Source organism: Schistocerca serialis, chromosome 3 (assembly GCF_023864345.2).
Source record: "Schistocerca serialis cubense isolate TAMUIC-IGC-003099 chromosome 3, iqSchSeri2.2, whole genome shotgun sequence".
NCBI lineage: Eukaryota > Metazoa > Arthropoda > Insecta > Orthoptera > Acrididae > Schistocerca > Schistocerca serialis.
In genome coordinates, this window is record NC_064640.1 from 212,576,098 (window position 1) to 212,861,421 (window position 285,324).

Genomic DNA, 285,324 nt, shown 5'->3' on the forward strand with positions numbered 1-285,324 from the left:
TATTCATTTATTCTGAGATGTGTGAAATAAAATGCCTGTGTATGTGTGAGAAATCATATGAACTAAGACTTTTTTACCTTCCTCTTCAGATATCTGAGAGATTCTGAAACATGCCAAAGAGACACATCTGATGATATGCTGTAGGCTTCCAAAACATATATTCAGTTATGTGATTTTGAGAAACTAAACTGTGTTCCAAAATATTTTCATTTTAATTTACCATATTGTATTCTCAGCTGTGGGAACCCCATGAAATGTATTTTGATTGTAAGAACAGGCAATCATCACCTACATACAGCCATAGATAGTATTCATTGATAATGTGTGAAAAAATTTGGATGATAAATATTCTATTACGTAGTAATTGTACCATCAAAAGTGTTTCACAAGTATGTAAAGCTCAAGTTTTCAGTGAATATTAGACATATGGCTTCAATGTGTGTGTTTCAATGTAAGCAAAATGGCTTGAATAAATTGCACCAATATTTTTAATGCTTTTTCACTATATCTGAAATAACAGTAAGAGATCACTTTTATTAGCTGCTGTATTTATAAATCACAAAAACAAATTATATATATAATACAACTTGAAATACAATACGTAATTGTCACTAATGACTCTGACTGAGATCAGAATTTGTGCACGCTTCTAACACTGAGGACAATAAAACTAAAATCCTTTCATAGATAGGATTATCTTTCTAAAGAAGAAAGACAGTGTGTCATAACCACAGATAGGTTTGCCTACAAAGAAAAATAGATAGTTATTTCTGTGTTACATAAGAACCAGCCTTACATAACAGAGTATTAAACAGGAGATCATTCCACCTTCAAGCATAGTTTGCCTGCAACACTAATCTACAGTACACTGATTGAAAAATGTGTCACATAAATCATAGTGTCACTCATATAATTTTGTTTGTTGTACAGATGTATTCAATCCACTTCTATTACAAATTATGACAAATAAAAAAAATTCTCCATGAAGGACAGAATTTTTAAATCCACATGAACTACAACATTTGTTTTGTACTACTTTTGAAGCAGCTGTAATATATGTACCTTTATGGAAGAACTACAGAAAATCTTAGTCTTCATCTACCTGAAGAACAAATGTCAGAAAACAGTACAACTTGGTTTTAGGTTATCTCGAGATTCCTTTGGCATTGCCCATATCACATACATTCAAGAATAGTTCAAACAGACCAGGGTACCAAATGAAAACACAATTAATATTCACTTGGAGAAAAAGATTGAAAACTGGTTAGTAATATAGTAAATAGAGGTAATCAATTTGCAATTTTGGTTTCCTTGAGAATATTAGCTACATTAACATTTGGCTTTGTATCCAAAGGAGGGAAAAAAATGACTGATAACCTTTACCAGGAAATTATGAAGCACTATTGAGTGTCCAAAAAATGTGATATACCATAAAGATTGCTTTACCCAGTCCATCTGTATCCACAAAAACCCTTCATTATACATTTATTTCATATTTGTTTATTGAACAATAATGTAAATCTGTATTACTATCTTTCCTCAACACATACACTATTTTTAGCTTCCTTAGCTTCTGTTGGTGATGCAGTGAATACAGTTTCAATTGCTGAGAGTATCAGGGAATACCTAGTTAATGATTAGCAAAAATTTTATCAAATCACTAGATGTATCTCTTATGTTATTTGAGAGGCATGCTAATATTCGGAAATTATAGAATACTGTTACTCTCATAGTTCTTCCAGGTACATTTCCCATTGTTTGAGAAATATTAGAATACCAGTATTTCACTAGTTCTTCCAGGTACAGCACATCAGCAAGTAATGTTATAACATTATTATAAATTATCTCTTACTCACTAATTAGCCCTGAGTTGACACTGCACTTACATAATTAGCCTGCCATACCCATGTTCATTGTTATTCTTTATCTTTGTGAAAAGAATATACATTGCAAATCAAAAAACCAAACATGACTTTCAACAATGTCTATCTCACTGTCAATTTAAGACTACCTCCACTTTGGAAACATATGTCTTTAGTGCATGAACCCATCAATATGGTAACAGAAGCTGACACATTCACTTTTTACCCTCAACATGAGCAACAATCCAGTGAGCAGTGTCAGCCACTTTGTGGTATATACCAGGTTGGTGATCGACAGCACATCCAAACCCAGCACTTGTGATTCCAGCAAGAGTCCAGCGTCCATTGACCTTCACTATCAGCGGGCCTCCTGAATCACCCTGTGCACAAACCAGTAAAATTTTTATAATTTACAGCAATAGATGCAGATATATTTAGACTGTAGCATTCAAAATTGGAAGCTCTAGGCTAGTATATTTTGTATATCATAATTTCCAGATATTAAATTATATTATCATCTTTGAACCATTTTTAAAGCAATCACCACATAATAATGGCCTCCTATATCCAATTCTAACCCTTGTATTAATAGCACTTTGTGCAGGGTAATAACTTGTACTAAATCACACTCTTTAAACCTCCACTTAATTTCTGTACATTTTTTCAACATCACGTAGTTAGGATTCAGAAAAGAGAACTATGGGACTTAATGTCTGAGGTCATTAGTCCCCTAGAACTTAGACCTACTTAAACATAACTAACCTAAGAACATCACACACATCCATACCCCAGGCAGGATTCAAACCTGCGACCGTGGCAGTCGCGCAGTTCCAGACTGAAGTGCCTAGAACTGCTCGGCCACTCCGTCCAGCAAAGAGTACTTAAAAAAGAAGAGATTAAAAGACAGACAGACAGAGAGAGGAGGGGGAGGGGGGAAGGGCAGTTAGGGGGGATGATATACAAGTTCCATATTATTTTTTGGTGCAACAGAGATGTTATCCTCTATCATAAATATTCAGGAGCCAGTTCCATTCATTAAAAAAACAGGGACATCACAACTTAGCCTTCTTCATTGTTAATTTCTCAAGACGGGAACTTTAGAAAACCTAAGAAAGTAAAGTAAACGGGAAAGATAACATAAGTTAAAGTAAGGTAAGGTGTTAAGTGGTACAGAGACGCATAAAGAAAACTGAAATCATAGCCATAATGTCCTTTCTCAGAACTAAAAAAACCACACATATGTATTCTCAAACCCAGTGTGTGTGTGTGTGTGTGTGTGTGTGTGTGTGTGTGTGTGTGTGTACACTCTTTCTAATGTACCTTTAATGTTCAGTGGTCTTAATCACAACTATCTGAAAAAAAAGTTTAGTCATAATTTGTGATGATTCTTCAGTTATTTCTAGAAAGAGAAGAAAACCTTAGTGATGCTTTATTTAATTCACAATATACCCATGCGAGGAAGTATGAATTATCTGTCGCTACTATGTGCAGTATTTTAAAAGTCCACTATGATGATTCTGTTTTTAAAATGTTACTCTCTTCGCTATTCATTAGATTTCAGTGCTTAGAAATAGAGTAATCTTCAAATTTTCAGAATGAGTTTTCATTTTATTAGCTTTAGAGCAGTGTGAATTTTCCTTGTGCAGCAGTAAGTCAACAAATCCAGGCATCCCAGTAATATATTCTGTTGTAACACCAGTAGAGCAAGTATAATCACATTTTTAGGTTGTCAGTCACCTTCAAATGCCACAACCATTTTTAATCTGAGAAAATATTGTTTTTCTTCTTTTGTGCATTCTGTACCAGTGAATGTGTTACATTTTACATCTCTTAATCCGCAGAAAATTTCTGCACTGTAATGTACTTCTAATCCAGCTGACGGTAATTGAAAATAAAAAATTCATCACTATACACAGATAGTTTCAATGCATCAGTTCCTGAAGCATCCTAACAGTAAGGCTGGAAGTGTCTGGATAAACATACTAACAGCAAAATAACTTTTTCCAATGAAACTTGGCATTAGGTGCATGCTGAAATTGGAATAAGTATGAATAGTGGTACTGTACACTTTCAGATAAATGCACTACAGGTAAACAATAGCAATGCTGGGAGCATTGTATTTTATTGACATACTTGAAACATGACAATAAATCAGTACAATATCTTATGTAATTTATCTGCTGCAGGGTGAAGGGCATTTGGAGTGATGTATATTTTTCCTTCATCCATTACAGTCTAGCTTACATAATTTGGCTTTGGAGAAACTCAATTGATTTAAAAATTATATTTGAAACACAGTAAATTGTTATTAAATGCATCTCAACATTTGTCCCACAAGAATCATGTAGCCATCACAGTATATAATTTAATTTTGTGTCATTCCCCATCTCATATATTTATAATTGACTATCCTGTGCTAAAGAAACCCTTAATTACCTTTGGCTTACAATGCAGCACACAGCAGTTTAAGGGCTGGACATGCAGTTGGCATGCCATATGTCAGTCTAACTAAGGTCTACAGTAGTTATAAATGTCTTAGCTTCATCATTATTAGCAGACTACCTACTTCAACCTTTGGATAAATTCATGGTTACACTGTGAAAATACTGATATGAGAGTTCATAACAAGCCAGTATTGCTGTGAACTTTGGTCTATACTAGATTATGATACTAGGTCTGTTTGATAAAATCTGTGATTCCATTCTTCCTTCTGCTATGTTTTACCTGAAATCACATTACTGAAGTAATGCCTGTAAAGCCTGTGGGACCAGTGTACTGTATGGAAATATTTATTTAAATTTCTCACCTTTCCAAATTTTCATGTAATAGCTACATTGGGATACTATTTTTACTTTTTTATTTTAAGAGAAGGTAATTATCCTATAAATTAAATTTGTTCAATTTGACTAGAAATGACATATTTCACATTTTACAATAATTTGGTTACAAAATTTATTATGACAATTTATTAGCCATTAAATAAAGAACTGTTATAATTTTCTTAAAGCAGACTCAGTTTTTCATAGAAAACAGTCATATGCAAAAAATATAAATTGTTTATTATTTTGAGGACGTGGCATATTCAGTAAATCAAAGATTATCCACAAGGTTGACACAACTGTTCTTACATTGTTCACACTGACCTCACTCCTCATTTCTTTTATTGTTATCTCATCATTGTCCTGCTATGAAATTTTTATCCTAATTTCTCCATTTGTCTTCCTTTTGTTGGAGATAGACCATGGCCACTCCATTGGAAGCTTGCACCAAAGGGAACAAGCGGTGATCTGATTTTTGTGGTTGGAATTTGTATTGGTGACCACAACCCATCAAAGACTTTTGGCAAAATACAGGAACATTACCTTGCTGCAACAGAGCATCTATGAATGGACTGCAAAATTAAAAATAGTTGCATAAGTGTTACGCATGTGGAAGAAGCCGGATGACCATCCACAGCCACAAATGATGAGCTTAAACGTGACATGGCTCTGGTCGACAGAAGAATAACTACTGATGATGTGGCACATCATCTACAAGTTAGTCATAGTTTTGCCAATTAAATCTTCCACAACAGCCTTGGGTTTCATAAAAGCTGTACAAGATGGATCCCAAAACAAATCACAGTGTTGCATAAACACACATGTTTGGACATCTGCCAAAACCATTTGGATCACTATGGTAATGAATGTGACAGCTTCTTAGACAGAGTCATCACTGGTAACAAAACATGGATCCACCATTATGAGCTGGAGAGTAAATGGCAGAGTATGAAATGGAAACACCCAAAATTCTCCAGTAGGCAGAAGTTCAAAACCCAGCCATCTGCAGGAAAACCGATAGATTTCTTGGGATGCATAAAGCCCAGTACTGGAACATTATCAGGAGTGTGGAACAAACAACAAACAGAGCACATTACAGTGAGATGTTTACTGATAGGTTAAAGCCTGCAATTTCAAGCAAATGCTTAGGACTATTGTCAAAAGGTTTTGTGTTGTTGCATGGCAATGCCCATCAACATACCCCTTCCCACACTGTTGCAATGCTCCAGAAACTCAAGTTTCAAGTAATGGTTCATTATCTGTATAGTTCTGACCTTGCACCTTCCAACTATCACTTATTTGATCCACTGAAGGAGACATGAAGGTGTAGTCAATTCACCTCAGACCCAGAAGTGAAGGACATGGTGTATGCATGGCTTGATGGTCAGTCAAAAACTTTCTTTTCTGAGGCAAATCTGTACAACAATGGACCAAGTGCATTGAAAAGCAAGGGAACTACATTGAAAAATGATGTTACCATATGTGTGCTCTTTGTAGTGCATAAAAGGAACACCTACATTGCAGATAATTTTTGACGTACCCTCTCATTTAATTATTTTTTACCTTTATAAATTTATATGAACTCAAGGGATGTGTTTTCTTTGTAACTGTTCACTCAGGTATGCAGAAAACTATGTACGATAGTTAATTTGACCAGTTACTAGCTCTGGAACAATATAGAACTTCATGCTGAAATATACTGTTGGTCATACGCACCAAAAGTTAGATAGTCTTTGTTTTGAGCTTATATGGACCAGTCTTTGTCTAGATGCAGTTCTGTAAGTTAGTCTTTGTCCTGTGGACAGAAAATGCACCATGTACATCTTTTATGCTGGATGCTTTGATTTGTGTTGAAAATGCATTTGAAATGGTTTATAAACTTGTTAGCTGAGAACACAGATTTGTATGAAATCTGTGTATGCTTGCAACAAGACTCTTGTTAGTGAGGTGCAGAAAGCTGATGCATAAATTTCATTGCTTGCCATATCTGGATGGGAAATAAATCAAAATGTGACAAAAACGTGAGTAATGTTCAACAAATATGGATCTTTACTTCATCCCCTGGAGAAGACAAACTCTGAAGCCACAAATGCATCCCCAAATAAATATGAGTATTAAAATTTTTTTAGCAGTGCAACAACCATTTTAGAACTGTTTTTAACACTGCATTTACATAACTAAATGCAATTCATTATTATCAAACTATGTAACAAGGACTTTTAATTGGACATATGGAGCAGCAGTGCCAGAAATATTACAGGGATCCTGAAAAACCTGAACACGCAGGCTCTTGAAGATTGACATCAACTATTCTCCAAAAGACTTTACCACTGCCCCCTATGTACTTCTCTCACAGAACTGCAAGGAGAAGATTAAACTAATTACAGAATTACTGTATTGCACACAAACACACACACACACACACACACACACACACACACACACACACACCCTCTCCTGTCACCACATTTTTCCAATTGGTTTTTGAAAGATATTGTTTCTGGTATTCATGAGCTTAAGTTAGATAAGAAATCATGTATGTATCATGTAATATCATAGCTAGTTTCATATAAGCTTTTAATTGTGTCCCTTGTACATATGTAAATGTGTAAAATCAAATAAATCTGTTCTATTGTATTCTTGGCAGGATGGACTTAGTAGATAGCATTTTGCTATCATGTGCTCTTTTTAAAGTTATATATTTAACCAAATAAGGTTCTGACTCATGCAGATGTTAGTGCCTAACTAATGTGAGCATTATCTTTCCTGTGAAACTGTGATCTACTTACATTATCTATCCTTCAAAATTCTATGACTGGAGATTGCATTACCTATACCTCATACTCTGGATCATTGTTGTGGATCCAATTTCTGTCTATCCTAACCTTGTTTCATCTGTGAGGATCTCCTACCTATACCAGAACTACTAGGTTCCCACACATTCACTTCCTCACACTTAAGCCTATTTCTATATGGTCATGACTACCATCAAGAGATTTTAGACTCTGCAGCAACTTTTTCATTTCTAACTATGGTTATGTATCATATTAGTAAATAATGTTGCAGTTTGTTCAACTGTATTTCTGTATATTCTGGAGTTATGACTTCAGAACATATTTAGTTTAAGAAATGACTAATGTAAGCAATGCAAATCACTGTGACATTAGGGAAAGAGAAGGGAGGGAAGAGGGGTATATATCCATATGCATTGTATATTTTCTGTAATCACGTGCCCAACATCATGTCATCTCATTAATGAAGGGGCAAATCATGATAGAGATAATGCTACTGAGACATGGATGACACATCTTTGATAATCTCATGTCAATTTTCCACTGTAGAAACTTGCTCTCCAAATTTTCTATTTACGTATCAAGCAGAGTGGTTCATCAAACATTTCTGTACATCACCGTGGTAAAATATCTGTATTAGAATGAAGAACATTTGAAGTACTGTTTCTGATACTCAGAGTTAGATAATAGTGATCAGAATACGAACTATGCATCATGAATAAGTGCATATGTAATCATTACCGAATTACAAGTTGATCAGCTTAACCCTACTCTTGGCTTAAAAGTAATATTTACTCAAAAATTTTATTATCAGTGTGGCATCCTTCAGTCCATTTTCAGCCTTTCATGCCGTTTTTCATTTTTATTTGCAGACTATATCCGATTTCTCTTAGTTGGTATGTGCTTTTAGCCATTGTCTCCCAAACACTGATACTACAGAATGTGTTGACATTAAATTCAGTGTATCAGTATGTCTGCTGCATATTTCTCCAATTGGCTTGTTTCACCCAGTTAGCCCAGTATCTGATCCATATTCATCACTATCACTACAATCTGGAATTCTTAATTATTATGTCTTTCTATGCATGTACTGAGTCTGGAAAGTTTTACCGTCTGTATGACACATAAGATTGGAAGTACAGGATCAGATACTCATTCCACCTGTGGCAGAAGCTCGTGATGGCTGGGTGTTGTGTGATGTCCTTAGGTTAGTTAGGTTTAAGTAGTTCTAAGTTCTAGGGGACTGATGACCATAGATGTTAAGTCCCATAGTGCTCAGAGCCATTTTTGTGGCAGAAGATTTGCGTGTTTTTTTTTTTTTTTCAATTTTTATTTATTTATTTATTAAGCATTCAAAAGAATATTTTCTCTAGGACATGTAATATCGTTTTGGAAATTTATGGACCAACAGTTAGTGTGATTAATATTCCCAGAATGTTCCTGTTGCCATCCTCAGTTATGTATTTATTTTATTTCACTATTTATTTGCCAAGTTCTGTTGCACCATCCGAGCCATGTCTTTGTCATGGAACAAGTCAGTACATAGTTTACAGAATGCTGTTTAGAAATTTTATAAGCAAAGAATTCAATAACTAATTAAACACAAAAAAAACAATATAAGAATAAGCAGCATATTATGGAGAAAAGTCCTTAATTGCTGTGAGGAACTCCTATACTCAATAAAAAGGGTGTGCCACAAACAAACCTTCCAACTTGAATCTGAATACATGGGGTTTATCACTCAATTTTTACAGTTCTGTTGGGTGCCTGTTGAAAATGAAACTTGCTAAATAGTGCACACTTTTCTGTACAGTGCTTAAGGAATTGTTATATGACAATATAATGTGTTTTCCATTCACCATGCTCCCTGAATGAACATTGTAGATGCTTCTGAAAGAGTCACTATTGTCAACAACATAACTCATGATGGAATATATGTACAAGGATGGCAGAGTTAGAATTCTGAGATATGTGAACAATTGACTACATGAAGTTTGCAAATTGACACTGCAGATTGGTCTGACCGCCAATTTCTGGTCGATGAATAATCTTGATGAATGCATAAATTTGTTCCAAAATGTAGTACTATACAAATTAATAGAGTGAAAATAAGCAAAGTAGACATGCTTTCACCTTTTTGTATCAAGAGACAGTGGAAATCATTCCTGTTGTGAAGATAGTAGCAATTCAGTTTCTGCACAAGACCTTGAAAGTGATACTTCGAAGAAAGCCCTCTGTCTACCCTCGGCCTTACAAATTTAAAATGTTTCACTTCACTGCCTCTTTGACCACCTTTGAACAATAAATTTTCACTTTTACAAGAGTTTCATGTCATAAAATGCATGAATTGTGTTTTGTAACAGTCAACGGCTAATCTGTTCTCCGTAAGCCACATGTTGGTACCAGCAGCAAAATGCATAAATGTCTTATGAAATTTTTTGGTCAATTTTGCACTCAGATGTCATCAAATATTGTTGACCAGATACTTTGTATCCATGTTTGACAAATTTTGTATTGTTTTACTTAAGAAAATGTTATAGGCATTTTGAGTCTTTGAGAATGTTGTAAGGCCAAAATGTGTAAGGTAGTACAATACTAATATCAGTTTTTGAGTACATGCTGATGTTACTGATGACATCATTATCTACATCATTTACATTAGGTTCCATGCCTTTCACAGTAACAATTGTCTCATCTGCAAAGGGAACTATTTTTGTGTCATTTGTCATGTTTAGTGGTAAATCATTGATATATACCAAGAAAAGCAATGAGCCCATTACAGAGCCCTGTGGCACTCCTCAATTTACATGACATGAGTTAGATTCAAACCACTTCTCCATTTGTCGACACTGGAGGACAACCTTCTGCTTCCTCCTTTGCAGGTACTGGTGAGCTTTCCCCTGAATCCATAATGTTCCAGCTAATGCAAATGTATTATATAGTCCACACATATCAAATGCTTTTGTTAAACCAAAGAAAATACTTGCTATTCACAACCTATTGTTGAGTTAGATTATTCTGTTTTATGCAGTAAAGTTAATTCATAATCAGCACCCTTTAAGCTTCTTAAACAACACAAAATCCTCAGCACACATTTAATACACAAAAATTTCCTTTACTACATAACAGTCGTGGATTTTCTTCTTTCATTAGATTATCTCTACTGCTTGAACTTAAAATTATGTCTTATAAGGTAACTGTGTTACATTCGGTTGAAGTTTCACATTTGCATCAATTGAAGTTGTTTTGAAAATTCAAAGTGTATTATGTATCCATTGCAGAATAAATATATTGACCCAAAAACATAACTGTTAAATTTTTACATTTTATTTAGCACAATAAGCAATGCCATAATGCAGGCTAATATTTTCAAAAATCATAAAAAAACTATTGGTAATGTGTAAGCTATGTCTTTTTTTGAAAATAATATAGTTTATGGCAGCATTAGAGTTACATGTTACAGATGCACTTGTTAATTGTGAAAGCATCCAGCTTCACATTTTCAATGACAAAAGGAATAGGAACACAGTACATATAGCTTACCAAACAAGCATCCATGTGCCCATCACTGTGACCAGCACAAAACATTTCAGAGTACAGTTCCAAATTTATATTCTTATGTTCATGCCACTTTAAACATTCTTCATCACTGAGAATTGGTACTGTAGCTTTCTGTAAGATATTTGTTCCAGTCTTCCCTGGGAATTAATAAATGTGATCAGTCATATTTATACACAGAAACAAGTGAAAAATAAATTACAATAAAAATGTCATCCACAGACATGTTCACATTGTTTTGGTCCTTCTCTTTGAGCATACACTGGGATGTCTATGGATTCATTGCAGTGAGTTCAGACAGAAAGTCTTGCAAAGTACTTTTGAACAAGTTTTCAAAAAATTGTCTTGAGCAGCTAGTTCGACAGCCCACACACAATGTAAATATATTAGACCTTATAGCTACAAACAGGCCTGACCTTATTGATGATGTCAGTACAGAGACAGAGATTTGTGATCATGATGTCCTCATAGTGACTTTGGTTACTGAAGTTAGTAAATCAGTCAAGAAGGCTAGGAGAGTGTGTTTGCTACATAGAGCAGATAATCAGTTGTTAGCATCCCACTTAGTCAATGAATTCACAAAATTCAGTTCCAGTATGATGGACATAGAGGAATTATAGGCAAAGTTAAAGCAAATTGTACAGGGTGGTCAAAAAGTAAGTATAAATTTGAAAACTTAATAAACCACGGAATAATGTAGATAGAGAGGTAAAAATTGACACACATGCTTGGAATAACATGGGATTTCATTAGAACCAAAAACAATGAAGTTCACAAAATGTCTGACACATGGTGCTGGACAGCAAAATGTCAGTGACTGCGCATGACAATTGTGTATAAAAGGAGCTGTAATGAGAGAGAGAATCAGATGCGCCAGCAGTCACAGCATGTTGATGTTACCTGAAAAGGCGCTTTTAGTGAAGCTATATTATCAGAATGGGGAATGTGCTAGTTCAGCGTTACGAACCTGTCGCCATAGGAAGGGGATTCGAATGGGTAAAGGTCCATTGACAAATGCAGCTGTGGCGAGACTGATTTCGAAGTTTGAAGCCACGGGTTGTTTGGACGATAGATAGTGGCCGACCAAGCACAAGGCATAATGCTGCTGAGACAGTTCAGGAAGAAATTGAGACTGTAGCGGGTTCGTCTATACATGGGGAAGTCAGCGCTCATGGAGTCGCATGGGCATTCCATACACTACTGTTTTGTTGGCACTTAGGTGTACCTTCCGATGCTATCCGTACAAAATCCATCGGTATCATGGCGATTTAGTGAAGTGGAGGGCATTTGCGGTGTGGGCGTTTCAAAAGATGGCGGAAGATGACGATTGGTTGTGTAACGTGTTGTGGACCGACCAAAGCTCATTTCAACCTCCGAGGGTCTCTCAATGCCCACAACTGCAGAATTTGGGCTACCGAAAATCCTACAACTGTCGTGGAAACTCCATTGCACAACGAGAAAGTCACGGTATGGGTTCGATTTACCACATCTACTGTTATCTGGCCTTTCTTCTTCGAGGAAATGCTTGATTCTGGTTTTGTAACTGCTACCATGATGGGTGAGAGGTACGCTGATATGTTACAGAATAGCATCATCCCCAGCCTGGCTGATAAACACCTGCTGGAGTGTACGATGTTTATGCAGGATGGCGCTCCACCCCATATTGCTAGATGCGTGAAAGATCTCTTGCGCGCTTCGTTTGGTGATGGTCATGTGCTCAGCCACCACTTTCCCCAGACCTCAGTCCGTGCGATTATTGGCTTTGAGGTTACCTGAAGACGCAAGTGTATCGTGATCGACCGACATCTCTAAGGATGCTGAAGGACAACATCCGATGCCAATGCCTCACCATAACTCCGGACATGCTTTACAGGGCTGTTCACAACATTATTCCTCAACTACAGCTATTGTTGAGGAATGATGGTCGAAATATTGAGCATTTCCTGTAAAGAACATCATCTTTACTTTGTCTTACTTTGTTATGCTAATTATTGCTATTCTGATCAGATGAAGCGCCATCTGTTGGACATTTTTTGAACATTTGTATTTTTTTGGTTGTAATAAAACCCCATGTCATTCCAAGCATGTGTGTCAATTTGTACCTCTCTATCTACATTATTCTGTGATTTATTCAGTTTTCAAATCTATACTGACTTTTTGATCACCCGGTATATTATGCTCTGGAGAAGTAGTATGTACCGAGTAAATGGATTAAGGACGGAAAAGATGCACCATAGTTTAACAACAAAATTCAGAAAATACTGAAAAAGTAAAGACTGTTGCACCATTAATTCAATTCAATTCAATTCAATTTTTATTATCACATAACATGCCTTATACAATCAAAGATTGTGACATAGGTGACTTGTCAGTTTTTACACTATATATAACAATACTAAAAATACAATAAACTAATAATATACATGGTGTAAAATCTTCAAAGAGGTATTTTAATTACAATTATAATGCATTGTTACCATTCATGAAATCTTCTACACTATAGTAACATTTATCTTTCAGATATTTTTCCAGGTCTCTTTTGGTGCCTTTTACATTTGGGTCATCCATATCTTTCCATATTTTATTTACAAATTTCATGCCCATATAGTATGGGGTTTTTTCATATGATTTTAAACTGTGGGTAGGTAACATGTAGCTCGTTCTATGTCTTGTATCATATCGATGCAAGAAGAAGTTGCCCTCAAAAAGTTGTGGGTTTCTTTTCGTGAAAGTGAGAGTTTCATAGATGTATATGCTTGGAATGCTCATTAGATCCAGTTTTACAAATAAAGGTTTGCAGTGTTGCATTGGTATTGCTCCCACCATTGCCCGGATGATTCTTTTTTGTAGTCTAAGAGCTCTAAGTAAATTTGTTTTTTCAGACCCCCAGAAAATTATACTATACCTAATGACTGAAACAAAATATGCATTATATACAGTTTTTCTTACAGCTAAATCAGTAATACTATACAAGATATTCATAATATATACAAGGCTATTCAGTCGACCCAGTATGTTGTCCACATGGCGACTCCATAACAGGTTTTTATTGACTAACACGCCAAGGAATTTGACACAATCTGCAGTCTCTAATTTTTTGTCCATATACCTTATTTCACTTATAGACTGTGCAGATTGTTTTGTGGTAAAATGAACAATTTCTGTTTTTGTAAAGTTTAATGTCAAGTTATTGTTTTTGACCCATGCCTCCACTTCCCCAAGTGTTTGTTCAATATGACGAATTAGGTCTACCTCATTTTTACAACAGACTACAGCTGTTGAGTCATCTGCATAGACGATAGTATCAGACTGGACCTGACATGGCATATCATTAATATAATATAGAAAAAGCAGTGGCCCTAATATTGAGCCTTGTGGAACACCTAATTGAGTGTTTTTCCAGCCTGAGAGAAATTTCTTACCGTTGATGTTAATAAGTACTCTTTGTTTTCTGTTTGCCAAGTATGATGACATCCAGCTAAGAGATTTGCCTTGAAAACCATAGCGTGCCAATTTTTGGAGAAGCCAGTCATGATTTACTGTGTCGAAGGCTTTGGACAGGTCACAAAAGATGCCTGACACACACATTCTATCATCAAGACATCTGCTGACTTTTGTGACTAATTCATTTATTGCATGGATTGTGCTGCGGCCTTTTCTGAAACCATATTGATTGCCTAAGATAATGCTGTTAGATGAATTCTGATTTTCAATCTGATCACATGCAGCTCTTTCAAATATTTTTGAGAAAATTGGTAACAGTGAGATTGGCCTATAGTTGCCCAATTCATCTTGTTTGCCTTTTTTGTGTATGGGCCGAACTTCTGCATATTTTAATCGATCTGGGAAACATCCCTCATCAAATGATTGGTTGATTATGAAAGAGAGTGGATATGCAATACTGTGACGGACTATTTTTATTATTTCAGTGGGGACCTCATCGCACCCCGCAGATTTTGAATTTTTTAGGGACATTATGATTTTGATGACATCTGAGATGGAAACATGAGAAAACTTAAAACATGTGCAATTGCTATCTGTCATATTGGGCTTTGTATTTGGTGGTGAACAGTCACCAAATTTGTTACAGTTTATGAAAAAGTCATTGAATGATTCACAAATGGCACTGGGTTCTGTAACAGCTCTACCATTTATCACTATTTTAGAAGGGCATTTTCTCTCTGCCTCACTGCCAACTTCACTTCTTATAACAGACCAAACAGCTTTTGATTTGTTTTTTGCATTTGAAATGAAGTCATTATTTGCAGTACGTTTTGCTAGTTTAACTATTTTGTCAAATGTTTTTTTGTATGTGCTTACATACTTAAGAAATTGAGGGCTTCGATTTACTTTTGCCTCCATATGCAGTTTCCTCTTAGTAGCACTAGACACTCTAATTCCTTTTGTTATCCAGGATCTACTTTTTTGGGACCTGGTCCTCACTGTTACAAAAGGGAAGCATTCATTGAATATACCCAAGAATTCAGTTAAAAAGTTATTGTAATTGTCACTTGTGGAAGTGTGTTTGTTGACTGTCCACTTGGTTTGGCTTAGTTTTTTGCAAAATACTTCCACATTTTCTTGACTGAAATTCCTACATCTTTTTGTTGTGCAGACTGAATTTTGCTTCGGTAGTGATACAAATAGTGCTTTATGGTCTGATACTCCTAAATCTAGAAGAAACTTTTCTTTTACATGATAATTATAACTACTTACAATATTGTCAATACATGTTGCAGAGCTTGCTGTAATTCTTGTATACTGATCGAAATTGAGATTTAGCCCATTTGTGGCTACCAGGTTCTTTAAGTGTGAAGAAAATTTGTCATCAGTCCTTACATCTATGTTGAAGTCAGCACATATAACCACTTTCTTGTACAGTTTCTCACATTTTAATTTATGCAGCAATGTATCAAACTTATCTAAAAATACAGAGCTTATATGGTACCCAGGGGTGCGATATATGCTGATAATTAGTGTGTTATACTCTTTAAGTTCTATACAACAACTTTCAAATGTGCCTTCTTCATTCAGATGGCTAAAATTCTGTCTGATATCATAGTCTACCGTGGAATGAACTAATATGCAAGAGCCTCCATACCCATTGGTCCTACAAAAGCTGGTAGCCAGTTTATAACCTGTAAGTTTATTCAGGAGACTGATATTTTCAGATTTTAGCCAATGTTCATTAAGGCATATTACTTTCACAGATTGTTTCACACTTTCTAGCAAAATTTCTATATCATAAAGCTTCCTGATCATTCCTTCAGACAGACCTCTTATGTTCAAGTGCATAACGAAATTACTACTGCATATATTATTAGGTAGAGGGTCTTTAAAACTAATTTGACTATAAAGTAACGGACTGCTTGTTCTGGATTCGTTGTATTGGGCCAAATTCGGATAGAACTGGCCCCCTTCATCAGTTTCCCTGTGTGTGAGCATCTGGATGATGAGTAGGTACAGTTTTCTTGACGATAATTTCAGTCTTTGCTGTATGTTCTGAGGCTGGTTCTGGCACCGTCTCATCTTCTGGACGTGATGTTCCTGTTTGAGCTGGCGCTGTGGCTGCGATTTTGAAATTGTTTTCTCGTTTATCCATTTCCTTGGTCGAAACTGGTTGCACAGCAATTGGTTTTCTTGCAACGTCGTCGTCTTTTTGTATTAATTTCGCTAGCATTTTGCCAACGTATGACTTGCCAGCGTTATTATAATGTAGTCCATGTTTCGTAAACAAATCTCTTGCATCTGGAAGATCAAGAAATGTTACATTTTGTTGGGACTTGCATATTTTGTAGAATTGTCTGTTTACTTTTGCAAGCTCCAGATTTACGATGGAATTGTCTTGCAGGTCGTATCTGTGAGGCAAACTAGTAACTATGATGTTCGGAACTTTCAGGTCAAGTAATGTAGTTTTTAAACACTGGGTCGCATGTTTACTCTCATTTCTGTATACATCATTACTTCCACCCATGATTATGACGGCATCATTCTTAGATAGCTCATTAAGTGAGTTGCTGCTCTTAATTATCTCAGTCAAAGGTGCACTGGGTTTCGTCATACCTGTTGCCGTGAATAACGTACTGTACTCATTTATTTTTTCGGCAATTTTCTTGGCGTGTGTGTCACCAAGTACAACAACTCGTCGTTTGATGTTCACTGGTTTATTTTTCGTATTAGATGTTTTCTTGGCTGCGCACTCGATTGGAAGTTTCGTCACTGATTTTTGTTCGTCATTGTTCTTTGTCTTATCACAGTCTTCGTCTAGTGTTGTGAATTTATTTGCTAGCGGTATCGCCGGAACTGTACTCACTGTCTGTCTGTTTGTTTTTTTCGGCAAACGCCACGTTTTTTGCGCAGAACGACGGTTAACAACACTGTCTTGTGCTAGACGATGATCTCGCTCCATCTCTTTGTATTTCGTTTCCAGTTCTTGATATTTCTGCCGAAGTTCTTCATACTTCGTATTTATAGTCATTAAATCCTCTGTAAGCACACTTATTATTTTTTCTTTTGATTTTATCGTGTCCATTACCTCGTTTTTCGTGACACTCACAACGCACTGACGGCATGTCCAGTCATGTTCGTCTTTTATATATTTTAGATTCACTTTAACACATTTGTCGTGATACCACGACCTGCACTGGATGCATAGGATACCTCTCTTTACCTTTTTTACGCAGATTTTACACACGTCACTATCACTTTTTAAGGAAACTGAGACATCGTTACAGAACAAAGTTTCATTCGGTGCCATCTTTTCTGTTGTTCAGATGTCAATCAGTCAGAGAATTACAGAAAAAAAAGTTAGTAGAAACTGACAAGTCAATAAAAAGGATTGTGCATGAAGCTTACAACTAGCATTGCCATCCTGTAGCAAAAGATCTTGCTGAGAACCCAAGAAAATACTGATCCTAAGTAAAATTGCTGCACAGGTCAAAGGCTTTTATCCAGTCATTCATTGCCCAGTCTGGTGTAACAATGGAATACAGCAAATGGAAAGCTGAAGTTTTAAATTTCACATTTAGGGAATTGTTTACACAGGAGAATCATACAGACATACCATCATTTAACCATCGCACATAGTCTTTTATGTAGAACATAGTAATAAGCATCCCCGGCATAGTGAAACAACTAAAAGAGTTGAAAACAAATAAGTCACAAGGTCCAGATGTAATCCGAATTCAGATTTACTATATGACATTGGCTCCTTACTTTATCTTGCATTTATCTTGAATCTCTCCCCCAGTGCAAAGTCCCAAGTGACTAGAAGAAAGCAGGTGAGTCCTGTATGTAAGAATGGTAAAAAACAGACCCACAAAATTGCAAACCAACATCCTTAATATCAGTTTGCTGTAGAGTTCTTGAACATATTCTCAGTCTGAATATGACAAATTTCTTTGAGATGGAAGAGCTTCTGTCCACAAATCAGCACGGTTTTAGAAACTTAGCTTGCCCTTTTCTCACATGATATCCTGTGAACTACAGATGAAGAGCAATGGGCAGATTCCAGATTCCTAGAGTCCTGAAAAGCAATTTGACACACTGTCTGATTATAGAGTGTTAATGAAGGTATGAGGAAACAGAATAGGTTTCCAGATATGTGAGAGGCTTGATCTGCCCTTGATGGTGAGTGTTCATAAGAGACAAGGCTATCATCAGGAGAGAACCAGCAAAGTGTGGTACGACCGCTATTATTCTCTATATACATATATAATCAGATGGACAGGGTGGGCAGCAATCTGTGGCTGTTTGTTGATGATGATGTGGTGTAAAGGGAGGCATCATCATTAAGTGACTGTTGGAGGATACAAGATGATGTAGACAAAACTTCTAGTTGGTGTGATGAATGACAGCTTGTTGTAATTAAAGAAAAAATGTAAGTAACTGCAGATGAATAGCAAAAACAAATCCATAATTTTCAGATACAGTATCAGTAGTGTGCTGCTTGATTCAGTCACATTGATGAAATATCTAGTGATATGAAATGGAATGAGCATGTAATGATTGTAGTAGGGAATGCAAACAGTCGACTTCTGTTTATTGGGTGAATTTTAGGAAAGTGCAGTTCATCTGTAAGGGAGACCACATATAGGACACAGGTGCAACCCATTCTTGGGTACTGCTCAAGTGTTTAGCAACCCCACCAAGTCAGATTAAAGGAAGACATTGAAGCAATTCAGAGGCTGGCTACTAGACTTGTTACCAGTAAATTCAAACAACATGCAAGTATTATGAAGATGCTTCAGAAATTCAGATGGGAATCCCTGGAGGGAAGGTGATGTTACTTTTGAGGAACATTTTTGTAAAAATTTTGAGAACTGGCATTTGAAGCTGACTGCAGAATGAATCTACTGCCATCAATATGCATTTCATTTAAGGTCCATGAAGAGAAGTTGAGAGGAATTAGGACTTGTAGAAAGACATATAGACAGCCATTTTTCTCTTGCTGTATTTATGAGTGAAACATGAAAGAAAATGACTATCAGTGGTACAATGTACTCTCTACCACACACCATATGGTGGCTTCCAGAGTATGTGCTACTGTGTTGCCTGTCCCACTGCAATTGCATTTTTACATAATACTGTGATGCATACAGTGCATAATGATTATAATTTCAGATTTCTTCATATTAGTACATGAAGGTAAACTTAGCATGTTCTTTACCCAATGCTCTCCGAAATAAAAAATATTTGCTACTGAACACTTCTTGCTGTACTGAATGTCTGTGAATTCTATTGTCGCTCTACTTGCAAATTTTTAAAAATTTTGGCAGTAAAGAGATGTGGATTTTACTCTATTTTTGTTAACCCTTGGATAAGTATGCCATTTTTCATAACATGAGTGGGTGCATTGCACACTTTGTACACATGTAGGAATAGCTGTATTTATGTTACCAAGGTAAGTATGTATGAGCAAAACCACAGTTAGTTTAAGTAAACAATGATAAAATAAACTTATATCAGTTAAATCACTGTTTAATTAAACAATAATAAAACAAACTTTGGCTCTATTACTCTGTTGCTCCATAGAAGTCCTACCCCACAGTAAAGACCCAATCAAAGCATTAAACAGTGCAGTTGTACCAGATCCCTGGAAACCATTTGTTTCATTACTAATTATGTTGTAGATAACTGCCTCATTGTGGAATTGTGCTGCTAGCTCAGAATCTGGACCATTTTCTTGCACAGATCGTAATTTTTTTTCCACCTAGCTTGCTGTTTATTTTATATTACTGCTGCTCATTTGGACATATGACAATGCAACTTACTATTATGTTAGCTGAAGCTGTAGTGAAGGATTAAGTACAGGCTTATAATTATAAAACAATAATAGAATGGTACAACACAATGTTATTTGTGATTGACACACTTTATAAATAGGTGCGCCTGCCTGAAGATTAAATGGCTTGCCGACAGCATATTGAATTCTGCCTAGGAAAATACCAGAGTGTAAATATTCATTACATGTTTAACTTAGTTTACTACATAGCTCATCTGAACAACATTGAATCATTTTGCTACTGGTTTCTTCACAAGCACAAAAATATTTACTTTTTAGAGATTTTCATAAGACTGAAAAATTCAGGCTTAGTTTGGAACATTTTTCTCAGAAACTTTAGAAAATGTTTATAATTTGGGTTCTATCTTTGATCATGACATTATGCTCTAAAAAAAATCTTTGTACCCCTTGTTCATTCCACACTATGTTCCAGATAGTTATCATCTTGTTGCCTCATCACTAGAGGAGATCATTTGTAATATACAGTATGTTTTGATGATCTAAAGACTTTTGTTTGAATTTTCTGAACCAGTTCATAATTTTATTTAAGCCTGTGATCATCAGTAGCAAACAAAAGTATTCCTTGCTCTTCTATCCACACAGTAATCTGTTACAATTTGTAACCTGGGGTGCAGGAGCTGCAGGTTAATGTTTTATAACTACAGTTTTTGAAGTAGCCTATGATTACATCACAGAATACATCAAATTTAAAATTTATACCACTAGTATAGAGTGTATTTTTCCAATTTCCATTTCAGAACTACTTTAGTATTATGTTAAAATAAGGCCGCTTCAGAAATTTTATATTTAAATCTCTGGTTAGTCTTACTTCATTCAATTTATAAGTTGAAATGTTAAACAAAGCATTATGCCATTCTATGAACAGCTCAAAATTACAGCTACAGCCATGCATACAGTTCCCTACCATATCTAAGTGACAATTTCTCCTTTCTTTATAACCAACATAATTTGGATGCTAAGCTACCAATTGTAAAGTTTTCTTGATTTGGGACAAAGTGGAGTACAAGATGTAGAGGAATCAAGCTGTATCCAACACACATTCTACAATGGGAATATGAGTGGTGCAGTAAGAAAAGGGCATAAGAAGGGTGGGGACATGCTTCCTTCATGTACTGCTAGTAGAAAACTTGTGCCTCGAGCTTTGTACTGAGTACTTACAAAAGTGGAAGTGATAAATGCTTCTGTATGTACTATGACTCTTTTTCTCATAAGTGGTGTCCACTACAAACCTGTAATTGTTGTTATCACTCAGTTCAGTACAAGCAAACCACCAGGCAAACACGACATTAATGACATAGTGGCTTCTTCAAGCTATGCACATTTTTAATGTTTGATCTGGAAGGTTGACAAAGACAGCACTCATAACACTAACAGCACAAGAGTTTTCCACATTTACTTTTACTTTAACATTCATTGAGATTTTAACCACCTGACATGGCTGGAAGCTCAATAAATTTTGATTAATTCATATCACTGCAAGACCATGAATTCATACATTACTTTTACCTTCTTTCAATAATTCCAGGATAAAATTTTCAATTGTATTAACTTATTTTAATACTGAAAGTATGAAGTCTGTACATGCACAGTATAGGATATGGGCCTCACATGCCAATGATAAGAATGAAAGCATCCGATACTCCAGATCACAAATAGAACTAAACCTAAAAATTTTTATGTCTGTCACAGAGTATAATACTGTGTTCATCACTGAAGTGTACACCACTTTGGCAATTTAGATAAATGGCTCTGAACACTATGGGACATAACTTCTGAGGTCATCAGTCCCCTAGAACTTAGAACTACTTAAACCTAACTAACCTAAGGACATCACACACATCCATGCCCGTGGCAGGATTCGAACCTGTGACTGTAGCGTCGCGCGGTTCCAGACTGTAGCGCCTAGAACCACTCGGCCACCCTGGATGGCAGCAATTTAGATACACAAGTGTAATTATCACATAGGCTTAATTGGAGGTAAGGCAGCTCACAGCCTATATCATTCATTGGTAGGATCCTGGGATATTGCAGTTATTCTACAAAGGAGACTGCTTACAAATCACTTGTCTGTCCTGTCTTAGAATACTGCTCAACAGTGTGCAACCCATATAAAAGAGGTCTAACGGGGGATATTAAGCCTACACAAAGAAGGGAGCCATGAATGGTGACAGTTTTGTTGGCTCACAGGAGTATGTCACAGAAATGCCTAAAAACATGAATTGGCAAATAACAGAAGACATGCCATTATCCATCAAAAGCCTACATACAAAGTTTCAAGAACCAGTGTTAAGTGAATAACTTAGACTTATTCCCATATGTGCGGTGTCTGTTGTTTCAGTCATGTCCAAAAGAACAGACACCATTCCTGATACTGCGGCCCCACATATACTCTCTAGAGATATTCCTGTCCCCAATGTATTGCTCCTGTGGGAGCCATGAAGACAAATTAAGACTTATTGGAGCATGCTCAGAGGCCTGTAAGCAGACATATTTCCCATGCTCCATATGCAGCTGAAACGAGAAGATATCCTAACAAATTATACAATGGTAAGTACCCTCTGCTCTGAATTTTACAATTGTTCACAGAGTAGGTATGTGGATGTGGATGTAGATGTAGAAAGGATCAAGTGAAAGCATATTCCAGAGAAATTACTGTTCGAAGATTGATCAAATATAACCTGTAAACAAAAGAGCACTAAAACTTCTTACAAGGAGGTCAGTATGTAGCTCTTCTTCCACGTGCAGGATCATCCATTATTCAAGCTACCATGATTTTTAGGAAACATACTGCAAAGCCCAAAGATATTCTGAAATCCACCAAGACCACTCCACACCATAGTATATTCAACATATTCTGCATAAGAAATTAATTCCACTTTACATTTGACATTGCTACATCAGATGTATACAGAATATACACTTAGATCAGATAAACACACCAGTAACTGCAAAACACAAGGCCACAACAAGAGCATATGCTCAGTTTTGATGAAATAAGTATGCTAATAAGTTCCTGCAACAAAGTGTACACTTTGTATTGAAACTTCCCAACAGAATAAATATTTGACCCAAAAGGGAATTTGAACCCAGAACCTTGCCTTTTGTGGACAATGCTCCTACCAACTGAACTATCCAACCATTTCTTACAGCCTATTTCAATGAAGAGAATGTGAAAACAGTAATCCATATAATTTAAATTCTGTCTTATCATGATTACTAGAAGAAGATGATTGTCTAATACCTTCAGCTGATGTTTAAATTTCTGTGCCTACTTTTACTCCATTTTTTAGAAATACAAGTGAGAAAACTGTAAAAATTATATTTTAATTGTATTATTTTAAAGTATTCATTGTTAACAACATTTTTGCACACTATCTGATCAAAAGTATTCTAACACCTATTAATGGACATTAATATAAGGTATTTCCACCTTCCAACTTTATGATGGCTTGATTTTCCATGAGGTGTCTGAATGTCTGCGGAGAAGACAGCCCAGCCTTCCTCAAGAGCTGAAACTGGAGAATATAGTTGTGTCTAGCATTAGGTTCTGGAGTGTAGTTGATGTTCTGACTCACCTTCATTAGCTTCAGGTTGGGACTATGGGCAGTCCAGTCCATTTCAGAAATGTTATTTTCCACAAATAATTGCCTCATAGATCCTGTTTTATAACAGGGTAAAGTGTCATGATGAGACATAGAATCATTGTCTCAGAACTCTTCCTCTACTTTACTCAGTACTGTAAAATGTGTTTATATCCTTCTGCATTTAGCATTTTCTTAAGCCCAACAAGGGGACCATGCTATCATCACAAAAAACAGCCCCATAAAATAACACCACCTCCTCTGTACTTCATTGTTAATACCACATGTGGTGGTAGGTAATGTTCTCCAGGTATTCACCAAACTCAAACCCTTCCATTCGTCTGTAACATGGTACAGTCTGATTCATCACTCATTTACAGTGTCACTCTTTACACCACCTCAAGCATAATTTAGCACTGACCACAGAAATGTGTGCATATGAGGAGCTGCTTGGCTATTGTACTCCATTTTTTTAAAATCACAGGCATTGTGCTAGCTGGAGTGCTGCAGATGGTGTAAAACCAGTACCAGGTCGCCATGTGGCCCTCTAATGTGGGCATAAGTGATGGCAGTTAAGTGTTATGTACCTTATCTCATCAAAACTATAAAGACATCCATTATCCGATATTAATATGGGGTGTGTCAGCCCCTCACATTTATTACGGCTTGAACTCTGCTGGGAACACTTTCAATGAGGTGTCTGAATGTCTGTGGAGGAATGGGAGCCCATTCTTCCTCAAGAACTGAAACCAAAGACGGTGGTTATTGGTTATGTTGGGCACTGGGGTCTGTAGTGAAGTCAACATTGTAACTCATCCCAAAGATATTTCATTGGGTTCAGATTGGGATTCTGAACAGCCCAGTGCACTTATGGAATATTATTGTGCACAGACCATTGTTTCACAGATGCTGCCATATGTAGGGTGTACTGTCATGCTGATAGAAACAATCATTGTCTCCCAATCATTCCTCTGCTGTACACAGTACACATTGCTGTATTGTGATCACATTCTTCCACATTTAGAGTTTTTGTAAGTGCAGTAAGGGGACCACAATCTAACCACAAAAAACATCCTGCATACTGTAAGATCACTGCCTCCCTAATTAACTGTTGGCACTACTCATGAGGGCAGGGAAAATTCTCCAGGGATTCACAAACTCCAAACCCTTTGATCAGACCATCAGTTCAAATCAGCTAATTTCCAGTCATCCACTGTCCGGTGAAGTCTCTCTGTACACTACTTCATGCATCACTTATCACTTACTACAGAAATATGAAGCATACGAGGAGGTGCTTGACCACTGTAACCCATCTTTTTTATCTCCCTATGTACAGTAATTGTCCTAGCTGGACTGCTTGTTGCACTTTGAAACTCATGAGTGATGGCTTCCACTGATTTCATGTAATTTTTTGGGACTACCCTCCGCAATGCTCAACAGTCCTTGTCTCTAATTACATGAGGCTTGCCTAGCCTTGGTTTAGCTGTGGTGGTTGCTGCATGTTTCCACTTCACAGCCACATCAGCAACGTCTCACTTGGGCCGATTTAGAAAGGTTGAAATATCACCGATGAATTTGTTGCTCAGGTAACATCCATTGACTTCCCTGTCCAAAGTCACTGAGCTTTCCTAAGTAACCCATTCTGCTGTTACGTCTTCTCTACTGACAACACAATGCCCTCTACCTTCTTTTACAGTGGCAAGTCTAGTGGTCAATTCTGCATTACATAAGTGTGTCCAGACATTTTTGATGAGACAGTCTATCTGAGGATACAATCGACAATGTTAGTGTTCATCCAGTTTTAAATAGGTTGTTAGATTATGATGACCATTTAGCCATAACTGACAATATGACAGCTATAAAATGTGTGTTAACTGAGAAAACCATTAGAATAGTTACTGAAGTCTCAATAGAAACCTATAGAAGAAAACTGCAAAGCACTGAGGGATATGAGACAGCAAATGTAAATTTTAAATTTAAAGCATTTGTAATATATTCCTCTCTGTTTTAATTGACTGTTTCCCAACAAAAACTAAAAGATGGCGGCAGTAGTGTATCAAAGAAACTGTCAATAACAGAAAGCATTTTAAAGCATCGTGTAGCAGAAAGAAAGAACCATACTTAATGATCACAATAAGCAAAGACGTGCAACTGCTTTCATATTACAGTAGGTATTGTTGTATATGGAGAAAGATTTTTTTTTAAAATCATAAAAGCTTTAATGTCATGTCAGAGATAATAATTCTTAACACAAAATCAAAGCAATATGGACTGTAGTTAGGAGGAAAATGGGAAAACTCTATTAGGGACCATGGCAATCTTGTAATTAAATATAATGACCAAATGGTCCATGCTTTCAAACATGTAGCAAGTATCTTTAACAATTACTTTCTAAATGTAACTGAGAAACTCAGTGCAGTCAGCTTAAAAGGAAAAGAACTGCAACATGTGTGACAACCAGTGCCACAATCATTCAGTTAATTTGAGATTGCTCCAACTTTTTCCACTGGAGTCAGCAAAATAATTAAGTCTCTTAAAAGCAAATGTGGTACAACCAGCTGAAAAGAAAAAGAATTGCAGTATATGTGACAAGTAGTGCCTCTAGCGTTCAGTTAATTTGAGATCGCTCCAACTTTTTTCACTGAAATCAGCAACATAATTAAGTCAAGCAAAAATTGTCATGGAGTTGGTAACATTTCAAGCAAAATATTAATAGCTTTGATGTAGTTTCTGTACTCAACAATATATTTAATGCATCGCTTTAAAAGATATCTTTCTAGACAGACTAAAGTGTGCCATGTCTTATACCCCTTTGCAAGATAGATAGCAGGACATTATTAATAAATACCAACTTGTTGCACTGTCAGCTATCTTCTCAAAAGTTTCGAAAAAGGTAATGTGCTTAAGAATGACTGAGCACATCTGCAGATTCTGGGTCAGTCACAATTTGGATTCCAGAAGGGCCAGTTCACTGAACATGTAATCTACCATTTCACTGACAATGTTTTAAAATATCTTAATGACAAGATCTCTCCTACTGGAATTTTTTGTAATCTGTTAAAGGCATGTGCCTGTGCAAATCACAGTGTTCTTTTGCAGTTCATGATTTTTGAGGTATTATGAGTATGTGGTTCATTTCACATTTAACTCATAGGAAGATAAGGGGCATGTTAGATAGCTCATGCAGCCCATGCGATGAATATTCTTCTGAATGGAGACAAATTACTACTGGTTTTCCACAGAGATCAATTCTAGGATAGCTCATGTTCTTGTTATTGTTGCACCATGACCTAGTCTGGTGTAATGGACTGCCCAGTGTCAATTCAGCAGATCAATGTCACGGGGGGAGAAGTGCCTGTCAGCACAAAAGCAAGGTGCTGTGAAGTAAGAGACATATTCAGAATGCAAGAACACTTGGTCAGCATGCTGGTGGTGTAGAACATCTGAAAGCCGAAGTTGGGACACTCTACAACAGTGGTAGGGCTCCAGCCTGTTATGATTTCCAGACTGAAGTGCTGCCATGGTGGAAAACACTAGCCAGTCTGGTTTATATATAGACCACTCAATTTAGATCCTCACTCTCAGATGATCATTGTGTTCAGTAATAACCTGAAGTGTATGGTATGCCAAGTTGCCAAGTGATACAATCTATGCCAGGAGATGACTAAAAGATGAAGATCATTTGCAATACAAGGTGAAATAGCCAGCTGCAATTCACATACTTTAGCACCAGTAGCTGCAGGTTTCCACCTGGGTTAAAGTCTGCATCATGTGGTCAACGTTGTATCTTCACACCAATGGGTCACCCGTTGAGTGACTACCATCTACAGACAGCCACCTCCCGGGGGGGGGGGGGGGCACTGAGTTTGAGTGTGGGTCAGCTACACTGTCACCATTCTCTAGCCCATGCAGGCCTACATTGTTGCTAATCATTGCATGGGGTGAGCACATGCCATAATCTTCATTCTGGCTGGGCACCATTGTTTAAACACCATCGATTCCAGCACATTATACACAGAAGCAATCAAGCAATGAGTGGTAGCCTCTGTCATCCATCACTGCTGGCATGCCACCTAACATCAGAGCTCTGCAGCTGTGCATATGCCAGCAGCCACTGCCACCAGCAAGTGCTGGCCTGGTGAGCAACTGCTGACACCAGCATACCATGTGACCATGGCCTACCATGTCATAGAAAACAACAACCTTCTCTCCTGCTACAATTACATCTCCCTAATTGACATGAATAAAAGACTTTTGAACCTAGAGTTGTTTTATTGATGGTCTGCCATACAATTCCAATCTCCACTACCTCCACAACCCACATTCAGGTGGGAAACAGCATTCCATCTTGACCTGCCAGTAGGCAATTCACTCACCACCCGCCACCTCTACACTATATGCAAATGACTCTGCATTTTACTGATTGTGCAAGTGCAATAATAAAAGCCAACAGAGCAGCAACAACAGAATGAACAATAAGTGAAATATTCAAAAGTATTATTGATCTGTTCCTGGTACCACTTAACATAGAAAAACACAATTCATTCAGGTCTACACAGCACCAGTCATATCATCATCCATAGCAATAGAACAATTAGGAAAGGAAACATGTAAAACTGATCGTTGAACATTTCTGGGTGTGAAGACTGATTGGAACATGAGTTGGAAATTATGTATTACATATTTTGTCAAATGTTAGAGTTCAGCAATATTTTCCTGTATATTATTTTTAATTCTGGTGATAAAAGCATCACAAAAATAAGCCTACTTTGGATACTTTCATTCTTTGAGGTAGTATGAAACAATTTTCTGGGTAAATTCCAGATATAGACTTGTAATATTCCCAGCAAAGAAACATGGTGTAAAAATATTGTTTAATGTCTATCCTTGAACATCAGGAAGATAACTGTTTAAAAGATAGGCACACTAAAAACAGCATCAAAGTGCATTTACTCTTTCATGACATTTGTTTTGAAGAATCAGGCATTATTTGAAAATCATTGTAGCACCCATAAATATACACTAACAACAAGAACAGCCTTCACTAATCACAACTTAATGTTACTCTTGCACAGAAAGGAGCAAAGTATGCAGCCATATAAATATTTGACTACCTTCCTTGCAAATTAAATGTGTTAGCATATAATGAAAGTTTCAAAAACAAAATCCAATCATTATTGCTGATATTTGTATTATGATTAGGCCATGGTCCAAGGCATAATTCTCTAATTAAGTTTTTGTCTTACAATGCTGGAGACATCATCAGAGGCTTTAATGGCTCAGAAAGTAGTACATCTCTAGCACTGGAAGACGAAATATTAGGCAGGGAACTATGCCTTGGTCCTAGGCCTAATGCCCATAAAACAAATATCAGCAATAATACAAATACTGGCTGTGAAAGCCTGCCGCCTATGATTAAACTGAATATCATTTGCACTTGATAACTCATTCTATTCCATATATGAATTTCTGAGTAGATAGTGTGTATGGGGTTGGGTTACATTTTTCAAATTTGGTTGTAAGTTAAGATTAAAACAAAACATTCCAATTTTGTAAATGGCCAGCTTGTAGCCCCATTTTTGTAGAGAAAATGTATATTATTGGGTGCACCAATGACACATTCCATATCATACAAGTTGCCACAAATATGATCCACAGAACATGCAAAAAAAAAGAACTAAACTACTAAAACATCTGATGGACAGACCATTCAAGTACAATTAATCTGAATTTTCAGTCTTCATAACTACCACCTGTTCTTACACTGAAGAGCCAAAGAAACTGGTACATCTGCCTAATACCACCGTGGTAAACGAGTACTGTCGTGCTTCTGGTGCTAAAATCAATGCCGGTAAATGCACCTTTGTCAACATTCGAGGATTCGATGCAGTTATTATACCTTAGGCGAAGCGTGTCGAAGCCCACACCACTCTGGGGATGATTATCGACAAATGCTCGCTAAAAATGAATGCAAAAAATTGGAAGCAGGTCACCAATAAAATGCAAGGTGCCATCTATGAAAACAATTGGCGGTTTGTTAACATTCTCCAATGCATACGACTCCTCAGCAGTTATATATTCAGTAAAGCATACTATATGGCCCAACTATTTCCAGTCCCCAAGATGTAGGCCAAACACGTGATGAAACTCTCTAATAGATTTATCTGCCAAGGGCATCTGTTCAAAGTGAAATACACCACGCTGACGTCTTCCAGACAGGCCGGCGGACTCAACATGCCTGACATTAACCGAAAGTGTACTGCGTTATATATTAAATGAATCACCCATTTGTTGGACAAGGAACCTCTCAGCGTAACCAGTTGGCTCTTCCGAACCTTACAACCTACCGATATGCACCCACCCATTGATGTAGGTGAAATACATTACAAACTACGACATGTCAAGCAGTTTTTTCTTGAAGTAAGCTATATTGATGGACATTATTTCACGCAGGATTTACCGACGACGCACCTGTTATTAAAAAGATGGACATCTCCAATAGTCCAGAATCCCATTGAACTTAAATACCCGAGTGTTCATTGGAAGGCAGTTTGGGACAACATAAGTTTAACTGTCCACACTGCTGAAGTGGCATCCACATGGTATAAAGTGGTAAACGATGTTGTACCCACTAATGAAAGGTTGCATATAATCGGTTTAAGTGACAGTGATAAATGCGTCCGCTGTGGTCTGGTCGAAACCTTACGCCATTGCTTCACTTGTGGCGGTCATCTCATTAACTGGAAATGGGTGCAGCAGGGGCTGGGCCTGACTACCCGCAGCAGCCCAGCCAGCCACTGCACCGACATCCTGCTCTGGCCGGACACGGAACATTTTCCCGCTACCAAGAACAACACCGTGATGTGGCTATTAGGACAGTTTGTGACATACATCATCATCCACAATAGTGAAGATAATCTCATTAGTTTCGAGGCTTACATGAGAACGGCATGCTGGAAGATGAAACGTTACCCAAATTTCAGGAAGATGTTTGCTAACATGTTAGACATAATTTTTGAAAAACAAGGCGTAGGGTAATTCTCAATGCCGGTAAGGACACAAATCACATGCAAGACTATGTAGCGAACAAAATACACAACGAATAAGGGGTTACAACTGTTCCTAGGACTGCTCCAGACTTCTCAATGGTGTTATTAACTTCATTATGACATTTTCATTAATTTATGTTCCTGTGCCTCTCTTGTTATCCGTTTGTATGCTCCAAATGGCTTTGAGTTTGGACGGTTATGAATCAAATGACAGAACTGTCATTCTAGTTAAGACAGTCAATTATATATATGTTTGCATTTTGGTTCTATGTCTCTGTCTGGACTGAAGAGGCTATTGTCAGTTTACTATTTTTGTTCTATTTTGTAAGCTTACAAATGGCACTATATTGAAATGTGTTCTTCAGTCTATTGTAGGATACAATTCGTGTTGAAACAGTTCCAGCACTTCATTATTTTGTTTTTGCGCTTATGTACATATATGGTTGTTTTAATAAAGGAAAAAAAATACCATGTAGTGCCCCCATGAGCATGCAGAAGTGCCACAACACTACATGGCATGCACTTGATTAAAGTCTGAAGTAGTGCTAGAGGGAAGCGACACCATGAATCCTGCAGGGTTGTCCATAAATCCGTAAGAGAACGAGGGGATGGAGATCTCTTCTGAACAGCATGTTGCAAGCCATTCCAGATATGCTCAATAATGTTCATGTCTGGGGAGTCTGGTGGTCAGTGAAAGTGTATAAACTCAGAAGGGTGTTCCTGGAGCCACTCTGCAGCAATTATGGATGTGTGAGGTGTCGCATCATCCTGCTGGGATAGGATGCTTACTTATGTGTCACCTCCCAGAGTCATATCTAGACATATCAGGGGTCCCATATGACTCCAACTGCATATACACCACACCATCACATAGCCTCCACCAGCTTGAACAGTCCCCTGTTGACATGCAGGGTCCATAGATTCATGAGGTTGTCTCCATACCAATACCTGTCCATCCGCTCGATACAATTAGTAACAAGACTTGTCTGACCAGGCAACATGTTTTCAGTCTTCAACAGTCCAATGTCAGTGTTTACGGGCCCAGGAGTTGTGCAAAGCTTTGTGTTGTGCAGTCATCAAGGGTACGCTAGTGGACCTTCAGCTCCAAAAGGCCATATCGGTGATGTTTCGTTGAATGGTTCACATGCTGCAATTGTTGATGGCAAAGCATGGAAATCTGCAGCATTTTGAGGAAGGGTTGCTCTTCTGTCACCTTGAACTATTCTCTTCAGTCATTGTTGATCCCATTTTTTCAGGATCTTTTTTTGGCCACAATGATGTTGGAGGTTTGATGTTTTACCAGCTTCCTGATATTCATGGTACACTCGTAAAATGGTCGTACAGGAAAATCCCTACTTCATTACTACCTCAGAGATGCTGTCTCCCATCACCCATGCACCAGCTATAACACCACATTCAAACTCATCTAAATCTTGATAACCTGCCATTTTAGCAGCAGTAACCAATCTGACAACTGCACGAGATACTTGTTGTCATATATACACATTACCAACCACAGAGCCATATTCTGCCTGTTAGCATATCTCTGTATTTGAATATGTATGTACCAGTTTCTCTGGTGCTTCAGTGTATGTAATTATCAGTATTAATACTATTCATTGAGAAATAACATCAAGGTTATATTTTCATTCCTGTCTGTATGTTAAAGGATCTGCAAGATTCATGAAAGAACATGAGACTGACAAAAATGTGTGCTGTAGAAGATGCCTTTGCAACACAATGATATGTGACCCAATGATTCAAATAAAAGGTGTATCAAAAACTGACCATGTATGACCTACAAGGCCTCAGACCAGTACTTGTACTGTACTGACTGGATGGAAATGGGTGATTAAGACAATACACTTGTTCTAGTTCATGACTGACTTTGCTGTACTACTTTTGAACATTTCCTCCCTCCCTGAATGTTCCTAAAAACCTAGAAATGGCATTACCACTGTCATCAAACTCTCAGCTTATGTAATGCTGACTGATCAGAATTTAATCTGTCAGTTGTCAAGCCATGTGAAATGTCACCTAAATGTATTTGATGTGCCATTGAGCTTCCCTACACTTGCATGCTATGTGCCAAAAACAAATACAATAATCACTCTGTCAGAACCATTACATCCAGGTCCACATAGATTGTTACACCACACTAAACAATCTTGTAATGGTGTAAACAAAAATTTGATTAACAGATGGCACTGTAAGTGTCAGAATATGCATACCAATAGATGCACTGCACATGGCTGTTCCTCAGTTTGGATCTGAGAAACCCAACATGACCATCTCCATGAAGGATTGAGCACTGCTGGTAAAGCTCTTTTCAAGAACAATGTCTGTGCACCAGCACCCTGCAGAAGTTCTGGATGCTCATGGGTATGAAAAAAGGCATTGGTCTGATGTCTGCTAAGGGTCTGGAGAAACCTATTTCAAAATTTGAACAGACAGGTTCTTTTGAGGTGCAATATGGCAGAGGAAGAAAAGCAGTTGATTCAATGTCTGTCAACAATATAATCATAACATTGCAGGGGTCAAGCAGTGCTGTGCAAACATGCAATGCAAGGGGAATTGTCCAAATATTTGACATGCCTGTGAGCGTGGAAAATCATACAAAATATCCTGCATTGCTATCCATACAAAATCACCTATGTTCAGGAGTTGCTTCCTGTTGATCTACCAACAAGACAAACCTCCACTCTGGAATTTCTTGCTTGTATGGAAGTCCACAATGAATCACCATGGAACATTCTGTGAACAGGTGAAGCTCATTTACATCTCTAAGGATATGCCAATATGCAGAATTGCAGAACATGGGCAACAGAAAATCTACATGCACATCAACTGGTTGTGGCAGTTCCATCTACTTTTATTATTTCATTGATCGTTGATTGTTCTCGGTGTCATCATACTGTGTTGCTACACTGGCTGAAAAAATGGGTTGTGGATCCCGACATTGACTACTGAAAATTATGAAGCCAACAGATGCACAGTTACATTTTACAGTACTTTAATTTCACTGTTCACAACCCCCCCCCCCCCAATAATACACAGTTATATGGTGAGTGCACTATTGTTTAATCTTTGACAAGTCTCATTAATAGTTTTCAGGTGAAACTCCACATACTGCTACAATTGTTTCTTGTTGAACATCTACAAGCAATAAAACCTAACCAAAAAATTCACAGTTCTTGGGGAACAATCAGGTATGTATGGAGCAGACATTGTCACTGTTTTTACACAAAGCCTAATTGTTTAACACTTATTCCACAGTTAATTTGAAGCATTGTTGTTGTTATAACCAACACAGGTTTCTTCTCTGAAACTCAGCTGTGTACTGACTGCCTTGTGACCAAAATTCGTGCTTATATATCATCACAATAATCAGTACTGAAATTACACATTGTTCGAAGTTAAATTTACAGAAATTACAATTAAAACTTAACTCATTAAATTAACTGAATACATCGACAGATTGCGTCTTTTTAACAGTTTCTTCTACTACAAGGGTTAAGCCAAATTATTTGTTTAAATCATAAAATTAACAAATATAGGTACACAAATAATACTTTGGACAAAACCGTTATTTACTTTGGAATTAATTAAGGGCTGGCTTTGCTAATATGTTTTTGAATATAGCCAAATACGTACTTTATCATCTATTTCGTCTTCCAAACATTTATAATCAGTGCAGAATTTATATTTGTTTATATGTCAAAAATAGAATTTAAGTTATGAAACAATTGCTGATTTCACCCTCTAATGAAAGATACTAACTAGGAACAGTCGAAATAAGTTAGGAAAATCAATTACATACATAAAACTAAACACAAAATTAGATCTGGTGTTATATTCAATTAAAACTGAGGGCCAATCTTTCTCTTTTATGAAAATGCAGATTATATTCATGTATGCTAATGGCAAATAGTTAAAAGTAACAAAATGAATTTAAGGAGGCAGATGGCAAAACAAGAGGGGAATTAAAATCATCCCAGCTTGCTTCATCACATGGTACCACTTTATTCCATAAAGGTGTCTCTGCGGTGCAGTTTAATGGCATCGATTATCATAGGGCAATATTTTTTCAAGGAGATAAGTCCTGTGGGTCCTACTACTTATACTATCACTGGTAAATTCTGTGAGATTCTTTTAGACACCAACATCATTCCAGCCCTTCATTAGCATTGATGTGTGGGTAGGATCATTTTTATCCAAAGTGGTGCCCCTCCACACCTTGCACAACCAATGAAGAGGCATTTCAGATATGCTAGAATTATCAACCATCATTTCCCTACAGCCTGGCCATTCAGATCACCTGATCTTAATCCATGTGAATTTTGGCTATGAGGCATCTGAAATATGTGTTCAGTGCTCCAGTTATGAACATAGTTGAATTGAAGGCCACAAATTCTGAACATGACCCTCCAGACATCCCGATCTGGTGTGGAACAAGCTGTTTCTTGATTTCAACTTGTGGTAGAAAATGGTGGACAGAATACTGAACATGTCTTACACTAGTCTTGTGTCTACAGTCTGATGACAATTACAAACCAGTGTTGTTTTGCTTGTTATGCAGTTTTTGTTCCCAGGACAGTTAAAAACAAATGTCATTTTGCTTTTTATATGATTTTTGGCCCCAGGACAATTATAAACCAATGCTATTTTGCTTTTTATGCCATTTTTGTGCCCTGGGTGATTAAAAACAAATTTTTTCATCTGATGTGGTACAATCTTGCCATGGGGGATGGGCTTACCTAACCAACAATGCTGCAACTGTTGACTGTCAAACTTGGGCAGTCATGCACATTGAACAGTATGGATAGTGTAACGTGCAACTCAAACCAGAGCCAGCACACTGTGATTCAGTTGCCATTTGTAGCCAATTCCATTTATGTTAAGATGCTTACACCATCATCTGTTCATAAAATTTTTGTTAAATGTTTCTTTGTCATTTTCAGCAATGGTGTTCTTTCTACAGCATTTTGAAACTGGAACTTTAATTATGGACATCTTGCACGTCTCATCTATTTCCAATGAGCTTTCAAATAACTGGACACATGCAATCATCTGCAACATTAATTCAATAGCCACATAGTTCTGCTCATGGAGTTGTGTGATGTCTACAAAACACAAATACAGTATTTTCCTAAAGTGTCTGGCAAAGTGAAATTTTTCTTGACAATGGCTGATCATGCACTGAGAGGAATCAAGTGCTCTACACGATACACATTCTTTAACCAAAAATTCTGACTTTTAATTTATAGCATTGATTCATTTTCCTAAGAAGGTGGAGTTAAGCAAGCATTTCAGAAGCTTGTTAGAGTGGCACACAGATCGAGCTCCGTATCTGAGGCATCACACCTCAGAAATAAAAGTAAAACCTGATAAAGTGATGATGTAGAAAGTAGATTCAATCACAAAGTGAAGTTATACACTGTATGAAACTAGACAAAGATTTTAGAAATGATGTGCAACAAATCAAATTGCATGAACTTGTGTTGTGCACTGACCAAAGTCACTGAATGATTATCACTTTATTTTCATAAATGCAGATAGAATAAATGGACAATGTTGTATAATACCCATCTGCATCTGTATAGATTAACAGAGAGCTTCTTACAGAAATTTATAGTTTTCTATTGAGGAATAGTTTTTATCATCTTGAAAAAAAATTGGTGTTCTAAGTGTGCTGGGTGACTGAACTATAAGTTACCCAGAAACAATACCAGTAAAAAAATAAGTCAATGAGTACCATTCAAACAAGGGCTCATTCTTGGTGAATATCAACTAAATGTGGGAAGTGTAGTTGCAGTAACAAATTATTATTTGAAGATAACTACAGTCAGTAACATAACTTTCAGCTAAAAGGGAAAAATACTGTTGTAAATACTAGCTGTTCAGATTACTAAACATTCTTCTTACCATATGTTGTGTCAGTTTTTCCCCATCCAGCAACAACACCTGTGTGTCCCATAAATGCTTCATTATGCTTAGGAAGGCATATAGGTAAAATGTTTTCTCGGTAGAAGACTGGCCGTGATAATCTAAGTAGAGCCAAGTCAAACCTGAAACAACAATGGAATATGTACTTTACATGCATGAGCATATTTATGGTGAAGTGGGCTTTATTATATATCATTTGTATGAGCTTACAATTTCGCAGTGATTTTGCAAAATACATATTACATTAGTATGACTTCACAGTTATTGAAACTTACTTTTCCTGGGTGTTTTATATATCACATTTATGACATAAATGAAGTAACATCTCATTAACAATCACTTCCCATTTTTGTAAAAAATAGGTAAAATTTGTATGTTTAGACCACATAATTTATAATGTCTATGCCAGAAAACATTAGTTATTCTACATTAGGATAATCTTCCAAAGCAAAACTCACCTGTCAGGCTGTGTAATCCTGAATTGGAAATTTGGGTGAATTATTTTCTTTATGACTCTGAATGTTTCTTCTGGAAGGGGTTCCATGTACTGACCAGTGTTCTGTGTGTCATATTCACCCAGAAATACAATGATATCTTTCAGTCGTGCCCTGTTAAAGAAAGTTTGTGCTGGATTTTTTTGTTGCAAATGAGAACTTCTATGGTAAATTAATTTTAAAAAAATATAAGAATATTTTTTAAATGACCTGACTAGGTGTATCATTTATATTTCACATAAAAAGTTGAAGTGTTTCATTAAGACACTAAGGGTTAAACATGAGAAAATATAATAGCAATAAAGTATAATACAGTAGCAACATTGCAAGAAGCAGAGTCTGTTAACTTATACATGCTTCAAAATACTGCAACAAAGTACTGGTGTTCTTCCAAACCTGAAAATGTTAGTGTTCTTGGATTTCCCATCTTTATCCTGTGAGGTTTTAGTATCTTCATATGTTATGGTTTTATGGGATTTTTAATGTTATTTACATGTCTAGTTATCAGTGATGATCAATTCTGAGAGTAGTTGAGGAAGCTACGAATAGAAGTAATCTTTGAATAACAAAGATGAATTTTGGGTTGACAGTGTCAAATGCTGTTTGTTTGGGAATGGTAGATCTTGTCAAGATGAGTCAGCATAATGGGGATAGTTAGCAGAATTCATAATGGGCAGTTAACTACAGTATCAGTGTGAAACAGGGTTATGATGATTAGTGACATATTGTGTGTGTGGTTACTGGAACTGCGTAAATATGTTGTGCTCTGTTTTGCTGCTAATCTGCCATAGGGAGAAGTAATATGATATGACTTAGCTTGCACCATTATATCAAGATGGATAAAAAGGACGGAAGACCAGTGTTCAACATCCTGTCAACAATGGAGTCATCAGAGACAGAGCACAAGCTCAGATTATGGAACGATGGGAAAGGAAACCAGCCATGCCATTTCAAAGGAACCATCCCCGCCTTTGCCTGAAGTGTCTTAAGGAAATTATGTAGAACCTAAATCTGGATGACTCGATGGTGATTTGAACTGCTGTCCTCCCAAATGCAAGTCCAGTGTGATAACCACTTCCGCTCAGTGCCATGATGGAAACAGCAGGACAGTGTCACAATTCTAATAAAAAAAATTTACAAAATTAAAAAAATGCTTGAGATTAAAGTGAGATTTTAAATTTTTGTAGTCACCTGCCCTGCTCTTAGGCATTTCTGCTATGCTCCTCTCCTGACATAGATACTGACAGAAGGTTCATATTATTTATATTTTATTTTGTACTGAATTGTGATACACAGATGCAAGTATCTTAACATCTTTCGTATACGTTCACACAGTAACTTCATATGTCATAATGTAACTCGTACCTTACATAATCTTCATTACACATTAGTGCACGGTACAAGAAATAAACAGTGTTCCTCGTCAGCATCAAGTAGGAATTTCTTTAACTAAAAATGCAGCTTCATAATATTTAAATTCTTTCATAAAATATTCCACAAAAATTATATCTAATTACCTATGTATGGAAGCTCTCTGCTTCATATATTATCTTCTCTTGGCTTGTGTACTAAATATGATACAAATCTGGTCCAAATATTCTGAAGTTCATTTCATAAAGCAACAGATTATCATGCTTTCAGATTATACAAGTAACTTCAAAAGAGGAAAATTTGCAGTCAGCTGCCTGAGAGATTAATTGTTACATTCTCCAAGCAAAACTATCTGTAAAACAACCATTATCACTCTTTCTTTTTCAAAATAATTAGTGAAGAACAGTTTCAAGTGCCAACTTCCTGTGTGGTGTCAATGCAATCGAAACTAGCAAACCGTTGTCATAAAAACATATCAACAGTTTCTGCTAGGTCATTGATTTCATACTGTTTCCCACACAGGAAATCTACTATATTTTCAATGTCTTAGGCTTCAAGAAACAAATAAAAACAATATTTCTTACACATTGAATTTGTACTAATATTAATTTTTTCTCTTTCTTCACATAACTAACATTTTTTGTTAGGGTTAATATCCTACTAAATACAAATTATTCATTGTGTTCATTGTGCAACACTACCTCACTTAAAGAATTATGCATGACTTTGTTGCTAGCATCCTCCTAGTATTCATTTGAAAGGTTTGGGAAACAACAGAATATCTAAATCATGATGATGGCACTGCAATTTGAACTTATTACCTCTTGAATGTAAGTCCATTTTCCTAATCATTCTGACACATAATTTATTAACCTCATTATTTGTTTCACACACTATCAATTTAGTAGCTTGTTCTTTTTTTTTCTTCAGAATGCCAGGCAAGAGCAACCATGAACTGTGACAGTTGCAGAACTATGAAATGATTAAGAAAAAATAATTGTAAATACATAGTGTTTATTCAAACAATGTAGGATATTGAAAACAAAATGCAAGGCTGAAAATAAGAAACTGAGGGGGAGACAAGTTAAAGAATTCAACTGAGACACACAATGAAGGAAATACTTATAGTTATACAGAGAGTTACAAATAAGCCTGTGTTCCCTTTTCTAGAAGAAACTGAAATGTAAGATGACAAAATTAAAATAAACAATTAAAAATAGCCAGACATTTTGCAGTTTAAATGTTAGTTAACTTCAGGGTGTCATTTTGACTGCTGAGTAGTAGAGAAGTTCTGTACAGATGCTACAGAGGCACCACTAAATTTGAAAACAAGGTTTAGTGAGTACTTCATGTTAGTAGAAATATCTTTAAAGAAAAAATTATTTATTTGCAGATTATGACACTGTTGAAATTTGTAGTAAGAGAAGTGAACGATACTCTCCAGTTGGGCCTCACAACAGGAATGTTGCTGCATGTTACATCTAACGTGCAATTTGAAGAGATGTAAATAACAACTTGTCAAAGCAGAATTCAGATGTGCAGCAGTGTCAGCAACATAGAATGCAAGGCTTAGTGTACCTAATGCTTACTGAGATTACAGTTCAATTTCCCTTTGTAATAAAGATAGTGAGACATACGAGGGTCACTCCAAAAGAAATGCACACTATTTTTTAAAAAATCCATCTTTTATTCTAAATGTTTGAAAGTTTTACAGTGTGTAGATACATCCTTTAGGAACAATATTTTCTTTTCTCCAAAAAATTTCCATCCCTCTCAACTGCCTTACGCCATCTTGGAACCAGTGCCTGTTTACCAGCACAGTAAAATTCTGGACCAACCTGTTGGAGCCACTGTTTAGGAGCGTTCACAAGGGAGTCATCATCTTCAAACCTTGTTCCATGAAGAGAGTCTTTCAGTTTCACAAAGGGATGATAGTCACATGGATCCAAGTCAGGAATGTAAGGTAGGTGTTTCAGTGTTGTCTTTTGTGATCGCTTCCATGGTTTTTTTGACTGACATGTGGCCGTGCATTGTCGTGCAACAGCAAAACATCCTGCTTTTCCCAATGTGGTGGAACACAATTCAGTGAAGCTTGAAGTTTCCTCAGTGTTGTCACATATGCATCAGAATTTATGGTGGTTCCACTTGGCATGATGTCCACAAGCAAGAGCCCTTCGGAATCGAAAAACACCATAGCCATAACTTTTCCAGCACAAGGTGCGGTTTTGAATTTTTTTTTCTTGGGTGAATTTGCATTATGCCACTCCATTGATTGCCTCTTCGTCTCTGGTGAAAAATGATGGCACCATGTTTAATCACCTGTCACAATTCTTCCAAGAAATTCATCTCCACCATTCTCGTACTGTTCCAAAAGTTTGCTGCATACCGTTTTTCTTGTTTCTTTGTGAGCCACTATCAACATCCTGGGAACCCACCTGGCACAAACCTGTTTTTAACGCCAACGCTTTCAGTATTCTGCAAACACTTCCTTCCCCTATCCTAATGTAGCGTGACAATTCGTTTACTGTGATGTGTCTGTCAGCAGTCACCAATTCATTAACTCTCTGCACATTGTTTGGAGTGTGTGCAGTATGAGGCCTGCCACTGCCAGGACAATCCTCAATATTGCGTGCCCGCTTTCATCACGTAACCTTCTTGCCCACTGACTAACTGTCCTGTGATCGACAGCAGCATCTCCATACACCTTTTCCAACCTCTTGTGGATGTTTACAGCACAAGAATTCTATGACAGACATTGCTTCTGATGAATGTCAAATGTAGCAACCATCTTGAAGACATTCTGTGACAGCACCACTCACGGGAACAGGTTGAACTAAGTTTGAAAACAAGCAGGAAGGATGTATCTACACACTGTAAACTTTCACACATGCAGAATGAAAACTGTATTTTTACAAAAATAGTGTGCATTTCTTTTGGAGTGACCCTCATAAAACATACTTACCAAGGGAAATAACAGAACCCTGAACAGGAGTAATGTAGTGGTTCAAACTAACACCAAAATTGTATAACTTGATATGTGTATAAAATTTATGTTACCAATACTGACATGTAACTGTCACTACCTTAAGTTTCTCTATCATGTAAGCATAATATATTCTTATTTACACTGGTAAGCCATCTTTCTGCTTATTTGACAAATTGAGGACTTTCATATACTAAGTTGCGTAATTATCTGAGATCCTCATTTTCAAATAATGGCCTGTTACCTATACAGACATCTTACCTATGTATACAGTGGGCTGCTGTTGCAACATACCACTGACTGACAAGCACTCCTCCACATTGGTAACCCGCTATGCGAATGTGTGCTTGCCAAGGAAATTCCCCAAAGTAAGCCTCATTGCCACCAATTATTCGTTTCTGGAAAGTAAGCTGTGGTGTCCCACATTCTGAAAAGATATTCACCAATTAAAATGCAAAATATAACTGTAAAAGAAAATATTATTCAGTCTACATAAGGGTCAACTTCAACACAGTCAGTTCATTTATGTCTCATAGTAACACAACTGACAACAAAATTTATGTAGAAACTCAGAAGATGTAATGCTTTTTTTACCAATTATCATTTTTTTCTTACATCAATATTTAAGTTTCAATATTAACAAGTAAAAAGGTTGCTACTCACTATTAAGATGACATATTGAGTTCAACACAGGAACGGTGAGAAGGCACTTACATATTGGTTTTCAACCAAAGTCATCTTCAGAAAAGAAAATACACACACATTCATTCACACAAGCAAGCACACCTCACACAGACAGGGCTGCCATCTCCAGCAGCTCTGTCTGAGATGGTGGCCATATGTGTGTGAGAGAGAGAGATGTGTGCCGGGTTGTGTGAATGAATGTGTGTGTGTTTTCTTTTCTGAAGAAGACTCTGGCCTAAAGACAATATTCATGGGTCTTTTCACAGTGCCTGTCAGCAACTCAACATGTCATCTTCATGGTGAGTAGGAATCTATCTTATTCTTATATTGTTGATGCTCTAACCTGGAGTTTCCATTGTTTAAGTTTCAATATTTCATTTGCTGGTGTATTTTACATGGTTTCACGTATAATATTTTCATAAAATGCTTAACAAGTCACACAATACTGGTAAATTGACAGTTTGAAGCAGCTGTCAAAAATTCTTACTGCATGTTACATTAAATAGTAATATCAATGCCACTCCCATTAATGTGCTATATGTCTGGGATATTTCATAGGTTCCATTTACAGTCAAAGACCCACAGGCGCCAGAATCTTATTCTTCACATAGGAAATTGGCTAATTTCAAAAACATGTTGTTTCCAAGTTGAATTATTCAGCCTTCTACTGCATACCTTCATACTTCCATTTAAAAATGTGCTGCTTTTCTGGTGTTATTACTTGGGTATTGTTGGCACCAAGACTTTCAGCTGTATGTACTTTGGGCAGGAATTCAGTTGTCTACGAAAGTTTGAAGAGTTGCATCACTAGCTATAGAGGTTTACTTCTCCAGATGCCAGAAATTGGAATAATCGGCAGAAACTGTGAGTAAAGACGAATAGATTTCCTGGATATTTAAATGCCCAGGCCTTCCTTTTCCCATTGCTATTCGCAACTTTTTAAAATCATTGTATTAGAATATATATGAGGCAGACAGATGAAAATGAGACAGAAAAAAGCAAGTAAATTGTTTGTTATTTCAAAAGTAATCGCCATAACTGTAAATAAATTTCTCCCACTTTGAGGCGAGACTGTCAGTACCTCTGTGGAAAAATGACAGTGGCTGCCTGTGGAAACAGTACTGTACTCAGGCGTGAACTCTTCGTCCAAAGCAAATCGACGGCAACGAATGTCTTTTTTCGGTCATCCAAAAATATGGAAATCGCATGTGGAGAGATGGGGACTTTGTAATGGCTTCCCAGCTAAAATTCTGCAGCATAGTCGAAGCAAACTTGTCAACATGTGGGCCTGCCCACGCTGCAGAAGTTTCACTGGAATCTCCTTATACATCTTCCACATTTTTGGAGCCCTAAAAGAAGACATTTGTGGTCGTCGATTCGCTTTAGACGAAAAGGTCCACGCCTAGGTACAATCATGTTCCCATGAAGCCATTAACCGTCTTGTCTCGCTGTGGGATACATGTACTAACAGTTGTGGCGAATACTTCTGAAATAATAAACAGTTTACTTACTCTTCACCAACGCACTACCACTTGTAGATCTGCTTTAAATACTGTAGCAAAGGATGCAAATTCTGTGGTGATTCCCTCCATAAGTTTCTTGCTGCTCCAGTGATTAGGCCTAGCAGGACCTTCGTGTGAGGTCAGAGGCATGCTTTGATACTGATTTAGCACTCAGTAGGTCAGAATTAGAGCTTAGAGTCCTCCACTTTTTTCTTTACGGGTTTACCTTTACAGTTTACGTGGATGACTGAGATTAGGCAGTTATGTGGTCGAATTAAATATGATTTAACATTATTCCATGACCATGGCTTCCATTTTAAACTAGCGACCAATAAACATGGATAGGGAAAAAGGTGAAAAACATTACCGTGTCGGTACATCTTTATTAGAAAATTTGCTTATAAAACCGAAACAGCCCATAAGACTTTCCCCTAGAATCACATATTTTCTTGCTAATAGGTGCCTGAGCCTTATTTCTCAAGAATTCTGTTCCATTATTGGTTTAATGCAATGGGAATTACTCAACCGTTTGAAATTATGACGCTTTATCCATACTTCGTTTTGGAGATAAAGAAACTGATATCTTGCCATAGTGATTAGAAGTATTTCGTTACACGTAAACTGCGAGGGCGTCTCCTGCAGTCAAGTGAAGGAAGGTTGTTCTGCAAATCTACCAGCGACGCAGTGCTCGGTCACCTTGTTCACTGAAGGCCAGCAAGGCAGCTAGTTCTCATTTCACTGCCTAAAAGGCGAGACACACATGTTCACATATTTCAATAGTATGGAAACCTTACGAAAATTTAGCATGTATTTCAACCAGTTTTTAATCCGATTTCAGAAGTTGCTGTGTCCGCATTTTGACGATATCTGAAGACCATTTTCACTCATTTCAGTACGACAAACAGCCAAAGTTGCAAAATAGCTCTTTTTATTACTTGATCATGACTAGTTTCGGTTTTTATTCATAAACCACTCTCAGATCATCCAACCAAATCAGAATAAATATTACTCCACATATCAAAAAATTATGATGATCGTTATCCAAAGGAGTACAATGCAAGTGACCACGAAACCGGATACAAACAATCGCAATGACCAAGGTGCCACAGCGACATCGTTAAGCACTTGCAGAGGAATTACTCAATCGTTACCGCAGGGAGGGTGAATACTTCCTTGGAAGGATCGTCACTATGGACGAGCTGGGCTCTGTCGTACGAACAATGATTAAAGCGGCAGTCCAATGAATGGAAACACCCTGGTTCTCCTCGTCCACAGAACGTGTGCTGAGAGCCAGTTAACCAGCTGGTACCAAGATGATGGATGGCTATTCTGGATTACGATGGGTTAATCCTGTATCACATCGTAACACAGGGGTAGACAATCACTGCAGCCTACTACTTCAATTTCTTGCCACATTTCCTGCATCCCACACCGCCACTGGCATTACATCCCATCATCCTTCATGACTACACACGACGCCACATGGCGAGCCCCTGCGTATGTGGGGGTGGGAGATGTTGGAACATCCACGATATTCACCCGATACGAGTCAGTGTGATTATGATCTGATCACCGAAATGAAGTAAACCCTTTGTGGCACACTCTAAAACACAAAAGAAGCTATGTGTTCTTGGAGACTTTCGCGGCGGCACACTTCAATAAAGTCTTCACGGTTTACAAGTTGCATCGTTTCGAATTAAGCACTCGAATTTTCGATAGCTGTCTCCGCCATCGTCATCAGGAGTTAAAAATCACTGACTGCTGGGGGCTGGCACTGTGTTTTGTTTACACAGGGTGTCTCTCTTAGGATTCATCGGGAGCATTTTCTCTGGTGTTCCGGCAAGTAATTGCAATTTCGTTTTTTTTATGTGTAGCTGGAGTCAGCCCAAACAAATGCTACTGTTCAAATGTGTGTGAAATCTTACGGGACTTAACTGCTAAGGTCATCAGTCCCTAAGCTTACAAATTACTTAACCTAAATTATCCTAAGGACAAACACACACACCCATGCCCGAGGGAGGACTCGAACCTCCGCCGGGACCAGCCGCACAGTTCGTGACTGCAGCGCCTTAGACCGCCTTTTATTTTTTATTTATTTATTTATTTTGCATTTTGTTCGTTATTGATCGTTGTGTTTGGTCGTTGCGGACGTCGCAAGACATCCTGTTCAAGTTCGGTGGTTGATCCTTCTACTCAGTTTTTTATTACAGAGGCCAAACGGCTCTCTGACCGAACACGCTGAGCTACCGTGCCGGCTAACCGCACGGCTAAACCTGCGCGGCTAACAAATGCTACTCATCACGTCTTTCATGCGACGTCTAGTGCGGCCGGAAAGCGTCGGTTTGTTTTCCCTTTACAAACAAAACTATTTTTAAAGTGGAATTTCGCGTGTCCGTTCGATGGAGCGGTCACAAATTAGTCTACTGCGATATTCGTGTTATAAGTATGTATTAACAGGGACAATAAAACACGAAGGACAATCAGTATTCGGTCTGGAACTTCGCGACCGTTACGGTGGCAGGTTCGAATCCTGCCTCGGGCATGGATGTGTGTGATGTCCTTACGTTAGTTAGGTTTAAGTAGTTCTAAATTCTAGGGGACTGGTGACCTCAGCAGTTAAGTCTCATAGTGCTCAGAGCCATTTGAACCATTTTTGACAATCAGTACTGCAGCAGCGGCTCAGTAGTGGTACTGCATCGCAGTAGCAGTCCGCGAGGGCCAGGGCAGTGCCGTCGATGCTGGAGTAGGGGTTATTCTTCGTTTTTTTACTGTCTCTGTTAATACAGATCGACAAAGGAAATATCGCACCAGACTAATCCGGAACCGCTCTATCGAATGGGCACATAAAATTCCACTTTAAAGATCATTTTGTTTGTACTGTAAAACAAACCGACATTTTCCGTCGAAATTGGTAGTTGCATGAAAGGCGTGATGAGCAGTGTTCCAAGATGCTACTCCAGGCGGGTGTAAAATGAATGTGCGCAACAGAGAATAATAAACACTAAAAATGAATATTTGGCCCTGTCTGACTACCCCCTGAAGCAGATCTTAGGATCTCTTAATTCTACAAATTACAATCTAAACATACATGAATGATGAAGGCAACTAATCCTACTAAATGATAAATGTTGTTCTTGCTTATATATTTATTGTAGATTTAAAAAAAACCTTTATATTACAAAGTTTACATTTCCTAAGCAAAATTACTAATCAATTTGCCCAACTCTGCCCCTTATTATGTCTCCGCGGTCTAATCACAATAACGCGAAAAGACTGACATCATCTACGTACCAAACACTAGAAGACACTACTTACAAAGATGATCTACGATGGTGCGGAACCTCGGTGGAAATAAACTAACGTGATCACAGCTGTTTAGTTTTTATAGCCCTAATAAGCCGAAGCAATTTGTGATATCACCGTTTGTACTGCGTCTGGTGCGTCAAAGTGATGGTTCTCGTACTCGTCTGCGACGATGGAAGAACTCCAGCCACAAATAAACACTTTCAAACGCTAGGACGGAAGAATACGGTCCTCTGACTAACATACTCTAATACTGTCTTCTCCTCTCTGTGTTCTACAGACGAGAAACGCAAACTCCCATCCACAAGGACTGAGTTCAGATAACGTCTCAACGTAAGTACAGGCAGAATAAGTGCTCTCAATTCCTGAACGCTGAGAACTCAACAACGACCTCCACCCTCGTAATTCCGAAAACGAATCATATTCCCGAAACCGCGGACTATTCTCCCTCTCTACAGAGTCTTCCGAACGCCTACCAACCATATTTTAGTCCTTCGTCGTCCAGCGCGGAAAGTTTGAGAAGAAAAACCTATACTCGTACAATGGTACGCTTCTGAGTAAAAATCCTTGGAAATAACCCAGCCTGCATGGTTTCTGAGGTGCCGCTTCTTGGTTCCTCTCACCTACATCCAAGATTTTCAGCGTTCGGAAGTATTATCCGGTTATCCTTCCGGCCCCTACTACGAGTATAACAGCGGCCGGCCGTCACCCTATTGTGCTCCAGAGCTCAGGTGCCACGACGTCCGTCTAGCTACTTTCTGTGTTTAATCAGGACCAACACCTGTGCGGGCCTTCCACCCAGAGCTTGAGTTCTGCCTGCCGTTTCATCTCCACTGGCGTTCCAACCTCTACTAGTATAGGCAATCATTCATTACGCCGTTTTTATAATAAAGACACTCCGTCACCTTTCATGAAATAAGCGTTAACAATTATTTACAAGATATACGTGACAATGCCAGTCTCCTTTATATATTCATATATACGATGTACAGCCTGTCACATGATACCTAATTGTGTTTGTAGCTCATGGCAAAGTATGTGGATGAGTTCTTGTAAGGTGCGAAATTATAGCCACCTTACAGTGCTTATCTGGGATGACTCTAGCTACACATAGCAAAAACGATATTGCAAATATCTACCGACACACCAGAGAAAAAGTGCCTGGTGACTCATAGGGAGTTACCCTGTATAGATGCAATGGCAGTATCTGGAACCTTCCATAGGGCGCTCCCTGAGAGACATCAATAGAGATGGATGTGCTGACGCTGTACGACGCCTTCCATCTGTGTAGGGGAAGGTGACCGAGGTGAGGGGCGCTTATAGTGAGAAAGTGTAATGTGATGAACGTCTGTCAGTAAAGTCTCGTACAGATTATAAAAGTGTTGCCACTACACTTTTTATACATCCCATTTATTTTAGTAATAATAAATAAGAAGAAAGGACAGTAGCTGCTGCAGAGGCAACGCTCGCTTTTCATCTAGTAAGGAACCATCACTCCTACAGCTCCTACCACGTGTATTACATGTTGGATCGACAGCGCACTATATTGCTCCCGGTTTTTTAGAAAAGAAGTAGGGCAATTTTATGTGCGAACCAGCCCACGGCCCACGAGTCTATAGTGATCCATTCTTCCGGTCGACATCTACATCTACATCCACGCTCCGCAAGCGACCTGGCCGTGTGTGGAGGAGGGTACCTTGAGTACCTCTATCGGTTCTCCCTTCTATTCCAGTCTCGTATTGTTTGTGGAAAGAAAGATTGTCGGTATGCCTCTGTGTGGGCTCTAATCTCTCTGATTTTATACTTACGGTCTCTTCGCGAGTTATACGTAGGAGGGAGCAATATACTGCTTGACTCCTCGGTAAAGGTATGTACTCGAAACTTCAACAAAAGCCCGTACCGAGCTACTGACCGTCTCTCTTGCAAAAGTCTTCCACTGGAGTTTAACTATCATCTCTGTGACGCTTTCGCGATTACTAAGTGATCCTGTAACGAAGCGCGCTGCTCTCCGTTGGATGTTCTCTCTCTCTTCTATCAACCCTATCTGGCACGGATCCCACACCGGTGAGGGTATTCAAGCAGTGGACGAACAAGTGTACTGTAAACTACTTCCTTTGTTTTCGGACTGCATTTCCTTAGGATTCTTCCAATGAATCTCAGTCTGGCATCTGCTTTACCGACGATATGCTCATTGCAATTTAAAACAGTCCAAATGCCTGCTCCCAGATAATTTATGGAATTAACTGCTTCCAGTTGCTGACCTGCTATATTGTAGCTAAATGATAAAGGATCTTTCTTTCTGTGTATTCGCAGCACATTATACTTGCTGACATTGCGGTTCAGTTGCCATTCCCTGCACCATGCGTCAATTCGTTGCAGATCCTCCTGCATTTCAGTACAATTTTCCATTGTTACAACCTCTCGATGTACTACAGCATCATCCGCAAAAAACCTCAGTGAACTTCCGATGTTATCCACAAGGTCATTTATATATATTTTGAATAGCAACGGTCCTGCGACACTTCCCTGCGGCACACCTGAAATCACTCTTACTTCGGAAGACTTCTCTCCATTGAGAATGACATGCTGCGTTCTGTTATCTAGGAACTCTTCAATCCAGTCACACAATTAGTCTGATAGTCCATATGCTCTTACTTTGTTCATTAAACGACTGTGGGGAACTGTATCAAACGCCTTGCGGAAGCCAAGAAACACGGCACCTACCTAGGAACCCGCGTCTATGGCCCTCTGAGTCTCGTGGACGAATATCGCGAGCTGGGTTTCACACGATCGTCTATTTCGAAACCCGTGCTGATTCCTACAGAGTAGATTTCTAGTCTCCAGAAAAGTCATTATACTCGAACATAATACGTGTTCCAAAATTCTACAACGGATCGATGTTAGAGATATAGGTCTATAGTTCTGCACATCTGTTCGACGTCCCTTCTTGAAAACGGGGATGAACTGTGCCTTTTCCAATCTTTTGGAACGCTACGCTCTTCTAGAGACCTACGGCACACCGCTGCAAGAAGGAGGGCAAGTTCCTTCGCGTACTCTGCGTAAAATCGAACTGGTATCCCATCAGGTCCAGCGGCCTTTCCTCTTTTGAGCGATTATAATTGTTTCTCTATCCCTCTGTCGTCTGTTTCAGTATCTACCATTTTGTCATCTGTGCGAAAATCTAGAGAAGGAACTACAGTGCAGTCTTCCTCTGTGAAACGGCTTTGGAAAAAGACATTTACACTACTGGCCATTAAAATTGCTACACCACGAAGATGTCGTGCTACAGACGCGAAATCTAACCGACAGGGAGAAGATGCTGTGATATGCAAATTATTAGCTTTTCAGAGCATTCACACAAGGTTGGCGCCGGTGGCGACACCTACAACGTGCTGACATGAGGAAAGTTCCCAACCGATTTCTCACACACAAACAGCAGTTGACCGGCGTTGCCTGGTGAAACGTTGTTGTGATGCCTCGTGTAAGGATACGGAACGCCGTGCTGGATCCCAACGGCCTCGTATCACTAGCAGTCGAGATGACGGGCATCTTATCCGCGTCGCTGTAAAGGATCGTGTAGCCACGTCTCGATCCCTGAGTCAACAGATGGGGACGTTTCCAAGACAACAACCATCTGCACCAACAGTTCGACGACGTCTGCAGCAGCATGGACTATCAGCTCGAAGACCATGGCTGCGGTTACCCTTGACGCTGTATCACAGACAGGAGCGCCAACGACGAATCTGGGTGCACGAATGGCAAAACGTAATTTTTTCGGATGAATTCAGGTTCTGTTTACAGCATCATGATGGTCGCATCCGTGTTTGGCGACATCGCGGTGAGCGCACATTGGAAGCGTGTATTCGTCATCGCCATACTGGCGTATCACCCGGCGTGATGGTACGAGGTGCCATTGGTTACACGTCTCGGTCACCTCTTGTTCGCATTGACGGCACTTTGAACAGTGGACGTTACATTTCAGATGTGTTACGAGCCGTGGTTCTACCCGTCATTCAATCCCTGCTAAACCCTACATTTCAGCAGAATAATGCACGACCACATGTTGCAGGTCCTGTACGGGCCTTTCTGGATACAGAAAATGTTCGACTGCTGCCTTAGTCAGCACATTCTCCAGATCTCTCACCAATTGAAAACGTCTGGTCAATGGTAGCCGAGCAACTGGCTCGTCACAATACACCAGTCACTATTCTTGATGAACTGTGGTATCGTGTTGAAGTTGCATGGGCAGCTGTACCTGTACACGCCATCGAAGCTCTGTTTGACTCAATGCCCAGGCGTATCAAGGCCGTTATTACGGCCAGAGGTGGTTGTTCTGGGTAGTGATTAGTGATTTCTCAAGATCTATGCACCCAAATTGCGTGAAAATGTAATCACATGTCAGTTCTAGTATAATATATTTGTCCAATGAATACCCGTTTATCATCTGCATTTCTTCTTGGTGTAGCAGTTTTAATGGCCAGTAGTGTAGTATTGCGGCCTTTAGTTTGACATCTTGCAGTTCCTTTTGGTGAATGGTTTCGAAGGGAAATGAGCTTACCTATACTGGTAACGTCTAGTAGCTGGTTATTCCTGTGGTCTATATCCTCCCTGCGTGACGGGAGCCCGCTAGGCGAAGCCGGCAGGAAAGAGGCGGAAGGCGGCAGCGGCGGAGGCAGCTTGGGTGGGGGCGGGGGCGGCGGCGGCGGCGGGGGCGGCGGGTGCGAGTGGTGCGCGGGCACGCAGCACGTGAAGAGCAGGTCGGCCACCACGTCGAGCGGCCCTCCGGACGAGCTGCAGCCGGGCGTCAGCTGGCCGCCCACCAGCCAGCAGGTGAAGGTCAGCGTGCAGCGGTACGCCGCCGCGTTGTGGCGGCACGAGCTCGGGTATCCCAGCAGCGACGACAGCAACCGCCCGCCTGCCGATACAAAACATTTTAAAGTACTTTAGGATTGAAAGCCACGAACGAAGTAGCGGGGTGAGGTTCACGCTGGAGGCACGGCACACATCCAGCCAGTCTCACGAGACCCCTAAAATCAGCAGTCGCCCGACTTTGTCAGATCTTCACCCATACCATTACGACATTTGCCACTCGCGCTATGCATCAGACTTGAAACAACACAAGGGGCTACCCCCAGAGTAAATCTTTGCCTTCAGTAATCTTTAAGATACAGTAAGGTGACCGAAGTCTTATCGATATACACATATACAGATGGCGGCAGTATCGCGTGCGTTATGTATAAAAGGGCAGTGCACCGGCGGGCCTGTCATTTGCACTCCAGTAACTCATGTGGAAAGGTTTTCGACGTGATTATGACAGCACGACCGGAATTAACAGACTCTGAACGCAGAACAGCAGTTGGAGGTAGACACATGGGACGTTTCATTTCGGAAATTGTTAGGGAATTTAATATTCCGAGGTCCACAGTGTCAAGAGTGTGCCAAGAATACCAAATTTGAGCCATCATCTCTCACCACGGCCAACACAATGGCCGACGGCCTTCACTTAACGGTCGAGAGCAGCGGCGTTTGCGTAATTGTTAGTGCATTACATTACACTAATACTTGTTCCTTAGAGCGTGAATGTGGTTGGTTGGTTGTTTTTGGGAAGGAGACCAGACAGCGAGGTCATTGGTCTCATCGGATTAGGGAAGGACGGGGAAGGAAGTCGGCCGTGACCTTTGAAAGGAACCATCCCGGCATTTTCCTGGAGCGATTTAGGGAAATCACGGAAAACCTAAATCAGGATGGCCGGACGCGGGATTGAACCGTCGTCCTCCCGAATGCGAGTCCAGTGTCTAACCACTGCGCCACCTCGCTCGGTCGTGGATATGACATTTCGTAATAATGTAATGATGTGGAATGTGTAGGTTTAACATAAATTGTCTTTTCACGGTACAGTCTTTTTTTTAACTATTACAGTTACTACTTCACGCACTTTGCTGTTATTTTTGAATTGTTATGGGTTATTAATAACAAATTTCATAAGTGAATATATGTATTGCGAAGGCACTGTGAATATCCCGAGTTCCTTAAATAATTGCACCATGACATCTACTATTTCTTCCAGATTTAATAGAATCCTTCTTTTCGTCTTCCCATTCTTCTCCATCCCTTTTCAACAATTTGGTTTGGTGTCGTGTTCCAGTTCCAGTCATTCCACTCACTTCCTTTCCTAAACATTCTCCCTCATAAAACCAAAACCATCTGTCGCCTTCCAGCTTTCAGCAAACCCGCAACTACTGCTTACTTCGTCCTCCAAATCACCAAATCTCACTTCTCATCCAACCCTACAATCTCGTAGTCACGAACCTATACAGCAGCAGTCTCGTCAACAACGGAAAATCAGTGGAACACCTTAGTCTATGCAGCCATCAACGCATCTTTTACATAAAAAACACAAACAACTTATCTTCATTTTAATTTAAAAGTGCTGTGTCATAGAGCACCACTAAATTTTTAAATAATTTAAAACTGTTAGCCTTAAAAGTAATTATTGTTAATAACTTGAATAAAAAGTATTAATATTCCACGCCGGCCGCTGTGGCCGAGCGGTCCTAGGAGCTTCAGCCTGGAGCCGCGCTGCTGCTACGGTTGCAGGTTCGATTCCTGCCTCGGGCATGGATGTGTGTGATGTCCTTAGGTTAGTTAGGTTTAAGTAGTTCTAAGTCTAGGGGACTGATGACCTCAGATGTTAAGTCCTATAGTGCTCAGAGCCATTTGAATCATTTTTTAACGTTCCACAATAATATTTACTAGTTCGTTATGATCCGGCTTTCAGCCTCTTAGGCCATCGTCTGGTAACTTAAGTTCTCTGACGCTGGCCGAAGAAGCTGAAAGCCAGTTCATAACGAACTAATAAATATCATAGTGGAACAGTAATACTTTGTTTTCAAGTTATTAGTATGTCTATTTTCCTTCAAAAGCCGACAGAATGTTCCATAAACATTAGCAAAAGTTTTTGTTACCGATGATAGTCGCCATCCCACTTGAGCAGGATCATGGGAATTGAATGCTAAAACAAAACAAAAAAGACTGATGACTATTCTCCCATCATCTTCCCACTACCTGTGTTTCGTGACAAATTGCGATAATTTTAAAATATGAACTTTTTTGTTCAACTTATAGCCGTTTGTAGGGGATGGAGGCAGGTCCCATGTTCGAGAGAGGATAAGTGGGTAAATAATGAGCTGTAATTGGACGAGCTTAACGTAGTTGACGTATGTTTTAACTTCTCGCCATTTTAATTAGCTGCAATAGGTTTATTTTTTATAATATACTACCTCATTTTAATAGGAAGAAGCGTATACGTTGCGCCAGCTTCATACGTCTATTCACGTGAGTGACATTGTAACACATTTTGAGCAAATAACAGAATTTTTTGGAAAATTATCGTCTCTGGGAGTTACAGCTTAAATTCCGGAAAAGAAGTATTAGCCATAAAAAATTTCTGAGCTCTATACTGTCGCATAAGAAACGATACTAATAAATGTTCGCAAATCAGTAAAGGAGAAAACTTACGTAACACTACTATCAGAAAAGTACACAGAGCACTAAAACGTATTTTTGCGCATACCTTTATAATTAACTACTTAATGAAAGTAGCAGTGCAAGAGAGAAACAGTAGACAGAGACTATCTGTGACACAGCTTAAGGAAGATGCAGTCTTTGGGAGATACGCAAAAATGAACACATCATAAAAGCAAACAGATAAAAAATGGCTCTTAGCATTATGGGACTTAACTGCTGAGGTCATCAGTCCTCTAGAACTTAGAACTACTTAAACCTAACTAACCTAAGGACATCACACGCATCCATGCCCGAGGAAGGATTCGAACCTGCGTCCGTAGCGGTCGCGCGGCTCCAGACTGTAGGGCCTAGAACCGCTCGGCCACCCTGGGCGGCTGCAAACAGATAGTCAAATGCGTATTTCATATCGGTTTAAGCAAAGAAGTCGAAAATTTTACCAATGTGGCAACTCCAGTTCAAACAACATTAAATATTCCTGAATCTTACGAACAAGTACTGCGGTGGGAAAACCTTTAACAGCTCGACCTTACGGAATTTTACTCAGAGCTTTGAGATACTTTCTACTTTTTATACAATGCATGAACCTACTACGTGGGATATGAAATATACCTTTCCGGTGGGTCAGAATATGTTACTCGGCTATTTGACTTATTGTGAATGCGCAGCATTTTGGGAAGTTGCTCTCATTCAACTGAGATTATAAACAAAGGTTTGCTCGTTCCTCTATGGAGCAGCTCCTTCGGTAGGTTCTGCTAATTTGTTGGCCCACTAAGCCACAAAAGACGTTTTTGTTTTCTCATTAGTTATGAATGAAAGCCGGCCGGTGTGGCCGGGCGGTTCTAGGCGCTTCAGTCTGGAACCGCGCGACCGTTACGGTCGCAGGTTCGAATCCTGCCTCGGGCATGGATGTGTGTGATGTCGTTAGGTTAGTTAGATTTAAGTAGTTCTAAGTTCTAGGGGACTGATGACCTCATATGTTTAGTCCCATAGTGCTCAGAGCCATTTGAACCATACGATTGAAAGACAGGTATCTTGTTAAATATCACTTACGTTAGAAACTCACAAAAAATGGAGTGATTATTTTTAGTTGGTGCTATCTACTTTCGGAGCAAGTGCGGCTCCACTGACACTTTGCGCGGAAGGAATCGAGAAGTCAGGAACTCCGAGTAGCGACAGGGAAACCGTGACACACAAGTTGCCTCAGTCGTGAACGACGGCGAACGCCAAGCGAGAAAAACTTGGCTGCAGTAATGCAGTTGAGCAGGTATTCCGTGACATTCCTTTTTAGCGAAGGCTTCACTTTCTGTCACAACTTCTGAGAACTTCGCAGCTCTTCCTATGGCACACACCATACCTCGTAGTGGGCGTTGGGAATTTATTCGCAGCCAATACACAATGAGTGAAGTACTCGAATATCGTGTACAGTTTTTTGAACTCTTTTCAATACACCGTTGCAGACGGCATTTAATTTCGTCTGCTACTCTTGCATTATTACACGTCACCTTTGTCAAACAAACTGTGATGACGTCATGATAAGAAATAGTACAGGGATTTCAAAAGAACTATTTTAATACACTGCTAAAAATAATGTCCAGATTAGACTCGTACAGTATGTATGAACATCTACATCTACATCTACATCTACATAGATACTCTGAAAATCACATTTAAGTGCCTGGCAGAGGGTTCATCGAACCACCTTCACAATTCTCTATTATTCCAACCTAGTATAGCGCGCGGAAAGAATGAACACCTATATCTTTCTGTAAGAGCTCTGAATTCCCTTAATTTATCGTGATGATCGTTCCTCCCTATGTAGATCGGTGTCAACAAAATATTTTCGCATTCGGAAGAGAAAGTTGGTGATTGGAATTTCGAGAGAAGATTCCGTCGCAACGAAAAACGCCTTTCTTTTAATGATGTCCAGCCCAAATCCTGTATCATTTCTGTGACACTCTCTCCCATATTTCGCGATAATACAAAACGTGCTGCCTTTCTTTGAACTTTTTCGATGTACTCCGTCAGTCCTATCTGGTAAGGATCCCACACCGCGGAGCAGTATTCTAAAAGAGGACGGACAAGCGTAGTGTAGGCAGTCTCCTTAGTAAGTCTTATGTTTTGTAAGTACCCTGCCAAGAAAACGCAGTCTTTGGTTAGCCTACCACAGAACATTTTCTATGTGTTCCTTCCAATTTAAGTTGTTCGTAATTGTAATTTCTAGGTATTTAGTTGAATTTACGGCTTTTAGATTAGACTGATTTATCGTGTAACGGAAGTTTAACGAGTTCCTTTTAGCACTCATGTCAATGACCTCACACTTTTCGTTGTTTAGGGTCCACTACAACTTTTCGCACCATTCAGATATCTTTTCTAAATCGTTTTGCAGTTTGTTTTAATCTTCTGATGACTTTATTAGTCGATAAACGACAGCGTCATCTGTAAACAACCGAAGACGGCTGCTCAGGTTGTCTCCCAAAACGTTTATATAGATAAGGAGCAACAAAGGATCTATAACACTACCATGGGGAACGCCAGAAATCACATAAGTTTTACTCGATGACTTTCCGTCAGTTACTACGAACTGTGACCTCTCTGAGAGGAAATCACAAATCTAGTCATATAACTGAGGACGATACTCCATAAGCACGCTATTTCACTACGAGCCGCTTGTGTGGTACAGTGTCAAAAGCCTTCCGGAAATCCAGAAATACGGAATCGATCTGAAATCCCTTGTCAATAGCACTCAACACTTCATGTGAATAAAGAGCTAGTTGTGTTTCACAGGAACGATGTTTTCTAAGCCTATGTTGACTGTGTGTCAATAGACCGTTTTCTTCGAGGTAATTCATAATGTTCGAACACAATATATGTTCCAAAATCCTGCTGCATATCGACGTTAACAATATGGGCCTGTACTTTAGTGAATTACTCCTACTACCTTTCTTGAATATTGGTGTGACCTGTGCAATTTTCCGGTCTTTGGGTAAGGATCTTTCGTCAAGCGAACGGTTGTATATGGTTGTTAAGTATGGAGCTAATGCATCACCATTCTCCGAAAGGAACCTAATTGGTATACAATCTGGACCAGAAGTCTTTGATGCTCGTTATTAACTCAGGATTATTGCTTCACTACTCCGAGGATATTTACTTCTACGTTACTCGTGTTGGCAGCTGTTCTCGATTCGGATTCTGGAATGTTTACTTCGTCTTCTTTTGTGAAGGCATTTCGGAAGGCTGTGTTTAGTAACTCTGCTTTGGCAGCACTGTCTTTGACAGTATCTCCATTGATATCGCGCAGAGAAGGCATTGATTGTTTCTTACCGCTAACATACTTCACATAGGACCAGAATTTCTTTGGATTTTCTGCTAGGTTTCGAGACAATGTTTCGTTAAGGAAACTGTTATAAGCATCTCGCATTCAAGTCCGCGCTAAATTTTGAGCTTCTGTAAAAGATCGCCAATCTTGGGGATTTTGCGTCTGTTTAAATACTGCGTGTTTGTTTCGTTATTTCTGTAACAGTGTTCTAACCAGTTTTGTGTACCAAGGAGGATCAGCTCCGTCGTTTGTTAATTTATTTGGTATAAATATCTCAATTGCTGCCCATACTATTTCTTTGAATTCAAGCCACATCTGGTCTGCACTTATATTATTGGTTTGGAATGAGTGGAGATTGTCTCTCAGGAAGGCTTCAAGTGAATTTTTATCTGCTTTTTTGAATAGGTATATTTTTCGCTTATTTTTCGAGGATTTGGGGATTACAATATTCAGTCTCGCTAAGAGAACCCTGTGTTCACTAATCCCTGAATCGGTTTTGATGCTCGTTACTAACTCAGGTTTATTTGTTGATAAGAGGTCAAGTGTGTTTTCACAAGCGTTTAGTATTCGTGTGGGTTCATGAACTAACTGCTCGAAATAATTTCATTGTGACCATTGCCCATCACGAGGTTGTGTGCTGCCTGGTGGCGCTGAAGGTACGTGACACGGGAAGAGAAGTATATGAGCGGAGCAGAGACGAATAGGGATTCATTCTAGCGACGATAACTGGCCCAAATGCGGAAATCCACCGAATTAAGCGACTTTGAAAAAAACCAGACTGCTATGGCCCAGTGCCTGGCTGCGAGTATCCCCGAAACAGCGAAGCTGGTTAGTTAGTTTGTTAGTTACGTGTTCCATTGATCAATAGCACGGAAAAACCGTTATGATGTGGAACGTGTCAAATGCACAAGAAATGTGCACAGGAAACAAGTTTTTGTTGTTGGTATACCTAGATATTTCTATTATCTATCCAATTCCCTTAGATGGCACAAAATGCATATATTATATCTCCAGATTTATTTACTCATATTCAAGACTTCATCTATTGTATAGAAGGAGTTGTCAAGGAGGTATGATTTCAATTTGTTTTTGAAACTATTACTGCTGTCTGTCAGACATTTTAACTCATCTGGTAGTTTATCAAAAAGTTTTATAGCAGCATGGCTGGTTCAAATGGCTCTGAGCACTATGGGACTTAACATCTATGGTCATCAGTCCCCTAGAACTTTGAACTACTTAAACCTAACTAACCTAAGGACATCACACAACACCCAGTCATCACGAGGCAGAGAAAATATAGCAGCATATTTTACCCCTTTCTGTGCCAAAGATAGGTTAAGTAAAGGATAGTGTAGGTCTTTCTTTTTTCTGGTATTGTAATCATGAATGTCGCTGTTGATTTTAAACTGGTACATGTTGTTGAGAAAAAATTTCATTACTGAGTAAATGTACTGTGAAGCAGTTGTAAGAATTCCTAACCTTTTAAACAGATGCCTACAGGATGTGCGACTATGAACCCCACACATTATTCTACCTGTTTTCTTTTAAGCAATGAATACCTTTTGCCTAAGTGTTGAGCTGCTCCAGAATATTATTCCGTATGACATCAGAGAGTGGAAGTATGCAAAGTATTTTAGCTTACTAATTTCTACATCCTCAAAATTGGCAATTATCCTGATTGCAAAAGTTGCTAAACCTAGTCGCTTTAGGAGATCCAAAATATGAATTTTCCAATTAAGATTCTCATCTATATGTACACCAAAAAACTTAGTATGCTCTACCTTGGCTACTGACTTCTTTTGATGTGTTATGTTTATTGACGGAATTATACTTTCTGCAGCAGAAAATTGGATGTGCTGTGTTTTTTCAAAGTTCAGAGCAAGCCCTTTCGCAGAAAACCGATTAATAACTTTTCCAAAGACCTTATTTGTATCATTTTCTATCGGACTTTCTTTTACTGGATTAATAATTATGCTTGTATTATCAGCAAACAGTGTGAGTTCAGCATCTTGCTTCACATAAGAAGGAAGGTCATTCAAATATAGCAAGAACGGGAGAGGACCCATGATCGAACCTTGTGGAACACCTAATGTAATTTCACCCCAGTTAGATGAAGTGGCAAACTCCTTTGAATCACTTGAAGCACATAAAGACACTTTTTGCTTCCTATTCTGTAGATATGACTTAAACCACTCATATGCTGTTCCATTTATACCATAGAATTGTAATTTCTCTAACATAATGTCATGGTTCACACACTCAAATGCTTTGGATAAGTCACAGAATATTCCTACTGGTGACATTTTACTATTTAAAGACTCTATTATGTGGACAGTGAAATTGTATAGTGCTGTCTCAGCAGAAGAGCATTTCTGAAATCCGAACTGTGATTTATTAAGTACCCCATTACTGTTGAGATGGCTAACCACTCTTGAGTACATTACTTTCTCAAAGATTTTTGAAAATGCTGTAAGCAAGGATGCTTGCAGGTAATTGTTGACATCTGTGGTTTCCCTCTTTTTGTAGAGTCGGCTGCCCGCGTGCTGCCGTCGTGAGCACGTGTGGAAAGTGGTTGAAGAGTGTTGAAATTACGAGTAGGTGACAAGAAGTTGGACGTCCACACCTCGTCACAGAACATAGGAAGGATAGCCCGCGATCTGTGGCAAATCTGACATAAAGTACGGTGTTGGCACAGGCACAAGTGTTTTGGAGCACACCGTTCAGCGCAGTGTTGAACATGGTGTTCCGCAATAGAGGACCGCTACGTGTTCCCATGTAGACTCACCGAACAACATCGTCAATTAGGATTACAGTGTGCACGGTATCATCGAGACTGGACCGTGGATCGATGGTATCGTGCCGCCTGGTCGGATGAATTCCGTTTATTGTTAAATCAGGTCGATAGTCGTGTCTACATACGCCGTCATCCAGGCTCGCCACTGACGCAAGCCGGTGGGAGCAGTATTATGTTTTGGGGGACAGTCACCTGAGCTTCCATGGGACCTGCGCTACTATTCTAAGGCACTGTGACAGCTGTGGATTACGTGTACGTTATTAGGCACCACCTGTAACCCCTTATGACTGACGTCTTCCTCAACAGCGATGGCATCTTACAGCAGCATATCTGTCCGTGACAGAAGGTCAGAGTCGTGTTGCAATGGTTTGAGGAGAATGAATGTGAACTCAAGTTGATGTCTTGGCCATCAAATTCAGCTTATCTGAATCAGATGAAAGCCAACTGGGACGCTATCGAGGGCCAGCTCCGTGCCCACTAACCAACCGCCCGTAAATTACGGGAAGTGTGTGCCCTATGCGTAGGCATCCACATCTCCATCTACATGGTTACTCTGCAATTCACACTTAAGTGCCTGGCAGAGGGTTCAGCGAACCATTTCCATACTACTTCTCTACCATTTCACTCTCAAATGGTGCGTGGGAAAAAGAAACACCTTAATCTTTCCGTTCGAGCTCTGATTTCTCTTATTTTATTATGATTACCATTTCTCCCTACGTAGGTGGGAGACAACAAAATATTATGCATTCGGAAGAGAAAGTTGGTGACTGAAATTTCGTCAATAGATCTCCACGCAAAGAAAACCGTCTTCGTTTCAGTGACTGCCACCCCAACTCGCGTATCATATCAGTGACACTCTCACCCCTACTGCGCGGTAACACGAAACGAGCTGCCCTTCTTTGCACTTTTTCGATGTCCTCCGTCAATCCTACCTGGTAAGGATCCCATACCGCGCAACAATATTCCAGCAGAGGACGGACAAGTGTGATGTAGGCTGTCTCTTTAGTGGGTTTGTCTTCTAACTGTTCTGCCAACGAAGCGCAGTCTTCCCCACAATATTATCAAATGGTTCAAATGGCTCTGAGCACTATGGGACTTAACTTCTGAGGTCATCAGTCCCCTAGAACTTAGAACTACTTAAATCTAACTAACCTAAGGACAATACACACATCCATGCCCGAGGCAGGATTCGAACCTGCGACCGTAGCGGTCGCGCGGTTCCAGACTATAGCGCCTAGAACCGCTCGGCCACACTGGCCGGCCAAAATATTATCTACGTGGGCTTCCCAATTTAAGTTGCTTGTAACTGTAATTCCTAGGTATTTAGTCGAGTTGACAGCCCTTAGATTTGTGCGATTTATCGTATACCCAAAATTTATCGGGTTTCTTTTAGAATCCGTGGGGACGACCTCGCACTTTTCTTTGTTTAGTGCTAATTGCCACTTTTCGCACCATACAGAAATTCTCTCTAGATCATTTTGTAATTGGAATTGATCGTCTGATGATTTTATTAGACGGTAAATTACAACGTCATCAGCAAACAATCTAAGGGGGCTGCTCAGATTATCACCTAGATCATTTATATAAATCAGGAGCAGTAAAGGGCCTATGACACTACCTTGCGGAACGCCAGATATCACTCCCGTTCTACTCGATGATTTACCGTCTTTCACTACTAACTGTGACCTTTCTGAGAGGAAATCACGAATCCAGTTATACATCTGAGACGATACTCCATATGCACGCAATTTGATTACTAGTCGATTGTGAGGAACGGTATCAAAAGCCTTCTGGAAAACTAGGAATATGGAATCGATCTGAGATCCCCTGTTGACAGCACTCATTACTTCATGGGCATAAAGAGCTATCTGTGTTGCACAATAACGATATTTTCTGAATCTGTGTTGGTTATGTATCAATAAGTCATTTTCTTCAAGGTGATTCATAAAGTTCGAGTACAGTATATGCTCCAAAAATTGAGGTCAGTGATATGGGTCTGTAATTCAATGGGTTACTCCTATTTCCTTTCTTGAATATTGGTGTGGCCTGTGCTACTTTCCAGTCTTTAGGAACAGACCTTTCGTCAAGTGAGCGGTATACTTTGACCATACCTCATCAATTAAATCCGCATCTCTATCGAGATCTGGTGAGGAGGAAGGAATTAGGGGCCAATTTCAGTCAGTTTCTTTCTATTCCATTACTCGGTAATGTACAACTTCTTTCCAGTCTAATACTTGACTGGTCATACCGTCGCAAAAAGAGAGGAAAAGCACAAGAGCAGCACGTAAATCGCTTGTTTATTTGCCTTACTAAAACTTCGCTTTACAGCGTCAGACTATGTCACGCTCCCGTCTTCTTTATCCGTCAAAACAGCATTTGGCCTACTAGCCAGCAGTGCGCTGGGTACAAAGTAGCGGTGAACCGGATTCGGTCCGCACCCGCTGCTTGGAATCGGATGGAGGTCTAGCCGCGACGGCCAACTTGGGCGTGGCTTCTTGGCGACTTTCCAGTCACGTATGTGTGAATGCTTCTCTCCTTTCATATTTGCTCGGTGAATTCGCAGTTCGATGACAAAAGAAATTTACACTAGGACAACGTTGACGGAACGTGCCGTTGTTAACCTGAAGTAGTCTAGCCAAATCACGAAACTCAAGGATGGGTGGAATGATTCAAACGCAGCTCCTCTCAAAAATACAATGTTTCAATGTCCGTGTCTGTAAGGAGTACGATGCAGTGGTACTTCGGACGTGCATCCGCCGATACCAGGCTAGCGATTTTCGATGAAATGTCTCCCCTGTACGGGAATTACAGAAAGTATACCATTTCAGGTTAATGACACATGGACGACGACCTATGGAAGTCTGCGTCTGGCCACGAAGCCCGCACTAGTAGCCGAAATTGTTAAGGCTACCGCCCGGGACAAGCGGAAGATCCGGGTTTGTGTCCCGGTCCAGCACAAATTTCCAAAGTAGTCATTCCAGTATGTAGTTGGAGGTTGTCCATATTCGCAACTGCGAATACATTTTTCCTGTTGTTGTTGCAGTTTTCAGTGCAAAGACTGGTTTGATGCAGCCATCCATGCTACTCTATCCTGCGCAAGCCTCTTCATCTCCGAGTAACTGCTGCAACCTACAGCCTTCTGAATCTGCTTACTGTATTCATCTCTTGGTCGCCCTCTACGATTCTTACCCCTCGCACTTCCCTCAAGTACTAAACTGGTGATCCCTTGATGCCTCAGAATGTGTCCTACCAACCGATCCCGTCTTCTAGTCAGTTTGTACCACAAATTTATCTTTTCCCCAATGCTATTCAGTACCTCCTCGTTAGTTACGTGATCTACCCATCTAATCTTCAGCACCACAGTTCAAAATCTTCTATTCTCTTCTTGTCTAAACTGTTTATTGTCCATGTTTCACTTCCATACAAGTACTTTCAGAAAGGACTTCCTGACAAATCAATTATACTGGATGTTAACAAATTTCTCTTCTTCAGAAATGCTTTTCTTGCCATTGCCAGTCTACATTTTATATCCTCCCTACTTCGACCATGATCAGTTATTTTGCTTCTCAAATAGCAAATCTCATCTACTACCTTAAGTGTCTCATTTCCTTATCTGATTCCCTCAGCATCACCCGATTTAATTCGCCTACATTCCATTATCCTCGTTTTGCTTTTCTTGGTGTTTATCTTTTATCCTCCTTTCAAGACACTGTCCATTCCGTTCAACTACTCTTTCAAGCCCCTTGCTGTCTCTGACAGAATTATAATGTCATTGGCAAACTTCAAGGTTTTTATTTCTTCAGTCTGGAGCCGCGCGACCGCTACGGTCGCAGGTTCGAATCCTGCCTCGGGCATGGATTTGTGTCATGTCCTTAGGTTAGTTAGGTTTAAGTAGTTCTAAGTTCTAGGGGACTGATGACCTCAGATGTTAAGTGCCATAGTGCTTAGAGCCATTTGAACCATTTTTTAATTTCTTATCGCTGGACTTTAATACCTACTCCAAATTTTTCTTTTGTTTCCTTTATTGCTTGCTCAATATACAGATGGAATAACATCGGGGATATGCTACAACCCTGTCTCACTGCCTTCTCAACCACTGCTTACTTTTCGTACCCCTAGATTCGTATAACTGCCATCTGGTTTCTGTACAAATTGTAAATAGCCTTTCGTTCCCTGTATTTTACCCCTTCCACCCTTAGAATTTCTCTAAGTTTACAAATGCTATAAACGTAGCTTTGCCTTTTTTTAACCTATCTTCTCAGAGAAGTAGCGTCAGTACTGCCTCGCGGGTTCCTACACTTCTCCAGAATCCATTCTGATCGTCCACGAGGTCAGCTTCTACCAGTTTTTCCATTCTTCTTTTTCCTGTATCCTCTCAAAAAGACCAGGGAACTTACACACTAGCTAAATAGGGGAGCACATTTAGCCAGTATGTAAGATCCCTTGTCGTAACTGCAGTGTTCTGATGTCATAAAAATGATTATCATCGTCAAAACTGCAGGAACAAACGATATTTTCCCTGGATGATTTAGAATTACGTAGATAATGAAATCGGTACTCTATTCATAAATTGGTCTGGAAAAAGAGGATACGCTCTTTAATTTCATCTACATATAAATATATGCCTCGCAAGCAAATTCACAGTGAATGGCGGAGGGTACTTTGTGTGCCACTGTCACTTCACCCCTTTCCTGTCCCAGTCGCCAATAGTTCGAAGCAAACCTCCGTGTGAGCTCGAATCTCTCTAATTTTCCATTCATAGTCTTTTTCTCAAGATATACGTAGCAGGAGGAAATCTATTGGTTGACTCTCCTAGGAACATACGGTCTCGGAATTTTAACTGTAAACTACACCGACATGCAGAACGCCTCCGTTGTAGTGTGTACACTGGAGTTGGCTGAGCATATCTGAGACGATTCAGCACTTACTAAAGCTGTCGACACACGGGACGAGTTTGCTAATATTGACGTGGCGTTCTACGAGTTTTGTGACGTCACTTCCCGCTATTTCTCGCTGAGAAGATATTTTGTCACTTGAAACACAAAATAAGTTCTGCGATATTTCGGCAACGTGCACGTAAAGTAGAACCAATAGGAAGCAAGAACGCTCGCTTCGTCACAAGCAGAAAGTAAGACACCATACTGTTTTTTTCGGCCGGCCGGTGTGGGCGAGCGGTTCTAGGAGCTACAGTCTGGAACCGCGCGACCGCTACTTTCGCAGGTTCGAATCCTGCCTCGGGCATGAATGTGTGTGATGTCCTTAGGTTAGTTAGGTTTAAGTAGTTCTAAGTTATAGAGGACTAATGACCTCAGAAGTTAAGTCCCATAGTGCTCAGAGCCATTCGAACCATTTGTTTTTCTCGTGTCCAGTGGAAGCCCGTATCAGATGCGTTTTATGTTATACGTTACACCCAATGAATATATGCTGTTTAAAAGCACCAGCACGTTGAATCTCTCGACGACGAATCGTTATTGGTTCGATTTTTTGTAATAAAAGACAGGAAACGTCATATTAGTGGTTAAAGAATTTTCTTATTTAGTTATTTTCATGTTATAACTCGCGTGTGATGAAAGTAAGCCGTTTTAAGGCAACGGCCCATTTAAGACTCATTAAACTGTCAATAACATTTAGGCAATTAAAGTACAGGAAGCTTGGTCGATAAAAGTTGAGTTTCAGCAGAGAGTAGTTGTGTGGGGCACCGTGGTACAGGACTAAGAATGGATCATCTGTCCCGCTTGTCTAAGTTTTTTTTCCACCTTCACGTTTTCTAAAAGGTTGTGGGGGCTCCGTATGAAATTAATAGACATACTTTCTGTAACATTTTATGTTATATAAATATGAGTGGGCTCTCTGTCAGGACTGAGTTTGTTTGATTTGGTGAGATTCTGTAATCTGATGCCTTTCCTAGGTGTATACTTATCTTTCATTTTTGTCTTACTACATGTTCATGGATATTAAAGTTTTTATTTATGCATATCACAGACAAAACAACGTGACTAGCATATTGTCAGAAAAGGAAATGGTTCAAATGGCTCTGAGCACTATGGGACTCAACTGCTGAGGTCATAAGTCCCCTAGAACTTAGAACTACTTAAACCTAACTAACCTAAGGACAACACACACATCCATACCCGAGGCAGGATTCGAACCTGCGACCGTAGCGGTCGAGCGGTTCCAGACTGAAGCGCCAGAACCGCTCGGCCACCAGCGGCCGGCGAAAAGGAAATCTCCGATGTAATAGAGGCAACGCAGGAATTCTACGCGCGTCCATTTTGTGAACAAACTGTACGACTTCTGAGCCAAATAAAGCTGACAACCGCGACTGGAGAGCACTGTGAGCGCAGAATCATGTCTATCAGCTCGTGCCACGTGCCGACGGCGCGTGTGTCTCGCGTCCTAAGTTATCTCGACTGTGTGCATATGAACGTTAGCTACCTCGTTCCGTGTGCCGATGGCTTAAGTGAACCTGTAACTAAACACACCGCTCATCTTTGAATCTTCTCTATATCCTCTTTCAATCCCGGTGGTTGATAGCATCTCAGACGTTGATCCACTTTATTGCGGTCGTGGACAATACCCAGCGATCATGAAAAGAATTAAAAAATGACTGTGACTGGACAGCTTGGGTCGCTAGAGCATATTATCATGGAGTGTACGATACACAGATACGTAACTCACGAAGAAAGATGTATGTTGAGAGACAAAAGCATGCATGACACAGTCAGATATACACTCCTGGAAATGGAAAAAAGAACACATTGACACCGGTGTGTCAGACCCACCATACTTGCTCCGGACACTGCGAGAGGGCTGTACAAGCAATGATCACACGCACGGCACAGCGGACACACCAGGAACCGCGGTGTTGGCCGTCGAATGGCGTTAGCTGCGCAGCATTTGTGCACCGCCTCCGTCAGTGTCAGCCAGTTTGCCGTGGCATACGGAGCTCCATCGCAGTCTTTAACACTGGTAGCATGCCGCGACAGTGTGGACGTGAACCGTATGTGCAGTTGACGGACTTTGAGCGAGGGCGTATAGTGGGCATGCGGGAGGCCGGGTGGACGTACCGCCGAATTGCTCAACACGTGGGGCGTGAGGTCTCCACAGTACATCGATGTTGTCGCCAGTGGTCGGCGGAAGGTGCACGTGCCCGTCGACCTGGGACCGGACCGCAGCGACGCACGGATGCACGCCAAGACCGTAGGATCCTACGCAGTGCCGTAGGGGACCGCACCGCCACTTCCCAGCAAATTAGGGACACTGTTGCTCCTGGGGTATCGGCGAGGACCATTCGCAACCGTCTCCATGAAGCTGGGCTACGGTCCCGCACACCGTTAGGCCGTCTTCCGCTCAAGCCCCAACATCGTGCAGCCCGCCTCCAGTGGTGTCGCGACAGGCGTGAATGGAGGGACGAATGGAGACGTGTCGTCTTCAGCGATGAGAGTCGCTTCTGCCTTGGTGCCAATGATGGTCGTATGCGTGTTTGGCGCCGTGCAGGTGAGCGCCACAATCAGGACTGCATACGACCGAGGCACACAGGGCCAACACCCGGCATCATGGTGTGGGGAGCGATCTCCTACACTGGCCGTACACCACTGGTGATCGTCGAGGGGACACTGAATAGTGTACGGTACATCCAAACCTTCATCGAACCCATCGTTCTACCATTCCTAGACTGGCAAGGGAACTTGCTGTTCCAACAGGACAATGCACGTCCGCACGTATCCCGTGCCACCCAACGTGCTCTAGAAGGTGTACGTCAACTACCCTGGCCAGCAAGATCTCCGGATCTGTCCCCCATTGAGCATGTTTGGGACTGGATGAAGCCTCGTCTCACGCGGTCTGCACGTCTAGCACGAACGCTGGTCCAACTGAGGCGCCAGGTGGAAATGGCATGGCAAGCCGTTCCACAGGACTACATCCAGCATCTCTACGATCGTCTCCATGGGAGAATAGCAGCCTGCATTGCTGCGAAAGGTGGATATACACTGTACTAGTGCCGACATTGTGCATGCTCTGTTGCCTGTGTCTATGTGCCTGTGGTTCTGTCAGTGTGATCATGTGATGTATCTGACCCCAGGAATGTGTCAATAAAGTTTCCCCTTCCTGGGACAATGAATTCACGGTGTTCTTATTTCAATTTCCAGGAGTGTAGAATTCTGTGAGGTGTGTTGAACAAGGTAAGTCAGGAGACGTAAGCACATGAGTCAGACTTTTATCTGTCAGCGAGGTACGAACATTTAAGAGATGTAACCCAGAGATCGTCGCAGAAAAGTGGTGAGAGGAAATAAGACAGGGGCAGGTTGGAAAAGGTATAAGTACAGCTGAAGATCAAGTAAACGAGGCAGAACTACACGAGGCGACATAACACTTACACGAGACCATCGAATGAGTCCGTGGGTGTTTATAAGATGTCACACGAACAGAACATACGAAAGACTGTAGTGCTCTCCTGTAAAAGCTTTTATCGATAAGTCAACTGAACACTATAAAAAAGATCAAAAATACTTTTATTTACCAAGCAACCTGTATGGCTAACAAAATGATTCATATGGCTCTGAGCACTATGGGATTTAACTTCTGAGGTCATCAGTCCCCTAGAACTTAGAACTACTTAAACCTAACTAACCTAAGGACATCACACACATCCATGCCCGAGGCAGGATTCGAACCTGCGACCGTAGCGTTCGCGCGGTTCCAGACTGAAGCGCCTAGAACCGCTCGGCCACTCTGGCCGGCTGTGTGGCTAACAGAAATCTTTTGAGGTGTGTCAAGGATATAGATAAACAGAGGGCTCCTGTGGTGTGACACTCCGTGCGTGCCTCAAGAAACAAAGTGGTGTAACAGTCTTTTGTTCTGCAAGTTGTTAAGGCCGACTGGAAGAAAATTTTATGTAACATCACATTGAGAAACCAGCACGCAGGAGATATAGAGAACGGAGTGCCTGCACGGAGCTGCTTTTGGTTCACGCGTTTCTTGCACTAATATCATGATACGAGAGGATTTCAGGACATAAGTTACAAATTATTATGGCAGGATAAGTAACTTTTATTGAAAGTTGTGCTAAACCTCAAAGTGACGCAGATGCATGACAAAATGGCTCTGAGCACTATGGGACTTAACATCTGAGGTCATCAGTCCCCTACAACTTAGAACTACTTAAACCTAACTAACCTAAGGACATCACACACATCCATGGTCGAGGGAGGATTCGAACCTGCGACCGTAGCAGTCGCGCGGTTCCGGACTGAAGCGCCTAGAACCGCTGAGCCACCACGGCCGGCGCAGATTTATGACACTATTTTTCAACGTTAAGCCGGCCGCGGTAGCCGAGCGGTTCTAGGCGCTTCAGCCAGGAACCGCGCGACTGCTACGGTCGCAGGTTCGAATCCTGCTTCGGGCATGGATGTGTGTGATGTCCTTAGGTTAGTTAGGTTTAAGTTGTTTTAAGTTCTAGGGGACTGATGACCTCATATGTTAAGTCCCATAGTGCTCAGAGCCATTTGAACCATTTCAACGTTATCGTCAAGTTTCTGTAAACAACGGTCGGAACGTTCTACCAATCGTTCAAATCCTCGACGATAGAAATCAGCTCCTTGGTCACGGAGCCATTCCAGAGCCACTGTGTGAACGTCTTCATCGTTAGAAACTCTCTTTCCCTCCCAGACGTTCTTTCAGCTTGCCAAAAAGATGAAAATGGCATGGTGCAGGATATGGACTGTGTGACGAATCAGTATTACCCACTTTTGTGCGGCCTTGGTGAAATTGTTGGTGCCATTTCACTACCCTGGAAGCGACATATCGTTTGGTCGAAATACCGCCAGAATTCTGCAAGTTAGACGTTTTGGGCACGAGAATCGTACTGTGTGGCGTACTTCAAATTTAATGCACGTTTCCAGTTCCCGCGCTATTTCACTCACTCAGCGTAGTACACCTGTTATCAGTACAACAGTAACTGTGTCTGCAGGAAATCCAGAACACGTACTCTCTTCTGACAACACGCCACTCTTGTCGCGCAATGGTCTTAATGTGGGACAACATGTGTAATTTACTTTCTGAAGTCCCTACGTATGATACTCAGTTATGTAATAGTTGATAAAAATGTGTCTTGACGATCAGGATAGAAAAGTAATTTACCATTCGAGTGCTACATCTATAAATGGGATTGCCGGCCGAAGTGGGCGAGCGGTTATAGGCGCTTCAGTCTGGAACTGCGCGACCGCTACGGTCGCAGGTTCGAATCCTGCCTTGGGCATGGATGTGTGTGATGTCCTTAGGGTGGTTAGGTTTAAGCAGTTCTAAGTTCTAGGGGACTAATGACCTAAGATGTTAAGTCCTATAGTGCTCAGAGCCATTTAAACCATTTATAAATGGGATTAAAACAAAATAGACAGATTAGATAATGCTCTGATGTTTGTCCGATTACTAGAAATGAGATATGAGATATCGTTAGATAATGGAGATTAGGATTTTTCTGCCCGTCGGGGGAAGCAGTGACGCAGGATGCAGTAACCGGAGCAATTCAGTTGTACGTGAACATCTGAATCTGCTGATACCAAGATGCATTAGACATGAGAACTGTGATTGGAAAACAGACACAGTTTTATTTTAATATCACAAAACAAATTTGTAATGCATATCTGGAAGTAGATCACTAATACACTCCTGGAAATTGAAATAAGAACACTGTGAATTCATTGTCCCAGGAAGGGGAAACTTTATTAACACATTCCTGGGGTCAGATACATCACATGATCACACTGACAGAACCACAGGCACATAGACACAGGCAACAGAGCATGCACAATGTCGGCACTAGTACAGTGTATATCCACCTTTCGCAGCAATGCAGGCTGCTATTCTCCCATGGAGACGATCGTAGAGATGCTGGATGTAGTCCTGTGGAACGGCTTGCCATGCCATTTCCACCTGGCGCCTCAGTTGGACCAGCGTTCGTGCTGGACGTGCAGACCGCGTGAGACGACGCTTCATCCAGTCCCAAACATGCTCAATGGGGGACAGATCCGGAGATCTTGCTGGCCAGGGTAATTGACGTACACCTTCTAGAGCACGTTGGGTGGCACGGGATACATGCGGACGTGCATTGTCCTGTTGGAACAGCAAGTTCCCTTGCCGGTCTAGGAATGGTAGAACGATGGGTTCGATGAAGGTTTGGATGTACCGTGCACTATTCAGTGTCCCCTCGACGATCACCAGTGGTGTACGGCCAGTCTAGGAGATCGCTCCCCACACCATGATGCCGGGTGTTGACCCTGTGTGCCTCGGTCGTATGCAGTCCTGATTGTGGCGCTCACCTGCACGGCGCCAAACACGCATACGACCATCATTGGCACCAAGGCAGAAGCGACTCTCATCGCTGAAGACGACACGTCTCCATTCGTCCCTCCATTCACGCCTGTCGCGACACCACTGGAGGCGGGCTGCACGATGTTGGGGCTTGAGCGGAAGACGGCCTAACGGTGTGCGGGACCGTAGCCCAGCTTCATGGAGACGGTTGCGAATGGTCCTCGCCGATACCCCAGGAGCAACAGTGCCCTAATTTGCTGGGAAGTGGCGGTGCGGTCCCCTACGGCACTGCGTAGGAGCCTACGGTCTTGGCGTGCATCCGTGCGTCGCTGCGGTCCGGTCCCAGGTCAACGGGCACGTGCACCTTCCGCCGACCACTGGCGACAACATCGATGTACTGTGGAGACCTCACGCCCCACGTGTTGAGCAATTCGGCGGTACGTCCACCCGGCCTCCCGCATGCCCACTATATGCCCTCGCTCAAAGTCCGTCAACTGCACATACGGTTCACGTCCACGCTGTCGCGGCATGCTACCAGTGTTAAAGACTGCGATGGAGCTCCGTATGCCACGGCAAACTGGCTGACACTGACGGCGGCGGTGCACAAATGCTGCGCAGCTAGCGCCATTCGACGGCCAACACCGCGATTCCTGGTGTGTCCGCTGTGCCGTGCGTGTGATCATTGCTTGTACAGCCCTCTCGCAGTGTCCGGAGCAAGTATGGTGGGTCTGACACACCGGTGTCAATGTGTTCTTTTTTCCATTTTCAGGAGTGTATACTATGCTTGCGGTTTATGTAACAACAGAGACTGTACTATGAAATAATGACCTACGTTTCTTTTTTGTGTAGAAGCTTGCACGATTTTCCATAGTCACTAGACGTCAGACTTACATATGACAGCAAATAAATATCAATCCTACCTGGCACTGATCCTGGACTGATGAGTAATATTCAAGTACTGGAAAGAAACGTTTCAGTAGTAGCTACGTACTGTTCTGAACAATTGTTTTCAAATTACGACTAGCATGTAAGAGGGTTTAAAGCAGTTGCTTGCTTAGCCTCTTCACAGGAAGCAAGTTGGTTGGTTAGTTGTTTGGGGGGAAGAGGCCAAACAGCGAGGTTATCGGTCTCCTAGGATGAGGGAAGGATGGGGAAGGAAGTCGGTCGTGCCCTTTCAAAGGAACCATCCTGGCATTTGCCTGGTGTGATTTAGGGAAATCACGGTAAACCTAGCCGGCTGGTGTAGCCGAGCGGTTCTAGGCGCTTCAGTCTGGAACCGTGCGACCGCTACGGTCGTAGGTTCGAATCCTGCCTCGGGTATGGACGTGTGTGATGTCCTTAGGTTAGTTAGGTTTAAGTAGTTCTAAGTTCTAGGGGACTGATGACCTCAGATGATAAGTCCCATAGTGTTCGGAGCCATTTGAACCATTTGAACGGAAAACCTAAATCAGGATGGCCGGACGCGGGATTGAACCGTCGTCCTTCCGAATGCGAGTCCAGTGTGCTAACCACTGCGCCACCTCGCTCGGTGGGAAGCAAGTATTGTAAGTTCAACTCAGTAAATGACTAAAGGTTTGGTAAGTCAGACAACATGTATATGGACTTACCGTCACTTTTTACATTTGCTTTTAAAAATCATGTACTGGTTCTCTAACTATACGATCCAGTCGCATTAATGCGACAACCTCCTATGTTTGTGGCAGCATCAGCAGTGGAGGGTATATAAAGGGTATTGGTGGGGGGGGGGGGTGGGGGGGAGAGGTGGGCGACGTGGAAAACAGTCCAGTCATTGCAACTTCCTGGCAGATTGAAGCTGTGAGCCGGACTGATATTCGAACTCGGGACCTTTGCCTTTTGGAGGCAAGTGTTCTACCGAATGGCAAAGGTCCCGAGTTCGAGTCTCAGTCCAGCACACTGTTTTATACTGCCAAGAAATTTCATATCAGCGCGCTCTCCGCTGCAGAGTGAAAACTTCATTCTGGAGTCCAGTTATTGTCCTAATGCGGAAACAGAGTGATTTATCTGACGCCCAAAATGGCATGATCATTGGTTTTCGGGACAAGGGTGGAAGCGTTTCTGAAACTGCTATGTTCATAAACTGTTGTTGACCTGCTATTGTAGAAGTATACGGTGCATGGCAAAATGGCACTATCTATGCCGGCCGTAGTGACCGAGCGGTTCTAGGCGCCACAGTCAGGAACCGCGCGAACGCTATGGTCGCAGGTTCGAGTTCTGCCTCGGTCATGGATGTGTGTGATGTCCTTAGGCTAGTTAGGTTTAAGTAGCTCTAAGTTCTAGGGGACTGATGACGAAATAAGTCCCATAGTGCTCAGAGCCATTTGAACCATTTGCACCACTATCCATAACCGGTGTCGAGGCAGCTGTAATGCACCACGGGACATGGATCGCAGAGGTGAAAACAATGGCTGCGGAAATGATTACGGGCGAATGGATGTGCAGCTGTTGAGCAACTGAACGCGCAGATGAACTAATGACGTGCTGATAGTGTCTCCTCAACGACCGTTCAGCGAACGTTGCTGTGTATGGGCCTTTGCAGCAGGTGTGTCGTTCAGCACCCGAGCTGACTGCCGTTCATCGCCGACCAACGCTGGATTTTCCACGCCAGTACCTTAACTGAACGTCCACTGGGTGGCGACAGGTGGCCTTTTCTGATGAATCACACTTTATGCTCCATCGGACAGATTGCCGTTGGTGTGCACGGCGTAAAACGCCTGAAAGCAAACACACTGTATCTGTTATGGTCTGGGGAATGTTTCTGTGGAACTCCCTGAGGATCTCGTCATTGTGGAAGGCACAATGGATCAAAACAAGTACCCATCTATACTTGGATACGAAGTCCACTTCTTCATGCAGTCTGCTTTTTCAAATGGTTCAAATGGCTCTGAGCACTATGGGACTTAACATCTGAGGTCCTCAGTCCCCTAGAAACTAGAACTGCTTAAACCTAACTAACCTAAGGACAACACACACATCCATTCCCAAAGCAGGATTCGAACCTACGACCATAGTGGTCGCACGGTTCCAGACTGAAGCGCCTAGAACCGCTTGGCCACAACGGCCGGCTAGTCTGCTTTTTCCTTGGCACGATGGCGTCTACTAAAAGGTCAATGCAACGAGTCACACTGTTCGCAGTGTACGTGCGTGGTTCGAAGAGCACCAGGATGGGTTTAACGTACTCCCCTGGCCACCAAACTCCCCCGATTTAAAGTCAGTCAAGAATCTGTGGGACCACATCGATCGGACTGTTCCTTCCACCGATACTCAGCCGAGAAATGCAACGAAGCTGACCACGGCACTGAAGTCTGCATTGTTCCACATCCCCGTCGGTAACTTTCAGGAAGTCATTGACTCTCTTCCTGCATGTCTCGCGGACGTCCGCGCTGCGAAAGAAAAAAAAGAAACACGGTTCCACTGCAGACAAATATAAAGGTGACCTCATCACAAGGAACGGCAGAACCGGTAGCGATCTCTACTCTATACTACTACATAAAGACAAGTCGTTTAAGTTAGCACGATACTCTAAAGAACATTTGGACGAATATACGCATACGCCACATATTTCTGATATATGTAAGATATAAATACATACGTAATATATAAAGTGGAAAGGTTGTTACCAAAAATCTCGAAAAGTTCTTGACTAATTTACTTCAAAATTTTACACCATACACTCAAGCACATTTGGACGGACGTAGGCTATATATATGTACAAACAGGAAAGGACCATGCATGAGCAGCGCCTATTAGACAGAGGAGGTCCGACAGCCGATCAATTCCAGTCATTCCACCAGGAAGGAGGTACATGGCTCGTGTTGTCTGTAGTTCAACCATGTCTAGACGGTGAATACCGCGGTTCGATCGAGTCCGCATTGTTACTTTGTGCCAGGAAGGGTTGTCAACAAGGGCAGTGTCCAGGCGTCTCGGAGGCCGGAGTGGCCGTGCGGTTCTAGGCGCTACAGTCTGGAAGCGAGCAACCGCTACAATCGCAGGTTCGCATCCTGCCTCGGGCATGGATGTGTGTGATGTCCTTAGATTAGTTAGGTTTAATTAGTTCTAAGTTCTAGGTGACCGATGACCTCAGAAATTAAGTCGCATAGTGCTCAGACCCATTTGAACCATTTGAACCAGGCGTCTCAGAGTGAACCGAAGCGATGTTGTTTGGACGTGGAAAAGACGCAGAGAGACAGGAACTGTCGATGACATGCCTCGCTCAGGCCACCCAAGGGCTATTACTGCAGTGGATGACCGCTACCTACGGTTTATGGCTCGGAGGAACCCTGACAGCAACGCCACCATGTTGCATAATGCTTCTCATGCAGTCACAGGACGTCGTGACGACTCAAACTGTGTGCAAAAGGCTGCATGTTGCGCAACTTCTCTGCCGACGTCCATGGCGAGGTCCATCTTTGCAACCACGACACCATGTAGCGCGGTACAGATGGGCCCAACAACATGCCGAATGGACCGCTCAGCATTGGCATTACGTTGTCTTCACCGATGAATGTCGCATATGCCTTCAACAGACAACTGTCAGAGACCTGTTTGGAAGCAACCCGGTCAGGCTGAGCTCCTTAGATACACTGTTCATCAAGTGCAGCAAGTTGGAGGTTCCCTGTTGTTTTGGGGTGCATTATATGGGGCCGTCGTACGCAGCTGGTGGTCCTGGAAGGCGCCGTAACGGCTGTACGATACCTGACTGCCATCCTCCGACCGATAGTGCAACCATATCGGCAGCATTCGTCTTCATGGACGACAATTCGCGCCCCCATCGTGCATATCTTGTGAATGACTTCCTTCAGGATAACGACATCGCTCGACTGGAATGGCCAGCATGTTCTCCAGATATGAAACCTGTCGAACATCCCTGGGATACGACGTAATCCACTAACCACTCAGGGATCTACCCCGAATCTTCGTTGAGGAGTAGGACAATCTGGACCAACAGTGCCTTGCTGAACTTGTGGATAGTATGTCACGACGAATACAGGCACGCATCAATGCAAGAGGACGTGCTACTGGGTATTAGAGATACCGGTGTGTACAGCAATCTGGACCACCAACTCTAAAGGTCTCGCTGTATGGTGGTAAAACATGCAATGTGTGGTTTTAATGAGCAATAGAAAGGGCGGAAATGATGTTTATGTTGATGGCTTGGTTCAAATGGCTCTGAGCACTATGGGACTTAACTGCTGTGGTCATCAGTCCCCTAGAACTTAGAACTACTTAAACCTAACTAACCTACGGACATGACACACATCCATGCCCGAGGCAGGATTCGAACCTGCGACCGTAGCGGTCACGCGGCTCCAGACTGTAGCGCCTAGAACTGCACGGCCACTCCGCCCGGCTGTTTATGTTGATCTCTATTCCAATTTTCTGTTCAGGTTCCGGGACTCTCGGAACCGAGGTGATGCAAAACTTTTTTCATGTATGTATATAAAGTGGAAATGTTGTTACAAAAAGTCTCCAAAAATTCTTGACGGATTTACTTCAGATTTTTACCTAATGCAATGATAAACATTCAGGAGGACATCTGCTACATATTTTTATAAACGACAATGCATGGGTTTTCAGTTAAAACTGATTGCGGAAAAGAAAATACTGTGCTGTGAATATGTACGGTTTCGTTTTCTTTATTGCGGTCAGTTTCAGCTACAACAAATGGCTCTGAACACTATGGGACTTAACATCTATGGTCATCAGCCCCTAGAACTTAGAACTACTTAAACCTAACTAACCTAAGGACATCACACAACACCCAGTCATCACGAGGCAGAGAAAATGCCTGACCCCGCCGGGAATCGAACCCGGGAACCCAGGCGCGGGAAGGGAGAACGGTACCGCACGACCACGAGCTGCGGACGGTCTGATCATTATTTCATAAACAGTATTTCTAGTAAAGAGTGTAGCTTTTTATGTGAGCAACATCAATCATCCGTAGGAAAGGAAACTTACGTGAATATTACAACTGTGCGGTGTTCCGAAAACACGGTCACCTATGCAAGGTTATGGCTGGCAAGCCCTTCCCGAACTAGCATATTTTGTCTAAATAGCAAAAGTTCGTGTGATACAAGTCTGTTAATAAATAATCCGATATTGTGATGGCACAAGTCTGTGTAATCAGGTACAACCATGCAGATAACGATTCGAATAAAAATTACACTGCAGGAAAAAAATTAATACACATTTATAGAAGTTTCAAATTCACCCAATATTTACTGTTGCAACAGTGCATATGGAGTACACGAAAAGATTACATTTACAGATCAATAGCACAAACAGTTTTGAGGTACCACGTATCGGCCCATGCTGAATCACTCATATCAGTACGTGGTGTAGCTTCTACGGACGGTAATGCATATCCTGACTCTGACATCCAGTCGATGGTGAAAATTGTCCGGGGTGAGCCATGCCACGCCTGCTCGACCTGTTCACGTAATTCTATAAGAGTTGTTGGTTGACGAGTCACTTTTCGTCCCACCACATCTCACACGTGCTCGATTGGAGGCAAGGCCGGAGATCATACTGGCCAGGGAAGTTGCTGCACATACTGCAGAGCACGTTGAGTTTCACGGGTAGTGTGTGAGCGAGCATTATCCTGTTGGAACAGTACATCACCTTCCTGTTGCAATAACGACAAAAGATCGGATCTACCAACATTCTGCACGTACCGAGCGCTGGTTAGCTTCCCGTCCAGAAACACCAAAGGAGAACGAGAGTTGTAGCTTATCGCACCCCAGACCATAAAGCCTGGAATGAGGCCACTGTGTCCTTGACCAATGCACTCCATGAGACAGCACTCTCCAGGTCTATGCCCTACGCGCAGACGACAATCACTTGCGTTCAGGCACGATCTGCTTTTATCGCTGAAGACCACTGTGCGCCATTCCATCTTCCAAGTGATCCTCTGACGGCACCAGTTGGACCGTAAACGTCGAGGCTGCGCCGTGAGTGGGAAACGGGCTGGAGGTCTGTAGTCCCACTGGTAATAACCGGTTCGCAACAGTTCGTGTTGACACGTCTGGGCTCATAAGCCCTCTTATCTGTGCTGAGGTAGCTGTACGATCTGCCACTGCTGCCTTACAATACGACGATCCCGGCGGGCATCTGTGTTGCGTGGACGTCCAGAACCTCGTCTACGGGTTGAGAATGTCCACGTGACCACTGATAATAATATAGCTGCACAACTATGCAGCACGTCCAACTTGCGTGGCATTTCTCCGAAAGAACCATCCTGCCACTCGGAAGGCCCCGAATTGACCTCTTTCAAACTCGCTCAGTCGCCTGTAGTAAGCACGAGTACGTCGCCGTGGCACGGTTTCTCGCTTCACACGTCTGCACCACACTAAGCCTTTTGTCTGTGAGCATTCCCTATTAAAGAGTAGATAGAGATGGCGTTCTGGTAGCAGTGCCACTACGCTATCTGTTGGCGGACGACGATGAAACTACACTACTGGCCATTAAAATTGCTACACCAAGAAGAAATGCAGATGACAAACGGATATTCATTGGACAAATATATTATACTAGAACTGACATACGATTACATTTTACGCAATTTGGTTGCATAGATCCTGAGAAATTAGTACCCAGAACAACCACCTCTGGCCGTAATAACGGCCTTGATACGCTTGGGCATTGAGTCAAACAGAGCTTTGATGGCGTGTGCAGGTACAGCTGCCCATGCAGCTTCAGCACGATACCACAGTTCATCAAGAACAGTGACTGGCGTATTGTGACGAGCCACTTGCTCGACCACCATTGACCAGACGTTTTCAGTTGGTGAGAGATCTGGAGAATGTGCTGGCCAGGGCAGCAGTCGAACATTTTCTGTATCCAGAAAGGCCCGTACAGGACGTGCAACATGCGGTCGTGCATTATCCTGCTGAAATGCAGGGATTCGCAGGGATGGAATGAAGGGTAGAGCCACGGGTCGTAACACATCTGAAATGTAACGTCCACTGTTCAAAGTGCCGTCAATGCGAACAAGAGATGACCGACACGCGTAACCAATGGCACCACATACTATCACGCCGGGTGATACGCCAGTATGGCGATGACGAATACACGCTTCCAATGTGCGTTCACCGCGATGACGCCAAACACGGATGCGACCATCATGATGCTGTAAACAGAACCTGGATTGCCATTCGTGCACCCAGGTTCGTCGTTGAGTACACCATCGCAGGCGCTCCTGTCTGTGATGCAGCGTCAAGGGTAACAGCAGCCACGGTCTCCGAGCTGATAGTCCGTGCTGCTGCAAACGTCGTCGAACTGTTCGTGCAGATGGTTGTTGTCTTGCAGACGTCCCCATCTGCTGACTCATGGATCGAGACGTGGCTGCACGATCCATTACAGCCATGCGGATAAGATGTCTGTCATCTCGACTGCTAGTGATACGAGGCCGTTGAGATCCAGCACGGCGTTCCGTATTACCCTCCTGAACCCACCGATTCCATATTCTGCTAACAGTCATTGGGTCTCGACCAACGCGAGCAGCAATGTCGCGATACGATAAACCTGAATCACGATAGGCTACAATCCGACCTTTATCAAAGTCGGAAACGTGATGGTACGCATTTCTCCTCCTTACACGAGACGTTTCACTAGGCAACGCCGGTCAACTGCTGATGGTGTATGAGAAATCGGTTGGAAACTTTCCTCATATCAGCACGTTGTAGGTGTCGCCACCGGCGCCAATCTGGTGTGAATGCTCTGTAAAGCTAATCATTTGCATATCACAGCATCTTCTTCCTGTCGGTTAAATTTCGCGTCTGTAGCACGTCATCTTCGTGGTGTAGCAATTTTAACGGCCAGTAGCGTATTATCAGAACATCTACTATCCCCCATGTGGCATAAGTCGTCATCGGATCAAAATCGACGTCGTCTTTCCACGTGTACTACTTTTTTCCTCGCAGTGTATTTCATATTTCTCACTGAACAATTTCTTTTTATGATATTATGAGACACTCGTGATATCACCTTCAACGCCCAGCATATCAATTTGTTCGTTTTACGGAATTCCAGACGCAAATTGAACGAACCAGCTGCCAACTGCAATTGCGATGCACTAGCTGGTGTGTCATCCGAAAAAGACACAGCCAGGGTAAAAGCACCACAGGCGCAAAAGTGCGAGATGGTGTCACGGCCATAGAGACTCGCCACTTGCGCGAGTTTCACGAGCGCCACGGGCGGCGCTGAGGATGAAGATGTCGACTTCGCCTCGGTCAGTTGCCGGCCGAGTACAATCCGCCAATGACCGGACGACAACGGGCAGAAGCCTACTCGGAAGACGGAGGAGCAGCTCTCGCCCACTTGGTGACAGATCGTCGTCCAGGGCTGACTTAGACAGGAACGTCGTTTAGTGAACTGAACAGCCAGTTGTTGTACAGGGTGTTTCAGAAATGACCGGTATATTTGAAACGGCAATACAAACTAAACGAGCAGCGATAGAAATGCACCGTTTGTTGCAATATGCTTGGGACAACAGTACATTTTCAGGCAGACAAACTTTCGAAATTACAGTAGTTACAATTGTCAACAACAGATGGCTCTGCGGTCTGGGCAACTCAATAGTACGATATTTTCCACATATCCACCATGCGTAGCAATAATATGGCGTAGTCTCTGAATGAAATTACCCGAAACCTTTGACAACGTGTCTGGCGGAATGGCTTCACATGCAGATGAGATGTACTGCTTCAGCTGTTCAATTGTTTCTGGATTCTGGCGGTACACCTGGTCTTTCAAGTGTCCCCACAGAAAGAAGTCACAGGGGTTCATGTCTGGCGAATAGGGAGGCCAATCCACGCCGCCTCCTGTATGTTTCGGATAGCCCAAAGCAATCACACGATCATGGAAGTATTCATTCAGGAAATTAAAGACGTCGGCCGTGCGATGTGGCCGGGCACCATCTTGCATAAACCACGAGGTGTTCGCAGTGTCGTCTAAGGCAGTTTGTACCGCCACAAATTCACGAAGAATGTCCAGATAGCGTGATGCAGTAATCGTTTCGGATCTGAAAAATGGGCCAATGATTCCTTTGGAAGAAATGGCGGCCCAGACCAGTACTTTTTGAGGATGCAGGGACGATGGGACTGCAACATGGGGCTTTTCGGTTCCCCATATGCGCCAGTTATGTTTATTGACGAAGCGGTCCAGGTAAAAATAAGCTTCGTCAGTAAACCAAATGCTGCCCACATGCATATCGCCGTCATCAATCCTGTGCACTATATCGTTAGCGAATGTCTCTCGTGCAGCAATGGTAGCGGCGCTGAGGGGTTGCCGCATTTGAATTTTGTATGGATAGAGGTGTAAACTCTGGCGCATGAGACGATATGTGGACGTTGGCGTCATTTGGACCGCAGCTGCAACACGGCGAACGGAAACCCGAGGCCGCTGTTGGATCACCTGCTGCACTAGCTGCGCGTTGCCCTCTGTGGTTGCCGTACGCGGTCGCCCTACCTTTCCAGCACGTTCATCCATCACGTTCCCAGTCCGTTGAAATTTTTCAAACAGATCCTTTATTGTATCGCTTTTCGGGCCTTTGGTTACATTAAACCTCCGTTGAAAACTTCGTCTTGTTGCAACAACACTGTGTTCTAGGCGGTGGAATTCCAACACCATAAAAATCCTCTGTTCTAAGGAATAAACCATGTTGTCCACAGCACACTTCCATGTTGTGAACAGCACACGCTTACAGCAGAAAGACGACGTACAGAATGGCGCACCCACAGACTGCGTTGTCTTCTATATCTTTCACATCACTTGCAGCGCCATCTGTTGTTGAAAATTATAACTACCGTAATTTCGAAAGTTTGTCCGCCTGAAAATGTACTGTTGTCCCAAGCATATTGCAACAAACGGTGTATTTCTATCGCTGCTCGTTTAGTTTTTATTGCCGTTTCAAATATACCGGTCATTTTTGAAACACCCTGTAAATTGCATTTGCTATGTACTGTGAACTTTATCTACGATTATTTGCACTTAGCCATTGAGGGCCGTTTTTGTGTTATGTTACATGCAGTGTTGTAGACTTCGTAAGTCATCAAGTCACAAAGATAAGTAAACCTTTTAACTCATTTGTGTAACTTTGTTACTAATTTTTTGGAGTGTTGCAGAACCTTCGTTCTCCTATCCTGTTAGCTGACCCTGGGGCATAGCTGTGTAATGGTGGCATGGAGAAATTGTCTTAGCGGTGTACTGCACCAGAAGCCGTCTCACGAACTCTCAAACTCGGCCTTCACAGCAGCAGCGCCGAGGCCTTTACAAAACTGGCAACGAGGGTTTACAAAACTAGCCCCGCTTCTTCTGCCCCTGTCACAAGAATTAATCTTTAGCATGAATACGCAAGAATTTGGGGGGCTTTGTACTGCGCTATGATAACGAGCAAAGTGGTCTCCTGGCTTTGCAGGTATGGGGAGAGTCCTTGGAGAGCAGTTGACCTCGGCGGCTGCCTTGCAGCTAAGCGCCGTTAAGATTCTGCGCAGCAAATAAAAGTGATGGTGGAAGGTAGAGCTGAGGTCTGCCACTAGTAAAAAAAGGCATGGGGAGAAATAGTAGCTATCGCTTCGAAACAAGAGGAAGACACAATCTTTTGGAAAGTACATCACTTTGTTCGGCCGCGAGATCTCTAGATCTGCTTTCGGAAGACATTCGATTCGGTTCCTCAAAGTTGATTAGTGAACAAAATGCAGTATAATATTCATCGGAGCAGCTTTGTGACTGGATTCAGAACTTCCTAGGAGGTAGAAGTCATCAAGTCGCTCATAGCAGGACAAAGTTGAAAACTGGTACAAAGAGAGAGGATGCGGCACACTAAGTGTTGCAGATAAACCCCAAAGTGCAGTCATTTCCACAAGAAAGTGTCCGTCATAATTTTAAAAGTAACGTCCGCAGTGACATCCCTGCTACTGGTCTCGGATCTGTAATCAATACGCTTTTTCACAGTGTATAGACAAACAGTGTGAGAGCTGTATGTTTTGTTTTGTCGATTGCAGTTTAAAATGATTGAAAAAGTTCTGAAGCGTCACGAAGCAGTGATACTTTTAAATCATCCAAAGAGACCAAAGTTTCATGTGAAGCTGCTGCTAAAATTCTTAGAAAATCAAAGTATTCGTTGCGAAGTGATTCAAACGATATTCAGAGTCTGAAAACGTGTATGATTTACCGGAGAGAGGGCTAAGATGCCAAGCTATAATCGATAATGGCGGTGATTGGACTAACTATGAGGTAATTGTGGAGTTAGTGAAAATGGTTCAAATGGATCTGAGTACTATGCGACTTAACTTCTGAGGTCATCAGTCGCCTAGAACTTAGAACTAATTAAACCTAACTAACCTAAGACATCACACACATCCATGACCGAGGCAGGATTCGAACCTGCGACCGTAGCGATCGCTCGGCTCCAGACTGTAGCGCCTAGAACCGCACGGCCACTCCGGCCGGCATGGAGTTAGTAATAACATGTATTTTCACGTAAACATATAGTTATAATAGTGTATTTTATTTCATGCAGATAACGACGTACACTTTCTTGTGAAACTGACTGTAAGAAGCAGATTGCAGAAGCGACAAAATTCATACGAAGCATATTATTCGCTTTCGGTAACTGCTGTAATACGCTGCTTAAAACGTCAAGGAAAACACTGTTGTGTAGAACAAGTTGTTTCTGGAATGCAAGAAAAGATTGTAGAAAAATCAGATAGATATCAGTGTGGGTTCCGTTTAAGAGAAGCGATAAGAAAAGTGCAGTGGATCAAAATCAATGCCCTTTTTACCAACTCTTTCGTCAATACACAGTTACATACAATGCAGCTTGCTGGCTGCCATATGACGGCAGGTACTCTCACAACCTGAGCTGATATAATCCCGACCGAGACAAACACGGAGAGTCGTGCGGTAGCGTTCTCGCTTCCCGCGCCCGGGTTCCCGTGTTCGATTCCCGGCGTGGTCAGGGATTTTCTCTACCTCGTGATGAATGGGTGTTGTGTGAAGTCCTTAGGTTAGTTAGGTTTAAGTATTTCTAAGTTATATGGGACTGATGACCATAGATGTTAAGTCCCATAGTGCTCAGAGTCATTTGAACCATTTGAAGCCATTTGACAAACATGGAGAGACTGCATAATAGGGCTGAAGGTGGAGCTTATTACACAGAAGGCGGTTAACTGAGACGGAGTTTTGATATTTGCGTACCAATCTGGGCTTTTGTAGGAGGAGGATGCGAAGTTCCATACGAAAGCTTTGCGGAGAAAGGCCGGCCGGTGTGGCCAAGCGGTTCTAGGCGCGTCAGTCTGGAATCGCGCGACCACTACGGTCGCAGGTTCGAATCCTGCCTCGGGCATGGATGTGTGTGATGTCCTTAGGTTACTTAGGTATAAGTAGTTCTAAGTTCTAGGGGACTGATGACCTAAGATGTTAAGTCCCATAGTGCTCAGAGCCATTTGAACCTTTTTTTTTTTTTTTTTTTTTTTTTTTTTTTTTTTTTTTTTTTTTTTTTTTTTTTTTTTTTTGGCTGAGAAACACTCAGGTAACTGCGACTGATGGTGGCTCCAGCTTGTCGAGGAGCTGGCCTCTGTATCTAGCCGGAATCAAATTATGTTTTGGCCCATTAATGCTCCAAAACATCAAACTTCACATATTTATTCGTAAAACTGAGACGAGCTCATTGACAATTCATAATAATCTGCACAGTGAAAATTGGCAAATTTACGGCATTTAGACTAACGTCGCCTTTACACCAACCAAAAATACTTTAATTACTACTTATTTATTTTGTCGTATGGCATACATTAAGAGTTTTAGAATCACAAGAGTAGTTATACATATAAAATGATTACTAGACTACTACATATCAACAGTTCAACACAGCTCTCCAGGATAATACAACATAAATCACAATAGCTACAGGAGAATATCGTGTATAAACAGCTCATCACACCCCTCGTCACGGTAAGGAAATCTCCAAAAGCACCGTTGTAGGCACGTGCGGAACATGTTGATACAATATTAACAACTGTCAGTCGTTCAGCACCACTATCACAGGATGACGATGAAGATTTTCCCCACTTGTGGAGAGTGTCTGGACATCTTCCACACGCCGTTCAGATGCGCCTCGGAGTAACCAAAATTTCCCGAGGCTGGTCAAATCCGGGCGGCTTTTCCTGGACGCAGTGCAGCTTCGGACATTATGGACAGCTTTATTGCTAACAGCATTTCCTTTCATCGACAGCACTGAACTTATTTTCAGTTAGAATCCCGGCTGTGATAAGAGTCAGATGTCTTGACCTTAATCTGTTTCACTCCACAGGGAATACATCATTCAGTAATGGAACCCGGGGTTATCAACAATCTTATGGTTCACTTAATAGCGCACTGTTCCGTCTAGTATGGGAGGTGAAGTGTAACTCAGGATAAGTAACCACTATGTGGGAGTAGACCGTATTGAGTTACTAATTACGATTAGATCCGTTTAGCTACGCAGACGTACAGTATGTCAAAAGATAGCTACTGTCAGCTACTAGATAATGCTAGACAATCTCTGTGATTTATCAAGCGGGTCAGACGCTCCAACTCGAATAAAACGTAAGAAATTTGCCAGTTCAGTGAGAACGTTGTATTAATCGGGATAATAATATTCAAAGCCGGCCGGGGTGGCCGAGTGGTTCTAGGCGCTACAGTCTGGAACCGCGCTACCACTACGGTCGCAGGTTCGAATCCTGCCTCGGGCATGGCTGTGTGTGATGTCCTTAGGTTAGTTAGGTTTAACCCTTTGTGCGTCACATTTATAAAAAAAAAAATTGGGGAAAATTTTTTTGTGATGAATATTTACTGTGTATGTTGCACATATACCATATCCATTGCAAAAGTTCTTTTGAAGCTATTTGTTAATAAATAAAATAATGATTCCAAATGGCATCATTAGAACTTACATAATAATTACTCAAAAAATGCATACATAACTGTATTGTAAACTTACCGTATTTCTTTCCCTTGCCCTTGAGGAACTACGTAAAGTTGGTTCCATAACCAAGAATTTCAGTATAGACAGAATAAAACTAAACACAACAGTTATTGTTCACTCACAAATGCAGTAGCACAACTCACGACACTTCTCTGTTCTGCACTTCAAAGAGCGAGTCATGAAAGTAAACGCCACTGTGATCTGTTGGCCAAACTTGGAACTACGTGAAGCGATGCCAAAAGATATCATTGAAGCACTGGGAAGCTAAAAAAAGCCAGGAATACTTGATAATGGCATTTGGAATCGCAGACGCAGAAAGGGTGAAGTAGTTCTAAGTTCTAGGGGATTGATGACCTTAGAAGTTAAGTCCCATAGCGCTCAGAGCCTTTTGAACCAATAATATTCAAATCTTTGTATGATGTATTTCTGATATATTGATAGATTTAGCACTTTTGTTATTGAAAGAGAACTAGCCGATGTAGAAGTGACTGTCAAGTCTCAAAATAACTGGGGTGGAAAGGTAAAAACCTGTTGTAATAGGTTTAATGTAAATTTTTTTTTCAAAATTGTGCCCTTATCGATTGATGCAAGTCAGTAGTGCGAAGGAAGTGAGCATGTTTAAGGCGGCGCCTTCCGCACCTCATGGTAGAACTCCGTTTTTTTTTTTTTAGCGAACCGTTGTGTAGTAAAACTTCAAATTTTCGTGAGTGTTGGTGTTGAGCTTGAGCTTTCAGCATCTAGCGTGAATACTTATCGAAGAAATATTCGTGTGATATAGACTTTATGCAGGCAATAGGCTCTCATGCTGTGAGGGATATTGTGTTCTCAGAAGGAGATTTGCCGGCCGCGGTGGTCTCGCGGTTCTAGGCGCTCAGTCCGGAACCGCGCGACTGCTACGGTCGCAGGTTCGAATCCTGCCTCGGGCATGGATGTGTGTGATGTCCTTAGGTTAGTTAGGTTTAAGTAGTTCTAAGTTCTAGGGGACTGATGACCACAGATGTTAAGTCCCATAGTGCTCAGAGCCATTTTTTAGAAGGAGATTTGGACTAAGTCACATTCACAGCAGGGAAACAAAAACTGAACTTCAGTTTTTTTTCCGATACTTAGGCTTCTTAGATGCTAGCGTACTATACTGTGTTGACACTGGTGCTGGGGATCTCGTTCGACACGATACATTAAGCTCTGGTCCATAGCTACATCAGACACTGTAAAAAGTATTACGAAATCCGCTTGGTATTCTAGAATTGGTTTATGTAATTGGAACTGAGCTAACATTTGTAATCTTTAACTGAATAGCGATGACACAGGGTCGGGTAATGCGACCAAACTGGTGCTTGACGACGTGCAACCAGATCTAATTAAAAACATTTATTTGGCCAGCATTATTTGCAACTGTACAATCAAAGAATAAATTACATTATTCAGTCAAGCTAATCACGTTGTGCCGTCTGTATTTACAAGATGTAACTATTATTCATAGGACTGATCCCATAAATATTAATCGGAAGCTACTGCAAATGTGTGTTGGAAGGGCTACCGAGAGTCATGTACCAGAGGTACCACAGGTACCTCAAGTACTCTCCTCTCCTGTCAATGGCAGGTGTAGGCATCCTGCAGAGAGGAGACAGGGACTAGGAACAACTCAGAATGTTATACCAGTCCCCATAACCAACAAGTCTGAGGTGCTGTCTTTCACTGAAACCGAATCTACGCCAGGAAGACACACTTAATCTTCTGGGAAACGTATTGTGTCCTGTGTCAAGAGGAGGTCAGTGCTAGGGGTAGGGGTCTACTAATCGCTGGAAGTTCAAACGTGCAGAGACTGTTGGTATCTTATTTATAGATTCATCCGTTACTTCCTGGTAGAAAAATCCCATATTTAAGGTTAAATAACGAGTACACCGTTTATCTTCTACTGATTTTTGTTTATTTCTAACTAGTTTTCATCTCATTAGGCCATCTTCAGGAAACAACTGACTAGCGACTGGAAGGGATACTGGTTCTTAGGCAACCAAATATTATAGGCGAAGATACAATCATCTACATAGAGTTTTGCACAACGTTCCATACAAGTGATTGTATCTTCGCCTATAACGTTTGGTTGCCTAAGAACCAGTGTCCCCTCCAGATGCTAGGTAGTTGTTTCCTGAAGATGGCTTAATAATCCGAAAACTAATTCGAAATAAACAGAAATCAGTAGAACAAAAACAGTATACTTGTTGTTTAAACTTAAAAAGGTTGGTATCCCTTAGGGAAACGGCAGCAAGGGATGGGAAGGAACACCTTGAGCACTCAATGTGTGTGCCTGGATCATAATTCAATATGTTAAAGGGGCTAGTCTGGCGACTACTAAGGGAACAGGGTACAACCAACTGCAGGTGGTGGTGCACATTGAGACAAACGATGGCTCTCGCCTGGGCTCTCAGGTCGTTCTTGGATGATCTCAGAGACTGACAGAGAAGGTTGAAGATATCACCCTTACTCAACGGAGTTTCAACGAAGCTGAGAATCTACAGAATTTTCCCCAGGACAGATCGTGGCTCCCTGGTTCTGACCAAGTGCTAGGCTTGAACTAGGGACTGCGAAGGCTCCTGTAGGCTGCTACTTCCTAGACTTGGGCCATAGGTTTGGGAATGATAACTTCCTCCTAAATGGGTCATACGGGCACTACATATCAGAGGCTGCTACCTACGTAACTGGCTGTATGGGTTGCACACAAGGTGTTTTTTTTTTTTTTTTTTTTTTTTTTTTTTTTTAGATTGGACCACTCTCCATCCACTCCAGATAAAGATAGCTATAGGAGGCGCCGGAGTATCAGTGGAAGATTTAAAAACAAAACAAAAAGCAAAAAAATAGCACCCATAGATGAAAGTATTAAAATCCTAGCAGTTAACTGCTAATGCATTGGCAATAAAGTGTCAGAGTCTGAAGCCCTCATAAAAGGCAGTGATACTTGCATAATAATAGGTAGAGAAAACTGGTTAAAACGATAAATTTGCAAAAGTAAGACTTTTGAGGAATATTTGAGGGTATATCGAAAGGATAGTCTAATAGGAAATGGAGCTGGTGTATTTCTCACAATAGACAAGATACTGAGATCCACCGATACAGAAATCAAACCTATATGCGAGATTGTTTGGGCAATACTAAGTGTCAGGGGTGGGCATAAGGTTATAATACCTGGATATCTCTTTCAACAATCAGACTTACCTCCTGATGTAATTGAAAACTTTACAGAAAATCTTAGTTCGTTAGTACAATGTAATCATCAGAGGAGACTTTAATCACCCAAAAATCAATTGGGATAAAGATAGTGTTGTTAGTAGCAGGCATCACAAAACAGCCTGCGAAACATTACGTAATGCCTTCTCTGAAAACTGCCTAGAACATATTGTTCAAAATCCCACTCATGATGGAAATACCGTACATTGGATCTAATGGCAACAAATAGACCTGACCCCATTGAGAATATACACATTGCAGCTGGTATCAGTGATCACGAGACAGTCGTAGCAACAATGGAGACCGAAGTAGAAAGAGAATCTAAAACAAGTACAAAGTTTTACCAGATGTTGAAGATACTACTACAGTTGTAAGGTTCTTTTACTTAGAATACGGCCAATTTCGGTCTCTCATACGCCCACCTTCAGGTGTTGTTCTGAAAATAGCAAGAGACGGAGATAATAACAGTTTTTACACGCAGCAATAAACATAAAACACAAAAAAGTTCCATAAAACATTTAGAAACCACCGGTCGGTCTAGGTGCTGAAAACCTAAGTCAATGGCAAGGTGACACCAGACATTACAGTGGACGACTGCCTGGATAAAGGAATATGCAGTAAATACCAGGACACTTACAGTTCGTGCTCTGACCCCGAGCGCCGCGATGGACTAATACAGAACGCAGTGTGTTACCAGAGCATGGTGTAGCGTACAAGGGGGAAACAAGCTGCTCGCCAGCGTGGCAAAAGTACTGCCATGTGTTGACGGGAAGAAGAACGCTGTGCCACTAGCTCGGCCGTTCACAATTTTAGTAGTGATTTACACTTAAAATGAAAAAAGCCATCACATAGAAAGTTACATGAAAATCGTTAAAAGTGCACTATGAGTGGTACATGAACATATTGAATAGGTCATCGCAGAACTGTAGCGAAACTGAATGGGAGCCGGTGACATAAAAAAAATGGTTCAAATGGCTCTGAGCACTATGGGACTTAACATCTATGGTCATCAGTCCCCTAGAACCTAGAACTACTTAAACCTAACTAACCTAAGGACAGCACACAACACCCAGTCACCACGAGGCAGAGAAAATCCCTGACCCCGCCGGGAATCGAACCCGGGAACCCGGGCGTGGGAAGCGAGAACGCTACCGCACGACCACAGGTTGCGGACCGGTGACATAAAATTTGCGTGTAAACCGTTAAACGCAATAAACTTTTCCTTTTCCACGAGTGGCATGCAAGTTTTTAATTTAGTGGGGATATATATGGCGACGTGGAACAACGCGCCATAGTCATCAGTTAAATGAACATACAAATGTGCCACTCCTATTTAAAAGCATCTCGCTATTGAACAAAATGGAAAGTAGCAAAACCTTACAGTCCATACTGTCAAAATCTATTATGCCAATTAATAGCTAGCAGCAACTGCACTAAAGGGACACATTAAAAATGGGATCAATTTAAAACTTGCAAACTAAAAGTCGACAGTTAATCGAGGCTCACATAAGATAAGACCTGAGATGGATTTTACATCATGAAAGACAGGTAAATTTTAAATTAGAGGGGACACAGATAATGACGCAGTACAACAATGCTCCATAATCATAAGATGAAAAATGAAAGACGTGTAATTTTCTGTTACACTGAAATGCCAAAGAAACTGGTACACCTGTCTAATCGTGTAGAGCCAGCGCGAGAACGCAGAAGTGCCGCAACACGACGTGGCTTGGACTCGACTAATGACTGAAGTAGTGCTGGCGGGAACTGACACCATGAATCCTGCAGAGCTGTTCATAAATCCGTAAGAGTACGAGAGGGTGGAGATCTCTTCTGAACAGTACGGTGCAAAGCATCCCAGATATGCCCAATAATGTCTGGGGAGTTTGGTGACCAGCGGAAGTGTTTAAACTCAGAAGAGTGTTCCTGGAGCCACTCTGAAGCAATTCTGGACGTGTCGGGTGTCGCATTGTCCTGTTGGAATTTCCCAAGTCCATTGGAATTCACAATGGACATGAATGGATGCAGCTGATCAGACAAGGTGCTTATCTACATGTCACCTGCTTTGTGTCGTGCAGTCATCAAGGGCACACGAGTGGGCCTTTCACTCCGAAAGCCCATATCGATGATGTTTCGTTCAATGGTTCGCACGCTGACACTTGTTGATGGCCCAGCACTGAAATCTGCAGCTATTTGCGGAAGGGTTGTACATTTGTCATGTTGGAAGATTCTCTTCCATCGTCGTTGGTCCCGTTTTTGCAGGATCTTTTTCCGGCCGCAGCGATTTCGAAAATTTGATGTTTTACCGGATTCCTGACATTCACGGTACACTCGTGAAATGGCTGTTCGGGAAAATCCCCACTTCATAGCTACCTCGGAGATACTGTGTCCCATCGTTCGTGAGCCGACGATAACACCAAGTTCTAACTCACTTAAATATTGATAACCTGCCATTGCAGGAGCAGTAACCGATCTAACAACTGCGCCAGACACTAGTTGTCTTGTATAGGCGTTGCCGACCGCAGCGCCATATTCTGCCTGTTTACGAATCTCTGTATTTGAATACGCATGCCTATACCAGGACATTTTACAGTATCGTTCTATATGCCCATATCGACGAAAGTGCAAGCATGCAGGTTTATTGGCCAATACTTGGGCTCAAGCCACAATGTAAATTACTTGCTCGTAGTTTAATAGGAACAATAGTACGTCAAATGTATTTGGAAGCCAACGTCTGAAGCAAAATGATGTTTCTAGCTGATCGTGGCATACAAGGTGATAATTATTGAACTATGAAATAAAATAGTCATAACTTCTGGACGGTTTGCGTTAGGGAACGTTCAAATTGCACGGTCGGCCGCGGGTATTATGGGAATCAGTACGCGCATGCGCGCGCGCCTTTTGCACGTGAAAATGTTGTGGTACAGCGTGCCTGATCACGCAAAACTGGCGCATTTGGGAGACTGAGAATCCGCACTTCGCGATCGAGAAGTCTCTTCACCCTCAACGGGTGACTGTGTTGTGTGCAATGTCCAGTCACGGAATAATCGGTGCGAAATTCCTTGATGGCATGATGACTACCGAACAGCACGTGAAGGTTTTGGAAGATGATTTCATCCCCATTATCCAAAGTGAACTTGATTTCGCCAAAATGTGGTTCATGCAAGACGGAGCTCGACCCCATCGAAGCAGGAGAGTATTTTATGTTCTGGAAGAGCATCGCATTCTGGCTCTGGGCTACCCACTGGCATGGGCCTCGATTGGTCGCCATATTCTCCGGATCTGGACGTATGTGACTCCTTTCTGCGGGGCTATAATAAAGACAAGGTGTACATCAATAACCCCAAAACCATTGCTGATCTGAACACAGCCATTCAGGAGGTCATCGACAGCATCGATGTTCCGACACTTCAACGAGTCATGCAGAATTTCGCTACTCGTCTGCGCCACACCATCGCCAATGATGGCAGGCATACCGAACACGTCATAACTTAAATCCGAACATCTGTAGTGACGTTTAGTTGCTGAAAAAAGTGTGTGTACGCCGTAGTTTGTAACTAATTTACTTTTTTTCATATAGCTCAATAATTGTCAACAAAGTCCGCTTTGGTCTCCTCCCCTTCAGGGTATTTCACTTTTTTTTTTCAGGTAGTGTATATCTTCATCTACTTGCATATTCCGTAAGCCACAGCAAAGTGTATGACGGAAGGCACATCACACTAATAATAGCAACATTCTGTCATGTTTTCCGTTGCAATTCGAACGTAGGAACAGATGAGGTCAATACGCTGCGGTGCTCGACCTTGTCTGTATTACATCACCATCGTGGTCCCTACGCGCAGTGGAGGCACTAGAATGGTCGCACGGTCTTCCTCGAATACTGTATCTCTATATTTGCCCTGCACGGTTTCGCGAGAGCAACTTTGTCTACCTTCCGAAGATTCCCATCTAATTTCCATGAGTATCTCTATCATGCTTTCGTATTCACTACAACGATTCTAGTAGCGCAATTCCGTGTGCTTGATTTTTGCTGTCATGACTTCATGATAAGGACTTCAAACGTTAGAGCACAAATGTAGAATCGATCATACAATCGTCTTAAACACGGCTGCCATTAAAAATGCACTGAGAAATTTCCAGAATCCTCGGAAAAATTTCACTCCTCCGTTCGTCTTTATGTACTACAGGATTCACGTGGTCACACCATTTAATACGATTTAGTAGTACTACCCCTAGAGATTTAAACTATGTGACACACACCAAAAACTTACCACAAACTCTATAATCATGTAATATCGGGTTCTTTGTCTTTAGTTTGTGCGTGATCTTGCTTTTATCCATATTTAAAGAGAACTGGTATTCTGTAATCTCAGTGGAAGTCTGATCTAAGCCGTTCTGCATTTCCTTACGATTATCCTGGGACAATACTTTCCTATAGATAGTATCATCATCAGCAGCAAACAGTCTGAGAGCACCGTGAACCCCTTCTGATGTATCGTGTATGGTTTACCCTTGGGGCATAAGCAAGGCTACTTCCGACTTTGTTAAACATACGTTATCCATTATATCGTAAGAGGTTCTGTTTGTTCATATTTCTTTGTTATAATCACTGTGAGGAAACGTCGCTAAATGTTATACTGAGTTATCAGTTGATACTATGGTACAGTGTCAAATGACTCTGGAAAATGTAGGAGGATAAAATTCTGTTTCTTCTGATTCAGCTGCTAATTGAACTTTAGCCATCATATGTATATAAACTAAGTCTTCTCAGTCCGTCTCTTCAGCAGGCATTCTACCACTTCTAGGAAGCTCAAAACTCTAGCTTTCTTGACCAACTTTTTCCTTTTGGTGGGGATTCTCATTGTACCAGCATATTAGCAGAGCATAAAAGGAATTACTGGCCCATATCACTAACGTCGATTTGCAGTAGGATTTTGGAACATATACTGTATTCGAACATTATGAAGTACCTCGAAGAAAACAATTTATTGACACATAGTCAGCACGGATTCAGAAAATATCGTTCTTGCGAAACACAACTTGCTCTTTATACTCATGAAGTAATGAGTGCTACTGACAGGGGATGTCAAATTGATTCCATATTTTTAGATTTCCAGAATGATTTCGACACTGTTCCTCACAAGTGTTTTCTAACCAAACTGAGTGCCTATGAAATATCGCCGGAGCTGTGCGACTGGATTCGTGATTTCCTGTCAGAACGGTCACAGTGCGTAGTAATAGGCGGGATGTCATCGAGTAAAACAGAAGTAATATCCGGCGTTCCCCAAGGAAGTGTTATAGGCCCTCTAATGTTCCTGATCGATATTAACGACATAGGAGAAAATCTGAGTAGCCGTCTTAGATTGTTTGCAGATGATGCTGTCATTTATCGTCCTGTAACGTCGTCAGATGACTAAAACGAATTGCAAAATGATTTGGATAAGATATCTGTATGATGCGAAAAGTGGCAATTGACCCTGAATAAAGAAAAGTGTGAAGTTATTCACATCAGTACTTAAAGAAATCAGCTAAATTTCGATTACGCGATAAGTCACACAAATCTGAAGGCTGTAAATTCAAATACTTAGGGACTACACTTACAAAGAACCTAAATTGGAACGTTCACATAGATAATGTTGTGGGTAGAGCAAACCGAAGAGTGCGATTTATTGGCAGAACACTTAGAAGATACAACAGGTCTACTAAAGAGACTGCTTACACCACGCTTGTCCGCCCTATTCTGGAGTATTGCTGTGCGGTGTAGGATCCGCATCAGGTGGGACTGACGCAAGACATCGAAAAAGTACAAAGAAGGGCAGCTCGTTTTCGTTGCGGTGGGATCTTCTCATGAAATTTCAGTTACCCGTTTTACCTCCGACTGCAAAACCATTCTGTTGGCACCAACCTACAGAGGGAGAAACGATCATCACGATAAAATAAGAGAAATCAGGGCTTGCACAGTAAAATTTAAGTGCTCGTTTTTCCCGAGCGCCGTTCGAGAGTGGAATGGTAGAAGGACAGCTTGAAATTGGTTCATTGAACTCTCTGCCAGGCACTTAACTGTGAATAACAGAGTAATCACGTAGATGTAGAATGTCTGCCACGAACTAATAATAGCACTATTCGAGAATATTGTGTGGTAACAATGATGAGAAAATAATTGAAAGTACCTTTTCAATACTTTTGACAATAGATATCAAAACAAAGTAAAAAAAATGGTTCAAATGGCTCTGAGCACTATGGGACTTAACATCTCAGGTCATCAGTCCCCTAGAACTTAGAACTACTTAAACCTAACTAACCTAAGGACGTCACACACACCCATGCCCGAGGTAGGATTCGAACCAGCGACCGTAGCGGTCGCGCGGTTCCAGACTGAAGCGCCTAGAACCGCTCGGCCACCAGCGCCCGGCAAAACAAAGTAAAGGAAGAATTCTCAGTTTCTTGAAGACTGGAAAGCAAAGCTCATACAGAGCGGGATGAAAGCTGAGAAGGAGAAGGAGAAAGCGAGATAATAAATATAAATCTAGCTAATTCGTTATCAAAATGGTTCAGATGGCTCTGAGCACTATGGGACTTAACATCTGAGGCCATTAGTCCCCTAGAACTTAGAACTACTTAAACCTAAGGACATCACACACATCAATGCCCGAAGCAGGATTCGAACCTGCGACCGTAGTAGTCCCGCGGTTCCGGACTGAAGCGACTAGAACCGCTCGGCCACCAAGGCCGGCTCACTTCGTTATAAAAAAAACACTATATATATATATATATATATATATATACCAAGTTTTCTGTGTTAATGAACCGAATATTTATCGAGCATTCTCTTCGTGCCGCGTTCAGTTTTCTACGCCCGTTTCGGCAATCGATGAGTTGGTGGGTCTCAGAAAATACGATACATAAACAGATATAATATGATAATACACACAATAAAGTTCACTCGATTCACAATAGATGTCGCATACGCCTTCCCGCCCTAGACTGTGACGACAGGAAGGGCATCCGGCCACATTTTACGATGTGATAAACTTCAGGAAAGACAGAGATGCTCTTGATGCCTCATTAACAACACTCATTTAAGACCTAGGGATTACTCTGTCTTATCATTCGTATACGTCCGTAGCCTTGCGGCTTTGTAGCACAGCACTTAGTGCCCTTGTCATCTTGAGGAAAATGTCTAGTTTCTTATCTCTTCAATGTTGCACCATGCATAGGTGCGCGACCGAGGTTACGGTATTTAGGCGTGTATTTTTAGCGCCGGCCTCGGTGGCCGAGCTGTTCTAGGCGCTTCAGTCCGGAACCGCGCGACTACTACGGTTCGAATCCTGCCTCGAGCATGGATTTGTGTGATGTCCTTAGGTTAGTTAGGTTTAAGTAGTTCTAAGTTCTAGGGGACTGATGACCTCAGATGTTAAGTCCCATAGTGCTCAGAGCCATTTGAACCATTTGTATTTTTAGCAGCTTTCGCTGCTGCAAACCCTATTCCGTAACAGTAATTTTCCTGTTTGTCGAAATTGTCTCTTATATCAAAGATGTATCAAACACCACAAGCCTTCATCCAATTTATGTGATCTGCAGGAGATTTTTGAAGTGAGTGAACAATTCCAGCCAAGAGGTAGTAGATGATTGGACATGTATTTAGGAAACAGGAACCCGGGTATTGTTGACCTCATTTGAAGATCCGTTTTTTTAAGTCCAAATCAGTACCACTAAATTCCTACAACCCTTTTGCTCTTCGCAAATGACTCATAAAACAGTGCCATACAAAGCACAGCTTCCAATTTACAGGAGCAACTGGTGACAGATTTCCTTTGTATACACGCTTCACAAAAAAATATCGTGTCCAGTCGATATTGAATTTACGAGAAGCAGAATAATTGCTCTGTGCTGAGAAAAGGGGAGCAGAAACAGTCGCCCGTTACCTGATGATACCAGTCGAGTATTCGCCTCCAACTATTTAGGACAACCACGGACACATGAATCTAGTAAAGTCGTAGTCGGATTTGAATGTTATTCTTCATGATTACTACTGTAACGTTTTAAATAACACATATATTGACAATATCTTTTCAGACACAAAGACACATTTTTAGCCAATTCGAAAACATCACGTGAACGTATAACCAGGGAAAGCACACGCATTTTTAGCTGTTGGGAATCCTCCCTACGAGACTCTTCAGAAGTTCTGCAGGAATATCTTCCTATTCCGTACTCAACGCGATTACAGCCCCCGAAGGATCTGAAGTGGATCTAACCTCAGCAGAACAAGTTTTCCAAAAGCGTACCACTCGTGCCCTAGGGATTTAGGCCACTCTATTACCCAACACCATTACTTTCCGATGTCTCAGCAACGCAGGTGGTTTAACATTGGTAACTTTGTCGAGCACGACGTATAACTCAGGCAAAATTTCACCACGGGTAAGTCAACCACGTTCCTCAACTATCCCATCCATTATCGTCAGCTTGTGACTTGCCGTCCTGAGAAAATGTAAACTGGCGTCTTACGTTAGTGAAATGCTCCTAGGTCTTTCCATACCAGCTGGTGTCTAGAATCGTTCATTACGTTCAAATCGGATTCACATCTAAACAACGCACTGCCTCATAGCCATTTAAACTGCCAGTCTCGGGCTGCCAAGAATACGTTCCAGTAGTGTGCAAATGTGAAATGCTCCGAGGAAAATGTATTTACCCAAAGCTCTAGTAAAGTCAGAGCCAATTTCCGCAGGACTAGCAAATTTGAGTTTTTGCCATTGGGTTATGTAATGATATTCTACGTCTGTAGTACGCTTTCCACGATCTCTACGATTTCGAGCACATCTAATTATCTGGTAACATTAGCCTCCTCTATTCGTGAGGTCATACCACTCGCGTCTCTTATAAACATGGTGACGCTCTGAACCGTCACAAACATACCATCTGCCCTTCTACACTCACAATCACTCAGAATTGGTCTTCTACAAATTATTTAATGTTAGCAGCACAATATGACTACAACTGATTGCTTCCATCTTCGAACACTCTAGCAGAAGAGTTGCATATTTTGCACCGGTTCATAATTTGTATCATTGCTATATAGGGTGTAAATTTTAAGTTGACACACCAGAATAACTCGAAAAATAAGCTTCACACGGAAAAACGTGTAGAATCCAAAGCTGATTATTTTCGAGGGGGACATCTGCTGGTGCTAAAATTAGGCCGCCACCCGAGACCCTTCGGTTCAAAAATGGTTCAAATGACTCTGAGCACTATGGGACTTAACATCTATGGTCATCAGTCCCCTAGAACTTAGAACTACTTAAACCTAACTAACCTAAGGACACCACACACATCCATGTCCGAGGCAGGATTCGAACCTGCGACCATAGCAGTCGCGCGGTTCCGGACTGAGCGCCTAGAACCGCGAGACCACCGCGGACGGCGAGACCCTTCGGCTTGGGGCGGCAGGCAACTTTAAAATTTCAAATGGGACCCCCCATTCTTTATTGCAGAATCAGATTCTACATAAAAAACGACGTACATTTTGTCTTAAACATTTGTTACGATTCTTGGTAGTTGGCGCTGTAATTCAAGATAATCCATGTTCTCATTCTTACTTGGAAAATGGTTACGGATAAATAAAAAATACTTATTTACTTCTTGAATTTTTATTCGCTAAAACCAAAACTCTCTTGCTCTCCTCATAGGCTGGGGTTTGAGAGAGAGGAATTAGTTTTACATATGTTGACTTATCAGAATATAAGGAAAAAATTAATATTTGGGTCAACATTTGTAAAACTCTAATTCCTCTCTCTCAAACCCCACCATATGGAGAGAGAGGAAGAGTTTTAGTTTTAGCGAATCAAAATTTACGAAGTAAATAAGTATTTTTTATTTATCCGTAACCATTTTCCGCGCAAAAATGAGAACATGGATTTTCTTGAATTACAGCGCCAACTACCAAGAATCGTAACAAATGTTTAAGACAAAATGTACGAAGTTCTGTATGTAGAATCTGATTCTGCAATAAAAAATGGGAGCTCCCACTTGAAATTTTAAAGTTGCCTCCAGCCCCACCCCCAGGGGTCTGGGGTGGCAGGCTACCTTTAGCACCAGAAGTTGTCCCCCTCGAAAATAATCAACTTTGGATTCTACACATTTTTCCGTGTGAAGCTTATTTTTCGAGTTATTCTGGTTTGTCAAATTAAAATTGAAACCCTGTATAATTCGCTGTTCTTGCACCAACCGACATTTATTAAGGTCAGCGTCAACTACTTACTTGTTGGGGCCTTTCTGTCGGCTATGAGCTCTGTGTGTTAAGGAACAGATCTTCTGAAGACAGAGTTAATTTCGTTATAGTTTTCATTTATCTTTTGTGTACATAGATAAGAGAATTACTATTACAACGTAAGAGGAAAAATAATTTTTTTATTAGTGAATATACAGGGTGATTATAACCAAACTTGCGCTACTTGAGAGCGTCCCCCATCCCTTTTTTTACGAAAATGGGTGATGATAGGACAATGAAACGTTGTGGGAACATTTATAAGGATATGCGGAAGAGAAATAACGAGTAGAAGTACACTTTAATTTCCACGTGAGAAGGTAACATTTGTTAATTGTGTACCACGTTTATGTTCCAGGCTGTAAACGTTGCTGATTGTGACAAATATTTGCATCCACTGCAGCCTGGAACCGCACTAGACGTACCATTTCACAAGTTTTCGCAGCACTTTTCGAACAATGGACCACCGAATGTTCAGCTGTCATGACAAAGCTAGTGCACTACTTGAAGATCGCACAATGCGTCCAGCCTTCTCATCCAGGGCAACAAAAACGTCTACAATTTGTGGCGCAATTGGGCGTCGGCCTCTCCCAGGAGCAATTCCCGAATCGCCAGTTAATTCGAACTTCAGAACCATGTTCTTCTCCCCGGTGCAGAAAGAGGACCTCTCGAAATTCCTTTAATCTCGCTAAGAGCAGCAGCACTCACTATTGCTGTTGTTTTGATAAAACAGCTTGACGAGTAAAGTCCTAATCACCTTGTCCAGGCCCATGTCACTGTCTTCAACTGCGACACACACTGATCCTTGTGTTTCAAACTTATGTCGCTGTGCCAGTACCGGTGTCTAACGGTAAGTCAATGTACTAACAATACTAACAACGTAAATCCTTCAGCACGAAAAAAAAAAATGGCTCTGAGCACTATGGGACTTAACTTCTGAGGTCATCAGTCCCCTAGAACTTAGAACTACTTAAACCTAACTAACCTAAGGACATCACATTCATCCATGCCCGAGGCAGGATTCGAACCTGCGACCGTAGCGGTCGCGCGGGTCCAGACTGTAGCGCCGAGAACCGCTCGGCTACCCCGGCCGGCTCTTGCTGCACGGTCTGAACATCATTCCTATAGGCCTAGAGTTGGACACTTAAACGGTAAATAGCTTTCCGTCTATACTGACTCAAGTAGCGAAAGTTTAATTATAACCACCTTGTACGTGAAATAATCAGACAGCTATGAATCTCTATCGGTTGTGGTTTCTTTGCAGGAAATTGACAAAGGGAAAATAGCGACATTGCCTATATTGTACTGGTTCAAAAATGGTTGAAATGGCTCTGATCACTATGGGACTTAACATCTATGGTCATCAGTCCCCTAGAACTCAGAACTACTTAAATCTAACTAACCTAAGGACATCACACAACATATTGTACTGGTACAACATGAGAAACTTGCTGCTATAGTTAGCTTTACAAATGCATTTAGCATTCTTAGTACAACATAATGATTCTAGATAAATGAATTAAGTATTATGTGTATTTATCTCAGAATCTGATTTCGTGTTCGTAGATTCCAGAAGGCTTTTGACACCGTACATCACAAGCGCCTTGTAATCAAATAGCGTGCTTATGAAATATCGTCTCAGTATTGCTACTGGATTCCTGATTTCCTGTTAGAGAGGTCACAGTTCGTAGTAACTGACGGAAAGTCAGTGAGTAAAACAGAAGCGATTTCTGGCGTTCCCCAAGGTAATGTTATAGACCCTCTGCTGTTCCTTATCTGTATAAACGATTTAGGAGACAATTTGAGCAGCCGTCTTGGGTTGTTTGCAGATGATGATGCCGTTTATCGCCTAGTAAAGGCATCAAAAGATCAAAACCAATGACAAAACGATTTAGATAACATATGTGTATGGTGCGAAAATTGGGAACAGATCCTAAATAATAAAAAGTGTGAGGTCATCCCCATGAGTGCCAAGAGGAATCCGTTAATCTTCGGTTACACGATAAATCAATCAAATCTAAAGGCCGTAAATTAAACTAAATACCTAGGAATTACAATAGAAAATATTGTGGGGTAGGAGAACCAAAGATTTCGTTTTATTGGCAGAACACTTAGAAGATCCAACACATCTACTAAAGAGACTGCCTACACTACGCTTGTCCGTCCTCTTTTGGAGTACTGCTGCGCGGTCTGGGATCCTTACCAGATAGGATTAACGGAGTACATAGAGAAAGTTCAAAGGAGGACAGCAAGTTTTGTATTATTGAGAAATACGCGAGAAAGTACCACGGACATGATAAAGAGTTTGGGGTGGAAATCATTAAAACAAAGGCGTTTTTCGTTGCGGCAGAATCTTCTCACGAATTTTCAATCACTAACTTTTTCCTCCGAATCCTACAATACTTTGTAACGCCGACCTACCTAGCGAGAAATGATCATCATAATAAAATACGGGAAATGAAAGCTGCCACTGAAAGATACAGGTGTTAGAGAGTGGAAAAATAGAGAATTAGTATGAAGGTGGTTCGATGAACCCTCTGCCAGGAACTTAAGTGTGGTTTACGGAGTAGTCATGTAGCTGTAGACGTAGAATTTCCAGTCTTTAAATCAGACCAAGAATAGCATCCTGCAGTTGAGGATGCCATTGTTTAAACGATTTTGTAACTTACTGTTCAGGCTGTAACAAATAAATAATAACCACATACAGTCTGAAAAGCTTGTAAGGGTGTTGTAAGATACTTTCTGCTGAGAAATAACCGTTAAGAAAAAATTCGATTCGTTGCGCCATTTCCGAGTTAATTAGCGTCGAAGTTAGCCATCAGGCTGTTGGACGCACGTATTGTCGCCAAACGTGTTCTTCCATTGGTTTCCGAAAACCGAACAAGTGAGCGATACCAAAATCGGACATGGGATGGTAGTAAAGATCGAACCCCAGCCAAAGGCTGAGCAGTCTCAAATTGCACTAAATTTTAATCAAAAACTAGTTTATCACCCATCACAATGTTTATGACGACATGTCTCTTGAACTGTTTGCCGTGATGTGATAAAATTTGTTGGAAGCGTATTCAGTGATACGAGTGGATACTGTATGCAGTGTGTGCTACCAATAGAAGTAGTAGTAAAGAAGTAACAGATTAAAAGTCTTCCGTGATGAAGTTTTTCTGCGCACCATTTCAAGCAAAACCTAGTTTTTCACGCAAATGTTTACGACTTCATATCTCTCAAATTGCGTGTCGTACAATGATATGATTTTGTAGGTGCATTTTGCGACATATGTGGAGTCTGTGTGCAAATTGTGTTGCAAATAGAGTTAGTAGTAAAGAAGTAATAAATTAAAACGTCATGCCTGATGTTGCAGTTTTAATGAAGAAATAGCGGAAATATACCAAAAAATGGTTCAAATGGCTCTAAGCACTATGGGACTTAACATCTGAGGTCATCAGCCCCTTAAACTTGGAACTACTTAAACGTAAGGACATCACACACATCCATGCCCGAGGCAGGATGCGAACCTGCGACCGTAGCACGGCGCGGTTCTTTTTTTTTTTTTTTTCGTCGCTTTTGTTCGTTGCATCTGCTCAAGGCGGACGTCGTAAGACATCCATTTTTGTTCGTTGTTGATCGATTAACTCAGTTTTTTTTTTTTTATTACAGAGGGCTGCTAACCCTCTGACCGAACACGCTGAGCTACGGTGCCGGCGTCGGCCACAAACGGCCGGCGGAAATATAGCAAGCGGTAAACTTTTTCCTTTCATTTTTTGTGTGGGATGTCAGGAAGAATAAGTTTCGAAAATGTTTTAAATTATGTGTAAATTTTGTGGGAAGTCACTAACAGTGTTCGTTCTAAATACTGGATGAATAAAGGCAGGGCGTTTGTGCGCCACCTGTTACGTTGCCTCGAAACGAACACACGGCTTTTAACTGTAATATTTGTCTTGTAGTGTTAAAATTTTAACATACGATTATTCGTATTAATGAGCAGATTATGACAGCATTTTAATTTTTTAAATTCGGTTACTAAGTACACGAAATATTGAAAATCAAATTTTTGTTGCCCCTGGAAGTCATTAAAAAATGGTCAAATGGCTCTGAGCACTATGCGACTTAACATCTGAGGTCATCAGTCGCCTAGAACTTAGAACTACTTAAACCTAACTAACCTAAGGACATCACACACATCCATGCCCGAGGCAGGATTCGAACCTGCGACCGTAGCGGTCGATCGGCTCCAGACTGTAGCGCCTAGAACTGGATGGCCACTCCGGCCGGGCAAGGAAGTCATTAAAGACGTAGCCGTTAAATGGGTCTCGGTATCGTGCTCCGGGTTTCGAGATAGTCGTTTAGAGGTGCAGTCTACTGTTCAGGGAACACGACCTTCCGTCGACGTGGCGGGAAGCGACAGCGTATTCGAGAGTACGGGAGCTGTGCTACAGAGAGAGCGCGGGATGCTACGGAGTGCAATCGAAACTCAGAGAGAGTGGGGCATGTAGGAGACGAGGTTATCTCACGGTCGCTACGAAGTAGGTTGGGCCGAGGCGTCTGCTTCAGCCGCCACACTGCTCCGAACAAAGCAAATCGTCTGTAGCTGTTGAATGAGGGAAAGGAGGCACCTGGGCAGTAGGATAACCCACTTCCGCCTGGGGAATGCATCCGCGTCCAGGCGCCGCTTAATCGTCCTGAAATGTAAACACGCCTCTTCCGGCTCGTATGTCCTCGGTTCTTCATACACGCTCCCAGTATACGGTTTCCCAAATGTGGAACATCGTGTTCTAGTTCGGACCGTTTGTAAAGGAATAAAGGTAGTGACACCTTTTTACATGTTTCGAGTAATTTATCGTGGTGCTTGTAAATCTGATCTCACTAGGCAATTTTATATTTTAGGAACTCCTAAGTAGAAGTTCCGTGATAGATACTCTGTTTTCGATGGCTTAACGTCTACCACGTTAGAGACAGCATATGTTAAGCTGCGTTTATTTACAATTCCGTTTTGTTAAAACTAGCTTACCGCCCGCTGCTTCGCTCGCGTAGATGGTAATGGCTCCGAGCACTATGGGACTTAACTTCTGAGGTCATCAGTCCCCTAGAACTTAGAACTACGTAAACCTAACTAATCTAAGGACATCACACACATCCATGCCCGAGGCAGGATTCGCTTGCGTAGACCGTAAGGTCTGCGCAGGTTTTTTTAATCGAACTTTTACGTTGTTCACAAACTGCAACACCTTCTAAACTTTTCACACTAATTAAGGCCAAAGAAGCATGGTCTTTTCCGAATGTACTTCTGACCAAAAACCGATTCTGATAGGTGGGGTCGGAGGTTTTTGTGAACCCTACCCTTTGAGTTCTTGTGGTGATATTTCCCTAGAATCTATTGTCTCAAATGGTTCAAATGCCTCTGAGCACTATGGGACTCAACTTCTGAGGTCATCAGTCCCCTAGAACTTAGAATTACTTAAACCTAACTAACCTAAGGACAACACACACATCCATGCTCAAGGCAGGATTCGAACCTGCGACCGTAGCGGTCTCGCGGTTCCAGACTGTAGCGCCTAGAATCGCACGGCCACTCCGGCCGGCACTATTGTCTCCTAACACACATTTTTTTTATTTCTAACTGAGAAGTGCAATTTCAGAGTTCATAGATTCAGCTTCAAAAATGTTTTAGTATAACGAAATATTTTCTTCAAAATTCTTATCCCTTATTTCACTCGCATTCGGAAGGACGACGGTTCAATCCCGCGTCCGGCCATCCTGATTTAGGTTTTCCGTGATTTCCCTAAATCACTCCAGGCAAATGCCGGGATGGTTCCTCTGAAAGGGCACGGCCGACTTCCTTCCCCATCCTTCCCTAATCCGATGAGACCGATGACCACGCTGTCTGGTCTCCTTCCCCAAAACCAACCAACAAACCTTATTTCACTCCCTTAGGGGTTGAATTTCCAGGAATACTCAAACATATATTTCTTAATCTCTGACCGAGAAACCAAACACCAGATTTCAACTTCTAGCATCAAAACTGTATTAATAGTGAAATATTTTCAAAAATCTTTCATCTCCTATTTCGTCCCCTTAGGGCTGGAATTTTGAAAAATCCCTTATTGGATGATGCCTGCAGTATAATATCAACACCATCTCCAGATTTCAAGTTGCTATCGTTAGCGCTTTGGGCTGAGCGATGATGAGTCTGTCACGACATTTTCTTTTACATACAGCGATTATGTGTGGCATTCATCTGAGCAATGTGTAGATTGCAATATATGAAAGCAGCGCATGTTTCTGAGAACGGAAGACAAGAGAAAGAATTTTTGTCATCTCAGATGTATAACAAACGAAACAAAAGTGAATACCAACGAAATCGCCGGCCGGTGTGGCCGAGCAGTTCTAGGCGCTTCAGTCTGGAACCGCGCGACCGCTACGGTCGCAGGTTCCAATCCTGCCTCGGGCATGGCTGTGTGTGATGTTCTTAGGTTAGTTAGGTTTAAGTAGCTCTAAGTTCTACGGGACTGACGGCGTCAGATATTAAGTCCCATAGTGCTCAGAGCCATTTGAACCATTTTGAACCAACGAAATCAAGGAGCTATACAAACAACACTCAAGGAGGCCGGTGCATTTATTAACGATCACAGAAGTTGACTATTATAAACCATAACAGTATGACGAGGTGAGGGCATAAAAAGTGCTGCACTCTTCAAACTGGGCCGCGCGGGATTAGCCGAGCGGTCTGGGGCGCTGCAGTCATCGACTGTGCGGCTGGTTCCGGCGGAGGTTCGAGTCCTCCCTCGGGCATGGGTGTGTGGGTGTTTGTCCTTAGGATAATTTAGGTTAAGTAGTGTGTAAGCTTAGGGACTGATGACCTTAGCAGTTAAGTCCCATAAGATTTCACACACATTTGAACATTTCTTCAAACTGGAGCTCAGTGCTGAGTCCAGAATTATTTCATTAATAATACTGCAAAATATACAGAAGGTTAAAAACGTATTCCATATTTTGAGAGATGGTAGTATGGACCAAAACAAAACAAAAATGCCCAGTAAACGTAGGCATAAAAATGCATACCTTAAGAGCTAAGAGTACATGTTCATCATCGCTGCTATGGAAACATATCTCTTCTACTACAACCTCTTTGTTATTACGAGCGGCCTACAGGATGCAGTAAACAAATGAGAATACACTCCTCTGTTTATTGTCCACAGATGTTAGTGTTGTTACTGTAAACCATTTTCACTGATGTGCGTGAGTGCAGCGCAGACATTAGTTTCAACGGAATCAGTTAGTGTTTTGATATGTTTGTGACTTGCGTATGCTGAAAAATACCCAGAACATCGGGTAGCATCTGCACAATTATTCAGCCGTCTTTTCCAAAAGCTGGTAGCCTTACTATGGTTCAAAATGGTTCAAATGGCTCTGAGCACTATGGGACTTACCATCTGAGGTCATCAGTCCCCTAGAACTTAAAAACACTTAAGCCTAAGTAACCTAAGGACACCACACAAATCCATGCCCGAGGCAGGATTCGAACCTGCGACCGTAGCGGTCGCGCGGCTCCAGACTGTAGCGCCTAGAACAGGCCTTACTATGAATGGAATCAATATTGATCACCTCCTTTAGCGATGATTCACAAGTGCAAATCGTATTTAACAGCCAGAAGATTACATTAGAAGCTCTGCTATTTCATAGTAACTAAATAATGTATTCTCATTTGCATATTCATTTTTTACTGCATTCAGTGGGTCGGTCGTAGTAGGATAGAGGCTGCAGTAGAAGAGATGTGCTTCACAGTCACGAAGATGAGAAATTGCTCCTAGCTCTAAATGTATGATTTTTACAGCCTATGTTTACCAGACATTTTTCTCTCACCTATCGTAAAATGTACCGCCTCTCATAATATGGAACAGTTTTCAGTAATACCCTGTAGATGACTAGATGTTAAGCCCCATACTTTTAGATGAATTAGTTTTTCAGACAGTTTTAAAGAAAATTACGTAAAAAGGCTATAATGTGAGCAAGATACAGTGGCGTTGACCTGCTTCAGAACTGCTAGAAAAATATATGGTCACACTTGATCGATTTTCATGTCGTAAAAGTATGTATTTGCATCCGAACGACTCCAGTTTCATGGAAGTATCGACTGCACCTGATGAACCACAAAAACTTCAGTCTTTTTGTTTCCTGGATTTGTGCATCTTCTCTAATATCATCCGCATTGAACAGTTTATGAAACAGGAAGACCAATGAAATTCACTTTATTTTTTAAGTCAATGTAATTTTATGTGTGCGTTTTATTCATTTTATAATACAATTTCCCAGCATCCAAAGCTCTTTTCTTTCTTGTTTTAGAGTTTACAGGAACTGCATCCCCTTGGAAAGACCAGCTGACACGCTCCGAAGTAAATGCCAGCTTCTTAAGTGGTAACGTCATACGAAGTTTTTGTGGTACACCATTTCACCGTTAGCATGAATAAAGCTTCCGTTATAATAGAGGCATTAGTTCAGACATCTTTCGTATTTGACGAGCCTCAAAAAAGAAATTTACTACATTCTTCGTTAGCTTTTCAGAATATATTTCGCGTGTAATGTTACACTACTTGGTGAAGTCGATGTCAACATTGCCATGGCGCTTGTGTAACCTTTAGTAATCAGTAACATCATTTCCTCAATATACTTTAATCCGGAAACCAACTAATTAGTTCCGTAGCATCCTACCCAGAGCGCAAGTTGTTTCATGCATTTACATAGCAGATAGTGAAGATATTGTGTGTAACTTCAGAAAATATGACGCGCTGGATGCATAAAATGTTTTTAAAAAACTTGGTTTTCAAAAGAACGAAAATATTAAGGGAAATCGTAAGATAAAACCCACAGGCGCTGAAAAACATCGCCGAAATTTTGGCACAGAAACTGAACCCACTCAAATGTACAGCCGTAATATTTCGGCAATGTTTCAATACTTTGAAACAAGGGTTTTGACAAATGATAGCACGTAATGCTATGTTTTTTTAGAGGTCATGTTTATAACTTTTGTATCTACTGAGATAAAAAACGAAATTATGTACAGGGTGACCCAAAAGTCCATTAACATTTGAAACTGCGCTAATTCACGGAATAATGTAGGTAAAGAGGAAAAAATTGACACACATGCCTGAAATGACATGAGGTTTCATTTAAACCAAAAACGAGTACAAAAATGGGCCAACAGGTGGCACTGAACAGCAACACGTCAGTGAGGCTGTATGAGCACCAAGGCGTACCCTCCAATGCTATCAGCACAAAATCAAGCGTCATCATGATCTGCTAGTCACCGCTTTTGTGACGCGGAGAGTATTTTCGGTGTGGGAACTTAAAAAAAATAGGGAAGATAATGATTGGTTGTCTAACGTTTTGTGGATCGACGAAGACCATTTCGGAATCCGAGGGTCTGTCAACGCCCATAAATGCAGAATTTGGACTACCGAAAATCCTAGAGCTGTCGTGGTAACCCCATTGCATGACGAAAAATTGACGGTATAGTGTGGATTTACCACAGCAACTGTTTCCCTTCGAGGTAATGCGGGATGCTGGTTTCCAAACTGTCAGCGTGATGGGAGCGAGGTACGCTGATATGTTAAACAATCGTATCATCCCTATCCTGGCTGATAAACGCCTGCTGGACCATGTAGGATGGCGCTCCACCCTATATAGCTACAAATGTGAAAGATCTCTTGCGCGCATGTTTTGGTGAGGGTCGCGTGCTGAACCTCCACTTCCGCCATGTTTGGTTCACAGGTACCCAGAACCTAATCCATGTGATTGTTGGTTGTGGGGTTACCTGAAGTCGCAAATCTACCGCGATCGTTCCACCTCATTAGGGGTGTTAAAAAATGCCACCCGATACCAATTTCTCACCAGACGTACTGATATGCTCTCCGGTGCTGTTCACAATATTGTCCCTCGACTACAGGTATTGTTTTTGAATGACGGATGCCATGTTGATTTACTGTAAAGTATATCGTCTCTGCTAAAAACCAATTGTTATGCTAATTACTGCTGTTGTATCATATGAAGTGTCGTTTGTTGGTCATTTTGTGCACTTTTTTCGGTTTCACTAAAATCCCATGCCATTCCAAGCGTGAATTTGTTTTTGTTTTTTTTGTTTTTTTGCCTCTCTACATACATCATTCCGTGAAGTATTAAATTTCCAGATTTTAAAGGACTTCCATCTCGGTAGGTGGAATATTAACGATAAAGGAAATGTTTACGTTGTAAGATACCACATTTTCTTGAAAACCCTGTTTTGATGTCTCTAGCAGTTTTAGAAACGCTATTACACCCGCCAGCACGCAGGAGTAACGTAATACGAAGTGGCATGGACTCGACTAATGTCTGAAGTAGTGCTGGAGGGAACTGACTCCATGAATCCTGCAGGGCTGTCCATAAATCCGTAACAGTACGAGAGGGTCCAGATCTCTTCTGAACAGCATGTTGCAAAACATCCCAGGTATGCTCGATAATGTTCATGTCTGGGAAGTTTGGTGGCCAGCGGTAGTGTTTAAACTCAGGAGAGTGTTCCTGGAGCCACTCTGTAGCAATTCTGGATGGGTAGGGTGTCGCATTCTCCTGCTGGAATTGCCCAAGACCGTAGGAATGCACAATGAACATGAATGGATGAGGGTGAAAAAAAAAAAAGGCTCTGAGCACTATGGGGCTTAACATCTATGGTCATCAGTCCCCTAGAACTTAGAACTACTTAAACCTAACTAACCTAACACCCAGCCATCACGAAGCAGAGAAAATCCCTGACCCCGCCGGGAATCGAACCCGGGAACCCGGGCGTGGGGAGCGAGAACGCTACCGCACGACCACGAGATGCGGGCTATGAGGGTGACCAGGCAGGATGCATCCGTACGTGTCACCTATCAGAGTCGTATCTAGACGTATCAGGGGTCCCATACCACTCCAACTGCACACGCTCCACACCACTGCAGAGCCTGCAACAGCTTGAACAGTCCCCTGCTGACATGCAGTGTCCATGGATTCATGAGGTTGTCTCCATACCCGTACACGTCCATCCGCTCCATACAATTTGAAATGAGACTTGTCCGACCAGACAACATATTCCCGGTCATGAACTATCCAATGTCGGTGCCGACGGGCCCGGGCGAGACATAAAGCTTTGTGTCGTGCAGTCATCAAGAGTACACCAGTGGACCTTTTGCTCCGAAAGGTCATATCTATGATGTTTAGTTGAATGGTTCGGACGCTGTCACTTCTTGATGGCCCAGCATTGAAATCTGCAGCAATTTGCGGAAGGGTTGCACTTCTGTCACGTTGAACGGTTCTCTTCAGTTGGCGTTGGTTCCGTTCAAATGGTTCAAATGGCTCTGAGCACTATGGGACTCAACTGCTGAGGTTATTAGTCCCCTAGAACTTAGAACTAGTTAAACCTAACTAACCTAAGGACATCACAAACATCCATGCCCGAGGCAGGATTCGAACCTGCGACCGTAGCGGTCACGCGGTTCCAGACTGAAGCGCCTAGAACCGCACGGCCACACCGGCCGGCTGGTCCCGTTCTTGCAGAATCTTTTTCTGACCACGGCGATGTCGGAGATTTGATATTTAACCGGATTCCTGATATTCACGGTACGCTCGCGAAATGGTCGTATGGAAAATTCCTCACTTCATCTCTACCTCGGAGATGTTGCGTCCCATCGCTCGTGTGCCGACTATAACACCAAGTTCAAACTCACTTAAATCTTGATAACCTACCGTTGTAGCAGCAGTAACCGATCTAACAACTGCGCCAGTCATCTGTTGTCTTATACACGCGTTGCCGGCCGCAGCGCCTTATTCTGCCTGTTTGCATATATCTGTATTTGAATACGTATGCCTATACCATTTTCTCGGCCCTACAGTGTAGATTATTTGGGCGCAGCCCAACTGTCTTGTCGCTACACTTACTTTTATCCATGTAATCAGCAACTGCGTTTCAGAAATGCCACTAGATTCTTTCTCAATAGCCCAACTGTCTTGTTGCTACACTTATTTTGATCCATGTAATCTGAAACTTACTCTAAGTGTAAGAAACGATAATTCTCGAGTTGCAGGAAGTGTTCTTGACTCTGTTACTCGAAGCCGTCCGAGCATGATCTTACGATGGAGCCATTGTATGGTCTGCAGATAACTTTTCAGACTCTAGTCTTGGCAGCAGCTGCACGGAGTCAGCCATTTACATTTCTCCAACCTAATTAATGAACTTTAAAAGCTACAACTTTAGTGGGGTGTCAGACTATCAGCTGGAGTGGAATACGAACCCTGATCTTGGATTTAATAATCCTGTGTAACACTACACAGCAATCCGACAACAAATTTTCCCTTGTAATCTGTTTTAGTTTTTTTTTTTGTTTTTTTTTTTTCCAAAGCTATAAGTAAAGGATCGGTTCCTCTGTGGCCCGGGCTCGAATCACGGAAAACCGAGCGAGGTGGCGCAGTGGTTAGCACACTCAACTCGAATTCGGAAGGACGGAGGTTCAAACCCACGTCCGGCCATCCAGATTTAAGTTTTCCGTGATTTCCCTAAATCTCTCCAGGCAAATGCAGGGATGGTTCCTTGGAAAGGACACGGCCGATTTCCTTCCCCATCCTTGACAAAAGCCGAGCTTGTGCTCCGTCTCTAATAACCTCTCTGTCGATGGGGCGTTAAAACCAATATTCCTTCCTTCCTTAGAATCTGAGCTTAACACACCGTTTCAAGAAGAAAGGAAACAAGGCTCAGCTTTAACCTCCTGTCGACGATGAGGTCTAAAAACGGATCGCGAGATCAGATCGGGGAAGGGCAGGGAAGGAATTCGACAGTGTCAGTTTCAAGGGAATCATTACTGCACTTACCTCAGCGATACAGGGTAAACAGGAAAAGTCTTAATCTGTATGGCCGGGCGATGATTTGTGTTCCTCCATAACATAGTCAGTTCTTTGCTACGTGCTGAAATATTTTATTCAGCATGAGGTCTTCAGTTATGTTAAGTTGGCGTGCTCAATAAAATATTGTAAAAATTTATATCTTGTTTTCATTATGCCCAAATGAACTGAAGAAAGAAAAGAGTGGACAGCCTTACGGCCAGGGTATCAAGCTTATGCGTTATAGGAGCGGAGGAATAGCCGCAATTTCAAAGTACCGTGAAAGTAAAAGGGCCTTACATTGCTGAATAAACGATCATGATGTTTTGTCAGAAGTGATTTTGGCAAAAACACGTGTAACACTCCCTCGTCTTTCTAAATACTTCTAAATACGTAGACCACATTCAGAGGCTGCCACTGAAAGATAATTTTTAGTACCTGTGTCTTGAAGTTTGAGGACTCATCGGTTCATTAACAGCATAAGCACTACTATTTTTATTTAAAACTTTTTCGTCACGCAGTTCAGTATCATTCGCTTCTAAACAACTGCTTAAGAGCAAAACAATTCATATACGAATATTTACAAGGAGCATGCTAGAGAGATGGAGTCTAAACATTAAAACAAGAGCGTACGAGGCCAAGACAACAGTCGAAGAAAGTCCACCCAAGAAAACGTAAATGATTTGGCGGACAGGGTGGGCAGCAATCTGCGGCTGTTTGCTGATGATCCTGTGATGTATGGTAAGGTGTCGAAGTTGAGTAACTGTAGGAAGATACAAGATGACTTACAAGGGGAGGCCGCCAATTGTGAAGTTCAGATTCCATTCATACTGCGCATAATAAAAGCTCATGGCCAGAGGTGTAATGTGGCAAAGTACCAAGATGCACTTCTCAGCCGTTGTCCAGAAAATCGACAGTTAAAAGAATCCGCTGCGGTGAAATACTCTCTACGATTAATAGTTTTCTACAGCGTCGTGGCGCAGCGGTAAGCGCTGGGGTTTGTAATCCGAAGGTCACCGGATCGAATCTCCAATCATGCAACTTTTTTTTTTTTAGTATTTGTTTTTTGTAATTCAAATGTATATTATATATATATATATATATATATATATATATATATATATATATATATATATATATATAATTCCCGGCAATCAGTTGCAACAATTATGCATATAATAAGTTGTTGAAAGTCGTTTGTCGTGGAAAAACTGGCGACTTCGAACATCATTCTGTTTTCCGCAAACAAAGTTGTATTTCACAAATGTTATTAATTGTCTTCATAATGTTAACCACGTATAGTTAACGGAAGACGTAGAAACGATATTCCGAAACGAATACGTATAGCGTAAGTCAAACTCTCGAATTAGAATAGAGACCCCACGAACACAAATTCGCTGTGGCAGGTATGAAATATAAACTCCGTTACTCGCTCGTTACACTTGATGAACATAACAGCGTAGTTCCCTGCTAACTTCGAAAGAAGGTAGATGCGGTCCCTAGCGCAACTTATAACATAGTCGAAAATCAGTGCGGACGGGAGAGCTTTGGTACACCCTGTTAAAAAAACGGAAAAATGGAGGCGGTACAATTGGAGAGCGATCAGCCTTCACCAACATGCATAAGCAATTCATTAATAGTATATATATATATATATATATATATATATATATATATATATATTTGAATTACAAAAAACTAATAATAAAAAAAATTGCATTGCGCGAGATTCGATCCGGCGACCTTCGGATTACGAACCCGAGTGCTTACCGCTGCGCCACGACGCTGTGGGAAAACAGCTAATCGTAGAGGGTATTTCACCGCAACGGTTTCTTTTAACTGTCGATTTTCTCGACAATGACTGAGAAGTGCATCTTGGTGCTTTGCCACATTACACCTCTGGCCATGAGTTTTTATTATGCGCAGTATGAATCGAATCTGAATTCCACAACTGGCGGCCTCCCCTTGTTAGACAAAATTGCTACTTCGTGTGATGAATGGCAGCTAGCACTAAATGTAGACAAATATATGCTAATGCGAATGAGTAGGAAAAACAAACTCGTAATTTTTCGGATACAGCGTTAGTAGTGTCCTGTTTGGAGCAGTCATGTTGTTTAAATATCTGGACCATACGCTGCAAAGCGACATGAAATGGAACAGGCATGTGAAAACTGTGGCAGGGAAGACGAATGGTCGACTTCGGTTGATTGGGAGAATTTTGAGAAATGTATAAAATGCATGTTTGACCATCAGCTGCTTTTTTACTTAAAACCCAAATATCGACCCGTTTCAGTCACACACCATCTTCAAGGATTAGGGTTACAAAAGTTGAGGCCACAACCTCACATATGTCACTACTTAAGTAGTGGCCATGTCTCATATCTAGACCATGCCATGAATTCCAGTATAACACACAGGATTGTGTGTTACACAGGAATTCATTGCATGTTCTACATATGAGACATGGCCTATATTTAAATAATGGTAGACGTGATGTTGTGGCCTAAACTGTTGTAACCCTAATCCTTGAAGATGGTGTGTGACTGAAACGGGTCGATATTTGGGTTTTAAGTAAAACAGCAGCTGATGGTCAAACATGCATTTTATACATACTTGACGGCTGTTAGTAGTCACCTTCAAAAAATGTTCAATTTTGGGAAAATGTGGTTCATCTGTAAAGAAGGCCGTGAACAGGACGCTAGTCCGACCTGTTCTTCAGTATTGCTCGTGTGTTTGGGATCTGTACCAGACCGTATTAAAGACAGACATTAAAGCAATTCAGAGGCGGATTGCTAGATTTACTACTGGTAGCTTCTAACAACACGCAAGTGTTACCGAGATGTTTCCAGAACTCGAAAGGGTATCTCTGGAGGAAAGAAGACGTTCTTTTCGAGGAACAATGTTGAGAAAATTTAGAGAACTGGCATTTCAGGCCGACTGCAGAACGATTCTACTACAGCCAACATACACAGCACGTAGGGGCCATGAATATAAGACACTCATTTTTCCCTCGCTCTGTTTGCGAGTAGAACAGGAAGGGAAATGCCCAGTGTTGGTATAGAGTGTCCTTCGCCACTCACCGTATGGTGGCTTGCGGAGTATTTATGTGGATGTAGATGTAGATGAACAATGACGCTGACTCATAGCGCTAGCTGCCGCCCGCACAATTCTGTATTGTTGACACAACAGATACCTCCTACACTGTTGATACAAATGAGTATGATCTCGTAAACTGTATTACAAATGTGAAGACTAAGCCACATGTTTCACACAGGGAAAACCCAAACAGAATGGCCTTGGAATTCGCGTCTCGCTCCTCACGAAGACGAGGCCATTTCCATTCTGGCCACCTCATTCGGTGCTAAGTTTAGATGGAATTACCTCAGCGTAGCGAAGCTGTCCGGAATGCAGTTAAGCTGAAGGTCTGCTGCTATGTAAAGTGTGTGCGAGCGTATTTTTGCACCAGTCAGCGGATTGTTTACTGGCGCTTCTGGTTCGAAAGTGCCAGCTGTTGTTCATAAACGGCCCTCGCTTTGGCAGAACAATCAGCAAACGTCCCATCTACCATTGACAACAACGCTATTCTAATGTCAGGATAAGGTTGCTGCCTTTGTTCCCTTTCATTGTGTACTAATTAGCTTAAACAAGAAATGTATTGCTCTGTTCCACTTCGAGAGAAACGTTGAACGCGTAGTTTTATGTACACTGACCTTGAGGCAGCGAGTCTCGAATAGGCTGCTTCTAGCGTCGTATCTGCTGCCCTTTAAACCTCAAATCCGTTGATAAACAGCTAGAAGATACGTAAATGGAATGATATATATGGTGTGAGTTCTTCCGCGAAATCTTATACTGAAACTCTTAGCTTTGTAGTTTTACGAGAGGGAAGCGTATTTTCGCGAATTCTGTAACATGTGTTGACCTAATATGCAGAAGAGAAATTTAGGCTGTGTTCTGCCTTCCGTGCCGTGGCACGCGAGAGAGGTTTCCTTTACCGGCTCTCATTGGCCGTGTTATTTACCCGTTTGTATGAGTTGCAGAAGACATGTGTACCGTGAAATGTTTTCACGTAAAATGTAGGGCGCGAGATTGCTACAGCAGAGGCCTTAAACTTGCTCGCATTTCTCCGTAACTCATGATTTCTATTACCAAGACCAGTTTGTATGTTTTTCTTTTAATTGAGAACAATTAGTGTACTCTGTAAAACGCGTAATAAATACTCGTATACCAATACTTAAATACTGATTACTACTTTTAGAAAGCTAATATTCTATACAATCCACCCTTCAATTTACAACTAATCGTGTTGCGCAATTATGTGCAAGAAGAGACTCCTGAAAATATGACCACATTTTTGCATCATCCCGATTCCCAGAACTCCTGAAGATAGAAGTCGTCTGTGGATGTCGTAACACAGACATAGTCCCTTTGACTGTTCAGAGATGACACCAAATCCGCAAAAATATTTAGGCAAACATGCACTAGCAGTGCCTGTTAGACAGAGGGGGTCCGACAGCCGATCAGTTCCAGTCATTCCACCAGGAAGGAGGAACACGGCTCGTGTTGTCTGTAGTTCAACCATGCCTAGACGGTCTATACCGCGGTTCGATCGCATCCACATTGTTACTTTGTGCCAGGAAGGGTTCTCAACAAGGGAAGTGACCAGGCGCCTTGGAGTGAACCAAAGCGATGTTGTTTGGACCTGGAAGAGACACAGACAGACAGGAACTGTAGATGACATGCCTCGCTCAGCCCACTGCTACTACTGCAGTTGATGACCGCTACCTACGGATTATGGCTCGGAGGAACCCTGACAGCAACGTCACCATGTTGTATGATGCTTTTCGTGCAGCCACAGGACGTCGTGTTACGACTCAAACTGTGTCATGATGCGCCACTTCACTCCCGACGTCCATGGCGAGGTCCATCTTTGAAACCACGACACCACGGTACAGATGGGTCCACCAAAATGCCGAATGGACTGCTCAGGATTTGCATCACATTGTGTTCACTGATGAGTGTCGCATATGCCTGCAACCAGACAATCGTCGGAGACGTGTTTGGAGGCAACCCGGTCAAGCTGAACGCCTTAGACTCACTGTCCAGCGAGTGCAGCAAGGCTGAGGTTCCCTCCTGTTTTGGAGTGGCATTATGTGGGGCTGACATACGCCGCTGGTGGTCATGGAAAGCGCCATAACGGCTGTACGATACGTGAATGCCATCCTCCGACCGATAGTGCGACCATATCGGCAGCATATTGGCGAGACCCACCAACCACTCTGAAGGATCTACGCGAATCGCCGTTGAGAAGTGGGACAATCTGGACAAACAGTGCTTAATGAACTTGTGAATAGCATGCCAAGACGAATACAGGCATGCATCAATGCAAGAGGACGTGCTACTGGGTATTAAAGGTACTGGTGTGTTCAGCAGTCTGGGCCACCACCTCTGAAGGTCTCGCTGTATGGTGGTACAGCGTGCAATGTGTGGTTTTCATATGAAATAAGAAGGACGGAAATGATGTTTATGTTGATCTCCATTCCAATTTTCTGTACAGGTTCCGCAACTCTCGGAACCGAGGTGACGCAAAACTTTTCTTGATGTGTGTGTTATCGACATATTTTATTTAAACTGTATTCAGTGCAAAGAGAATGCTAAAATGAATTAATGAAATATTTACATTTACCAGCTATCTTCTCCAAACATGAAGAATTTTAGAGAAACCGATCTCCTGTTTATGGCTTTGAACAGAATTGCAAGAAATGTGATTGAAGAGTCGTGATCTCAATTTCCTTCCGTCAGAAAAATTTCAAAAGAGACGTTAACAACTAGAAAATAGCAAAAATCACGCGTAATCGCTGTGATTTGTGCTTTAACTCTAATCGTTGGGGAGACGAGATGCCACAGAAGGTGAATGAACATGAAATTTAAAGCTTACATTGAAGAAGAACACTAAATAGTTCGTAGGGTCTTATGAAACTCGAACAGAAAGAGTTTTTACTGGACAGTGATTTATCAGTATCTTCTACATTTTTGGGAGTAAGCGAGGTGCCGGAGTGGTTAGCACACTGGACTTGCATTCAGGAGGACGACGGATCAGCCCCTTGTCTGACCATCCAGATTTAGGTTTTCCGTGATTTCCCCAAATCGCTCCAAGAAAATTCCGGCCTGGTTCACCTGAAAGGACACGGCCGATTTCTTACCCCATCATTAATACAATTCGGGCTATGAACTCAGTCTTCCTTCCTTCCTTTCCATTTTTGTGAATACGGTTACATCTGTTTGTCTGAAAATAATGTTTAGCCTCCGTCTTGTTTAGCGTTGCTGATGTGTCATTTGGCTTAAAGCTCCACGGAAAATTACATTTGCTGATCGTTAATTAGTGATTTGTTACTTGTCACCTCGACGACGATACGGACATACGTATCGTTTTTCTTTCCAATGCATATAATTTTCTGATTGTCAACTCACATATAGAAGTACATTGTCATCATCTTCACGGTCACTACAGTGTCAGTCCACAGCTCGTGGCCGTGCGGTAGCGTTCTCGCTTCCCGCGCCCGGTTTCGATTCCCGGCAGGGTAAGGGATCTTCTCTGCCTCGTGATGACTGGGTGTTGTGTGATGTCCTTAGGTTAGTTAGGTTTAAGTAGTTCTAAGTTCTAGGGGACTGATGACCATAGATGTTGAGTCCCATAGTGCTCAGAGCCATTTGAACCACCAAAGTGTCAGTATGGTCATTAATGATAAACTGAAATTAGGAAAAAGGTTCTGAGGAATTGTACCAGGCCAGAGAAACGACAAAATTAGTGGTATGACGATTTGAGCCAGGACGATCAGAAAACCTTCACTCTCAGTTTCTAACTCTCTCATTTCTAAAGGTTTTTGCATATTTTTACTTTCGAACCAATATATGCTCGACATTTTTGTTTTAGATCGAAACACTAATTACAAGATTCTAAGATTACGCTTCTTTCTCCGGGACGTGAGGCAAATTGATAGTTACTTATTCAATTCTGACGACTCTGTCGTACCTTTCCAATTTAATTTAGTTACGTACACAGCCAAGTCATATGGAAAGAAGGCGAATAAACGAAACAGGACCTCCAAGAATGCATATTGACTATTATCTTCAATTTTTAATAAACTTCCACGTATCGAAAATTATTTCGAAAATGTAGCGCAACCTCTCCTTCGTAGTAAACATACCCACTGAAAATTGCTGCGAAGTGTGGGGATTTCATAATAAGGAGAAAATTTTTTCTGCCAGACTGGATTTCGAAATAGGTCAGTGTCACACTCAGTCAGTGAAAATTGAAACATAGCAGGAATCACGTAGCCGGACGAAGTGGTCGTGCGGTTAAAGGCGCTGCAGTCTGTATCCGCAAGACCGCTACGGTCGCAGGTCCGAATCCTGCCTCGGGCATGGATGTTTGTGATGTCCTTAGGTTATTTAGGTTTAACTAGTTCTACGTTCTAGGGGACTAATGACCTCAGAAGTTGAGTCCCATAGTGCTCAGAGCCATTTGAACCATTTTTGAATCACGTAGCGCTTTCCGGTCTAGGTTTGCAGCTGATTTGCTACGACCTGGAGAGAAGTGTAGAGTGTGTATCTATAGGACTGCAAGTTCTTGTGCTGTATCCACCAAGATGAAGCAGTTCTTAAGTCTCTGGGTTCGCATTCGGGTGGAGGGCGCTTGAAATCCCTCTCTGGACATCCAGATATACATTTTCCGTGGTTTCCCTAAACCGCGTAAGACATATTCCGGAATGATTCCTCTAAAAAGGACGTGGCCGCATACCTTAATCTTACGTTCAAATGGTTCAAATGGCTCTGAGCACTATGGGACTCAACTGCTGTGGTCATAAGTCCCCTAGAACTTAGAACTACTTAAACCTAACTAACCTAAGGACATCACACACATCCATGCCCGAGGTAGGATTCGAACCTGCGACCGTAGCGGTCGTGCGGTTCCAGACTGTAGCGCCTTTAACCGCTCGGCCACTCCGGCCGGCATCTTACGTTCCCATCAGACCTGGTGCTCCGATTTTAATGAGGTCGTTGACGGGACATTAAACATAGATTTGCCGGCCAGTGTGGCCGAGCGGGTCTAGGTGCTTCAGTCTGGAACCGTGCGACCGCCGCGGTCGCAGGTTCGAATCCTGCCTCGGGCATGGATGTGTGTGATGTCCTTAGGTTAGTTAGGTTTAAGTAGTTCTAAGTTCTAGGGGACTGATAACCTCAGATGTTAAGTCCCATAGCGCTCAGAGCCATTTGAACCAAACATAGATTTTCTGTCCTTACTTCCGACTCCTCCCAAACAGTACGAAGGGGGCTGCCGAACTTAACATCCCCGTCCAACGAACTGATCACCACCAGCAATGACACATGCTCTCACTTCACGAATCAATGAGCAGATATCGGGAATTTAATCCCGTACAGTGATCGATAGTTTAGTGATCTGGAACATCACGCCATCGTCTCTTCTCTCCTTGGCGACTAAACACTGATGGTGAAAATTCCTTCCACCATCATGATTCATACACGCTGCCTTCTAGTCGGTGTCGCAGCAACACTGTTTACAGAGGGGAGCGTAAAGGATTATGAGCCCTTTCTGTTTGGTCGCAGAATACGAAAGCTCTTAGAAATCAAAGGGCCTTGCATCGACTGCCAGGATAAAATTCTATACACTCAGGCAGAATCAACTGAGTGCGCAATACACTCACACCCATTTGGACGCTTGAAGGGTGAGAGTCCCACGGTTGCCTTTCAGCAGACGCCGGCTTGTCGTTGAGGAAATTCATCCTAATTCTCAATATTATGTCCGTTCTTACTGAAGGTATCATGCGATTAAACATAACATCCGACATCGCGTACAGGGATAACAATTGTCTTCAATTCACTTCACCACTATGTGTGAGAACCTATGTGCAGGGCCCAGAATCTGCCAATGGTAAACATGTTCCACGTCTTGAGAGAAAGCAATTAAAGATTGTCAGGTTGCTGTATGCTTTCACAGACTGCACAAATACTTTGTGTATGAACAGTAGCCTCCAATGAGGTATCTACGAGGGTGGTTCAATAAGTAAGCAACACATTTTTTTCTCGGCCAATTTTGGTTGAAAAAACCGTAAATTTCTTGTGGAATATTTTCAAACATTCCCGCTTCGTCTCGTATAGTTTCATTGACTTCCGACAGGTGGCAGCGCTGTACGGAGCTGTTAAAATGGCGTCTGTTACGGATGTGCGTTGCAAACAACGGGCAGTCATCGAGTTTCTTTTGGCGGAAAACCAGGGCATCTCAGATATTCATAGGCGCTTGCAGAATGTCTACGGTGATCTGGCAGTGGACAAAAGCACGGTGAGTCGTTGGGCAAAGCGTGTGTCATCATCGCCGCAAGGTCAAGCAAGACTGTCTGATCTCCCGCGTGCGGGCCGGCCGTGCACAGCTGTGACTCCTGCAATGGCGGAGCGTGCGAACACACTCGTTCGAGATGATCGACGGATCACCATCAAACAACTCAGTGCTCAACTTGACATCTCTGTTGGTAGTGCTGTCACAATTGTTCATCAGTTGGGATATTCAAAGGTTTGTTCCCGCTGGGTCCCTCGTTGTCTAACCGAACACCATAAAGAGCAAAGGAGACCATCTGTGCGGAATTGCTTGCTCGTCATGTGGCTGAGGGTGACAATTTCTTGTCAAAGATTGTTACAGGCGATGAAACATGGGTTCATCACTTCGAACCTGAAACAAAACGGCAATCAATGGAGTGGCGCCAAACCCACTCCCCTACCAAGAAAAAGTTTAAAGCCATACCCTCAGCCGGTAAAGTCATGGTTACAGTCTTCTAGGACGCTGAAGAGGTAATTCTGTTCGATGTCCTTCCCCATGGTCAAACGATCAACTCTGAAGTGTATTGTGCTACTCTTCAGAAATTAAAGAAACGACTTCAGCGTGTTCGTAGGCACAAAAATCTGAACGAACTTCTCCTTCTTCATGACAACGCAAGACCTCACACAAGTCTTCGCACCCGAGAGGAGCTCACAAAACTTCAGTGGACTGTTTTTCCTCATGCACCCTACAGCCCCGATCTCGCACCGTCGGATTTCCATATGTTTGGCCCAATGAAGGACGCAATCCGTGGGAGGCACTACGCGGATGATGAAGAAGTTATTGATGCAGTACGACGTTGGGTCCGACATCGACCAGTGGAATGGTACCGTGCAGGCATACAGGCCCTCATTTCAAGGTGGCGTAAGGCCGTAGCATTGAATGGAGATTACGTTGAAAAATAGTGTTGTGTAGCTAAAAGATTGGGGAATAACCTGGTGTATTTCAATGCTGAATAAAACAACCCCTGTTTCAGAAAAAAAATGTGTTGCTTTACTTATTGAACTGCCCTCGTATACTAATGTTTCTGGAAATTTCAGCACCCATGGAGAATGATCCGAGTGAATTCCACAGTCAGTAGATAGCCTGGAGTAGGACTGGGAACTGGACTACGCTGTGTATCCTTATGACTGTACAGTAGGCGTGGACAACTTTGGTGAACCGCGAGCCTGATTCACGTACTCCCTTAAGCTCGCGAGCTGGGTCGTCACGACAGCAGCGCTCCTAGCTCATAAACTCATAAATATAGCGCACGTGATGGGGGTATCGCATAACTGAGAATGGCATTCCTTTCCCGACATGCCACGCCAAAACTCGCGATTTTGAGAGTACATTCGTTTTATTTCCACCTCATCTTCAGATAGTTACATTTAATTGCGTGTTGTGGACATCTTTTTTTACTTATGACGTTTTACAACGGCTGTCTTAAAATTTTCCACCGCAGAATTTTGCAACGCCATCGTTAGCAACGAAATAATGTTCTCGACACGTAAATAAATGTAAACATCTGAAGATGGGCTGCCAAGCATCTTGAAGTCTTATCATGGAAAAATAAATGCTCATAAAAGCAACAAATTGTAGCTAATTCATTATAAATTACCTTCAGTTTCAACAGTTGCAGTGTTCTCATTCGTCCAGAATGAACAAGAATTATTTACTAATGTTAATTCGAAAAAGACAAAAAAAAATACAGCAATGAGACCGGCAATCGCAGTTGAGAAGCAACTATGACTATCTTTGCAATTTTTGGCCATAGGCAGGTCAAAAGAGAGTTTGAATTTTAGTGTGTTAATGTCTACAAACACCATTAGCAAGCATTCTTTTAAAATATTTGTCCAAAAATTATTCTGATGCTGATTACATAGATATGGGTTGTTCCTGTAACACGAAATACATTAAGGTTCATTTTAAAAACTGGAACATAAAGTGTATCTGTTGTGTTATATAGAAGCCAAACCAAAAATATGCGAACAACAGAATGGCGGATATCTGAAAACTCGTCACGGGCGGAGTACAGTGCCAACGCCGAGTTCACCCATGAATTCCTCCCGCGGGCCGGATTGAAACCAATCGCGGGCCACCGCTTGCCCTACCGTGAAGTACAGTTTTGTCCATAGTGCTGACTCAGCAATGGGGCAATGCGGTAGATGTGGACGTACCTGTATCGCCATCTACAGCTGGTTGTCCTGGTTTCTTTACCTGGAATACCCAACACTTTATTTGCACAACGTTACTCCTTTCATTATTTTTCCTTATTTTCATTTACTTTTATTGTCTTCCTATTTTCATTGTGTTACTTTTGGAACCAGATGGGCCTTTCTCCTTAAAATGTCCCATAATCTCATTTAAGTTTCTTAAGCTCTGGTCTCTTTTAGGTAGTATTATTAGGGTCCTTATACCATTCTCGGCATACGAAATTTGTGACCTTTGTTGGAATAGCTTGCCGGAGTGGCTGAGCGGTTCTAGGCGCTACAGTCTGAAACCGCACGACCGCTACGGTCCTAGGCGACTGATGACCTCAGTGGTTAAGTCCCATAGTGCTCAGAGCCATTTGTTGGAATATTTTTGCCCGACGTTCTAAAAATACTTGGTAACTTGTGTAACTGTGTCTGTTCTAATCGTTTATTTCCTTAGCTGGTCCCTCAATTTTTGTGGTTGATAGTTTCATTTTTATTTTTATCGACGTTACGTAATGTTTGACTTGCATTTAATACCCTACGACGCTGTACTGTTTAATAACAATGGACTTATAACTGACTTGACAAAAGTCATAGGATAGCAATATGCACATATACAGATGACGGTAGTATCCCATACACAAGTTATAAAAGGGTATTGCATTGGCAGAGCTGTCATTTGTATCCAGATGATTCGTGTGAAAAGGTTTCCTTCGTGATTCCGGCCGCACGTCGGGAATTAACAGACTTCGCGGAATGGTAGTTGGAGCTAGACGTGTGGGAAATTTCATTTCGGAAATCGTCAGGGAATTCAATATTCCGAAATCCACAGTGTTCAAATGGTTCAAATGGCTCTGAGCACTATGGGACTTAACATCTATGGTCATCAGTCCCCTAGAACTTAGAACTACTTAAACCTAACTAACCTAAGGACAGCACACAACACCCAGTCATCACGAGGCAGGGAAAATCCCTGACCCCGCCGGGAATCGAACCCGGGAACCCGGGCGCGGAAAGCGAGAACGCTACCGCACGACCACGAGCTGCGGACAATCCACAGTGTCAAGAATGTGCCGAGAGCTCCACATTTCAGGCGTTATCTCTCACCACAGGCAACTCAGGGGCCGATGGCCTCGCGTAACGACCGAGAACAGCGGCTTTTGCGTAGAGCTGTCAGTAGTAACTGAAAAGCGACACTGCGTGAAATAACCGAGAAACCAATGTAGGACGTATGACGAAGGTATCCGTTAGGACAGTGCGGCGAAATTTGGCGTAATGGGCTCTGGCAGCAGACGACCGACGCGAGTGCCTGTGCTAACTGCGCGCCATCGGCAACAGCGCCTCTCCTGGGCTCGTGACCATATCGGTTGGACCCTAGACGACTGGGAAACCGTGGCCTGGTTAGATGAGTCGCAATATCAGTTGGTAAGAGATGAAGGTAGGGTTCGAGTGCGGTGGAGACTCCACGGCGCTATGGACCCAAGTTCTCGACAAGGGCTGGCCATTACGGCCGAGGGGCTCTAGGCGCTTCAGTCCGGAACCGCGCTGCTGCTATAGTCGGAGGTTCGAATCCTGCCTCGGGCATGGATGTGTGTGATGTCCTTAGGTTAGTCAAGTTTAAGTAGTTCTAAGTCTCGGGAACTGATGATCTCAGATGTTAAGTCCCATAGTGCTTAGAGCCATTTGAACCATAGGAACCATCTCAACAAGCCACTGTGCAAGATGGTGGTGGCTCCATAATGGTGTGGGCTGTATTTACGTGGAATGGACAGGATCTTCTGGTCATGTTTTGCTACTTGGAGGCCATATGCAGCCATTCATGGACGTCATGTTCTCAAACAATGAAGTTGTTTTTATGGATGACAACGCACCATTTCACTGGACCACAGTTGTTCGCGATTGGTTTGATGAACATTTTGGACATTTCTAGCGAATGATTTGGTCACTCAGATCGCCCGACATTATTACCGTCGAACATTTATGGGACATGATCGAGGGTCAGTTCGTGCACAAAATCCTGCGCCATCAAGACTTTCATAATTTGGACGGCTATAGAAGCAGCGTGGCTCAATATTTCTGCAGGGGACCTCCAACGACTTGTTGAGTCCACGCCACGTCGAGTTGCTTCAGTACGCCTGGTCAAAAGAGATCTGATACGATATTAGGAGGTATCGCATGACTTCTGTCGTGTCGGTGTAGTTGTGTTACAGAATCAAACATATTTTTCTACATAAAGGTTTTAATATGTGAAGCAACTTCAATGAGATATGTTCTGTGTTGTTAACATGAGTGGGAAATAACATGTTTTTCTGAAAGAAAATTCCCAGTACACTGATAAGCCAAGACGTAATGACCACCTGCTTAATAGCGTGATGTTACACCTTTGGAACGCTGTATAGCAGCGATTTGGCGTGGCATACATTCGATTAGCCCTTAGTAGCTTTCCGGAAGTATGTGGCACAAGATGTCTACGCGCAAGTCGTGCAGTTCCTGTAAATTACGGGCAACTAGTTTGTGGGTGCATAGCTCCAATGGCATCCCAGATGTCTTCCATCAGGTTCATACCAAGAGAATTGGTTGACAAGACATCAACGTGAGTTCACCCCTAAAACCACTGTAGCACGATTCTGACCCTGTGAGATGTTATCCTGCTGGAAGATGTCATCACCACTGGAGAAGACCTCAGGCATGAAGAGATGGAGGTGGTCCGCATTAATGTTCACTTAGTCCATAGCTATCAAGGTGCCTTCGACTATCAACACAGGTTCCGTGGTAGCCGAGGTGAATGTCCCACATAGGTGGTAGCCGAGGTGAATGTCCCCCATAGCATAACATTGCTCCCACTGCTCACCTGGATGACGACAGATCTGGACACGATCGTCGACTTGGTGTAACAAGACATATGATTAATCTGCCCAGACGACACATTACCTTTCATACACTGTCCAGTCTCGATGATCCCACGCTTGCTACAGTCGTAATCGATGATGTCGTTGAGTCAACATGGGAATCCATAGGGGATCATCCGCTGCGCTGCTCCACGTTCAGTCATGTACACTGAACAGTGTGCTTCGAAACATTTGTGCCTTCATCGTCATTTAACTCTGAGAGAGGGGAGGCCTGCACTTGCAAGTTGAGTGATGAGGTGTCGACATCCAACACCTTGTCGTCTACTTGTGGTTTCACTTTCCTCGAATGTCTTGCCATAGATGCACACGACAGTCGCCCTTTGTCGGTCCCAGGTGGCAGGTCAAAAAAAATTTTCCTTTGATAAAATGGCTAGTCTGAATGGAGTTCCCCATTTGCAGCCAGTATCATCGTTATAATGATTCACAATTCGTCTTCGCCACACGTATGTACATGCCTTAGCGCGTCGCGTGCACGCAACACCTCTCCAAAACATTGGAAGAATGGGACCTCTCCCGATGTCGCCGCCATACTCGTCGACGATAGTAATCTCAGGTAGTGCTGAACCGCAGTTCATCGCCGAACGTAATAGGATGCCATTCATCAGCAGCCCATGCATCTGGTCACGGCACCACTCCAAACGCAGCCATAGCCGGCCGCTTTGACCGAGCGGTTCTAGGCGCTTCAGTCTGGAACCGCGTCACCGCTACGATTGCAGATTCGAATCCTGCCTCGGGCATGGATTTTTGTGATGTCCTTAGGTTAGTTAGGTTTAAGTAGTTCTAAGTTCTAGGTGACTAATGACCTCAGACGTTAAGTCCCATAGTGCTCAGAGCCATTTGAGCCAAACGCAGCCATAGGTATCGTGGTGTTAACGGCAGCCTGCGCATTGGACTGTAGTTGCCTGGTCTGGCTGTTGCTAATCTCCGACCAGAATACTGCTGGAAGTGCATTACTTGTTCTCGGATGATAGGAGCAGATGTAAAAGGGCTACGATGTGCTTGGTATACAAGACGACGATCCTCCCTTGCGATGGTCAGACGATGTCGACCGAAACCTTGACAAAGTGTATGACTGACATCATGTTCCCAAACAGGCCAACATCCAATCATAGTTATATCTGAAGGTCCCTCAAATCCGGATACTGAACAGTTCGACTATCTGACCAAATACAGTTCCATCCTTTCAAACTGTCAGGTGCTGATAACGCTCTCTCTCACGCGAACGCGGCATATCCGTCTCCTTCGCCTGGTAACAACGCTAAACACATACAGGATTAATCCACTCTGGTGGCCCTTCTACCTGTCACAGAGAATTGCATCTATAACACAGGTGTGCGACATAAAAATTGTTTCAGATTTATTAAGTGATTTTTATAGTGTTTTCAACGCTGATTTCGGTAAAAATAGCAAAAAAATTCCATCACGTACAGTTAATTCACAAACTGCTTGTCTTGTTTTAGCTTTTTCCGATATTTCAGCACTCTAATGAGTTTGAATTTTGGTTTTAGGATCTCCATAAACTGTTATTTAGCAGTTTTTATACTAGACATACATAAAATAAAGAGTAATTAGGAGAAACCAGCAGTATTTTCATGTCAGTGGCTATCTGTCGCGTTGCCCCTTCCCACGCCATCACCAAGCAGTGAGCTTCTGCTGTTGTCCTTCAATTCACAGTACCTCTTTACTCTGTGCTGTTCACGTGTTCACGCGCTTTTTCTGTTAATGGGACAGAAGAGACAGAAAGCAACACTACATAAAAAAAGCTTGGCCCTTGAGGAAAACTTACATGTAGGGGTTAAAAATGTTGAGAGGAAAAGCCTTGTGGATCCCAAAAAGGTGTTACTTCCACCACTTCACATTAAGTTGGAGCTGATGAAACAATTTGTTAAGGCATTGCCGAAAGAAGGGGAGTGTTTCAGATCTCTTTGCACACAGTTTCCTGGTTTATCCGAGGCAAAGCTAAAGGAAGGTATCTTTGTCGGACCAGACATTAGGAAACTAATAACAGATCCTAACTTGAAACTTCCTGGCAGATTAAAACTGTGTGCCGGACCGAGACTCGAACTCGGGACCTTTGGCTTTTGCGGGCAAGTGCTCCACCAACTGAGCTACCCAAGCACGACTCACGCCCCACTACCTCGTCTCCTACCTTCCAAACTTTACAGAAGCCCTCCTACGAACCTTGCAGAAGTAGCACTCCTGAAAGAAAGGATATTGCAGAGACATGGCTTAGCCTTAGTCTGGGGGATGTTTCCAGAATGAGATTTTCACTCTGCAGCGGAGTGTGTGCTGATATGAAACTTGGGTAGCTCAGTTGGTAGAGCACTTGCCCGCGAAAGGCAAAGGTCCTGAGCGAGTCTCGGTCCGGCACACAGTTTTAATCTGCCAGGAAGTTTCATATCAGCGCACACTCAGCTGCAGAGTGAAAATCTCATTCTAGATCCCAATTTTGTGGACAAAATGGAAACAAATGAAAAGGCAGCATGGACATCTTTTAACTTAGTTTTTACCTGTTCCCTAGGAAACAAAAGAGATCCAGACTACAAGAGAATCGTCGTAGACATGCTCGACAACTTTAAGAAGCTGGGCTGTAACATGAGCATTAAAGTTCATTTTCTCCACTCACATCTTGTCTATTTTCCCGCAAACCTTGGTGATATAAGTGAAGAGCAGGACGAAAGTTTCCACCAAGACATCAAAGAAATAGAAAGAAGATATCAAGGAAGACGGAACGTCAACATGGTAGCGGACTACTGCTGGATGATAAAAAGAGATGATCCTCAACGAGTCCACAGCCGGAAAAGCAATAAAAGAAGCTTCGACAGAAAGCGAAAGCGTTATTATAAGGACTTATGAGCTTAAAAGGAAATGGAAGTGTACTGGAAATGTAGTTTAGAACATGATTTACAAATAAAATAAAATTTTATAACGTTGGAAAAAATTTGATAAATTGCTTAAATTTTGTTATTATACCCAAAAATACTTCCATTTTTGTGAGAAAACCTGACGTGACAGAAAAAAAATTGATTGCATTTTTGAAAGCAGCGCTGAAAAGTACATAAAAGTCAGTTATAAAATTTCAAACAACTTTCAAAAAATATTTTTTTTGCAGACCTGCCGAGGATGTGTAAGGCTACATGTATTCTGGGTGCATTATGGTTTTTGTCAGCAATTTTTTTCTGAATACTATTTTGACGACCCGAAATCGCTACGTACAGTAATGGCGTTAAAAGTAGAGGAAAGGTGCCTAATATGAGACACACTTTTGTAAACCCATTTGAAAGACCTAAAAGTAAGTGCAATTGTATTTTTTATGATGGTAATGAGATCTTACATCATTTAATTTTATCATACAATTATCGTATTTGCAATAATAAACAATCTTTCAGAGTAGTTATTAAATCTTCACAAACAAGACATTTCATAGAAATGAGATCAAGGGTTCCTAATACGAGACAGTAATAATATTTTGCTTTAATTATTTTATTACGTTATAATGACTTATGAATACACAAATTTTACATGTTCATTCATTTCTGTTATCCTTCACTCATTTCACACTACTTAGGTTTATATTTACGACATCCGGGGTAAACAAAATTGTCTTCTGTGACATCGCAATCTTCATGAGCCCAGCGATAACGTTTCGTGCACTGTGCCCATTTCTCCCCGCGTTTGCCTTCAGAAAAGCGCCCAGTACAGAACAGACACTCTGCGTCATCGTCATTACTGCTGTCTGAATCCCCACAGTCATCAAGATGGATGTGGTGTCACCGCCAGACACCACACTTGCTAGGTGGTAGCTTTAAATCGGCCGCGGTCCATTAGTACATGTCGGACCCGCGTGTCGCCACTGTGTGATCGCAGACCGAGCGCCACCACAAGGCAGGTCTCGAGATACGGACTAGCACTCGCCCCAGTTGTACGGACGACTTTGCTAGCGACTACATGGACGAAGCATTGCTCATTAGCCGAGCCAATAGTTAGAATAGCCTTCAGCTAAGTCAATGGCTACGACCTAGCAAGGCGCCATTAGTAACATTGCATGTATCTAAAGAGTCTCACTTGTATCGCCACAATCTCCAGATGTACCAAAAGGATGGATTAAAGTTAAGTATTCCAGAAGCTACGTACTTTTCTTTATAGGATTCATTACGTATCCTGTTTCAGACCTCACGCCCATCTGCTAGCTTAGCGCGTGCCTTTCGGCTTCCTCTCATTGTGTCTAGGCTGTCTTGTCTAAACACAACAATGGACATCGGATGCCGAGTCACTAGACGATTCTTCTGCTTCAGGCCTACGATTGGAAGATTTTCCACTCTTCTCCCCAAATAACTTTCTCGCTGCTTTCTTAGCTTCAGCCTCTGATTTCTTCTGTTTAGATTCTTGCAATTGCTTCACATAAGGAGTTGAAGTTAGTAACGCAGCAGAGCAGGAACGCGATGTTTAACCTATTTGACTAACTCCAGGTGGTTTTACGATGTGTGAGAGAGGTCTGATGTCTGCCGGGCTGACAGCTTGACCATCACCATCAGTAGTTTCATTTTCATTTTTAGCAACTCTTTCTTGAAGAGCGTTAGCATGGCGATGAATTGAAAATTCATGTTCCCTAAAGATGTTTCTGCTGCATGGGATGAGACCTGTTTTTCTGAAGGCATACACAGATGCTTCCATTTTTGCTGCTCGGTTGTAAGCTGCCCCAAATAACTTGGCTATTAATAATGGGGTGATAACACGACCTGGGTTACTTGCCAACCACGTTTCTATCTCTTGGGCATAGTAGGTTTTCAAAGGCCCCATAAATCGGACGTCAAGTGGCTGCATTCTATGCGTTGATTGAGGTGGCAAACATACAATATGAACATTATTTTCACGTGCTTTACCTAACACATCGAGATTCTTTGTGTGGGAATAATGCCCATCAAGAATCAAAATGACAGGGTCATTTGAAGATGGTTTTACATGACTCACAAAATGACCAAACCACTGAGTAAAAATGTGAGTTTGTATCCAGACACTTGGATGACAATCTGATATTGATCCTGCAGGCGCACCGTCCATCAAGTTCGAGAAAACATTCCAATTTCTGATCATAAGACTAGTCAAAGTAATCCCTGTTTATGATAATTTAATCGAATTAAAATTTTACTACAATAAATGATGAAATATTGTTATCTCATGATAGTATTGCGTAAATTACATATAAAAATTCGTGAGAGAACGAGTTCCCCCAATAAGCGATAGGTATCGTAATATGCGACACTGTCGCGTATTTGGATCCCCATACTATCGCATATTAGGAATTTCGCCATCTTACACAAAGAATCTCGCACTTACTAAAAACGTTCGTTGTAAAATGAACCTAATTGTCAATAATTATAGGTAATACTGTTACAAATAACAACAATAAAAGAGTGCAGTAGTATCCACTCACCTTTAAGCTGAAATATTGTCTCAGCACCGATGTCGCAAAAACTCCAAACACAAGAAATTTTGTATCAACCTCTACGTACTGTGTCCGGCTCAACTATGGCGTCCTGCTCGCTGTGTCGCCGTCTGGCACGCAATAGACGTGTTTAAGAAACTCTCCACCAGAGTGCAACCCCTAACATGAGCACAGTTGGGGTGTCTCATATTAGGGAACTATCGCATAATAGGCACCTTCCCTCTATACCTGCATTTCCAGCGCAGTTCAGTAGAGTTCGCTGAGACCCCGAACGTCTGCGGGATAAAGCTGCTTGTGTACACGGTTCCGTGTAAGTTGCCCGTGAGACTGACGCACAACACGGGCGACAGCAAGGGCACATTCAGTCGGTATAGTGAGACACAAAATATTGCAGATATGCATAATGGTGGATGCAAGTGATCAACAGTACAAGCTGATGGTCGTAACTTCTAAATTATAGCTCGCGGGTATCACGAGGAATGGAATGTGAATGCTTTTATTACGCCTTCTAGTAGGACCATTATTTCTTGAGAGTATCGATTACTGGCAGTTTTGGGAACAGTTTTTACTACAACACTTGTCATATATCGCTTTTGACACTTTGGAGTAGTGTTGCCATCTGTTCCGGTGAAGGAGCTAATGTGTTTGATGTGCTATCACGAATCTGATCATTTACTTGTTTATTAAAATGTGTGCCCTTCAGACTACATATCCGTATGATTCCCTTGATTGAATGGCATATTTTCATGGTTCTGTTTTGATGGTTGTTGTAGTTCTTTTCGTTAATGTCTGTCATAGGGTAAGCAGTATATCCTGTATTCCTTTTGTTATTTTGTTCTATACTCATCTGTACAGTTGCTGCACGATTCGCTGGTATTTTCTCGTTCTTTCTACAATTGGGAACAACTGTTCCTTGATGACGTGTGTAGTTCTCCATAACTGGATGCTTAGCTGTTGGTAGTATTGAGTTATTTGATGGCTGGAGGTCGGCGTGCTTCACACAAAAATGGTTCAAATGGCTCTAAGCACTATGGGACTTAACATCTAAGGTCATCAGTCCCCTAGACTTAGAACTACTTAAACCTAACTAACCTAAGGACATCACACACATCCATGCCCGAGGCAGGATTCGAACCTGCGACCGCAGCAGCGGCGCGGTTCCGGACAGAATCGCCTAGAACCGTTCGGTCACAACGGCCGGCTGCTTCAAACATGTGAAGAACGTGTCGCGATATTTAGCTGTACGAGTCAAACGCTGACAACGTTTGCGTTATCGGGAACCGATTTCTGCACTGTAGGCTTTTATTCTGATCTTGGTACGTAGCAGGTACAGTAACTCGCCAATCCTTTTACCGCGATTTATATTGGTGAAATGTTTATCACGATTTTCAAATCTTTATCTGAAGGAAATTCGAAGGAGAAAAAGTTTAATTTCGCTTGTGACAAAGTCAATTTTAGTGGCTTCTCTGTCATCCTAAAGTGCACAATTAACAGACAACTTTGACAGATTATTTTAGTTGTTTCTCACGTGCTTCCTAACGATAGGATGTACTTACGTTCGATCCTGTTCTTAAATGCTTCCATGGTTTCTGTTATCTCCAACATTTCAGCCCTACTTTCATCTGTTTGGTGGTCTTTGTTATCTAAGAATTCGCTGTTTTGTATTGCTCCGCGAGCGTTTGTACGCTTGAGAATTTCAACCGATTTACAGGTTTTCGTCTCTTTCTTTTCAATTTTCTTTTTTTTCCATTTTTGTGTTGGATCTTCAGTCATACTTGATGCTCTACTCCCGGCTACCATCTAGCATGCTGTTACTGCCTGAATGCAGGATATTACCATGTAGGTCATATTGAAAATAAAGTGAAATGAAGTCCCATGCTTCTTTACAGAGCGTAGGGGAACGATGCGGGAGACCCGCACCGCCTTACTAGGCAAGGTCGTAGGTCATATTACTTACCTGTTATTATCTGAATAGTCCTCGCCAGTATGGGTTACTTTGTCGTACTTTGTTGTATTGGGAGCATCATGAAATTCTTCCCGGCGGGTCCAGTAACGATGGTGTTTTCATTTTTCTAAGTCCTACGTCTTACATTTGCTTAAGTGCTGTTTCTGACAAGCAGTGTTGTAAGGGTGTTGTCTGCCTTTTTTACTCGGTCCTGTTTGGGGCGCGGTTTTTATGTAGGGTTCCCTGATGAGTGGCGTCTGTCCACGAGTTCTGCCTCGGGCCTAACATTCTGGCCTACAGGAACGTGATTTTATCTGCCGCAGTAAAGACGATGGCTCTTCAGCATCCCTTGACCTTAACATCTAATCGTCTGGCCACCTAAGGCATCTCGCGTTTCTTACAAATCTGTCAATTTTACCGTGACCACACAAAGTGTGTAGACATTTCACACAACACTTTTGTTAGTTTCCCTTAAAATCGAACAAAACAAGTGGCGATGAACTTGTCTCGCTACCAGACCTCGCAGGTGTATTCTGACGAAAGCTCTCGAGTTCCACCTCGTACGAACATCTGCACGATGTGCACTGCCGAGGCAAACTGTAACTTGTTACTGTCACTGGGATAATATTTATGTTAGCTGGGACTCGTCCACGGAGATTGTAAAAGTAGCGTCGCCTGCAGGGAACGAGTTTCATTGCGTTCAAGCACACTGACTCCGCCGAACCCCTGTCAGCCCAAGAGACAAGACTGGTGATGTTGTAACGGCTTTCATTTTCCAGAAAACAATGTGTCTCACTCTGCAACCAATATAGCAGGGAGACTCCGGAGCCCTAAATACTGTTTCTCGTTCAACCAAACTCTATATACCCTGTTTCAACAGAAATGTCAAGAAACGCGCAAACTTTCTTCAAATAATAGCGGTTACGAGTGCTTCCCTGACGTGGACGTTCGCCTGACATCCATCTAATTTTTGTTGGGTGAGAATGGTTCGTCAATTCGGTCACTTGTTAATCACAATCCTTCGGTAACCACTGTTTACTCTTATACAAACTGCGTCCTGTGTAATCTCCGAGACACATACGCAGGCTCTGTTTGATTCCATAACACGATATTTAGAGACTCTGACGGCAGCAGATGGAGGCTACACGCCACATTGACTTCTTAGAGTCGAAGATGATGTATGGATCATTCTCATTCATTTTCGTATTGTCAAGTGACTAATACATGGCACGGTGTTCATTTGGTCACCTGTATCCCTCTTGGTGCTTCTGTTACCACAACAGTTGAAGTAACATGTCACTGCGTTCATATGTCGTGATAGTTCCCAGAAAGCACTTTCCTTTATTGGAATTGCCTGTCTGTGGGGCACATCCGATGAAATACGCAGCACGTCAATAGCCAGCACCTGAGGTAAGTTTTTTTAATCAGTTCCAACTGTTTAGGGGCTTATTGACAGGTAGTGAAACAATCCTTCACCGAGATTCCTCATTTGAGGGTCCCATATCTTTCCATTCATGTGCAAAGCTCAGGATCATATCGGATTTGTTTATATGGTTTCACCTCATCTATCAAATTGCGCAGCCTGTTTCTGTACTAATCTCGATGAAGCATATTACGCAAACATTCAGTAATACAGGAAGAGTTTTACCTACATATTGCTTTTTCGCGCTGTTTGACTAAAGCTTTCCCTTAGACCATCCCACACTCTGATTTTCTGCAGCATTTTAGCATACGTGATTCATTGGTTGTGTTGTATATAAGCCTTAAAATTATTAACATAAGTGTTCTACTTGTCAGCGAAGAAGAATTATAGCAAATCGAAAAAGCTATACTGATATACTGAATGAGTGAGACTTAACTCTTAGTTTGTGCGTTCTTGTGGTGTTGGTGGATAGAAGGACACTGGAAGAAAGACACTGTGCATGTCGCGAAAAATTAGAAATTATGAGACAACGACTTTCACGGTAGATTCTACGAATGTTGTTGATCAGCCAAGGTATGTATAGGCTGTCGTTGTTTTTGTGGTCTTCAGTCCAAAGACTGGTTTGATGCAGCTCTCCATGCTACTCTATTCTGTGCAAGCCTCTTCATCTCTGAATAACTACTGCAACCTACATCCTTCTCAATCTGGTTACTATATTGGGGTTGGGTTGTTTGGGGGAAGAGACCAAACAGCGAGGCCATCGGTCTCATCGGGTTAGGGAAGGACGGGAAAGGAAGTCGGCCGTGCCCTTTCAAAGGAACCATCCCGGCATTTGCCTGGTGCGATTTAGGGAAATCACGGAAAACCTAAATCAGGATGGCCGGACGCGGGATTGAACCGTCGTCTTCCCGAATGCGAGTCCAGTGTGCTAACCACTGCGCCACCTCGCTCGGTTGTTACTGTATTCATCTCTTTGTCTCCCTCTACGATTTTTACTCCCCACGTTTCCCTCCAGTACTAAACTGGTGCTCCCTTGATGCCTAGAACGTGTCCTTCCAATCGAACCCGTCTTCTAGTCAGGTTGTACCGCAAATTTCTCTTCTCCCCAGCTCTATTCAGTACCTCCTCACTAGTTACGTGAATTACCCATCTAATTTTCAGCATTCTTCTGTAGCAATACATTTCAAAAGCTTCTATTCTCTTCTTGTCTAAACTGTTTATCGTTCCTATTTTACTTTCATACATGGCTACACTCCATACAAATACTTTCACAAAAGACTTCCTGACACGTAAACCTATACTTGATGTTAACAAATTTCTCTTCTTCAGAAACGCTTTTCTTGCCATCGCCAGTCTACATTTATATCCTCTCTGCTTCGATCATCATCAGTTATTTTGCTGCCAAAATAGCAAAACTCATCTACTAGTTTAAGTGTCTCGTTTCTTAATCTAATTCCCTCAGCATCAACTAATTTAATTCGACTACATTCCATTATCTTCGTTTCGCTTTTGTTGATGTTCATCTTATATCCTTTTTTCAAGACACTGTCCATTCCGTTCAACTGTTCTTCCAAGTCCTTTGCTTCCTCTGGCGCAATTTCAATGTCACCGGCGAACCTCAATGTTTTTATTCCTTCTCCCTGCATTTTATTTCTTACTCAAAATTTTCCTGCTGTTTCCTTTACTGCTTGCTCAGTGTACAGATTGAGTAACATCGGGGACAAGCGACGGTCCTGTCTCATTCCCTTCTCAACAACTGCTTCCTTTCCGTGCCCCTCGACTCTTATAACTACCATCTGATTTCTGTACAAATTGTAAATAGCTTTTCGCTCGCTGTATTTTATCCCTGCCACCTTAACTATAATAAAGGATACCCTCTGCCACACATACGAGCAAAGTGCCATTTACTTCGACTACGGACTGCGGAAGTGAACTGATAATGTACAGCTCTTCATTTTAAGTCGTTCTACCTGTTGCGTACCGTAGCTGTAAGTACATGGACAGTCCATCTGCTCCGTGGGAAACAGTGGAAAAAGTGGAGCACCTGCTTTCTAGTTGGGCACCTTTACAACGCTGGGAACGGCCTTAAGCTTCCTCTCGTTCTTGACCTTAATTGTATTTTCAGTGTCCGCACATGAAGGGTATTCGCTCATTCTGCATTCGGCTTCCGTTCATTTCAAAGGGGCGCGAGGGGTAGTCGCGCGGTCTCAGGCGTCTTGTCATGGCCCGCGCGATTACCCCCGTCGGAGGTTCGAGCCCTCCCTCGGGCATTGGTGTGTGTGTTGCCCTTAGCGTAAGTTAGTTTAAGTTCGATTAAGTAGTGAGTAAGCCTAGAGACCAATTACCTCTGCAGTTTGGTCCCGCAAGACCTTACCACAAATTTCTAAATTTTCCATTTCAAAGGCCGGATGACTTTCCTGGGCCCACGTTAGCAAAAAATGAACAGGAACGTCTTTTACACCATGTGGCTTTTAATCATCTAAATTTTGTTGCGTGTATTTTCGCGTTCTGTTTGACTGCGTTTTATTTTTGAGTCGGGGATGAGGAATAAGCAAGAAGTTTGCCTAGAGAGTTAATTGTTCGTGCAATTTTGACCCGGATCTTATTTACTTTCGTACTTGGCAATGTAGCGCCGTCGCTAATTTATACGGGTGAACCTGCTGGTAACTCCAAGAACAATTTATTGGCGATAGCAGTAACAAGCAGTTTCATTTTTTAATTTAAAGCTTGACTGATACTATTAGATTTCCTTTATTTTCTTGCAACTTTTTTCTTTATTTTATCTTCTTATTGCTTTTCATGCTGCTTCGATTTCGAAAATTTCATCTTTGACAGCATCGGTCTGAAAAGAATCCAATAGCTGAAGAAACAAATAGTAAATAGTAGTAAAAGGTTTTGATCAGTTGTAGACATGCTCACGCTGTAATAAATTGCATCTCAGCGATACATAAATAGATAGGTACTTGGCTGCCGCTTATATTAATCCAGATTTGACCTTTCGCGCTGTGGTGGTAGGGGAAGCCTACCAATGGGGCACCGAACAAATAGTCGAGCTGGTACCAGTCGCCAACCTTTGGTACTGATGAAGTGTGGTATCGTGAAGAGTTCAAACCGGTCCCTGAATGTCAAGTGCAGCCAGGTGCGATATTTAACTGCACGTACTGCAACGGTATGACACAGCCTAATTAACCTTGAGCACCCTAAACCTTTACGTAAATAATAAGTCAGACATCGCAAAACCCGATATCTCTGGCAGTTTTGTGATTCGAGGACCAGTCCGTATGAAAACCCACAATGTAATCCCGCAGATAGTCAGCAGTTCGTGCTAATGCACCTGTATCTGCAGACGACGTCATTAATGCACAATAGAGCGATGGTGCTCGATATTGGTGGAGGAAGGTTTTCCATCACCTGGGTTTGGGCAGTGAGGGAGCGTAGGTGGTTGTGTGCAATTACTGATCACCAGACAGTGCAAGGTTGAATCCCAAACGGCTCGCGAAATATCTGCGTATAATACTTATTGTTGCTTGTCCATCTATTGGAGAAGGTGTTCAGCTCGACGACCCCCTTTGTACTGCTCGAGTTTAGTAGGATATGAAGCGGAACCAGGATTCAACTCCTCCTTCCGTCATCAGAAACCCAAACATAGTGTCGTTGCGCTCCACACATAATCACCAAAGCTTTCTAAACTCAAAAGATAGATTAAAGACACAAAACCCACACGTCTCTGTGAAAATACGTCTTTGTACGAGGAGGACAAAAATGTATGTTACTAGGTGACTGAGCAACCCATCAGGCCCTACATCCAGCGATGCCATACAAGTTTTCCAAATTAAGTGTATATTTGTCTGTCTCGCTGTCCCCTCCCCAATGTTTCTGAAGTAGCTCCTTCACATGCCGCGTTTATGAAGCATACAGTATTCTGTTTTCAACGTGATGAAACTAAGCAACCACCCAGCATGCTACACACACCTTATACTCTGAAAACTGATCCTACCAGCAAGCTACGACACTACTGACACTTTCTAGTGAGCATTGTAATCTTTACAACTGTCTAATACAGCTCCAATCATGCACTTACACTATGACTGAAAGTGTCCGTGTGTGTGTCCGTGTGTGTGTGTGTGTGTGTGTGTGTGTGTGTGCGAAATGTGTTCTTCTTGGGTTATTTCTCCTTAGTACTTATTAGGAGATACAAAACAACACAGCAATCAAATGTTCAAATGTGTGTGAAATCTTATGGGACTTAACTGCTAAGATCATCAGTCCCTAAGCTTACACACTACTTAACCTAAATTATCCTAAGGACAAACACACACACCCATGCCCGAGGGAGGACTCGAACCTCCGCCGGGACCAGCCGTACAGTCCGTGACTGCAGCGCCCAGACCGCTCGGCTAATCCCGCGCGGCAAAACAACAATCCTTACGTCTCTATGGAGTGGTTCAGCATCGTGAGATTCTCAAAACACAATGGTGTAAAATGAAAATAACTACCTTGAAATAATACTCCTTCGTGACTGAACTGTCTTTCATATCACTGTAAATTATATAACTAATATTATAAATTAAAGTCCCCCGCTATGTTGTTCTGTCTGTATGTGAAGGCTATCTCAGGAAGGACTGTAGGGATTTTGATATGGTTTTCGCTATTACGCAGAATGGTTTATGAGGAAGATTTATGGTTCAAATGGCTCTGAGCACTATGGGACTTAACTTCTAAGGTCATCAGTCCCCTAGAACTTAGAACTACTTAAACCTAACTAACCTAAGGACATCACACACATCCATGCCCGAGGCAGGCTTCGAACTTGCGACCGTAGCGGTCGCGCGGTTCCAGACTGTAGCGCCTAGAACCGCTCGGCCACTCCGGCCGGCGAAGATTTATGAATATGATTTATCACCACTACACCAGACAAGTCATCCAGGCATAGATAAGTTCACTTAGTGCTGTCCGTGCGAAGCCGAGGTGGGTCGCTAGCATGATATAAGGATGATACAGCAAATAAAGACAGTCCTGAAGAACTTCGTGTAGCCTTCTCTAGAGTCAATGTAGAGATTAGCATAGACAAGTCGGTTGTCATCTTCAGAGACAACGTGGCGCTATACTTCCACTCGTTGTCGAAATTGTCAATGTATGTTTCCCGTAATGTAGTGAAAACCAGAAACCGCCCCATCATGTTCACCACATCTTGAATGGGGGACTGGTGGCGTCAAGTGTGAGAAATATACATATGAAAGTTTTCATGTTGGGGCAGCCCTCTATGTGACGTTTTAGAAACAGTAACAGAATAGGCTGAACAACGTTCTAGGTGTATCTTGTGCTGTTTAGTGTTCTATCAGCAGACATCAGAAGTGTGAAGCATTTTAGGCTATTCCATTGCCCGATACATTCCTGTGTATCAGTCTACAGTCCCCGAAGTCCAGCAATCAATCCTCAGCGGACCCCAGGATATTTTTCTGTCATTTATCACTTCTTTCATTCCAGACGTCAATTTGTATATGTGATAAACGCCGAGTTGCGCCGTAGTTGGGGATTCATGGTAAGCTGCAAATGCCCCTATAACTGGGTCGGTAAGAAAGCTCTAAGATCGGAAGAAAGCAACGGTTAGTCAGATCCATTATGACCATGCCTAGCTAGGTGCTACGTTGAAGCCGACCTTCGAGTTGAAGGCAGCTTTATCTTGTCACGCCACTCACCGACGCCACACAGACAAACTGCCATCACCAACAGAGCGGCGAGTTGAACAATGATGATATTCGGACGGATGCCTAATGATTAAATCTATGGTCGATGCCTAGCTTTCAGCAAATGGTTCCTAATGCCGCTAGCTCACACTCTGGGTGGAACATAAATTCTGAATTGTGCTGTAGACGCGGTGAGACTGGCAACGACTGTTTGTCGGAGGCACCGATCCAGGCGAGAACATGACCAAATCAGGACGACGAGCAAGTAAACTTTCCTTGGATCGCCCTTAGGCGCGGTTCACAACGATACGATACGATACGATACGTTGCAATAAAGGTCGACGCGACGCTTGTCAGAGCAACACTCGTGTTCCCACTGTGGCGATACAATATGCAATACAATGCTCCATGTGATTCGCCATACGACAAACAACAAGACACCACGGGTCACGTTTCCGTTTTATTTTCAGTTGCATTCATGTGCTCTTCTGAGACGACGTTATTGTGGCTTATCATTATTTAAAACTCAAGAAACTAACAAAGAAAAGGAAACAGTGGCTGGGCCTATTCGGCGTTATAAATATCAAACATTAGTCAATTGTTTCTCGTGAGCTCTCTCAACACGAAAACAAATCCCGCGAATTCTACACAATGAATCCTGACACTTTCTACTTTTTTGAGCTACTGCTATCAGCTATCCTGACAAAACAGCCAAAAAATTTTCTATGTGCTATTTCTTCCGCTGTGAAGTGACAAGCCGGTCGCGGTGGCCGATCGGTTCTAGGCGCTTCAGTCCGGAACCACGCGACTGTTACGGTCGCAGGTTCGAATCCTGCCTCGGGCATACATGTGTGTAATATCCTTCGGTTAGTTAAGTTTAAATAGTTCTAAGTTCTAGGGGACTATTGACCTCAGATGTTAAGTCCCATAGTGCTCAGAGCCATTTGAACCATTTTGAAGTTACTCATTACAATAAGGTAAATTGGTGAAAGTGTGTGAATGACTTTAAAATGCCTCTATAAAAGTTGATTATTTATAAGACCACGTAGGGTGGTACATTAACCAGTGTGGTACGTACGTACATAAATAATGGTTACCATTTGTAGGATTTCTACAATTGTTCAGTAGCATTAAAAAGAAATGTTGCTGGATTTGAAGTGAGATCAGATGTAGCAGTGGGCTGGAAACTCTATATAGGGATAGACAATGTTTTTGAGGAAATTTAAGAAGCCCATGAAGATAAAGAAAATCCCGACGCGTCCTCTTTGGCTTCGTCCAGCTGCTCATTCAGAAGTAACAGGAATTTAGCTTTCTGTTCACCTTACGCCTGTCGCAAAGTTTCATGCAATCAGGGAACATACACAGAAAACTTCCAGTTAACATCATCAGGTGATGACTTCCGGCGTCTTTCCATTTCAGAAAATTTTTCATTTCCAGTTTCAGCTTATATCGGCAGTAAATGAAAAAGAGAAACTTGAGGCAGCTCCGACCTCCGCACAGCAGGAAGCATTAACCTCGCGTGCAAAGCTTGCAAGGGTGTCGCAGGTTAGATCGCGCTGAGAAACAATTGTTAAAAAAATATATATTCGATACGTTGTGCGGTTTCTGAGTTAATTAGCACTCAGGCCATTACGCACGTGAATTCAAGCGGCCCGCCAGATGAAATTAATGTCAGTTGTTCTCATAGCTGTAAACAATAACGCGCGGTACTGGTCAGACTTTGGCTCGGGTTCGATTCCTACTACCGTCCCACGTCCAATTTTTGTATCGCTCTCTTGTTCAGTTTTAGGAAATCAAACGAATAACACGATAGGCGATACCGTCTCTGATAGGCCTGTTGAATTTGCCCGCGGTTGCTTGATTGGGTAACTTCACTGCTAATAAACTCGGGTCCGCAGCTCGTGGTCGTGCGGTAGCGTCCTCGCTTCCCACGCCCGGGTTCGATTCCCGGCGGGGTCAGGGATTTTCTCTGTGCCTCGTGATGACTGGGTGTTGTGTGATGTCCTTAGGTTAGTTAGGTTTAAGTAGTTCTAAGTTCTAGGGGACTGCTGACCATAGATGTTAAGTCCCATAGTCCTCAGAGCCATTTGAACCAATAAACTCGGAAACGGCGGAGCGTATTGATTCTTTTCTTAACAATTATTTCTCAACACAACCTACCCTGCTACATCCTTACAAACCTTTTAGACTCTTTCTAACCACCCTGCATTTCACGTATTTTCTCGAGAATGGAAAGAGGTATCGCCCTCCTTCCACGCTAAAAACAATTTCGATACGTTACCTATATTTTGTATACAACAGCATACGATCTAAAATGCATCAAACGTAACCTGGCCAGTGACTACATTCTTCTCTGCAGACTTTCCAAAATATGCACGGCGTTTTACATAACTTCGCAGTGCCACAATAACGACGGGCAATAACGAAAAGAAAACTCAGATTATTATCTAGCCGCGATGTAACGCTATAAGATGCGAAAAAATAATTTTTTTACAGAATATTTTTCTCAAAATTGAATGGGAAAGACTGAATAGCGGGGAACATGCGCGGATCCCAGAACATTGGTTTTTAACTTTTTACGCGAAAACTTTTACTGTGAAACTAGCTGCAGAGACTGATGTAGCTTTTCTTCGTCAACACAAAACAGCTTTTTAGGCGCATTGGTTGACTTTATATTTGCCTGTCTGTGTATCGTATGACCCAACTTGAGTGCAGCGACCGGCACTCCGTGTTGTGCCGAGTGATACGACAGAGCTGCGTGTCGCTGTCGTATCGCTGTCATCCCAGTGCGTACTAGTTAACTCGCTTCCACTACGTTTCTATGCGCTCCGCCGAATCGGGTTGCTTCTGTGTCAAATCGCGCGTCACATCGCATATCGTATAGCCTCAGTGTGAACCGTGCCTAAACTCGTCGGCACACGGACCGACAATTTGAACGGTGAGCGATGAGTTTGTCGAGTTGCCGACGTCGTAGCGTGGAAAAAGCACCTTGGGGAGTCTTTTGGAACGTGCAGTGCAATATGTAGCATGGGAGATATTCTGAACGTGCATTTGAAAATGAGATGGAAGAACGCCACCTGGTTCACATGCACTCCATCTTTCTTCAGCAGAAGGTCCCGAGACGCCATATTGGCGTTCAGTTGAAGCCCATATCTATGTATGCCATTTCTAAGTATCAGCAAATTGAGGTTCTCTCGAAAACCCCTCGTTAACTGTATGATTATTGTAACAAAATGACGAGAAACGCCATGTTGATGGTTAAAGAATTACACTACTGGCCATTAAAATTGCTACACCAAGAAGAAATGTAGATGATAAACGGGTATTCATTGGACAAATATATTATACTAGAACTGACATACGATTACATTTACACGCAATTTGGGTGCGTAGTTCCTGAGAAATCAGTACCCAGAACAACCACCTCTGGCCCTAATAACGGCCTTGATAAGCCTGGGCATTGAGTCAAACAGAGCTTGGATGGCGTGTACAGGTACAGCTGCCCATGCAGCTTCAACACGATACCACAGTTCATCAAGGGTAGTGACGCGTATTGCGACGAGCCAGTTGCTCGGCCACCATTGACCAGACGTTTTCAACTGGTGAGAGATCTGGAGAATGTGCTGGCCAGGGCAGCAGTCGAACATTTTCTGTATCCAGAAAGGTCCGTACAGGACCTGCAACACGCAGACGTGCATTATTCTGCTGAAATGTAGGGTTTCGCAGGGATCGAATGAAGGGTAGAGCCACGGGTCGTAACACATTTGAAATGTAACATCCACTGTTCAAAGTGCCGTCAATGCGAACAAGAGGTGGCTGAGACGTGTAACCAATGGCACCCCATATCATCAAGTCGGGTGATACGCCAGTATGGCGATGACGAATACACGCTTCCAATGTGCGTTCACCGCGATGTCGCCAAACACGGATGCGACCATCATGATGCTGTAAACAGAACCTGGATTCATCCGAAAAAATGACGTTTTGCCATTCGTGCACCCAGGTTCGTCGTTGAGAACACCATCGCAGGCGCTCCTGTCTGTGATGCAGCGTCAAGCGTAACCGCAGCCATGGTCTCCGAGCTGATAGTCCATGCTGCTGCAAACGTCGTCGAACTGTTGGTGCAGATGGTTGTTGTCTTGCGAGCGTCCCCATCTGTTGATTCAGGGATCGAGACGTGGCTGCACTATCCGTTACAGCCATGCGGATAAGATGACTGTCATCTCGACTGCTAGTGATACGAGGCCGTTGGGATCCAGCACGGCGTTCCGTATTACCCTCCTGAACCCACCGATTTCATATTCTGCTAACAGTCATTGGATCTCGACCAACGCGAGCAGCAATGTCGCGATACGATAAACCGCAATCACGATAGGCTACAATCCGACGTTTATCAAATTCGGAAAGGTGGTGGTACGCATTTCTCCTCCTTACACGAGGCATCACAACAACGTTTCACCAGGCAACGCCGGTCAATTGCTGTTTGTGTATGAGAAATCGGCTGGAAACTTTCCTCATGTCAGGACGTTGTAGGTGTCGCCACCGGCGCCAACCTTGTGTGAATGCTCTGAAAAGCTAATCATTTGCATATCACAGCATCTTCTTCCTGTGGGTTAAATTTCGCGTCTGTAGCACGTCATCTTCGTGGTGTAGCAATTTTAATGGCCAGTAGTGTATGTGTATGTGTTGCTGGTTCTCATCTCAGTGAATCCAAAAAGTGTTTCACTAGCCTTAGTGTTTTCTAATAGGTTCTGATTCTTTATTATTAGTTTAATAAGCGCTTTCTCTCTGAGGAATGAGTTTGATCGACTGGCTTAATCTACAAGACAGCGTGCACTACTTGCAGTAAAATATTTTGCACTTTATTGGTTTAAGTTTTATATTTCTCAAGCTGTAAAGATTCTGCTGCCAAATGGATCCAGTGATAAAGTAAGAATAACCTTAGGATTTTACTAAAAAATGAGAATGGTAAAATAATTTTATCTTATGTGGAGAGATCGAGGAATTTGGGGGGGGGGGGGGGGGGGGTTGGGGGAGGGGGCTGGACTGTCACCGCTCTTCAGTCAGATAAGCAAAATGTTTAAAACGTATTATAAACCTAGACATGGCGGTTGACAAAGCGAGTTATGGCATAATTTATAAATGTGGATTTGTTGATTAAGTAAAAGATTGACACATATGAAACGGCAAATGAATGTTCCACAAAAGAGAAAAGACAGAGGGATAATTGCATAAGTTAAAAAGTAAAATGCCAGGAAGAGGGGTATCAAGGTATCACGGAAACTTAGCAGCTGGGATAGTGTGTACCAGGGCGTTTGTGTGGGTGGATATTTGAGGGAGGAATGCGGGAGAGTGAAAAAGGTTGCCGTTCCGGACCAAGACTTAGAATGAGGGTGGAGAGGAAGGGAGCCCTGACCGAGGGCGGTGGGGTGGGTTCTGTTTAGATCTGGCAGGACAGGTATATATCAGGGCGGATTTCATGGTCGGATAAGGGAAGGCGATTAAATTTCGTTAGGCGGGGACGTGGAGAAAAATTGGAAATTTATGGTAAGATCTTATGGGACCAAACTGCTGAGGTCATCGGTTCCTCAGCTTACGCACTACTTAATCCAGCTTACGCTAAGGACAAAACACACACACACACACACACACACACACACACCCATGCCCGAGGGAGGACTTGTACCTCCGACGGGGGGAGCCGCCCGGACCGTCACAAGACGCCCTAGACCGCGCGGCGGACGTGGAGAGTGTGGAGGTGTAGTGTTGGGGGAATACGGTGGTAGAGGAGCGGCATAGTACTAGGCTCAGTGAGCAGGGGGGAAACTAGAGTATTTGTAGTATCGAGTTTACGCTTAACGTAGAATATTCGAATATGTTCAGGATGGAAGGAGAGGGAGGGGAATTTTATAAGTTGGTGGCGGATGCGAGTGGAGGAAGGTATGCTGATTCGAAAGGCTAGGCTGAGTGCATGGCGTTCGAGGATCTGTAGGATGTGATAAAAGGAGGTTGGAGCAGAAAAAAATTTGGAAATTTGTGGTAAGTTCCTATGGGACCAAACTGCTGAGGTCATCGGTCCCTAGACTTTCACACTACTTAATCTACCTTAAACTAACTTACGCTAAGGACAACACACACACCATGCTAGAGGGAGGACTCGAACTTATTACGGGGGGAGCCGCGCGAACCGTGGCAAGGCATCCTTAGACCGCTCTGCTACCCCCCGCGGCAAGGTGGAGCTGCATTCCATGCCACATTTACATAGAAGACTATTGTAAATTTGTATTGCACAATTTGTAATGGAACTTTTATAAGCCGATTTCCTTACTGACTGGACATCGTACTTGTCTTTTTGCCCTATAACATGTCTACATATTGAAATTTTTATATATGAATACTACAGACAGAACAACATGACTAGCGTATGGAAAATAGAGCAAATGTGCCTTTTTAATTGAGCTAACGTTGCAATTTAACACCCGCCCGTTCCGTAAACAGTGCGAGCTAGATACAGACGGCTACTGCCGCTGGAGCGCACTACGATCGTGTATATCACGTTGAGAAAAAGTACCGTATGCACAAGCCGCACCGTTACTGAGCGTTCAGCAGCACGTTGCACACGGCACGCTCAACGTTTATGTTCGCAAGCACGGTCCGTGTGCCGGCTCCTTCAGAAACAGCTCTCCTCCATCATGCCGGACAAATGCCCCCTTTCGTGCCTGCAGTCTCAAATAATACGATAGTCTTCAAACCAACGGATCACTCTTTTAGCTTGCAATTGCTGTTGTTATAGGCTAAGAGCTTTTATGGTCAGTGCGTAGTTAGTGCGTCGTCCACCATCCACAGAACGCAGCTTCGAATCATTACATCTACTACCTTCTATTATTTCCTAACACAAATATGGTATTTCTATGTTAAATCCTTACAGAAGTTTTTTTTTTATTTTCTGCCAATGTAAACTGGTATGCTTAAGTCACTAAGTGGAGAAGTGGCAGCCTACCAATACAAGCAACCAGAGCTAAATACTCATCCGATCCTATGATTTTTTCTGTTAGTTATAGGTTCTTTCACGTCTGACAATAACTTGTGAAGTGAAAGTTACAAATGCCCCCGTGGTTTGGAGTTGACATTAAACTGTATGTACCCTTATAACTGGCCGGATAAGTCAGTTTAAAATTCGTAAAAAGGCATACCACCTCCAAAGGTCCATGGCTAGTAAAGCACTACGGCGTTCAAACCAACCACTGGGCTGAGAACAAGTATACTTTTTATTTAGTGTAAACTGAGTCGGCACCAAATACATGAGACACGAATTGGTGGATGGGCAATTAGATATCATACTATACACGAATTTTAAACTGTCCTATAAGCGCAGTACCGCAGATAAGTAACCTCGTAATATCTGTCCACAGTCCGTAGCCGGCCAGTCGGTACCGACGAATAGCCGTGCCATCCTCTGCCCCTGGTGGCATTGGGTGCGGTACGGAAGGGCGTAAGTTCAGCCCACCGTTCTCCCAGCCGTTGTGTTTTCGTAACCTGGAACTCCTACTTCTCAATCAAGTAGCTTGTCAGTTCGCCTCGCGACAATGACTGCACCCCGCTCCGGTCCTCCCACCAAGAAAATCTCTGGCGCGGACCCGCGTGGCAGTCAGCCATACCGACCACTCAGCTACGGAAGCCGACACCTCAGATCAATATACACCCTTATTTCGCCGATTTTCAAGACAAGTGTAGAAGGATATTGTGTGGTCTTAGTCGTTTATTTGTGCATTCAACGAGGGAGTCACGTTAGTTTTGTACAGTACCACACGAGAGAGCACAGTAGGTATTTCTTGGCACCGGTGGACAGCAGAAGAGCTGAAGGACCTACATCTGCATCTACGTGGATACTCCGCAAATCACATTTAGCTGCCTGGCAGAGAGTTCATCCAACCACCCTCGCAATAATTCTCTGTTATTCCAATCTCGTACAGCGCGCGGGAAAAACGAACACCTATATCTTTCCGTACGCACTCTGATTTCACTTATTTTATTATGGTGATCGTTTCTCCCTATGTAGGTCGGCGTCAACAAAATATTTTCTGATTCGTTGGAGAAAGGTGGTGATTGAAATTTCATGAGAAGTCTCCTCCGGAATGAAAAATGCCTTTTTTTAAATAATATCCACCCCAAATCTTGTACTATTTCGGTGACACTCTCTTCCTTTGAACTTTCTCGATGTACTCCGTCAGTCATATCTGGTAAGGATCTCACATCTCGCAGCAGTATTCTAAAATAGGACGAACAAGCGTAATGTGGGGAGTCTCTTTATGAGATCTGTTACATGCTCTAAGTGTCCTGCCAGTAAAACGCAGTCTTTGGTTAGCCTTCCCCACAACATTTTCTAAGTGCTCCTTCCAATTTAAGTTGTTCGTAATTGTAATTTCTAGGTATTTAGTTGAATTTACGGCCTTTGATTTGACTGATTTGTCGTGTAATCGAAGTTGAACAGATTCCTTTTAGTACTCATGTGGATGACCTCGCACTTTTCGTTATTTAGGGTCAATTGCCAATTTTGGCACCATAAAGATGCCTTTTCTAAATCGTTTTGCAATTTGTTTTGATCTTCTGATACCTTCACTAGTCGATAAACGACAGCATGCCGGCCGGAGTGGCCGTGCGGTTCTAGGCGCTACAGTCTGGAACAGAGCGACCGCTCCGGTCGCAGGTTCGAATCCTGCCTTGGGCATGGATGTGTGTGATGTCCTTAGGTTAGTTAGGTTTAATTAGTTCTAAGTTCTAGGCGACTGATAACCTCAGAAGTTAAGTCGCATAGTGCTCAGAGCCATTTGAAACGACAGCATTATCTGCAAAAAACCTAAGACGGCTGCTCAGATTGTCTCCCAAATCGTTTGTATAGATAAGGAACAGGAAAGAGCCATAACACTACCTTGGGGAACGCCAGAAATCACTTCTGTTTTTCTCGATGACTTTCCGTAAGTTACTACGAACTGTGACCTCTGTGACAGTAAATTACGAATCCAGTTACATAACTGAGACGATATTCCATAAGGACGCTATTTCACTACAAGCCCGTTGAGTAGTGCAGTGTCAAAAGCCTTCCAAAAATCTAGTAATGCGGAATCAGTTTAAAATCCCCTGTCGATACTTCGTGTAAGTAAAGAGTTGTGTTTCACAAGAACAATGTTTTCGAAATCCGTGTTGACTGTGTGTTAACAGACCGTTCTCTTCGAGGTAATGCATAATGTTCGAATACAATATATGTTACAAAACCCTGCCGCATATCAAACTTAATGATGTGGACCTGTAATTTAGTGGATTACTCTTACTACCTTTCTTGAATATTGATGCGATCTGTGCAACTTTCCAGTCTTTGGATACGGATCTTTCGTAGAGCGAACGGTTGTATATGATTGTTAAGTATGCAGCTATTGTATCAGCGCCGGCCACTGTGGCCGAGCGGTTCTAGGCGCTTCAGTCCGGATCCGCGCTGCTGCTACGGTCGCAGGTTCGACTCCTGCCTCGGGCATGGATGTGTGTGATGTCCTTAGGTTATTAAGGTTTAAGTAGTTCTACGTCTAGGGGACTGATGACCTCAGATGTTAGCCGCGCGGGATTAGCCGAGCGGTCTGAGGCGCTGCAGACATGGACTGTGCGGGTGTTCGCGGCGGAGGTTCGAGTCCTCCCTCTGGCATGGGCATGGGTGTGTGTGTGTGTGTGTGTGTGTGTTTGTGTGTTTGTGTGTGTGTGTGTCCTTAGGATAATTTAGGTTAAGTAGTGTGTAAGGTTAGGGACTGATGACCTGAGCAGTTAAGCCCCATAAGATTTCACACACCTTTGAACATTTTTGAACCTCAGATGTTAAGTCCCATAGTGCTTAGAGCCATTTGAACCATTTTATTGTATCAGCTATAACAATACCTCCATTAACAGTTAATTAGTTTAAAAATTATCACTTCGCTCACTCAAAGTATGATCTTTTTATTGCGCAACTAAAAGGTCTTTAATGTGGCGGGTATTGCTACATCAATTGATTACATTTACTGAAGAAAATTAACAATAATATCACTTATCTTGTATTTGCAATCCAACGACTATCTCGCTCTGGCTTTGGCTCGTAATTAAAAATGTTGTCTAGGTAGCATGACTGTCGCTGTTGGAGCGAAAGGCACTCGGAAGTTAATTGCGCCGAGTTGAAGAACTTACGAAGACAATCTTTCAGGATTAACTTGATGATTTATGTTTTTCATTGCAATGTGATTCATACTTTTTTAAACAATGGTCACTTGATAATAATTCTTGACACTCACTTTTCACATTTATTAAACTTTTTATACTTTCGCATGTTCAAAACATTACTTCATCATTCAATTTCGCAGCCGTTACTGCTCTTAATAAAACTCACAACATTTTTCATTGTGCACAACTCAGACTCATCTTTTCATTTCCAACACAAAGTTAAGACTGTTCACATTCAACAGAAAAACTTGACTACTCTGTACGCTTCCGCGCCAAAAGACACAGGCCAGCATCAAAGATAACAATAAGTACAAAGATATTCACACTAGATATTATATCGATTTCAACATCTCAAAATATCGACGTACATACATATAAAAATGAAACCAAATTTGCAAAGAGTGAAAAATATGAGACATTACGTAGAAAAATATTCATTAATCTACGCTATCGAAAAATAGGGTTGGCGGGTGGTAGTGGTTTCGCAAATAAAGAACCATTACACAGCATACTCTGAAAGGAACCTAACTAGTATACAGTCTGGGCCGGAAGACTTGCCTTTGTTAAGTGATTTAAGTTGCTGCACTACTCCGAGGATATCTATTTCTACGTTACTCTGTTTGCTGCTGTTCTCGATTCGAATTCTGAAATATTTACTTCGTCTTCTTTGGTGAAGGTATTTCGGATAGCTGTGTTTAGTAACTGTGCTTTGGCAGCACTGTCGCCGATAGTATTTGCATTGCATACTCACCAGAGCTGGAGGCGTATGTAGAGGCAGAGGCAGCGGGGCTGGAGGACGCGATGACCGTGGCGAGCAGCAGCACCACGAGCCGCCACGCGCTCATGGCTCGCTCCAGCCCTGCAACAGCACGCGATCTCCTTACTACAGCTGCCGCAGCTCCGTTACACACATGTTTATTTGTGCACTGTACGTTTTATATCGCCGACAAAAAAAGTGCGGTATTCAGGAGGGGACGAGGAAACGTAATGAAATTCACGGGATGGGAGGGTACTTGATAATCCTTCAGTAAATATAAAATCGAGTCAGATTTACAAAGAACTTGGCAGTATGAGCTCACTTATCAGTATGAAACTGCGCCCCCTCTAGCCTGGATGCATGCACTGATTCGGTTAGGAAGGGGTCATAAATGTGTTCTATCAAATGTTCAAATGTGTGTGAAATCTTACGGGACTTAACTGCTATGGTCATCAGCCCCTAAACTTACACACTACTTAACCTAAATTGTCCTAAGGAGAAACACACACACCCATGCCCGAGGGAGGACTCGAACCTCCACCGGGACCAGCCGCACAGTCCATGACTGCAGCGCCCCAGACCGCTCGGCTAATCCCGCGCGACTGTGTTCTATCCTCTCTTGAGGCAATCTGGCCCACAACTGTTTTAGCTGGTGGTTGATATCCAAGATACCGGCACTAGGAGCGAGTTGACATCCGAGATGATCTCACACATTTTCTGCTGGGGACAGATCTGGGGACCTTGATGGCCACAGAGTACCTCAACATCACGCAGACATTTCGTAGAGGCAGGTGCCGTGTGTGGACGAACAAAAAACAAAGAAGACAACACGAACATTGTCCTATTGAAAAATCGCACCACAATACTGTCGCATGTGAGGTATCACATGTGGACGCAAAATGTCCATGATGTACCATTATGCTTGCTAACCGTGTGCTGTAGTCATACGCGATTGCTCCCCATGCCATGATGCCAGGAGTAACACCGCTTTGTAAGAATGGCACAGTGCGACTCATTTCATCAACGGTCCACGCCTGCCTGTCACGGTACCACTCCGAACGCAGCCGTTGGTGTTGTGATTTTAACGGCACCCTACTCAATGGGACCGTAATTTCCTAGTCCGGCTGCTGCTAGTCTCCGACGAATAGGGCGGGATGACACAAAGTGTTGCAAGGGGTCCGTTACTTGTTCTAATACAGCAGGCGCAGATGTGAAGAGGTTACGATGTGCTTGGTTCGTAACCGACGATCCTCCCTTGTGGTGTTCAGACGGAGCCGGCCGGAACCGTATGCCTGCCCTTACGTTTCCATGCGGTCCATTGGGCCGCAGACCCATCCGAACGCCCCACAAATCTAGATATTGCACGATTCGCCCAGCGGGCCAAATAGAGAACCCACCATGAGGTCCCTTTCAAACTCTGTCAGATGCTGATAAGGCAGTCTCATACAAGTATATGACACCTCTGTGTTCTTCACAGTTATCAGTCAGCATCTGGCGCCCTTATCCTCTAGAGACACCTTATATCATATGTGATACATCCGTTCAAATGATGTTCCTATACAATTTGTACCATTTTTTGTAAAAGCATCGAATGTATCGTATTCGATACACTCCGCAGAACAAGCAGGCAGCCTACTCGTAGTTCTCAGAATGACCACTAGGTGTCAGGAGCAGTCATTAACTAGTGTTTTCGGACGAGTAAGCATGGCTTCAAGAAAGAAACATTAGTATTGTTAATTCATCGTTTATTTACTTCTAAAGCAGTATTAAAATATTGTTAACAGTTCCTTGACTATAATTCTATCAAAGAAAGTGGCGTGAAAGACGATTTTACTTCCAAAAAATCGAATTTAGTAGATGTACCATATTTGACACATTGAGTCTCTGTGACTACATTTCATATGCCTATGACCAAATGGCGATCGGTTGCATTTTATATTGTTCATTCGTTGTTTCAAAGTTATTTTATTATTTTTGTGCGCATTTCACAACTTTAATAATGGGATAGGCATTTCTAATGCTTTCTATACAAATAAAACCTCCCAAACGTGATTTAAAAATGAAAATCTAAATATTATTGACAGATCTGTCTGATTCAGAAATAGATCAGCTTCTGCACAAGGTCTTTGACGCTAATACTGTTGAAAATCTGATGTTCAGCACCACCGAGAGAAACAAAAACAACCCAGATAGACATGAAAAGGCAGGTGATGAAGAGGAAAGTGAAGAAAGGGGAGAGAGCAATGAAAAGAAGAGAAGATTAGTTCAGCCAATACCATCAATAGCCAAAAGATACAAATGTGCTTTGCACATGCCAGAAATGGGTACAAAAAAAAACACAGATCAAGATGCAAAGGAATGGCTTGTTCAAAGCTAACAAATGCGAGATGATCTGAATGTATGATGTTTTTGTGCTTTACTTCGGAAAGAAACTGTTTCAAAAAGTTTCATACTTCATAAGAATGTCTTGCAACATTTTTAAAAATTTGTAAAAACTTTTTGTAATATTTTATTTATTATATTTTTAACAATTTATGTTTCAACAACAACGTGTAATGAGACAAGTGTAACAATTTTGTGTATTTTCTAGCATGAGGATGAATGTATGTCATGCAAATAATCAAAAATAAAGTAAAATTTATTTCTACATTGTGTGGCAGATTGTCTTGTTAGCAACCCTATGTTTTGTATATGATACATGGCATGCAGAAGGTGTAAATATAAAAAAGTTATTCATGGATTTTTACAATCAGTCGTGCCAACCAACACATTAAAGCTTGTTTTATTTTATTCACTGTATAGCTCCGACTTCAGGTCTCTAGAGGCGTGTACATGTGCGAAGTTACATTGACATAGAGGCGTGTACATGTGCGAAGTTACATTGACATTCGACCACGTCCTCTGCGTACTTAACTATTTTTGTCAGACGATGTACTTATCTTATTTTATGGCTCTAAGACAAGAAATTACGTATAAACTTTCTAATCTAAATATGCTAAAACTGAGCGTTTGAAAGCTCAATCAGCAGTAGAAATAGTTTATCTATCGATTGGTACACAAAAACTGGCATTCGCTTGACATTTTGGTAAATGTGTTCATAACAGCTATAAATGTGTCGTAATTGAGAGAACAACATACGAAATAGTCATACTGTAATGCAAGATTGCCTGAATCTCGCACATAACATAGTCAAATGATAGTGACAACTAATGAGTAGAGGCATGGATTCGATGTGAAATCTTCTCAATTAAGTCGATCACATCTCCTCAATTAAATCGTTGCACTACCGTCATACCAATACGACTGGAAGAATACAGCAAAAATCGTGGAAATAGCTAGATAGTCTTCAGAATCGCCTTATTTTTACATTATGTGTGACCTGTAGCTGCCAACAGAAATCAGCTACAATTGGTGAAACATGTTTAGGGACTAAACAAAACAAAAACTGTCTTCTTACAAGAGGGCGGACATCTTTGTGAATGGTTTGAGATTTAGACAAACCAAATATTGTGTTCTGACAAGATTTTTGTGGTAAGTTCCTATGGGACCGAACTGCAGAGGTCATCGGTCCCTAGGCTTACATACTACTTACTCTAACTTAAACTAACTTACGCTAAGGACAACACACACACGCATGCGCGAGGGAGGACTCAAACCTCCGACGGTCTGACAAGGAGGACCCTCTTTAATTCATCGTTATTTTCTGTAAGCGCTTGAACAAAGCTTAAAATTCCATTATGGATACTGTTGGCTTCAGATCATCAAATCAGTTAACAACCATCCGATAAATTCGAAAATTTCTCTCGTGAAGATGTATAAACAATGAAATGGATCAGCAGCTTTTATTGTGTATCGTGAGTACATGGTACTCTGCCCAAGCACTATAAGAGGGTGCTTTAAAAAACCTGATTTACGTTAGGAAGTAGCCTGAATCGAGCAGTGGTCCTATCTTTGTGTTACAGGTTTATATGATGCTCAAATCACGTCAGATGCACGACAGTAGATAATAGTAACGAGGTCCCGGCTTTACGTGTGATAGTGCAAGTGCGATTTCCTTTTTTCGTTGTGTTTAAAATTTTAAACAGGTTAATACGTGATTTACTCCCTCGTGTAAAGTGAAAGTTAGAGCACTGTGGTAGCAAACTGTATTTGAAGAACAGAGAAGCAGCGCTGGATTTCCAGAAACGAATACAGCGATCGTCTCGCAAACAATACACACTGTTGCTCGAAACAAGCCTCCTCATATACGGCCAGGAAACGGTATACTTAAAACTTTCAGCCAACAGAAACAAAGTAAAGAACTGTTTTGTCCGAATGACATCCGACAAAACCAGAGAAAATTAACTCTTTGGCCCCCATAGTAATCCAAACGAAAGTTAGATGAGAAGTCACCAGCAGCTGATGAACGGTAAATGATCAGAGAGACAGACACAAAGAAATGATTATCCCATACTAGCAGTGGCTGTCGAGTAAAGATTGATATAAAATGAAACGAATCATTTCAGGGTTTTTGGGATGTAAGACTATAAGAGAAAACAAAACATACCAAAATAGATATGAACAAATGTGGATGTTAGACTATAAGAGAAAACAAAATATAACAAAACTGATATGGACAAATGTGCCTGATATTAGTTTCTTTAGACCGCTGTTCCGTTGCGCGTCTATTATGTGGAGAAAACACGCTGATGTTCTACATTACGCATTCTAGAATCTCTTACGTTGTCATTGTAATCTTTATATGTGCATAGCTCGAGCATGTGGAATATCCTTGAATGAAGACAATTGAAATTACGACACTGTCTTGACTTTTAACAAATTTAGCGTACTTGTGCTGTTCAAGTGTGAGCTGATGACACTAATTACAAATTAGGGGTATTCTGCCTGCTCTATTCAGTTCTATGGATCATTTTTACCTCTTGTACACATGCACTCGTGGTTCCCTGCGGCCATTTGGTTGTACATAAAACTGAGGACTGCTAAAGAGCTATGTCCCCTAAATGGGCATCTATTTTTCCTCAAAGTACACAATAAGAGATATCGTGGTGCAAGTGATAAAAAGACTTGTGGGAGTAGGCCAAGATTGTACTTAAAAGGTAGGGAAGAGTGTTGTACATGGATGTTTCTTCCTCGTTTCAATCTAATGACTGATCTTAAAATAACATGAAGGAATGCACACTAGAAACCACCATAAGCAGTTCCCGGCATTTTCTACATTTTTGTCGCTGGGAGACATCAAACAGCGTATTGTGCAACCTTTGTAAATACTACGAGTTCTACATAAGTGCTGCACAATACACTTTAAGGACTGAAAAAATAAACACGCACCAAGAAGTAATTACCGAATGAGGACAGAAAGTGGTAGATGTGATTTACATCTACTGGAAAACAAATGATTACAATTTCAGAAAAATGGATGATTTATTGAAGAGAAAGAGCTTAACAAATAGAGCAAGTCAATAACGCGATGGTCCACCAATGGCCCTTTGGCAAGCAATTGTTCGGCTTGGCATTGATTGACACAGTTCTTGAATGTTCTCCTGAGGGATATAGTTTAAAATTCTGTCCAGTTGGAGTGTTAGATCGTCAAAATACCAAGCTGGTTGGAGGGCCCACCCGTAATGATCCAAACATACTCAACTGGGGAGACACCCGACAATTTTGCTACCAAGTTATGGTTGACAAGCGTGAAGACAAGCAGTAGAAACTCTCTCTGTGTGCAGGTGGGCATTATCATGCTGAAATGTAAGCCAAGGTTGGCTTGCCATGAAGGGCAACAAAAAGGCGAGTAGAATATCGTCGACGTACCGCTGTGCTGTAAAAGTGCCGCGAATGATAAGCAAAGGGGTCCCGCTATGAATGGCATCCCTGACCATAATTCGTCGTGACGGGCGACGCTCAGGTTGATATCCCACGGCTGTCGAGGGCGTCTTCAGACATGTCTCGGCCTGGAATCTCATTGAATAGACCAGAACTGACTTCATAGATCAGTCTCGCTACGAATTGAACCCCAATGACCAGTGAACACGCATCAAAGACACCTTGGACACTGGTGGTTACCACCTGAGTATACTCCATCATATGTCCCGACAACCAGCAATTATGGTCTGTGGTGGCATTTCTTTTCATAACGGGACCCCTTTGTTGTCATCTGCGGCACCCTTACAGCACAGTGGGCCGTCGACGATATTCTTCATCCCATTTCCCTGCCCGTCAAACCACCCTGGGCATACATTTCATTTCATGGCGAGAGCTTCTGCTGCTTGTCTTCACGCTTGCCAAACTCTATCTTGGCAGCAAGGCAGCCGGATCTCTCCTCAACTGAGAATTTTTGGAGCATTATGGGCACAGCCCTCCAAACATCACCGGCTTTCGGCACTATAAACCGAAAATTGGAACGATATCCCTCAGGAGGACATCTAACAGCTCTTATCAATTAATACCTAGCCAAATAACTGTTTGCATAATGGCCAGAGGTGGGCCATCACGTTATTGACTTACTCAATTCGTGATGCTCTTTCTCCTGGATAAATCATCCAGTTTTTCTGAAATTATAATAATTTGTTTGCTTTTACATGTACGTCACATCTACAGGTTTCCGTCCCATTCGGATAATTCCTTCATGATGGGTCTTCTTTTTTGCCATAGAGTGTATACTAAAGTTATTTGGAGGATATCGTTAATTCTTCAGTTAGAGACTTTCATGATGAGTAAAAATATGTGTATTATTAAAAGTTGTTACATAACACAAAGATGGTTAAGTTATGCTTTGTGGGCCGTGCACCATCTTGTACCTTCAAACCAAAGAGATTCTACTGCCATGGAAAATGAGAAGTAGGGCAAGGGGGGTATCAGTGCATTTTGTTAGTGTGGCTTGCATACATTCAGGGGCAAGCATAAATTCAGGGAAAACTTGATTGATTTATGACACCCTACCCTCCCCTTAATCTACTGTCCCACTCAGTTGTTTGTGACTCCTGCAGGTTTATTTATGACCCTCTGGGGATAAATTGTCCTTGTGAGAAACACCCCACCCCTTCACCTCCCCACTTCCTTCTCTGCCCCTTTAGAAAATCCACTCACCTACACAAGCACAACTTTGATACAATATTAATTCACTAATTAATTAAATTGGTCAACTAATTAACTCCTCCTCCTCTGGGATGTCCTGTAGGACTCAATCTGTGCTGGAGAGGAAGGACCTCATGATATGAGATTAAAGTCAGTGTCAGTTACATGGCAGAGGATATACCGTTTATTTATAAAATTCAGTTTTCAGGCGCTGAATCTCTTTATTTGGTGGGAAAAGCTCATATCCAGTAACTATGTGTCCCAATTATGTAATTACACTGCTGCAGTCTTGTTGGATAATTTTCGTGTGTGTGCTCACCATGACATGCATGGATCGACTGAGCTAGTGTACAGTGCCACCACCAGAGGACATCACACCCCCTGCCCCTCGCCCACTCCCTCCCCCCTTCCAGAAAAAATTGCCAGGAAAGAAATTCACTTGGTGCTGGAGAGGAAGGTCCTCATGACACAGAATTCAAATCAGTATCAGTAATATATTGATGCATATTCTTCATTTAATCAGTCAATGGGAGACAGGGCTCCCCCACTTGGATAGAGTTCACGTCTGCACCTCCACCCCCACCTCCCATGATATAATTACTGCAAACACCGGGCAATGGAATGAAGCGCAGTACAGTAGCCACCATCTGGAGTTTCCTGCATCATATACCACCAGTGCCATTGCTCAGAGGCCAGAGATAAGTGTCGTTGTGACTGCAGCTGCAGCTGTGGGTGCATGTGTCTGCCAGAGTGCACCATGGAGGGCCTTAAGGAATGATTGAAGTGGTAGGAATTCGGATGTTATCAATATGCCAAGTGCCAATACTTGTCAGTGATCGATACTGAATTGCTTAATCTTTCATGGAGAATGCATGCAACACACGTGAACATGGAGACAACCAAGTGCATACTGAGTGTAGTTCACATTTCAGCTATCCAGAAGGCGCCACAAGGGTCGCTGCCAGGACTTCTACCTGTGGCTGCAGGCAAGACCTGACTAGCTGGGTGCCTGTAACTTTTCTTTGTACTCACTGCTTGCAACAGCCTTAAGCCAGAAATGTCTCATTCTGGTCACTGGACATCTCGACTACACACCCAGATGGCCGCCATAGTCATCCTAGAAAACCAGTTACATATTGATTGCTGTAATTACAATTAAATACACGATTTCAGCTCGAATCTGGTTACATTCAGCAATGAGCGAAGTATCGGAAATGCCGCCTCCTGATGGCTGTGGCTATGGGACTAATCTCACACTGGAATACCAATATGTATATCCTCCTTAAGACTGGACATAATCTTCCACGTAAAATCTTTCATGCCCCTTACAGCTGTGGATACACTGAAATCGCAATTTTCCACGTCAAATCCATACCTCCCATACAACTGGACATATTCATTTTCTTTCCACATGTCGGAACACTGACCACAAACCCCAACACATACTTTGTAACCCTCCTGATTAATGTTAATTTTATCGCACATTCCCTACTAAGTATAATACTTCATCAATAATTGAATTCTGTTTACACCAAACAATACCGAGCGAAAATTCGCGATGGAAGGACATGCTCCATTTGTTTTTCTTGCGAGTGGCACCTATGTGTCTTAGGAAGAGAGACATAATCATCGTTTAAGCGACCAGCTATTAAAAACATGATCACATTAACTAAGTTACTGTCACCCTGCATAAAAAGTGGTCTTGGATCCACAGATACACATAAGAATCGGTAATGGTATCCCTGTTAAAAACTGTATATGCTTTATAAATGGAGGTATGGTATTGCTTCTGAATTAACGGGTCTTACAGACAAATACAACACTTTGAATATAGACGGTGATCACAGGGGTGTGTATTAACAGACCGAAAGTGCGGGTATAAATCACCAGCAGTGTGAGCTCGCAATAAAACAAGCCTTCTCACCGAATTTAAAAAGTGATTCAGCTGAGGAATGTGGTATTAAGCCAATATTTGGAACTTCCTCATGCCGCTGCTAGATACACTACTGGCCATTAAAATTGCTACACCACGAAGATGACGTGCTACAGACGCGAAATTTAACCGACAGGAACAAGATGCTGTGATATTCAAATGATTAGCTTTTCAGAGCATTCACACAAGGTTAGCGCCGGTGGCGAAACCTACAACGTGCTGACATGAGGAAAGTTTCCAACCGACTTCTCATACATAAACAGCAGTTGACCGGCGTTGCCTGGTGAAACGTTGTTGTGATGCCTCGCGTAAAGAGGAGAAATGCGTACCATCATGTTTCCGACTTTGATAAAGGTCGGATTATAGCCTATCGTGATTGCGGTTTGCTGCTCGCGTTGGTCGAGATCCAATGACTGTTAGCAGAATATGGAATCGGTGGGTTCAGGAGTGTAATACGGAATGCCGTGCTGGACCCCAACGGCCTCGTATCACTATCAGTCGAGATGACAGGCATCTTATCCGCATCGCTGTAACGGATCGTGCAGCCACGTCTCGATCCCTGAGTCAACAGATGGGGACGTTCGCAAGACAACAACCATCTGCACCAACAGTTCGACGACGTTTGCAGCAGCATGGATTATCAGCTCGGAGGCCATGGCTGCGGTTATGCCTGACGCTGCATCACAGACAGGAGCGCCTGCGATGGTGTGCTCAACGACAAACCTGGGTGCACGAATGGCAAAACGTCATTTTTTCGGATGTATCCAGGTTCTGTTTACAGCACCATGATGGTCGCATCCGTGTTTGTCGACATCGCGGTGAACGGACAGTGAAAGCGTGTATTCGTCATCGCCATACTGGCGTATCACCCGGCGTGATGGTACGGGTCACCTCTTGTTCGCACTGACGGCGCTTTGAACAATGGATGTCACATTTCAGATGTGTTACGACCCGTGGCTCTACCCTTCATTCGATCCCTGCGAAACCCTACATTCCAGCAGGATAATGCACGACCGCATGTTGCAGGTCCTGTACGGGCCTTTCTCTGTACAGAAACTGTTCGACTGCTGTCCTGGACAGCACATTCTCCAGATCTCTCACCTATTGAAAACGTCTGGTCAATGGTGGCCGAGCAACGGGCTCGTCACAAATATTTAATTCAAATTTAAAAGTGTTTCAGTTGAGAAATACTTGCCAATAAGCATTTTACAGTATGTCTTACATTATTACTCTACTATACACCAACAATCAGTAGGTGAAAGCAAATTGAGAAGTACACTACTGGCCATTAAAATTCCTGCACCAAGAAGAAATGCAGATGATAAACGGGTATTCATTGGACAAATATACTAGAACTGACATGTGATTACATTTTCACGCAATTTGGGTGCATAGATCCTGAAAAATCAGTACCCAGAACAACCACCTCTGGCCGTAATAACGGCTTGATACGCCTGGGCATTGAGTCAATCAGAGCTTGGATGACGTGTACAGGTACAGCTGCCCACGCAGCTTCAACACGAAACCACAGTTCATCAAGTGTAGTGACTGGCGTATTGTGACGAGCCCGTTGCTCGGCCACCATTGACCAGACGTTTTCAATAGGTGAGAGATCTGGAGAATGTGCTGTCCAGGACAAATATTTCTTTCACCTACTGATTGTTGGTGTATAGTAGAGTAATAATGTAAGACATACTGTAAAATGCTTATTGGCAAGTATTTCTCAACTGAAACACTTTTAAATTTGAATTAAATATTTGTTCCTAGATGTACCTTGGAACAGTTTTTCATATTTGGAAAAACCTTAATTTTCGGGAGTAATTTCTCTAATTTCAGAGGAAGACTACAACACTCATTAAGTGATTTCTGTCATTTCAGCAGCACCATTCCACAACGGTGGTTTTCGACAGACATGCTGCCCTATACAGAGATGTATGTCTACCGGTGTTTTTCCTTTGGCAGGGCTGTAGTTACTGCTGTCCATGAATTATAATTGCAAGACGAGTACAATGTTACCTCTGTCTCCCTGAAGAACGACGTTAGGATCGCGCTTCGCAGACTCGAACCCACGACCCCCAATCGGCTGCTCCAGCGGAGACCACAGCCTGCTGAGATGTGCTCAGCTCCAGAACCTATTTTTGTAGTCCCTGTCTTGTCTACCTGAATGGAACAACCTGTTGTTTCCTCCTCCCCCCCCCCCCCCCACCCCCATCCCCCGCCAAGAAAACATGTACTCTCTGTCCGCTAATGGCATAATTGCTTCTTCAGCAGGATAACCCACCAAGAAAGTGTGTGACGTTAAAAAACTCCAGTGACTTCCCTGGCCTCCCCTCTTCTCTAAAAAACTTCCCTCTATTTGATCCGACGTCACAGCATCAGGTGGATTATACAAATCGGAGTTTTCATGTCAGGCAGCTAGCCCCGCTTCTCAGATCCTGGGAAAGTTAAAGAATTGTGCGTGAGAGTAGCTGCTAATTCTGTCCCATCTTCATGTTTTTTGGATAGCTGTAGAGTCTCATTCGCTGAAGATACTAGTCTAAGCACGGGCAGTGTGACGGCCTCCTGCTGATACAAGTTCTTTCTCCTATCCCACAGACCTCTGCTCGGCGGGCCAGAGTAGAGAAATGCCATGAAACCAAACAATAGTTGCAGTCGTCCAGGGAGCCGCTCAGCATCTCTCTACCTGTGGCATGCCCCAGTTCTGTTTCCGTGAACCCCCGTGCCCCAGCTGCATATCAAGCACCGCTTTTTTCTGTCGGATCCTGTGTACACCGTGTATGTGATTCACAAGCTCTCTCCGAAAAACGGAGAACAGACCCAGCATCAGGTTAAATGTGAAAGAAGAGAAGAAGTCACCAATAAGTCAGCACATACAGTCACTGCAGTCGTATTTGCTCTTCAAAGCTTTTGTTATTAGATCCTGTCTCATCATTCCCCTCAAGTTGAATTACTTACCATGTTAGCTGAAAAGAGGTGAACTGAATGACTTACCGATTTTCATTACTTTTTAACAAAATAAATTAAAAAAAAAACGAGAAACGCTAACAGTACGTGTTTCAAAGTGTATCTGAGTATCATCATAAAGTTCCAGTGTATAATTAGAGACCTTATCAAGGAATAAAAATGTTTAAAGCCACATGTGAAATTTTTGTCATATTAGGCTCATAAATGTCCATATCAGCTTTTTTTTACATTTAGAGGCCAAGGGGTGCGCCTACTTCTTTTCCTATTAAGCACAAATTACATGAATTTAATTTCTTATCGAATGGGGAAAATTGTGGGGGCAGCACAAAGGAAAAGCAAAACTTGGGAAACATGATCCACCCTATTCCACACATGTGTCTCAGACACTTCAAGGTTCATCTAAAAATTTTGCCACCGTTTCGCATATCATATGATCCTTCTGCAACTTTTCTGCAGCTGGCGTGATCTAGCGTTAGTTTTCAACATCACAGCTAGCAGGAAAACGTTCACAGTGCTTTCCGTCAGTTGTACCACAAGCTTAAATAATACGCAGACTGTTTTAGAAGCATAAAATTTACTCAGAACAAATATCAGGGATCAAAAATTCCGTAGAAATTAATGAACACGATCATTTCGCTTATGGCTGCTAGTCAACGTTAATGGTTCCAGTTGCAATTTTGACAAAGGGTCGTTATCATGCATACATAATGGGTTCTCTAGCACACAGTAATAATGCTCTAAGTGAAGTTAATGATCCGAATCCCAATCAACCCCGGCGGGAACAAGGTATCTTGTAATCCAGTCACCAACGAGGTGGTACAATTGCCGAAATTGAGACGTAATGTTATTTTCGTTGTCAAATTATCTCTTTGCCATCGTTAATTGGGATTCGCCACATGTTTTACATTTGTAGCACTCATAATGTATGTTTGACAAGCACCACTTGTCTGAATTACAACGAATACAATTTATTAAAATCCATAGGCTTAAAGGGTCATGCTCATAAGCTATTCAAGGTTGTGGACCAGTTCATCATCAAACTCAAAATAACTCATTTCCACTTTCGTTTTCAATATAGCCTTGAAGAGCTATTATTTTCGGTGAACGGTTGATGACAGTAAAAACGGTTTACAGCTAGTGACATGTAGAGTCATCCCTCTCTTCTTTATATGTTCCACGCCGATAAATAACTGTCTTCACGCATGTTTGTATAGTGTATCGACAGCTAAATTTTTACGTGCGTGTTTTATGTGATGTTACCTATGACTGACAAAAAAACTGTGGCACGTTTGGACATGTCACGTCGAACCATTCTGCGCAGTTATATCAACAAACTTTAATTATCTTCTGTTTCTTGCACAGTCTGCTCCCATAAACGCATTAAGCAGGTATGTTGGCGTAGTTATTTTCCGCTATAGCTATATGAATATTCGTTCATAAACAGGTCGCCTTTTCCTTGGTGTAATATAGGTATTTAATTTACCAAGTCCCTTGCACCTTTTAGGTGGAAGATTTTCTCAGAGGATGTTCTGGAATAGTATACAGTTTCGTAATTACATGTACTAAGTACGGGTTTAAAACGGTTCTCGTCCAAATGTTTTGATAAATTAATAGGACTTAGAGCTGGTTTATTTTCGCCTATCTTGACGATGTCCATGTCTTTTCTCATGCAGCCACAGGTTGAAAGACGCACTTCCATCTCGCGTACTTATTAAACTGATAGTTAGATAATTTTCGCATCTGTCAACACCTGCTTTCTTTGGGATTGGAATTATTATATTCTTCTTGAAGTCTGAGGGTATTTCGCTTGTCTCATATATCTTGCTCATCATATGGTAGAGTTTTGCAAGGCCTGGCTCTCCCAAGGCTGTCAGTAGTTCTAATGGAATGTTGTTTACTCCCGGGGCGTTGTTTCGACTAAGCTCTTTCAGTGCTCTGTCAAACTCTTCACGCAGTATCATATCTCCTATTTCATATTCATCTAGATTCTCTTCCAATTCTATAATATTGTCCTCAAGAACATCGCCCTTGTATAGACCCTCTACATACTCCTTCCACCTTTCTGCTTTCCCTTCTTTGCTTAGAACTGGGTTTCCATCTGAGCTCTTGATATTCATGCAATTGGTTCTCTTTTCTCCAAAGGTCTCTTTAATTTTCCTGTAGGCAGTATCTGTCTTACCCCTAGTGAGATAAGCCTCTACATCCTTACATTTGTCCTCTAGCCATCCCTGCTTAGCCATTTTGCACTTCCTGTCGATCCCATTTTTGAGACGTTTGTATTCCTTTTTGCCTGCTTCATTTACTGCATTTTTATATTTTCTCCTTTCATCAATTACATTCAATATCTCTTCTGTTACCCAAGGATTTCTATTAGTCCTCGTCTTTTTACCTACTTGATCCTCTGCTACCTTCACTATTTCGTCTCTCAAAGCTACCCATTCTTCTTCTACTGTATTTCTTTCCCCCATTATTTATTGTCAGTCGTTTCCTAATGCTCTCCCTGAAGCTCTCTACAACCTCTGGTTCTTTCTGTTTATCCAGGTCCCATCTCCTTAAATTCCCACCTTTTTGCAGTTTCTTCAGTTTTAATCTACAGTTCATAACCAATAGATTGTGGTCAGAGTCCACGTCTGCCCCTGTAAATGTCTTACAATTTAAAACCTGGTTCCTGAATCTCTGTCCTATTCCATATATTCAAAAAACATCATAAGAGGGGCTTACTATATGTAAGGAGATTAAACAGAGAGTATTTTGTATATTTCTCCTAAATAGTTTCTGAAAAAAAGTACATATATTATTTTTTGAAAATAAAATTTTAGAAACCTATTAAAAAGTTAAATATATATAATACAAGGGACTTCACAACAATAAATGCGTCAATTTCAGGTAAAGCGTGATACAAAAGTTCATTGCCGTATCTTCACAACTTTGTATTTGGTTCTTTTGTTTTAAATAGTGTGTTTTTCATAAACGCCCCCCTGTCTTAAGCAATCTGTGGAAAGCACCACCGCGTCGCCTAGCTCTCTGCAGACAAGTACTTGTTGTGAGTAGCAGATATATAATACGCTTATCTTTGAATACAAATGTGCAGCCTACAATTTATTGGAGAACAAAGAAAAAGTGTATTAAACAGCCACACTGTAAATGCGTACAGGCACGAAACAAAGAATTGTTAAACAGATATGGCACTTTGAACCAAACAATATATTATTGCGTGGAATGGGATGAAGACTTTATTTTGTCGCTAAAGACAGGTGTTTGTCGACAGAGGCTGGTCAGCTGGTGGCGTGCAGGCGCTGCTGCAGCCTTCAGCGTTGCGCCTCCTCGACGGCGCCGTTCCACTTGCGGGTGTGGGAGGCGGCCGCTCGTAATCTGTTTTAGAAAATACCGTTACGGGGCCCACTTACAGCCACATTCCGCAATTTGTACGCTTCGATACGTCCACGGCAGCCACCGCGTGTGCTGCACTCTGCCTTCCTAGACGCACGGCTTATCCCGTATCACCCGGCACGTTCCAGATAACCGTATCTGCTTAGTTTAGGAAACCAGACTCGACATAAATGCTACCAGTCTCGTTAGCACATACGAAGCACTGGAATATCGGTACGCCTCACTACGTTATTATTCGTTCTTGTACCTTTCTAGTACATATTCGAAGGCATGATACATTGGCTTCTTCTTGCATTATTTATACTTCCGTAATTATTCATATATTTAAAGTTGAATATCAGTTGTTCTCTTGATTCTGGTTTATTTCAGACTAGTTGTCGACTTATTGGGCCATTTTCAGGAAACAACTGACTAGCGTCTGGAAGGGACACTAGTTCTTAGGTAACCAAACATCATAAGAAAAGATACAATCCGCTTGCGTAGAGTGTTGTACATCAGACTTGTTTCTTGTCATTGAAATTGCGCTTTACCCAATGGAGAATATTAAACACAATAAACAATTAAACCACACTGTATTACAGGTTAAATGGATATAATGCTAAAGTTTATGAGGTCTTGACAGTGGCTGAGAAATTGTTAAACTGAGCTGTCTTCATCTATGTTATGCAACAACATATTTTTTAACATTTTAAATTAAGCCCCAAGCACAGACAATAATACACACAATAATTCAATACACTATCTTACAGCATTACAGATTATATGGTTATGATATCATTGTTTGTGAGGTATCATATCCATAGGCATATAACATATAACACTCTAAGATGGTGTATTTAATTATTGCGTACGCCGCTGGTGGTCATGGAAGGCGCCGTACCGGCTGTACGATGCGTGAATGCCATCCTCCGACCGATAGTGCAACCATATCGGCAGCATATTGGCGAGGCATTCGTCTTCATGGACGACAATCCTCGCCCCCATCGTGCACATCTTGTGAATGACTTTCTTCAGGATAACGACATCGCTCGATTAGAGTGGCCAGCATGTTCTCCAGACATGAGCCCCATCGGAAATGCCTGGGATAGACTGAAAAGGGCTGTTTGTGGACGACGTGACCCACCAACCACTCTTGAGGGACCTAAGCCGAATCGCCATTGAAGAGTGGGACAATATGGACCAACAGTACCTTGATGAACTTGTTGATAGTATGCCACGATAAATACAGGCATGCATCAATGCAAGAGGATCTGCTACTGGGTATTAGAGGTACCGGTGTGTACAGTAATCTGGACCACCACCTCTGAAGGTCTCGCTGGATGGTGGTACAACATGCAAGGTGTGGTTTTCATGAGCAATAAAAAGGGCGGAAATGATGTTTATATTTATTTCTATTCCAATTTTCTGTACATGATCCGGAATTCGCGGGACCGAGGTGATGCAAAGCTTTTTTTGATGTTTGTATTATGTCTTTTAAATCTCGCCTTTAAAGGTGATAGTCTCCCAGTATAGATTTAAAAATTAATGAGCGTTATGTCTAATTTTTTATGTTTTCCTGTGAAACGCTCATTGTTTCTCTCTCTCTCTCTCTCTCTCTCTCTCTCTCTCTCTCTCTCTCGCTCGTTCGCTCTTCCCGCCTCACTCTCCTTAATTCTACCTTGTCATACTAACAATTCTGGTATTAATAACTTTAATTTCCTATGCAATACGCTTAACTGTTGATAGAGGTATTTTTTGATATTTCAAATTTCGATGTTGTTTTCGTATTCCGATACGGCTTTAAAGATGAGTTCCAAATTGACTACAGAGAAGGAAAACTGTAAAATAAAAAAAAACTTCAGTACAAAAGAGTTTCTTCTAATTAAGTTGACACTGCACTATCTGGAAATCTTTTCATACGGTATTCCCTTGTTTTAAATAATACAAGTACCTACACAAGCGATATGAAATGACTATTTGCATACACGTAGAATAAATATTTTAGCGTCCAAATGAAGCAATAAAAAGACATCTTTGTTATTATAATGACAAAACGTTCCGCACATAGTAATGACGGCTCTAACAGCAGACGTTAATTGTATTTCTCTTACTCGCTGTCCATCAATGTACAACACTAAATTTCCTCAGACAGTGTCCATATTGGACGTTTGGATTGGGTATGGAGGCCAGGGTCGTGACGAACATTATAGAGGGGCTATTTCCAGTTTATGCTGGAAAAGTTAACTTGCTGCCTATCTAATTGCATTTATTATTGATCTAGAAAAGTAAATCTAATATATAGTTGTGGCAGCTGCAATAACATCAAGACGCACCTTATCTCGTGGCCTTAAAGTCTCCCATGGACACTGTTTCATGGCAATTTTTGCGTTATGATGAATCATTGACACTACAGTTTTTCACGAGGGCGTAGGATGTTCTGTACTGTGTAGATAGGTGGACGTGATTATTATGCAGTGTAAGTTACTTTTTCTACTTATTTGTGGTTGCACAGCCCAGCAAATGAAAGTTACAATAATTTGTCAATTGTGCATCACTGCGACATGTTGGGGAAAGGAGTATTCAGCTGCTGGGCGGTTATCTCGCTATGAAGTATGTGCTCATAAAAAGACTACATTACCATCCCCTGGCGTGAGAGACAACTTTTGTTTAGAAGAATGATTGAATAAGCTTAAATTAATAGATAACGGGGTGATCTGAACTGTGTGCAGTACTTCATTATGTGAGTCGTTCCCAGAATCAATTTTTCACTCTGCAGTGGAGTGTGCGTTGATATGAATCTCCCTGGCTGGTTAAAACTGGGCCGATACTCGAATCAGAAATTTGCCTTTCGGGGACAGGCCAGGTACTCCACAACTGAGTTACCCAGGCACGACTCGCTGCCCATCCCCAAAGCTTTGTTCCCCAGGTTCGAGTCCCGGTCCAACAAACAATTTTAATCTGCCAGAAAGTTTCGAGTGAGTCATTATTTGAAAATTATTTTGTCAAAATCTGAGTTCAATGGGTGAGTGCGAAAATACTCTGTTAATTTCTAAATCAATTTCAGAATGTGTGCAGGCAATGTCTACTTTTTGTGCAGATACAGATGTAAGTAAAACATTATATGCGTATCTCTGAGCCATCTGCACGCACTGGTCACTTGAATGGTTCATCCACAGAACAAGAACAGTCGACAACGTCACTGTTGCTGCTTTCCTCCTCTGAAATAAGGGACCCTGCTCTCTGCACACAATTCAGTATCATGTAGCATATAAGAAACGACTGAAGTACTTCCTTTTATCAATCTCATAACTTTCCAATAAAGAAACGCATTATCCATATTGGACGTTTGGACTGGGGATGAAGGCCAGGGCCATGAGCAACATTATAGAAGGGATGTTTCCAGTTTATGGTGGAAGAGTACTGTTAAACAGTTAAGTAAATGCCTTCATCTTCTCCCTGTTACTTGTTTTTTTTTTCATTTTTCGGTCAGTGACGCCACTTTCTTCTCTGTTTCTTCATTATTTGTGGTATATCACCTTCCTCATTCTCTCACGTCCATTGCTGCTAGTGCCGTCAGTTTAAATTTATCTGATGTAAAAATTATGTCTTTGTTGTTCTGTTTTTGATGAACTAATATAAATACTGTATTTTTCTTCTATTTGTCCGACTGCTTACTACTATTTATGTTATACTTACTTCAAAGTGTTGTTTTTCGTATTAAATGTAATATCTGTTATAACATTTATGTCGTTATGCGAACATAATATAAAATACGTCGAATGTCTGGTTAGATGTAAGAGAGGGCACAATAGCCCTAACCTTGCCATGATAAATAGATCAAGTAGAATAAATAAATAACGAGAAGCTGGGATCAGCCGACTGTAAGAACATATGGACTTTTGTCTAATTATTACTGCCAAATAAAGAAAAAATGCGATTCGTTTATAAATTTTTGCAACCTGTAGACCCCAGTACGAATACATTAATATACGAAAAGGAATGTAACGTCTCGTGAAAATCATATAAAAATCCAAATATGTTGTTCTACAAACATTCTTCAGCTCACAACATACTGTACGTTTTCCGTAGTAACTGTGAAGACAAAATTATATATATATATATATATATATATATATATATATATATATATATATATATATATATATACCCAATAATTGCATCTACGTTCTCACAATACGTTTTTTAGAATTAAACCTACATCATCAGTTGAAGTGATTTAAACAGAAATCTTGGATTTTGTGTACACGACTTTCTGGGAATTCTCTGGCATTTTTGGTAGCAGAAAGTCAAAATAAAGATCATGAACTTGAGAAACGATGGTGGGTAGCGCGTGCGAATGCGGTTAGGAAGGGGTGTCGGGAGGTCAGAGATCGTTGTTAGGGGACTGAAGAAAACGAGAAACAGAATACGCACATATGGACTGTTACGTTTTGCAGCTAGAATCAGAGTTCTGTTATCTGATGACACAGAGCACAGGATGCTAAACAAATAACTCCTAACTCACTTTTTATTAGGTACTTATGGGATATATGAGCTTTATTCTATATTTTATACAAATGCAGTAAATATATACTGGTTCTGTGGGTTCCGATTAGCACTGTGTTAGCAGTGGCGGCAATTTTGTAATAAATGGAAACGTACAGGGTAATGTTCCCTGTCATGATGTACTAAGGTGGTAACTATATAATAATTGCTCACATTACGGGCAGTTTACCACAGGTAATATATTTCAGTTTATTGCAGGCTGTTATTTATTGGTTGTTGTAGCACACGGCTTTCCATTTACATAATATACACATATGTGTCACATGAAAGTGGAGTGCCATATTATGTTGGTGTGTTGGTGGAGTTGTGGGGTTTTATTTATCTGTGTGTCTGGAGTATTTCTAGACTGCCTACGTTTTCTATTTTCATCTTAGTCTTTCACGAATAGGATACTGATTCTTGTGAAGGCAACATGGTGTTGTATTTCATGTATGCAACTTCTGCTGATTAACAGTTCTTTTTTAATTTCTCAGCGTTGCCATGTATTCTTTAAACCTGATATCAGATTATCTGCCTGCTTGACCTACATGGAATCAACCACAATCTGAACTTACATGGTTCACTGATCTGTTATTTTTCAACTATTAGATTGTTACTCTCCAAGATTTTTCCCAGTGTTAAAAAGGGTACCGATAACTTGGTATTTAGATAACGGAGACACGGATGATAAATATTTCTCAGAAATCGGGTGATGAAGAACGTACAAGGAGTATTCAAATGAAAAGTTGCGAAACGTCGTAACAACCAAACCGGTTGAAACTTTCGTATGCCGCTTTGGTATAACGTAGTGACACATTAATGCAATGGAAGCATGCGTCGTCATCTCCCCCTAAAAAATTCAAATCTGTGCCCTCAAGAGACAAGGTGATGCTCACCGTCTTTTTCGACGTCCGAGGTCCGATACTCATCGAATTACTCGAGCACGGAAAAACCATTAGCAGTGACCTGAACTGCGAGACACTCTGTAGCCTATGCAAGCCCATCAAGAGAAAAACAGCCTGGGCTACTTACGGAGGGAGTGATTCTGCTCCACTACATCCAAAGGTTACACAGAGAGTAATGGCCACGCTCAAGTGGGAGCAGCTTGAGCATCCTGCCGGCCGATGTGGCCGAGCGGTTCTAGGCGCTTCAGTCCGGAACCGCGCGACTGCTACGGTCGCAGGTTCGAATCCTGCCTCGGGCATGGATGTGCGTGATGTTCTTAGGTTAGGTAGGTTTAATTAGTTCTAAGTCTAGGGGACTAATGACCTCAGATGTTAAGTCCCATAGTGCTTAGAGGCATTTGAACCATTTGAGCACCCTCCGTACAGACCAGACATGTCGCCCTGCGACTTCCAAGTGTTTCGTCTGCTAGAGAACACCTCAAACGGATGCATTTCAACTCGGACGACGAACTGAAGGACAACGGTGGAGGCAGTTTTAATCTGCCAGGAAGTTTCACTTACAGTGTTGTTTCCTACCTGTTCTTTTGAATATCCCAAACGTTTTACTACTTGCGTGCTTGTACAGTCCGTTTACAATGGATGATAGTTTCATGAATTTCATTTCTTAGTACCGTTTGGATTCAGATAATGACAGTTGACTTACGCTGTTATCAAGTAGTGGAATTTTGGAATTTTTTCCATGGAATTTCAATATGAATTGTGGACCGTCGTACCTTTTGTACTGGGCGTCAATAAATTTTGAAATTCATGTACCTTATCCCTAATCTTTATGGTCAGGTCTAGTTCACTCTGTCATTTGCATAAGCTAGTCTGTGAAATTTCTCTATTACGAAGACTATCGAATAAATTGTTCAGCTCGTTTAATCCATCTTTAGAGCCAATTTTTAAAAGTTATGTGTGAGTTACCTACATACATCTATAAATTAATTTTTTGTGGCATTGTAGTCAGAGTTTAGAATATCGTGTTCTAGGTTGTTGATGTGTATTTCACATAGCAAGTCAGACTTTTAGTCCCCACTGCCAAACCATCTGTTTCATCGCTACATTTAATACTCAATTTAAAGCGATTCTGTGAATACGGGGGTTGGAACTTTAGTAGTGGCAACTATTTATTCACAGCTCGTACAACATAGACACGTGTTTCAAAGTTTTACTGACATTCAAAGTAGTCACCAGCATTGTGTATAACACGTTGCCAGCTACTTTTGTCACAGTAGTGTATAATGTGTGTCTATTGCACATTATTCTGTTTATGTAAATTGGAATTTGTAATTAATCGGATTGGTTCTATTGTGGCAATGAAGTATAGTTTCTGGAAATTAAATGAGGCCATTGCCACACCATTTGCAATTTTCTTTGAACAATGTGTAAATTGTAATATGTTCCTTAAGGTTTTACTGTTGTTAAATGTATATGTGTTTTATACAGTATAAACATTTTTGTTAAGTCTGGATGTTGAAAAGCTTGTACATTCCGTTATTGGTTTGACAGGCTTCTCATTTTTATGAATTTTGGGTTGTACTCTGAGGGAGGGTGACTGAGAATTCGTGACTATAATGTTCCTGGTTTCCTATATAGTGAGTAAGAAGTCTGTATTGCTTGATAGTGGCTTTATGTCGGCTGAGCAAGGCTGATGGGATGTTGATAATTGTTGGGGTGTAGCTGACGTGGCAGGTACGATTTTCTCTGGATACGAGAATTTGTTCACGATTCTGACGCTCTAACACGCCAACTGGACATAACTTGGCACAATATCACTCAAGAAGACATCTCGCAACTCTGTCAACCAGTCCCAAGCCGAATAACTGCTTGCGTAGGGACCAGAGGTGGACCAACGTGCTATTGACTAGCTCAGTTGTGAAGCTCTTGCTCTTGAATAAATCATCCAATTTTTTTGAAATCTAATCATTTGTTTGTCTGAGGATGCACATCACATCTACCCGATTTCCGTCGTATTCGGATAATTGCTTAATTGCTCCGTTATTTTTCCTTTTTTTAGTGTGTGCGCTGTTAAAAGTTCACTTGTCTTCTTCTGGACATTATTATGTTGTGATGTAAAACATCTTCTGTAGCGACAAGAAACAAGATTCAGTCGCAAATACGCAGCTGGTAATAATGTCAGTGTAACTATCCCATAGAATCATTATTAGAATTGGACCTTTTCACGCCATAAATCATTTCACACAGTCAGGTAGTTAATCCAATAGAGTTGCCGTACACTATACGAAGTATTATAGGGTTGACTACTTCTAGAAGCTGAAACTGTCACTAAGGCAATAAGTTACGACTATTTTTTATGATAGTTAATGAAGTCTTCCACTCCGCTCCGCAAAACTATGAGCTGAAATAATATTTACACTGGACAAGGAAAATACAGGATCAAGGTTTCGATCTAGCAGCATTATATTTATCTCTCTGACTTGCTCTACAGTTGGCTTGCCACGAGATTTAATGCAACCATAATGCGTATGTCACTGCAAAGTCTCATATTCGAGCAGTCCCATGTTCGCTAATGAATTTTGTGGACAAGACAGGGAAAAAAGGAAGGCAGAGTTCAAAGCCCCGTCGACGGCGAGGTCATGAGAGATGAAACAGAAGCGCCGACTGGGGAAAGAAGGAGGTTGTGCTCTGTCAGTGAACCATCTCTCCATTTTCCTTAACGATTAGTGAAAAACTTAAATCTGGGTAATCGGATGGGGATTTGAGCCGTCGTTCTCTTGAATACCAGTCCAGTGTCTTACCAATGTGCCTCTTCTGTCAGCCAACAGCACTCATCGTGACATAGACCTGGATTCCGTGAGCACAGTGTCTTTTAATACTGAGCTTCTGCTGAGCAGAGCCACTGAAAATGATGCAGCAATAAAGTTTTGCTGCTTGAGTGGGCCCTCATGAAAAACGAATGCTCGTAGGACAAGGAAACTTTGTGGACACACTTGTAACGACATGCGGAGGAGAGCTAACGAATAATCCATGGACAGAGACGCATTTTAATTTCCACGTTGTAGAGTAAAACCTGCTAATTGCACACGATGTATACGATCCAGCTTACACACGTTGCTCAGTGTGACGACCATCTTAATTCGTGACAACCTGGAACAGCACTAGAGATCCCATTTCACAATTGTTCGCAGCAGTTTTCGAACGGTGAATCATGGACTGTTCAGCTGTCGTGAAAGACCTCGTGCACATCTTGTAGATCCCATATTGCGCTCAGCATTCTCAGCTATGACAACAGTAACTTCTTCAACAATTTGTGGTCCAATTGGCGATCGATTTCTCCCAGGAGCAATTCGCAGATAGCCAGTTAAATCGAACGTCCGAATCATTTTCTTCAGCCCTGATGAGTAAAATGTTCCTCTCAGATTTCCTTCAATGCGTCGATAGTCGTGAAAAGCAGCAGCACTAGTGCTGTTGTTTCAATAAAACAGCCTTACCGGTAAAGCCCTGCTTACCCTGCCCAGACCGATGTGACTGTCTGCAACTGTAAAGCAAAGTGATGCTTGTGTTTCAACCCAACGTCGCCGTACCAGTACCGGCGCTTACTGGCATGTGATGACATTAACACTACGAACACAGCAAATCCGGCAGCGCACAATATGAACGTCATTCCTATGAATTTGGGTACCCATACGGTAAAAAGTTCTCCGTCTACACTGACTCAAGTAGCGAAAGTTTAATTATAAACACTCTGTATGCTGCCCTTGTCAAGTGAGAATCCCCTTCTGCTCCTGTGCGATTTCATAATTTCATTGAAACACTAGATTTGCGCTTCGACGAGGAATAAGGGAATAAAATACCGCAACACAGCAACTTCTGTTTTTTTGGAAATATGACCCTGCTGTTTTACACGAGTTAATTTATTCCTTAATTAAATCAGTCATTAAACCAATAGTTCACTTCATGGTGGTGGTGGTGGTGGTTAGTGTTTAACGTCCCGTCGACAACGAGGTCATTAGAGACGGAGCGCAAGCTCGGGTTAGGGAAGGATTGGGAAGGAAATCGGCCGTGCCCTTTCAAAGGAACCATCCCGGCATTTGCCTGAAACGATTTAGGGAAATCACGGAAAACCTAAATCAGGATGGCCGGAGACGGGATTGAATCACTTCATGGTATCCATAATAAAAAATAAGAATAATCTTCACAAAGATTTAAAGTCCGCCGGCGGGGGTGGCCAAGTGGTTCTGGGCGCTACAGTCTGGAACCGCGCAACCGCTACGGTCGCAGGTTCGAATCCTGTCTCGGGCATGGATGTGTGTGATGTCCTTAGGTTAGTTAGGTTTAAGTAGTTCTAAGTTCTAGGGGACTGATGACCTCAGAAGCTAAGTCCCATAGTGCTCAGAACCATTTGAACCATTTAAAGTCTCTTAATTTTGTCCAGAAACGTGTCCATTATTCAGGGGCACTGATTTTCAGTCACTTGCCAGCAGCCATAAAAATTTAAATACTAATACAGTTTTGGTTAACGGGAACGTAAAGGATTTATTGGTGACCAACTCCATCCACTCCGTTGATGAATTTCTTATAATTTATATTAAAAATCAAGAAATTCCTCCAGCTGTATTTAAGGTGTCGATTTTATTTTGGCAACTAGTTTCAAAACCGACTGATGCATATATGTTACTAATACTAACAACTGATGCGAGTATTACTACAATCTGACTTCTATACAAATTCAGTGCAGTAATGTGACCGTTGTAAATATGCGATGTAAAGTGAGTTTTCTACTTCATGATGCACTGCTACAATAGCCTATGAATTATCGTACGTATCTCATTGTATTGAATATTCACATTTTTTGTGATAAGTTTGTTATTACCTTTTAAAAGAAAAGTTGTTCAAGTTTCTTTTACTTATTCCACAGTCATGAGGACCATTTCACTTGGGATCTATGGAAAGTACATTAGCATATCTCTTTTTCTTTGTAAATATTTATTGTGTAGTATGATTTTCTCACATGTCCTACGTTCTGGAGGATCTCCTCACTATGAATCTGTTGGAATGAAAAGTTCATCTATTCTAATATTAATATACACGGTCCAGTCATACTTATGTTACCACCGCCTATATATATGAAGATGGTATCTGTTCTTTCTGTTCCGAAAGAACAGATACCATCGGTGACCATGCAGCTCGTTAAATGAAATTACAATGAAATGAATACCCCTAGCTGCATACAGGCGTTGATATTAGTCAACGGGGACAGTTGACAATGTGTGCCCCGACCGGCACTCGAACCCGGGATCTCCTGCTTACATGGCAGACGCTCTATCCATTTTTTTTTTCATTTTGTTCGTTGTTGATCGTTGTGTTTAGTTATTGCGGACGTCACATGACATCCGTGCAATTTCGTTTGTTGATCCTTCCACTCAGTTTTTTAGCACAGAGGCCAACCAGCTCTCTGACCGAACACGCTGAGCTACATCCAGCTGAGGCACCGAGGACGCAGAGGATAGTGCGACTGCAGGGACTTATCTCTGGCACGCCTCCCTTGAGACCCACATTCGCATCTTATTGTCCCGCACTGTATTGATAGTGCCCCTGCCCATGATACTCATTACTCGCGGTTTTACTGCCAATTCCCGTAAGAGTTCGGGCACTGTTTGTGCATCTGCACAGAAGAAGATGGTCAAATGGCCGGTGAGACTTATATATATGGTATCTGTGGTGTCACCGCCAGACACCACACTTGCTAGGTGGTAGCCTTTAAATCGGCCGCGGTCCATTAGTATACGTCGGACCCGCGTGTCGCCACTGTCAGTGATAGCAGACCGAGCGCCACCACACGGCAGGTCTAGAGAGACGTACTGGCACTCGCCCCAGTTGTACAGCCGACGTTGCTAGGAAAGGTTCACTGACAAATACGCTCTCATTTGCCGAGACGATAGTTAGCATAGCCTTCAGCTACATTTGCTACGACCTAGCAAGGCGCCGTATTCAATTGATATTTACACTCCTGGAAATTGAAATAAGAACACCGTGAATTCATTGTCCCAGGAAGGGGAAACTTTATTGACACATTCCTGGGGTCAAATACATCACATGATCACACTGACAGAACCACAGGCACATAGACACAGGCAACAGAGCATGCACAATGTCGGCACTAGTACAGTGTATATCCACCTTTCGCAGCAATGCAGGCTGCTATTCTCCCATGGAGACGATCGTAGAGATGCTGGATGTAGTCCTGTGGAACGGCTTGCCATGCCATTTCCACCTGGCGCCTCAGTTGGACCAGCGTTCGTGCTGGACGTGCAGACCGCGTGAGACGACGCTTCATCCAGTCCCAAACATGCTCAATGGGGACAGATCCGGAGATCTTGCTGGCCAGGGTAGTTGACTTACACCTTCTAGAGCACGTTGGGTGGCACGGGATACATGCGGACGTGCATTGTCCTGTTGGAACAGCAAGTTCCCTTGCGGGTCTAGGAATGGTAGAACGATGGGTTCGATGACGGTTTGGATGTACCGTGCACTATTCAGTGTCCCCTCGACGATCACCAGTGGTGTACGGCCAGTGTAGGAGATCGCTCCCCACACCATGATGCCGGGTGTTGGCCCTGTGTGCCTCGGTCGTATGCAGTCCTGATTGTGGCGCTCACCTGCACGGCGCCAAACACGCATACGACCATCATTGGCGCCAAGGCAGAAGCGACTCTCATCGCTGAAGACGACACGTCTCCATTCGTCCCTCCATTCACGCCTGTCGCGACACCACTGGAGGCGGGCTGCACGATGTTGGGGCGTGAGCGGAAGACGGCCTAACGGTGTGCGGGACCGTAGCCCAGCTTCATGGAGACGGTTGCGAATGGTCCTCGCCGATACCCCAGGAGCAACAGTGTCCCTAATTTGCTGGGAAGTGGCGGTGCGGTCCCCTACGGCACTGCGTAGGATCCTACGGTCTTGGCGTGCATCCGTGCGTCGCTGCGGTCTGGTCCCAGGTCAACGGGCACGTGCACCTTCCGCCGACCACTGGCGACAACATCGATGTACTGTGGAGACCTCACGCCCCACGTGTTGAGCAATTCGGCGGTACGTCCACCCGGCCTCCCGCATGCCCACTATACGCCCTCGCTCAAAGTCCGTCAACTGCACATACGGTTCACGTCCACGCTGTCGCGGCATGCTACCAGTGTTAAAGACTGCGATGGAGCTCCGTATGCCACGGCAAACTGGCTGACACTGACGGCGGCGGTGCACAAATGCTGCGCAGCGAGCGCCATTCGACGGCCAACACCGCGGTTCCTGGTGTGTCCGCTGTGCCGTGCGTGTGATCATTGCTTGTACAGCCCTCTCGCAGTGTCCGGAGCAAGTATGGTGGGTCTGACACACCGGTGTCAATGTGTTCTTTTTTCCATTTCCAGGAGTGTATTATGTAAAGCATGTATCATCAAGAGAGATGTTCTACAATTGTGGATTAAAGTTAAGTATTATATCAACTACGTACTTTATTTGCAATTCTCAAGATATTGTCCTGTTCCAGACCTCACGCCAGTCAGCGTGTAATTAAACGCGTGCATTTCGGCCTCCTCTAGAAACACAGTGTTGGCTCTTCTGCCAACACTACAGTATCTGTTCTTTACCATCTTCATATATATATATAGTTAAGGCTCACCGGCCATTTGACCATCTTCTTCTGTGCAGATGCACAAACAGTGCCCGAACTCTTACGGGAATCGGCAGTAAAGCCGCGAGTAATGAGTATCATGGTCAGGGGCACTATGAATATTGTGCAGGACAATAAGTTGGGAATGTGGGTCTCACGGGAGGCGTGCCAGAGATAAGTCCCTGCAGTCGCACTATCCTCTGTGTCCTCGGTAGCTCAGATGGATAGAGCGTCTGCCATGTAAGCAGGAGATCCCAGGTTCAAGTCCCAGTCGGGACACACATTTTCAACTGTCAACGCATGTATGCAGCTAGGGGTATTCATTTCATTGCAACCACCGGCTATGTTCAGCGTCAACATGCAATAAACATGCAAACGGTAGGTGACACCACTAGCAGTTGATGGTGTATATAGCGCGTCGAGGGGGGGGGGGGGGAAGGGGGAGGGAGACGCGGAAAACAGTGCAGTCGTTATCGTAATGCGGAAACGGAGCGCTCCATCTGACGTTGAAAAAGGCATTATCATTGGGTTTCAGGCCAAAGGTGAAAGCATTTCCCAAACGGTTAAGTTGGTAAACTGTTCACATGCTGCCGTTATTAAAGTATACATTGCATGGCAAAATGGCGCTATGCAAAACCGGCGCTGAGGCAGCTTTGGTACACCATGGACCGTGGCTGACAGGGTGAACGACGGCTGCGGAGATGTCTACAGGCGAATAAACATGTTACTGATGAGCAGCTAACCACCCAGGTGAACCAAACGGCTATCAACTGTGTCTCCTCAACGAATGTTTATCGAACGTTGCTGCGTAGGTGCCTGGTTCATGCACCCATGCTGACTGCTGTTCATCGGCGATGAAGGCTGGAATTTGCACGCCAATACCGCAACTGTACGTCCACTGAGTGGAGACAGACGACCTTTTCAGATGAATCACCTTTTATGCTCCATCGGACAGATGGCCGTTGACGTGTATGGCGTGAAACCCCTGAAGGCATAAACCCTTCAACAGTTGTCGGCAGGGTCCAGGCTAGAGGAGGCAGCGTTATGGTATGGGGAGTTTTCATGGCATTCCTAAGTGATCTCGTCATTCTGGAAGGCATCTATCCTAGTGGGCCGTGTCCACCCTTGCATGCAGTTTGTTTTGCCTCAACACAATGGCATCTACCAACAGGAAAATCCGAGGTGCCACACAGCTCTCAGTGTACGTGTGTGTTTCGAAGACCACCAGGATGAGTTTACCGTACTTCCTTGGCCACCGAGATGCCCGGATTCAAATTCAATCGAGAATCTGTGGGACCACCTCAATCGGGCTCTACCCGCTATTGATTCTCAACCGAGAAACCTAGTGCAGCTGGAAACGGCACTCGGGTCGAGAAGGCTCCACATCCCTGTCGGTACATCCCAGAACCTCACTGAGTCTCTTCCTACAAGTCTCTCAGCGAACTGCGCTGCAGACGGTCGTTGTTCTGGATTTTGACAAGAGGTCACATTAATCAAATTCAAATAGTTCAAGTGGTTCTGAGCACTATGGACCATAACATTTGAGGTCATTAGTCCCACGGAGAACTACCTAAACCTAACTAATCTAAGGACAGACATCACACACATCCATGCCTGAGGCAGGATTCGAACCTGCGACCGTAGCGGTCGCGCGGTTCCAAACTGAAGCCCTTAGAACCGCTCGGCCACAGCGGCCGGCCCACATTAATCCCACTGGCCAGTTACAATATCAGTTTTTTATGTTGCTGAGCAACAGTCATACAATATTTTTAAAGGAACACACCACCATTTGTCTGTTTTATTGTTTATTTAATTACAACCTAGATTTCGGCCTTTTATGCCATTTCAAGTATTTGCTAAAAGCAAAAATTGCATACAGTAAGACCACGTAAAATTTCAAAAGATGTAAAATGTTTTAAACAATTAATATAATTTGGTGTATGATTACAAAATATGTACTTACATTTTACGTCTTTAACATTAATTATGTTTTTAACATTAATAGTCATGTATCTAGACACTTTGTCATTTTAGTACTAGGTTGTTCTATTACTCGAACTCTTTGATTTCATTACGATTTAAGGACATGTGCTCATCTTTTATTTACGAACGTAAACCGGCTTTTACTAAATATGACGGGCTCCCACGATTATTTACTGATCTGTTACAAGACGGTGATTTTACATCTGGTATTTCGTGGGGAGCCAATATTTTTCTTAATTTATAGTCAACTCAATGACATCATTTTAAGTGTCTTGAAATATATGTTAAAGACATAGAATGTAGGTACATATTTAGTAATTATACACCAATTTACATTCATTGTGTAAGACATTTTCATATTTTGAAATTTTACGTGGTCTTACTGCATGCAATTTTTGCTTTTAGCAAGTACTTAAAATGACATAAAATGTTGAAACCTGGGCTGAAATTAAATAAACAATAAAACAGTCAATTGGTGGTGTGATCCTTTAAAAATGTTACAATATGTCTGTTTGCATGGCCATCTTACGCTTCACCTGTTAAAAGACGGAGAAATCAATAATAATTAATCTTAATATCTATTGTTTCAAGCAAATGCTTACCTATTTTTCAATTAAAACCTCATTTGTGATTCTTGTGACTCTGCTGGTGATAATTGTGTATGAGGTGGTAATGTTTCTTTAGAAGCTTCCGTAGCTTCCGATTCGTTAATCTATAAACATGTATTGTATACAAATGCTGTGTTTTACAGATACATGACCAGTCCTACTTGGGGCGAAGACTGAGTTAACTGGAGAGTGGGAAGGGAAAGGGGTGCTTTAATATACTGTGTTTCTTACGGTGTCATGACACTGCAGGCATGAAATTAAATCGATCATAAGTTACAGTCGTGAGCAGCTTTCGTAGAAACTTGACTTGATGAATGTAATTTAAGGAAAATCTGTATTCACCAAAAGTGCCTTGTTCAGCTTACCAAATTCTGAGCTGCCTTTCTTATTCTCTAATAATATGATAATGTATCACAAGTCGAAGGATAAATTATCAGTTATTATTACTAGCAAATGATACCAAGTAGCGTTAATTATTCTAACGTACTTCGTGTGCGATATTCTATCTACATTATCATATTTGACGCTATGCCTTTTGTTTTTATTAACGCTCAGCAAGGATTCGTAACTTTAACTTCCTGGAAACAAAGATCACGTACTTCTACACAAAAAATGGTTCAAATGGCTCTGAGCACTATGGGACTAAACTTCTGAGGTCATCAGTCCCCTAGAACTTAGAACTACTTAAACCTAACTAACCTAAGGACATCACACACATCCATGCCCGAGGCAGGATTCGAACCTGCGACCGTAGCGGTCGCGCGGTTCCAGACTGTAGCGCCTAGAACCGCTCGGCCACCCTGGCCGGCACTTCTACACAGTTTGAAAAAATATACATGAATATTTTTACGTATTTTCCACAATCTTTCACCACAAACGAACCTCATAGGCATCCACATACACTATCTGATCAAAATTATGTGGACCTCTATTAGTGGACATTAATATGGCGATTGTCCACCATTCCTCTTTATGACGACTTGATCCATAACCCACACGGTGTCAGAAAACATCGTTCCTATGCCACAGAGCTACCTCTTTATTCCCATGAAGTAATGAGTTCTGTCGACAAGGGATCTCAGATCGATTCCATATTCCTAGATTTCCAGAAGGCTTTTGATACCGTTTCTCACAAGCGAATATTAATCAAATTGCGTGCATATGGAGTATCGTCTCAGTTGTGTGACTGGATGCGTGATTTCCTCTCAGAGAGGTCACATTGTTTGCAGATGACACTGTAATTTACCGTCTAGTAAAATCATCAGACGATCAACTCCAATTACAAAATGATCTAGAGAGAATTTCTGTATGGTGCGAAAAGTGGCAATTGACACTAAACAAAGAAAAGTGCGAGGTCATCCACATGGGTACTAAAAGAAATCCGATAAATTTAGGGTATACTATAAATCGCACAAATCTAAGAGCTGTCAGTTCGACTAAATACCTAGGAATTACAGTTACGAACAACTTAAATTGGAAATACCACACAGATAGTATTGTGGGGAAGGCGAAACAAAGACTGCGATTTGTTGGCAGAATACTTAGAAGATGCGAGAAACCCAGTAAAGAGACGGCCTACATTACACTTGTCCTTCCTCTGCTGGAACATTGCCGCGTGGTGTGGGATCCTTACCAGGTAGGACTGACGGAGGGACGGAGGACATCGAAAAAGTGCAAAGAAGGCAGCTCGTTTCGTGTTATCGCGCAATAGGGGTGAGAGTGTCACTGATATGATAAGCGAGTTGGGGTGGCACTCACTGAAACAAAGGCGGTTTTCTTCGCGGCGAGATCTATTTACGAAATTTCAATCACTAACTTTCTCTTCTGAATGAGAAAATATTTTGTTGACACCCACCTACCTTGGGAGAAATGAACATCATAATAAAATAAGAGAAATAAGAGCTCGAACGGAAAGATTTAGCTGTTCCTTCTTCTCACGCGCCATTCGAGAGTGGAGTGGTAGAGAAGTAGTATCAAAATGGTTCGATGAACCCTCTTCCCGGCACTTAAGTGTGAATTGCAGAGTAACCATGTAGATGTAGATGTAGAACACTGTTGGAAACACTTTCAATGAGGTGTCTGAATATCTGTGGAGGACGCCAGCCCATTCTTCCTCAAGAGCAGAAACCAGTGCAGGTAGTGATGTTCGAAGCTGCAGTCTGAAGCGAAGTCAACGTTCTACTCATTCCAAAGCAGTTCCATTGGGTTCAGGCCGGGACTCTGGCGGGTCAGTTTATTTCAGGAAAGTTGATGTTCACAAACCACTGCCTCACAGATGTTGCTTTATGCTGGAGTGCATTGCCGTGCTTATACAATCAGTCATCAAAAATGGCTCTGAGCACTATGGGACTCAACTTCTGAGGTCATCAGTCCCCTAGAACTTAGAACTACTTAAACCTAACTAACCTAGGGACATCACACACATCCACGCCCGAGAATCAATCATCATTTCCGAAAGGTTCCTCTGTGTACTCGTTACACAGTTCTGTAAAATTTTTCCATATCCTTCCCCATTTAACGTTTTCTTAAACACAATAAGAGGACTACTCCCTAACCATGAAAAACACCCCCATGCCGCAACACTATTTCCGTCGTATTCCATTGTTTGGATGACAAGTAACTTTCTCCAGGAATTCGCTAAACCCAAAACTTTCTGTCGAATTGCCAAACGGTATATGGTTATCCAGCACTCAAAATCACTCGTTTCCAGTCATCCACCGTCCAGCGGCGTCGGTCTTTACAGCATCTCACGCATCGCTTAGCAGTGACTATAGAAATGTATGGCTTATTGGAGGTGTACGACCATTGTACCCCATTCTTTTGAACTTCCCACGCACGGTCATTGTACTATGTTTACATCTACATGAATACTTTGTAAATCACATTTAAGTGCCTGGCGGAGTGTTCATCCAACCACCTTCACAACTCTCTATTATTCCAACCTTGTACAGCGCGCGGAAAGAACAAACACCTATATCTTTCCGTACGAACTCTGATTTCCCTTATTTTATCTTGGTGATCGTTCCTCCCTGTGTAGATCGGTGTCAACAATATATTTTCGCATTCGGAGGAGAAAGTTGGTGATTGGAATTTCGTGAGAAGATTCCGTCGCAACGAAAACGTCTTTCTTTTAATGATGTCCAGCGCAAATCCTGTATCATTTCTGTGACACTCTCTCCCATATTTCGTGATAATACGAAACGTGCTGCCTTTCTTTGAACTTTTTCGATGTACTCCGTCAGTCCTATCTGGTAAGGACCCCACACCACGCAGCAGTATTCTAAAAGGGGACAGACAATCGTAATGTAGGCAGTCTCCTTAGTAGGTCTGTTACATTTTCTAAGTGTCCTGCCAATAAAACGCAGTCTTTGGTTAGCCTTCCCCACAACATTTTCTATGAGTTCCTTCCAATTTATGTTGTTCGTAATTGTAATTTCTAGGTATTTAGTTGAATTTACGGCTTTTAGATTAGACTGATTTATCGTGTAACCGAAATTTAACGAGTTCCTTTTAGCACTCATCTGGATCACCTCACACTTTTCGTTATTTAGGGTCAACTGCCACTTTTCGCACCATTCAGATATCTTTTCTAAATAGTTTTGCAATTTGTTTTGATCTTCTGATGACTTTATTAGTCAATAAATGTCAGCGTCATCTGCAAACAACCTAAGACGGCTACTCAGATTGTCTCCCGTTTATTTAGATAAGGAACAGCAAAGGGACTAAAACTCTACCTTGGGGAAAGCCAGAAATCACTTCTGTTTTACTGGATGACTTTCCGTCAGTTACTACGAACTGTGACCTCTCTGATATGAAATCACATATCCAGTCACATAACTGAGACGATATTCCACGAGCACGCAATTTCACTACGAGCCGCGTGTGTGGTACAGTGTCAAAAGCCTTCCGGAAATCAAGAAATACGGAATCGATCTGAAATCCCTTGTCAATAGCACTCAACACTTCATGTGAATAAAGAGCTAGTTGTGTTTCACAGGAACTATGTTTTCTAAACCCATGTTGACTGTGTGTTAATAGACCATTTCCATAGAGGTAATTCATCATGTTCGAACTCAATATATGTTCTAAAATCCTGCTGCATATCGACGTTAACGATATGGGCCTGTAATTTAGCGGATTACTCCTACTACTTTTCTTGAATATTGTTGTGACCTGTGCAACTTTCCAGTCTTTCAGTAAGGATCTTTCGTCGAGCAAACGGTTTTATATGATTGTTAAGTACGGAGCTAATGCATCAGCATACTCCGAAAGGAACCTCCACTACTGGCCATTAAATTTGCTACACCACGAAGATGACGTGCTATAGACGCGAAATTTAACCGACAGGATGAAGATGCTGTGATATTCAAATGATTAGCTTTTCAGAGCATTCACACAAAGTTGGCTCCGGTGGTGACACCAACAATGTGCTGACATGAGGAAAGTTTCCAACTGATTTCTCATACACAAACAGCAGTTGACCGGCGTTGCCTGGTGAAACATTGTCGTGATGCCTCGTGTAAGGAGGAGAAATGCCTACCATCACGTTTCCGACATTGATAAAGGTCGGATTGTAGCCTATCGCGATTGCGGTTTATCGTATCGCGACATTGCTGCTCGCGTTGGTCGAGATCCAATGACTGTTAGCAGACTATGGATTCTGTGGGTTCAGGAGGGTAATGCGGAACGCCGTGCTGGATCCCAACAGCCTCGTATCACTAGCCGTCGAGATGACAGGCATCTTATCCGCATGGCTGTAACGGATCGTGCAGCCACGTCTCGATCCCTGAGTCAACTGATGGGGACGTTTGCAAGACAACAACCATCTGCACCAACAGTTCGACGACGTTTGCAGAAGCATGGACTATCAGCTCGGAGACCATGGCTGCGGTTACCCCTGACGCTGCATCACAGATAGGAGCGCTGCGATGGTGTACTCAACGACGAACCTAGGTTCACGAATGGCAAAACGTCATTTTTTCGGAAGAATCCAGGTTCTGTTTACAGCATCATGATGGTCGCATCGGTGTTTGGCGACATCGCGGTGAACGCACATTGGAAGCTTGTGTTCGTCATCGCTATACTGGCGTATCACCCGACGTGATGGTATGGGGTGCCATTGGTTACACGTCTCGGTCACCTCTTGTTCGCATTGACGGCACTTTGAAAAGTGGACGTTACATTTCAGATGTGTTACGACCCGTGGCTGTACCTTTCATTCGATCCCTGCGAAACTCTTCATTTCAGCAGGATAATGCACGACCGCATGTTGCAGGTCCTTTACGGGCCTTTCTGGATACAGTAAATGTTCGACTGCTGCCCTGGCCAGCACATTCTCCAGATCTCTCACCAATTGAAAACGTCTGGTCTATGGTGGCCGAGCATCTGGCTCGTCACAACACGCCAGTCACTACTCTTGATGAACTGTGGTATCGTGTTGAAGCTGCATGGGCAGCTGTACCTGTACACGCCATCCGAGCTCTGTTTGACTCAGAGGTGGTTGTACTGGGTACTGATTTCTCAGGATCTATGCACCCAAATTGCGTGAAAATGTAATCACATGTCCGTTCTAGTATAATATATTTCTCCAATGAATACCCGGTTATCATCTGCATTTCTTCTTGGTGTAGCAATTTTAATGGCCAGTAGTGTAATTGGTATACAGTCTGGACCAGAAAACTTGCTTTTATTAAGTGCTTCACTACTTCGAGGATATTTACTTCTACGCTACTCATGTTGGCAGCTGTTCTCGATTCGAATTCTGCTGGACTGCTGGTAGCGTATTGGACGTCACGAGTGATTCATCCGCTGATTTCATGCGATATTTTGCAAACGCCCTCTGTAGTGCTCGACGGTTCCTGTCCGTCAGTACATGAGGTCTGCCTCAGTTTAACTGTGATTGTTCCTTCACCTTTCCACTTCGCAATCGTGTCGACTTGGTCACCTTTAAAAGAGTTGAAATATTCCTGATGTATTTGTTACTCAAGTGACATCTAATGACTAGTCCACGTTCGAAGTCACTGAACTCTTCTGAGGGACGAATTCTGCTGTTATTGCTACTCCACTGACAACACAATACTCTTTTCTTTTGCACTGGTGCGCCTGCCCCTCGTGACATCTCGTGGCCAATCCCGCATTACATTCTTTTGATCATATAGTGTGTGATTACTTCTGTCTAGCTGAAATTGTATTTTAACTTATCACGATTAAATTTTACGGCTTACACTTCGCCAGCTGTAAAAGAAAACCTTCCTCAGTTTCATACGTAAAGAATCGGTTGTTGTTTGTTCCCTTTGTTAACGCATAAGCGTCGGCTACTGCCTATTTCAAGAGAGAACTTCAAAGTCTTTGTCCCGGAACTCACCACAGAATTTCAAAATGTGGAATGACCAACAGAATCTCTAAAATTTAAGAATAACCTTCAACAGACACGCCTAAAAATTCAATAAGTATTGGCGAAAGTCCAGCAAAATGAACACCATCTACTGCATTGTTTAACATTTCGCAGTAATGTTTCAGTTTCTGCACACACGGTTCTAATATGATACGTTCCCTACTTCGCTACATTCCCCAGTGACGGAACTCTGCAAGGAACTGATAAGTAACTTCCGTTTGTCAGGCTTTAGTCAACTGGCAAAAAGCGGCTTATATTCTGTTAAACTTTTGCGCTCTGGGCACTAGAATAGACTTATTTTTCACCGAAAATTCCAATCTAAAAATAAACTCCGTGTCACTATCAGTCACGCAGAACATGACCTGGTGACTTACTAGACGCTGCTTCATCCTCTACCACTGAACATCAGTATTAGAGAAAAATGCCGATGGCACACCATCCCACATGCCGTTAATGTTGACTTCCGTAAGCGCAACCTGTACTTGTTCTTCCAGTAACCTCTCAGCTGTCCAAAGGAAGCTGAGGAGTCTCCATTCCACTCGTCCCAGAAATGAAAAGGTCTTCGCCACACCAGAGATCTAACTATGGTTCTCATTATAACAGTCAGATCCAATGACTGCTCAGTTACGAAGGCGGAATTATTTTCTTCTGAAAGTACAAATAATTTGCAGTACGAAGTCACAGGCTCAGATATGACGAAGTTTCGTGTAATAAAAGGCGGTGCAGCAATTTCTGTGTTCATATGCGACACAAGCTTTTGTAGCCGGTGTCATTTTAAGTAAAATCCTTCTCGACATTTGACAACGCCAGATTTTAAAATAAACTAACTCTTAGTTTACGTGCCATAATACCTAAACCTCAGATTACATTTTACGGCATGAAGTGAACATAAAACAAGAAGAATTTTACTCGTAGTTCAGACTCTGTTCTCATTTTGGTAATTCGGTTTTCTAATAAATTGCATAAATTTTACCGATAGGCTGGCATCGCACCTATTTTTCTATTGGTGAATATCTAGCTAATAAGTTTTCCGAGTAAACGGTACTGAACACATTTACATGCAAATCTGGCGCGCAAACCTGTATATAGTCCGTTACCTGGAACATATTTTTGCGCAGTTGTCGAGCTTTTACCTGGTAGTGCGCGTTCCTGGAATAATAACTCTTAATGTACATCTCTCAGAAAAGCAACCTGCTTTCTTACAGTAACAGCCTATTAAGGGAACAGTTTGTGAAGACCATCTTTACTACTTACTGGATTTTTCGCATATCGTGACCCCACAAAATTTAGAAACCACTGTTAATGCGAATATTCCCTATTTTTCATTTTTTTATGCGATAATGATGGTGTTGAGCAACAGTTTCCGAAACCCGGTTAAGGAAAATAAATTATTTCTGCAGATCGTGACCCCACAAAATTCAGAAACCACTGTTAATGTGAATATTCTCTATTTTTCATTTTATATTCTATAATGATGGTGTTGAGCAACAGTTTCCGAAACCCGGTTAAGGAAAATAAATTATTTCTGTAGAACATTCTCAACATTGTGTTTTTCATTTATGGTTATAAAGTTGTTCTATCATCAAGCGACAGATGAATCAGTTGACATAAAACGACGAAGAAGTCGCGCATAAATACTATCCTGTAGCAGGCGTGTTATTCAACAGCGTTCTGAAACTGAAATGTAAAGAAAATGCTGCTAGGGCAACCACCTCCGTATAAGAGCGAACAGCGCGCCTTCCCGACCCATAGAGGACCTAGGTCCTATCCCTACTATTAGCGAGGACTTATTCTGGCGCGAACACGGAAGACGCGTCCACTCAGTTTCGTGAAGCCAATCGCCGACCTTTTTACAGGAGGAGCAGTGCATCTCCGGTTTCTGAAATACATAATAACGACTGGGAGTGAAGCATTCCCTTCCAAAACTGCCGTATAGTTTACGCATTAGATAGACGGTGCTCTCCAACCTTTCTGAGTCCTTTACTCCTGAATGCAATCAGATGCCGACAGGAGTGGCCGAGTGGTTCTAGGCGCTTCAGTCTGGAACCGCGCGACCGCTACGGTCGCAGGTTCGAATCCTGCCTCGGTCATGGCTGTGTGTGATGTCCTTAGGTTAGTTAGGTTTAAGTAGTTATAAGTTCTAGGGGACTGATGACCTCAGATGTTAAGTCCCATAGTGCTCAGAGCCATTTGAAACATATTGCAATCAGATATAAGCTAGTACCCCACCTCTCACCCCCACCCTTCGCTCTTCACCATCAATAGAGCGCCTAAACAAACTTTGGAATTAAAATAATTACACTGTACCGCCAAAGAAACTGGTATAGGCCTGCGTGTTTGGATACAGAGATATGTAAACAGGCAGAATACGGCTTCCAAGTACATTTGACGTACTATTGTTCCTATTAAACTACGAGCAGGTCATTTACATTGTGGCGTGAGCCCAAGTATTGGCCAATAAACCTGCATGCTTGCACATACGGCGATCTGGGGATATAGAACGATACTGTAAAATGTCCTCTTTTACACTGAAGCGCCAAAGAAACTGGTGTAGGCATGCGTATTCAAATACAGAGATTCGTAAACAGGCAGAATATGGCGCTGCTCCTCTATCACCTTATTTATACTACATTCTGCATTCGCAGGAGAGGCTCCTAGAATGCTCACTGGCTTCCATACTGCATTCCCCCCAATGAAAATAATTTGAATAAATCCCACACCGTAACCCACGACTCACAAGCCTACAACAGAGCCGACACTTCTCACTCATGGTAAAATTTACAGTTACTGAAAAAAACTAAACGTCTACGTTACCAAAGTTCAGTTACACCAGTAGAACTACGTATAAAATTAACAATAACGCTCTCGAAATTCTCTCTCTATTAAGAAAGCAACCACTTTTATTAATACTACTAAACCACAACTAATATCAATACCAACCAAACGTTACAAAATTTATTAGCTAAAACCAAAATTCAAGCGGCCACAGGAACACTCAACGAAGTTAAAACAGTGAATGAAAATTTTACTGAAATGTTTCGCTAGAAACAATAAGAAACGCCAGCTGAAACTAAAGCACGAAATTTACTAAACGACTTCAACGCACAGGAAACTCCAAAAAACACAGCGAGCGAACGAAGGTGTTTTATTAAATTCCTAACTTATGAGTCAATAAAGTAATTCGTACTGCTTATTTCTGATTACCTTTTTTTACAGAATGATCAAGCAATTCTCAGTGCAACGCTGGTACTACGTACATCTCCTTCTCAGAAAAGAAAGCTATCTATCCATATTGAAGGTCGGCACTTGTTTCAAAACATGTTTCCTCTGCACCACTACTCTAACTAGCGACACTTGCTTCACCCATACCCTACACTCGCACAGAAAATCGACCAAGTTAAAAGAAATGGTAGAAACTGGAAGGCTTCAAGCTGATGATGGTTTGTATCTGATCACTGCCGATAATAATAATCATCATAACAATAATAGTGTGTCACCCTACAGCGATGTAGCAGCCATTATATAATTACTGCTGTGTTGTGATGTCAATTGGTTCGTTTGTCTGTTGCTAAGCGAAGAACAAAGCAATTTCTGTTCCATTGTGGGAGCTGTCTACTGGGTTAGAGCTTAAGTTCGTAGCGTTTTTCCATAAGTTTAAAAAACACGACGGATATCCATAACACACTCTTTAGTCATCAATTATACATTCTCCTTCGCCATTTACGACAGTCTGCCAACACTGGGGCAACTATTTGATTCCGCGACTGTAGAAATCACGTGGTTTTGAGGCTAACAACTCGTCAAGCCATGTTCGGAGTCCATTTTCATCTGGAAAGGAGGATCCTTGAAGGTTGTTGGACAGAGAGCGGAAGAGGTGAAAATCTGAGGGTGCAACATCAAGTGTGTAAGGTGGATGCAGAATGACTTCCCAACCCAACTCCTGAACAGTAATTTTTATCAGTCTAGCAGAATGTGGGCGGGCGTTATCGTAGAGAATCATCACTTCAAGCAGTCCAATTGATGACGAGTAGCAGAGATACACATATTGCCACCCGCAGATTTTTGTTACTTTGGTTAGAGCTTGCAGAATACTTATTTCAACATTCTCTGTTACCATCTGTTGCTCTTTCTTCTACATCTTCTTGATCAGTATGTGTCTTCCAAGATGACAACAGCTGGGTTCATAGACGTATACATTCCTGGTTTGACACGATTCTAGCACTCTATCACACCTTGACTGGTCCGATAAACTACCTGATCTTAATCCCATTGGATGTCTCTGGCACTATTTGGAACAGCTGGTGAGACGTATTATGAACATCGCTGTTATCTGCTGTACGGCACCTAATCATTAATGAGTGGCGTCAGCTGCGCATGGGATGCCTGACTAACATGTGAATTTTCTTACTCCCAGAACTGAGGCCATTATAAGGACTGGAGGCGGTGTTAACAGTGTTATCGTGATTTGGTGACTTTTTTTAATTCAGTTAGCTTATTTCCCGTCTACATCAAAACAAAAAAGTAACTCCGTGATGACGGCGACTCGCGCTACTCCATCCTCTATCTCGGTGGTTCCCAACCTGTGGGAAATTATCCCCGAGGGGTAAAATCAAATTTTCTGAGGGGTAAAAACGAAAAGGATTGAGTGTGTTTCGGTCACGATCTAAATTATTTTTAGAGGAACATTACTATTATCGTTATTTAAAAAGACAGCAATACTGATTACACAACCTTTTTGAACCTCCCCATTGCATACAAATGTCAAACGGTGGTGAAATGATCACAGTTCATCACATTTGCCAGTTCTCGAGTGACTGGCGTGGGTCATTGTGGATTAATGTGTTTAAACGATCTTCATCCAACCCCAAAAGTCTTCCTGAACGTGGAGGGTTACTGATGTCAAAACGATTCTCATTAAGGCGAGTAAACCATTCCCCTGTCGTGCTCTCTCCAACGGTATTATCCTCATACACGGCGCAAATGTTTCTGGCTGCCTCCGCATCTGTGACACCTCTATTGTACTCAAACAGAAGAATGTGTCGGAAAAGTTCCGATTTCTCCATTTGGCAGTCCATTTTCCAATTTCCACAACCCCACTCACTGTCTCCAAATGATAAAACGACAAAGTGTAAACGTAAATACCAGCAGTGAATTGCAAATAAGAAAAGACGTTCGATAAACCTAACCTAACCTAACATACCAACATGCAAAACCAAAACGCTACGAACTTATGCGCCAACCTAATACATCTGAAGAAGGCATTTTCACAGGATATTTAAACACGTGCTAAGTACATGTGTCAATTTCACTGTCACGGTTGCGTGATACAAAGTACAAAGTATGTACGTAGTGGGTAGATTATGTGAGAAAGATGTTGTTCATACACTCATCTCACAAACTGTAACATCCGTCACATTGTGTCACGCATTAATGTTAGTGTTTTTAAAAATGGTTCAAATGGCTCTGAGCACTATGGGACTTAACATCTGTGGTCATCAGTCCCCTAGAACTTAGAACTACTTAAACCTAACTAACCTAAGGACATCACACACATCCATGCCCGAGGCAGGATTCGAACCTGCGACCGTAGCAGTCGCGCGGTTCCGGACTGAGAGCCTAGAACCGCTAGACCACCACGGCCGGCTAGTGTTTTTAAAAATGTAATTACTGAAAACTTATGTAATCAGTATTACTGCCTTTTTAAATAATGATAATAGTAATGTTTTTCTAAAAATAATTTAATTTCGTGACCGAAACACACTCAAACCTTTTCGTTTTTACCCCTCAGAAAATTTGATTTTACCCCTCGGAGATAATTTCCCCCATGTTGGGGACACCGAGATAGAGGAAGGTGCAACGATAGTCGTCTTCATCACGTAGCTACTTTTTTGTTTTGATGTAGACGGGAAATAAGCTAACTGGATTAAAAATGGTCATCACATCACATCCTTATAATGGTCTCAGTTCTGGGAGAAAGAAAATCCACATGTTAGTCAGGCATCCCATACCCAGCTGAAGCCACTCATTAATGATTAGGTGCCGTACAGCAGATAACAGCGATGTTCATAATACGTCTCACCAGCTGTTCCAAATAGTGCCAGACACATCCTATAAGATTAAAACCAGGTAGTTTATCGAACCAAGTGCGATAGAGTGCTAGAATCGAGACAAACCAGGAATGTATGCGTATACCTCTATGAACACAGCTGTTGTCACAGTAACCTGAATGAATGAGCCACAGTCGTGATACAGAATAAACTCACAAAATATCACAGAACTGTGTCCAGGCCGGACTACAGACTCCACACATTACGTCTACATCTACATCTACATGATTACTTTGCAATTCACATTTAAGTGCCTAGTAGAGGTCCAGCGAGCCACCTAGCCATTTTCTACCGTTCCACACTCGAACAGCGCGCGAGAAAACGAGCACTTCAGTATTTGCGTGCGAGCTCTGATTTCTCTTGCTTTATTATGATGATCATTTCTCCCTATGTAGCCGGCCGAAGTGGCCGTGCGGTTAAAGGCGCTGCAGTCTGGAACCGCAAGACCGCTACGGTCGCAGGTTCGAATCCTGCCTCGGGCATGGATGTTTGTGATGTCCTTAGGTTAGTTAGGTTTAACTAGTTCTAAGTTCTAGGGGACTAATGACCTCAGCAGTTGAGTCCCATAGTGCTCAGAGCCATTTGGACCATTTGAACCCTATGTAGGTGGGCGCCAACGAACTATTTCTGCATTCGGAGGAGAAATCTGTTAATTGAAATTTCATAAGAAGATCTTGCTTTAACGAAAACTGTCTTTGTTTTAATGATTGCCACCCCTATTCCCGTATCATATCCGTGACACTCTCTCCCCTGTATCGCGATAATACAAAACGAGTTGCCCTCCTTTTTACTTTGTCGATGTCCTCCGTCAATCCTATCTGATGCGGTTCCTACACTGCGGAGCAATACTCCAGAAGAGGACGGAGAAGCGTAGTGTAGGCAGTCTCTTTAGTAAACCACTGCATTTTCTAAGTGTTCTGCCAATAAATCGCAGACCTCGGTTCGCTTTCCCCACAACATTATCTGTGTGATCGTTCCGAGCTAAATTAATAGTAGTTGTAATCCCTAAGTATTTACCTAAATTCACAGCCTGTAGATACGTGTGGTTTATCGTGTATCGTGTGACGAGGGCCTCCCGTCGGGTAGACCCTTCGCCTGCTGCAAGTCTTTCGATCTGACGCCACTTCGGCGACTTGCACGTCCATGGGGATGAAATGATGATGATTAGGACAACACAACACCCAGTCCCTGAGCGGAGAAAACCTCCGACCCAGCCGGGAATCGAACCCGGGCCCTTTGGATTGACAGTCTGTCGCGCTGACCACTCAGCTACCGGGGGCGGACATTTATCGTGTAACCAAAACTTAGTCTATTCCTTATAGTACTTACATGAATGACTCCAAACTTTTCAATCAATTGCCAATTTTCGTACCATACAAATGTCTTGTGTAAATAATTTTGTAATTGGTTTTGATCATCTGAAGACTTTACAAGTCGTCATCTGCAAACAATCTAAGAGGGCTGCCCACATTGTCTCCTAAATCGTTTATATACATCAGGAACAGCATAGGGTCTATAGCACTTCCTTGGCGAACGCCAGATATTACACCTGTTTAACTCAATGACTTTCCGTCAGTTACTACGACCGGTGACCTCTCTGATGGGAAATCACGAATCCAGTCGCACAACTGAGACGATACCACGTGAGCACGCAATTTGATTAGAAGTCGCTTGTGAGGAACGGTGACAAAGACCTTCTCGAAATCTAAAAATATGGAATCAGTTTGATATCCCCTGTCGATAGCACTCATTACTTCGTGAGATTAAAGAGCTAGTAGTGTTTCACAAGAAAGGTATTTTCTGAATCAGTGTTGGCTATTTGTCAGTAAATTGTTTTCTTCTAGGTAGTTCATAATATTCGAACACAGTATACTGTTTCAAAAACCTACTGCAAACCTACGTTATTGAAATGAGTGTGCAATTCGGGTTTCACGCCTCGTTTGGCAATCGGTGCACTAGCAGCCGCCGGCCGTTGTGGTCGAACGGTTGTAGGCGCTTCAGTCCGGAACCGCGCTGCTGCTACGGTCGCAGGTTCGAAACCTGCCTCGGGCATGGATGTGTGTGATGTCCTTAGGTTAGTTAGGTTTAAGTAGTCCTAAGCCTAGGGGACTGATGACCTCAGATGCTAAGTCCCATAGTGCTTAGAGCCATTTGAACCATTTGATTTTGAGCACTGGCAGCCAAGCGTCATTCAAAAGGAGGCAAAATCGCGACTTATCGGACCGCACTACACGCGTCCATCCTACTACTGTCACAGTCTCTGTGTTGTTTGGCCCAATGAAGACGTATAGCCTTATGTTCCTCCGTAGGCAATGGGCTTTTGCGTGGTACCTGACTCCAAATGCGCACTGCATACGGTTCCCTCCGCGGCCGGGCCTGTATTCATTAACCGCAGCAATTCCTGTCGGAACAGAAACGCATTGTGACTGACAAGGCGTGACACTCGTCTCTGGTCCTTGTGGGTTAGGATATCTTTTAGATTAGATTAATACTAGTTCCATGGATCATGAATACGATATTTCGTAATGATGTGGAACGAGTCGAATTTTCCAATACATGACATAATTAGGTTAATTTAACAACATACTTAAGTTAATATAACAACTTTATTTTTTTGTGTTTTTTATTTTTATTTTTTTAATATTTTTTTTCTTAATTTATATCTAAAAATTCCTCTATGGAGTAGAAGGAGTTGTCATTCAGAAATTCTTTTAATTTCTTCTTAAATACTTGTTGGTTATCTGTCAGACTTTTGATACTATTTGGTAAGTGACCAAAGACTTTAGTGCCAGTATAATTCACCCCTTTCTGTGCCAAAGTTAGATTTAATCTTGAATAGTGAAGATCGTCCTTTCTCCTAGTATTGTAGTTATGCACACTGCTATTACTTTTGAATTGGGTTTGGTTGTTAATAACAAATTTCATAAGAGAGTATATATACTGAGAAGCTACTGTGAATATCCCTAGAGCCTTAAATAAATGTCTGCAGGATGATCTTGGGTGGACTCCAGCTATCATTCTGATTACACGCTTCTGTGCAATAAATACTTTATTCCTCAGTGATGAATTACCCCAAAATATGATGCCATATGAAAGCAATGAGTGAAAACAGGCGTAGTAAGCTAATTTACTAAGATGTTTATCACCAAAATTTGCAATGACCCTTATTGCATAAGTAGCTGAACTCAAACGTTTCAGCAGATCATCAATGTGTTTCTTCCAATTTAATCTCTCATCAATGGACATACCTAAAAATTTGGAATATTCTACCTTAGCTATATGCTTCTGATTAAGGTCTATATTTATTAATGGCGTCATACCATTCACTGTACGGAACTGTATGTACTGTGTCTTATCAAAATTCAGTGAGAGTCCGTTTACAAGGAACCACTTAGTAATTTTCTGAAAGACAGTATTGACAATTTCATCAGTTAATTCTTGTTTCTCAGGTGTGATTACTATACTTGTATCATCAGCAAAGAGAACTAACTTTGCCTCTTCATGAATATAGAATGGCAAGTCATTAATATATAATAAGAACAACAAAGGACCCAAGACTGACCCTTGTGGAACCCCATTCTTGATAGTTCCCCAGTTTGAGGAATGTGCTGATCTTTGCATGTTACGAGAACTACTTATTTCAACTTTCTGCACTCTTCCAGTTAGGTACGAATTAAACCATTTGTGCACTGTCCCACTCATGCCACAATACTTGAGCTTGTCTAGCAGAATTTCATGATTTACACAATCAAAAGCCTTTGAGAGATCACAAAAAATCCCAATGGGAGGTGTTCGGTTATTCAGATCATTCAAAATTTGACTGGTGAAAGCATATGTGGCATTTTCTGTTGAAAAACCTTTCTGGAAACCAAACTGACATTTTGTTAGTACTTCATTTTTACAGATATGTGAAGCTACTCATGAATACATTACTTTCTCACTTTGCGACTAATGTTCTCACGCCGTGTTACGTGGCTACGAGCGGGTTTAGTCGACCACTATACAGGGTGCGTCAAAAAAATGTATACTAACTTTGAACTGTCATAGACAATTTATTTCCCGTTCTACAAGGTTAAATATCTGTAAGAAAGTAATGTTATGTTTCTTCAACAGGTGGCAGCAGTGGCAAGGAAGTAACTGCAACACGGCGGACGTGCGTTTGAGCTTAGAAGCGGGGAAGCAGACAATTAAGTGGTACTGGAAGTTTGAGAATGTAGCTGCGGTTCGAAGACAGTGGAGAAGTGAGTATGGTACAGAACCACCTTCAAGGTTCACAATTATACATCTACGAAACAAATTCGAAATTCGTGGAACAGTGTGTGATGTGCATAAAGGTCGATCAGGGCGACCTCGTACAGCTACAAGTGATGATTCCACAACTGCGGTCTTGGAACTGTTTCAGCGTTCGCCTCAAAAATCTTCAACGCAAGCTGCACGTGAGAGTAAGGTAAGTGCTACGCATTCTGAAGAAAGGCAAGTTTCGTGTGTACATTCCAAGGCTGGTGCAACAGCTAAGTGACGAAGATCCAGATCGAAGGTTAGAATTTTGTGAATGGGTTCAGGAGATGGTGAGACGTGAACCGGGATTTATGGGTAGCATAATTTGGTCGGATGAAGCCCAATTCAAACTCAATGGAACTGTCAATAGGCACAATTGTGTGTACTGGGCTGAAGATAATCCTCACATTACAGTTGAAAAGGCTGTGAATTTGCCTGGTGTAAATGTGTGGTGTGGATTGTCTGCAAGGGGACTCATTGGGCCTTTCCGCTTTGAAGGTACTGTTACTGGAGAAACGTACCTAACAATGCTAGCTGACTCCATATTCCCTGCCATTCGTGCATTATACGGTAATGATGAGTTTTATTTCCAACAAGATGGGACCCCGCCGCACTATCATAGGGACGTACGAGCATACCTGGACCAGAATGTGCTAGGCCAGTGGATAGGACACAGCTTACCAATCGAGCTTCCTGCACGCTCTCCAGACCTCACGCCGCTGGTTCAAATGGTTCAAATGGCTCTGAGCACTATGCGACTTAACATCTAGGGTCATCAGTCCCCTAGAACTTAGAACTACTTAAACCTAACTAACCTAAGGACAGTACAAAACACCCAGCCATCACGAGGCAGAGAAAATCCCTGACCCCGCCGGGAATCGAACCCGGGAACCCGGGCGTGGGAAGCGAGAACGCTACCGCACGACCACGAGATGCGGGCTCACGCCGCTGGATTTCTTCTTATGGGGCACAGTAAAAGATGAGGTGTACAAACGTAAACCACGTAACCTGGACACACTTTGGAATGAGATTCAGGCAGTGTGCGCAGAAATCTCATTGGACACTTTGGTACGATGTACGGAATCAGTGGTGACTCGTACTCAGAAATGTATTGATGCTGAAGGCCACCACTTTGAACATTAATCACATTTGCAAAGTACATTTATTTTTCCAAATGGACTTTAAGCTTTCCATTTCCAGAAATTTAACATTGTAGAACGGGAAATAAATTTTCTATGACGCTTCAAAGCGTGTATACATTTTTTTGATGCACCCTGTATTATTGCAAATAGGAGTGGTGGCGCTTCGGTGGGCTGATCGTGAATCAACGCGTAATCGGGTTTGCGGTGGGAGGGAAGGAAGATATAACTGCAGTTATGCGATGAAAACTGTAATAATCTAGGTAATCAGAGTTATCAAGTGAATAGTCCATCGCACAAGGGATAGAAGCTAAGTTCTTCATCCGCCGTGTCAGTTTCAATATCACTGTCTTGCCCATGTGCAGCGTATTCATCTTCACTCTTCAGACCAGCATTGATTATTATATTCTCTATTGCTTCTTCTATTAACCCATCTCTGAACCAATATTAATTTTCAGTTTCCTTTAAATGTTCGCGAACTTTTAACTTCTCACGTTGGAGGAGAACAAGACAAGTGCCATAACCCGATTTTCCAGAAGATGATGATGTTTGGTTTGTGGGACGCTCAACTACGCTGTCATCAGCGCCCGTACAAAGTCCCAATTTTTACACAGTCCAATTTTGTATACAGACCAATCTAGCCACTGTCACGAATGATGATGATGAAAGATGAGGACAACACAAACATCCAGTCCCCGGGTAGAGAAAATCTCCAACCTGGCCGGGAATCGAACGCGGGACCCCGTGATCCAGAGGCAGCAACACTAGCCACTAGACCACGAGCTGCGGACCGATTTCCCAGAAACTTCGCTCAGTGGAAGAGGGCTCAAAACAAGCGGGCTCTTGTCTCGCCTTATCCGTAGATACTTAACCGTTTCTGAATAAACGACGGTCAAATTTTTCGACGTTATTTGGATACTGTTTAGGGCGCAATAATCTTAGCCGAAATTGTGGCACAGTGGCAAACATCGTGCTTCACACTTTTGCGCCCCGTGTTCGAAACTCGTTTATTGTTTTTATTTATTTTACTTTACTTTTTTACATTTATCTACGACGCGTGGTCTCAGGCGCCTTGCCACGGTTCGCACGGCTGCCCCCGTCAGAGGTTAGAGTCCTCCCTCGGGCATAAGTGTGTGTGTTGTCCTTAGCGTAAGTTAGTTTAAGTTAGATTAAGTAATGTGTAAGCCTAGGGACCGATGACCTCAGCAGTTTGGCCCCATAGGAACTTACCACAAATCTTCAATCTTAAATCTCATTTCTCTACACATGTCCTTTGAAGATTGTTATACGAATGTTTCTTATCGAGTTAAGGTATGCAAGGACCTTAAATTAATCGCAAAATCACAACTGGGTTTCACAATAAGTGTCGTACGTTTACTGTGCAGTATGTCTGTATAGTATCTTCAGGGATGACAATCTTATTAAATTCCAATATTCTGTAGGAAGATTTGGTGCATTCCCTTGGATGATATCGATAGTAGAAACATTCGAAACATAGTAATTCCAAATACCACGGGCATCGCGCGGAGACAGGTTTAATACAGTGATCGTTCTTCGTATGAATCTCATAAGGAAAGAAAAGTCGTTAACATTGCTGAAGATTTCACACGTTGACGATAATTTTGTCCGAGCAGTCTAAGGCGCTGCAGTCATGGACTGCGCGGCTGGTCCCGGCGGAGGTTCGAGTCCTCCCTCGGTCATGGGTGTGTGTGTGTGTGTGTGTGTGTGTGTGTGTGTGTGTGTGTGTGTGTGTGTGTGTGTGTGTTTGTCCTTAGAATAATTTAGGTTAAGTGGTGTGTAAGCTTAGGGACTGATGACCTAAGCAGTTAAGTCCCATAAGATTTCACACACATTTTTGAATAATTTTGTGGCAAAAAACGTATAACGGATCACTTTACCTGGAACTGGAGCTTGCAGTTGATTACGAATGAAGATACATTAAAGAAATTTCAGTGAAAACAATTTCAAATAACTTTCCCACTAATTTACTTTTTTTAATTCATTCACCAGACATACGATTAGTAGATGAATAAGGACAACGTTATTTCAATATACATTGGAAAACATTCATGCAGTAATCTTCTATGGACATGGGTAGAAATGAAAAACAAAAATAAACATAATAATCAAGTTTCGAACACGGACCGCAAACAGGAGAAGCCACTTCGGTTCAACTATTTTCATGATAAAAGGTACATAAACTGCCTCTAAAACTTGACAATCATTTTCTCAGCAACGATCGAGTGTCTACGGATGAACCGAGACATTTGTTCGCTTATTTTGACTCCTCTTCCACTGAGCGAAGTTTCTGGGAAATCGGGTTAAGGCAGTTGCCGCGTCCTCTTCGTTAAGTAAAGACTTTGGTTGTTTTTTTTAAGGTAGTTAAATTAAGAAACAATTGTTTCTGCAGTGATTTGTTGAACTGCATTCCATGTTATGTCTTTAGGGTTCAAATCACGATGGTGTGGTGGGAGCCTCAGAACAGTATATTCATTACGCTTTAAAACAGAATCTGCTTGAAAGACAGGATATGACTTATTATAACGCTCAATTTGTAAGAACACATTTCTTAATATGTGGAAACAACTATATTTTCTATATGCTACAAGATTAATTTAGTGAGTTTAAGTGTGATGATGGTCTCGTAAGCCGAAAACCGGCAGCTGAGATATTAGAAATCAGTTTCTCTTCTAACCCAAAAAAAAAAAAAATGGTTCAAATGGCTCCGAGTACTATGGGACTTAACATCTGAGGTCATCAGTCCCCTAAAAAAACCGGTACGCAACTCAATAAATTAATCCTGTATAGCAGAAGCAATATATTGTTTTTCATTTGTTATAACTAACAACCGACGGAAGAATCAGTTAACATGAGCACATTTCTTGTTAAGTTCAGTTCAAAACTGATTTTGTTCGGAATGAGGCATTCATTTATGTCCTTTTACGAGTTGCAGAAGTGGGGGCTTTATTTCTCTGAACAGTATGACACGGCACGTTATCAAGAAAAACAATATGGCAGCTGAGATATTAGAAATCAGTTTCTCTTCTAACCCAAAAAAAAAGGTTCAAATGGCTCCGAGCACTATGGGACTTAACATCTGAGGTCATCAGTCCCCTAAAAAAACCGGTACGCAACTCAATAAATTAATCCTGTATAGCAGAAGCAATATATTGTTTTTCATTTATTATAACTAACAACCGACGGAAGAATCAGTTAACATGAGCACATTTCTTGTTAAGCTCAGTTCAAAACTGATTTTGTTCGGAATGAGGCATTCATTTATGTCCTTTTACGAGCTGCAGAAGTGGGGGCTTTATTTCTCTGAACAGTATGACACGGCACGTTATCAAGAAAAACAATATGGCAGCTGAGATATTAGAAATCAGTTTCTCTTCTAACCCCCAAAAAAAGGTTCAAATGGCTCTGAGCACTATGGGACTTAACATCTGAGGTCATTAGTCCCCTAAAAAAACCGGTACGCAACTCAATAAATTAATCCTGTATAGCAGAAGCAATATATTGTTTTTCATTTATAATAACTAACAACCGACAGAAGAATCAGTTAACATGAGCACATTTCTTGTTAAGCTCAGTTCAAAACTGATTTTGTTCGGAATGAGGCATTCATTTATGTCCTTTTACGAGCTGCAGAAGTGGTGGTGGTGGTGGTTAGTGTTTAACGTCCCGTCGACAACGAGGCCATTAGAGACGGAGCGCAAGCTCGGGTTAGGGAAGGATTGGGAAGGAAATCGGCCGTGCCCTTTCAAAGGAACCATCCCGGCATTTGCCTGAAACGATTTAGGGAAATCACGGAAAACCTAAATCAGGATGGCCGGAGACGGGATTGAACCGTCGTCCTCCCGAATGCGATGCAGAAGTGGGGGCTTTATTTCTCTGAACAGTATGACACGGCACGTTATCAAGAAAAACAATATGGCAGCTGAGATATTAGAAATCAGTTTCTCTTCTAACCCAAAAAAAATTTAAAAAATGGTTCAAATGGCTCCGAGCACTATGAGGTCATCAGTCCCCTAGAACTTAGAACTACTAAAACCTAACTAACCTAAGAACATCAAACACATCCATGCCCAAGGCAGGATTCGAACCTGCGACCGTAGCGGTCGCGCGGTTGCAGACTGAAGCGCCTAGAACTGCTCGCCCACATCGGCCGGCTCTTCTAACCAAATGTGATAATTATAGCTATTCATATCATAGTGATAATTTTGGGATTTACATTTCGAATCATAAATTAATTCTGCCCTCTCTATGAAACAGCGTGAACAACAACAGCTTTTTGGCGTGCACTGGTATGTCATTACACTAGCGCTTTTTCATGGTATAACGGGTATGTATCCACGTTTCGACCATGAATACCATTGGTTTATTTTACCCCTTTTCGTTATATGTAATTCCTCTGAAGTATTCTGCATACTTTGCAACAATGTCAGAAAGTTATTTTAGGATGGTTATTTCATTTTTACACTTTTTGAAACGAAATACTGTCTCTGCCAAACTTTTCTGAAATTTTTCCCTTCTCCCGCTGGAAACTTTTCTATTTGTTTGAAAATATAAGCAGTTTTCTCAACGTTGGAATTTCCTTCTGCTCTCGATATTCCAAAAATTTTCTTCGCATAAGTGCTTTATCGAAGTCATGTAGATAAACCCTCCGCCACGAACCGTACAGAGGCTTGGGGAGTATGTATGCAGACGTAGATCAACCATTTTACTAGAACGCCAGTGTTTTCTCGGAGTTTTAAGTTATTCCCCAGTTTCTTTTACTTTCTTAAAATCTTTCGACGTGTATTTTATTGTTCTTCCTGACTTCCCTACCATTTTTGCCACCCGCAAGATTGCTTTCCGCGTAGGTATCATAGCCTGATTCTGCTTTTTTCTTCCTGGCAAAAATGTACAACTTTGAATGGGAGCTATTTTTCACCTGAATGTGTCCACTTTACCAAGCGTCCTCTATTTTCCATTCTCAGGGGTACCCAATATCACGGAAATCACCGCACTACACTACTGACGATATTTCATGAGGACATACAGAACTACTTGATAGTGTATGCGCAGCTGTCCTGAAAGCATTGGGCAGTACTTGTTTATTGCAACGTCACCGCCTGTTACCGAGCGAGGTGGCGCAGTGGTTAGCACACTGGTTCAAAATGGCTCTGAGCACTATGGGACTCAACTGCTGAGGTCATTAGTCCCCTAGAACTTAGAACTAGTTAAACCTAACTAACCTAAGGACATCACAAACATCCATGCCCGAGGCAGGATTCGAACCTGCGACCGTAGCGGTCTTGCGGTTCCAGACTGCAGCGCCTTTAACCGCACGGCCACTTCGGCCGGCTAGCACACTGGACTCGCATTCGGGAGGACGAAGGTTCAATCCCGCGTCCGGCCATCCTGGTTTAGTTTTTCCGTGATTTCCCTAGATCACTTCAGGCAAATACCGGGATGGTTCCTTTGAAAGGGTACGGCCGATTTCCTTCCCCATCCTTCCCTAATCCGAGCTTGTGCTCCGTCTCTAATGAAATCGTTGTCGACTGGACGTTAAACACTAATCTCCTCTTCCGTCACCGCGTGTTTCGGAAAACCGTCACGGGAGGCCAAGTGCAATAATATCGTGGTCGGCTAGTACACCATTCCTTACAGACACTCATAGCGGTCCGTGTTGATACGCCATCAAATCGGGTAACTCCATCCAGGGTGTAATCTTGGGCCCATCCAAACACGACGCTCCTTTCTGTCATTGTATCACGTCCCCACACGCATGCGGTGGACTGCGGTGACTACGGCCGTTGTGAAACACATGAAACGTATTCGCAATTGCGAATACGAAAAACCATCGGCTGTATAAGAGATCAGCGACGATGAAAATCTGTGCCAGAGTGGGACTCGAACCCAGATGTCCCACTTGACGCGAGCGGTCACCTTAACTCCACTGGCTATCCGTGCACGACTCACGGCCGCACCCAGACTTCCGTATGTCGCAGTTCCTACGTCACAACCTGTACTCATACACACATTATGCATTCCCATAAAGGGGGAGGACATTTTGATTGATATCGATGCCTGTTATCGGCGATTTTTGGCACTACTTAAAAGAACGACACTGTACGATCCTGACTAATCCCAAGTACCAGCAATACTTCTCAGATTTTCTCCGGAACGTGGACCATAATCCACTTCGAAGCTGCATTATCCTTGAAAGGAGAAATTGAAACAAGGATCACCCCTTTTTTTTTTCTTAAGAGTGAACTACCAACAGCAACTACATTGATTCGAGAAGACATAGCCGGCCGGTGTGGCCTAGCGGTTCTAGGTGCTCCAGTCTGGAACCGCACGACCGCTACGGTCGCAGGTTCGAACCCCGCCTAGGGCATGGATATGTGTGATCTCCTTACGTTAGTTAGGTTTAAGTAGTACTGGGGGAATGATGACCTTAGATGTTAAGTCTCATAGTGCTCAGAGCCATTTGAACCATTTGAGAAGACATGTATCGATAATTACGCAGCGAGTAGCGATCTGGAGCGTCCTCACTTCGTAACCAGACGACCGCATTATTTTTCTTCCTGTCTGGTAGCCGACTACAAGCTTCCGCTCGAATTTATGAGGTATGAGATGGAGCGAGTATTTGCAACAGATTGGCGACGATACCAAAAAAATTCTTTCCATCATTTCCCTTGATGCATTTTGGCCCTCTTGGATCCTATACCCTCCACCCTTTTACACTACTGGCCATTAAAATTGCTACACACAAGGTTGGCGCCGGTGGCGACACCTACAACGTGCTGACATGAGGAAAGTTCCCAACCGATTTCTCATACACGAACAGCAGTTGACCGGCGTTGCCTGGTGAAACGTTCTTGTGATGCCTCGGGTAAGGAGGAGAAATGCGTATCATCTCGTTTCCGACTTTGATAAAGGTCGGATTGTAGCCTATCGCGATTGCGGTTTATCGTATCGCGACATTGTTGCTCGCGTTGGTCGAAATCCAATGACTGTTAGCATAATATGGAATCGGTGGGTTCAGGAGGGTAATGCGGAACGCCGTGCTGGATCCCAACGGCCTCGTATCACAAGCAGTCGAGATGACAGGCATCTTATCCGCATGGCTGTAACGGATCGTGCAGCCACGTCTCGATCCCTGAGTCAACAGATGGGGACGTTTGCAAGACAACAACCATCTGCACCAACAGTTCGACGACATTTGCAGCAGCATGGACTATCAGCTCGGAGACCATGGTTGCGGTTACCCTTGATGCTACATCACAGACAGGAGCGCCTGCGATGGTGTACTCAACGACGAACCTGGGTGCACGAATAGCAAAACGTCACTATTTCGGATGAATCCAGGTTCTGTTTACAGCATCATGATGGTCGCATCCGTGTTTGGCGACATCGCGGTGAACGCACATTGGAAGCGTATATTCGTCATCGCCATACTAGTGTATCACCCGGCGTGATGGTATGGGGTGCCATTGGTTACACGTCTCGGTCACCTCTTGTTCGCGTTGACGGCACTTTGAACAGTGGACGCTACATTTGAGATGTGTTACGACCCGTGGCTCTACCCTTCATTCGATCTCTGCGAAACCCTACATTTCAGCAGGATAATGCACGACCGCATGTTGCAGGTCCTGTACGGACCTTTCTGGATACAGAAAATTTTCGACTGCTGCCCTGGCCAGCACAAATTTCCAGATCTCTCACCAATTGAAAACGTCTGGTCAATGGTGGCCGAGCATCTGGCTCATCACAATACGCCAGTCACTACTATTGATGAACTGTAGTATCGTGTTGAAGCTGCATGGGCAGCTGTACCTGTACACGTCATCCAAGCTCTGTTTGACTCAATGCCCACGCATATCAAGGCCGTTATTACGGCCAGAGGTGGTTGTTCTGGGAACTGATTTCTCATGATCTATGCACCCAAATTGCGTGGAAATGTAATCACATGTCAGTTCTAGTGTAATATATTTGTCCAATGAATACCGGCTTATCATCTACATTTCTTCTTGGTGTAGCAATTTTAATGGCCAGTAGTGTAGTTCTGAGGGGCAGAACGGGACATCGTGGCCAGGCCTCGGGTTGGGACCACTTTACCCCCGACCCCTTCCACCCCTCAGCAATGGCCAAAAAAAGGTTAGGGCGTCCGTTGGCGCGAAGCGGGAAATCCTGGTTCGAGTCCCTGTCCGGCACAGATGCTTCATTGTCGTCGTCTCCTTATACCACCGATGGTCAATCCACTACTATGACTTAATGTCAGCCGGCCGGTGTGGCCGTGCGGTTCTAGGCGCTTCAGTTTGGAACCGCATGACCGCTACGGTCGCAGGTTCGAATCCTGCCTCGGACATGGATGTGTGTGATGTCCTTAGGTTAGTTAGGCTTAAGTAGTTCTAAGTTCAAGGGGACTGATGACCACAGATGTAAAGTCCCATAGTGCTTAGAGCCATTTGAACCATTTTTGAACTTAATGTCAGCTACGGAGGTTCACGTGAATGGCTGGTAACAGTTCTACACCCCAAGGCAACCAGTGTGCGCTTTTAAATGACTAATATTGTGTCCTGTGCGTTTATATTTCGTCTAGCAACAGCTAATAGATAATGTTTCCGAATTTTAAGGCGAGGAAGGGAAGCTTCGATTCCAGGCGTCATGGACACTGGAGACGAAGCAGTATTCAGTACTGAGTAATTAACCACGGCTTTGTTGATGAATCAATCCGGTTTTCGCCTGCAGTGATATAGGTAAACCACAGAATCCTTTCATTCGAGTGGCCGGATGGTCATCTGAACTATGTCCCTCTCGATATTTCAAGACCAAAATTGATGCCACGCTATTCTCAGACTTGTATGAAATAATGAAGCAGTTCTGTTACACGTGGCACGACTGTCAAGACGTTATCGGCGACAGCAATGGAAAATGAACGCGCTCGCCGCTATAGGCGATAGCGCCTAGGTGGGAGGTCTCGTGCCTGATGCGATACAAACAGCCCGCATAGACGCCAGGTCTCGGTACGGTTAGCAAAGATACTGTGTACAACATCATTACTTTTTATTGCACAATTTGAAGTATACATAACGCTCAGCTAGAATAATTATGTTTGGGTGATACACTGACGCTAAGTACTCGTAGACGTATGCGATGAGCACGCTGATTTTTCATTCTACGTCAATACTGACCTGAAAAAAGAGCATAGCTCGACAGAGTAAAGTGTATATCTAGAAGTGCAATGGTGCATGCTGTAGCTACTCCAAGAGCGTGCTGCTTCAGGCAAGGTGTCCCTCTGTAACTTACAAAATAATAAGTGACATAAGTATTGATTTAGACAGGCAGACTAATGTTACTCTTTCTGAGTAGTTGTGAGAGTAGTTTAGTTATTTTACAGAGAGTTACAGCAACGAAGATTATTTTTTCCATCATGTGGCTGATGTGTTTAAATCGTGTACTTATCAATTTAAAGCAAATTCCTTTCAATTTTAGTTAGGGAACTAGAAAAGTTCAAAATTTTAAGAATGGATGCAACATGCTGTACATAAATTGGCTGTGTTAGATGGATGTTCTGATGGTGGAATGTTCATTTCAGTGAGGTGTTCGAATGAATGTCTATTTTCCTGAATGCGTAACTTACTGAGCTTTATAAACGATCTACATACGAGATATAAAGTTGATGGTGTCACGGACCGGCAAGCTTCCTCGATGCACTGCTTGAAGCCACGTTTGGTTAGAGTGGAGAATGTATCCTTACACTGCAATATACAAGGAAAGTTGTAATGCACAAACAAATGAGGTTCAGTCTGCCACGGATATGGACGTCGTTTAAAAATAGTATACACAGCCAACGAGTGCACTGACAAGTTGCTGATGCTCGTCATTAGCTGACTAGGCCATCGTTGTCCTCTGGAATACCTCGCACGGTCGACTGTTTAACACCAGTAGATTCTTCGTGTGCGGGTATCTAAAGAATCGTGTTCGTGTCACCGAACCCACAACCCCAGATGACTACAAACAGGAAGCTTTTTGTTCCGTGACACGAGCACAGGTTGTTTAGCACGCTCATCAAGTTGTGCGTTCATGGAAATGGGCACTCGTCTGAACACCTCATTTAAATGAATACGCCGTCACCAGAACATCCATCTGAACATAACCAGTTTATGTACAGCACGTTGCGTCCACTCCTAAACCACTGAACATTTCTAGCTCCATAACTGAAATTGACAGTAGCTTGGTCTCTACACGGATTAATTACATCAGCTAACTCGTTACTGCAACTCTGTGAAAAATAACTAAATAGCCTGTCTTCATCTCTTTTTTCCTAGCACTTTCCCCTTAAGAATATTAATGATTAAGATATTGTGACTGATGACATGTCCAACAAATTGTAATTTTGTCTTTTCGGTTTCCTTTAAAAATCTTCTCTTTCCGTTTACTTCCCTTAAGACTTTCACGTTGGTTTTTCTTACCGTCCAGATCGTTCTTTTCATTTTCCGCCATATCCACATTATAGCAACTTCCAGTCGATTCCTGTCCAATTTACCTAGAGTCCTAATATCACTTCCATAGAGCAGTGTACTCCATACAAATGATTTTGCAAAGGATTTTCTGACGTCTATATTTATATGTTTGCTAGTTAAAACATTTGTCCTAGTCATAAATGCCTGTTTTGCCAGTGCAATCCTTCTCTTCACTTCCACTAAGCTTCTGCTATGCTCTGTGATTATACTACCAGAATAACAAAATTGTTTCACCTGACCTGCCATTACAATTTTTATATTGATTTTCATTTCTCCCATATTTTTCCGTACTGCAATTGTTTTTGTTTTCCGTTTGTTCTCTGTTAATTTCCGTAGTTTAAACGTAACCGGTAGAATTTGCAGCATTCTATTCACTTCTTTTTCGACGTCTGCAGCTTTCACGATGTCATTAGCAAATGTGATACAATTTATCCTTCCACCACTGGCTTTTATTCCTTTTGTTTTCTGCTTCCTGATCTAAACAGCTTTCTCAATGAACAAATAAGTACAGAGATAGGGGACATATTTGTCTAACTCCTTTTCTAATCCTGGCTTCTTCTCCTACCATAGTGATGTTTATTTTACGTTTACCTACCTAAATAAATATCCATTTCACTTATTATCTTGTAATTAGCAGAGAAAAACACCTAACCTGAAATACCCGGCATATACATTACTGTTTGCAAAAAGTGAAACACCAAGACCGAGTAATGTGATCACAATGAAATTTATTTCACCGATTAGCGACATGACACTACACAAATAATTAGCATTACAGACCTGTACATGCACTGTGACTATGGAAATTCATTACAGAATAGCGCCACCACGTGCTGCAATTAGAGCAGCCGGACGACGCGGTATGGAATCAAAGAGCCCCTAAATATGCTGCTGGGGAATGGTTCAAATGGCTCTGAACACTATGAGACTTAACATCCGAGGTCATCAGTCCCCTAGAACTTAGAACTACTTAAACCTAACTAACCTAAGGACATCACACACAGCCATACCCGAGGCAGGATTCGAACCTGCGACCGTAGCGGTCGCGCGGTTCCAGACTGAAGCGCCTAGAACCGCTCGGCCACTACGGCCGGCTGCTGGGGAATACTCTGCCATGCGGTTTGTAGGTGCGTCCATGAAGCATCAACTGTGGCTGCAGGATCACCTGAACGAACAAGCTGCCGACTGCCCATATCCGAGACATGTTCCAGAGGCGGCATATCAGGCGAACGGGCAGGCCAAGGAAACAGTGGTCCCTGTCGTTCCTCGAAGAAATCTTCCAGATTCTTTGCCACATGCAGCCGGACGTTGCCCTGCTGAAATATGGCATACGGAACGGCCTGCATGAAGAGCAGTGCCTCGGGCTGTGAAACCTCCCTGATGCAGCAATAGCTGTTCAGATTGCCCTCAAGACGTCGGAAGCCAGATCGCGTGTTATAGGCAATGACGACCCAAACCATCACACTTGGCGTTTGTCTTCTATGCCGCTCAGCAAGACAGTCTGCCCGATTGCGTTCACCACGACGGCGTCGAACGCGTATGCGGCCATCAATATAGGACAAGGTGAAGTGGGAGTCGTCCGAAAACGCTACATTTTGCCACTCAGCACGCCAGTGTCGGCGCTCACGTGCCCATTACAGTCTGCGGCGATGGTGGGTTCTAGTCAATGGAAGCCGACGCAATGGCGCGTGTGCCTCCAGTCCAGAAGACGGCGTCGAATCGTCGGCGCAGGCGTGTCCACACCCGTTGCACTGCCAATATTGTGGACGAAGCTGTTCTGTCCGTTACGGCCGAGCGGAAAAGATGACAGCCATCCCGCGCTGTGCTCACGTTGCATCGTCCAGCACCCTGCCGGCGCAGTGTACAGTTTTATTTTCTTAGTGTTCTTCCAGTGGGCTTTAGCCTGCCATTAGCTTTTTCCCACAACCAGTTTTATGTGGTTACCTCTAGATATTTTACACTTGCTACTGCTACAAATGATCACAAATAGTAATGGATGTTTCCGTTTATTTATGCGGAATACGTTACGCTCATTTGCGTTGAGGGTCAACTGCCAGTCCCTGCTACAAACATCTTCTTCAGGTCTTCGTGCATTTTGTTACCCTGTTCTCTACATCTTTCCAGCCGACCAGTGTGGCCGTGCGGTTCTAGGCGCTTCAGTCTGGAACCGCGTGACCGCTACGGTCGCAGGTTCGAATTCTGCCTCCGGCATGTATGTGTGTGATGTCCTTAGGTTAGTTAGGTTTAAGTAGTTCTAAGTTCTAGGGGACTGATGACCTGAGAAGTTAAGTCCCATAGTGCTCAGAGCCATTTTGAACATCTTTTCTGTATACAAGAGCTTCGGACGTTATCCACTAGATCATCTGTACTCACTGCCAAACAAAATGAGTGAAGCACCGCGACGGCGATGAGGAAACGAAATGAAACTTCGTGGTTTGAGAGGGTATGTGATGTTTCAGTGACTGTTGTTGTGGTCTTCAGTCCAGAGACTGGTTTGATGCAGCTCTCCATGCTATTCTATCCTGTGCAAGCTTCTTCATCTCCCAGTACTTACTGCAAAAAATGTTCAAATGTGTGTGGAATCTTATGGGACTTCACTGCTAAGGTCATCAGTCCCTAAGCTTACACACTACTTAACCTAAATTATCCTAAGGACAAACACACACACCCATGCCCGAGGGAAGACACGAACCTCCGCCGGGACCAGCCCTACAGTCCATGACTGCAGCGCCTGAGACCGCTCGGCAAATCCCTGCGCGGCTACCTACTGCAACCTACATCCTTCTGAATCTGCTTAGTGTATTCATCCCTTGGTCTCCCTCTACGATTTTTAGCCTCCACGCTGCCCTCCAATACTAAATTGGTGATCTTTTGATACCTCAGAACACATCCTACCAACCGCTACCTTCTTATAGTCTGGTTGTGCCACAGTCCGCCCCCGGTAGCTGAATGGATGCCGGCACGGTAGCTCAGCGTGTTCGGTGAGAGGGTTAGTTGCCCTCTGTATTAAAAAAAAAACTGAGTTTATCGGTCAACAACGAACTTAAACGGATGTCTTACGACGTCCGCCCCGAGCAGATGCAACGAACGAAAGCGAACAAAATGAGATTAAAAAAAAAAAAAAAAAGATGGTCAGCGCGATAGAATGTCAATTCTAAAGACCCGGGTTCGATTCCCGGTTGCGTCGGAGATTTTCTCCGCTCAGGGATTGGGTGTTGTGTTGTCCTAATTATCATCATTCCATTCCCACCGACGCGCAAGTCCCCGAAGAGGTGTCAAACCGAAAGACTTGCAGCCGGCGAACGGTCTACCCGAGGGGAGGCCCTAGTCACACGACATTTTTTTGTGCCACAAATTTCTCTTCTCCCCAATTCTATTCAGTACCTCTTCATTAGTTATGAGATCTACCCATCTAATCTTCAGCATTCTTCTGTAGCACCACATTTCGAAAGCTTCTATTCTCTTCTTGTCTAAACTATTTATCGTCCACGTTTCACTTCCATACATGGCTACACTCCATACAAATACTTTCAGAAACGACTTCCTGACACTTAAATCTATACCCGATTTTAACAAATTTCTTTTCTTCAGAAACGCTTTCCTTGCCGTGGCCAGTCTACATCTTATATCCTCTCTACTTCGACCATCATCAGTTATTTTGCTCCCCAATAGCAAACTCATCTACTACTGTAAGTGTCTCATTTCCTAATCTAATTGCCTCAGCATCACCCGATTTAATTTGAGTACATTCCATGATCCTCGTTTTGCTTTTGTTGATGTTCATCTTGTATCCTCCTTTCAAGACACCGTCCATTCCGTTCAACTGCTCTTCCAGGTCCTTTGCTGTCTCCGACAGAATTACGACGTCATCGGCAAACCTCAAAGTTTTTACTTCTTCTCCATGGATTTTAATGCCTACTCCGAATTCTTCTTTTGTTTCCTTTACTGCTTGCGCAATACACAGATTGAATAACATCAGGGATAGGCTACAACCCTGTCTCACTCCCTTCCCAACCACTACTTCCCTTTCATGCCACTCGACTCTTATCACTGCCATCTGGTTTCTGTACAAACTGTAAATAGACTTTCGCTCCCTGTATTTTACCCCTGCCACCTTCAGAATTTGAAAGAGAGTATTCCAGTCAACATTGTCAAAAGCTTTCTCCAAATCTACAAATGCCGTCCGCAGCTCGTGGTCGTACGGTAACGTTCTCGCTTCCCGCGCTCGGGTTCCCGGGTTCGATTCCCGGCGGTGTCAGGGATTTTCTGTGCCTCGTGATGACTGGGTGTTTTGTGCTGTCCTTAGGTTAGTTAGGTTTAAGTCGTTCTAAGTTTTAGGGGACTGCTGACCATAGATGTCAAGTCCCAGAGTGCTCAGAGCCATTTGAACCATTTTTTCTACAAATGCTAGAAACGTACGTTTTACCGAGCGAGGTGGAGCAGTGGCTAGCACAATGAACTCGCATTCGGGAGGACGACGGTTCAATCCCGCATCCGGCCATCCTGATTCAGGTTTTTCGTGATTTCCCTAAATCGCTCCAGGCAAATGCCGGGGTGGTTCCTTTGAAAGGGCACGGCCGGTTCCCTTCCCCGTTCTTCCCTAATCCGATGAGACCGATGACCTCGATGTCTGGTCTCCTCCCTCAAACAATCCAATCCAATCCAAACGTAGGTTTACCTTTCCTTTCAGTGACTAAAAAGTCGAATCAAATCTACAAAGAGCTCAGCAGTAAGAGCCTACTTATCAGTATGACGTTGCACCCTCTTTGACTTAGATGCATGCACTGATTCTGTTCGGAAGTGTGTCACAAAGCCAGTGTGTCCCCTCCTGAGGTAAGCTATCCCACAACTGTCGTAACTGGTCCTTGATACCATGGGTACAGGCACAGGGACGGAGTTAACGTCCGAGCTGGGCCTACATGTGTTCTGTAGTGGACAGATCTGGGGCTCTTGCTGTCCATGGGAGTGCCTAAATATCACGCAGACAGTTTGTGGAGGTACACTACTGGCCAATAAAATTGAACACCAAGAAGAAATGCAGATGATAAACGGGTATTCATTGGACAAATATATTATACTAGCACTGACATGTGATTACATTTTCACGCAATTTGGGTGCATAGATCCTGAGAAATCAGTACCCAGAACAACGGCCTTGGTACGCCTGGGCATTGAGTCAAACAGAGCTTGGATGCCGTGTACAGGTACAGCTGCCCATGCAGCTTTCAACACGATACCACAGTTCATCAAGATTAGTGACTGGCGTATTGTGACGAGCCAGTTGGACGGTCACCATTGACAAGACGTTTTCAATTGGTGAGAGATCTGGAGAATGTGCTGGCCAGGGCAGCAGTCGAACATTTTCTGTATCCAGAAAGGCCCGTACAGGACCTGCAACATGCGGTCGTGCATTATCCTGCTGAAATGTAGGGTTTCGCAGAGATCGAATGAAGGGTAGAGCCACGGGTCGTAACACATCTGAAATGTAACGTCCACTGTTCAAAGTGCCGTCAATGCAAACAAGAGCTGACCGAGACGTGTAACCAATGGCACCCCATACCATCACGCCGGGTGATACACTAGTATGGCGATGACGAATACACGCTTCCTATGTGTGTTCACCGCGATGTCGCCAAACACGGATGCGACCATCATGATGCTGTAAACAGAACCTGAATTCATCCGAAAAATTGACGTTTTGCCATTCGTGCACCCAGGTTCGTCGTTGAGTACACCATCGCAGGCGCTCCTGTCTGTGATGCAGCGTCAAGGGTAACCGCAGCCATGGTCTCCGAGCTGATAGTCCATGCTGCTGCAAACGTCGTCGAACTGTTGGTGCAGATGGTTGTTTTCTTGCAAACGTCCCCATCTGTTGACTCAGGGATCGAGACGTGGCTGCACGATCCGTTACAGCGATGCGGATAAGATGCCTGTCATCTCGATTGCTAGTGATATGAGGCCGTTGGGATCCAGCACGGCGTTCCGTATCACCCTCCTGCACCCACTGATTCCATATTCTGCTAACAGTCATTGGATCTCGACCAATGCGAGCAGCAATGTCGCGACACGATAAACCGCAATCGCGATAGGCTACAATCCGACGTTTATCAAATTCGGAAACGTGATGGTACGCATTTCTCCTCCTTACACGAGGCATCACAACAACGTTTCACCAGGCAACGCCGATCAACTGCTATTTGTGTATGAGAAATCGGTTGGGAACTTTCCTCATGTCAGCACGTTGTAGGTGTCGCCACCGGCGCCAACCTTGTGTGAATGCTCTGAAAAGCTAATGATTTGCATATCACAGCATCTTCTTCCTGTCGGTTAAATTTCGCGTCTGTAGCACGTCATCTTCGTGGTGTAGCAATTTTAATGGCCAGTAGTGTATGTGCCAAATTTGGACGAGCATTGTCCTGTTGAAAAACAAAACCCCGACACTGCCGAATGAAAGGTAACTCGTGAGGATACAGGTTACTGTTGTGCCAGCAGGGTTCCCACAATCACTATCATCTGAGACCTGAAGCCATACCCGATAACTCCCAACACCATGACGCCAGCAGTAACACCACTGTGCATGTCCATACGTTGGGAGAATGAGACCTCTCACTGGGCTGCCACCTTACTCGCTGACGATGGTTATCCAGGGTAGTACAGAACCGCGATTTATAGCTGAACACAGTGGGGGGCCAGTCATCAGCACGCCATGCTTCCCAGCTACACTGCCACTCTAGATGTAGCCTAGCTGGGGCGACAATTCCCAGGTATGGCTGCTGCTGGTCTCCAAATAATGGTGTGAAATGACACAGAATGTTGCAGGGAATCCATTACTTATTCTTGGATGGGAAGCCCAGATGTGAAAGGGTTGCGATGTGCTTGGTGTAAATACGATGATCCTCAGTCTTCCCGAGCTGTTCCAGATGCACCTGGTGCACCACGGCTTTCGCTGCAAGTGTCTCAACGCTGCTTAATATGAGTGCAACTGCCTGAAGCGTGTCGACCGTGGCCAACACAGCCGACAGAAACCAATTCCTCTTCTTTTCACACACAATAAACACAGTAGTATCCAAGGAATATTTGCTCCTTTTTCGTATACCTTATACGGAGAACAGTATGAACTCTGAGAAGAGAGTAATATAAGCTCTAAAACTTGGTACTTGGTGCCCCATTTTTTTTATGTTGTCTGAAGCAGAGAGAAGTTTCATCTGTTTTCCTCCGAAACACAAGATGAGAAAGTGCTGCTTCATCACCAGACAAATACTTCGTTTTTCCAGCATATACCTGCGCTCCATCCTTCCTCAGCAGTGTCGTAGCTTTTGTGTCAACCAACATCAGCGGTCTGCACAGCGATTGTCATTGGACTAGTTGCACACGTAATATGCGTATAATGCTATCTCGTGCAGTAAGTAAAAGACTCAGTGGAGACGATGAGACGACCTCGATAAATACTCGACTGTGTAAGTCACAGTGGTGCTCTACGATGACTGCTCTCTGACTAGGTTATTCAAGTGGTATATCGTCACATTTACCGAAATGCGGGAAGTTTAAACATATGTAACGCACGTAGATATGGTATTTTAATGATACTTTCCCAAATGTCTGCTACAACAAGGGACGGTTCACAACGCCTTTCGTCAGACAAATCTTGTTCTTGTGCGACCCACTTCCAATCATATCCAGATATCGTCTTCACAGCTCCTAACATTTTCCTCAGGGCACAATGTCAAACCGAAACGCCGTGTTTCAAAGTTTTCATGGAGTTAGATTAACGTAAATATCTTCTACTTTAAATATTTGCCATGGTTTGCTTGCATTAACATTAACAGATATTATTTGGTTGAAACGAACACTTCTGTTAGGTTCAATAGAGAATGATAAATGAAACAAAGAGAGTCCCTACGATAACACTACTCCGAAGAAACCCGAGCCTGGTGAACTGAACAACGTGTATACAAATTATGATCAGTTTTTGTATTCAGTGGTGTGAATTCATCACCATCAAACGGAACAGTTTTTTTTACAATAAACATCTAAATGTAGACTTAGATGTTCCACATGGGCTAAAGCATTCTTGATAAAAGGACGATTTCTCGGTTTATCAACCATGGTCTCCAGTCGATGTTGGAATTTAATTTTTTTTCTTTTCCAGTCAGATGTTCTTTCTCACACTCTTCTTCATCTATATCATCTGTATGTCTTGTGTAGTGCTCGGTAGTTATAGTTTCACACTTTACCAGGTAATAAATAGGGAGAATTATTTTCATCATAAATACCATTGCCATTACTCCAGATGTAAAAGATTTCTCTTTTTGTAATGCAGGCTACAATTCACTGGCTGGACTGCCGTTTCGTTTCTGGCGTGGAGTCATTGGCCTATGAATAATCCACAGTACCAAAACATATTGCGGATTTTACCGATGTTTTCATTTCTGGTTTCTGTTTTGGAACGTCCTGCACGTGGATCGTCTTCCAGAGAAGTATGCCCATTTAGAATTAAGCTTCCCAATCACTAACTGTTTAAAATTAAAGAACAAATTCAAAATTAATATTCACCAAATTTGTATGAGTTTCCGTCGGTGATGTAGAGTTTAAAATAAACAAATTTAGGAAGATATAACGATCTGAATGCAGAAAGTTCTAGTTCTATAGAAAGGCGTGGACAAATATTATTCTAGTGGTCACAGTGTCACATGACTGAAGCTATTTTCGAAATATGCCCCAATACGAAAGATCAAAGATCAGCGCCAATTCTGTTTCAACCCGAGAAGTTTTCGTCCAGTTCTCCTATGTCAGAAGTACACAAGTATCTTACCAATTTTCCTTTATAAAGTACTAAAATATGTATACCATAGTTCATGGCGTACAGCGCATGCATGACATATCAACGAGTTACTCTGCCGTAAGACATCAGAATCCGTAGATTTCTTGTGGCACAAATCTCGAGAAATATCAGGACAATTCCTGAAAGTTCGTCAACACTTTTGTCCTGTGTATTCCATTCAGATTCTCGCCCTCACCAGATTATTTTAGCCAGTTACCTTTGTCAAATAAGCTTTTGTCAACGTCTTATCACGCGTTCTGCAGATCTGACTGACTGTACTCCAACCATCACTGTTCGTATGTACCCAGTGTAGCATATTATGTTCCTAGTGACACAACATTAATTTAGCTTTCTGTTAGAGGAAGAAGTGATATATGCTATCCGTAGATGTTCACGATAGTAGCACATGAACATTCGACCAGCTTCGCGGTTTTCGAGATACTCATAATAATAATTTGCCCTTTGTCAAAGTCACTTATCTCAATGGATTTCCCTATCTGCAGCCGATATCTTCGCTTGGGTGATCCCCCGTTCGTGTCTGCTCTGCTCACATACTTTTCTACCGCTCCACGTGCAATAGCGCCATCAGTCGGCATCCAACGTCTCTGTGGGCAGTGTTCATAATGTTTTGGCTGGTTAGTGTATGTTTTCTATGAGTTCACTAAATGGCTCCACGTAAATCCCGCGATTGTTTCGCCGAAAGGGTATGGCCGATTTCCTTCCCCATAGTTAGCAATCCGAGCTTGTGCTCCGTCTCTACTGACCTCTTTGTTTACGGGGCCTTAAACTCTAATATTTCTTCCGAGTAGCATAAAATTTCTAATCAGCAGATTTTTTTGTCACTACATTGAGTTAAATTCCAGACTTGTCCACCGCGTCTCGGGGACTGAGGGCATGTGACTCTATTTACACTGTAATGATAAAAGTCATGGGATATCATCTAATATCGTGTCTGACCTCCTTTCGCCTCGTGTACGGCAGAGACGCAGTGTGGCATGGACTCGACAAGTCATTCGAATTACCCTGCAGAAATACTGAGCGGCGATGTGATGCCTCTTCATAATTGCAACAGTGTTGCCGGTGCAGGACGTTGTGCACGAACTGACCTCCCGATTACGTCCCACAAATGTTCGATGGGATTCATGTCAGGCGATCTGGGTGGCCAAATCATTCTCTCAAATTGTCCAGAATGTTCTTCAAACCAATCACGAACAATGTGGACTGGTGACATGGCGCACTGTTACCCACAAAAATTCCATCCTTTTTTTTAGGGGGGGGGGGGGGACCATGAAGTCAATGAATGGCTGCAGATAGTCTCCAGTAGCCAAACATAACGATTTCGTCAACGATCGTTTCAGTTGGACCAGAAGGTGCAGTCCATTGCATGTAAACAAAGCCCACACCATTATGGCCGGCCGGAGTGGCCGAGCGGTTCTAGTCGCTAGAGTCTGGAACCGCGGGACCGCTACGGTCGCAGGTTCGAATCCTGCCTCGGGTATGGATGTGTGTGATGTCCTTAGGTTAGTTGGTTTAAGTAGTTCTAAGTTCTAGGGGACTGATGACCACAGCAGGTAAGTCCCGTAGTGCTCAGAGCCATTTAAATCATTTTTTGAACACCATTATGGGGAAACCAGCGGCTCGCGCAGTTCCTTGTTGACAGCTTGGACCTAAGGCTTTCGTGGGGTCTGCTCCTCACTCGACACTGCCATCAGCTCTTACCGACTGAAATCAGGACTCATCCGACCAGACCACAATTTTCCAGCCGTCTAGGGTCCAACCGATATAGCCACGAGCCCAGGAGAGGCGCTGCAGGCAACGTCTGGCTGTTAGCAAAGGCACTCGCGTCGGTCTTCTGCTGTCATACCCCATTAACGCCGCACTTCGCCGCTCTGTCCTAACGGATACGTTCGTCGTACTTCCTATATTGATTTCTGCGGTCATTTCAAGCAGTGTTACTTGTCTATTAACACTGGCAAGTCTACGTGAAAGTCGCTGTTCTCGGTCGTTAAGTGAAGGCCGTCGGCCACTGCGTTGCCCGTGGTGAGAGGTAATCACAGAAATTTGGTGTTCTCGGCACACTCTTGAGACTGTGGATCTCGGAATACTGAATTCCATAACGATTTACCAAATGTAATGTCACATGCGTCTAGCTGCAACTACCATTCCGCTTTCAAAGTCTGTTAATTCTCGCCGTGCGGCCATATTCACGTCGGAAACCGTTGCACATGAATCACCAGAGAACACGTAAGAGCTCCGCCAATGCAGTGCCCTTTTTTACCTTGTGTACGGGACACTACCGACATCTATGCATGTGCATTTCGTTATCCCTTGACTTTTGTCATCTAATGGTTCAAATGGCTTTGAGCACTATGCGACTTAACTTCTGAGGTCAGCAGTCGCCTAGAACTTAGAACTAATTAAACCTAACCAACCTAAGGACATCACACACATCCATGCCCGAGGTAGGATTCGAACCTGCGACCGTAGCGGTCACCCGGCTCCAGACTGGAGCGCCTAAAACCGCACGGCCACTTCGGGCGGCTTTTTTCATCTCATTGTATTGTAACCTGCCCGTCGGATGGTGACAGTAAGCTCGGCGACTACATTGGTGCTATTCAAAAAGACCACTTGTTAATGAATTTCGGCTGCCGTCTTGAATACTGAACCACAGTATTCGAGAAGTTTGTGTTTTAGGGAGAAAATCTTAAGATTCTACGTAATGAGACATCTTTAATAATGGTGTGCGTCATGGATTTTTATGTCTCAAAAAATAGATCCACGCACTGCGTGTGGAAGTGGAGTAACGAAGCTGGAAGGCAGATGCCGCAGAGCTGATACTTTACTTTCTAGTTCTAAAGGGATAACACTAGTGTCATATACGCGTGGACGTGAGGATAGTGTTTCATTTCTAATTTCGTGAGCCTCTTTCGGATCCCACGTTAACGATGATGATGATGATGTATGGTTTGTGGGGCGCTCAACTGCGCGGTTATCAGCGCCCGTAAAAATTGCCAACCTTTGCTCAGTCCAGTCTCGCCACTTCCATGAATGATGATGAAATGATGAGGACAACACAAACACCCAGTCATCTCGAGGCAGGTGAAAATCCCTAACCCCCGCCGGGAATTGAACCCGGGACCCCGTGCTCAGGATCGAGAACGCGACTTCGATCACATTAACGAGACAGTATCTCAAATGTCTCCCTCCGTCGCCTCTTTGAATATTTAAAGGGCGTGAATATCAGTAGATGCCGAAAAGCGTCACTCTAAAAGATGGGATGACATGAAGACGCTATTTTTAACTCCGAGAAATTTTTTACTATTCCTGACATGATATTTTCTTTATAGCGTCCTGTTGTTCTCTTGTAAGGCCATTTAGAAGAATCTCGCGGCTATTTTCTTTTTCTAAGAGTGGGTTCAGTGTTGAAAATGGTAAACAAACATATCACAAGCCCACGCTTCAATGAAATCGCTGTTAATGGAACCTGTTCGCTTGGATCGTTGCTTCCAGAGGATGAAGGTAATTTAGCTCTGTTTTGGACGACCTGATCTGATCTGTGATGGATATGTTGCTACACCAGTCACTGTAGCTTTGATTCTTAGATGGCTTCTCATTCTCTTTTCACCAAACTAGATCCGTTTTCGTTTTCGCCGTAGACCCGCGCAATGGAATTATGTCACGGATTTGAAAATATCAGAAATTATTATGCTTTGCGAATGAGTATCCATACACGTGTTTCGCCGTTCCTACACTTTGTTACATGTAATATTTGAGAGATCATGTACAACGTGGACTAAACGTGAAACCATCAAGTCAGCGACAAAGAAAAAATGGAACAAGTAGCTTATAAATCTGTTGTATAAAGGAATGTTAACTCCGTGCATGAACGGTGGGAACTGGGGTGAAATAATGACCTCCGTTTCTACCATGCAGTGTACGATAAACACTGAGCTATTTAGTGTCAGACTTGCAGGAAATATTGCTGTGAAAAATGTCTGCTAAATTTTCCACGTCGGCGTACAACGGAAGTCTTCTTGACTGCTACGGAACAGAGGCGCCTAAAACATTTGTGAGACAGTTACAATTCGCCTCTTACACCCACAAAGTACCAGTCACCCGCCGGCAAAACTCTTTTTCAGGCATTTCATTGTACGTAAGTTTGAGGCTGGACCCGACGTTCAGTGTCGCTTACCCTGTCTATAAAGCAATTATATATACGTAACGTTTCGCGATATATCGATCTACTCGACATCCCGTTGAGTAAAGCAGCTGTGTCACCTCTTCCAATTTGATTTAAAATATCCACATCTCAACGAACACAACAGAACCCAGTGTGTTATTTGTAACACTGCCATCAATTAACGTGCATGTACGAACCACTGACAGAAACCTCTCTGTGTTCTACATCTGCATACGTCTTACGCTTAAGCTTTTTGAATATGGCATGCCAGTGAAGGTGTAACGTCTGTACCGTTAGTTTTCTGCTGAACTGAATAGTTATCTCCTTGACAGTACAATGGACTCGCATTCGGGAGGACGACGGTTCAATCCCGCGTCCGGCCAACCTGAATTAGGTTTTCCGTGATTTCCCTAAATCGCTCCAGGCAAATGCCGGAATGATTCCCTTGAAAGGGCACGGCCGACTTCCTTCCTCGCCCTTCCCTAATCCGATGAGACCGATGAGCTCGCTGTCTGGTCTCCTCCCCCAAAACAACCCAACCCCCTTGACAGTAAAAGTATCTTCTTTTTATTCTACTACACTGAACAGTGGAACTCCTAGAACGCGAAAATGTCCAACGCAGACAAATCTTGAAGAGGAACGTTGCAGATATTGCGTAATAGGCAAACTATTTTCTGCCTGCCGATACAGCCATATTAGTTCTTACGGGGATTGATTTTTACACTGCGAAGACGTTTGTCGCTTCCAGAAAATAATAATACCGTCAGTAAACAATAGCAACGATGATTTTTTTCATGCAGAAAACGAAGCAGAATCCTGTGTAACCTAGCAATCAGATTAATAAGTTTATTTACGTCATTTAACATTGTCGAAAACATCTGTGATTTTTCTTTTTTCTTTTTAACTATGGATCTTCCGTACAATAAATGACACAATTTTGAAGTTCTTTCAGATTAGAATTTTCTTCTAGTCACACGAACCGTTTCTGTGTATTTGGATCAAGACAGGACAGTATGCACCTAGTTAAATTACAGACACCTCCACGGAGAAACAACAGGGTTCGTGTCAGCAAGGGAGTATAAGTGACAGGCGCACCAATTTGAAAAGAAGCGAGTACGCTGCGCAGATTAACTAAGCGACACTAGAGAAAATGATAATTTTGTATTGTTCTGACATCAAGAGATCAGAAACGATTCTATCAAAACGAAGCGCGCCGAGGATGGTTTCTGTTTCCGAAAAGGAAACAAAATTGACATGCTTCAGTGTACCGCGAGACTCGCTGAAATCTGTAGCTCACCGGTTGCTAGAAAGCCCAAACGAATCTTGCGTTTGCAGCGACAGTAATAGACAAATGTAAATGTCGTGTGACTAGGGCCTCCCGTCGGGTAGACCGTTCGCCAGGTGCAAGTCTTTTGATTTGACGCCACTTCGGCGACTTGCGCGTCGAGGGGGATGAAATGATGGTGATTAGGACAACACAACACCCAGTCCCGGAGCGGAGAAAAATCTCTGACACACCTGGGAATCGAGCCCTGGCTCTTAGGATTAACATTCTGTCCCGCTGACCACTCAGCTACCGGGGGCGGACAGCAAGAGCGACGCAATTGTGGAAAATAAGTCGTGCTACAATCAAGTCATTCTGGTCGCAGTACCTGATGTGATACCAAAGAAGCACTGAAGGTAAAGTAGCTGCTTCCGTGTAGTCTGGAGTACAGAGTTTTTATTTATTTTAGAGTTCTCATACACTTCTAAAAGTGATTGGGTGACCATTAGTTCTCTGCGATGTAATAAGTTTTTTGTGTCACCCATAAAATTTAGTTCTCGTGGTATGACATCTCTAGAAACTAACCAATTTATTTATATCAAAAATTAAAATTTAGAGTCTTGCCAGCCCCTGGATAAATTTCTGTTGAAGCCAATGGTGTCACCCAGTTTCGTGATGCAGGCAAATGGAATTGACGCCGTTTTGACTACCTGCACATCAGCTTCGGAGTTCAGTTACGGGTATCTGATGTTCTGGAACTCAAAATGAGCGTAAACGTAGAGGAACGGATCTTTTGTCTTTGAACTTTCTAACACCGTCACTCACAGCACATCACATAAGCTTGTTCCAATTTAGTAGATAATGTGACCTGCTGTCAAGTTTTACATTTAATGTAATTCATCATAGGCCCAGAAGTTCCTCATTTGATACATTGAATCCCAATGCTTCTAAGTGCCCTCTTCAGTAAAAGCATCAAGCGCTCCAACAGAAAGTAAAATACATGTACAAATTCTGGGAAACTTTTGCTGCAAGTCTTTCGAACAGACAAAAGCAAGTATCAAGAGCCATCGACATTGTAACCGATGGTCCCCATTTTAACTTTGTCCCTTACATTTTGTGAAGAGAAGGGAATTAATACACTGAACAGCCATTGGTGTCCTGATCCTTACGTAAACAGCAAATTAACCGTCCATCATATGCATGACACATAAAAAGAAAATAACAACGGAAAACGAAAGAGTGAGAATGTGAAGGAATTGCTTTACTTAAAAAGCAGAACCAAAAAAGACACCAAATAAAGATCAGAAGGAGTAGGACTACCAAATAAAAAAAAGAATTCAAGAGGTGATGTTCCTTTTCACTATCAGGACTTGACCAGGAAAAAATTACTGTTAAAAAGATATTTTCGGAGAACTGTGTTTCATTACTATGGAAGGAAGAAAAAGAATGGTAAATATTGTCTGAACATTTCTTCCATAGAAGAATGCTGAGGTTTAGCTTTACGGACACGGTAAAATATGCAGTAAGATTCGTTCTATTAGACAAGAGACAACAACACTTTGTGAAACATTATAGGGAGCAAGGAAACCACATTTACCAACCAGATCCTGTAACATGACAGGTTTCTAGGAACTACACTGGAAGATATGGTTGCAGGGTGGAAACTCAGATGAAGACGGCGGTAATAGTTTCTTTAGTAGGTATCTTTAGATGCTGATTGTATAATTATGTTAAATTGGAATGAAGAGGGAAACAGAAAATAAAGCCCACTGAAGAATACCACAGTAGAAGAATCTACAGACTACCCAACTAAAAGAGGTTAGGAATGTTTTATTTTTGTTTTTAAGAACCAGGTTTTGCAGTTGAAGACAAAGCCACAATAGCTTATTGTAAGTAGGAAACCGCTTCTGAGACTGTCTACATATGTAGCTGCAGCTGTGTGAAGACTGTCCGGTTGCAGGCACCAGTACTCGCCTTTTCGTGGGATGCTTTCCCTGGTTCAAGGACGGGCACACCATTCCTAAAGCGGACACGGAGCCGCTACCTGGCGATGAAGCTGAGCACACAGCAGCGCATGTTGGGTTAGGACTCCAGGTGACGGCGGCGCGGCTGCAGAGGCACTGGAAGGCGGCCGACGCTCCGTCCAGAGGCCCGCTGGCCGCTGCGCTTGTGGGTGGGGGCGGTTCCTAACTGTGCCTCAACCTTCGAAGGCCGCCGCCGCTGCGCCGCGCAGCGCCGCGCATGCGCAATGACGTCACCGCCTAGCGGGCCAGCTTCCGTTCCGTTACTGTAACTCGACAGCAAAGGGTGTCCCATCTGCTCTGTTCTCGCCCTAGGCATTTTGGTCTCAAATGGCAGGGTAAACAACAGATGCTTGGATTACGCACAGCAAACCATTGTGGATACACAGAGACAAAACCACTTGAGCTGTGGGCCTGGAATGTTCTTCCAGTCCATTCTTGCAGCAGAATGACATTGCCGTTTTTTTTTCTTTTTTTTTTTATTACACCCTCACTACGACGGATCTCCATCTCCTAGGCAATCAGGTGCATTGGTGACCGCCCAAACGTTGGTCGGACCTGCTGCGTGTGCAGTACGCAACATGAACCAGGAGATTTTTAAGTTTCAAAACTTAATGATAACTTGAGCACATCACCAAAACGAGACACTGGACTCGCATTCGGGAGGACGACGGTTCAATCCCGCGTCCTGCCATCTTGATTTAGGTTTTCCGTGATTTCCCTAAATCGCTCCAGGCAAATGCTGGGCTGGTTCCTTTGAAAGGGCACGGCCGACTTCCTTCCACATCCTTCCCTAATCCGATGAGACCGATGACCTCGCTGTTTGGTCTCTTCCCCCAAACAACCCAACCCAACCAAAACGAGAGGATGAAATACTGCCGAATACGCGAAACTAAGCAGGCAGGTTATCAAGAATGGTTATACTACGAGAAAACCAAGAACCAATGATTTTCTGATGTCAGTGTCGTGTCGTGTGTCGTGAATGATCTCCATCACCGAACTAAGCCCGTTCGGAGCTCTACATCTGCAATGTATGCGTAAATTAATGCGCAAAATAAACATAAACGGATAAAAAATAATTACAAACATCGATATTAAATTGGTCTTCAAGAGATCCAAGCAACTTTTAGATCACGTTTGCGAAGAGTTTATAGCTGAGTGCTACGTTTCTTATCTAGGCTCCATCTGTTTTCTCGTCATAAATCTTCTAATTGAAGTTACTCTATGAAAACTATTCGCCTTTGCCGTTATCTAGCAAGATGAAATTATATGAAACTGAAAAAAAAAGAAAAACCTCCGGTTACAGGCTCCACCACTCGCCTCTTCCTGGAATGCTTCTCCTGGCTCAAGGGACCGAGCGAGGTGGCGCAGTGGTTAGACACTGGACTCACATTCAGGAGGACGACGCTTCAATCCCGCGACCGGCCATCCTGATTTAGGTTTTCCGTGATTTCCCTAAATCATTCCAGGCAAATGCCGGGATGGTTCCTCTGAGAAGGCATGGCCGACTTCCTTCCCCATCCTTCCCTAATCCGGTGAGACCGATGACCTCGCTTTCTGGTCTCCTTCCCCAAACAACCCAACCCCAACCTGGCTCAACGACGAGCATACCATTCCTAAAGCGTCTTACATACTGTAAGGCGAACAAATAAAGTCGAGGAAGGGGCCATAATGTCTCTAATTTTGTGGTATCGCTACATCCTCTTGCAATTTCTCTATCACTGCAACACTCAGAACTCGATCATACGTCAAACCGACCTGACATGTCAGGTGTCGTCAAACCCCTGCTCTGATAACTCAACTCTGTCTCTTCATACGCCGGCTGGAATGGCCGAGCGGTTCTAGGCGCTACAGTCTGGAACCGCGCGACCGCTACGGTCGCAGGTTCGAATCCTGTCTCGGGCATGGATGTGTGTGATGTCCTTGGGTTACTTAGGTTTAAGTAGTTCTCAGTTCTAGGGGACTGATGACCTCAGCAGTTAAGTCCCATAGTGCTCAGAGCCATTTGAATTTTTGTCTCTTCATACGATATCTTCTAATGACAATCAACTTTCAGTAGAAATCGCATTCCATATTTATACAGATTCTTTAGTTTAGGTGCACTGAAACACGTTACGCGATTAAGGGATGGTTCCTTTTTTAAAAAAAAATAGCAGAAACAATTTTGCGTTCTTTGCGGGAGCTTATGGCTCCTAATCAGCAGACTAAACTCTCACTCTCCAGTCTCAATTCAAGATCTGAACTGCTGCATTCTGAGATACAATGGTGTTTCAGTCATTCACTATCGACGAAAACCTCGATTGCTTCCAACACAATCAGGCTGTAAGATTCGTCTTCTTTATTACATTCATTTCTGTACGGAATCATGCTGATGCCCTGTTTGTCCTCTTAAAGAACTGTGGTGAACTGTTCGTCGTGCTGTAACTTACTATTAAAATCATAGTCAGCTGTAAGAGGGTGTGCTGAAAAGTAATTCCTCCGAATTTTTAATGTGAAAACTTTTAAATCTTTTTAAATAAAACAAACGTTGTTAACATCCTACATCTTTGTTCTCCATAGCATATTTATTTCTCAACGAAGTCATTCTGGCGACGAACAGTTTGTTGATGCCTTGATTTTTCTGACAGAGCGACAACCTCACCTCTGCTTCCATCGCGTCGTCAGTATCAAGCTGAAATCCTCAAAGGTGTTGTTTAACTTTTGGAAAATCTGATGGCACCATGTCGGGACTGCTATGGAAGATGGTAGATGAAACTGAACCCCAAGGCGTCGGGTTGCTGCAGGTGGGTCAGCGCTCGTGTGTGGTCTGGCATTGTCAGCTGAAGGAGACGGTGTTCCACGTGTGGATGAACTCTTCAAATTCGGAACTCGATTACAACATGCTGCTTCTCGTGCACCGACATAGTTACGTGAGACACCGCCATGTTTCACGCTACAATTCAGAGCCCTTTAGAGACTGAGAGCTACAAATAGTTAGACCTGAAGATAAAGATGATTATTAATAACGTTTGTTTTATTTTAAAATTTTAAGAGTTTTCACATAAAAAATTCGGAGGCATTACCTTTCAGCAGATCCTCGCACATTATAGACATGAATAATCCTTTTAAGTTATGTTATTGGTAGTTTTCTTTCTTTGTCTATGAATTCATAGCATTGTCATGAATTTCATAGCAGTGCGGCCTCAGTAACAGCGTATTGCTGTACTTCAACCCAACACGATTTAAAATTAAAAAAAATAGCTCATGTGAAATAATATCAATAAACTGATGAGTTTAAAATACAACGGCGAACAAATTTCTAATGAAAACATTATTATTTATACTACTGGTTTTGCGATGTAGATAACGATTCCTTTGCTGGAGGGTTAGAGATCAAGGTTGTCTTATGTTATGGACAACCCAAGCTAAAGACGTCAAAGGTAGGAGGGAAGCGGGGGAGACTGGGGACGATATGGATACTAGCTGAGGGAGGAGGGGATGGTTCATGGGGATCGGAATCCTTGTGAGCAGGAGAAAGTAGCAGTAAGAGATAGATAGCAATGTACGAAGGTTGGGGGTTGGTAATGTGGCATGTGTTTCCTTATTGGAGCCTGGAACTGTGGACATGATAAGAGGTTGAGACTAAAGCTGATATCTACATCTACATCTACATTTATACTCCGCAAGCCACCCAACGGTGTGTGGCGGATGGCACTTTACGTGCCACTGTCATTACCTCCATTTCCTGTTCCAGTCGCGTATGGTTCACGGGAAGAACGACTGCCGGAAAGCCTCCGTGCGCGCTCGAATCTCTCTAATTTTACATTCGTGATCTCCTCGGGAGGTATAAGTAGGGGGAAGCAATATATTTGATACCTCATCCAGAAACGCACCCTCTCGAAACCTGGACAGCAAGCTACACCGCGATGCAGAGCGCCTCTCTTGCAGAGTATGCCACGTGAGTTTGCTAAACATCTCCGTAACGCTATCACGCTTACCAAATAACCCTGTGACGAAACGCGCCGCTTTTCTTTGGATCTTCTCTATCTCCTCCGTCAATCTGACCTGGTACGGATCCCACACTGATGAGCAATACTCAAGTGTAGGTTGAACGAGTGTTTTGTAAGCCAACTCCTTTGTTGATGAACTACATTTTCTAAGGACTCTCCCAATGAATCTCAACCTGGTACGCGCATTACCAACAATTAATTTTATAGGATCATTCCACTTCAAATCGTTCCGTACGCATACTCCCAGATATTTTACAGAAGTAACTGCTACCAGTGTTTGTTCCGCTATCATATAATCATACAATAAAGGATCCTTCTTTCTATGTATTCACAATACATTACATTTGTCTATGTTAAGGGTCAGTTACCACTCCCTGCACCAAGTGCCTATCCGCTGCAGATCTTCCTGCATTTCGCTGCAATTTTCTAATGCTGCAACTTCTCTGCATACTACAGCATCATCCACAAAAAGCCGCATGGAACTTCCGACACTATCTACTAGGTGATTTACATATGTTGTAAAAAGCCATACCATTGGTAGACGTCATCAGGAAGTTCTGAGCGGGAAAAGTGGGTCCCGATAAAGATCCCTTCAACATATGATACGCAGTAGTAGTGGGAGAGCGATATAGCCGTATATTGATGTACGCTGTCTGACAAAAAAACGAAGCACCCAGAAGGGAAGAGGAAACGAAATTAAACTTCAAGGTAAGGGTCTCATAAAGCCGTTGTATTCTCTCATGAGGCAAACGGGCCCATAACTGTTGTAGCTGGTCCTTGATATCCTTCATCCTGACAGTGGGACGGAGCTGACGTCCTAGGTGGTCCCACATATGTTGTACTGGGGATAGATCTGGGGATCTTGCTGTCCACGGGAGTGGCTCAATATCACGCAGACAGTTGGTAGACACACTGATATGTGGATAACCATTGTCCTGTTGACAAATGGCAACACGATATTGTCGAATGGGAGGATGCCCGTGAAGTACCGTTGTGCCGTTTAAGCTCCCTCAGTCACTACCAGCCGTGACCTTAAGTCATACCAGATGGCTGCCCAGACCGTGATGCCAGGGGCTACACCGCTTTGACTCTCCAAAGCATTGGAAGAAGGGGACTCCCAGATCGCCGCTCTACTCGCCGACGATGGTGATCCAGGGTAAGCAGAGCCGTGATTCATCTCCGAATACAACGAGACGCCATTCATCAGCAGTCCGTGCTGTGCGGTCGTGGCACCACTGCAAACGCGGCCGTTTCTTTCGTGTTGTTAGACGGTAGCATACGCATGGGACGGTGATTCCCTGGTCCGACTGCTGCTAATCTCCGATCATTGGTGCGGGATGTCACGGAATTTTGCAGTGAGTCTATTACTTGTTTTCGGATGGCAGGGCATATGTGAAGAATTTACTATGTGATGGGTGCACAACACGGCAATCCTCCCTTTTAGTGGTCAGGCGTGGTCGAACGTAACCTAGACGACGAGTATGCCTACCATCAACAGTACAGCTTTGTGCAGCGTAGGACCACTGTAACATCTGAATGCCCCAAAAATCTGAATATTCATGATTCGGCCATCTGACATAGTGGAGACATATAATTAGACCACTTCCAAACTCTGTTAGGTTCTGATAATGCTGTCTCATATGAGTGTGCAGCATTTCCGTGTCCTTCACAGTGGCCGGCCGGAGTGGCCGTGCGGTTCTAGGCGCTATAGTCTAGAGCCGAGCGACCGCAACGGTCGCAGGTTCGAATCCTGCCTCGGGCATGGATGTGTGTGATGTCCTTAGGTTAGTTAGGTTTAATTAGTTCTAAGTTCTAGGCGACTGATGACCTCAGAAGTTAAGTCGCATAGTGCTCAGAGCCATTTGAACCATTTTTTTCCTTCACAGTGATCACTCAACACGAGACGCTACTCACGGCCTTCATGCACTCTGATCGTCATTCTACCTGTCATAGATAACTGCAACTCATTCACATACGCACCGACAGTGAGTATGCGTACGAAGTTACATTGACACCTGACCGTGTCTTCTGGGTGCTCAACATTTATGTAGGGTACTGTATCTGCAGCAGCGGCCCGGGTTGGAAAGCAATCAGGAGAGAATAAGATATTGGTTTTAGATTTGATACGAGATACAGAATTTTGTGGTGTGTTCGAGGAATTTGAGGAGAAGAAGAGGGCTGCACTCAGTACGTAGATTCGCCTGGCTAGTCTGCATTCAAGGTTTAGTGTCACATATTTTTGTGTTTCCAAAATGAACTTTCATTCTGTATTGGAATGTGCGCTGATAAGACACTGTGTGCCGGATCTGGACTCGAACCCGAGACCTTTTACTTTCGTCGGAAATGTTCTACCAACAGAGTTACCTGAGCACGACTCAGGGCCCGTCCGCACAGCTTTACTTCCGCCAGTACCTCATTTCTTACCTTCCAAACGTTGCAGAAGTTCTCCTGCTCAGTTGGTAGAGCATGTGTCCGCGAAAGGCGAAGATCCTGAGTTCGAGTACAGATCCGGTACTCAGTTTTCATCTGCCAGAAAGATCCATATTTTAGTATGTTAGTAAGATATACACTACTGGCCATTAAAATTGCTACACCACGAAGATGACGTGCTACAGACGCAAAATTTAACCGATAGGAAGAAGATGCTGTGATATGCAATTGATTAGCTTTTCAGAGCATTCACACAAGGTTGGCGTCGGTGGCGACATCTACAACGTGCTGACATGAGGAAAGTTCCCAACCGATTTCTCATACACAAACAACAGTTGACCGGCGTTCCCAGGTGAAACGTTGTTGTGATGCCTCGTGTAAGGAGGAGAAATGCGTACCATCACGTTTCCGACATTGATAAAGGTCGGATTGTAGCCTATCGCGATTGCGGTTTATCGTGTCGCGACATTGCTGCTCGCATTGGTCGAGATCCAATGACTGTTAGCAGAATATGGAATCAGTGGGTGCAGGAGGGTGATACGGAACGCCGTGCTGGATCCCAACGGCCTCGTATCACTAGCAGTCGAGATGACAGGCGTCTTATCCGCATCGCTGTAACGGATCGTGCAGCCACGTCTCGATCCCTGAGTCAAGAGATGGGGACGTTTGCAAGACAACAACCATCTGCACCAACAGTTCGACGACGTTTGCAGCAGCATGGACTATCAGCTCGGAGACCATGGCTGCGGTTACCCTTGACGCTGCATCACAGACAGGAGCGCCTGCGGTGGTGTACTCAACGACAAACCTGGGTGCACGAATGGCAAAACGTCATTTTTTCGGATGAATCCAGGTTCTGTTTACAGCATCATGATGGTCGCATCCGTGTTTGGCGACATCGCGGTGAACGCACATTGGAAGCGTGCATCCGTCATTGGTTACATGTCTCAGTCACCTCTTGTTCGCATTGACGGCACTTTGAACAGTGGATGTTACATTTCAGATGTGTTACGACCCGTGGCGCTACCCTTCATTCGATCCCTGCGAAACCCTACATTTCAGCAGGATAACGCACGACCGCATGTTGCAGGTCCTGTACAGGCCTTTCTGGATACAGAAAATGTTCAACTGCTGCCCTCGCCAGCACATTCTCCAAATCTCTCACCAATTGAAAACGTCTGGTCAATGGTGGCCGAGCAACTGGCTCGTCACAATACACCAGTCACTAATCTTGATGAACTGTCGTAATGTGTTGAAGCTGCATGGGTAGCTGTATCTGTACGCGCCATCCAAGCTCTGTTTGACTCAATGCCCAAGCGTATCAAGGCCGTTATTATGGCCAAAGGTGGTTGTTCTGGGTACTGATTTCTCAGGATCTATGTACCCAAATTACATGAAACTGTAATCACATGTCAGTTCTTGTATAATATATTTGTCCAATGAATACTCGTTTATCATCTGCATTTCTTCTTGGTGTAGCAATTTTAATGGCCAGTAGTGTATTAACATCTCTGTCGTATGTTGCAACGCGCAGCGCGCCATGTTGTGGGGCAAGAAGGTGAGCCAGGCCAGGATCGAATTCGCGCGGCGCATTAGCGACCACCGGCCAGCCTGATTGTGGTTAGTAGACGGTTCCCACCCTCGTTTCGGCAAATGGTGGGCTGGTCCCCACTTTTCGTCTGATTAAATGCTATACACAAACGGTTAAAATACGGTCACACTCAGAACGAAGTTCACACAGTTCACAAATAAGTGCCGCACATCTCCATCTATGGAAAAGCCCTAAGTCTTAAATGTGAAGCCAGCGACTTATGCATTCCGCCGTATTGGCTCTGAGCACTATGGGACTTAATATCTAAGGTATTCAGTCCCCTAGAACTTAGAACTACTTAAACCTAACTAACCTAAGCACATCACACACATCCAGGATTCGAACCTGCGACCGTAACGGTCGTTCGGTTCCAGACTGAAGCGCCTAGAACCGCTCGGCCACACCGGCCGGCATTCCGCCGTATTGCGGAGATAAAAATACTGCGAATAGCGTAAGTATATTGCTGCGGTATTCGTCCAAATAATTACATAAATTTGTGACAAAATAGTTTGTTGCGTTGCCTACGGATGCACCAACAGAAGCGGAAAGTTGGCTGTTACTTTCTTCAGATAACTGCTTTAGCTTAATTCATACCTTTAGTTTAAACGTGGCCAATTCATTTCGTATTTAACAATGAAATTCGCCAACAGCTGTGCAGCTGAGATGTCATTTTATTTTATTTTAACTAAAGTTCAGTCTTGATCACGACACTGTTGTCTCAATAACAGAGGTGACCGGTTTCGGTTATATTTATATAACCATCTTCAGACCCATGGCTTCCTTGGAGGATGGTAAGCGGTGCTCTCCTCAGCTGCTACGAAGTCAACTGATCAGTTGACTTCGTAGCAGAAGAACTACATAGATTAAGAGACTATTTCAGTGATAAAGAGTGTGTCACGCGTAAATAAAGAGTCGTCATTTCAGTTTGGCAGGACAACATGTTCTGTATTTCCTAAGAAAGATGGCTCACCTTTGTGCTCCCTTGCATTACCACTTGACGTTTATCCTACAAGAGCATATGATTATGTAAGAGCTATAAGTATAAGTGGCATCAAAATGTGGATAAAGCATCTGGTTTTACAAGTAATGCAATATGTATGTCCACACTGATCAGTTGACTTCGTAGCAGCTGAGGAGAACACCGCTTACCATCCTCCAAGGAAGCCATGGGTCTGAAGATGGTTATATAAATATAACCGAAACCGGTCACCTATGTTATTGAGACATAAGTGTCGTGATCAAAACTGAACTTTAGTTAAAATATAATACTCTATTGATCACTGTTTCCAAAAATGTTTACCATCATTATTTTATTTTATTTTTACAACCAGTTTCGGCATTCCATTATGCCACCTTCAGGCCCCACATGCATCTGCCAAAAATAAACGATATTGGCGTATTGGACCATAAGTTCCTTTATGTCTTGAATTCTAAACCGTATCTCATGTGCTAGCAGTCAAGTATTTGAAGGAAGCACTTGGAATGCGGTTTAGAATTCACGACATCCAGGAACATATGACCCAGTATGCCAATATCGTTTATTTTTGAGACATGCATATGGAGCCTGAAGATAGCATAACGCAATGGCGAAACTGGTAGTAAAAATAAAATATAAAATCTCAGCTGAGCGGCTGTTGGTGAATTCCATACTTAAATACCTCACCAGCCGCTGTCACACACCCACAGCTGATCAACAGAGAATTCGTTTCGTTGTTTGCAGGCACTAGCTTCAAACTTTTATGTTTATAATTTGTAGGTTTAGAAGGACGGCGCAAGGAAAAGCTTCCACATCAAGCCACTGTGTCGAAAAGATGGGTAACAAACAAAATATGGCACAATATGTTATGAGCGTTTCTGTAATTTGACATTGACCGAACTTCGGCGTCAAGCGTTCGTATCACAGCCGACGCCGTGCCTAGTATTTTTTCATTCGTGCAGAATGTCAGGTGTGTTAGCGATTCTAATATTTCACTGTATGATAACTACTTATTTAACAGAATTTGATGTTAGACTTGTTTCCCTTTGCTGTTGGCAGCTCGTGTCAGAGCAGCTGTCCATGCACTGTTTATTTTTTTTCAGCAAAATTTACGTTTGAGATAATCTAGTGAGTGGATGTCCTGATTAGGCAACAAATCATTCATTTAAAATTTTCCGTCATATGAATTCCCCTGGCTCAAATGGCTCTGAGCACTATGGGACTTAACATCTGAGGTCATCAGTCCCCTTGAATTCCCTTGTTTTTTACATATACTGTATTCTGTGCTTTTTGTTCTGTTGGAAGATATGTTTTTTTTTTTTTTTTCATTTTGGTAACTGCTGCTCCAGAAAGTAGTAACCATTTCTTTGCATCAAAAAGTTGACGTGCAGGCCTCTAATGCTAATACTTAATGCACCTGTTTGTTGTCTAGTGTTGCCAGTACATGGCCCTGTCAATCCAGTCAGACCATCTGATGATACTTCTGTCCGCACCAAGAGAAAATGAAACACCGCGTGTGATGTAAACCTGCAGGCCAGGAAGAAAATCACGCTTCTTCAGCCGCCAAGCTGTCGCCACAAACAGTGAAATACTAATTTGAATGATTTGATAAAGACTGTTCAGAAGAACTACGTAGAAGAAGAGACTATTTCAGTGATAAAGAATGTGTCAGGCGTAAATAAAGAGTCGGCATTTCAGTTTGGCAGGACAACATGTTCTGTATTTCCTAAGAAAGATGGCTCACCTTTGTGCTCCCTTGCACTACCACTTAACGTTTATCCTACAAGAGCATAAGATTATGTAACAGCTATAAGTATAAGTGGTATCAAAGTGTGGATAAAGCATCTGGTTTTACAAGTAATGCAATATGTATGCCCACAGAATTCCATGATTTAATTTTTAGTGAAATTGTGTGTGTAAACAAGACTTTATTTATGAAGTTGAGTGGCCATATGAGACATCAGTTGTCAGTTGATGGTCATTTGGTATTACTGATAAAAGCCATTATGTTCTATCATGGCTCAGGTAGTAAGAATGCTGAAAATTATATGTATGAATGGTGGGATACCGAGCATACATTTAACTGATTCGCCACTATGGGCAACTAATCCACATTCTTCATTGCGGATGCGCAATCAAGTCAGACCTCCTGCGGGGATCTCAAACCAGTGAACATGGAGGACATGGATCGGGACTGCGTATAGGTGGCGCTGGATGGTAGTGTGTGTCGGTCGAGAAGCGTGCGGGGATAGCCAGCGTAGTTGTTCAAATGGCTCTGAGCACTATGGGACTTAAATCTGAGGTCATCAGTCCCCTAGAACTTAGAACTACTTAAACCTAACTAACCTAAGGACATTACACAAATGCATGCCCGAGGCAGGATTCGAACCTGCGACCGTAGCGGTCGCGCGTTTCCAGACTGAAGCGCCTAGAACCGCTCGGCCACAATGGCCGGCCGTCATGTGTATGGTTGGTGTAATGGTTAACGCAACTGCCTAGGAAGCTAGCGACCCAGGGCTCAAATCCTGGTCGTGCACATATTTTCACTCGTCGCCTGTGATTCCGTATACAGTCGTAATGCAGCTGAGATCAATACTCCCATCCTTTTCCTTTCATTTCTCCCCTCTCCACCTACAGTTTACATGTAATGCTGAAAACCTTTCCCCAGATAAATAAAGCTACATGCAAAAAAAGAACCTAATTATCTTGAAAAGACAGTGAACTAGGTTTGTGATAAAGTACACTACTGGCCATTAAAATTGCTACACCAAGAAGAAATGCAGATGATAAACGAGTATTCATTGGACAAATATATTATACTAGAACTGACATGTGATTACATTTTCACGCAATTTGGGTGCATAGGTCCTGAGAAATCAGTACCCACGCCCGGGTTCCCGGGTTCGATTCCCGGCGGGGTCAGGGATTTTCTCTGCCTCGTGATGACTGGGTGTTGTGTGATGTCCTTACGTTAGTTAGGTTTAAGTAGTTCTCAGTTCTAGGGGACTGATGACGATAGATGTTAAGTCTCATAGTGCTCAGAGCCATTTGAACCAAATCAGTACCCAGAACAACCACCTCTTGCCATAATAACGGCCTTAATACGCCTGGGCATTGAATCAAACAGAGCTTGGATGGCGTGTACAGGTACAGCTGCCCATGCAGCTTTAACACGATATCACAGTAGTGACTGGCGTATTGTGACGAGCCAGTAGCTCGGCCACCATTGGCCAAACGTTTTCAGTTGGTGAGCGATCTGGAGAATGTGCTGGCCAGGGCAGCCGTCGAACATTTTCTGTATCCAGTAAGGTCCGTACAGGACCTGCAACATGCGGTCGCGCATTATCCTGCTGAAATGTATGGTTTCGCATGGATCGAATGAAGGGTAGAGCCACGGGTCGTAACACATCTGAAATGTAATGTCCTCTGTTCAAAGTGCCGTCAATGTGAACAAAAGGTGACCGAGACGTGTAACCAATGGCACCCCATACCACCACGCTGGGTGATACGCCAGTATGGCGATGACGAATACACGCTTCCAATGTGCGTTCACCGTGATGTCGCCAAACACGGATACGACCATCATGATGCTGTAAACAGAACCTGGATTCATCCGAAAATATGACGTTTTGCCATTCGTACACCCAGGTTCGTCGTTGAGTACACCATCGCAGGCGCTCCTGTCTGTGATGCAGCGTCAAGGGTAACCGCAGCCATGGTCTCCGAGCTGATAGTCCACGCTGCTGCAAACGTCGTCGAACTGTTCGTGCAGATGGTTGCTGTCTTGCAAACGTCCCCATCTGTTGACTCAGGGATCGAGACGTGGCTGCACGATCCGTTACAGCCATGCAGATAAGATGCCTGTCATCTCGACCTCTAGTGATACGAGGCCGTTTGGATCCAGAATGGCGTTCCGTATTACCCTTCTGAACACACCGATTCCATATTCTGCTAACAGTCATTGGATCTCGACCAACGCTAGCAGCAATGTCGTGATACGATAAACCGCAATCGCGATAGGCTACAATCCGACCTTTATCAATGTCGGAAACGAGATGGTACGCATTTCTCCTCCTTACACGAGGCATCACAATAACGTTTCACCAGGCAACGCCGATCAACTGCTATTTGTGTATGAGAAATCGGTTGGAAACTTTCCTCATGTCAGCACGTTGTAGGTATCGCCACCGGCGCCAACCTCGTGTGAATGCTCTGAAAAGCTAATGATTTGCATATCACAGCATCTTCTTCCTGTCGGTTAAATTTCACGTCTGTAGCTCGTCATCTTCGTGGTGTAGCAATTTTAATGGGCAGTAGTGTAGATTGTTTAACAAGTTTCAAGTTTGTTTTGTTTCAGAAACTGAAATAAAGATTTAATTTCACAAAGCACTAGAGCAATGTTTTGTTGTGAATAAAATGATTATTCAAGTGTATAACTTATATGTTGTTGATATTCGTTTTTAACGATATCATAACTGAATGTACGTACAATAGTGACTGTAATGGTAAGATAAAAATCTTAACTGAAAATTTCCAGGTGGTTATAATTAAAGTGCAGCTATAATTATCGTATGATAGCGTAACTTGGTAGATATGCTAATGGGTGAGTGCAAAACCAATTTTAGCCACCAGATGCAACTGTACAGCATACACCAGCTGTAATTATCGTATGGCAGCGAAACTTGTTAGATATGCTAATGGGTTAATGAGAAACCAATTTTAGCCACCAGAAGCAAATCTGGGGCTGTACCGCATCTGTTCGACGTCTCTGGTGCCCATATGGAGGAATTTCTGTAAGTGGCGGTTAATAACAAAACCAGCATTATGCCTTTCTCACTGGTTTAACCCTTAGGCTCTAAGCACTATGGGACTTAACATCTGAGGTCATCAGTGCCCTAGAACTTAGAACTACTTAAACCTAACTAACCTAAGGACATCACACATATCCATGCCCGAGGCAGGATTCGAACCTGTGACCGTAGCAGCCGCGTGGTTGAGGACTGAAGCGCCTAGAACCGCACGGTCACCACGTTTAACCCTTTCTGCCCACCTTTCGTTCCTAATTCATCACATATAGAAACGTCTATTTTGCATTCACAGCACGAGATGAGCACCAGCTGGCCAAAATTGGAACTAATTTTTTCCCCGTGTAACTCGGTTCCGCAATAAGGCATTAGAATATCTACCAAGTATCGCTGCCGTATGATAATCACAGCCCATAATGGACCTTTATGAGTAGCTGCACTTTAATTATAACCACCCGGTGTATCCTTACCGTGTAAAATTATCAAACGAAATTGGTAGTGTTTAGAATGAGACACACGTTCATAGAAATGGTGACGGGGGGAGGGGGGATGTATGAGGGAGACAGTGCCCCTATCTTACATTAAGTGTACGTTTCTCATATTAGCGGGATTGCTTAAATGTAAGCTCAAAGAATTTTCATACGACGTTGTCGTATTCTTCCGACTAAAAAGCACCATTTCAGTGCTGACATTTTGAAAATCGTTCATATTGTTAGTGAAATGATCGGGATGCTCTTGTACTGTGAACTAATACGGCTAAAAGTTAGACTTAAAACGATTGGCTGTTATCCTGCGATGTTGTCTAATGTAGTCTACACTCAACGAATGAAATTTCGCATCAACAAATTGAGTTCTCAGCTGTTTAATTAACTACAGTCTGCCACGAAAGTACGTCGTATCTAAGTACATACTCAGATTTGTCTGTCTATTGAACGGCTTTAAGTACAGAGGGCAAGTTTTTTGCATAGGATTTTAATGGAGAAACCCATATCTTGATCTCAGCAAGATGGTGTACTTCCATGCCCGCTGGCTTCAGCCAATGCCTGTTCTCATCATCTCCCTTCACTGTAACCTCCTTGCGTTCCTTAGTCGACAGACGACTGCGGTGACAAGAAGGGCATCCTGCAGTGAAGTTAACTAAATTAAATTTTCCAAAACTTGTGTGACCATCCGAGCCCGTACTGAACGATGTAAAAGCCTACGAAAATACGCAGGAGAGAGGAAATTACTGATGAGTGTCAGTTCGTAATCAAGAACTTATTTTCAGATACCAGAAGAATGACCAGGAGGAAATGAAAAATAGAAGCATTAGTATTTAACGGCCCATCACGTCCCATCGCCAATGAGATCTTTGATATGGAGCATTACGTCAGTTTGAACAACGGTAGGACAGTGTATTTTCACAGAACCCATTGCGGCTAGCGCATGAATATGGACCTTTTCCAGTTATTTTATAACTGATTCTAGTAACAATGCATTTTTCCGTAAACCTGAAAGCAAATCATGAATAGGTTCATTTAGAATCAATTTGAAGTGTCATCCCCCACCATGAGCCAGGCACTTTGCCGAGTTATGAGCCAAAGAAACTGGTACACCTGAATAATATTGTGTAGGGCCCCCGCGAGCACGCAGAAGTGCAGCAATACGACGTGGAATGTACTCGACTAATGTCTGAAGTAGTGCTGCAGGGAAGTGACACCATGAATCCTCCAGGACTGTCCATAAATCCGTAAAAGTACGAGAGGGTGGAGATCTCTTCTGAACAGCACGTTGCAAGGCATCCCAGATATGCTTTAATGTTCATGTCTGGGGAGTTTGGTGGCCAGCGGCAATGCTTAAACCCAGAAGAGCATTCCTGGAGCCACTCAGTAACAATTCTGGACATGTCGGGTGTCGCATTGTCCTGCTGCAATTGCCCAAGACCGTCGGAAAGCACAATGGACATGAATGGATCCACATGACCGGATAGGATGCTTACGTACGTGTCACCTGTCAGAGTCGTATCTAGATGTATCAGGGATCCCATATCACTCCAACTGCACACGCCCCATACCATTACAGAGCGTTGAAACATCACTTAGTGTATCTCACCCAGTGGAATATGATGAGCGAATCATGCGCCAGGAATACTTCTCACCTAAACCTTTGCTTCAACGACATTTAACAAAAACGATGAAATAAGGATTGTCACCCAGCACCAAAACCCTTTACCTCTTCCATGCGAGTTTCATGTATTTGCATGGACCATTTAAGGGAAGGGATGGTAGTCATACAGCGGGATCAAAGCTTACACGTAATGCTTTGGCATTCCTGTTCCAGGAAATACGATATGAACTTAATGGGGTAGAAAACTGATCGTACACGTAATGTCGGCGTAGCATCAAATCTTAAAACGTATGTCTCATCATCATCTCTGGATTTGAATGGTTTAGAAAATGAAAGATTGTTGATAGACGAGCCTGTGGGCAGAACAGCAGAAGAGTACCGCCGATTTACTGCTTGAATATCTCTCAAAATGCGTGTGGGGTACTTTGAGGACATACAGCGAATTATTATGAATGCTAAACAGGAGCTTATTCTGGTATGGATAGCAACTCATACATTCAGGATAGCAACTCATGCATTCAAGGAGCTCAAGAGGAGAACCACATCATTATCAATAAAATTAAATGGAAAATGCCACACATCACTGCGGCAGACGAGGAGCGCTTCCAGCTTTAAAAAGTTTTGAATAACGGTTCATATCTGCCATTAACTTTCCGCTCGTGGGAGGTTTTTAAGTGCCCAGTGCTACCGACAGCTAGCAGACAAACATGGGCTATTAAACCCTCCCTGCAGCTGGAAGCACCGCGATTCATCATACTTGCATTTCAGACCAATAGAAGAGGGGAATTTAGCAAATGATTCCACCGTGTAACAACTGTAATTTAACTAATGCCAGAGTCTGCTTGAATTCAGAATTCTATCCGTATGATAATTTACTGCTACAGTGAGATCAGAATGTATACAGTATAGCATTTGATATGTATGCAAGGTTCCATGCTTCTTACTATGAATGTTTTGAGGAGGAAGGATGCCTACTCAGTCCATGGAAATACAAAGAGCTGGCGCTAATCATCGTAATAGACTGTTCTAAGAAGAATGAGACAGTTAAATCAAGAGAGGTGCGAATCATACTTGAATCCTCACAAATTTCCCTGAATGCACTGCAGCGTATGCTCTAGCTCTACATGACCGTGTGATTAACTATTGCTCACTTGCTGGTGGCCTGCAGAGTGCTGTATAAATAACCAAGTGCTGTGGCATGCCCAGAGCATTTCACAATGACAGCTTACAGTGTGAACGTAGTTGCCGACATTCAAGGTTTATATGATAAGTGTAAACAATTCATATTTAAAGATGTTGCATCCATAGCATAGAAAGAAGATGCTGGTATAATAGAGAGAGTCACAGCAAGAATTGCATCACAGAGGCCTTTCAAGGATGTGAACTGTGCTAAAACACGGAGGAGTAAAAAGTGCGTAACACGTTTCTTTCACGATCTCCACGGGGATGATCCTGATATACCTTATAAAGAAATGATGACGTCACTTCGAATATTCGATCATCCTGAGATTATCATCTACGTCAAAGGCGAGGAGAAGATCACATGGAAATCTTCAAGTTTGCACCTATTCAAGACCTGGACTTTTATGGGCATCCTGCTATCCATAAGCTCAAGAAGAAGATGTGTGAAAATAGTGTTTTATCTGCTTATGGAAATGTAAAATTACTTTTAATTTGAATTAATGAAAATAAATGAATTTTTACCACACTTTCTGTGTTTTTCTTTCTTTCTACCTAGCTCCTACTTAGGTAGTATGTAGCTTTGCCCAGATCTACGTCTGAGGCTTTGTTCAAGCACAAGAGATACAATTTCAGACATATCTTTGGAAGTGGACACGATCACCCGCCGCCTGTTCCCAAAAACCTATACGTGCAGCACGATAGGCGAAATCCCATACAGTCATTACATATTCTTTGTTTTCCTCAATCTTAAACGTCACCTCCCTCATGCTCCAAACTAGTACCTTGTGCATCTTGCACAGCCTTTATATACATCTGTAAGGTTAGGGATTTGTGAAATAACAACAAAGGCATATGGTAACGAATAACAGTTTTTTATTCAGACATAAGTATTCACAGTAGTAAAACAGCTGCACATTCTCAAATCTTGTTTTTACAATACACGAATTAACACCGTAATGCTTTTAAATTCACAGTTCTTGTTACTGCTTGAAATTTTTTTATTCACAGTTCTTTGGTTTAAAAATAATAGTACTAGCTGAAAAAAATTTACATTGCAGTACTGTTTACAGCTATTGCATAGATATAGTTTCTCTTGCACTAATGCTATTACTAGTGAAATTCCACCCAAACAAAACACTTAATTTATACTTTGATCAGGGTGGTTCTAAACATTTTCCACCTCAAGGTCAGTATAGCATCCAAAGTGGATTGATTCACAATACCACTCAGCGATTGATGTACTCTGAGATATAACGCCATTATCACCTCATATGTAGTGCAGGCATTTCTCCTCAGCAGCATCCTACTGTTTGGGTTGGTGAGTCAACTCGCAGCAGAGTAACTGCATTACATTTAATGGCATTATATCTTGGATCATCTAGGGCTTTGAGGAGCTGCGCCTTCAGCACCGGGAGGCATGCTTCCACAAACCTGACTGGATCGCGATACCCCCAGCAGGACACTCAATTCTAATAAACGAGATTCTCCCCTCAAAGGCCCTAACTACCGCCGAGTATTCTAGAGGGGACAGGACGGCACTAATCTCATGTACTTCACTATGAGGACGGGATAGAGCACTACCGCTAGCACAGGTTCATTATCATTAATACTACAACTAGGAGACGACTGCGTCCAGCCGGTGGATGAGGGCGCTGTGGAGGAGGCACCATCAGGGGGGAGGGGTATGCGCCGAGGCTAACAGCCGGAGCTGGAGTAGGAGGATGTGACAGAAGTGAGCTCCTGTGGGAACACCCAGGCTGTGGAGAGGGCAGTTGTTGATACTGCTGCATATTGGAGCCTTCACCATCGCCAGCCTGGGGGGGGGGGGAGATCGTTGCTCTGACTGCACCACCCACGGACGCCAGAGGATATGTGATAGTGCGGAGGCCGGCATTGCAGCAGCTGGGACTGCCTCACATGTGGCAATGAGTGGTGCTTTGCACGGCGGTGCAGAGTGTTCGATACCTCCCCACAACCACCGCTCTAGGTGCACGTACCACAGCAAGTAGTTATCAGGGTGGTGTTGGTGGCACCCCTGTAACAGACGTATAACGAAAAAAATTAGATACAATGCTCAAAATTTTTTTACATATATGCTGTAAACAAATAACAACAATTAAGTACTTCAGCATTCAGAATAATTTATATGCTGTGACGATAACGGTCACATTATAATAACATTTTACACTCCGTGTCCCAAGACTGAGCATTTCAGCTAGTTCTCCCACTCCTCAACTATCTCCATCTCCCATTACAGAAGGGAGAGATCACACTGCCTTTCAACAGCCACCATCAGACACTCCCACTTCGGTATGTCATCCTCGCCAGAATTGTTGTTGTGGAACCACCAGTCCATCTCACTCAAGTCGTCTATAACCAGATATTGATTATAAGAAACAAAAATGACAACAAAAATTTTGTACTGAACTTGCCTCCAGTGAGATATTGATTATACCTAACTATGAAAAATAAATAAATAAATAAAAAGTTCATACCGGATGGAAGTGATGACTCCTGGTCATCATTCTGGATGCATACCCCTACTACAGTCTCATTCTTCTCTTGATCTACAGCAACATCTACAACAATGAATAATATATGCCTCATGCAACTGTATAGGAAAAAAGTCTAATGGTAAATGTACTTACGTTCTTGCTGTATTTCAGCCTCCATCAGCAGCTCAGTGTCCATCAGCTACAATTCTAATGCTACAACAGCGACATCAAAAATTTTATAAACACTTGTTACGATCTGAATACAACAAGAGCTGTTTTCTCTACACGTAAATTATCACACAGAATTTGGAGATGTACTTACATGAAGGTAGCACAAGCTCTTCCACGTGCTGATGACTTTCAGTTTCCAGGTGCTGCTGCTCTAATGCTAGAACAACAGTAGAAATGTTATAAGCACTTGTTAGGATTTGAGTACTTTCAGAGATGTTTTCTGAACGTGTAAACTATCACACAGAATTTTGAGATTTACTTAAATGATGACAACGCAACCTTTTCAACTGGCTAGCGACTTTTAGCTTCCAGTTGGCGTTCTACTTCTGCCGACATTTCGGGAATGAATGTTGCAATAGCAAGAAAAAAGAACTCCTATAAACACTTGTTACGAAAATGTATCACAATCTCGAAAAATTTGAATACTTTGCTATAAAATTTTGTAACTGTCTCAATTTGAACTCATAATTGTTTTATAAACACTTAAATGGCAATTGCCCGAAGTTTGGCCGTTTCCCACCATCGCTACCACTGGCATCACTGCTGGCCGACCATTTCATACTGCAGGAATCACACAGACGCAACTAAGCACTGTCAAAGATTGATGTTGATTGTACTGGAAGTTGGGCTTTATATACCTTCAGACTCCACCCTCCATTTTGCAGAGGACCAATAGGAACGTTGCATACCAGCAAGCTATAACTTGCCTTCTTTCTTCCTCAAGCAGGCTTGGTACTGGTGTAGAGATCCCTTCTGAAAACATCCTTTCTTTTCTGGCAAGTGGATGGAAAATTGGACACACCTGCTATTTTTAGAGAAACACACTTTGTTCATTCTGAGACAGATAGATAGGTTGGAATGCCCAATGCCAGTTGCATCCCTCGAAATAAAAGTTATTGGTTTTGTTAGGACAGAGCTGTGAGGGAATACGATAACCTTCGAAAACAAATCTATTGTTTGTGGTAGTATGTCTTGAGAGCAGCAGTGTACATCACAATCTTCTGCCGATTTTCAACTGCTGGCTGCCACCCCCTGTGGCGTGGTCATCGTGCAGACTGCCAGACACTGAGCCAAGTGGCACATGTGGCGTGGGTTGTGTCATCTAAGGTCGGCTGAGAGCTATGAGCACGCATGGCACGGCGCCCTTTCATCTCAAGCCCCTGGAGCAGGCCGGGAGGTGGGGGTAGGTGGGTTCAGTCGGGACCCGTGAGGCGAGGCAGCCGCCATGAATGCCCGGCGGGTGACGGACTGAGCCCCCAAGATTATGCGAGGGGACTGCTGCCTGATGTGGGGTGGTGAGGGTGGGGGGGGGGGGCAGGCAGTGTGGAGCCAGGCACACCAATAGTGCACTCTCAGCCGTCAGCACACCGTTGAGCGTCTTAATGACTTCGTGATCGCAGTATACGAAGCGATGTAGCAATTGGAAGTTAAACAAGAGTATCGATGTCCTACGAAATGCATACATCCCTCTCTGATTTTTTTTCGATTTCCACCACCTATTTCCGTTTTATAATCAGCTTCCATCAACAATTTCCATTAATATTATGTCCTCTGAATTGACAATTAAACTGTACAGCGAAAATTCGAAATTGCCACCGAAATTCGAAATTCCCACCAAAATTCGAAATTCCTGCCAACATGGTAGGTGGTGGAGGTGGAGAGGGAGGGTGGCGGTTTCGGGGACCCATGTGCAGGCCGAGGAAAACACATGACATCATCTGGTGATCGGGGTGAGGGTGGGTGTGGTCGGAAGTAATTAATTGGTCAATTTAATTAATTTGCATATCAATTTGATGTAAAAATTGCGCTGATACCGCCATCTCCCTGCTACTAACGGTTGTGTAATATGTGTAAGCACATGTAAATTCTTCTCGCTAAGGAGCACACCATTTTGGGTGTAATTTATGCTGCCTATGTCAGTAGCAAGATTGCCCACGTTCTCCAATAGTAACCACAAACCAAAACCTTCATCGGTGTGTCTTGTCTGCCTCCCTAATAGCTGAGGAATGTTTAGCACATTAAAGGAAGTCATGCTGACACTTTCCGCTACCACAGAAGGCTGATCACTTGCGGGTATTAGGCCTCTCTTTTTATTCTAAATGTCCAAGATTGAGGCACTACCACTCGCGTGATTTTCTGGTCATACTTCTAAATATTATTGTAAGGGCTGTCCCACACAAAAATGGCTCGCCTCATGTCCAAGATTCAAGTAACAACGGACTAACTAAAAAAGAATAGATGATAGTAACGTTAAAAAATATGTTATCTGGTTATAAGAGATGTTGGAAATGGTGGCCATGGGCATCCAGGCATCGCTGACTTTGTCACCAGCAACAAGCTGTAATTTTGCTTGTGTGAAGTTGATCTCCCTAGTAATGTTCCAATATCGTCTATTGTGCGGGGATTGTCAGTGCACCCCACAAACAAAAATCAGAAGATTGTAAGTCTGGGGACTGGCTCTGAGCACTATGGAACTTAACATCTCAGGTCATCAGTCCCCTAGAACTTAGAACTACTTAAACCTAACTAACCTAAGGACATCACACAACACCCAGCCATCACGAGGCAGAGAAAATCCCTGACCCCGCCGGGAATCGAACCCGGGAACCCGGGCGTGGGAAGCGAGAACGCTACCGCACGACCACGAGATGCGGTGTCTGGGGACTCCAGAGGCCCCTACTGACAAGTCTGTCTTCAAGGAACACGTTAGTGAAGCGGGTCATACTTTGGTTGGCTGTCTGAGCAGTTGTTCCCTCTTGTTGGAATACATCACAGAGCTTCTCTGCAGCTGTTAACTGTGCACAGAAAGAGTATGTGGTATCACGATATCTGGCACTGTTTAAGGTGTAAGTGAAAAATGTGGGGCCAATAATGTGCATTCCAGGCAACACACACCAAACATCTACCTTCCCTGAGTCGAGAGGTTCCGCATGCAGAATATGTAGGTGGCCTTGCGATCAGTACCTGCAATTCTGAGAGTTTACATAACCGGAAGATGAAACCAAGCCTCATCTGACATGAAGTAAAGCAAGGGGTCCAAGTAACCGTTAGCAGTTCATATTAATTGCCAGTTACAATAATGTACTCTTTTTCCCTGCTCCTCAAATTTCAACTCTTGCACAACACTCACACGACAGCCTTTTAATTTCACATCTTTTATTACATGATGACACGATGTACAAAATACACCAACCTGCAGCGATAACCTCCTTACCTAGTTGCAGGGACTTCTCAAAATGTCCACCCAAATTCTGTCTACAGTTTCAGGCGTTTTTACTATCGATCGCCTATTCCTCTGCACACTCTGAACGGATCCTACTGCCCTACATTTCTTGTACAGATCTTCAATAGTGCTACGCGTGGGAGCTTCCTACCAGGATACTTCGCTTGAAACATTTCTTCACATTCCTTTATGGAGCCTGCCTTTATGTAACATTTCACAATATCGAATCGCTGTTCTAATGCAGACTATCCCATTTCTGTAACAACTCAACAATACCAGCTTCTCACAACGACTGATGCACTAGCACACAGCTGCACTCAACTTTCCGATAAACTGCATTGTTAGGCAACTTTCGAGACAGTGTTGCCACTTCACAAGCAGTTCGAGTGGAGATAACTAACCGGAACATGAGGCGTACCAGTTTTATGTAGGACATCCTGCACTTACAATCTAATTGTCAACTCCTAGCCCATTTACGCTGTTTTCATTTGGTGACTGGGGAAATGCCTACAACTACATGTTTACTATCACTCGCATTCAGCTTGTTCGTTGAAGCGAAGAACACTACTTTCACAGCAGCATTAAACCGTAGTAGCGGCTTATCGAGTGGTTCAAACATTTATGATAGTGGAAACTCGAAGTCTGGAAACAATTCCGTATGTTCAATTTATTTCTGCTCCGATATATCAAGTGCACTATGCCGTGCTGGCAGCTTAATGATTGGTGTATATGTTGGATATAATGGAAACTCAAAGCCTGTAAACAATTCTGTGTCCTCCTCAGATATATCAGACACTGCATCATGGAGTCGATCTGCGTGCTGACTTAATGGTGCAGGTGATGAATATAGCTCTGCTGCTGCTGATCAGATGTGTCAGGCACGGCATTGGATACGTCAGGGAGCTGTTGAACTGAGGGAGAAATAAAAGAAAACCATGAAAAACACATGTGTACACATACACACATGAAAAATAATGAACATTGAGAGAGAGGAATAGTGTAACGTTTACAATCGAGTGAGTGAGTCTTTTTTTTTTGCCGGCCGTTGTGGCCGTGCGGTTCTAGGCGCTTCAGTCTGGAACCGCGTGACCGCTACGGTCGCAGGTTCGAATCCTGCCTCAGGCATGGATGTGGGTGATGTCCTTAAGTTAGTTAGGTTTAATTAGTTCTAAGTTCTAGGCGACTGATGACCTCAGAAGTTAAGTCGCATAGTGCTCAGAGCCATTTGAATTTGATTTGAGTCATTTTTTTGTTCCTGCTGGTCGTAGATCCTGATGACACAACATGATGATGATCGACCACAATGAGGTGCAGAGCCCAAGTGCTGGGTCCACTTGAGGACTAATAAGCCTGAACACTTAGTATGTGTGGTGTGGTAGACGACCACATCGCCACGGGAATTTCAACAGCTATTTTGAACTCTGCCCATACTCCCAGGCCATTCTTGTTGGCTTCTGACGTAATCTAATACGTCGTGGATTCTAACGTTAGAAGCATGCAATTTAGTACCTGAAAGGAGACTTCATACAAATTTCGTTACCACCCTGCTGGGTGGCTTACTGCGTTGGAATGTCACATGTGAATAACATGCTAGAAATTCATAGCAGAGACTTCTGAAGTGTTCTGATGGGTGAGGTCTGTACAGTTTCTCCAGGCAATTCCTTAAAATCTGTACACTAAGGCTGTCACTCGCTGGAGGGTTTAGGTGACATGCACCACGTTTCTGAAAGTGAGTGTACTGTATAGTATTCTCATCGTCGATATATATTTTCATTGTTCTTAGATGGTTCTTACACACTCTAATCCAGTAATACTATCAGCACTTGAGAGTTGAACATTGCAGTTATTTGTGCTGAATTCTAGTATAATTGATAGCACTCATAATCTAACAGCACTACTTTCAAGTCAGCAAATAATGGATTTTCATAAATTAACATTGCATCGAACTCTCAGTCCTCCTATAAAAACACATTTAGCATTGCAGGGAGTAACACCACATTCATTGCTGCTCTATGTGAATCATCATCGGCACTTTCGCATTGTGTGTGCGCTACACTCTCACCTTTCGGGCATATGTCTGATTCAGTAGGAAACGTTTTCATCTGAATATATTTCCTTTAAGAAAGACGAAAAATGGTTTACCGATTCAAAAGTTACAATGCTCGTCAGAAATGTGTACAGAACGTTCAGCTTCCAAGTTCTTGCAGTTTTGAGTCTATGGTAGAAATGCAGACACCTCAGCGTGACAACTAAATAGATTGTGCTGCCATATGTCTTAACTACGCCCCTTCTGCAAGTTCAGAGCTATAATAGAATTGTAAAATGTGCTGTGCAAAGCATCGTCAAGCTGATGCACACAACCAAAGGTTCAAAAATGGCTCTGAGCACTATGGGACTTAACTTCTGAGGTCATCAGTCCCCTACAACTTAGAACTACTTAAACCTAACTAACCTAAGGACATCACACACACCCATGCCCGAGGCAGGATTCGAACCTGCGACCGTAGCGGTCGCGCGGTTCCAGACTGTAGCGCCTAGAACCGCTCGGCCACTCCGGCCGGCACAACCAAAGGTCTATATCGATAGTGCTAGTCGGCTATTCAGTTTTGGAAACTGTCTTATGCCGTTTCTGGAGACTGAATAACAACATATATTCCATAAACATTGATTATGTGAAACAGCTTGCTATGTTCGTCCACAAGACCCAGCAGGCAGTAGATATACAAGTACAATAAAGATCTACTGATTTTTCTTTAATATATGGAGCAAAGGACTGTTGGATGGTATTAAATCATCATCAGCACATTTTCACCCAGAAGACTGCACCATAAGAAATCTGCTGCATGTATAGGATGTTCTGTGCACAACATAAAACACTTTTAGTTAGGGTCAGGCTATTTTAGCTCTATGTACAAGCTTCGTTACAATTTGCTTGACAGCGTTTATGTGTGTGTGTGTGTGTGTGTGTGTGTGTGTGTGTGTGTGTGTGTGTGTATGTGTGTGTAAACGCAGACTCCTAGAGAATTGGAAGGTATACCAAGAGCTGAACACGTGAACATCATTTACTTGAGAGATGCACTACCTCTAAACATGCGAAATTGGGTGAAACATATCGAATTGTTACGATTATTATCATCACAGTTAGAAATAATGAAATATGTGTGAATTCCTAAGGGATCTGTTGTGTACATAGTTCCGTGTAGTCAGCGCGTACACAACTTTCCCACTAGAGCCCGCCCCCACTAAGCACAACAGCGCAGGCACAGCGCTCATCCGTCTCCGCACTACGAGATGGCGCTGCCATAGAGACGGACCAAATTCTGCTTCCGCCAAGGCATGTATTAATATGTAACACAGCCAATCAGATTGCTGCTAACGTAGAACCTTTTCTCCTTGCAGATCACACTCACGCAGTGATACATGAACACGTGAGGTATTATAACGAGTGTACAGATCTCCAATCACCAGTCTGCATTTGTGTGCACCAGTCTGTAGTCAAGTTTCAGTCTGCGCCTAATAAGATTACCATATTCCTGTACATAGCCATGAAGATAAATGTATAGACACTTTTGTCAAGTATCAGAGATATATGTGAGAATAAGATTAACGTACCAATACCAAAGGAACTTCAGATTGTCAATTGTAAATAGCATCCAGAACCAAGTTAAGTAATTTTTATGCTTGTTATTATTTTAATAAATGTGTGTGAAAATTAATCAAGTTCTGTTTAAAGTTGGTCACTGTCAATCTGCTACTCTAAGTGTGCAAGTGGCATTTCTATCATCTGACCTAACGGCAGAAGATAAACACGCCACGATAAGACCACGAGGCATATTGCTGACACTTGCCTACTTCATTAGAGCGACAAGTCAAATAATCTGATGGTGTGTGTACCGAAGGTCTTACAGTATGCACACCACAGGACCAAACTGCTGAGGTCATCTGTCCCTAGACTTACACACTACTTAAACTAACTTATGCTAAGAACAACACACACACACTCATGCCTGAGGGAGGACTCGATCCTCCGGCGGGAGAGGCCGTGCAATCAGTGACATGGCGCCTCTAACCGCGCGCCCACTCTGCGCGGCTCACAGTTAGAGATGAGTTTTCATTGGCTTCGTAAAGCACAGCAGAAGCAGCTGGAAGACTCAGATTTCATGGAAACATTAACAACCCATTATATCACTAGCACCAGTATCTGTCAAAAATGTGTGTAGAAATGCGAATGGCTGGTGTGTTGGATCTGTAGAAGATATGTGAGTGATGGACGTATGTTAAACTGCTCGTCATTTGTGTTGTCAATATGTGTTCCAACACAAAGTTAGTGTATAAAATACAGTTCCTAGATGTCACAACGTGAGCGATATACGGAATATTTGTATGGGATTCATTATTGTACCGATGACTTCCTAGCAAATAGCATGTTGTTTTAATGGTAGGGAAACTAACTCTCTTTGTTCAAAACCCTGGATAGTATAACGTTTCGTCTATAGCGATGGAAATGCCGTGTGGCTAGGGCCTCCCGTCGGGTAGACCGTTCGCCTGGCGACTTACGTGTCGATGGGGCTGAAATGATGATGATAAGGACAACACAACACCCAGTCCCTGAGCGGAGAAAATCTCCGACCCAGCCGGGAATCGAACCCGGGCCGTGAGGTACGACATTCCGTCGCGCTGACCACTCAGCTACCAGGGGCGGACGTCTATAGCGATATCAGACTGTCATCACACCAAGGCATATCTAGAGCGAAAATTAGTGTGTCTAAGGAGCATGTGAAGTTATCATGTTATTCCAAGCTATAGACATTCTCGATGCTTCTGCTAAGCTACAAGCTTTAGAAAAGCAACTATGTACACTCTGAAAACCTTCATGCAGTGACAACTCGTGATAGGATGCGTGGCTGGCAGAGACAGCTCTCTGTCCCAGCGAGTCGATTTGCAGCCTGCGACCGTGGCTGTTCGTGAATCATACGACGGCAATGTATTACCAAGATATGTAGCTTCCTCCTGCACTGCCAGCGAGATGAGCCCATTAATGGCTGTGTTGGAGGCTTCTGACTACATACTATGTCCAATAGATGAAGAAGGTTCTGCAGGAGACGGCAGTTCAGTTTTTCATCTTGAAATGTGCTGTGCAAGTAGGGTACTTTACCATCATATGTACTTGTCACATTCTTTCATGCCTTCGATTTGACATGAAAATAAGTATAAGTATGTTTCATTCTCAAATGTTGTTACTACATGGCTGCTGCATATAAGAAAAATGAGTTTATAGTTGTTTTACCTTGGCGTCACCCTCGACCGTCGCCTCTCCTGGACCCCCCATCTCCGGACAATCCAAGCCAAGGCACCCTCCCGACTCCGTCTCCTCAAGCTCCTTTCCAGCTGTACGTGGGGTCTGGACCCCTCGACCATACTCCACACCTATAAATCCCTCATCCGCCCTATCTTCTGTTACGCCCATCCTGCCTGGATCTCCGCCCCCCCCCCTACCTTTTACAAATCCCTTCAGATCCTTGAACGCTATGCTCTCCGCCTCGCCTATCACATCCGTTTCCCCTCCCCCATGCGGATCCTGTACGACCTCCTTCCGTTCCCCCAACTCCTCCTTTTCCTTGAAAGGATACAGATCCTCTACACCTCCCATAAACGCGATCCTCCTCACCTGCTTGTCTCCCCCATCCTCTCCCCCCCCCCCCCGCCCGCTGCCGCGCCTGTGTTCCCACGTCCCACCTGCTCTCCATCTCTCCACCCTCCTTACCCTCTCCCAAGGTGGCTTCCGCCAGCTCTCCCTCCCTGATGATGCCCTCCTCCCCTCCATCTACCCCTCCTACCAACTTTGATCCTCCCTCCCTCTTCCTGTGTTTGTTCCCTCGGGCACCCTCGCTCCCTTCTCTCCCCCTTCCCTCCCTCCTCCCTTTCTCCCCACTCCTCCCCCGGGCTTCCCCTCCCCTGTCCCTCTACTCCTTCTCCCATCTCCTCTGCCATTGGCATCCTTGTTCTCCCCTCTCCCCTCCTCACCCTTCTTCCCCTCTTGGCAGGTCCATAGACTCACACACATTACGTGGACATTCGCGCGCCAGACATCATCACCATCAGTGTCTTGTGTGTGCCGTCGTGTTTTGTGTTCAGTGTTCACTGTCACACTCCATGGTTCACCTGTGCCATCGACATCTTCAGTGTTTGTGCATCGTGTCAACAGTTTCTAGTGTGGATTATCGTCGAGTTAGAACGGCTCCGTGTTTTTGTATTTATGTGTCTACTGTTTTATTACCCGCCATTATGTAACTTACGTGTATTCTTTCTGTTTTTTCTCATTGTCTATTCTATGGCTGAAGAGCAGCGTAGAATGCTGCTGACAGCCTGCCTGTTGTACAGGTTTTAAAATAGCAATAAAGAAAAAAAATAGTTGTTTTAGGGTGGCTGGCTATGTTACTGCCAGTGAAATAACGCCGGCCGCGGTGGCCGTGCGGTTCTAGGCGCTTCAGTCCGGAACCGCGGGACTCCTACGGTCGCAGGTTCGAATCCTGCCTTGGGCATGGATGTGTGTGATGTCCTTAGTTAGGTTTAAGTAGTTCTAAGTTCTAGAGGACTGATGACCTAAGATGTTAAGTCCCATAGTGCTCAGAGCTATTTGAACCATTATTTTGAAATAGTGACCATCTGCTCCACATACTTTTTTTGGTGAATTTTACAAGCATAGCACCACAGCCTTTTTTTCCCCAGTGCACAAGTGTCTATGGAGGATGAATGTGCCTCTTAAGTTTTAAGTTTCCATTCAGAATGTGTGTGTGGGTTATAGGTTATTTTCAACTTTTGTGAATTTTGACTCCATTTCATTTGGGTGCTGGGGTTCTTCCTACAATTTTCTAGTTTCCTCTCATTAAGTTGGGCCACAAAGGCTGTGGCTGCAGTGCGGTTTTAGCAGCATACTACTGTTGGGAATCGGAATTGTATACGCCAAGTAACATGTGCACTTGACATCTGATGCCTGTAGGTTGTGGTACACCACTAGCTGGGCTGCAGGGTCATACACAATACATTTTGCCTACAATGCAGAGGTCTCTTTAGACATGTCCCGGTGACTATTCGCTGGCATACCCAGCAGCCCTGAGGCAGATTGTGCACTCAGACTGCTCCCAGGGATGGCAGCATGTCCGGATAGCTTTTTCCTCAACGATGTGGTGTTAAAAATATGAAGTGGAAATATCCTAACTCAGACTTAGGAGAAGTATGTGAAGTGACCATACATCTCTGAGTAATAGTAGCTGTGAGAAAACATGTTATATAGTATATACTTTGTCAGAGAGACAGGCAGACAGACCTGGACCTGTGGGGGCAGGCAAACATCCCTTGTCTCTGATGGGGTTGGGGGAGGGAGGGTAATCGCCGGCCGCAGTGTCTAACTCATAATACGAGTTAGGTATGGTGAACTATTGATATGTATATATCCGGTAATAGTGACTTTCATGAAGATCCCTAAAAACGCATTGTTACTATATAGCCCCTCTATCGAATGCTCTAGAAAGGAATTGAATCGACAATAACAGCTCCATACACATAAATTCCCAGATGACGTTATCAAAGAAAACTCCCCTTTATACTGTACATCGTAAGATACATATTGGCTTGTCGTTTTCACAGTAGGTATTTGTTCACACTCAAGAAAACACTGGAAGCGAACATTCTGGCAGTAAACGTTCTCGAAACTTCCGAGCCACATATATAAAGGAAGCCGGGTAGCTGCCAGGTAGTCAGTTTGAAAGCTACAATCATTGTGATGACTTGGAAGTGATAAAAAGTGAACAACTGTGATTATTGGCTATTACCACGGACTTCACTCAGTGTTGTGCTTAGTGATATTAGAAATATGCGGAGTGTGACAGCGTGTGTTTTAGTACTAAGTGTAATAGTGTTGCATTTTTCAGTACAAATAAATTTTTCTATTCAAGAATTAAACTTTGCATGTGACTTGATAATTTTTTATTATGGTAAAAGTAAAGATAGCTCAAGATATCTTTAGTGCCCCCTCCTTCAAGTTTTTCTGTATCTGCCACTGAGTGGGAGTGGGAGTGGAGAGAGGGGAGGAGGGAGGTTGGAGAAGGAAGGAGGTGGGAGGCAGGAGGGAGAGGTGGGAGGCCTTAGGTGGGAATGGGAGGGGGAGGAGGGAGGATGAGCAAGGAAGGATTTAGGTAGGAGGAGATAGGAGGGAAGCAGGATTGGGGGAGGTGGAGGGGGAGCTGGAGAAGGGGAGGGGAGGGGTGAGGCGTGGCGGGCTAGAGGCGAGGGTAAAGGAATGGGGAAAACCCAAGACTCATTGAGGTTATCACTGGTGCCATTCTTTGGTGCCAGAATGTCCCTTGTGTGCCTACTGAATTGTCTCCTGAAAATGGGTAATTTTGTATGGATAGTAAAGCAGGATGTTATGTAGAATTTTATGAACACTGCTCATTGTGCATGTCCAAAGTCTGGACTATTCCCTGTGCACTGCATGTTTGCACACCATTGCTCGACCCCTGTGGCAATGCTGTGACCACATCTTCTACTGACATTGGATCAAATGTTTCCTCCCTCTGCCATACTGCATTTCAAAAGAAACCAAATTTTTGAATACCATAATCATTTTCTTCAGACCATTGGCAGACATCAGAACAACGCCTTTTTCCATACACTTGAGTGCCCAAAACGTCAGCAGAGCTACTGGTACACAGACATCATTCTTGTAAAAGAGCTACCCTAAGAGGTGCGTGTTTGAGACATTAATACCATGCATCTCAAGGCACAAACTGAGGAACAGCTGTGTAACCCCCACGTCTTTTATTTTCCACGTTCTGCCCTTTACAACACTACCTAGGGGTAAAATTTTCATTAATTGTTTTTGCTTCCATAACTTTTCCCCCTTCTTCGATAATATTGTGTTCAAATTTGACGTCATTCTGACCAGTACTTCGTTTTTTACAGCGTTTTGAGACTGGAGCTTTAATTACAATCATCCTATATATAATGTTTTCTACTTAGCAGTTATGAAAAGAAATTGAAGCAAATGACCAGGGCATTGGTGATGGCCACCAGCAAACCTGGGCTACTCATAACGGAAGCCAAGATCTATTACCTCGTTATGACCCATGAACAAGATCAAGATGCGGGACAAATGAAGTCACTGCGTATGGAAGACTGATCCTACTAGACATTCCGCAAATTTAAATATCTGGGAGCACTTTTCATGGAAAAATCGTCATGTGAAGTAGAAATGAACGCCAGAATCTAAGCAGGAAACCGATCTTTCTACAGCCTAACACAGCTGCTTCGGTTCAGATGTCTCTCGAGACAAAATTCGGGTATATAAAAGCCTGATCCAAGCCATGACATGATGTGGCTGTGAGACGTGGAATATCCGAAGCAGCACTTCCATAAAATTCTCGTGTTTGAGAGAAAAGTGCTGCAGAAGATCTTTGATCCGATGTCGGACCCATACACAATTGAATGAAGGCTCAGACACAACCATGAGCTAGGTGAACTATGCCGAGATGCCAACATAGAAGGAATTATCAGACGCAAGCGACTGCAGTTGGCTGGACGTTTAGCTCGGATTGAAGTCGACAGGTGGCCACAGAAGCTCTTGGATTTCATCTCCACAGAGAGGAGACCCTGGGAAGGCCAAGGAGGAGATGGAGGAATACCCTCTACGAAGACTTGCAACAGTCAGCGATAGATATGGACGGATGGCAGACGGCAGCGATGGATAGAAAAGATAGAGAAGAAAATTTGCAGGCCGCGGTCCGTTGAGCTTTACTGCCTAAAAGTCCGTAAGTAATTATTATTAACAGCTCACATCTTATGCACATTGGTATATTAACTCTGTAAGAATATCTGGTTAAAATGACAGTTTGAAGGAAGAAATCTCGTCAGGAAAAATAAAGTGAGGGTCTGAGGAAAGTAACCTAACCAGCAAAAATAAATGCATAATCAAGACAAATTAATGGATTGACATGGGTGGTGAAGGCATTTACGCCAGGGGGTCCCAGTAAAAATGTGGGTATAACCAAAAGGGCTATGTATGTCATTAAGTGAAGCAGCTGGGTTTATAACATACACACACTATGTGTCGGTGTCTGGGACATGATAGGAATTTTCATCAGGACAACAGCCAGCTGTATAAACATCATAGCATCTATGTCACGACTCTAATGTTACAAATAACATTATTGTATGATAATAGTGCTCGGTGAAATGTTGTAACATTAAGGGAAGACATACTGAGATATCAAGTCATGCTGTATCTGTGGACAAGAGGATGGTGCTTCAAAAAATTTTGTGGGCCCATCACCTGGGTCATTACATGTTGTTGAGCTCTACAACGGTCCGAGAGCGTGGTGTGAGTGAGCAACAGACTCAATATTATCATATGAAACACAGTACTGAATGATATGGTAATGGTACTGAGATAGCACTATAAAAGCAAGTGTTACATTTCAGTAGATCAGGATAAGGTGAAAGAAAGACTGCCCCCTCACAGAAAATTTTAATAAAAAGAGCTTGAAAATATTTCATTTAACCACTTTCTTCTTGATAGATGCGTGTTTTACCATTTCAGTACATCATTGAGGTTATAATGTTATTAATCGTGAATTCTAACTGTATAAATGCTAACGCACAAATACGAGGGCAAGGTAAAAAGCTCATAGTCAGACAGTGAAAGACTTGAGTGATACCACTAGTTATTTTCTTGTTCCCTACAAGATAATCAATTAACATTCCCGTAGATGAAAAGAGCTTCATCACACTTACGGGAGAACCTCCTGTTTCTGCCTATTGCACTGCTTTGATTCAGAGGTAAAGTGGTGTATTTAAGTCACATACCTAATCAAAGTCTGCCCATAATGTCAGTTTGATTATTATCGAAACACTCCAATAATCATTCACACGATAGGTACTGTACTACTAGTTATTATTATTTTATTTATTTATTTATTTTTTGCCTTTTACAACATAATCAGTTGCCTTCACAATAGATGAAACCAGTTTCGTCACACTTATTGGGGAACCCCTGTTCCAACTTCTCATACAAATGCCTCACATGCATAGATACTGTGCAATTCGACCAGTCTGCCACTTGAAGACCCTCATTTATGTCACTTTTGAATTGTGTTAAGTGCCTGACCTTACCTTACACATGCCTGCAAATTATTCGTATACCTTAGCAGTGATCACAAACCATCCAAAACCTGGCAGAGCTGGCTGACTCAAGAATGACTCACTGTAAAGTCAGAGACTTTTAAGTCAAATACCACGCCAGCTGGCAGTTAGGCAGTGGGAGTCCTAGTGGGAATGTTTGGGAGGGATTTTTGAATACCAACATTTGTCTTAGTGTAAGAAGAGAAAGGAAGTGGGTAATCCATGTGGCCACTCACCGCACTGTCCAGTGCAATCATAAGCGCCTAAAGATGCAATCGAACAACGCTAGTTAGTCTGCAACAATTCCACTACAAGTAGAACGCTGTGTGCGCTCTGTTAACTCTGATGTCTTTTTCATCCGGTTTTACAGGAACTATTCTGTACAAAAATCGGTTTTGTGTTACTTATAGTTTTATAGGCCAGCTTAATTGGGTTCCCATTATTTCGCCAATTGTCATTGTTATTGTGATATTTTGCGTTTAAGTAACACACTGTACGAAATTTGAAAAACTTGCAATGAAAAAGAGGGGTCCCTATGATTTTGTATTTGGTGTATATAACATCATGGGTTCCTGTGTATGAATTTAGTTAACATACTGAATTTTTCTTTAGACGTGGGAGGAGATCTCTACCTTTCATTAGTCTTGAGAAAACTGATTTTATGTAGTGCACTAATCTACGATAACGCGCGCCAACAATAAAGCTGGAATGAAATATTCATAACAAGCCTCATATCTCATAAGTGGTTTGAGATATCGAATGGAGATTTTGGAAAATTATAGCACACAAAGACCAGAGTATTATTCCATGTGTTTAATGTGGAAAATTTCATTAACTACAACTATATTCAACCAATTACAGATTTTTTCAATGAAACAATGTACATTTTAAGGGCTATCAATAGCTGGTGAAACGAGAATTTTTGTGTGTTTTGCAACTATGTAAGCCAAGGTACACTCTAAGACAAAAAAAGCGATGCACCATGAAGGAGTTACAAAAATTGATCACAAACTGATATGCATGCAGATATCGCTAGAAAATACGAAAGTAACTTCGGTTGCTGATGGAAGTAGATGAAAAATGTAGGTTCTGCCTCAGTTTCCATTTTTTGGCTTACTCACTTGTTTCACTCATTCCTTCACTAGAAAATGAAAACTTATCCGGAACCTACACTTTTTGTCTGCTATAATCCACTCATTTAATTTCATTTAAATTACTTAGCTAAAATTCATAATAATGTATTTTTTTCGTATCACACTCACCAATTTTCAAAAATAAATATTTTTTCATACAAAAGGTGAACATAAGCAAATAAAATTTAATATTTTTTATAAAAGGTAAGCATAAAAAATAAAATTTAATATTTTTTTATAAAAGGTGAATCTAAGAAAATAAATAAAATGAATTATGGTGAATGTAAGAAATCTATTCCTTGCCCAAAATTTTCCTAATTCTTTCTTCTTGAGGAGTGAAAATATTTTTGTGAACTGGCGATTGTAAATGTTTTTTTAAGAGAAGACTTATTTACAGTACTACCACATTCACATATAACTTTATTTTCTGATGTCTCAACACACATTCTTTACAAATGCAACAAACTCCATCTTTTCAATACTTACGAAATTCCTTAGTATTCTTTTTCTCTAGGTACTCACCACACTGCTTTAGCTGTTTGGTATTGTGCCTTTAAAGAGTATAAAATTTAATGGAAAAAATTAAAAGTAGCTGTAACTGGGCAGCTGAAGGTAAAATCCTATTTTTACCTACATGAAAATTCAAAATGCTAACAAAAAATTACATACAATGAGGTATTCAGAAGAATGAAAATGGAATATTTTCCAATTGACATACTAAATTTTTCAGTTTTCATTTTCTGTTTCTTTCTGAAAATACTTCAAAACAAAATGTAAACGAGCTGTAAAGATTTCTTAAGCATTTTATAATTTTTCTTTCTTTTTATTTAAAATTCTGTGCTGTGCATCATAAGTTACATTTTTCTTACCATATATTGTTACATACGCTAGAGTATCTATAGGAATTTTTTCATTAAGAGTTCCACAAAGTTTCATAGTCATTTTCTGTGAAGATACAATATTCTTTTAATCAGTCTTGTTAATCACATAGATAGGATAGTTCATTGTGAAATTACATGGAATTATGTCTGCGACTGATTTGAGTAATGTAACATGATTCAAATCGAAAAATGCATCGTACAGTTTGAGAAAATTATTTGGAGGATTAATATTCCACATTTCCTGTGGGAAAATTTCGTTTTTTTCATTTTTCAAGTATATATTCTGTAGATTAGCGTGATCGAATAATGAAGAGTCAAGCAATTGATTATTTTTATAATTTGTCTCAAATGTAACACATTTGAAATATGGCATATCAAATTACACTGAGTTGTAGTAATCCATGATATCTTGTTCGAAATTTTTCTAACCACTCAATCCTGCAACTTCTATGGTTTGTACTTCATAAAAAGATATCAGAACTTATGGATTTTTCAAAATATCTTCCCAGTGTTCTACCTCATAAGTTGGTTCATATTTGAAAATCGTTACACGAATTTCCATTGATTATACACACCTCAAAAAAAGTTTTGCATCACGTTGGGTCCTAGAGTTCCAGAACCTGTGCAGAAAATTGGTTAGAGATCAATATAAAAATCATTTCTGCCCTTTTTATTGCTTCTGAAAGCCACACAATACATGTTGTACCACCATACAGTGTGACCTTCAGAGGTGGTGGCCCAGACTGATGAAAGCAACAGTACCTCTAATACCCAGTAGCATGTCCTCTTGCACTGATGCATGCCTGTATTCATCTTGGCATACCATCCACAAGTTCATCACAGCATCCTGTGGCTGCATGACAAGCATTGTTGAACATGGTGGTTTGTGCCAGGGTTCCTCTGAGCCATAATCAGTAGGTAGAGGTAATCCACTGCAGTAGTATCCCTTGGGTGGCATGAGCGAGGTATGTCATCGACAGTTCCTGTCTGTCTGTATCTCCATGTCCAAACAACATCACTTTGGTTCACTCTATGATGCCTGGACACTTAACTTGTTGAGAGCCCTTCCTGGCTCAAAGTAACAATGTGGACATGATCAATGCGCGATATTGGCCGTCTAGGCATGGTTGAATTACTGACAACATGAGCCATGTACCTCCATCCTGGTGGAAAGACTGGAACTGATCAGCTGTTGGACCTCCTCCGTCTAATAGACACTGCTCATGCACGGTTGTTTACACCTTTGGGTGGGTTTAGTGACATCTCTGAACAATCAAACGGACTGTGTCTGTGATACAATATCCACAGTCAACGTCTATCTTCAGGAGCTCTGGGAACCGGGATGATGCAAAACTTTTTTTGATGTGTATACTACAATTTTACCTTCCTTAGGAAGTGTATCTTTAATTTCAACTCCAGCATCATTATAATAATACCATCTAAGAATTGCTTCTCCAGAACTAGAAGACCTAGCAAAAGCCACTGTTAAATCTCCTTCCCAAATAATTTCTTCATAATCTTTAAAAAAATCTTCCAAGCATTGATAATGGAAACTGTACTTCGTTTTTCTTACTCCTTATTTTTCCATTATTAAGAATATGTCCTTCAAACATAATTTTATCAGTAACAGATGAAGTCAAATGTAACATAGCTTTTGACAAAATAAAAAGATATGCGATTCTAGATAAAATATTATTTCCTTTCTTTCTGGTCACAAAACCAAACGGTGTAGCAACATAATTATTGATTAATTTTTTATTGAATTTTCTGTCATGTGTTGGATAGTCTGATTGTAATCCATCTGAATTAGCTATTACATTTCATGTATAATTGTGCATAATTCGGATGAAGCCATCCTTCCTAGGTGCATTTACATAATTTTTTGTGTTCTCATTCACAGGGAATGAGTAAAACTGATAATTCTCGATCCTGTTCTTGATTTATTAAGGATAATCTTTATTAAGATATTTTTAAAATAACTGTTACATAACCACCATTAAAGTCAATCAGGTTGTCACTGTCATCAGTTATAGTAATTTCTAAATCTTGAATAGCATTAAAAATACTAATATCTACAGTATGATGTTGTTCATAAATAATTGGTTTACCAAATTCAGCATTTGCTTTAAATGAAGCAATAAGATTAGTTTCTCTGTGAAAATGATCGGTGTGTTTAACAAACATTTGGTCCATTACATTAAAATTTATGATAATTAATTCGAAAGGAATTACTTTAGGAACATGTTTAGCAACAATCTTTTTATTATCTTCAATTATTTGATTCTTAAATCCTCCCATACTTGCAATATCATCTTCTTTTATATCCATACACAACCCAACATCACTCTCAGTAGTAACTGTATTTAAAATTTCAACTTTATTGTAAGTATTTGGATTTTTCGAATGAATAAATTTCCCTAAATTTTTTAAACTACACTGACTTACAAGAATTTCTATTGTGTCTACATCACAATATAATTTAATATTTTTCGATGTAATATTTGGAATTAATGAAGTTGAATAAAAACCAACTAGTGAAACCTTTTTGTAAGTTTCTCTTACTGGAACAAATAACCTTTTTTAAGAAGGATAACTTACTAACTGAAATAGTAATTCCATTTATATTAATAAAAGTTTACTTAAATAAATCACACTTAGTTAAGACAGCCTTAGCAGTGGCACAGACTGGCAACCAAAAATAAGAATTCCAGAAAAGTTATCAAAAATAGACGTGGTAAACTCTTACCAAATTCTATTTCATGTGTAATCATAGGACAAGTGTCTGTGCAAAAACTAAATTATCGATCGACAATTATATTCTAGCTCCTGGATGTTTGAATTGAAGTAAAAAAATCATTTGTAAGTGTATTGTAAAAGTTTAACTCAACCAGTCATCAAGAATATAAAAAAATGTGAAAAATTGAATTTAAAATTAATGAAAAACTTGCAACTTTTATTGGAAATAAAGAAGAAATTATTCCGTTAGATCAATATCTAGATAATTCACTAGTAGTATTTGATGACTTTATGCTTGAAAATCAGGCTACAGTTAGAAAATATTATACTAAAGGAAGACATAAAGGAATAGAGTGTTTTTATTTATGTCAAACTTATTCAAAAGTACAAAAATAGATGCGTGCAGTCCACTGGGTCTGATCATGTAATAGTAGTAGTAGTACAAAAATAATTAGTCATATAATCTTAATTTTTTAAAATATTTTGAGACTATATGACACAAATTTAAATCATATTTTCCATGAGTTAGATTGTGGTGATTAAAAGTTTCATGATTTTAAAGAAATGTGTAGTGAATGTTTGAATGATCAATTTGGATTTTTTTATGACAAACATGACAAGAAAACCAAGTGAAGATAAGTTCAAAAATATAATGCAGAATTTCGCAAAAACTCAAACATTGAATGTTAAACATAAACATGAGATGTTAATGTTTAATTAATGTTTTTTATCTGTAATAAATGTTTGCAAACTATTATAAAACCTAAACATAATAGAAACAAAGCTGAAGAAGTGAAAAAACAATTCAAGCTTTGGAAAAAGATAACAATTAACAGAATACCAATAATATGAAAAAGAAGATCACCACAGGATCAAAGGGTTTGAAAATAATGTTTTGAAAGCTACTGATGAAAATAGAGAAGTTGAAAACCAAATGGTTCCTTAACCATCGCCATCTAGAAGAATTTGGAGATTTATCAGTAATTAGAAAATTAGACAATTGGTCTGATGACATTCCTGTTACATACGACTTTAAATTAAGTGAATCAGAAGTTCAAGCTGCATTGAAAAAATTTGAAACGAGAAAAAAGGTGTTGTTAAAAAATAAAGGAGATACAGTCCAATAAGAAAATGAAAGACACACAGTCTAAAGACAGACACCAGGGTGATGTTAAAAATATAAAATTTAGTGAAAGAACGTTAAAGTATATTTATTATAGTGAAGATCCAACTTTTGGATTAAAACCTGTTGATAGATTTAAATTTGTTGGGTGTTTTGCAGTTGATTTCAATGGCAATAACTTAAAAATTTGTGTAAAAGACTATGAAGGCACAGACTACCTAACAGATCAAAACGAAAATTTCTGTTCCGACACTGACAATGTTGAGTGCTTATGGAAAAAGTTCAAGGCAATCGCAAAATGCGTTTTACACAGGTATGTGCCGAGTAAAACTGTGAGAGACAAGAAAAACCCACCGTGGTACAACAACAAAGTTAGGAAACTACTGCGAAAGCAAAGAGGGCTTCACTCCAAGTTTAAACGCAGCCAAAACCTCTCATACAAACAGAAGCTAAACGATTTCAAAGTTAGCGTAAGGAGGGCTATGCGTGAACCGTTCAGTGAATTCGAAAGTAAAATTCTATGTACCGACTTGACAGAAAATCCTAGGAAGTTCTGGTCTTACGATAAATCAGTAAGTGGCTCGAAACAGCATATCCAGACACTCTGGGATGATGATGGCATTGAAACAGAGGATGACACGCGTAAAGCTGAAATACTAAACACCTTTTTCCAAAGCTGTTTCACAGAGGAAGACCGCACTGCAGTTCCTTCTCTACATCCTCGCACAAACGAAAAAATAGCTGACATCGAAATAAGTGTCCAAGGAATAGAAAAGCAACTGGAATCACTCAATAGAGGAAAGTCCACTGGAGCTCACGGGATACCAATTCGATTCTACACAGAGTACGCAAAAGAACTTGCCCCCCTTCTAACAGCCGTGTACCGCAAGTCTCTAGATGAACGGAGGGTTCCAAATGATTGGAAAAGAGCACAGGTAGTCCCAGTCTTCAAGAAGGGTCGTCGAGCAGATGCGCAAAACTATAGACCTATAACTCTGACGTCGATCTGTTGTAGAATTTTAGAACATGTTTTTTGCTCGAGTATCATGTCGTTTTTGGAAACCCAGAATCTACTATGTAGGAATCAACATGGATTCCGGAAACAGCGATTGTGTGAGACCCAACCCGCTTTATTTGTTCGTGAGACCCAGAAAATATTAGATACAGGCTCCCAGGTAGATGCTATTTTTCTTGACTTCCGGAAGGCGTTCGATACAGTTCCGCACTGTCACCTGATAAACAAAGTAAGAGCCTACGGAATATCAGACCAGCTGTGTGGCTGGATTGAAGAGTTTTTAGCAAACAGAACACAGCATGTTGTTATCAATGGAGAGACGTCTACAGACGTTAAAGTAACCTCTGGCGTGCCACAGGAGAGTGTTATTGGACCATTGCTTTTCACAATATATATAAATGACCTAGTAGATAGTGTCGGAAGTTCCATGCGGCTTTTCGCGGATGATGCTGTAGTATACAGAGAAGTTGCAGCATTAGAAAATTGTAGCGAAATGCAGGAATATCTGCAGCGGATAGGCACTTGGTGCAGGGAGTGGCAACTGTCCCTTAACGTAGACAAATGTAATGTATTACGAATACATAGAAAGAAGGATCCTTTATTGTATGATTATATGATAGCGGAACAAACACTGCTAGCAGTTACTTCTGTAAAATATCTGGGAGTATGCGTGCGGAACGATTTGAAGTGGAATGATCACATAAAATCAATTGGTGGTAATGCGCGTACCAGGTTGAGATTCATTGGGAGAGTGCTTAGAAAGTGTAGTCCATCAACAAAGGAGGTGGCTTACAAAACACTCGTTCAACCTATACTTGAGTATTGCTCATCAGTGTGGGATCCGTACCAGATCGGTTTGACGGAGGAGATAGAGAAGATCCAAAGTACAGTGGCGCGTTTCGTCACAGGGTTATTTGGTAACTGTGATAGCATTACGGAGATGTTTAATAAACTCAAGTGGCAGACGCTGCAAGAGAGGCGCTCTGCATCGCCGTGTAGATTGCTCGCCAGGTTTCGAGAGGGTGCGTTTCTGGATGAGGTATCGAATATATTGCTTCCCCCTACTTATACCTCCCGAGGAGATCATGAATGTAAAATTAGAGAGATTAGAGCACGCACGGAGGCTTTCAGACAGTCGTTCTTCCCGCGAACCATACGCGACTGGAACAGGAAAGGGAAGTAATGACAGTGGCACATAAAGTGCCCTCCGCCACACACAGTTGGGTGGTTTGCGGAGTATAAATGTAGATGTAGATGTAGATGGTCTAATGAAACTTTTAACGAAAAAAACAAGTTACTATGATGATATAGGTGAAAATTTTTATTCTGTTGAATTATTAAATTATGCAGATATATTGTACCATCCAGGAGCAGTATATTCTGAAACTAGTCCAAATAAAATAAAGTCAAGTAGAGGTAAAAATACAATAAACTGATAAAGGAAATTTTTAATGTCTAATCTCCAAAAGTAAATAAACTATCATCAGATTCAGGCTCTTCAAATTGTTCAGATGCAAAAACATGTAATGCTTTAATTAAAAATACACAGAAAAGCTAGTTGAATATGTTTGGTTGAAAGCTATTAGAGATTTAATGTACAGATTACCGGTAATTCATGGAGAAGAATTCGCTGTAAATAAAAAATTATTACAATGAAAAAGTTGGAATACCGCAAATGTTCATAAAAAATTTAGTGATTTTATTATTAATCATCCAAAAGAAATTCCATATTTGATTAGATTTTTGAATAATTTACCACATACATTTTCAGAAAGTAGAAAACATGGTAAAGAATTCATAAACAGTTTGATAAATAAATTACTGCTAGAGATGCGTCTTCCAGGCTATTGAATTTGTGGCCTGGGAATCAAATTAGAAGAATGATTAACTAGAGGAGATCAAAGAATTAATACATTAAATGAAGCCTGCGAAAAACGTGATATCTCCTATAGAGATAATAAAGAATTAGAAAAATGACATGAAGCTGATAAGAAACTTCAATTAGCTACAAGAGAAAGAGATCATACACGTGTTGCTTCATTACAAAAAAAACTGCAACAGCAGTTAGAGGAATAATGTATGAAAAACGAAAATTGATGAAAATGATGGGGATTGTGACAATATTAATTCTTATATATATATAAAAAATAACTTTTCCACTACTTTGTCACCATGTGGCAACACTAAACAAAAATCAACGAAAATTGAATTAAATAATGAACAGTTTCATAATATTGAATCATTTTTACCCGATGCACAGAAAAGAAAGAGAGATAAAAAAACTGGTTGAAATTTACTTATTACTGTAAATATTCCTGCTGTGTAAAAGATTATTGAATATCTAACAAAAAAAATTAAGTAATAGGACTAACACAGCAGGAACGTGGATTTCGTCAATTTTAAAAGAAAGAAATACAAAATTTAATAATCCTTTACCTAATTTTGACATAGATGCGTGGTTAAATAATTAAAAATTAAATATTTTCGAGGCGTTTTTATGATTGATGAATTACTTAATGAACCAAAAAATTAGAATGTGGTATATCTACTTCTAATACATCTGATCATTATAGGATTCACTGGATTTGTTATTACAAGTATATTAATAAAAATTTGTATTTGACTCATTTGGTGAAAATAGTCTGTGAGACTTGGCTAAATATCTCAGTTCAAGTGAGTTGTACTATAATGAACAACGAATTCAGAATTTTGATGAAGTAATATGAGGACATTAGTTTCTATTAGTTTTAAAATTATTGTGCATGTATTATACATTTAGTCATACATTAACCTTAATAAATGAACATTTTAGAAATAAGGCACAGCCTAAAGATCTCATGATAATTGGTCAGATAAATTTAGAAAACATAAAAGATGAATTACAGGCAAAAAATGATCCAAAAACTCATCCAAAAATAGATAATTTAATTAAACAGTTCCATAAAGAATTATGTCTCATTTTTGAAACAACTAAAGGATGTATTAATATCAAAGGTAGAAGAATAGTAGATATTAAAGATCTAGTAAATGTTTATGATGCCATTAGAAAACAATATTTAGAAAACGAATATGTTACAAAACCTGAATATGCAAGTATGTTAACACAGTTGAATAATTATGTCACTTAAACAAATCTAACTAATTACTTTACAAAAAGGATATAGAAAAAGCTTTTTCTAGATTGTTTCACAGAAAAAGATTTAACTCCATATGTAATGCAGTTAAGTAACCTTAAAGAGAAAGTATATGATAGATGATGACAAAGTTTACAAAATAACCCCTGACAATCAGTCAATCAAAATACTGTGCAAATTAAATTTTCTAACTATAAGATTAAAACATTCTGTTAAAACTGTTCCAGCAGAGGTAAAGCTAATTATATTTTGAGAAATAATATGATTCATATGAAATTTTTTCTATATAAGTGGAAAACAGATCTCCAATTTGAAATGTAAAAAGCTTGGTGAAACTCATAATCCTCACAAAGTAACAAATAAACATGGAAGGTAAAAAAAATTGAAGGTCTTTGTAGAGTATGCATAACTAAAACGAGTAAATTCATAAAAAAATTTAGGCAATGGCTTAAATATTCGTGAAGAAATTATTAATGAATTGCACAGACCGATGAGAAAATATTTTAAACGAAAAAATGTAATTTCTTTTGGAACACATTATTTCTGGCAAGCAGATTTAGCTGAAATGGACTATGGTAAGCTGAAAAGAATTTCACAAGTAAGTAAAGAATATAAATATTTAATAACTGCTACATGTTTTTTTTTTCAAAATTTGCTTGGGCTATTCCAGTTAAATATAAAACAGGTAAGAATTTAATTTACGCTTTGGAAAATAATTAGGGAGTGCCTCAGTCCAAAAAATTTACAGACAGAGAATGGTACACATTTTTATAATAAATATTTTTAAGAATGTATGAAATAATATAATATTAATCACTATGCAACTTCTACAGAATTAAAAGCATCTGTTGCTGAAAGATGTAACAGAACACTTACAGAAAAGATGTGGAAGAAATTTTCCCTTCAAGGAAATTATAAATGGACTGATCTACTCTCGAAACTAGTTGATGAAAATAACGACACAATACATTCAACTATAAAAATAAAACCAACAGATGATAATGAAAAGAATTATAAACCAACTATTGTTGAACCTAAAGACAAAAATAAATTTCAAAAATAAGATAAAGTTAGAATCAGTGAAATTAAAGGACTTTCTGTAAAAAGGAAATACACTCAACTGGTTAAAAGAAATTTTTGAAGTTGAAGATAGTATTCATTCTGAGCCAGTAACACTTAAATTGAAATATTTAAATTTTTATGGGTATGAATTACAGAAAACTAAGAATCCTGATGTAAACCATGTTGAAAAAGATTTGAGAAAGAAAAGTTCCCAAGTTTACAATAAATGGCAAGGATTTGATCATTCACACAACAGATGGCTAAATAAAGAGGTAGCCTTTGGACTGATTTAGCTGTTGCAAAATAATAAGTTATAAAAAATTTTATATACAAATTGCAGCCTTTTTGAAACTTTAAATCAGTTTGATATTCATTATAATATTCATACTGATAACTGTTTTATTGAAGAAGATAGAGTATAATTTGATATTCAAATAAACGTTAACAAATGTGATCTAATGTCAGAATTTATTGAGGAAATTCAAACTTAAGTTTCAGTTAATGGTATTAAAATATGGATTTATTGAGTTTTGCTTATTAAAAATAGCCATCAATGTTATATGAAATTTAACTACAAAATGAGTAATTGGAAATTTACTTTTATTAGGAAAAAATAAAACTGCATATACGAAGACCCATCTTCTTTGTATTTTCATCAATCTCATCAACTACCTAAATTTAAAAATATATTTATATATAAATGAGAAAATTAGCTCCTTAATTTTTTTCTATCTGTGTTTTGTCCTTGTGAAAATATGGTCTCTAAATTCATCAAGGAATTAAGTGGTAAAAATTTGTATTACTTAGGCACTCTCAATGTAGAAGAAATTTGTATTTCTTATGAATACTTTAACAAGCAATTTTCTGTTTAAAGTTTATCCTTAAAAATTTTCTATCTGTTTCCATATCTTTATCTTCTCCTTATTTTTATACCCCTTTGATTCTACAAGTTCTTTGAATTTGTCTTTATCCACACTGCAATAGCTAAGGCAGTCACCAGACTGCATCTCATTTTTATTAGAATATTCTTCCAAGATTTCAGAAACAATTGAAGCCAGTTTTTCTTTAGGCAAATTTTCTAGCACAGTATTTTTTATTTTATGAATTTGTTTCCAGTCTACAACTGTACAATAATTTCTAGTTGAATAACAATTGGATCGAATTGTATCAGTTCTTTATTTTGAATAGTTGAAAAATTGTTTTTCAATTTGAATTAATTAGATCAAAATATTTGCTAGTATCTACACAAAATAAATTAATATAATGCTTTAAATCATCAAAATAAATTTGATAGATTTCTTTTTGTTCTAAACACAGAACTTTTTCGACTAATTTTTCAACTAGTTTCTAATTATAACATTCTCGAGTGCATATAAAAACAATTTGTCATCATATAAACGAACACTATTATAAGCCGAAAAGCGACCTATTAAATGTAATTTCGATTGAACTCCACCGATTTTAAAATAGTTTTTTGTGGAATAGTGTTTAGTGGTTTCAATATAAACATCTTTTAAATGCAAACATTCTTTCCCCTTTCTTCTAGTTCTTTTTCTTTTATTTGTAACTTACTTTCAAATTCGACTGCGAGTTGTCGAGATGGAATGATAATTATACTTTTACATAATCACCATAGGAGAGAATGTTTTGTTGCATTTTAAGGTAATATTTTTAAATTCCTCAGTCTTAGAGTTATTCAACAACATAATTTCACACTTAAAATTACCTATAGTTATAAGTAACCATCGTTTTCTAGATAAATTATTTTTTTATCTTCTTGAATGTATGGGTAGATAGTTACTTTTTCATTGCTGAAGATATAATATGAGAATTTCAAGATAAATTAATCTGTAGAATATATCTTACCCACATGAAATGTCTGAAGATTATAATTTCAAGGTAAATTAAATTGGGATGCCATATCAGGTGAAAAAACACTGTCCAATGATTTTTAATACAATTTAAAAATATAGTCAATTGGTAAATAATTTTAAGAACTCAAAATCCATTAGAAGCGTTCTTAGAAGAAATAATTAAATCTTATTAAATACTGACTGAAACGTCCAAAAAATATAATGTCCAATATGTATAAGTAATGAAAATCATAATTAATGAAAACAAACTGTAATCATACTTTTCATAAAGAGTGCATAGATGAATGGTTAAAAAACAAATTAAATGTCCAATTTATAGAAGTGCTATTAAATGATATAACGAAAATTCTATTACAACTCAGTTTGATGACGGTTTTTTATTGGTTGATGATGGTTATGATGAGAATGACTATGATGTTTGAGAATAAATTAAGCTTATATCGTTTTAACTGTATATAAATGAAGATATTCAGTTGGCAAAACATGTGGCCACCTTTAAAAACAGAAATATTTAGATATATTTCCTGGGTAATAAGAAGTTGACAACCTGTGAAACACAAATTTATACGCAAATTTTCAGGATGGCAAAGATTTGCCCCCCTGTAAAAACAATCTTTCTCGTAGATTTCCAGGTGGTAGAGACCTTCATCTTATAATATTTTAACTGTATATAAATGAAGATAGTACTGCAATTGTTGATTGTAAAAACAGTAGTTTCAGTAGTGCCAGCTGTAGGACTGCAGTCAGATGATAAGAAGAAACCAATTAAATATTCGAATGATTTTGGTCACTTATATATCCAAGGTGAAACAATATTTCCTCAAATGAACGATGATCTATTAAGAGAACCCGTAATGTTATTTCAACTAACACACAATCTCGAAATAACTGGTGAGTTAAGTAAGGAAACTTTAAATTTTATTAACAGACCTAGATGTGTTGCAAAAGATATTTTTGGTGGTTATAGGACGATTATATATAAATCGAATAAGAAAGATAGAAAATGGAATTGTAAAGGAACAAATAAAAAAATGTTTGAAGTAACAGAGACAGCATTTTCTTTATGGCAAAAATATTTTAATATTGATTTTGCTCATAATATTGATAATCCTGGCACTTTAATTACAAGTAAAAGACGAGCAGATTCACATAAAATATCTGGTCATCACTGTTCAAAGACTCTACATGCAAAAGGCAATGTGTTAGGTGATGCAGTTTTTACATATAAGAATAATGATCCTGTGGAGATACAAATGTATAAAGATGCGAATTGGTTTATGGAAATTTATAAAAATTCGCCGAAATATCGAAGAAATTTATCTGAGCTTTTAGTTCATGAAATTGGAGACTCATTAATTCATTCAAGGTAATTCGATATGTTAGAACACAATGTGTGTTACAGAATCCTGCTGCTTATCGACATTAATGATTTGAGCCTGTAATTAAGTGGATTTCTCCTACTACCTTTCTTGAATGTTGGTGTGGCCTGTGCAACATTCCAGTCTTTGAGTACATATCTTTTGTCGAGTGAACAGTTGTATATAATTGTTAAGTATGGCGCTAATGCATCAGAATACTCTGAAAGGAACCTAATTGGTATACAGCCTTGACCAGAAGACTTGCTTTTATTAAGAGATTTAAGTTTTTTCACTATTCTGAGGACATTTACTCCTATGTTACTCATGTTGGCAGATTTTAAGGATTCTAAATGTGGAATATTTACTTCGTCTTCTTTTGTGAACACATTTCGGAAGGCTGTGTTTAGTAACTCTGCTTTGGCAGCACTGCCTCCGATAGTACTTCCATTGCTATTACATAGAGAAGGCATTGATTGTTTGGAAACAATTAACTTATTGTAAAATTAAAAATCATATTTACATTTTCGAAGCTAAAGGAGACAAACCATTGAAAACAATATTTACATTTTCTACCAATGTGTGTATGGAACATACAACTGGAACTAATGAAAATAACCCATCGAAAAATCTTTCCATTTTCTACCACTGTGTTTGTGAAACAAAAACGTATAATCATTAAAGAAATATTATTTCCTTTTGTAACAATTTGTTTGAGAAACCAAGAGACAGAAGAACAGTTAGAGATTATCTAGTTTATAACGCATTTGAAAACAGTTTACAAATTATAAATTTGGAAAATAATATAAAGCAATTGAATCTAATCATTTCTTAAGTGTGGTAAAACCAAAAATTATGAAAATTGTAAAACATAATCCAAGAGCACATCATGAACTGAAAATAACTTTAAGACTTTTCTGTGAGTACCAACTGCAGACAAGCGGAAATATTACAGAACTTCAGTTCCTGACATAAAGCTATAGGATCAAAAACGAAAGAGAAATAATTAAAAATTTATGATTGCACAGAGATCAGGATGGAAATTAATTGGTTTACAACTAGGAATTAATAGATATGTTCCACTGAGAGGATCATCTTAAAACGATTTACCAGATCACTAAAAAAGCATGTATTAATATGAAAATTAAGATCAGAAGTGTTTCCTGTGTGTTATGAAATCTTTTTTATAACCTGTAGATAAAAATTCAGAAAGAGTCACGAAATATAAAAGTGTTGGTCTTGATGTTGATCAGAAACTTGTGAATTTTGAGTTTTTTCTAGTGGTTGATCATATTCCAAAAACTGAAAATAAAATTAATGTATCTCTCAACGTTTATGTATTTTATGAAAACTGTCAATGTATCCACTGAAAATTACGAAATGTAAGAAAGAGAACCACATAAATCTCCTTATTTCAAGGAAAGAAATAATTGACACTTGTTGTATGAAAAATTTATCTAAGCTTGTTTCAAGTCAAATTAATAACACATGAAGAAATAAATTTTATTTGCCAATTGTGTTAACTCCATCTCACCAGTAAAGAAAATTTAGATAGTCACACATCAAGCTGTTTACTTAACAAACCATTAAAAGAAGAATTCCCAGAGAAAGCTTCCTATGAATATTTTAAAAATTATCAATATACACAGACAGTTCCATTTGATACTCATGCTGATTTTGAGAGTCTGCTATTGAAGACACACAACTGTCAAACGAATCCAGAAAATTCATGTACAGTAAAAGATCAAAACATGAACCACATGGATTCTGTCATTGTATTAAATATGTAAATGGACACTATAAAGATCCTAATGTTTATAGAGGACTAAATTGTCAAACATTTATTGAAAGTATAAAAAATGGGGTTGAAGTAATTTGAAGAATTTATTCTGAACTTGAAGAAATGAAACCATTAACTCCTGAAGAACAATCAAGATATGCAAGACAGACAAACGTACTTTGTGTACCTGTCATTAATCTAAAAAAAAACAATAGTTCGTTGTCATGATCATTTGAATGAAAAATATATAAACCCATTATATCATAAATGTAAATTACAGTTAAAACATCTTAGTTTTGTGTTAATTTATTTGAATAATTTATCAGGATGTAATTTACATCTGTTTGTGAAAGAACTTGGTCATTATACGAAAGATATAGATTTTATACCAAACAACAAAGAGAAATATATAATTTTTGGTAAGATAACAGAAAGTTTGAAAATGAGATTTCTGACATTGAAATTTATGGATTTTTCACTTACTAAACTTTCATCAAATTTGAAAAGAGATCGAACGAAAAACATTAGAAAATTTTTTCCAGAAGTGTTATTTAATCCACAGATTAGAAAATGTGTATATCCACATGATCACATGGATTTTTGGAAGAAATTTGAAGAGACACAATTACCAGCAAAGGAAGGATTTTATAATAAACTGAATGATTGTGAAATAAGTGATGATTGTTATAAACATGCAAAAATAGTTTGGAAAAAAATTAATGTTAAAATCTAGGTGAATATCAAGATCTATATCTTAAAACTGATGTATTGTAATTGTCTGATATATTTATAAATTTTAGAGAAACTTCTATAAAAGCATACCATTTTGATCTATGTTGGTATTTTACTTCACCAGGATTATTTTGGGATGCAATGTTGAAAATGACTAAACAACCACTTGATTTATTGCATGGTAATGATATGATTTTAATGGTTGAAAAGGGAATAAGAAGAGGAACATCACAGTGTTGAAAAAGATATGTTAAAGCATATAATACATATATGAATAATTTTGATAGCAAAAAGATGTCAAGTTACCTAGCATATTTAGATGCGAATAATTTATATGTTATGCTATGAGTCAGTATTTACCTTCTGAATAGGATAATCCAGATGCCTTTGATGGTAAAAAAAAGGTGAAATTTGAGATATGATAAAATTGGCTATATTTATGAAGTAGATTTAGAGTATCCAAAAGAATTACATAAATTACATAAAGATTTACCACTCGCTCCTGAATATAAAATTTTGCCTGGAACTAAAGAAAGCAGATTGTTAAATGTTTTTGGAAGCAAAAATAAATAGGTAGTACATTATAGAAATCTTAAGCAGTATATATCATTAAAACTAAAATAAAACTTTGTCCAAGCGGGCCTTGCAAGGCCCAATGGCACCCACTGGCTGCCGTGTCACCCTCAGTCCACAGGCATCACTGGATGTGGAGATGGATGGGCATGTGGTCAGCACACCACTCTCCCAGACATATGTCAGTTTACAAGACCATAGCCACTACTCCTCAATCAAGAAGCTCCTCAGTTTGCCTCACAAGGGCTGAGTGCACCCACTTGGCAACAACTTGCCAACATCCCACTTGCCACTTGCCATCCAAGTGCCAGCCCAGCCTGACACCACTTAACTTCGGTGATCTGATGGGAACCAGTATTACTACTGCAGCAAGGCTATTGGAAGTATTAATCATTAGGCTTGAAACTAACAAAAATACATAGAGTTTCAAATTTAACCAATCGGATTGGTTGAGGAAATATGTAGATTTAATACAGAAATAAGAACTAAAGCCAAAAATTACTTTGGAAAAGATTTCTATAGACTTATGAATAATTTAGTCTTTGGCAAGACACTGGAAAATATGAGACACAGACTGGATATAAAATAAGTGTCACATGAAGAAAAATGTGATAAATTAATAGCAAAGACAAACTTGAAAGCAAGAACTATATTTAATAAAAATACTGCTGCTGTTTGTATGAATAAGACAAAAATCACCCTTAATAAATGCATCTATGTTGATATCAGTATACTTTATTTATTTAAAAAACTGAGTAATGAAACCGAAATATGGAGAAAACATTGAATAGTGATATCAACATATGGACAATTATATATGTAATATACATAAAAAAGATTTTTACAAAGATATGAAATCGATGATTGACAAATTTGATGCTAGTGATTATCCTGAAAATAATATTTATGGAATTCCACAAGTTAACAAGGAAGTTGTAGGAAAAATGAAAGATGAATGCAATGTGAAAATAATGAAAGAATTTTGTGATTTGAGTGCAACAAATTTATGCTTATAAAATTTGTGATAAAATAGAGAAAAAAAAGTCTAAAGCAGTTAAGAAATGTATTGTCAAAAATATAATAAGCTTAGAAGATTATAAAGATCGTTTGTTTAACAATAGAGATCAATACAGAAGAATTAATATGATTCAAAGTGACAACCACCAAATATATACAGTTGAAATAAAGAAGAAAGCGTTGAGGCCTCATGATGACAAAAGATATATAAAATTGATACATTACTGTATGGACATTAGGAATTGTAAAAAAATCTAATAAATTTTTTTCTATATTCGAGTAAATGGAGACTCTAATCAAAAAGCTTAACAATACAAGTGGCCTAATGGATATTAAAAAATTAAGTGAGTTAGAGATAAATATTTTATATGATGTTACTGGATGTGAATATTTATATAGTAGATATGGAAAAAAATTGTGTGGAGCTTAATAATGAGTTTAAGATTATTTTACCAAATTGATATTCTAAATTAATTACTGATTAGGGTTTTCAACTAATTGAAAATGAACTGATGAAAATGAAATATAAACAAATGAAGAAATTTAAAAATAAAAATAATGAATGTCATGATATCGAATACACAATGTGTAACTCTTGGACTTTTTGATAATGAATTTATTATTCCAGGGTCTGGGTTCATGATCCCTGGAAGTTTAAAGAATATTATAAAGAATTTTCGTTAATAATGCACCAATTTAAACACACTTTTTAGTGGTCTCCAAGTTTTTGTTATTTAATCAAAAAGTGTGTTGGCTATTAATGTTATTTACGTCTTTTTGTTATAGAATCCCAGGGTGTATGAGCATTCATCCTAGAAAAATAAGATACTTCTAATGTTCACTTTGATTCATTTTATTTATTTTCTTACATTCATCTTTTATAAAAATATATTAAATTTTACTTTCCCATGTTCACCTTTTGCATGAAAAAGTATTTATGTTGGAAATTGCTGAACCTGATACAAAAAATAGTCACTTTTATTAATTTTTCTGAGTAATATAAATGAAATTAAGTGGCTTAGACCTAAAAATCGATTATAGTAGATGAAAAGTGTAGGTTATGTGCAAGTTTTCATTTTCTAATGAAGGAACGAATGAAACGAGTGAGTGAGCTGGAAAATATAAACTGAGCCAGGATCTACACTTTTCATCTGCTGATGGATGAATGTGTGACCCTGCAACGCAATTTCACCATGCAACTGGCAACAACAGTAAACAGATGACATGTCAATACCAAGGCATAAAGTCTTCGTGAATTTCATTCTGTGTATTCAATTGGACAGTGACTATGTCTCACAGAAAGGCTTATTGAACATTGTTTTTTTTTCATAGCAGGACTGTTCGTTGTCATCCACAGCACCCTTACAGCACAGCACTACATCGATGATATTCTATGCCCTGGTTTGTTGCCCTTCATGGGACGCCACCCTGGGCTTACATTTCAGCAAGGTAATGTCTGCCCGCTATGATGTATCATGTAGCGTAACTTGCTGTGACAGTGCGAGAGAGAGACAAAGATATTGTTTATTACTCTGTGGCGGACAGCGCTCACATAATTATTCTTAGGATATAGTTTTTGTTTTGTTCTTGTTAAGAGTAATTTTAGTAGAGGAGAGCCATTCTTGTTATGTAAAAAATCGACGCCATTGCGAGTTTTTGATTCACATTGTAAAATATAAGTGCATATGGAAGGAAATCAGTTAATAGAACAATAAAATATTGTTCATTTCAAGAAGGTACGTCTTATTATACACCCAGCGATGTACTGCTATTGTGATTTACTAATAAACACCAGTTGAGAACAGTTCCGACGGGAGCGTTCAGTTCTAGTGAAATAGTTCGATGTTTTCTTCGGAAAAGAAGTCACTTCATGGATCATTCAAATCCACAATAGTAACTGGACATTTCTCAGAACTGAAAGCAATCTGATTGCTATGCAACAGACCCCCGAAGAATATTTCTCCGTATTTTGGTTACCACTTTCAGCTCAACACGGTATCTGCAGCATCTGGAGCAGATTTCTACAACAGCGGAAGCGTGTAATCGCCATCAGTTTCACACACCGCCCTGTGTACGCTGTATGTATTTACCCACAACAGTGAACATACAGTTACTCACACAAATAGAAAGACAACACTAGGTGGTGTGGGGAAACATTTCAGTATAATGGCCCTGTAGAGCTAAACAGTAATTAGCCTAGTAAGAAAAGGAGTCGTTATACCGCATACAGAGAGAGTTTCTACCACTTCTCATCATGCTTGCCAAGCCCTACCTTCACCATCAAGGTCGCTGTATCTCTCTCCAATTAGAATGTTTGTAGCATTGTTGGCAGGACTTCGAATCAGCTCGAGATTTTGATGCACCAATTGGACAGAATTTGACACAATTTCACTCTGGAGAATATCCAATCTCTGTCGATTAGTGCCAAGCCGAACAACTGCTTGCATAAGGGCCAGAATTGGGCCAATGCATTACTGACTTACTCAATTTGTAAAGCTCATCTGCGAGAATAGATCATCCACTTGTCTGAAATTGTAATCATTTGTTTGCCCGTACATGTACATCACATCTACCGATTTCTGTCCTATTTGGATGATTCCTTCATTGTATGTCTTCTTTTTTGTCTAAGAGTGTATCTATTCCTAGTCTTTTTTAGTACATTTTACTTTTTGTACCAAGGATGTGCTTTATCATAAGCTGTTGACCTTACGTGTGCTCATTTTCTCACTCAATAAGCCACTTTTTCAGGACTGTGTCGCAATTGTGTCTGCACAACATGATAGTGAGGTGAAATTCTGTGAATGCCTTTGTGTTTTACCAAAAGAAGCCAATTTTAACGTGGCAACAAGAAAAATATAGCTTTTTTTGTTGAAACTTCGCTACTGATGACGTTTTCCAAAAAAGAAAATTACTAGCTTTCTTGAGCATTTATGCATTGTAGTGACCCCTCATGTAGAAATTTTCTAAGTATAAATAGAGTTGCTATATTACTTTTACTAGAATTCCAGTATTTCAGTAGATATAGTAAGACAGCATTTTATGTGTTATCTATGCACTGTTTTTGTGTCACATTGTAAAGTGTACATTAACAGCATTAGGACATTAACGTTTTTCGTGTGTAAAAGTTTAATAGTCACTTTTGTGGGACTTATTTAGAGGAGAAACTGTCAATTGCTCATTTACATGGTGATAACGAGATCAATGTTAAAAGCCAATAAGCAAGCACGCATCACAATGCCACAAAATGAATTAAATAGTGTGAATGCATCGTCAACTAGTGCCACAGAATTTAATACCGCCGTAGTTAGCGATATGTCGATTACGGCTGAGCAACCAGCAATAATTAATGCGCTCATGCCGTCGACACAAACGGTTGCTAGTTCCGACATTCATATGTCGAAAGAAGTCCAGAGAAATATGCAGCAACCAACAA

At 41.8% G+C, this 285,324-nt stretch overlaps 1 protein-coding gene across 1 annotated transcript; it reads right to left on the minus strand.

Moving 5' to 3' along the window:
• Positions 1-536: 536 nt before the first annotated feature.
• On the minus strand, positions 537-229,423 carry LOC126469933 (serine proteinase stubble). Its single transcript, XM_050097331.1, has 9 exons — positions 229,224-229,423; positions 153,500-153,607; positions 51,953-52,163; positions 51,807-51,874; positions 42,021-42,186; positions 37,370-37,519; positions 36,891-37,033; positions 11,017-11,171; positions 537-2,242 (listed from the first exon to the last, which is right to left on the minus strand). Exons 2-9 carry the CDS (start codon positions 153,591-153,593, stop codon positions 2,078-2,080), a joined length of 1,152 nt encoding a protein of 383 aa, XP_049953288.1. The 5' UTR covers positions 153,594-153,607; positions 229,224-229,423; the 3' UTR covers positions 537-2,077.
• Positions 229,424-285,324: the final 55,901 nt, after the last annotated feature.

Excerpts from the sequence above, each read along its gene's own strand:
- LOC126469933 (XM_050097331.1), bottom strand. The coding sequence starts at position 153,593 with ATGAGCGCGTGGCGGCTCGTGGTGCTGCTGCTCGCCACGGTCATCGCG. Across the intron at positions 52,164-153,499 it reads TACATACGCCTCCAGCTCTG|GCGGGCGGTTGCTGTCGTCG; the intron begins GTGAGTATGCAA and ends TTGTATCGGCAG. Across the intron at positions 37,034-37,369 it reads AGGATTACACAGCCTGACAG|GTTTGACTTGGCTCTACTTA; the intron begins GTGAGTTTTGCT and ends TTGTTGTTTCAG.